This window comes from Bactrocera oleae, chromosome 2 (genome assembly GCF_042242935.1).
Source record: "Bactrocera oleae isolate idBacOlea1 chromosome 2, idBacOlea1, whole genome shotgun sequence".
In the NCBI taxonomy this organism is placed as follows: domain Eukaryota; kingdom Metazoa; phylum Arthropoda; class Insecta; order Diptera; family Tephritidae; genus Bactrocera; species Bactrocera oleae.
Genome location: NC_091536.1, coordinates 19,859,984 through 20,148,341, shown reverse-complemented (window position 1 = coordinate 20,148,341; position 288,358 = coordinate 19,859,984). Strand labels below are relative to the sequence as shown.

The window sequence follows — 288,358 nt, the reverse complement described above, 5'->3', positions numbered from 1 at the left end:
TAATATTAATAAGAAAATAAGTGGCCACACACATGCAAGATGCGCATTTTTTCTACTGAAACTCGGAGAGAACGGTGGCTAAACTGCGGCGAGGTGGAGCAGGCTGTGATTGTGGGCCATGTCATATCAGTGATGCAGCCATTTGACAAGCTATTGGTGAGACATCATAAGTTAGCAAGCGCTGCAACAACAACAACAATACACTGCCACTGCGGCTGTTGCTGCTTGTCCTTAACTTCGTCAAGTCAATATCTGCAGGCGTCATAAGCTCCACAAATGTTTTTTTTTGCGAGTGAGCGCTTCGCTGAGTGTTCAGAAGATTTTCAAAAAGATTATAAAAAAATGTGGCTGAAAAATATGGCAACACCGGCCGTGGTGTGTTCCATTGATGATGACCCTTGGTTAACTAATTGACAGTATCGTGACTAAAATCAATTTGTTTTGCTGTCGTTCGACCGGCCGCATGTACTCATACTTTCTGCGCTTGTTATTGTCGTTGCCATTTTTGTTGTTGTTATTTTTGTTGTTGCGCGCATACACGTACATATATTGCGTTGTCTATTTTTATTGTTGTTGTTGGCAGCTATTGGCTATATTTTGCCCGTCGTGTTTGTAGTTGTTGCTGTTATTATACGCAATTGTTCCTGCCACCGCAATGAGTGTGGCATGATTTTTATGAATGATTTACGATGCGTTCGCACAGATTGCGCCGAAGCGCGAAATCGCTGGCACTCTCCCGAGAAGGCGGCCTGTTGGCAACTCCCCCGCTTCGCCACTTCGTAAAATATTTCTTTGCCAGGCAACTGCACTACAAATGCAACAACAATATAGGCAACGGTGTCAACCATTTTCGGCAGCCACAACACTACACACTTATGCTAAAGTTGCTGCAATAACACCAAAAAGTTTAGGCATGCACTGGCATACACACACACATACCAACACATATAAATGCTCATAAAAGCTTAACCACCAATAATTTTTGACTGCACAATTTTCTAGCCCGTACTGCCAACTTTTTGGGCAAAATTTCGTGCTGCCAATTTTTGATGACTTTTTAACTGCTTTATTATTGCTTAGTCTGGACACAAATTGGTTGACAGTTTGACAAGTGAAATTTGCGCTCGAGCATGAAAATTGTTTCGGCCATTTCAAGACATTAAGCTGGACAATATGAGTCTTAAAAACGAAGTGAAGTACCTATCGTTTTGTAGACACTTACATTAAAAAATAGTCATGACAATTTTTAGGTTAGAGTGCAGTGAGTAGAATAATGAAAGCAGTTTACTTCAGATTTACTCGCATGAAATTTATGCAAGCTTACACTAAAGTTGTACTTATAATTGCAGCTCAAACTTAAACAACTTTTTGTAGTAAAAGACTGAAGTTGCTGTATTTTCGAACGGATATCGAGTCTTATCAGATGGGGTTTTGTGGAAGAAATATGCTTGGAGGATTTTATTTTCTCTCTGAACGCCATGGAACATTAGGAAACACAGCATACTGTAAATTGAAATATGGATTAAACGCGGATGGCATTATAGGTAAGCAGCTCTTGTCACTGTAAGAGATATAGCAGATGTTAATACACAGCAAGCTTGCAACAGGTATTACTCAATTCAAAAGCCACCTGAAGGTCAAGCCAGGTCAGGTTTGTTTAATTAAATTCAGTGATTTTAAGATCTTCTGGTATGTTACTTTTTAGGGATTAATAAAAAATTTAGAAAAAAATATTATATTATTTTCTTTTGACTCGAAACGATATGAATCATTATAAGCACTAAATTTATCAGTCAGTCTAAACAGATAGTTGAAATATTGCACAATACACTGCTCATAGCGATCTTTGAACATTACGATACTATTTTTGTAGTATGATGTGCCTTTTATATTTTATATAAAATACCGCTGGGAAACATATCCTAAGAACTTGGTGGATGCCTAAGCAATTCGAAATTATAGACTTCAGTTTACGCTTATAGTCTGTAATAAGCTCTTTTGAATGTTCACGGTATTCATAAAGCCCTTAAGGAATTTAGTAAACCACTTGCAAACTGTTGCTTTTCTTAGAGCTTGAAAAATACATCTGAAGCTATCTTTCGGACATTTGAAGAAATTGTATACAAAATATTTCTAATTTTTTTCCAGAAAACTAAGTAGTCTATCTGTCGTATTTCTGCATAGAAAGTGCGGTAAGCGAAACGTAGAATTGTTTTCCCTTCAAAAAAGAAATGGTTTTTATATCCTGAACAGGGTATATTAAGTTCGCCACGAAGTTTGTAACACATAGAAGAATACGTCGGGGACCCTGTAAAAGATATACATAAATAATCAACATGATGAGCTGAGTCGATTAAGCCATGCCCGTCTAAGAAGCTGCGCATTTTTCGAAACGGCCGATATCGGACCACTATAGCATATAGCTGCCATACAAACTGAACAATCGGAATTAAGTACTTGTAAGGAACATTTGTATTTTTGAAGGCTACGGTGCAACCGAAGTAAAAGTTGTTTCTTATATTAAAAAAAATTTTGAGACTAAACAAAAGCTGCGACAGATATAATACCAGAAATCGTAACTATTACATCAATTCATCACCTCATTTTGCCAGCAGATGCGCACAATGTTCACACAATTATCAAATGATTTACGCCAATGACAATAAGAACACGTTTTATACTAGATTTTCCACCAAAAATTAGAAGAAGAAGCATAGGAAAATGAAAAACCAACATTAAACAAATCATAGAGAAAATACACATAAAAAGCGCAAAAAATTGAAGCCAACCAAATTATATAGCTCTGCCATAAAAGATAATTAAATATTTCTACTGGTGTGTTCGCGCTGTGCTGGGAATCTTAAATTGCCACCAAAGCAGATAGTGCACCAAAATGCTGGCATCATTCAAAACATCACACAATCTACAGCAAGCGTACTTGTAAATCTTAAAGACACTTTTTATTAACGACTTTTTTCAATAAAAATTTCAGCTAATAAATTTCTTCGTATTCTCTTTTTCAATAAACAATGGCGGCGGTAATGTTGGACACCCACCGCTGTTGTATAAATAGGTGATGGGGCCTGTGAGCTTGCATTTTGGCGGCGCAAAGGTTATGCTGCTGAGTGATTGAAACGTTTATGGCACAAACACTATGATTAACTTGGCAGCTCGGCAGTTGCTTTGGCGCTTGAAAAGCTCCTCAATTTTGGTTATTACTATTGTGGAAATTTTTGTTGTGTTAAGCTTGAGCGCAAATTGTTTTGATATTGACTTGTGTGAATTTATAGTAGGTTTTTATTATAAAATACCGAAATTTTATAACTGTATGGAATCTTCTTGCTGACCTTATCTGCACTACAATTCGTTTTCTATATTTAACCCCTCAGTGGTGTTATGCGGTATTATATACCAACTCAATTGAAAGCTTGCTAACAAGCCGCTAGCTGTACTATTTTTTTTGTTTATAAAATACTGTATTATTGCTATCTTTGATTGCATGAAACTAGTTTTTGAATAATTACTTTACAATTAATTAGCCTGTTCCATTAGTTGCGCGCACCACTGTAATTCTATCGGCTTGCACTTATTGCATTTGCATGCCAAGTGCGGGTGTGAATATGATTAAAATTAACATGTAGGTAAATTTAATATGAAATTTTTATTTAAACGCCGCCATTAGTAAAGGTATTGGGTCCATTGCAATGACTGCACCACATTTGGCGCAGTGAATCATTTCCATCCAGACACGGCAGCTGCAAGTACTGGTGTGTTTCATCGAGCAGTCGGTATGCGAAATATTCAATACTAACTTATTTAAATACTAACTAGCGTTTGAATGAACATAAATTATATATGCAAGTGTCAATGCATATATAAATATGTGCAAATATATTTATTAGGTTAGGTTATGTTAACTGAATTGTAGCCAATTATTTTTTATTTATAATTCTGCTGATAGACTGGGTTGCGTGTTTCTTATTTAGATAAAGATCTTAATTTATTAATATGATTGTTTATTTATATGGCTAAGATTTACTTGTATAACCTAAACTAGACTTAAGCGATTACATATGCGCATACATATTGAATTACATGGCAATACAAGTGTCGCGTAAGTATATGCACATATGTTGTGTTATTGAAATAAATATTAGCTGAAAAGGTTTTTCGATTCCGAATGCATTTGTCAGGTTTGCATACCAACGTGGAAATAGTTTTTCAACGCAGTCCAACAGTAAAAAGATCTGAAAAATCTTTAGGGAAAAATAAAACGGTTTTTCTATGCCACATTAAATTCGACAAATAAATTAAGTCAGATATAGACTTGTAAGCCGTGCTGAAAGGCCGCTTTATTAAAAACTCTAAAAAAAAGGTAACTTAGGCTGCACTTAAACTATAATACCCTTCATAGGGGCATTTTTTATTTTACTATATGCAAAACTAAATCTGCAAATGTAACCGGCCAACAGTTTGTGTCCAACGGAAAACGTGTTGCTGCTTCTTTCCAGCCAAGTTGTTTGGTATAAACAGCCTTCAAGTAGAATTAAGATTACTTAATAAGGAAAAAAATACCAGTTGTACCGGTATGAAATACTAATTTAAAATGAGTATTTAAAAAAAAAATGTATTCAAAGTATTGACTATTGCTTTTTACACATTTTGATCACCTTTTTGGCAATTTGTGGATACCATGTCAACATAAATGTTCATATTTTGAAGCAAAATAATCAGACACCCAATTTTCGACTTCTGCGATGGAATTGAGGTGTTGCTCAGCCAATGCGTGTCCCACCGATGAAAACACATAGTAATCGGCCAAGTCTGGTGAAAACGACGAGTGGGGTAGCTGCCTCCAGCCAAGTACTTTGATTGTATCCTGAACCGATTTTTGCTTTGTGTGCAGGTAGTGCAACAAAATTACTTGCCTTGTCTTCTAGCCCATTCTGGTCCATTTTTGTTTAATGCATGGTTCAGTTTGATGATTTGTTGTCTGTAGCGATTAGCATTAACAGTTTCACCTAGTTTTAGAAGTTCATATATATATTACATTTATATATAACACACTTCTGATCGCACCTAACATAGAGCAATGACTTCTTACCGAATCGATATATTTTTGCAGTCGATGTTGATGATTTTCCCGGATTAATCCATGATTTTGTTTGTTTAAGAATCTTAAATTAAATAAACTTTTTATCGCCAGTGAAAATTCGACGCAAAACTGATTTTCTTTCATGTCTTTGAAGCCAAATTTCACAAGTGTATAGCATAGCTTTCAAACGCTCTGTAATTGTTTGCTGTACAACCATTGCTGTGCTGCCATTTTTTTTTGACTCAAAGTATCATCTTCCTCCAATAATGCTTGCAGTTCAGCGACTTGCACCTTTTTTGGTGGTTTTCCATTTTCTTCATTTCTCACATTAAAATCATTATCTGAACCGTTAAAACCGTTTTTTGCATGCTGCTTCTGATAGACAAGCATTCAATGCGACTCTGCAGCACTTTTCTTCAATTGGAAACAAAAAATTAATGCTTTCCGCAAATCATCATTTTCCGCTACAAAATTTGAGATTTTCAATAACAATGAAAAAATATAATATTGTTTGTTCAATGACTGTAAGGTTATTGAATATGTTTGGTCATGACAAAAAGCAAAAGGTTAAGGCTTCACAACAAATGTTCCCTACCAACACATTTGTATCTTAACGCTCACTTCAAACCGGTACCCATGGTCCCTGGTCTTTTATGAAGGTCTTTACATTAATTTTAAATGGTCTTTTTGTATGGCAACTATATACAAGTAGTATAGTTGTCCGGTCTAAACAGTTTATTCTGAGTTTGAATGATTGCTTTGAACAATAATCTATGACAAATTTCGAGCAAATATTTTGTCAAATGAAAAATGTTCCAAACAAGTCGAGTAGTTTGTGTGGCAGCTACGTCCTGTAGTGCTCGGCAGTTCCGACAAATGAGTAGTTTTTTGGAAAGTAAGGGACGTGTGCAAAATTTTAGATGGATATCTCGAAAATTGAGGGACTAGTTCGCGTATGTACGAATAAGCTAACGGACGGAAGTACAGATGGACATAGTTTAATCGACTTAGCTCGTCAGGCTGTTTATTTATAAATTGAAATACTTCCATTAATTGCCGTCCGTAGTGTATTTAATGGAAGGTTGCGGTGTTTTATTTTTCATTTACGATTACAAGAACCCTTGACATTTCAAAAGCTTCATGTATGGTATTCTACAGTTCTGCAAATAGTCTATACTACAGTTATTAGCTGATGATAGCAGAAGCAGAGAAAGAGCTGTAGGAGTAAGGATCTTACTTTGGAGCCTTGAATCACAGATTAAAAATAATAAAATTGAACGCCTTCGATATTCAGCTGTAAAAAGCAGCTTTGAATCGTTAAGTGTGGTCTTTTATTGCATTTTTTGAGAAAACTATAGTAAAATATATTTTTTACAATATTAGAAAGTAGAGCTTTCAACGAAGAAAAGTCCTACCAAATTAAAAGCAAAAACAAATAATTTTACGTAAAAACTTTTGATTGAAAATTAAGTTACTTTTCCGATATTAGGTCGAAATAAGAAGAAAAAATAAATATTTGAAATCAAAAAAAATTACACACTTCGACTTCAGATCAACCGTAAATTATTATTTTTTCTTTTCATTTCTGTTACATTCACTTTTTATCTTAAGGGTTTCAGCCTACTAGTATTATTTTTTTACTTTTTTGCCATTTGCAAACGTTTCAGCTCTGGTCTTCAACCCATTAAATGAATGCTGATGTATAGTTCAAACTTAATGTATAGACATTTTTTTCTTCATACAATTTAGAAATAACGCGAAAAATCAGCGTTTGACCACAACTTCAAGCTACCATTATCAGATCTCACCACACACCCGTTACGAGATTAAAAATAAAAAATAAAAAATAAAAATCTTGCTGAGCCACTAGAAGAACTGGCTTATATCTTACTTACATTTTTTTGTAAAACACAGATCTGCAACACCGATAAGCTAACAAATTAAGCGACTACAACAAAAAAGTTCTAAATTTAACGAATTTGTATGCAAATGAAGCGCATATAAAATTTGAAAACCAAAAAATAATAATAATAAAACCAAACAAATAATCACCTGTGCTTGTGTGCATGTCTGTGTGTTTGCCAACACTTTTCAATCAACCAGCCATTAACCGTCGTGGAGCTGTCCACTGTCCAGCGGCTGGGCAACTTCTAAAACAGCAATCTCAATGCTGTTCAGTATGCATTTGGTTTATTGGCGGCGAGATAAGCGCCAACTGTAATTCTGATTACGGGGGAATTTAGCCAATAGGCAGACAATTAACAAGTGCTCAACGGCGTAACAATCGCGAGTCTTGCAGAGCTAACTGTTTTGTGTTGCCATTAATATCTGTACGAAGAACACCTGTGATTTTCAGCGCATTTGAAGCATAATTGAATAAATATGTATATTTACATTTACTAGCGTACACCCGGCAGGTGCGGTATAATTTAAAAACAATGCTTTTTCGGTGGTAAAACAAACGTAGTATTCTGCAGTAATGATGTCTCTTTAAACCAGTATCTATTATTTGTAGCTCATCTTGCTTGTCTTCACAAGTCTTTCCTACAGATGCTATTGGCAGCGTCTTCTTATTTCTCACTGCAGGATAGTTGATTAGTTGAGAGAAGAGGGGCCACATTCAAGCCATAATTAGGCTCATTGTGCTAACTACAACTTAATACTTCTTCAGAAATTGTTCTTGTATATTTTTGCATATTTTATGACTAATACTTTCTGTACAATATATCCTTGCGTTTGAGCTTCCTAAACTACTACTTACATAAGTAATTTTTTCTTTTTTGTTTCTTTGCTGAAGGGTTGCTTTCTAACTTAGCAAAGCTGCTAATCAAAGATCTAACACAATTATTATAAATTAATAATCTTTCAATCTATATTAATTTGAAATGCTTAAGATCTAAGCACTAATTTTTCTTACTGGGTATTTTCTAGCATTTATTGCGTTGTATGTGTTTGCGAGTATGCTAGCATTTCGGTGGCTATTTGCTAAACTGATTACAACAACAAAATGCATTAACATTTCTGATAAGCTTCCACTCAAATGTACAAAGTATAATTACTAATCGCTTATTGTCAATTATTCGCTATAAAGAATTGCTTAATGCCTTCCAAAGTCAGCGTGGGTCGATAAGTAAATTGAGTGTTTTTTGGAATGATTTTCAATTATTTGCCATATAAAGTTATCATATAATAAAAACTTGATTACTGGCAGAAAAAGTGAATACTATTTTCTCTTTACAAAGTTATTAATATTTGGTTAGTATTAACTAGATTACTAAAAGAGAAAATTAAGTAGTAAAAAATTGTGGTTAAGAAAGTATTTTCAAATTAGAAGAACAATGTATTACATAATGCAGTTGTGAACGTTATCAGATATTTTTTAATTTTTACTTCGATGTTTTTGATTCGCATGTAGAACTCTAGTGTCTATTTTAAGCACTCTCCCAAACTAGCCAGCACTTGCAGGGAAAAACTAGTTAATAAAAAAATGTATATAAATAAATACGAAAATTGTGTTTTGGCTGGTGTATCTGTCTGTGTGGAATGAGTATTTTATCATTTATACAAGTACAAATAAAACATATGTTTAAGCTGCCATACCCCTGGCTAATCTGATTGCTAATGTTTGACTAACAAAAAAGTGTAAAAAAGGTTAAAATTAAATTCCAGGACGAGCCTTGTTACACTAAAATACCCAGAATAGTAATTTAGTTCTATATTAAGTAAATTGAAATTTAATAACGCTGCCTGATAGTAATGTAGATAGCACCGATAGACAAAATTGCTACTTAATTAGAATATAAAATGCCAATTTATTTGCAATTAAAATTTAATTTAAAAAAGGAAATAAAAAACTGTGATTGTAAATTATTAAAAACAAGTGAAAAAGTTAACTTCGGTGGTATCGAAGCTTTAACACTCTTCACAGATACAAAGTTCGCTTACAATGACTTTACTCCGATCGTACAATTTGTATGGCAGCTATAGGATATAGTGATCTGATCTGAACAATTTCTTTGGATATTGCATTATTACCTTTAATAATAATCCATGCCAAATTTTGTAAAGTTAAAAAAATGGGTATAAAAAAATAGTTCATAAAAATAAGCTGCTTTGATTTGCCAAATAAGTGAAATGTTGGCAGTTAGTCAATATTACGCCCATTAAACGAATATTATTTTAATAAAAATAAAAAATTGGAAACAATTAAAAAAAAAAATGCCAATCGCTACAAATTCTATATACATTTACAGATGCATGTGTGTTTTATATTTTATTTACAACTTTACATAAATAATGCTGCGGCTACAGCATGTCATAATTATGTTATCGTAGCTGTCTTACAACTCAAGACAACAAAAACCGTTGTCAAAACAACTATTGCGCCATTTGACGTACTGTCTGACGATAGATAAAATATTGATATGCAAACGACAGTTTTTGTTAGCTTTTTTCACTCTAAACTTTAGAAAATGATTGATTGAATGGCTCCTAGATAAATTTATTCAAAATCTTAATTATTTAATTAGGTAATGTTAGGCCGCAATCAGTCTCTTAGCTGTAGTGGTTAAAGCGTTTATGTAAATTTTAACTAGAAAAAGTTGCAATTCGTCAAGCCATATAGGAAGCTTGTATGTAATGTATATGTACATATATATGAATATTAAATACACAAATTAGTGCTTTCTTTATATTTGCGTTGAGCAGCATCCAATCTGCGCAAGGCAGCGTGTGAAGAGAGAAGCCATGAAAATGGTACAGCTCGTAATTCCGGTTTTTGTTGTATTTTCGATTGCCAATGTGTATAAATAGTAAGTTCTTAAAATACGTCAAACTCATGTTTTTCGGTTTTGTAGCCATCACAGTTTGGAAGTACGTTTCGTTTCACAAAAATGTCATTTTAAGCTCAAAGTTTATTAAACATCACGACGAGCACACGAAAAGTCTTGTACTAGTGTTTGTTTTACAATCGGAGCATAACGTAAATATATTAATAATATTAATATAATTCTTTCTCTGTATTCAGTTTTTTGTTTGTCAATTAATAAGCTTCTAATTTTCACCATTTGCACATATAATCAAATATATCTGCTTACCTATTATAACAGTTTCAACCGAATAATTTAGGTATAATAGATCATTCAAAAAATTTATTATATTTCTTGTGATTTTCTAATAATTACATTTTAAACAATCTATTTGATTAAGTACCTCTAATTGAGTATATTGTCAAGTTTTGTTAATTTGATCAGCCAACCGGACACTGTCAACACCGTAGTCCAAACACGATTAACGACTGCAATCAGTCGAACAAAGTGTCAACATGAAAGAGGTTAAAGGCGTCCAAGTCAGCAAACTTCGTAAACCAGGCACAGCGCTAACAAACGCTTACACGCTTTCGTGCAGATATATAATTTGTAATTCTATTATATTTATGTTTTATATTTATTTATAAACAGCAAAATTACGTGTGACCCGCTCCGTCGCACCATTTGACACCACAAGCCAACACAAGTCGTCGCTAACGACAATTTAATCCAAAGCCACAGAGAAATAAGCACTCTGCAAATTGTCACTAGCCGAGGGGTGGGTCACTTCACCAAGTGGCCGGCTAGTTGCTTAGTTATACATACATATGTACATACGAATGTCCTATCTTCGAGTGAATATTTTGCGTTTTATTGCCAATAAATGCATTTGTTTGCACCACGAGCGCCCCCAAGGCAAATAGCGACAATTTCGGGCGAGCGGTTGGCAGGCAGCAGTCACAATGTAGCTGTTTTCTTCGGCAACAAACAATATTTTTGTTGTTTTGGTTTCTATTCACAATGTGCATAAAGCAATGTATGAAGTTTCGCACAGACAAAAGCGGTAATGGAAGATGACAACGTGGCAGCGCTGTCGTCGACTGACAGCCGGTTGCAAGCAAATTAAAGAAATTTGTATGTATGCATTCATATCGGCGCATATATCTAGCTATTTGTCTATATTTGCGTATTCGGATATTGGTTGTTAACTGAGCTGTCAGCTGAGCAACACGAAAGCATCGCGAAGAATTAATGATCAAAACACGAGGCGAGAGCAGCGATACGAGCATTAGCCAACAGACAACTGTCTGAACGCGCTGTCAACAAAGACTGCGAAGCAGGCAGGTGGGAAGGCAATGTTGCAGTCTCTGAAAAATGCGGAAGGAAGTATAAGCGCCACAATGTGGAAAAAAACCAGAAACGGCGAATCAAATGAATACTTAAATTTAGTCAGCTTCACGCTAATCATTCTGCCACATTCAACACCTATAGTTTGCGTATACATCACTGTGTATATAAAGGTTCCATGCTTGCCATTGTGTCATAAAAATTTACTTAATCTTGGAAATCATTTTGTATACTACATATGCAACTATCTGCACTAGATTCTGCCACAAATATGTTCAATCAACAAATGTGAGGCAATATTTGAAGTCTAGGTATATATACAAACCTTTCATAACTCCTGGAAAACTGAAATTAGACTTTAATGACACCAACTTGGAAAGCAATTTTTGCGTTATAGAAATGAAGCTTTAGATCATCATTGAAATAGTTAATTTTATTTAGCAAACAGCTGCTTCAAGAGACCAAGACCTCATAAAGCACTTAATTTCGATAGTTGGGGTGTGCTTTATACATATTGTAGAAAAAGTTAGCGAAAGCTGTGCGGTTTATATACATATGTAGAATTTAGTTTTGATGTCATCGAATATTGCTATTGCTAAACTTATTGAACCTCCAACTGATTTCTATAGTGAATTGTAGCCTTAGTTGAAAAGTTCATTGGTTCACAATAAATCACAAGTCAAGCAATCAACAGAACTGTGGACACATCCCCTTGAGCTTGCAATAAAATCAGCTAAAGAAGTCTATGCGTCTACAATGATAGGGGATTGTTGGCTTGAATGAAGGAAATAAAGAAAATTATTCCTCTTTGAACTTGGAAATAGTACTTTTTTAAGGAAAAAAATTAGATAACATATGTAGACCACAAAAAATAGAAACGGAAGGTGAAATAAGAAGTACTTTTAACCTAGAACTCACAGAATTATCAAACTGTCCTTTTTTTCAAACATAAAGATACAATTGTAAGAGCACGTAATGGTAGCGGATATTGACGAACTATTCCATCAATAGGTCTAGTTATAGTATTTAGGGCGAATCGAATTGCCGCAAACTTCATAAACTATGTACTAAAATACCTATCTACACATACATATACATATATATGCCAGCATGCTTATAGTGAGTATTTACGAATTTCGAAAAATTGCGAAGTTAAACTCTGCTTAGTCAGCGCTGACTTAAGCAATATGCTTAAGCAACATTTTAGCGTTTAGTTATGGCCAAAAGCTGTCACGTTTGTATGAATTGCTGCTGCTGCCGAACATGATACAAATATGTAAACTAACTAAAAATAACTAACAAGAAAATATCTTTAATATTACAGCAACATATGCCAAAAAGGCATTGGCCCAAACAAAAACTATATGCAGCCTGTGTATGCAAATCTACGGTGAAGAAATAAGAATTTTTAACAGCCCCACAACTGCACACATTTGCCCGGTGTGTGAGTATTACCTGCTTTGTTGTTGTTGTTGTGCTTAATATGGTATAAATCATCAGAGTCCATTGCGAGTTGTCGTTAATGGCGATCACTATGATCGTAGTCTGCCCAGCGCCACAGTTCCCTGTAGAGCACCATGGCTACTACTATTATGCAGAAGAGGGATTGATAAATATAATATTATATAGTAATAATAAATATTTCAATTTATAAGCGATCTGCAACCGTCTGTCGCTCTGAAATTTATATCTGCCTCTCGCCCAACTCTTTCCATCTTTACCGCTCTGATTAAAAATTTTTTCTCTGCTTCTCTGCTGTTATTAACTTGTGCTGTTGCCCGCCAGGCAGCACAAGCGCAACTTATTTGTTTTTTTTTTTTGTTTTATTTCCTTTTTGTGATGTTTGTCTGTCTTTATGACAGCGCAACACAGATATTTGCCACCACTTACACGACTGCAGCTATTAATAGTCGCTTGCATGTCGTTACGAGTCTATTACAGATCATTTCGGCTTGACGGCGTATTGAAATATTTACTGCACGATTTTCAATATTTGCAAAAAGTTGGCGAATTTGGCAAATTCCAAAAATCGAAATTGCTGCAACTTATGCATGCTTATAAGAATATTTTGCCTGCTATAATTTAAGAAAATTGTGTCACACTGCGCCTTGTAAATTGGCATTTCCGATCCACAATTTAATATTTTGTCAAATTTCTTTGTAGATTTATGGATCTCCTTTTCTACAAATCATTTAAATTAGTTTTCGATTGTCAAATTGAAAAGGCTTTTCAAAAAATCGCTTATGAAATTTTCTAATGCATAATGATAGTTAATAATTTACCCTGAACAGGGTATATAAAGTTTACCATGATGTTTGTACCACCCAGAAGGAAATGTGGCAGACTCTACAAAGTATATACAGGTAAATAGTTGATTAGCATGACGAGCTGAACCGATTTAGCCATGTCCGTATGTCCATTCGTCTATCCGTCCGTCCGTCTGTTAATACGCGAACTAGTCTCTCAGTTTTTCAGATATCGATATGAAATTTATCACACGCGATGTTCTCCCCAAAAATATTATTATAGCTTCAGTTGCACCGCTTTTTTAGTTATTTGGTATGTTTACATAAAATATTCATATATAGAAATGACTCCTGAGCCAAGTTTAATTTATTATGTACTTTGAAAAGAAAAATTTTGTGTTTATTGAAACGGAAAGCCTGAAAATCGATATTATTATTATTAATTCCAATAACAATTTGAATGCTCAATTAGCTGTCTCTCTAACAGCAATTAACGAACGGGTACACGTGCACACAGCGCCATAAAGAAGATGAGAATTCCCGCGCAAAAAACAGCCTGCAACATTGCTGTAAACTGTTGCACATAACCAATTGAGCGTACTAACAGACGATTGCTTATGTGCGTGTACGTGTGCAATACGATCGCTTAATTAAATGCAAACAAATGCCCAAAGTGGGTAAAAACTACACGTATCCATTGCAGCCAAACTCATTGTAATTTTTGTTAGTTTACTCCTTTTCTATGTATGCTGTTGTTGTTTTTGTTATTACTGTTGTAGTTTTTGTTGCTGTTTTTAGGTAATATACTGCAATGTGTTGTTTTACTTAATTAAATTGCATGCATTCTTATGTGTACGTGTTGTAATGTTTTCATTTGCGTCGAAATGTGTGAGCTTCAGCAATTGCCGATTCGCGTTCGTTGCTTAAGTCTTTCGTTGGTGTTTGGCATTGTTTAGCTGTTGTGATTGATAAATGAAGTGAAAAGATGTGTAAACGAATTACAACCAATTTACAGCTAGCGATAGCGGCGAGATTATTAAAAACGCTTCAACCACAGCCTGCTTGAGGAAAAAAAATTTATCGAAAACAGCTGAAAAATCAAGATCCTCAAGTTGTGGCATATAAAATGATATGCAATTTTTATTGCCAAATTTTGCAAATAACTTTGCATACGCGCATACAAATCTCCTCATCTCCTTATGCGTGCACAAGTGTTTGCACGACACCGAGGCATGCGGCTGACATTGTTGTTGTTTTTGTTGTGGTTGTTGTATTAAAATGTAATTTCATTCATCATTGCAAAACAAACAGCATTTCTCAATAACAATTAAATGCAATCAAAGCATCAGCGACGCAAGCAGCCAAATATGGCCGCAATCACATACACACACACACACACGCGCATAATACGTACTACTTGCATAGCTATCGGTGTGGGCTGGGATGCATGCATGCGTCGAAAGCAATGTTTCAAGCTACTGCTAGCCACTTGCTGCACGCGAAGTTAGAATAGTCGGTAGCGCATTGGTGGAAAGCGAGTGTTAAAGAGACAAATCGGCGGGCGGACACTAGCGACCAGGTCCAGGCGACCAGGCAGGCTGAAAGCAATCAAACGGCGGCAGGCTAGCCAAGCTGTCCATAAAGACTCCGCGCACACGCTGCCCATGCAACTGCCATCACCGCGTAGCTTTCAGCTTGCAACAAGTCTACATACTTGAGATTATGTGCGCATAGTTTCTCATTGTATTGCTTGTAAGCGCACTTTTATTGAGGAGAATTGAATATTCATTACTTGCAATGAGTTGCGAGAATAATCAGTTGAATTGATAGCTCGACTAACGGGTGTGCTGCCGCTAGGGGAAGTTGTTTTCGCTTTAAGCACTTGCCTCGTGTAATGCATGGGAGTTGAAAAAGTTAAGTGTAGAAATAATACCAAATAAGGCATCATGTAATTAGTTTAAGAAATTATAGCGCGGAAAAAAGCTGAGGCGATTATAATTTAATTTTATTGATTTGAGTAACTCATGTCATTGAGGTGATCTTCTCTAGCTTCTATACCAAATTTTAAGCTGCACGAATTTGTATAGCCGACACAATTCTGCCGTTGTTGACAAAAAATTATAAGCCTGATTGAGTGCGCATATTAGCAATCTAGTTGAGTTTTGGTTTTCTCTGTCAAAATCTTGATATCTCAGCTTTTTAATACTTGTAAATTCATATGAAATTGGCGAAGTTTAAGAAGATTTTATTTCAAATATTTGAAGTACTGAGGTGGAAATGGAACAACAAAGAACCCTACAGCAACGCCGAAACAAAAACAACAACAATAACTGCAGAATACAAATCTCAAATGGTACAACTTGGCATAGTAAGTTGTTGAAGAGGAAGCAAGAAGCGATACTCCAACTGCCGCTAGACAAGCAACAAATAAAACAACAATTGTGAGAAAATTTATAAAGTACTTAATTGACAACTACATAGAACCTTTATATTATTTATATGGCGGTTGCTGTATTTACATTTCCAACAAGATTGTCCATAGCACTTGACAGCTATAAAAAATATGCAAAGATTTGTTGCCGACCAGTGTTGCCAACTTGCTAAACACAATTTATTTAGGTATGAAAGCGGTTAGGATAAGTTGATTGGAAATATTTTTTCATGCCAAAATATTTTTTTGACTACCACAATTTATTTGATTCACAAATCTATGAAATATTAAAACAAGTCTCAATTTTTTAAGAAGTTAAACAAATATAAGTTTTATAAAAATTTACTGAATTAAAAAATTTAGAAACTAACAAGCAGATTAATAAAATATGAAATTCCATTATGTTAGTTAGAATTATTTTTATTAAAAAATCGGTAAAAACGAATTTTTTAAAAATTGGTTGCAACAAAACATTTAATAGAAATTCTAAGTAAAAAACAAATAAGTTAAAAAATATTAGAGGAATTACTAAAAAAAATACAAAATTGGAATAATAATAATAATAATAACCCAACGATTACCCTCCTCCCGCCCTACCGACGCGAGGGGCGCAATCCGCATCCGTGCGGAATTAGCCGAGCCAGAAAAGGCAAAAGAGTTTTTTAAGTGCTGAGATCTAAAACTACTCAGTTACAGAAACATAAATTTCAACAGCTAAGATTTACAGTTACAATATATTGTTACATTTTCATTTATTAAGAGAAAACAATAAAGTCTTTTTAATTTTGAAAAGTGAGTCAGATAAGTCAAATGTGCTGGAATGAGAATTAAAATCATGACATATACGGCGGAATGGCTCGTTTAGTTCAAAATTTGATCTACAGGATTTTAGCATTAAGGTCTAAACTGCCTCGAAAAGCGACCCGGGATATTAAATTTAATTTCAGACAGGAGAAAAGAACTGCAAACTGTTCCATTCAAAATTTTCACTAAGATTATTATGCCAAGCATTTCCCTGCGACTAGAAAGTGTTGGTAGATTAATAAGTTTTAAACGACTAGTGTATGGAGGTAGACTTACCCTCGAATCCCATCGAAAATGCGCTAAGGCGAAAAGTTAAAATTGTTTTTAAACGGACTCTAATCTGTCAGAATGGATTTGGTAGTTAGGGTTCCATACAACAGAGCCATATTCCAATATAGGTCTAACCAAAGTTGTATAAAGTGTTTTAGTAATATAAGGATCTGAATTCTTTAGACCAACGTTTAACAAAACTGAGGACAGATTTTGCTTTCAAGACCATGGTATCAATATGAAGACTAAAATTAAGCTTAGGGTCCATATTAACTCCCAAACCAACATAATTAAAAACTTGCTCTAGAATATGGTGTTTTATTACATAAGAATAGTGGTGCACAGATTTACGGAAAAAGCACATAATATAAAGAATATACGAGTTTTTTTTTTAAATTATTATATACTTAAATTCTAAGTAAAAAATAAATATAAAAATATTTTTTATAAAAATTAAATAATATTAGCTAAGAAAAAAAGTATATAGAAATGAAATTCGCATGAAATTTCCTCTCATAAATTGAGAACAAAATTACTAAAAAAAACACAAATTAAGTTTTTACAAATATTGTGACAATATCTGTAATTTTCCAACACTTCACATTCTAAAACAGTGGCAACACCGCTACATAGTCACACTTCTGCTGCTACGCCTCAGATGCACTTAACAGTGTATTTACACTTGAGCATTTAACGCAAAGATGTTCTTGTTGTATTTCCACCAACAATGGCATTTGTTGTTGTCTATTGCATGTCTGCTAGTAATTCTGCCTCAAGTATAATTTGCTTTAACTTGTTCTCTTCTGCTCTTCCACTACATCGGATAGCTATTCTCGAGTGGTTTTAGCAACAAAAGTCATGTCTTAAAACAAATAAGTGTATTTAGTGCTTAACAAATAACGGTGTGATGAGTGGTCTCGGATTAATTATGATTATTAAGCAGTTTTTTTTCGCTAAAGGTGATGGAAAACAAAAACAATCGATTTTATGTAGTGACAATGACAAGGTGAGCACGTGCAACTAAAAGTACCGTTCTAGGGAAAAAAAACAACAACAAATAATGCGCATATGCGTACAAGCAAACTATCTACTTGTATAATGGTTTTTTAAACGTTTATAACGGTTTTTAAAGACAATATTGAATGGCAAATACATTATAGGATAACAGCTAATCAAAACATGTTTATGTTGCCTAGCTTGCATCAATTTATTTTCACGGTAGTAATATTTTTAAAGCTCAAACCAAACATACGACAAACTTACCAGCGTGATGTCTCGGCCTCTCAGACACCTCACATTTCTGCTGCACTACTCTCCTTAAAAGGCCTCATTGGCCGCTACTAATTTTTGGAACTTACCGTTAATTGCTACCGCTACTTTAATATATTAAACAGCACAGTTTTGTGTGCTATAATTTCTATAAAAGTCCAAAATACACGCCGCACATAACTCATTTTCAACCTTGGACTAATGCCAATAAAAGTATTTGTTGTTTTTGTATATATCGACTACAGCGTCAATGCTTCTGCAGTTGCAACAGCACCTCATCATTTCAACGTTTGGCATTAGTTCGTTGCAACTGTTTGTGCTGCTTTGCCACTGCTGTCACTAAACGCGCTGCGGGTATGTTTTAGTTTGGCTATGTTCGCTTTGCTTCGCTTGCCTTTGGCCAGTTCGTCTAATGATGGCTATCATTAAATTAACGATGTACATTTCAGGTTGCAACGCACACATACACATAAACTTGCGTTGGCCTCGCTGCTCGCTCGATTGGCTTCTCACCCGCTGCGACGGTCCTTCTGGTCTTTAATTTGCTCCTTATTTTCTTTGTCTTTGCTGTTATATACTTGTACATGTGTATAAAAATGTGTTTATATATTTTTTCTTATAAACCATGCGCTCTTACTCTCATCTTTTTCATCATGCCACATTTTATTTGGAAACATAATTAATGAGACTCTTCAGCGTATTGCTCTTCACACTGTTTTTGCAACACTTCCTCGACCTACTGTCGGTTGGTTCTGCAGCTTTTGCTTGTGGCAACTTAAGATAAGTTGGTTAAATGCTTTTGCTTTAATAAATATTATTTAATGAGTACTTTTGCGAAGTGATTTAAATCGCATTTAATTGCAATCGTTTTATCTTAATTGCATTTTTGTTGTACTTGGTGTAGGCGTGACTGAAATAAAACAGGCAAATAATATGGGGAGCTTTACCTTAGATATGATATGTACTTATATAGTAGTATATACAAGCAGTTTCACGAGGTTTTTGTGGAATTTTTCTGTAGGAAGCTTGTTGTGGTCAGAACTAGCCTATAACTAAGGAAGTCCTGAAACTAACAGCAGAAAACATAGTAGTGCTAGCTTGTTTAACAAAACACTTTCAAAAAACTTGATATATTAGCTATATGCTCTGCTCTTTACAGCACATGTACTTTTTAGTTAAGAAATTCCTATTATTCTTCTTTCGGCGGAAGTTAAGAGGGAGCAGCACAGCTTTAATCATTTAATTTCCCAACTTCAGAGATTCCCAAAAAAAGAAGATTGATCTTTGTTAATTTGCTCTCAGAAAGGACAGTTCGGAAGGTAGATTTGTTTCTTGCTAACGCATTTGCTAACTAGGTTTCGGAAAGCTACTTGCGAGTAAGTCTTTGGTCATATGTTATTTCCAGTTACAAAAATCGACCGCCTGTCTTTTCTCATTAGATATAAATGTGTGTAAAGTAATAATGATTACTATATTCAATTTTACCATTTCAAGCTAAAATTTTTTAATTTTTCTAATATTCATTTTATTACTTTTGAATTGAGGTAAATACGATTTTTATGGCAACAACCAGTTTCTTTGAGCATCTTAAACCCATCTGTCGAATCGCAAGTGCGAACAGGAAGCTTAAATTTTATAGTTAAGTATATTTATATATTATTAGTTTGATTCCAGCACGTTTAACGCAAGCCAAAACGGTGCCAACAACTAAACGACTACAAAGCCTCGGCTTCAATATTGCCACCGACAAACTCTGATGCGCCACAATAATTACTGCACGCGCAATGCGGCACGACAATTTGGCAGTCGCGCAGCATCTAACTCATGGTGGTTGTGTGGCATCGTGATGCATGCAAGTGTCAATAGAAATAATGCTTGGAGCTCTACTTCATTTGGCGCCGTCGTAGAGACTAACTGTAAGATTTAAATGTGTGTTTTCTACTACGTTTTGACTTCCTTATTATTCGGCTGCTTCTCTGCTTCTTTTTTCATAAATGTATAAGTAAAACTGTGTTTTTTTTGAGTTTAAAATGCTGCTTACGATCAAAGTCCCTTTGTGCCTAAACTTTGTAAGGTAAAAAATATTTTAAACAACAAGTAATATGATGTTTCTTTTCTTATAATGTTTCAACATCGCTGCTGTTCCTAACTATATTATGGAATTATTTCAACCACAAATTACATCTCATTTACATCCAATTGGCATTAGCTATTATACACATTTTCAAAAGTCTTATATCAATATACTTCTACTTTTACTTCTCTTCTACTTATACTTATTTCTTTTACTCATAATTGAACTCATTTCTATACTTGTTATGTTATATATACTTATTTCTATACTTCTACTTATTGTATATTTATACTAATACTCATACTTATACTTATATTTATTACTATTACTTATATTTATATTTATACTTATACTTATACTTATACTTATACACATACTTATACTTATTACTATTACTCACAATCGTACTCATTTCTATACCTTTTATGTTATATCCAATCGTACCCATAATCATTCAAATATCCACTTTCCTTTTCCGGTAAAAAGTCGTCTGCAGCTTTCAGGCCCCCTCAGCCACAAATAAGACACAATGCTTGTCACTCAATTGCCAATCTTCCGACATCGGTATGCGCAGGCAATAACATATTTATTAATATTTTTTTTGTATAAAATTATGCACACATGCCGAAATATTTATGGTGAATACTTTAGTTATATTTTGACACATTTATCACTTGTTGCTGCAGTAACATTTCGCGCAGTCTTCGCTCCTGTCGTATAATTAAAATGTGTCTGCGAGAGCGAAGACAAGTTATGAAGCTGCAGACAGCCGGCAATGGCAGCAAATTGTTGCAAGTAGCATACATATGCCGTCATCTGCCGCATGCATGTGAACTAGTTTCTTAGGAGCCTTGTAGATGCTGCAACGACAAGCGCTTGGCATGCTGCGACTGCTGCTTGGTCCAGCTAAATTTTCCGTTTAAACTACTGGAGACTCTTTTATTTTAAGAATTTGGTGAAATTAATGCCAATCGGGTCACATTTGTGCCACAAGTGGCTTAAACGAGCCCAACACACACGAGCACGAAAGCTTGGCAGCGCGTTGCGTGGGTGAACAGTACCCGCCAACAACAGCAATAACACTGCAACTGCCCACTGAAATAGTTTTCGCATTTTGACGCCATTGCTACCGTTTTCCGCGCACAAATCAGCGCACTTGTGTGTGCGCATGTTTGCAAGCGCTACGATTAATAACTGTGACTGCTCGCGAGTTTTATGCGTTAATTAAATGTTTTATTTTCGGAATTTTCACATTCAGCCAAAGTGCCGTCATTTATATGCAAATGCCTTCCCCCAGTGGCAGACAGTGAGCGGTCAGCAAGCAGCGCTAGACAAATGTTGCTCATAGCATTTATATGTTAACGTCAACAACAACTACGACCGCAACAAGTGCACAAGTAGATGTTATAGTTTGATGCTCTTATCGCCAATGGCACAATGGTTAGCCGGCTGGCTGACTCGCTGCCTGCTTGGTCGCGACTTGCAACGCATTGACTGGTGGCGGCTGGCGGTTGGCTGCTGCTTGCTCGTCTGCCTCTGTCTGCTTGGCTTGGCTTGGCGTTTCGTGCGAAACGCGTAGGTCGCGCCATCGCCACGATCTGCATGTGCAATGTGCAACAAGTGCCATCGTCGTGGTTATAGCTGGCACACAGATATTTATGATGCACCTAAATACTTGCAACAAACAAGCTGGTACACTTTGGTGCACATTGTATGGCAGTAACAACAAAAAAGAAATATTGACAAAACAAGTAAATTGTAAAAATAAGAACTTTCCGCTGTCGACTTGCTACTAAAACGCCCCCATACAGTTTGCCACGCAAGCGCTCAATTAACTGCCACAAGCAATTTCGCTCTTACAGTTTACAGTTTTATAGTGAGGTGCTTGAAAATTCACAAATTTCTGTTGGTGTTTTTATTTCTTTGTATATTTTTTTTGTTGTTAGTGGGTAGGAGCGATACTATACAAGTATGTGTTAGAGAAATGTAGTTTGAAGTGATAAAAACAAAGAATTAGTTTTACTAACGATGAGGATGAGTGTGAGGCTGTGCATAATTTGTTAGAAGAAAACATCAGCTTTTCAAAAAATATTTAAGATATACATTGACGAAATGATTAGAATTATTTTTCCGTGCTCAAATTTGTAGCATAGTTTGAAACCGCCGAGAATTTCGATTTTAGAAAATATATCTGTTATTCTCAACTTTATTTTTTTTACTCGAAATAAAGTATTTGACAATTCCATAACTACACAGCCGAGAGCGAACGAGGAACACTTCGTGGTGCTAAGTTCACTGATCCAGCTTTTACTGAGACCAAATCGTTTTTTCTGTACTCTCCTTCGAGTTTAAGATGCCACTTATTTTCTAAACCAAAACTGTTGTGGCCAAAGACGAACAGCTTTATTGGTATACATTCCCATAAATACCAGCAGTGTGATGAAAAGCCTAATTAAAGTTTCTTCATATCTTGCTTCAAATATATCAAAACTATTTCTCGAAATCAAGTGTTAAAATTGTTGTTTAAAACTTTTTTCAACTAAGCAATATTCAAGACACAGCCACCAATTATTGTCTGCAAAAAGTTCGTTCCTTTTTCGTTGTTATCTCTTCTCTGTTAGTGGTGGAGAGACGAAAAATGCGAACATCCGGCAAAGCATAAGTGAAATTCATTTTTAAATGAGAAAAACGTGTTGCAGCAATTTAAAATGACTAAGGCCATTACACATGCCACACTTTGTGGAAACTAAAGTAAACAGAGAAATTCTGGAGCATTGGTAGTTGCCGCGAGAATAGCAGCAAGTGCCAGACTAACTGCAGTCGTGGTAAATAAATGAAGCGAGAAGCACGGAAGGTTTCCCGAGGTGTTAAGATAACATAAAGCCGCACTTCATTTGATGGATATGTATTTGTAAATTTATAAATATACATATATTGTAAATGTGTATACACATATAGTGAGTTAAATGATGAATGCAGCCTGTGAAGTCAACAATATTTTATTGTTGGGCTGTGGCTATTTTTCACTTATTATACTGTAGGTAAAAGAACACAATTGGGTTGCGGTATGCAACTCTATATTTTGCCTTGATAATCGCGAACGAAATGTAATTTTTTGTTTTCAAAATGATTGAGTAAGTAAGCTGTAAAGGAAAACAAAGTAGAAATGAAATTAAATTAAATTAAAAATTAATAACTGGCACGAACTGGCAAAGTAGATATTTTGCGTTGCTTTATTCAGAATACGATTTTATTTTTGATGGAGCCGGGGAAGCGGTTACGGAGAGCTATAATTTTGCCTCTTGACATATCGCCATTACATTCGGAAAAATATAAATATTATGGGTAACGCTTGAAAATCCAACTCCTTCTCTCTATCTTTAGCATAACCGTGTTCACAGTGGTGTCCCAGTCGCCACTGTCGCTAACTGTGTACCAAGCGGTTCCATTGCGAACGCAAAGTAAAAACATCCTTCCCATTTCATACTTTCGCGAAGTTAAATCAACTAAAGTTTAGATAAAAGCAATTACATCAACTGTTCGTATAGTTTTATTTTCATATATTTGCGATTTTCGTTGCCACTGATGCCCTAAGGTTCACAAATTTCATGAATCGGCGTTTGTTCTTTCCGTTGTATGCACTTTAATAACAAATATTTCAATGAAAAAGTTTGCCTCGTTGTTTATTCTAGAAAAGGAGGTACGAACGTCGCAACAGTTGAGACTAATAAGATGACATGTTGAGCAAATACATGCAGAGTTAGTACCACCTAAAATAGACGAGTGAGAAGTTCGATGTTAATGGAGTTACTTAATATGAAGTTAGCAAATAGTTGAATTCATTAATGTTAGAGTTAAATTAAAAATGTCAAGTGCCTCAAGCATTGTTGTTATATTGAACATTTTATACTAGAGACTTCTTTAAACTTTTACCAGCCTTTGGGTATGGCTTTAAAACAAAAAACTCATTAAATAAATAATAAACATAAAAGAAGAGGAAGGTATAGCGCTCACTGATTTCAGCGAACTGAGGAATAAGAACAGAATGACCTTTATATTGTGCGGATCTTTAGAACACCTTTTATTGTTTATTTTTCTTATTGCATGTGATCGTCAGTTAGTTTCGTTAACTAATGTCGCCAGCAGTAGCTGATCTGCAACTTCCTATTGCAAAGAGGAAAAACAATTATGGAATTTCTGAATGACTTACTTATGTAAGATTTTCTTTAGCCTAGTAAAATGACGTTTCCGCAAGCAAAACCGTTTAGTGTAAAAACAACAACACAAAGACTCACACAACAACGCCGGTTTTCAACACGAAATCCGGTATTATTCTACACTTGTGGTATTTCAATTGTTTGATGAATCCATTTTTTATTGCATTCGTATAGATCTATATACATACATATGTGTATGAGTGTTTCTGCCGTTAGATATATGGCCTTACCGTTTGCCCGCGCACAATGACACATCAATCAGTAATGTCGCATTGTCATCAGCACCGGATCGATTTGTGATGAGGAGCATTTAAAATGCCAACCAGACGGCGAGAGTTATGCGCACAAGCAAAGCGAGGAAAAACAAAACCGAAAAAAATTAAAATAAAGAAAATTGCAAAAAAACTGAAAATAAAGCTCGCGGCGTGTGTAACTCATAAATTATTTATTTATTGGGAAGCGCATAGAAAATAGCAAAGATGTTATATTACAGCAGTGTTGAGGAGCGGAGTGGTGAGGCGGTTGTGCGGCTAATGGGGACGGAAAGATGTCAGGAAAACAAGTTGCACTAGAGACTTGCAGTAGCAGAGAAGCACGTGCAAGCAAAAGATGCATACAGACACACACAAATATACTGCGGATGCCGCTGGCTACACTAACACACATATACATATATATATATAAGCTGTACTTATTTATGCACATAATGAGATGCTTACGTATGTGCTTGTGCGCAGCGGAAGATGACATGTAAAGCTATGCGTTGCACGGATGTGTTCCAGGTGGCTGGCAGCGAGCGGCAAACGGCATTAGTTGTATGAAAATTAAATTGGCCACAAAGAAATGTGGCGGCAATGACAGTTGCAGCTAAAGCAGATAATCGCGTTCGAGTTGCAAGCTCACCAAGTGCTTACTCAACGCACAGTGCAAGAGTGCTCATTGCTGCTACAAGCCTTTTGAAGTGCACAAAGGTGGGGTAAAAGAAATGTTGTCAACTTACACTTGTTGGCCGTCGTGGTGGCGTGGTTGGCGGCACCAAAGTGGGCAACAGCCAACTGGCAGCAGGCAGCAGGCATTGCGCCAACATGCCACAGTAACAGCCCCGGCAGCATGATGTGTGCAACACTAAGCTTAGCACAGCAATCATGCGTTTGTGTGCAGCAATCTGCTCAATGTCCGTCCACTGTCAACTGCATATAATAATATCCATAAATGTGTGTTTCTTTCGCAACTGCTGTTGCTGTTGAACTTCACTGCAACAACATTCTTGCCACATAATTATCACTAGAAATGGCTGTTTAGCAATTGCTGCCCATCGCCTCGCAGTACTTAACATAAATAAATACATAAGATACAAGTACGCACTTCCTTGCCACATTCCAACGGGCCGTTAATGTATACAAGTATGGCTATATGTACGCATATGAGATATAATTACTTACTTGATGGCAGCAATTGCCAATTGTATGTCTAAATTGTTGTTGCATCGTGTATGTTGTTGTAAAAGCTGTTTAGTGTTGGCGATCAAGTGAGTTGTCAACATTGATTTTTTCTTGGTTGTGGTAAGCCTTCTTTATTGTATTTTGAAAATAATAATGGCGTCTAATAGATCTGGAACAGCAGCAGATAACTCGCCAACTTTATATGATTCATGATCGCCGCAGCACTATAAGCACCACCTTGGAAGCTTGGAAGCCTTTCAGTATATTATAACTGTATGTATATGGAAAAGGTGAGGAATAGGTGTTAATGTTATAAAAGAATTTAGAGATTTTCAGCTCAGTTTAGAGTAGATTGCTCAATTTAATAATAAAAATCAGAACTTTTGTGTCTCCGAAAAAATGGTATAGTGCTTTTTAAATAATCCCACAAAAACAAATCAAGACGTCCAGTGCATTCAGAAACTGATTTATTATATTCATAGTGTGATATGGAGGCTTACACTGTTGGAATTGCTAACCATTAAGTGCCTTTTCATCCATCGATTTTCATTCAAAAATATTTCTGGACCAGACTTATTATTTATGTAATGGTGTTGCATGTATACTGCAGTAATCTGAGCTCTTCAGTTGCAAAAAGTTTTCTTACAAACAGTATGAAATGGCACTCCACTTGCTCATCAACATTCACTTTTTTTTTAGTTTTACATTATTATGACATGTTGCGTTTCAGAATTGAAATATTTTTGCATATACTCGTACATAGCTTTCAATGTTTTAGCAAACAATTTTTATGAAGAAATGAGTTTTAAATTGGATTTACATGGAAAAATTACAAGATTTCATGGGAAGAATAATCGCTGCTTTTCTCCTCGTGATTAGTTGTAGTATGAGCCAAGGTCTTGAACCGATAACTGTATTTTTGAATAAAGCTAAACAATGTTGGCTTTTTAAATATTTTCTCAATAGTGAATAAATAGGAATTGATCTTTAATTTTCAGATCTCTACAAATTCAGAATTTTACATTTTTTCTTCGTTCACGGCTTGGAGATACTTTCAGTTTGCCAGAAAATACTTTTATTTTTTTCGGAGATTTAGCAATACATTTTATATTGGCTTGAGTTGTTTAAACACAAAAATGCTTTGACTTTCCAAATAGCACTTTTCAAACTTGAAATTGCTAAAACAGCTGAAACATTGCCAATACAGAATATGCACCATATATGATAAGATATAAGTGCATGAAATTATAGGTAACGAAGAAATAAAATTAAATATTGCATAAAGTTGGTACGTTCGGCACTTGGACGGTATAACTTGCTTAGAACAAATATATGACAATTTGCTGGTAGCCATTGGCAGTAGGGTATATTTCTTTATCCATAAATTGAGTTACAAATACAAATGAACAATTAAATTTAAAATTTACTTCAACCATTCACGTCTCTATCGCATATATATATACTAGTATGTGGTATATGCTTTCTCATAGCACCTGTATCGCTCCCTACAATGCCATTCTCCCATTGACTGTCAAACACAAGCAATGCAACATGATGTTACTTCTAATTCAAGTGATATGAGCGAATTAACAACTCACTTACAGAATTGGGCGCTGCTCGCCGATTGCTAAAGGACACACAATAACACAGCTATTGACAACTTTGACTGACCTGACACAGCGCGTAACGTCAACTCCACATACTTGTACATACATAACACTGCATTAAACTGAGACGCTACAATTGAGCATTAACATAAACAATGCATTTGTTTGTATGAGTGTGTGTGTGTGTGTAAGAGAGCTGGCTACCAATGGCCAACACACTCTGTGTGTCGCGCGCGCGCCAATGGAGTGACAAAGGCGATTACACTTGGAAATAGGTGGAGAAGACGATGAGCAACAAGCGGCAGCTGGCAGAAGACAGCGGCGAGGCCAAGCAGCAAAAGCGTCGCAGTTATCTCCGCATACATGCGCATGTATGTGTGCGACAAGCAAACAGTAACAACACCGACACTTGTCAGACGCGTTGTAATTTATGACAATTTCATTACGGCGACCGACACAACAATCGAAGCTGGAAAGAAGCGCCGCAGTTTAAGTGGAAGCTGCCGATGCAGCCAATAAGGTGTCACCGTGCCGCCGAGCACTATGAACTGCCGACACAAGTGCACCTAAAACATTGCTAGTATATTATTGGCTTAAGTTCATGTAAACATACAAACGCATAGATATAATATATGCTTATGTGTATGTGCGTATGCAGTGTTTATTTAATTTTCTAGCTGACAAGCTTCAGCTTTTTTACCTAAGTTTTTAAATGTTGCTTCTTTGAAATTGCTGTCACTCGCCAAGTTTCCTGCTTACTACCAGTAGCCCGACAATAGTGTTATTGTTGTTGGTTGGCTATTGACATAGCTGTCAAAGGTTGTCAATGCAGGTCACACTTCAATACTTTTATGATAATTTTCTAACACCCAGTGGCATGGCACTTTGCAGCCGCACTGTTTGTGCCACAACATGTGGCAAGTTTTTCTCACTTTGTCGCTCTCCTCAGTCTCTGGAGTATTACTGCGGCACTCTAGATGGCGTTTGTGCATTACTAAATAAATATAGTTGGTTATTATTGGTGGCAGTTGCTGGTGCTTACTGTGTCATGTGTTTGTTGTTTATGTGTTGCTGTCAGTGTGTGTTGTAAATCTGTTTGTTCGTGTGTCTATGGGTGGGTATTCAACTGTCCATCAGTGGCGTTAGGGTTTTTCTCTACTTTCTTGTTGTTTTATATATAAATTTGCGTTTTCATGTCGCAATTGGCTTTGTGGTTGTGTTTCACGTTTGTATTTTTCAATAATGTAAAGCTAATAGGTTTTTAAAATTAACGCTTTGAATGTGACATTTGGTTGGTTGAAGTAAATTACAAATTGATACGTAAACATATTGACAATTTCTTTATTTTTACAAATCTAAATAAAATGTTGCTGAATTTAAAGTTCGCAGAATCGGTTTTATAATTATAATATATATTTTATAATTTTTTTTGGCTTTCTATCAGTTATACGCGTTTTTTTATAACCAAAAAAATAGCTGCTATCCTTTGATTTAAGTATGTTGTGATGTCATGCCAGAAAAAAATTTCATATGGCTGTGAATCTTGTTTGTCTGCTGTTTTGAAGTTTTTGCGATAGGACTAGCGTTGGGACAAATTGCTAAAAAAGAGATGAGAACACAATTAGTAATTAAAAAATGAATCGAAAATAACACTTATTTAGAAATTTAAATTAATTAATTTTAAATGCCCTTTCAATGGATTCTATATTCTTCTATTTAGTACTAATAACTAAGCGCAAATATATATAATATTTGTTTCATTTCCATCACGTCTACAAACCAAGGTGTTATCACATTTTATTTTCCAGCAATAGGTTTTATTTTATTTTTAAATTTTGTTGCAGTGTAGTCTTCAGTTAAATAAATATTTTAACAAAAAATGTCAACAAGGTTTTGTAGGTACATCCGTACCGTCTTTTGCTATGTTTGTGGCGAATTTGAAATTTTCAGGAAGGAAGGAAAAAATTTTGTAAACTAGTGCAAATATCTTGGAATATAATGTTTTACATTTTTTTTATAAATATCTTAAAACTCAGTACGATAGATAAGAAAAAAATTTTAACATTTAAAGAACTAAAACTTTGTAAACTAGTGTAAAAATAATATTACGAATGAGCTCCTTAATGTTGGAGCTTTGTAGTTTACATGTGAATTATTTAAAGTCCACCTTCTATGTTTCTTTATTTCAAAATGAGGACTTAGATACTAGATATGGGTTGAAAATTGCATTTTCCTGCTTCAGAAAATTGTGTAAATCGGTTCATTAATATTTAGAATGTGTAATTTATTTGAGAAAAAAAATCTAAAAATCCAATAAGAGTGATATGGTTAAAAAAAAAACACAATAATTGCTAAGGAACTTCAAATGTGTTTTTTTTTTAATGTAAAGTACAATCGATACAATTAAATTCTGAATACAACATGACTCAAATGACCTCCACGACTTCTTTTGCAGGAAAGAAGTCGATGAATCTAATTTTCGAGCACTTTTTGCACTAAATCAAGTCGTACGTGCTATTCACGACGTTAAATATTGACTTCTAAAGCTTGAAGAGAGTCGGGTTTATTGCAAAAGACCAATGACTTCTACTAACCCCAAAAGAAGTAATCTAATGGTGTTAATCACAACTTCTTGGAGGCCATTCAATGTCACAATTTCTTGGAATTACCGAATCTTCAAACTTATCTCTCAATATTTCGGTTGTTGCACGTGCTGTGTGGCACGTAGCCCCGCCGTTCGAACCAGATGTTTTCAGGATGAACATCTTCCAATTGCGGCCATAAAAAGTTGGTTATCATCGATCTATACCGCTCTCCACTGACAGCAACGGTGTCGCCAGCTTCATTTCGAAAGAAGTATGGACCAATGATTCCACCAGACCAAAAACTACACCACACTGTCAACTTAGGTGAATGTTGTTGTTTCTAAATAATTTGTGTATTGCCTTGGCACAGAATCGTCTCTTTTTTTTTATTTACCGCAACATTTAGTTGAAAGTGAGCCTGATCGCAGAAGATGATTTTCTTAAAAAAATCGTTATCGTTTTCAAGTTGTTCCATGGCAAAATCAGCAAATCACGATATGTATGGCGGTCCTATAGTTTCAGTCACAAATCCATTCTTAAATAATCCCTATTGGAAAACCAGATATAAGTGACAAAATACTTTTATTTATGTAATACAAAATATAAACACTTTTTTATTTTGTTTCTCCCTTTTTATACCATAAAACCCCTAATTAAAATACTATATATGGTAGGTATGCCTCACACTACACTAGAAGCAGTAATTTACAATCATTTTGTGATTGTGATCTTAGAGGCTGTTTCTTGTTAATTTTGGCTTGCTAAAACCGAATAATGATAGTCAAAATTTCCTAACACATAGGATTTTTTGGGTTGTAGTCAAGGGATGTAGAGGTCAAACCGTTTGTACCAACATTTGTAATGACATACCTCAAGTACGCCTCCAGACCTCTTAGTATATCAGTCGCAAATTTTTCCTCTTAGAAAACGAGCCTATAATATTTAATTTCACGTCAAAATTGTATTTACATCTTTTGAATATCTGTGAATATACTTTAAATGACTTAAAAAATTTAGAGAATAAAAAATATGGATACCTTTTCCGAATGGCTTAGAATGCAAGATTGTCAACTTAAACAGAGCTTGCAAGAAAAACCACCAAACATATATCAATTAAATAAATATATTTAAGAAATAACAGTGGGTTTTCCTGCAGGAATTTAGTAAAATATTTTCATACAATTCCCCACCAGATCCCCACAAAGGTCATGTTTTAATCAAGCTCCAAGAATATCCTTTCTTATATCAATACACAAATGTTAACGTTTTGTGAGCATGTGCGCTCGTTGTTTAAGTCAATTTTTTTTTTATTTTTATTTTTTTTTTGTCTTAATTCTCATCTTTTTTTTCATTTTAAAATATTAACTGATATTAGAGTTAATCTTTAAGTACAACGAAATAATTTGTCATTATACTTGAAAATTAAAAACACAAAACTTGGAATTAAATGAAAACATTTAAACGTAACAAACTCCAACTCAATATACTCTCACAGCTTCAACTCTTTTCCAGCGCGCTATCGCTCGCGCTATCGCTATTTCGATTTCCTCATCAATGACGATTTTTATTGGTCAGCGTGAATGCAGCTCATCATAGACATCAGCGTAGTAGCTGGAAAAAAACCGTAAGTTGAGCGCGAAAAAAACATTTGGCGCTCAGAGCGCACTGGAAGTATAAACGCCTGGAAAATTCACCAATGCGCAACAGTTTCAACAATACGGCGCAGATTTTTCTCTTAAACACCGCTACGTCTGCTCTGATCCAGAATCCATTTACTCTTACGCGGTGTCGCTTGCGCTCCGCAGTTGCGCGCGCTCTATAATTTCGCTGCTGTTAACGGTTTAGCACTGCGCCGCCGTCTGTTGGCAGCGCCGCGCAGTCGCAGCATAGCGGCTTTTTGTGTATTTCATATCCGTAAGCGCACTCTCTCTACAACTTTAGCATGAGCGCGCGCTCGCGCTATCAGCTGCGCTAAACTTGCCGGCCAGCAACTTGTTTGCTTTTGATCTCAAAACCACTGGCTTTGCTTGACTTCGATGAGACTCGTTTTTCATTTCGCCTGCATTCGGCAACTGTTGCTGTTAGCCACATCGTCGCATCAGCACCAAAACCACGTTTGCCGCCCGAACACTGCAAGCGTCCGCTCGACGGTCGCCAAACAGCAAGCCAACCGCCGCTCTGTATTACTCGGTCAGTCGGTCTTTGCGAGGTTGTTGCTACGAGAATGGCACACGATTTTTTCTTGCTGCTCGATTCGTGTAGCCACTGCCGCCTTATTATTTGTTTTATTTCACTTTGTTTGCCAATGCAATGCAATTGCTGTTGCTGTTGCCATTGCGGTTGTGGTTGTGGCTGGCTTTGCGGTACTGGTTGTCGCCGTTTGTTGTGTGTATTTGTTGCTTGTTTGCTTCATTATTTCTACTCGCTTGCTGTTTTTGCAATTCTTTGCAATTTTTCTGCCGCTTTGCTGCTTCGCTGATTTGGCTTGCTACTACACCTTGGTTTGTGTTTGCTTGTGTGTGTGTGTGTGTGGGTCTGTGTGCCAGTGCCTTCCATTGGAATTTCATTGCATTTCGTTGCACCGGCATCGTTGCATGCGCGCCACCGTTGCCCCCACCAACGCCAGCTTGTTGCTACCAGCCTCGTTGCTTCGATTGCAATTTTTCGCATTTTCATGCTACTTTGCTTGCCTGCCTGCATTGCTGTTGCTTCTGCCTGTGTTGTTGGTGCTGTTATTGCATTTATTGTGTTTTGTTGTCGTCGCTGTTGTTATTGTTTTTGTGCATGTTGCAGTTACTCGCAACGCTCGCACGCTCGTCCGCCACTGCACTGGAATTGCTAGGCGCTGCTGGGCTGCCTGCCTGACTGCAGTTAGCCCGATCTGGTGGCTTGCAGTTTCTGTACGGCTTTCTTGCGGGATTGTTTGCACATTTTTGCACAACGGCAACTCGCGCGTGCAACGTGCAACAGCAAAACGGCAACGACAACAACGTCGGCTTAGTGTAATCGCAGCGTTTCGGCGGACGTAATTTTCTGAAATATTTCATTCGATACGTTTCGATTGACTCTGTTGGCTAAAGCGCGTGTTAGCATGCGATTTTTGCATTTATTTAATGTGTTTTTGCATTTTTGTTTTCTTTCATGCACTCAAAACAAAACATAAATAAAGTATGCAGTGTTCAAGTGTTGAGAAACAACAAAGAAGAAATTATTACGTAAAATAGAAATTATTACATTAGAAAAATATTTTCGTGAAGCGTGCGATTTTTTGCTTAGTGGCAAATCTGCTACAATAGTTCGAAGAAAAAAAATAAATATTGGCTGTATTTTATTTTAATTAATCGTATAGACAATCTGTTAAATATTCTGCTGAAAACTAAAAAAAAAAATAATCAAGCAGATAACAGTGTTTGTGTTAAAAAAGGTTTAGTCATTACTAAACTCAAAAATAAAAATATTGAATGTATAAAAAAGGAACAAAAAAAATATAATATAACATTTCACAAAAAACAAAAAAAAAGTACAAAAACTATGAAATTAATTTTGCAAAAACATTGAAATTAATGTTTGAGAATTTTTTCATATATAATATTATTAATAAATGAAAACATATGAAGTTAAATAAAAAAATGCAATTCTGAGATTTGTGTGTAAGTGTAAATATTAGATATTTTAAGAAATTAAATTTCGAAAAAAAGTTCTCTGACTTAATAGCTTAACGAATTACGTAAAATACTTTTGTGTGCACGATTTCGTACAACCTCGTAACAAAATATAATAAAATCTGACTGCATATCAGCTGGGTGTTTTGAATTTTTTTTTAAGTATATTTGAAGCTTAAGTTGGCTGTTTAGAATAAGTTTCAAACTTATTGGCGAAAATGTCAAAAACGCGACTATATCGTGTAAAATTATTTTCTAGAGTAGCATTGTCTTTGAGTTTCAATTCACCGAGCTGCCAGCTGTTAAACAGTCATAAATTTATTGAGAACAATCTTTTTTACACAATTTTTACGCAATATTTCTCTTTTCGACTTGTAAACACCTGGTTGAAGTCCTGGGTGTGGTACCACTTTGATAATCTGTTGAAATGTTCATAGCAACACTTCAAATATAAATAACTAATATTAAATTTTCTAATAAATTTTATACATTTTTAGTTTCAATGAAAATAATTTACAAAATATTCCTCTAAAGTTAAGAAAGTTGCATCCAGAAGTCTTTAAATATTTCGATGCAAATAGATAGACATCAGTTCTAAAAGAAAAATAAAAGGTTTGCGCTCTGCCAAATGGTATGAAAATATAAACTATAAAATGCCAACTTTCGGCATTTGCAATCCATAAATAAAGATTAAATCTAAAGTATCCATTTGATTACTTGAAAGTAAATACAATTCTGATTACTGAAACCTAAACTTGTAATTTTTAAATATTTTTCTTTTTCTTCGAAATATTTTCCACTTTCTTATTTTCTATGCACCATATATTAAAATCGTTGCATTTGAAATATTACGTTTTAGTATTTTCGTATCGGACTATTTTGCAGATACTAACAAAAGACTTAAGCAGCGAACTTTCTGCGGCAAGTTTTTCTTTTTATGGTACTAAAGTTGCTAGCAGCTTCGTGAAGTGTGTGACTTAGCTTCGCTATTCATAACTATTTCTATTAATTTTACCTTTTTATACTAAATATTTTGAGCGTCAAGTCAAGTAATCACCAAAAAGAGTCACATTCACATAAAATGAAAAATAACGCACTTACTCACAGTTTAAAACTATTTTGAATTTGCATTAGCACAACTAAGTGCTAGCGCCACAAAATCATACGTCAGTAGAAAACAAACTAATATAATAATAACTACAACTAATTCATACTTTTAGTTAGCTAAAAAATAGTGCTGTTGACCATTCTCTTGGAAATTTGTACTTTCTTCCAGTTGAGTCGGTCAAAAATCTTCACTCAATATACCATAAAATGCAAGCTTTGCGCTTTTGCAGCTTATGACTATTTATACACGCCGATTTTGCCCACTTTTCTACACACTTTTCCTTTCTTGATTCGTCTGCCAACTCGTCTGCATGTCTATTTGAAAAGACATTTGGCTGCGTGTGTGTCTGCCTGCCTGGCGAGCTGTCACACAAATTAACGTCAGCTCGTCATCGTCATGGAGCTTCGCTGTCGTATAGCCGTCAAACGCCTATAAAACTATGCATATGTGTTTTTAGTTGTAATTAAATATTTTCTTACACAAATAGTGTGATATGTGTGGAGGAAAGGCTTGGAATAAAATAATTTGTAAAACATATATATAAATATGCAATTAATTTGTGAAATAATTGCTAGAGAGAAGTGAATGAATGCTCTGTGTGTGCAAAACTAAATTACTGGAATGAGTATATAGACAAACTTTATTTCATCAATTCTAACAATAAATTCCTATTTCATAAAACCTCTGCAAAAATTATATAAAAAAATTTTTGGATATCTCATATGCCCGATATAGTTGATTTTAAAATGTGTAAATTTTGTTATGATTATTTTATGAGCGTTTATAATTTACGGCTTTCTTTAGGCAAAAACATTCTCCTTTCAAATATTCAACAAAATTTTGCATTTGGAAAACACAAAAGCTTTAAAAGATCAGCAAAAGAGGAAATTATAAGAAAATTGCTTTTAAGAACACAGTGAAAGCGTAACACTCACCTTCATATGTATGTAACTATAATCATGCAATAAATCATACCTGAAACCTAAAAATTTGCAGCAAATAATCATAATATCTAAGAACTATTTCTTATTTGAATATTATTTTTAAACTTAGCTAGAAGAAAGCTCAAGCAGCTTTTATCAAAGTGAGTAGAATTTCGAAAATGTGTGTTTCTCTTTTAAAGCAGTACTTATTACATAGAATTTTTTTCAGTAAAAAATTCTTCTTTAAACAAGAAAAAATACCAACGAGTATATTTGTTATTTCTTTAAAATGTAGACATTTAGAGTGTTCGAAATGCATGAAATGTCTTGAAAAATTAATATTTAACTGAAGTTCTATAAACTGGCTTAACATAATGCATTCAAAATTGCAAAAGAAGAAGTGAAGCAAATAAAATCAAAAATTTTAAAATAATGAAAATGAGAAATTCACATATTTAAAAATTCACATATTCAAAAGTGCTGGAAATTATTAAATAGAAACGAACAAACAAAAGTGCATAACAATAAGAATTTGTGTAGTGTTCGCAGAATTAGGTGAAACTTCCTTATGCAAAGGAGTAAATAATATTAAACAGAAACTAAATTATCAAATTAATTTCATTGAAAAAAATGGTAAGTACTCAATTTTGCTTTTTGCTCTTTAATAAATTTGAAAATTTTTTTATGTATTCAAAATAAATATTTTTGTATTTTTATAAATAATTGTATGAAATTCAAACCGTGCCAAATTCTGAGTCAGTAAAATAAAATCCATAAGCAAAATTTTAGTTTAACAACAATTTTTTTTTTATATAACAGAAATCCACAGTCTAAGTGATTTTTATAAACGCTGTATTTTATTATTTGGTTCGATTTTTTAACTGTTAAGACATATGATATATAAATATTATAATATAAAAAAATCCAAAGATTTAAGAAACAAACTTGCACATCGAGTTTTCGTATGAATGCAGCATAGCTTAGACCTTTGAAGCCACTAAAATCATTTTCTTATAATAGAAAGATAAATAAAATTCTAGAAAACTTTTTATAACAGAAAAATGCTTCAATATACTAATATGAACAACAACATGAATTGTATTTATTATTATTCTAATCATTCCTTTATACCACGAATGAAACCAAGGCATATTATATAGATCAAACTAGGGTTATAGTTAATTATACGATTTGATTTGCATTCAAAATGTATTGAAATAATTATATATATTACCATTTTCACATTAAAAAATATTAATAATTTATCTCTTTATATTGCTAAATTACTCATATATTTAGTAAACTGCAGCTAATTTAATATTAAGACTCGCTGATATATTTTGTTACGCTTAGAAAATAGTTTTTAAATTTCTCTTACTAAATATTTTATGCATTCAAAATCTAACAAAATAAATTGCCTAAAATGCTGAACTGTTAATAAATGTTTGGAAAATATCAGTTAAGGACTAGATTTAATAAAAAAAAAATTAATTTTAATTTGGCGTCTTTTTTAAAACATTAAGAAATATAAAATAGCCAACCTAATAGCAGATTAGCTCAAGCTCTGTGTCTTTTTCGGGTTCACAGGAGTTTGAGAACTTATCAGTAATCCCAACTGTCTTTAAACAATAAATAAATCTGCGATTATATCAAATAAATTTGCAAAACTTAGAAACTTTTGTTATTTTTAATATTAAAGAATTAAAATATTTGCTAAATAATAATAAGGCAGTCCAGCAAAATTCTTATATAATATATGAAATACATCAAAAGCTAAACATTATCAAGAATTTATGACACACATAAACAGTTATTAATCATCGCATTTTTTGTAATTGGATAACACCAATGAATTTCGATTGTTACTTCTATGACCTGACTGTGCTACCACATCATTGAAGAGCGAACCCGGAAGTTTTGAAATGTTGAATGGGCTTTCCAACAATAAAACCGCAATATCAATTTATGCAATTCCAGCTTAAAGTATAAGCTATGCTTTTGCCTTTTTGAAATTCTTGCTTGAACTCACAAAGTAAATGACAAATAAGATCATCAATTGTGATATTGATAGCTGAAGTAACGAGCTTAAGCTGCTGGTGAGTGATTTATGCTGTTTGTAGAACTCAAGCAGAAGACTTAAGGCACAAACCTGCCACAAAGCTATGCATTTAAGAAGATTACGAGAGTCATGCTAGACAATAGACTATATAAATACGGTGCGACGCGCGTGATTATGCATACAAATAAATATTGATTAGGGAATTAAAGTATTGGCAATTATTGAGTATTACTGCGCTTCATTATAATTAGTACATGCGTACCGCCTGTTATCTCTTAATCCATATCATTTCTAATTATATCTAAAGCAAATACATTTTTTATTAGTCAATTAAGCGCTTTACAGATTATTAATACTAATAAACGCATAAAATATTAGGCGGCACACCTGCGCGCATGAGTTATATTAGTGAGTTATATTAGCGCAAAACACGCACACACACACACATACACATTCAACGGTGTAAATCCATAAATTCATCAACTGCCAGTTGCACTGTGGCACAGTAAATCAAAATAACTCAACACGTTATCATAAATTCACATTTGATTTGATTTATTTTTAACAATAATTGCAAAAATCAATTTAACAATGAACTCTTTGACATGCAACATGCAGCATGCAACATACATTAATTACGCAGCAAACAATTTCAAAGTGCACAAATGCTGTACGAACATAAAAAATGCTAAAATAATAATACAATAATATTAATCAAATTCAAAGTGATGCCAGCGAATAGCAACTATGAACGGAGTAGAAAATGTGTTTGTCATTGAATTGATGAGCGCTTTGCACACACATACATACATACACACACACAGATACCAAATACCTACAAAAGCGGCATACAGACGGCTTTGTGAAGTGTGCGGCCGACAACGAGCGAGCAAATGAGCGATCGAGCATATGAACACGTGATGACATCAAACGGTCACATAAATTACAAATCAATCAAATTAATAATGAAAATTTAACGAGCTGGCCGATTAATGATGCCTGGAAGTCTATGGAGAATACTCAATAATGCTTACTTACTTAGATTATTATATATACTTGTAGAGGAATATGAAGCCTTTGTACAGGTTGTTGGAATTATTACTATTATTTACTTTGGTTATATTTTATGGAATTTCTGTCAGTTAACCGCTTCTAAGTAGACAAAGCGCTTAAAAGTATTATAGAAAATTAATTAAACATATATAATTTAAAAACGCATACAAACACTAGCACATGGTTAAGGTAATATTGCTGAACAAAGCGCAAAAGGTTTAATGATAAATAATTAATATTGTGACTCGCGTGTATGTGTGTAAAATAGTTTGCATTGCAATGAGCCTCCGCATATGAAGAGCATAATACTGCTTTACGATTTGTTGAATATCATTTTCCCGCGCAGTACTTATTTACCGTTAATCTTAATTAAAGAAGATATTGTTAAATATCAATACATAGTAAAAAGAATTATAATCGCTACTGTCATTTATACCGAAGATTTGTAGTAGCTGGTAAACTTAAACATTGAATTTCCTGGAAATATGTTTTGTATTTCTTCTACATGCTAACTAGCGATTAGAGAGTTCTAATGCTAATGAATGAATTTAAGCTTTTTATTTTAGAAAACTTAGGCATTGCAGCTAAAAGGTAAAAAAAAATTTAATAATCGGGAAAGGAAAAATTTATACATAAAAAAAGAGCATAATACAGTAACGCCAGAAGTTGGTTTTAAGCAGTGAGGTGGATTTCTGAGTAAAAATGGTGCTTTTACTATTTTTTTTTAGTTCATAAAAATATCAAATATGCATACTTAAACAGTATTTTAAGAAATTTTTATCTAAAACTTTTAAAAACTCAGTCGTCGGCACTTCATCTCCCTTCTTCTTGCTGACAATATTTTTTGGTAAAATAAAAGATTGAGTTTTGAGATAAGCGCCTCTAATTGCGAAGCACTGCACTAACGTGGCCTAATGAGCGGAACTTCGGAAAGGTCTATCTCTTAGAATTTCACTTGGTTCATTTTGAAATCTTAAGAGAATATTTTAAACATATTTAAATATGTAATAAGACAAAAAAAAGTTTCAAAATTTTCAAACCCACTTAACGCCTTAAAACGCACACATAGACAAACAGTTGCCTTTTGAATTCAAGCTTCTCAAAGGGATTTTCAAAAATATAGAAAGTTTGGTCACTAAACACCTATTTCAATGACTAAATAAATGAGTGTAAAGCGTCTACTATTTTTCAGAAGGTTGTTTTGATATAAAGTACTAAAGCTCTTCAGTGAAAAAATTTTATTGACTTTTGATTTAATTATTTACTTATTGATGTATAAGATGGCGCACACTGTACAAGAGTAACTATGGCATTAAAACTCATTTTTTTTTTAAATTTCCAAAAAATTAAATAAAAAAGAATTTACAGGAAATTCATATAGCGTTATCTTACAGCCAGTAAATTTCTGCTTTGGTAAAATTTTAGCATTATAAATGTTAGTGTAAAAGACTGAAAAAGTCATTATTTGTGGTATACACTTTAAACATTAGTAGCTGTCGGTTGTAGGTTTAGAAAAGAGTCGCAGAAGAGGTCTTAAAATTATTTATTTTATATCAAGTTACGTAACAAAAAAAATTATATAAACTCAAAATTCTGAACCAAAGTAAATTTTTAGCTATTGTGGCAGAATATGATTGGATAGAAACTAAAATTAAGTTTTCTACGCACAACACGTCTGAAAATAAAAATAAAGACCTTGCTCAGCACATGAATGTGCTAAGTAAACTTAAATTTCAACAAACTTTCCACTTTCTTGTTACTATTTACTCTTGTAACTGCAGTAATTGTGTCTTAAAAGAAAAATGCTGCACTTTGGGGTAAATAAAACGTTTTGGATTCAATTTCCACGCGCGGCGTCTTCTTTGCCTGCGCTCTAATTAGTTTTATTGCCAGCCTTGTCCTTCCATTAGAGCCATAATAAATGCTTGCTTACCGGCGCGACTAACACTGAGAAGTAACAACAACAAAAACCGTATAAAGCAAAAACAATTAGCAGTGGAAAATGCGCAAATGTACTGCAAAAAAGGCTTTAAACAAATATAAAACAAAAATACAATGTTATAGCGGTAGCAATCATGCGCTGCAACAATAACTACAATAGCTAAACAGCACTATAAACGAATTAAAAATAATTATAACAGCAACAACAACAGCAAAAACACGTCCTGCAGTCAAGTATTAAAACTCGAGCAATTGCCGCTAAAATTAATATTACAGCTTGATTGTTTTGTTGTTTTTGTTGTTATTGCTGCCGTAGCTACTGCTGTTGGCAATGGCTGGAGTAAAAAACGCATCAGTTGACTCATCAAATGCAACCGCAATGACAACAATAACAAAGCAACCACGATACAACCGAACGACTATTAGCAACAATGATAACAACGGTAAATACACGCACACATACACACATGCACACAGAAATATTTGCACAAAAACAGGCAGCATCGATGCTGGCAGCGACTGTGAATGTCAGCAACTAATGACCGCTGCTGCAGGTGCTGCTGAACTGTTTGCCTGTCGCTGCAATTTGGAATGGCCATTGTTAATTGAAAAAAATAAAAGGAAAAAACATCTATGCGATTCTGTGCTAAGTGCTGTGGCGCATTTAACTTAATTGTTGTTGTTGTGCAGTGCTCTTCACTACTTCGCGCACACTCGACGCCACACAATGTTGTATTGTGTATTTTTGTTGTTGTTATTATTTTTTTGCGCGCCATTTTATTAATGAGTTCACTACCGCTCCACTGAGTCGCCGCCGAACAGCTGAGCTAAGCCGAGCGGTTTGACTGCATTTGTCTCCAGCGCTCCGGCTAGTATTGTTGTATCTACTCGCGTTAGCTTCATTTGCTATGTTTTTGTAATGGCGAATCGAATTTTTGTTAGCTATTAAAGACTATTCTAACTACGCAGTAAGTATATGTTGCCTTTTCTTTCTTGCACGAGTATATAAGCGCATAAGTTAGCATTGGCGTTTAATGTAAATCAGTTGCCTATTGTACTCAGCGCTCTTCCCGATTACCTAACATAGTATTCGACTCTAGATCAGCTGTGTGGTACAAGATACACTCACAAATTTTTTTTGTGCTTATAATATGAGTAGAAGAACGTGCAGACATTTCTAAGTTAAAAGCCGGTTACAAAGGGGTAAGGATGTTGGTGGACGCAATGAATAATATATAATGTACAAATGAGAGTGAGCATGTCAGTCTAAGCGAATTAGTATTGTCTACTTATGTTATAAATAAGTACTTCACGCTAATTTAGCTTTCCATTCCTAAAACCATTTTTATTTTTTTGTTGGAACATGCTATATTTTTGTATAAAAAGTTAGGTATATAAAAATGACCTTACAAATTCTGTATATATATATATATATATATAATATTAAAAGTTCGATGTTCACATCTCATCGTCTATATGAGGTCCTCTTTTCCCAAGTGGGATTAAGTCCTATCTAATCTATTAACTACCTTACACGTTTTTTCTTAGCGTATTCTTTTCAAACCAATTTTGGATTGCAATAGTTCATCCAAATCAATTTAGTTTAAGTTGCAACAGGTAAAAATGAATAAGATTTTAATTGTGCAATCAAACCAAGTGAACTAGTGATTTTCGACTATACCGGCTCATTTATATAAATAAAAGTTGCAATTTTTAAAATGTTCTTATTTCTGCTCGTATTTGATTGCTATTTCAAATTACAATGTTATAATAATTATTTATCAATCCACTATCTAAAAAAGAAAATTAATTTGCACTTTCTTAATTCTTAAGGCATATTTCAAAGTTCACAATGCCTTACCGAAAGCGCAAAAAAATTTATATATTATATTATATATATATTAATTCATTAAGTATTCATAACTAATTAATTCATGAGCCAACTGGTAGAGATTAAACTAATTATGTAAAACCTAAAACATCAATTCCGGTTCTAGTTTTAACGCCAAGCAATAACATTTTACAAAAAAAATACACGATTATTGCTTTTACTAGAAGTTTACAGAAGTCTTGCTTTAATGTAAATTACATTTTTAATATCAACTAATTGTACGGACGTCACAAACGGGTTAAAGTGTTCAATATTGTTATCTGTGAATCCGCAAGTATTTTGATTTATGAAAACATGCTTTATACATTTTTCGCATTTATTTATTTATTTTTTTGTTTTGAGTTTTAGCGCTTTGCTGACGTTAAATTATTAATTTATTTAACTCTTACGAGCTATCTTACTTACTTATGCATATTTATATATGTATATTGGCTGTAACAGCAGCGTGCATTCGAATTGCACATTTATTCTATTTATGCTTTGACTAGTATCATTGCATGCGCATAAATTTTCAATACAACTTTGTATTTTTCAAATCAATTGCATTGCAAATTATTGTGACGATGCACCCCTAGTAGCTAGCGTTATGTAAGATGACAGCTAATTGTGGTGTTACTATCGCTAATACTAGTATTAAGGGCAAATATTTGCATATACTAGAAAATAGAAGATATTTTGCATATTTTATTTTGCATAAACAATATATACCCCTGACAAGCTTACGAAGCAAATATTAAAAAAAAAAAAATTATAAGACAAAGTAGCGTTAAAAATTAATTCGAAAATAATTGTTGGTTTAAATTTTTTCTATAATTTATAAATAAAGAGAAAAAGAGCGAGAAGCGATAATGAAAAAAGAAAGAGAGAGAAAAGTGAATATTACATATCATTAGAAGAGAGATTAGAATTTTCAAAATAAATTAATTCCTATCACATTGTTTCTACAAACTAAAAGAAGAAAAGAAGCACGAATTCTTCTAAACTGAGGAAATTAATATATTTCCATAAATTGTAGTCCAGTAGTGACAAAAACTGGTTAGCGACAAACGTTCACAAGGATTTGATGGTGTTCAATAAGCCATAAAAAAGTTCATTACAATAAATAAACCCCATTAATATAAACAAAATATTTGATTTTCATGCATTCATATTCAAAAATAACACATTTTATTGATCAACCTGCATAGAAGGACCCTCTCAATAAGGAATGTGCTTCCCTTTGAACGCATAGTTTAAGTAAATGCAACTAAAGTGTAGTCAATTATGTAAGCCGCACTTTACGTGCACTTTGTTTCCTTATCTTGCGTTATTATTCTCAAGTAAATGAGTGTCACCAAACCGGAATGAGTTGTTGTTTGGCAGGTGTGAGTAGTTGGTGACAAGCAAATTGATACCAGTCTATTGGCAAGTTAGTCTAGTACAGTCTGCTAGTTTCCTGTTTTACCAATTGTCGTTAGCGTAACATGCTAGTAATATACTAAATAGTAATGAAGCCTGTAAATATACGCAAATTATTTGAAATAAAATAATAAAAAATAAAATAAAATAAAATATACGATTTAAAACGCTACCTACACGCACAGCGTATAGTCGGCAAAAATACGCGCAAGCGCGCACGAACTAAGTGCAACTGCGAGATTGTCGCTGAGCGCGACAGGAAGCCGCTGAGCTAATAAATTTAAATGCCATATGTCACCTGATTGGAAATGCAAATGCCAGTGTGTATGTGTGTTCGTATGAATATATTTGATTTTATGCGTTTTTGCAATTTTTTACTCTTTAGCTTTCTTTATATGCTAATTATTAATTGAAATATTTACCACTGTTAACAATTATTAATGAGAAAAACGGTTGCAGTTTTATGACTTTAATACATGGTTGAAGATAGATTTATATTTAAATTAAATTTATTGTTAATTTTCTTTTAAATAATTTATTGTAAATCATGCAAACCTTATAAAATAACAGATTACAATTTTTGATCTTGCGCTAAATTATCGAAATATCAATTATTAGCTTTTGATAGACAATTTAAAAATGACGACATTATAAGAATTTATTAAAATACGCTTAAATTTTATTAAAAATATAATTTTGTTAGTTTTTACTTGATAGCTTTTAAAAGTCTAAACTATTCACTGATGTCTACTTGTTGTTAATTCAGCGCATACTTTGTCTTCGTCTTTTTGAATATTAGATATTGAATAGCACGTGGTATAAAAAACCCTGTTATGGTCACTACTGACATTTGCTCTAGTTGACACTCAGTAACATTTTTAATTCATTAAATCGTTTAAATGAATATTCAGTTAGAGTGATAATTAAGTTGTATGTAAAATTAAACAATAAAATCGGGAATCTATAGCTAAAACTGGAAATATATTAGAAGCGGCGAAAAACTGTACCTTCACTTATAAATACTGCATATGTCTAAATATGCTAATTTGGTTAATATTTAATATTTTTAACATTTAAAAATGCGAGTAAATAACGAGTACATAGACATTGAAGATCATCATTTATAATCACATCCTATATATTTATAAATAAAAAAGCTTAATAATTATTTTTTTTTTTTAATTTTAAAAAATATTTTCTAATTTCCCTAAATAGGTAACTGCTTAAATATTCAGAATATTTCTTACTATCGTTTGAAAACAAATACCTTACAATTAAATGCATTTTTCATTATTTGGTCGTTCAGAAAATATATTTAGAGAACTTAAAAAAGACCAGCTGATACCGAAAATATAGACATTGGAAACGTGTGAAGTTGATGAGCGCGGGCGTTTTGCAGCATGAGAGTTATCTACTAAAAACGCGCCCTCCTGCATCTTTGTCGATTACGGAGCTATCTACTTGTAGCTATAATTCTGAAAAACGATCTTATTATAATGCCGCATAACATTAAGCGGGTATATTAGTTTAGAGACATGGATTTTTTTACAGCCTCGTAAAAAAAAGGCAATCAAAATTTTGACTATCGATTTTTTTATCAGTTATTTATTAATGTTACAAGAGTACAGAAAATCATTTAAAAAAAGTTCAAAATTTAAAAAGCTGGCAGCTGATGCAGTTTGGGGTCTCAAAATATTGGCACATGATTTCTAACCTCCTAGTCATCTGAAATTGAAAAAAAAAGATTATCAACCTACAATGATGTCGTAATTGTATGAACTAGCGATAAGTAACAAAAATTTTTTTTCAAAATGGCGACTGTTTAAAAAAAATAATAATTTTTTTTTAACATTTTTGTATTTTGTCGTATTTTTTAAAAATATTAAAAATTTATTGATTTTGGAATGAAAAGATTCTCTGAAAATTTCAAGTAAATCGGATCAGTAAAATTTGAGGAATCGTGGGTATTATATAGAAAAAGTGTGGTTTGAGAGAAACCCATTTAAAGTTTCGCGTAAAGTCTTGCGTTCGATTAGACCCAGCAGAACCAGTTTGAAGGTCGGGTCAGTAAAATGTCTATATCTCCGAAAATAATTAAAAGTTTAAAAAACCCTCTCGTAGGCGTATTTTAAGTAGTTAAACTTTGAAAACAAAAAAGAAGAATCGATTTTTTTTTTAATTCTACACTAGAATACCCCCTTAAAACTAAGTAGTATGAAAACAAGACTAATTTAGAGAAGGGCGTATGTTAAAATTTTTTTCGAAGGTAAAAATTTGTTCTAACAACAGCCGTGCGTCGGCCAACAGACAGAATTAAATATTCCAATAGTAAAATGATATCAAAGTATATGCAAAAAGTAAGCGTAGATTTGTACTGGCCAATTAGCTAGTGCATATATGCATATATATAACCAAAACATCAACACCGGCTGTTTCATACAATACTTGAACTCTAGCTCACGATACATAAATCAGTTCATAAACCTGTCAAAGTTAAATATACAAATTTATTTAAATTAAACATTTAAAAACATATGTACATATATGTATATAACGTAGAAATTATTTTACATTCAAGTAAAGTGTGCTTGTGTGTGGCATTTCAACCAATCGTGGTGGACTCTCTCCCCAATATTAAATAAATACAATAGTAAAATATTTTATTATATAAACTGAGTCAACATTTAAAGAGAAATACTGAAAAAAAGAGACCGCCAGAATTTGTTTATACCATATGTATATTATATTATAAAACTGAGAAGCGCGCAACTTGAGCCTTAAAATATTTAAGTTGCTTGCAACATTATAGTATTTACCATATTATTATTATTGTTGTTATTAAATATATTGTCAGCAGTTATTTTTGAAAAAAAAAAACGAATATACATATTAACATAACCAGCATTCGGCAGATGTGCCAGCCATATTGATATGAGCATATATCTGTATACATATATTATACTTATGTTTGCGAATATCAATGCTCACAGCGGCATAAATAACTACATATACATGTTAAAGCATTACATTAGTATATAAATATCTACATATGTACGAAGAATTGAGCTTGCGCATATTTTTCAAAATTCATGTATTTCAAATTAAAAACTCGTGGTCGTGCTTAATTAGCTAATTAAAATGATTAATTGTGCATAAATAGATGTTAAGTAATGTATATAATCGAGTGAGAAAATATTTATTTGGATGTGAATCTTTATGATACTCACTAATATATACACATACTTGTTGTTGTGGTAGGCATGTGACTCCATAATCTAATCTAGCCATCGACTGCTAGATCGTGTCTTTGATATTACCAGCTGCTGTTTGTGAGTGGCTCTGCTGTATGGCAGCGTTGATAAAATCGCTTCGTTAATCATGAATTTCTTACATACAGGTGGCGTTATTGGCTAAGCTTGGCGCTACTAGGCGTGTCAGCTGCGCAGCACTTGCTCGAGCTAATTTAGTAAATTAATTAAAACTTACTTTGAAATTTTTCCAAATACGTTGCTCAGTGAGCAGTTGCGCAAAAGTAGCAAATGTGCAAATTCATTTTTCAATTATGATAGCTGACTTTTGCTGCAATTCATCTGCTAAAATATGCTAGCAGCTTAATAAATACGATGTAAGCTTAGCACAAAAATTGCTTGGATTTTAAAATTTCGGCGCAGTTTTTGCACAATCTCTGCTATATCCCACAAAAAACGTTATGATTATACTTAAAAACGCGCAATTAATGAGTTAAAGTTACACAACACTAAGCCCAGCGTTTTAAAGTGGTGTTTAAGAAACTCTGAAACTAATTTGAGAGTGTTGCACCATAAATAACAAAAGTTCTGGTTAAAAAGGCGAGTTAAAGAAAGTTTTTTGATATGGCAAACTCTATGTTTAACAGTGATGTTTAACGTTAAACATTATGATGGTCCAGAACTTGAATTTTAGTCGCAATATGAATATTAAATTGAAATATTTAAATGCTAGCAAATGCCATTAGCATCGCAGAGTTTAAAAAACTTGCAAGGTTGAAGAGATTTGTATGACGACAGCTTCATTTAAATTCTTGCTGAGTTTTCCGCTAAAGATTCTTTAAACAATTTTAAATTGATTTTCGTTATTAGATTATGATTTGTGTGACATTTATGCAAAATAGAGTTCACTAATTGGAAGTAGAAATCTTTATGTTATGTTATAATGTTATAATATAAAAACGTATTATGATTTTTAAAACACATATTCCTTCAACACTGCCGCTAATGACAAACACTTTGCGTTACGTTATCTTTCTGTGTAGATTTGAGGCATTAAGGCGACGTGTTGTGCTTCTGTTTGAAGCTCTGCTTCGCGCATTTTTCATAATTAGTCGTTATGGCAGCGGCAAACGGTGTTTATGATAGCGCTAGCATTAGTAACTGTTAAGAAAACAAAACAATTAAGAATTGCTCGAAACCACAACATAAACTAACAACCAGCGCGTTAATTGTGATTAAGGGTATTGTCAAGCGTGCTAAAATCTTCAGCGCTAACAACTTCATCAATTTTACGGCTATTGGCGCATATTTTTAACTGCTACTAAATTTTATAAGTAAACAAATACTTGTTGTTGTATATAGTTTTGAAAGTTGTGTGGGATTAAGTGCACAGCTCGCATTAATATTTCTTTCAAAAATTGCAATTTTGCTTCACTATCCTCTCCTTTAATTACCACTAAATGAAAATGTTATATCATAGCGTTATTTTGACTTTTTAAAGTGAGAAACGCAAGCTTTGCTTCTTACATGAAATTAACAGTAAAAGCGCCTTAAAGCAATCAATGTTTGCAAAATCTCTACAGTGCTCGCTCACTTACTATTAACTGTGCAATAGTCTGAATTCTACTATAAACGCTTTTAATGACAAGGTATTAGCGTAAATCCGCTGGCAGCGAAAAATCGCTTCTTTATTTTGTTTTACATCCTAAAACTTTATTAATAACGTTTTAATATGCAAGCACGTGTGCTTAACATTGTTGCTGTGCACATAAATAATTAATTGTTTGCATAAACGACTAATTAGATAAGGTACTAAAAAATTTATATATTTATTAATAAAGGGTTACCGATTCTGAGTTACGTATTCAGACATAAGCACAGTTTAGCGCTGGGGATATCTGATTTTATTGTATTAATTTTAGTTGCAACATATTATATACATATGTATAATACATATGTATAAACATATAATGGAGCAGTTTACTTTTCTAAACTTTAATTCAATAATAATAGAACAGTTAATTTCCTACAAGATTATGAGCTATGCATTTAACGGGTTATTCTAGTCTAGCAGCATGAATTATGGTGAATTTAGGAAATTTCGTCAAAAAAAGGCAATTAATCGTTTTACGATTTTTTTAAAGTTATTTACTAATATTTCAGAATTATAGGAAAAAATCATAAAATTAAAAAAGTCAAAAACTTACTTAATAACTGAACAGCTAATAAAATGGCGGTTCTCAAAAAATTGACATGTGAACACACCCACGATTTCAACCCTGCTAGCAACCTGAAACCAAAAACCAAAAAATATTGATCTGGAATTATATTGCAATGTCTGGAACTATGGAAAAGTTTGAAAAACATTTTTTAGGAACGACGAAGGACGACTGCCTGATAAAACAGCACTTTTTTGGTTGTTTCGGATTTTTCAAAAATATTCAAAATTGGAATTTGGCGATATGGCTAGTTCCAGACATAGACATGTCTATAAAAAAGACTCTCAATTTCAAGTTCAGCTTAATCCGTGCAGTAGAACCTGAGAAATCGTGGGTATCGTTTTGATAAAGACAGTTTCGAGAAAAATGTGTTTAAAGTTTCTTGAACTGGTCGTACTAGTTTGGATGCCAGGTCAGCAAAATACCTATATATTCGACAATAATTTGAATTTTAAAAAATGCTCTTGTAGACATATACTTGATTAGTTAAAATTTGAAATTATAGAAAGAAAATAATCGTTTATTTTTATTTCTAGACTAGAATAGCCACTGAAAATAATTTTTTTTATTAAGTTATAAAATTCAAAAGAATAAACCAAATTTACTTTAAAATAGTTAAACTTCAACAGTTAATATCCTTTTAATGGTCACGTTTACAAAAAAAGCATTTTGCACCTTTTTTGAAGAGCATACAATTTCCTACTAAATATATGAAACGAGATATTTTTCAAGTATGTTCAAGCCAGGTATGAATTTTTCTATCAGATAATATAAATAAAAATAAGAAAATCGCTAGGCGATATCGTTCGAAATCGTTAGGTGACTGGGGGTCACCGTCTTAGAGGTGTTTATCAATCAAGTTTTCAGAGTACCTAGCGAAAAAATGTGGAAAACGGTTGGCCTCAAGGGCCATCCCTGCAACTTCCCGCTAATTTCATACGCTAACGTTCAAATTTCGCTTTTTTCACTGCTTTTGAGCTCTTCGAAATTTTTCGTTTTCGATATCTCGCAAGTAAATCAACCGATTTTGACCCGGTTTGCGGCAAACGATGTTTCGAGATTTCTCAAAATTTACTGGTCCGATTGGGTCCAAACTCACACGAAATTCAAGTGCAATGAAACCCTTTGGAATCCCGTTTAGTTTCTTCAAATCGGTTGAGCCGTTTAAAAGTTATAAGAGGGTCACATACATCCACACACACACACATACATCCACACATACATACAGACATACGGACATCATCGTAGAAATGTTCGGGGAAGCTTCCTCGACCCTCAAAACTTCGAGATCTGTTGAGAACTCGATTTTTTCAAAATGGGGATCTTCCCGATTTTTAGAAAATTTTCCATTTTCTTAGCGGGAAGTTAAAAAAACATTCATGCTTTTTGACCCGGCTAAAAATATAGAACGCCATGCATACGTATACATAGTTAGGTATACATTCAGTCGATTGATGATATAATAGAAAATTTGTCAGTTAACTGTATTCAGAGAATTCTGCATTGCGTGGTCAGGGTTCGATAAAATGTCCGACTAATTAAGCATAGTCCTTGGCAAAAAATTTGTTTGAAATGCATTATTTCTCTTTAAGCAGCAGACTAAGCTTGTTACATATAGCCTTTGGTAGTTTTCTTTAAAGTTCTAATCATCATTTCCAATTTGCTGTTGTACTTTATTTAATGCTCACCTTGCCGCGGACAGCCCTTGAATAGTTGAACGAACATTTTTACTTCTACATTGTTTAGCATCTAAGCATTTATAAATGCTCTATAAAATAAGCCTAATAAAGCATGTATCTTATGCAGTGTTCTCTACGAACTTTTCCTTCTAGTTTGTTCAAACGTTTTTCAAGATTTCTACCATGAGTTTTAATGCTTATGCAATTTGCTATAAATTATTACATAGAAATAAAAATATTTGCGCAATATAATATCTCCGTTAACGTAAGAAACAAATAAAATACTTATGTGACTGCGTTTGCTACTGGCTCTTTATGATGGCTCAAATAAAAAATCTGCTCCATGCAGATGTCCTGCTACTTCTTCCCACCACTATTATTACCAGTTATAAATGCATTTTATTTGTTTTCTTTTAATATTTATTTTGATTGCATTTTATGAGTCTTGCTCCAGTCAGTTGTGGCCGTTGCAGAAGAGAATGAACTAAAAGGAATATATGGGAAGAATTAAATGCAATAAAAATAAAATAAAGGCAAAACAATGCGCGTTGACACAGTGAGAATTTATCGATGCTTGTATCTATCTGCATACATGACAGCGGTGTTGTGGCAATGGTAGCATGAAAAAGAAATTGCATGTAATAAAATAACACGCTGCGGCGGCGGCAACTTGGCTGTATAAATTTCAATGTACTCGCGCAAGCGCTGTCGCATATGCCACAAAATGAAGATGTACAGCTGTAGTTTCACGCGGACAGACTTTTATAAGCTTCAAAAAAAAATTAATACACTCGAAGTATTTTCGTACAATACACACTTTTTACGCGTTGCGTAGCCTGTCCGGTTAGTTCGTCTCCGGCACGCATACTACAACAACAATTAACACTTTCTTCCAATAGTCGACGGACAACTCATCTTCTGCTTTGGCGACAGGCGTTTCTACTTTTCCTGCGAGTCTTAATCCGATGGCGCATGACAAATGCCAAAATGACACCTTTGTTGTCAGCTAAGATTTTCTTTGATATTCAACAATTTCAAAAGGAGAGAAGTATGCGGTAGCGAAACGAGGAAGATAACACTAAAATATGTAGCCACACCTCGAATGCAACTTTTGCATAAAGTGTATTGCTTACTATGAGCTTTTGAGAAAACGGTTTTCGAAAATTCTTATATAAGTTGGACCTATGTAAGTATAGACTCATATTAGGCGAAAAATGTATGTACTCAACATTAATTAAAAATTTCTTTTAATGTAATTTAGGATATAAAATTAAAATTCAGTGGAATGAATTGTACAACATCTTTAAGCATTCAATTCAACAAAATAAGCACCCTTTGTTTAGATAAAAGAGCTGGATCCCGCCAAACGTATTTGTTGCAGCATTGCGACCGTCAGACACATTTTTGCACAAAATAGGTTATGAGGGAGTGATTTTTGGTGCGTAACTGTCAAACCCACTAAAAAAAGTCAAATAAAATAAATCAAAAAATTGAGCTTTATATGAGAATTAGTATTCGCAGTCAATAGCATTTTATATGCATTCCACCAAACTCCATTCCAGTTCGGCACTTTTAAATTTCCAAAGTACTAGGCGACGACGACCAAAAGCACACTTTCTGAGAGAAATTAAAGATAATTTTTTCTTTAAGATTTATTATTATAAATTTGGTATATATTTTAGTGGTGATAAGCAATCGATTGTGGCAAAATAGAAAAAACGATTACCTTACCCCTCACACTAGGGAGTGATTTAGCAGATATTTTTCTCAAGAGATTCGGGATAAGCAATAAGAGCCAATAATTGCATACTTGAGGCCTTAGCAGGCCCGACGAAACCGGGTGGGTATGTTCTCCCAGAGCCCGGAGTTCTCGAACGGACCCATATTTTCCAAGAAATTAAGTGAATTGTCAAAAATTAGAATACTTTAAAAAAGAAATTTTGTTCAAAAGAAACACTTTCTACAAGTACGTAATTTCTGTGGAATGAACATAAGATTCAAATATGATATGTAAGAAGATGAATTCAACGCAGCTGCAAATAAATTTCAAAAAAGTATTCTGTTGATATATCTGATAAGTTGTTCAATGAAGCTGTTCACCGCAAACACGTCTACAATGCTAGTCTTGAAACTCGTCTTACTCCATATAACATATATAGGTCAATGGTAATAATGTGTATAACAACCATTTATGTTCAGCCCTAATTTTGCCCTCTGAAGTCTATAAGTTCAACGAATACTACTTGGAAACCATTCTTAAAATTATATCAAATATTTTATAATTAGCTAGTTTTTAGCTTGTTAATTCGTTTTCTAACTAGAGCTGCCTCAAATAAACAAACTCATATTAAAATATGAGATCAACTGTAGTATCTCACATACAAACACACACAAATTTTCATTGCAATATAGCGAAACAAATCTATAATTGCAGGAAATTAGGTGCGCAATTCCGGATTTGACCTCGTTTTCAGACGAAAACGGTTAAGACAGATATCGCAGGCGATGCCACCATTTTAGAAACGAGTGCACTTCATTAAAATAAAACTTGAAAACTACCAAAAATATGCCGTTCCATTTTAAGCGTATACACATCGTTCAAAAATATCTAAATCATATTTATATATGTCTACATGTACAGTTATAAATTCTACTAATCTACATATGCTCGTAGTCTGCATCAAAACAAAATAAAACTATTTTTAATTATTCGCCAAAGTTCGATTTTTAATGAAATAGTTTCCCTTTGTCGGCCCAGCAAACAAGCGATCAATCAATCGTGCAATGCAGCACACAATTAATCAGTCATAGGCAATTTAAGATTTGGCCATGCAACAAGCATTTAGCAAATTTCGGACGCCTTAATAGCGCGCCTTCTACACGCATGTATAAGTGTGTGTGTGCGTGTGTGTGAAAATAAATCTACGCACCATAATTTGGGCGTGTTGAATCTAAAATTACTGCCATGATTAAAAATAGTTTTCGCCCGATTTGTGCGCATTTTATAATGAATTTTGTGCTAATTTTAGGATTTTCCAATTTTGTGCCGAAGGGCGTGCTGCAATCAATTTCATATAAATAAGCTAGTGTCTAATATAAAAAAGCGTGTATGTGTGCGTGTAACGGTGTTGTTGTTAATCGAAAAGATTTGCCGTTAAATGGATTTATTTTCCTTAATATAGTTGTTGTTGTTTCCGTTGCTCTGCGTCTATGATTTTCAATAGACTTTGTAGCTAAAGCTGAAGTTCTTCGCTTCCGATTCACTCCGTTTTCATGTTTCGAGTTTATTCGCATGCATCATTATTAGTTTTATAGGCCGCTAATGATCTGCTTGTGCGCCTATGGAAAAATGGTGTGAAAAAATTTCGATTATTTATGGTTTTCAAGCAAAAATAGATTTTATATAATTTTTCATTTTAAGTGTATAATTATAAAAAAACCGTTAACTAACCATTAGCATAATTAATATATTTTTGAAGTGTTGAAAGCTTTTGGCTGTTTGTTTTGATCTTGTGGCATTTTATGTTTTATTTTTATTTCGCCTTTTAAACGTTTCTGAATGGCATGATTTTGGAGTGAAGCGCGTAACTTTTTAAAATTATAGTTGATATTTTACGGGAGAAAATTTCATTCGATAAGCTCTACTTTTATACTTTTTCTGGTCTACATATGGTTCTGATTTTAAGTGAGCGAAATGATTAGATTTTAAAAATCAGAAGTTCTTCAACTAAAAGATTAGAACTTTACGAAGCAAAATTTAAATAGTAGAAAGCCATCGTTCTAACATACTTGTATATCATACATATCGGCCTTCAAATTGTTTTCTCAACTAGTAAAAATCGGATTACAAACTAATTTCAATTACATACAAGAAAAAGCGTTAACTTCGGCTGCACCGAAGCTATAACACCCATTACAGTTGCATTTAATTTAATAATTATATATCTAAGGGTTTGATTTTGATTGGTAAGTTTATATGACAGCTATAAACTATAGTTGTTCGATCCGAAAAATTTGTTAGAAGATTATACCGTTACCTTGCATTATAACCCATACAAAATTCCGTGAAGATATCGTAGATAATCAAAAAGTTTTTCAAACAAGAACTTGATTCTGATCGTTCAGTTTGTTTGTTTGTAAATATTATAATAAAATAAAGGTCTGGAACCCTTTTTATAATCTGCAATTAGAGTTAAAGTCTTTTTAATGTTGTTAGTGTATTAACATACAAGTAGAAAACTATCTATTAAAATCGCTTTCAATATTTACAAGCAATGCAAAGGTTTATTTTGTTGAAAAAATGGTGTTGCCACATTTATGAAAAAAAAACTAATTAAATAAAAAAATGAAGTTTTTTGCTCAAAATGTTCAGACTCAGCTAAATGTACTTAAAACAGTTATAATGGTAATTATAGTTATAAAAAATGTGGCAACCTTATTAAAAACTACCGCTTTAAATGTATAAAACACAAAAATTTGGGTATTATTTTATTTAGTTTGTTAATTCGAGGCGCTAAATTTGCTATTTTTGTTCATAAGTTAACACGAGAATAAAAAAAATATATAAAGCAGAAACTACTCATATTGAATTGAAATTTGGAATTTGATTATAACTTGGTTATATCAGATGGCAGATGATTAAAATTTTTACATACATATGTTCATATAATATGATTTAGTGAGTCATAATCAAATAAACACTCAATTTTGAATTTTTTGAAGTTATGGTGCTATTGATTTTAGCTGACAATGTGAAGTTGTACACTTAACATATCAAATTCAAGCTCCTTTAGGTAATTTTTGCTCAAAATCTGCTTGATAGGGAAAATTTCATTTCAAATTATATTTTATTACTATTCCACTCAAACGCACGCTTAACAACACTGATACTTGAACTCACTTGCATTAAAAGCATTTAAACCTCATTCACCGTTTTATTACTATTATTTCTCTTTTTCTTTGTCAGCTTACCCACACACAGGCACTTCAACATAAACATTAACTCCAACTGATTGCGCGTCATTTCTATGCGTAATCCAAATGCCATTTTACAAATTGGGCCAATAAAAAACGTAACAACAAAAGCAGCAAACCACCCAGTGATACTAACAATTAGCCGTCAGAGCTAAAAGCCATCACCTCGAACCACTAAGCAACTATGTATGTATGTATGCTATGTTGCTTTAATGGTGTTAAAACACATGAAGACCAAATTTTAAAGAACAACAACCAAAAATGCAGACACACAAAAGCATAATAATAAAAAGGGGAGCAAAAAAATAAGAACAACAAAAATAAAACTAATTGTCGCCAAAATAGCTTTAACAGCATTTTAAGTAGCCGTTGAGTTGGGCAACTATTTGCATGCAAATAACGTTGGCCAGAAGGGAAAAATTGAAATGTTAGCGAGAATATCTAAAAACATACTAGTTTATTTAAAACACATTTTGCGCCAAAAATTAAATTGACATAATTTCCTCTATATATGTGAGTATGTTTATTAATATACATATATGCATTTATTTTAAATATGATATTGAGTTGAGTTTATCAAACATTTATATTTATGATATATTATACAAATTTTCATTCAAATTGCCTTAAATTCCATAAAAATCAAATTTTTCCAACATAATTTGGTCTTATTGGTGAAAAACTCGACTCAATGTGGTCACGTCGTATTAAACTCAGAGAAACTCAGAGAGAGCTTGAACCCAAAGCGGAAACTTTGCCTTTGTTATTAAGAGAATATTTTAACCTCGAGTTTGTGCTTCAACAGGAGCGTATAAAGGTTGGTTGAAAAGTGAGTAGTCGACGTAAAGAAGCTATTACCGCCGTAGACGGGTATTTTGCAGAGCTTCCGCAAAGTCATTATAGGGATGGCATAAAATTACTGGAGGATCATTGGAATAAGTGTATCAAAGTTAAGAGAGATTATATTATATTAAAAAATATATTCCGTACCAAAAACAGTATTTTTTCATTTCGAGCGCAAAAACTTTACAACCAACCTTTACAAAATACATATATTATCACGTTACCTTAAATTTTTTTTTAATCCACATGCAGATATTATACTTCAAAAAATAAGTTCATTAGTCATATATTCAACAACTGTTCTGGTAAAGTAGGGTTTTAATCGTCTGCGAAGTGATACCCCAATTGACCTTATTAGTATTCTGTACAACCTTGTTAGATGCAGAATATTTTAATGCTCATTAAATTAAATAATGACTTTAATGATCAAGTCGTGTGTATTCATAATTTGCATACATTTTCACAATGAAAGTAAAATTTTTATGTATGTACATATATAGGTATTTCTCTACCACACTTCATTATTATTCACAGCTCCATAGGATTACGCGAAACTCTTCGCGTTGGAATTCATCTATGTCGAGATTTCAGTTATTGCCAGATTTTTTGGGATAGGTCTTACTGTAAATATTTATAGTTTTTTTCTGATTGCTCAGGTTGCCTTGGGGAGAATTGTGATGCACTGGGTACAAGGCTTAAACTTCTCGTTACTGAGATGGAAGAATCCAGCCTACTTTTCCGTGTTGATATCAGTAAATAAACACGCCGCAGATTTTTACATTCTTTAACTTTCCTGGTGTTTCTTAATTTCTTTTAATGAGAAACTGCTTCTCATGCGTTTACTCAATAATAATTTTTTTTTTTTTGTAACATAATATCACCACGTTTTACATTTTTACTAGGCGTAGTCAACATTTTGCATATATATAAACCCTTCCTGTTGAGGTGCGTTTGGTCAAGCTCCACTTTAGACACTTTTTTCAAATTAATCGGAAATCATATTGATTCTTTACCTAAAATCGGACCAAATCATAAACTATTTGCCTTAAACTCGCTCTCTTATAATGAAGTACTTAGTCAATAATTCGGGATACTTGCATTTTTGTGTATATTTAAATAATCGTGATAAGCACCAACTTGATAAATTTCACATTTCGAAATATGCTGCACAATATACACGGCCAACTTACACATACAATTGAATCTCGTACGCAATTATGAAGAACTAAAAATTCAAAATGAACTGTTTGAAGGCACGCAAAATACTTTCAAGTGGTTATGCGCTATAAAAACACATACACAGTCAAAAACAGCTAAGCATAAATATGTACACACACACACACAACAATAGAAAAGAGACTAAATCAAAAGTGTTCGAAGAAACGCTGCGAAGATATTTACAAGAGCGTCACAGGGTGCGTGGGTGTAATGGAACCGTACGCTGTATCGGCAAAACAAACCACACGCACACATACCAAATATGTACACACACGCAGCTAAACTGGGTACACAGCCACATACACGCAGTGTCGCGCTGTGCCACAAAAAATATGAATAGAAATGTGATAAACTGTCAATTGAGTGAAAAGTGGCATAACAAAGAGTTATAAGTGACAAAATCTCCAAAGAAAAATATTTTATTGCTGCTTAATGGTTAGTCTCTACAAGCATACGATTTTTTTTTAATTGCTTAGAAGCCAAAATTTCAACGCCAAAGAGTCTGCTGGCGTAAAGATTTAACATTTTACATATAAAATGTACAAATAACAACAAAATAATTACCAAAACTGTGTGTTGTTATTATTGTTCGTTTTTTTTTAATCTTTTTTGGTATGCTATTCATATTTTTTTTAAATTTTATTATCGCTTTTGTTGTTGTGTCGTATTTCATCTTAATGACATGTTTGCAGATCTAGAGCAATGATATAAGAAATATGCGTTTTTCGCTTTTTAACTTTGTTTTGCTTTTTTTGCTTTTAATAAAAAGTACTTTATTTGATGTGTTTCGTAGCTTTGCATTTTCATTCAAAGCGCTTTATGTGCGTATAAAATTATAAGTCATACAGTCGGTTTCGTGTGACTATTCATAGGTTTTTTGTGCCGTTCATGCTTTTTTCTTCGTCGTTTCAGTGCGCGATTTATGCGTGCGACCACTTAGCGGCTTAAATAGGCGCAACTGCGTCGCGCCGCTTTATACACCAGTTGGCCCTGCTGAGTGTTTAGTTGTAGCAGTTGTTATTGTAATATCTCTTGTCATGAAAAAATGCTTATTTTTTGCATTAATTTTTATTTAATTTTTTTTCGCTGATTGCTTTTGCCAATTTGCATGCACGTTTCTGTGCGTGCCTCATGCCGTAGGCTCAACTCACGACACATTTGCGGCATTTAGCTAATGTTGTGTGAAGAAATAAATAAAAATTAGTATTTGAAGAAAAAAAAAAAATAAAATAAAAAATATGCAACGCCCTCGTTGCTGATATCTCAAGGAAACTTTATATATAAACATAAAACTGGAGCTCGGATTAAATAAATCGAAATATAGTCATAAAGCTTCTGTTTTCATATTTATACCCTGAACAGGGTAAATTAAGTTTGCAACGCAGTTTATAACACCCAGAAGTAAACGTCGAAGACCCTATGGAATATATGTATATACATATGTATTAATAAATGGTTACGAGCTAAACCAATTAAACTATGCTCGTCTGGTTGACCGTCTGCCCATGCTTTACTCTCCAAGAAGCTGCTCATTTGTCGGAATTGCCGATATCGCCCTACTATAACATATAGCTACCATACAAACTGACCGATCAAAATCGAGCTCTTGCTTAGTAATTTTTTATATGTGAAATTTGCTAGAACACGTAGCTTCTGTGTAACCGAAGTCAACATTTTTTTCTATTTTTGAAAAAAAATTTTTAAATTTTTTTCTTACCTACTATACACACAACAAAAGTTGTTATAATATCAATGCACTTTTTGTCGTAAAATAATTTCTGTGGAATTATTCAAAGTTTTTTTGCTAAACGCTGTAATTAAACTTCAACAAAAAAGTTTTCAAAAACAATAAAAACAGTTTTGGGCTTTAAAGTGTTCATGTCACACCACTTTCTCTGCACCTTAACTTAGCCGATAACTTTTACGGTGAATTGTTTGATTGCCCAAAATCCATTTAAAAACTCTAAGTTATCACTTAGTTTAATACTTTCATCACGCCCATCATTTTCCGCAGCGTTATGACGCAAATTGGCAGATGGATCTATTCATTGCTCAACTAATATATTTTACAACAATTTAAAGTACTATTATTTTCTTGCCATTAAAATAAGTACATATTTAATACGCACATTTGCATACATATAGGTATATTTATGTATGCAGTTTAGCTTTTGGGATGTTAATACTGTGTTGGCTTAGTTAAGGGGAGAAGTTGGGCGTTTTAACTGCTTTTCAATTATATGTCTGGATGAGTAAATAAATTTAACTACCACATATCTATTTATTTACAGTTAGTATAGTTTTTCGTTTTCCTTGACGAGTGGGAAAATTTCTGTTCCCTTTTATTTACAAAATATTGTGAGAGAAATTAGCAAAAACTTTTGGCGCCAATAACATATAATTATTTGTTATAAGCAGTCTAGAGGGATGCATTGGACCAGTAAAAAAAATCAAAACAAAAAAAAAAGTTTTTGAATACTCTTGTTTGTGTAGTTAAAAGCAGAAAAGTCATTGCATGTTCCACTGGCCATAATTCTTAGAACAACAACGCCACCTTTATTAATTACAAAGCATTAACATGCGCACGCCGTCATAAATATGTGAGATAAAATATTAAAAAATTTCAAAATATTTGTTTTCGTAGTGAATTCAAGCGTTAAACGCTCATGTTACACTTTTATCTTACGCAATATTTTTGTAAATCTTTCATAACAGCAAAATAACATCTAACACCATTGGAACATAATCTTGATAGACCTCCACACAGCAGTGGCCCAAGCATGCGATTTGTAAAATGAAGTTAGAGTGTGCCATATACTCATACTTATTTTACATAGATACTATATATGTATGTATGTAGATGCGTGTCGCATATCAATTATGGATTGGTTGTTATAAATAATTCAGTAAGTTAGAAGTTGATTAATAAATGTATACCCAACACTCATCAGGTGGTCATAAATTGTAGTTGATATAATACTATATTTTTCCAATTGGATAGGAAATATCCTTTCTCCATATGTGGTTAAGATGACAAATACTTGAAAATGGCTGAAACGATAAAAAGATAGTTCGATAAATATCGATACATTTACGGACTATTATATTTTTTCTAATGTCAATTTTTCATCCATAACAATACTTTGGAAGTATTATTTGTATTAACATTGGTAAAATGTTCCCATTTTAACATAGAAAAGTTACTAAAAATTTATCGGCAGCGTTACTTATATATCAAAAGCAAAAAAAATCTGTCAGTGATACTAATGTTACGAAATATGAATTTTGTAAATTATTTGATCGATAATTTTAAAATTAGTAATCGATAAATGTAGATATAAACTTGCTGTTACTAACGAATTTTCGCTGCCGTATATGATTTTTGTAAAAAAATATGTTAAAAATTTTTTCTCGACATTAATCGATAATATTAATTCTCAAAAACGCATAATATATTTCAAATACCGAATATGTTGAATATACAAATGTATGTATTACACAAAAAAGAAAGAATTCTAAAAGATCGGAGTTTAGAAACAAAATACTTTATGTTTTTCAAAGAAATTAATATGGCTAGTTTCTATTAATCTTCTCAGCAAAAATTATTGATAAATTTTTAAAATATAGTAAGATTACTTAATCTGTAGAGATGAGACAAGTTTACTTACATTACTTTATGCTATTTGCTTTTAGATTTTAGTACTTGATTTTCGACAGTTAGAGATTATTTTTAGAATTTGTAACAATTATTAACACAAATTTTGTTAACAGACATTTGCATTCTAGCAAATATATACATATATAAATAAATTTGCAGGCAAAAATGTATGAGTAATCGTAACTTTAAGCTTTAATTATCGTCAACATTGGCTTCATTAAAACTCTTACAGAAATATCAGTAGTTTATATACATTGATTATTAAAGAAATGATCGATAAGTAATATTATGTGCAATACTTATCGATAACACTTTACCTAAATCATTTTATAGCATATATCAACTAAATATTTAAGGTTTAATTTACATTTTTTAATTTTATATATTTCTCACGAAATTTGTATGACTAAAATATTTACTACAATTTGTTATCGGAATAGAAATTTTTCGCATATAAAATATTTTGTTCTTAATCAGTAATATACTTGTATTTGCCTGCTCGAATATCGCAAATGCTCATATACAAAACGTTTTTATATCCCCTCCCCACAATAAAAACAAGTAGGACTGATTTTATCAAAAATATTTATTGCTGAAAATATTTCAAAATCAACGCTGATTTGAGAAATTGATTGTTGTAGTTTAGTCTGAGCATTTAACCGACCAGTTTTATGGCTTATTTCAAGTGAGTTGTGCTTATTGACTGGCAGCTATTTTTCATTAAAATTCATTATTAACAAAAACGCACGTAAACACACACACACACATAATGGGTTTTGAGTGAGCCTGTTGTGTGAAAGCAAAAACAAAATTATGAAAAATAAAGCTAAAATTTTATGCAATTGGTATTTATATACCTCTGTAAATGCTGGGGCTTGCTTTGCTGTCCGCATGCAACATATGTACATATACTTGTAGTAAGCAAAAGTTTGACTTGTGTGTCAGTTAGTCAGTTTTGAATTATGTCTAATGATGATGGCGATTAGGCAAATGGTGTGTGTTGAACGCGTATTTGATTTACGCAGATTAAGCGTAACTATTCGACAACTAAACAACAAATCATTGAGTTGTAAGCAAGTGCGACAGTCAGCTAGAAGTGGCTAGCACCAAAGCGCTTCTAAAATAATAATAATTTTTGTATGATTTTATTTGTTAATTTTATATACACACTTATTGCAATATTAATTATTATGTTTTGCTGCTTTGCAATGCATTTGACGCGCTTCTACCAGGCTATTTGACGAAAGACTTAAACAACGAACTTGAACTGCCGCTATCTGCTCTGTGTATCGGATATTGTGTCAGCGGCCTGTTCAACGCATATTTCTCTGCAGATATGCATAAATTATGTATACTTTTATTTGTTTTTGTGAAATATGAAATCATACAAATATGAGCTGTCAATTTTTAAATGATTTTATTTGCTTCTTTCAGTTTGGAACGCAGCTGTCGAGATGCAATTATGTAAAAGAGCGTTCATATACTTGAATAATTTTTTATATAAAATTAGTAGTCATTTTGTTAAGTTATTGAACAGTTTTACGGTAAGAAATTAATAAAAGATAAGGAGTTACCACCATTTTAAAAATTGTAAGTTAAAAAAAATTTGAGACAAAGAATCTTTACAAATAGAAACTGTTTAAGAAGCCTTATATTTAAAATATTTTTTGTTTATGATTGCCACCTGTTTAATAATTATGGCGCTGAAGCGAAAAACAGTGAAAAAAAAGGTTGCCACCTGCGTTAAAATTTTAGTTCAAAAACTTTTTGAGATAAAGAAACACTATAAGCTGCATTCGTTTATAACAGATTTCAACCGAAAATATTTTTTGAGTGGTGTTGCCAATTTTTATTTTAATAAAATTGAGAAAGTAACCCGTTCCTTTCATTATGGATTTTAGTCTAAATGAGTAATAAAGAGTAATAACGAACAGGGTACATTTTTAAGAAGGTTGCCTCGCTTTTAGAATTTTATATTTAAACCGGATTAAATATATATAATTTACTTAAATACCTGTGAAACTGCTTTTCAAATAGTATTGTGTTATCTTTACGTTCTACTTTCTACTTTCCTAACCTTTAGTAGTTTTACGTAACTTTTTTATTTCGATAATTTTTTTAAAATAGTCAATGCTTGTACATGCAATTAAGGATCGATAAAATCATTAATTTACTTTTTAAGCAAGATAAGATAGTGAGATAAGCCAAAGTGGCACTGACTTACTTTTTTTTTTTGCTTTTTCAAGTATTTTATTTTCATAAATAGAAACCATACTAATTCTGTATGATTTCATACCCCACTTGGAGGCTGAAAGATGATTTCTACTAATAGCATTAATTAATACTTTATAAGCCAAAACAGGCATAGTGCGCATGAAAACTAAATATATGCATACAAAGTTATGCACAAACTTACACATGTACATATGTATGTATAATGTAAATGAGTTTGAAAATTCATTGACTACATTTTTTCAACAATTTAACAAACCCCCTATTACAGTTAATTACTTCAACCAAATATAAATGTCTGTATGTATGTCTGTGCGTGTGGGCAAATTAAAATACTTTAAAATAACTTGCGAAATTATTTTGCGAGGTGTTATTTGTTGCATTCAAGTGCACATATTTGGCAGGCCACAAATAAAGCAGGGTAAACAAAAATATATCTAAGGCAGTTATTGACAGTTCCGATTTGTTTTTGTTGCTGTTGTCAATTATACTACTCATAAGCAACTACTAAGTTTTGTATGTACATATGTGTGAGCTCATTAAGAAGAAAAAATGTTATTAACCACATGCTACAGCATGTCACATATAGCACATACTATCTTATATATGGTATATACACATATACACTTGCAGATATGTTTTTCAATGTGTGAATTGCCAGCACGCGGACGGTGATGTAATTTTTATGTTTACGTCGTGCTGTCTGTTGCAACCAGACAAAAACAAAAATAATTGTAACAGCCGCTTAAGCGAAAACAAACAAAGCAATAAGCAGAAAATGCATAATTAAAGCAAATAATGCAGCAGACGCTAAATGTGAGAGCGTGTGTGTGTGTGCTTTTGAAAATCCGCCTCGCCGCAAGTTACGCATACGCACTGGTGTACGCACATATTAACACACACACACAACTGACGATTATTATTGCCTGCTTGCCAGCTGTTGTTCTCGTTGTTATTGTAGTGGTATTTTATTTCGATTTTAGTCTCACCTTGATCTAGAATTTTGTATTCCTATTAATTGATCTTTTAATGACAGCCAATGGAGATACCAAATATCAATAGGTATATACCATATGTAAGTATATAGGTATATGCGCAAGTGGGCGATGTACGACAACACAAGTTATGTTGGAGCGCAGCTTGCAGGCTGAGCGTGCAAGGCATAATATCGGTGGGGCAATAGAACTTCGATAAGCGACATCACGACATTTCGATAGCATTTTGAGACTTTTTTCGTCGTTTTAGTGCCTGAGTTGTTTGCAATCAACCTCGTTTTGTGTTCTTTTATTAAATTATTTTTTGCTCAATAATAGCTTTTTGTTGCGTAATTATTATTGCGTTTATTACGACCTGCCTGTAGATATCTGTATGAAGCCTACAAAAGTTACATCAATAATGCCGGCAACTTAATTAGCATATTAATTTATACTTTCAATGCATTTGTGTGGATTAGTGTGGCAGACATGTGATGACAAGAGTGCGATTTTGTGTGTTATTTGAATGTGAATTATTTGAAAGACTGGCATAAAATAATAAAAATTATTAAGGGAATATTTCATGCGTTTATAATTTTTTGCGCACGTTGTGCAATAAAAAAAATTATGAGCTCAAAATATTTTTGAAAGTTTGAAAGCCTCACTGACTCTTTTTCATTGTTACAAAATTATTTAAAAGCTAATTTAGTTTGCGAAAATTGTATAATATTATTAAAAATATTTAAAAATTGAATTTTTTATACCCTCAAACCTACCTCTGTAATAAAATAAATTTAAAAAATTGGCATTCTTTTTACCTTCAAATTGATCATATATATATTAAGCGCTCATATAAGCAACCAATTATTTACTAAATATATGCAATGCAAATACATCTTTTGAGAAGAATTGCTTCTTAACAGCTAATATTTATGGCATTTTTAAGATATAACAATACTTAAAAACAAAACACTAAAAATTTTGTAGACGAGTAAATTTCTTATAATTTCTTAAAACCATGAGTTTTGCAAATTAAAATTTTGTTTTCATTGAGTTATAAAGTTCATTATAATATGTACATATATATACATATATAATATATTTAGTCACAAAGAACTGGCAGCCTATAGAAGAACAATTAATATACATTTAATACAACAATAGATAGTATTTGTTTTAGTGTAGCTCAGTAAAAATTGTTCAATACTATCGTCAAGACCATATAAATATTAGCTTCTGAGAGCTTTTCATTTATATCTATGCTGCGATGCTAACATGCTCTGATTATGCTTGCAGGAATCTAGCATTTTTTCTTATATAAGGTACAGAATTGCCAACTACTTAGTACAGAAAGAGAAAAAGTCTCTTGAAGCAAAAAAAAATGTAATACTATTTTTCAGGCCTTTATATTGTAGATTCGATTGAAGATCAGTAAAATTTTTTGACTTATTTTGAAATATTTAAACTTCGTTTATGAAGTGTTCGCTTATAGGAAATTAAATTATTCTTAAAACAAAAACTATGATTGTAGTCAAATTTCCAAAGGCTTTTAATCCAACAATATGAAAATTATCACTATAAATATCATAGCGGGCTCCGATGACAAATATAATATTTATTTAAAATGTCAATAACACATTATATAAAATAAAAATAAAAATAAAATAAAAGTTATTTCCAAGAAAAGAAAATCTTCTAATTGCTTGTTCTCAAAGTGACTCACTTTGAAATAGCTTTCATAAAAATATTATTTTAACCTCTAGTAAAAATTGTTAAAAAACATCACGCACCTAATTATAGTAATTATGACATAAATTATGCGTAAAAATCGTTTGACATTTAAATAGAGTTTAGACATTAATTACTAATCAGCGCATTAACAAGGTGATCGACTAGGTACTAAGTATAATAGGTGATGTAATTACATTTATAGTAATGCAGTTGTTTCCAGTTACACGAACAATTTAATACGCATATATCAAACTAAAACCAATATTAAGGAAAGATTTATTGATAAACAATATTTCTCAATTTTAATTTGCTCGAACTTAAACGCCAATTGTGCGCCCACTATACCCATTTAGTGTGGGCATATTTATAGTTACTAGTTTTAGTAATTACTATGGGCTGCTATCTACATAACGGCAAGTGTAGGAGTGAACGGAGTTTAAATGTTTTTCAAGTTGATACAGTTTGCAGTTTTAGTGGCGTAAAAAATATTTTAGCGATTTCAATTTAAATATAAATAAATTTTAAGTAAAATTTCTTCAGCCTAGCTATTAGTTATAGTTTCGTAAGAATTAAAAGAAAAAAGTTTTCATTTTGAAGATTTGTTGGCTAAATCTACTCGAAGCAAGCAATAAAATACGTATACAGGGTGCGTCAGCTTTCATGCATCAATGTAAACCTTAAATAGTTTTCAAAATTAAATAAAAATAGTTTGTATTTGATAAAAATTTATTTTATGCCGACCTTGACAACATGTTTATGCTATTTCTTAAAAATAACAAAAATCAAGTGGTCACCCTGTTTTTCTTTTCTGCAATATTTTAAAGCATTTTCAACGGTAAAGAATATCTCAGTACGACTAAGCCATGAGCCCGCCTAGAGTCCGAAGTTTGCTGAATTATTGTTGTTGATGGTGATTTCCTTGCACTACTCGGTTTCATTTAAAAAAAAATATGAGGCATTAAGGATCTTACTGCAAATAGTTGATTTGACGTCGCGTTGCTTTGGTGCCTAGCGTTTTATGATTAGAACTATACTTAATTGAGGTTTTAAAAATATACATGTGTAAGAAATTCAATCAATATCCAAGTACTTCAAAACCATATCAATCGACATAAAATATGCCGCACCCTATATTTTCTTATAAATATTTTTACGACTATTTTGTACAAAAAAAGTCTGTTATTTTAAGCGCATGATATGTTTTATATGTTTATGGTAAGATATTTTTGGAGCCACTACCTATATATACATATGTATATGTATATATATGTACCTATTTGGAAGCTTAATGCAAAATCGAGCCATAACTTCAGCAATATTATTGCCCAACGCTTTTGAAAACAAAATATTTCGATATTCGAACACAGTTTTCAAAAACACATTTTTCAATGCAATGTGCAAAGTAATTACGAAATTTTTGCACAAGCACTTGCACAGGCGTAGTCCACCATTGCCACATACACATATACATACTCGTACATACATCAACGCTCATGCGCACAAATGGTTGCCTCGTTAGCAACGCATGGCAATTAAATGTGCGTAAAAATTAATTAAAAAACTAACAAAAAATGTGCAGTTCGCAAACAGCACAAGCAAGCGCCGCCACAACGGTTAATTAATTCCCGAATTTCCCAAACAAAATCGCGCGGCAACATTGTGGCGGTACAAAATGTTGCAATACGGATGGCGTCATTATGTGCGCGAGTAGAAATGTTTATCCACATGTGTACTTGTGTATGTGTGTGTGTAAGCGTTTGTTCGACACATGTGAATTTCAATTTTCATTTTCATTTTCACTCATTGCATTGCGGCACGCAGCATGCTCGTTTGTAAGATGACAACTAGCAGCAACAATACACACTACAACAACAGCAAGTGCCGTGGCAATTAAAGCATCTTCAAGCGTTAAGTTCGAGCATGTTGTTTTACTTGTTGTACTATTTACACGTATATGTGCATTTGTTGTTGTGATCGAGCGGCTCGTTTGTTGGTTGACTCACTAATCGTTGCCGGTGAAATCACATATCTTTTGTTGGAGTTTAATTATTTTGGTTTTTAGTTTTGTTTTTGCTTTTGTTTTAGTTTGCAGCTGCGTTCCATATTATTGTTGTTATTCGTATATGCGCTATATTGGAAGCACTGTTCATTATACGAATTGGCTATTGCAATTTTATCGTTGTTGTTGTTGTTGTTGTTATGGTAGGGGATAGCAGCATATGTGCGCAATTATTTACGATTTACTTTTAATCCGTATTATTACAAAACAGCTTATGCGCCTCTGATGGGCTTATAACAATACAACAACAACTAAAATAAGAAAAATAAAAAGAGAATAAAACAACAACGTAGATATAAACAAAAGCTTAAAAGTGCATTAATTGCAAAAGACGAAAGCGATTATGCGATCATAAAAGCTTTATTTTCTCATCAATATACACATATATATCAATATAATCATTTCGAGTCTCTGGTTCTATTGCTTCTGGTTTGGATATGCTCCATTTTGTACTAAATATGCATTTATAATTGCTGTTTACATTCAAAATAATATTTTCACGTGCAAACTCAGAAATAAATTTCCATTTAGTTTTTTGTTTTTTTAAGCTCAAAAAGCTCTTTCACGAACTTTTTGACGCGCTTAGAACCAAAAATAGGTATTTGCAACGAACTGACCTGCTTGTCTGGGTGACGAAATAAGTGGTCCGTTATCTGCATTGTTCCCAGCACTTGGAACAATGTGTAAATCCACAACCAACATGAGATAACGATGACAGTTCTTCGCTGTAAAGAGTATTATTTCTGGTATTCTCTTAATCCTAGTTCACACATTTATAGGAGCTCACAGACTACTGGCATGTAGTTGATCTAGTGTGAAATTTCAAAAAAATCTGTCAATCTAATGTTAGGTCATTCTATAGGCAATACAGATAAATCATATTTTTTATTTTTTTATTTATATCAACGGTAAAGTCCGCATTCTCTGCAGCAGTGGAAGTCTTTGATTTTTAGTAACTTACTTTTCAGATTTTTTTTTTGTGACATAATAATATTTCAACACTGTTATCGGTATTAACCCATATTTGTGGAAGCTTTTAAGGTCTATTAGCATTTTTGTCAACTTTTACTACTCTTTATTTAAAGTAAAATTATCAAATTATGTATCCTTTTTACTACATACGAGTATATGACATAACTACATACTTTTTTGTATTGAAAATATAAATAATAATAATATAAAATGCAATGATTTTCAATAAAAAAGTGCTTAAAATAAAATACTAACAAGTTTTTTATTATTAAATCGAAGTTAACATAATTTTATAAATATAAATAAATATTATTTACTTTAATTTTTTTAGACAAAAGTAATACTATGCTTAGTATTATTTTATAGCTACGTTTAACACAAAGTATATGGTAACTTTTCATTTTTTATTTTCTTGTTTCAGTAAATATCTACTGAGATTAAAAAAAACTTGAATGAAATACCTATAATTGCCGGTTAATAAAAACCAAAATTGGTGAGTGACAAATTCCCAAACAGAATGCTTATTTATATAGGAAACTATTTTTAATAACATACTAGTTCTAGAGTTCGTTTCTTTAAGGGGTTAGCTGGGTTTCAGAAGTTCAAAAAAAAATAGTATTTTCACGATTTTTTTTTTTATAGTATATAAAATCATATATTTTATTTATACAAATCAGCATTTCAAAGATGCATATTTAAAGAGTATTTTAAGAAATTTTTATTTAAAAATTTCGAAAACTCAGTCGTTGGTACCTCATCTCCCTTGACGTCTCAAAAAAATGCTCTTGCTAACTCATAATAGGTTCAACTGAAATCAAAAAGCCAAAAATATTTCGTTAATACAGGAAAAATATGGTTATTGAATGAAAGAAAAAAAATATTATTAAAATTTGAAATTTTGGCAAATTTTGAACAAAACACTACATTTTTTGGCTAAATATACGTCATCTACTGGCTCGAAAAAGTTTGTTGTAATAAAAAATATATAATCAATGACTGGATAATATTAAGTATTTCAAGGAAGTGACGAAAAAAGAGACTTTTTGAAATGTTCAAACCAACCCCTTAAAAGGTATGCAATAAAAATAAATGGCATTTATTCTAGTGAACAAAATTTTTACAAGAAAGAGACAAATATTGTATATATCAATGGTACGGAATAACAGCAGTGATACCAATTAAGATCTTATATTGCCACATTTCTTACAATGACATATTAGAATGAGGCGTAGAACACTCTCGAATCACTTCTAATAAGAAACATTAGTATAGAATTTTTTAGCTGTACAATATTTCGGTGGCATATCTTTAAATTTCCTAAACTTCAATCTCTTTAAAATTAAATATTGTTCAGCTTCTACTTAAGAAAAATTGTTTAATTATTAACATTTATGTGTTATTTTTTTCAAGATCTCATGATTTGGCTCGCCCTTAATTTCTATTTTGGAGGCAAATACGATCTCAACTGCATTCTTCTCTTTGGGTCGTCACAGTGCTTACTTTTAAAAATAAAAGGCTCTTCTTATACTCTTTTATTTAGAGCTAGCTCACAGTAGAAAAATAATTATTTTCAGTACTCATTGCATATAATTTAACTACGAAAAAGTACTGCTGTTAAACTGAAATTTCTTATAAAATCTGACATCGCTTATACAAGGTGTGCTTAGGTCAATTTATGGCAAGTGCTTCAGTTCAACTATTTTAATACCTCTCAAGTGTCATAGACTCCTATAATCTTATAAATTACTATGAATTTACAACTAAGCACCAGCACACATACATATGTAATACACATGCGTTTAGCATCGGCCAGATAATATCGAATGTTAAACATACTCATAATTACCACAACATGATGTTTGTTGCGACTATTTGAATATTTTTATTATTGTTAATTTATTTATTTTTTTCACTTATTTACAAACATTTTCGTCGCAACCGCATTTTCACGTGCGTTTGCGATTTTTTGTTGCGCTGATATGAGCAACTAGCCGAAGTTATGCGGCGACTGCCAACTGCCAGCAACTGTCAACTCACACAGCTGGCGGCAAAAGCGTCCGCATGTTAAAACGCTAATCGCGCGGTCGGTCGGCGGGAGCAAAATTTTGCGCCAACCACATTTCTTCATACGCACACACGCGTTTTGTGAAGATTTCCGCGCTATTCCACGCCAAAGATGCTTAACTGCCTGCTATACGCACCGCCCCTTTGGTAAAACGCCGCTGTGAGGCTGAAATTTTTATGCCAATGCGGTTGCATGCTTATGGCTTTGGTGGTCGCCGCAATGGCAGCGATGATGGCACAAAGTTATTGCGAGTATTGAAAGCTTCGCAATTTGCAGTCCATGTGTATGCATGTGTGATTAAATAAGTGTGTGTGTGCACAAGCAACGCGAATCGCTAATCTTTCGTGTACTGCCGTGCGCAAATGCCACCACAGCTGCGTTTGCTGCCGCTCATAGAAATCAGCTATTAAGAGTTTGCGTGCGTACGTATATATGCAATACTTTTGTGTATGTGCGTGTGCGTGTGTGAGTGAAAGCATATATCGCATGCATGCGTGTATTTACGTCAGCTCCGCAATTTATTTGAATTTATTGTCGCTTTTTGCATTCGCGCGCCAGGCGCCGTGTCGCCACAGTTCGCGCGAAAAGTTGCGCTGCTGGCAAGCTGCTGCTGCACTTTGGCACCGAAGTGAGTGAGAATTTTATTGATTTGATAATGTTGTTGATATCTGTTGGACATATGCGGTGCCGGCAGCGGCTGCCTGCTAGCGCGCTTCCTGGCGCGACGCTGTGTTGCGGTGTTCAAAGCAAACACTGGCTAAATATTAGCATTAAATAGATACATTTATTATATGTTATTGTTTATGTGCGCTTTGCGTTTCATTGTTTTTTTTTTTGATGCAAGTTTATTGCGGCTGCATTGCGTGTCTGTCATGCGTGCCATGCTATAAGTTTTGTGCTTAAGTCTTTTGTCCAACATGCCATACAGGCGTTGCTGCTAAATGCTTTAGCTGTACTGCTCCTCTTAATTTTCGCATAAATATTTATATTTTTGTTTATATTTGTATAAAATCATTATGATGATGCCACGCAATATTTTAATTATACGTACAACAGTTACAGTGTGTTGCCGTGATTTTGTCTTGCGTGGGTCGCGAGTTTTGCAATTTAATTAATTCCACATTTGAGAAAAAATAGGATAATAAAATGTTATTCTGTGTTAAAAAATATTATGGTTTATATTAAGTTACATAGGCATAGATAAATGGTGGGCCGAAAATTGCGAATATTTTTTTACTTTTTATTTTGCTTGGTACTCTAAAAAGTAGGTTCCTAGACACCTCTACGAAGATCACTCCAACTATGTTTCTCCGCCTTACAGTTTTATATTTTTTATTATGATCAGATAGAAAAGTTCATAGCTTGCTTCCAACTACTTGAAGAAATATTTCGTTTTGTGGATTTGGTAGTAAATTGTATGCTCTACAAAAATATTCTGCATAATTTTACGCTTAAGTTATGCGTTTATCGTTAAACATCAATGCCTATCAAAACAGAAAAATTATACCATTTTTGTAGATTTGGAGAGCAGTAAATTTTCTATAAGACTATGAGCTTTGCAATTAAAAATGATGAGTTATAAAATTCAACAGAAAAAAACAAATTTGCCTTAAAATATTCAAAATTGAATCCTTAATATCTTTCAAATGGTTAGCTTTACGAAAAAGTGGTATTAGATCTTTTTTGGAGAACATTCAATTTCCTACAAAATTCAAGTGTCTTACGATTTTTTTTCTCCCGCTAACAGCTAAGTAAAGTCTAATAAATTTTTGCTGCTACTAATTAGCTAAAATACTTTAGCTTTTGAACGCGGATTTAATACAAGTACATTTGTTTAAAATTTATTAAATACTTCTCACATAATTATCTTGCTACCAAGGTAAATCCGTTGTGTTATCGTAGCCTGCATTAAGATTTTCAAACATAATAAAAGCGTGAATTTTTTTTAAGTTTATGTTAAAAATTAATTGACCCTTTTTACATTAAAAATAAAAACAAAACATTGCAACGCTATCGAGCAACCAGTTGACAGCGACTTAGTTGAACGGCTGCTAAACGCCAGCACTGACCGCTGACGCCAGCCAAACGATCGTTCGGAGATGTCACCTGACATTTGCAACATTGACATTTGCCATAAAAGTGGATCATTAAAGTGCAGCATATAAAAATGCATATACTATACACATACGCTCAGCTATTTTTGTCTACGTGTTGCAAGTATGACAAACGATAACGGTCAGCAGGATGCCGCGCTGTCATTCTGCAGCGAAAACTCCTAAAATAAAACAATACAAATAATCAATAAAAATTCAAAAATAGTGCAATATAAAAGTATAAAGTAGTGGCAGACAATCAATTCCATTTTATTTACCGCTCTTCACGCCCTTCCCGCAGAGAGCTTTACGCTTCATTTCGCTGCAAACGACATTGCTTGGTTCACCTGGTGTAGCAATTCGCTTGACATTTGCCGAGATAGCCGGCTGAGTGAACGCCGCGCCGCCGCCTCTGCATTAGTGTACGAGCATGTTGCAAGAAACTGGATCAAACAACAACAACAGCAAACACAGCAAGAGCAGGCAGAAGCCATAGCAGAGCAAAGAGAGCACATAGCAGCATATAAAAACAATGCACAGTTGCACGGCAAAGGGGAATAAAATGCAAAAATAAACAACAATAAAGTATAAGTAAAGCATACGAAGCGTAGAAGTGGTCACAAATTGTGGCAAGGAGGAAGACCACAACGCACACACGACACTGAGCTGCCCACAACATGCGCGGCGGCATGCCACATATATGAATAGTGACAGCTGTTGCCAGTAACACATAAATGAAGTTAACAACAACAGCGACAGCGGCAACGGCAACAAAACCACCAACAAAACCAGCAACAACAACAGTTCGGAGCGACGTTTCATGGCATATTGATGAAAATCTACATTGACAGGCGGCTAAATGACAACGGCAAAGAGGATCGAACGCTGGCAAATGCAAATGCAAGTTATGGCGAACGTGCAAGCTAACCAAGAGCAATGTGCAACATGCGGCATGCGACATGCCCATGCAAATATGGCTCTGGCGGTTGCATGAAGATAAAGTGGAATCTGCGAAAAGACAGTAAAGTAGTAAGCAGAAATAAGGTAATAAGTTGAACAGAAATTATTGCAGTGCAACTACAACAACAAAGGTATTATACACATATATATGTTCACTAAGCTAAATTTCAGTGATTTTGAATAACACTGTTGTATATATCACTCTTCCACTTGCTTGCTTGATTCATTCGGCTTTTGTAGTTGTTTTTGCTCCTTAGTGTTGTTGTTATTGCTTTTTATTGACAAGCAGTGACCGTACTTGAACCAGAAAAAGCGCGCAAGGAAAGCGAACTTGCCATTTGAAATAGTTTCGTGCAGCGCAAAAACCGCAGCGGACAAAAGTGGGCGAATAAAGAAGTAGTGAAATTGACATGAAAGGAATGTAGAGAAATGTAGGTAGGTGGGTTGACGGGTCAGTTGCTATAAATTCTACTGTATTCGATTCGTTTTGGAGTGAATGTTGGAAGATTTAAGACCACCACTTTTGTCTTTTAGATAAATGTTGGTAGCAACGTTGCTTATTTAAGAGCAGTTCAGACCATAGGTAAGGGTAGCAGTAATTTCATTCGTAGGTTTGGTTTAGCATTGAAATTGACGCTGTAGTCTCTTTTGTGAGATCTCATGCTAATTACGCCTTTCCTTATACTGTGAGCGATTTCTAGCGCTGGCTAAAGATGTCTATCAAATTTGTCTAGTAGGCAGAATAATTTAAAATTCGCTTTTAGATTCTATTCAGGAAGCATTCGGCATTCTAACTAGAACATTCTAGCATTTTAACTAGAACTGAAAAGTCAGTAACAAAACCAAAATCGCAACTAACACTGCTTCAGCACGTTCATATTAATTTCTGCTGCCAATTACCTTAACTATATGCAATTGTTTAAAGAAAAACATTTACTTTCATATTCGCACAAACACATACACACAAACTCAAAGAGCTCGCTATTCTATCGTCACTTCTTTGCTGCACGTATTTCGCTTAATTTTCGCCAAATTATTAAGCAATTAAAATATTTGTGCATTCAAGTATTTAGTTTATCTGGTTTGCTGACTCTTTGGTCATTTGCTTAATTGCCAATGGCTAATTGTTAATTGCTAATGAATTGATTTAGCTCGATTGCCAATAACCGTAAATAAATGTATACGTATGTATGTAGCCCTGGCAACAACGGAAAATGCACAGGCATGGCAAAGCAAAAATTAAAAAAAAAATAATAATGGCTGTTAAACGAAAGTGAAACTGCGCCATAAACTCAAACACACATACATACATGCGCATGCGGTCAGACAATTTGTCGCGTTCGTTGCTTAAGTCTTTAGTTTAGCAGTGAAACCGAATTGTTGCAAAAAATTATGTTTGCTTTTGAACTCGCGTAGTGTTTCCTACTTCCTTGTAGAATAACAGCAGGTAAATGTTAAGTGGGTGGTCAAAATATGTCGGCTAATGGCATGTATAAATATGTAAATAAATTCGGTAAATTTATAAATCTGAAAATTCCAAGAATTATTGCGTAAGACATATAAATATTCAATCAACTTTAAACCACTACTAAATGCAAAAGATTATATAGGCGAAAATATCGATCAATGTGTGATTTAATATGTCACGATGAAATCCAGAGAAGATCCTTTCCTGATAATGGTACGTATATATATGTCAAAATTGGTTGAATCGGGTCAATACTTCCTTTAACTCACATATACCCAATATAAAGATTTTTGAACTTTCGGGTAACTTTATACCTCATATATCGGCCAATATGTGAGATATCTCAATGAAATCTCAAAACAATGTATACATCACTGTGTCTGTATTATTGTAATGTTAATAAATACTAACTTAATTCATGCCTTTAGACTAGAACACCCTATTAAGCAAACAGGTTACTTTAGAAGCTAAAAATTTTAAGATCAGCTCTTAAAAGCAGTTGCAGAAGATAAAATTTGTGAAAGTTCCTATTAAATTTATGCCTGTATGTTGTTTTATGTTTGAGCTTCTTCTTTGCGTAAACCCATCTTACTAACCGATTTAATAATAAATATAATCCTTAATTTATAAGAAAATCAATCAATAAATTTTAAACTGCGATACCTTGAACCCGCTTCATTACATATTTTTGTTAGCCTAAATGCAACTCTTCCAACAGCAAACATAATAATTGACACTACATCACCTTTTTGGTCAAATTGCTCACCCTTCTGTGACTAGTTAGAGCACACCCACGTAGTTGTTGGTGCGTTAGTGTTTTACCCAGCCACTTCATTACTATTCACCTTGACATTTCTGTTCGAATTTCATTAAAATTGGAGTCACGCTCAGCGCAATTAAGTCGACACACAGAACAGCACACCTCTGTAAACCGCTACTGTGTCTAGTTGGGCGTCAAAGTCTTGTGTTGTGTTGTTTGGTTTTTGTAGCTGTTGGTGTGTGTGTGTGACCTGGTGACGTGCAGAGACTGCTACTGTCAACTGTCGGCTACTGACGACGTTCCGTGCACCATCCGATGTCGCACGCCCGCCAGCTGTCGCTGCTCATTATAGTAGTTGATGCAGTCTCAGAGTCTCAGCGTCTTCTCAGCACACGTTCAACTTCTTTTATTGCAATGACAGCGCAAACACTTCCTACCTTTTCGCCGTTGACAGTAAATAGTCAAATAGCACAATTACTTTTTTTTTTAGTTCGGATTTTGTATTGTTGTTGTTTTTTTGTTGTAGGCATTATATTTACTTACACTTGCTAAAGCGTTTGCTTGCGAGCGTGCACGTGAGACCTTTCTTGCGCTGTGCAAGTCGTTGAAAAAATCTTTTCGTCATATGGAAAATTTTTTGTATATTTTATTTAGTTTTTCATTCAGTCATTCGTATTTGTGTGGAATGGAAGTACAACGCGTCGTCTCATTAAATTTTTAAACACGTACTGCACGTAATCGCGTCTGCGCACCCGTCATTTTAGCTCAGAGATGACAACGGCTGAGGAAAATGTTAGCTTAGTACACACCCAGTAGAAAAAGTCTGAGTAGAGACTTTTGATAAGAATACAAATAATTTTTTCGCACATTTTAAAGAAAAATTTAATATTCAAAGGGAAATAAATATTTTTTAAATTTTTAATTTTTTAACTTAAGCAAAGCGATCGCTTTACCTTATGGAATATGCTTTTTGGATTATGCTACTGGATGCGATATTTTTCCATAAACTGGCATCAGAGCTTATCTGTACCTCACTTAACATATTGATATATTTATTAACACAAGTAGCTATTCCTTGCATTCTTAAAAAATACTAGCATATGACCTCACTGGCCTTAAAATAACATTTTGAGAAAAAATTGCATTTATTGCACTTTCCGTGCGCCCTTTCAAGTCCTCACCATCAACTTAACGAGTTTCAAATTTTTACACTTCCGATACTTAGCAAGTCTTTTAGCTTTAGCATTTCAATTCCATTGTTTGACTTCAAATAATTGGCAAGCAAGTGTGACATCTTGCCAAGCAATTGAAACTCGCTTTTTTTTTTAATAAATAAATAACCGAAAATCATGCCGTAATTAAAAATAAAAGTCGACAAACTAAAATACCTAAAGCTGCTGTCTGTCATAAACGCACACATACGAGCGCAGTTAGCCATTTCGCTGCTGAGAAAAACGCAATTAGCTGGTTAACGCCAAGCGCGTCACACACTACAACAATAACAACCACACAGTGCAAGAAATGCCAAAGCTTGTAGATTTTTAATTAAAGATAGGCTAATTGAAAATTGTGAGCTAAAGAAAACAAAACATGCGCTCTCATCAAGCATGTACGCCTTAAAGGTGACAAAAACGGCGAAAGCAAAAAATACGGGATGAGAAAAATTTTGTTGAATGAAATGTCTGAATCTTGCCTTTGATGCAAATTACGTCTACAGCGAGTTGTGGAAGTAATTAAAAACTTATAATATTATTTTGTAGAATCTTTGCCCAATCTCAGTTCGTTGCCAGGACGTCAATCCTCTTAGGAAATGGTAAGTCTCCAAACGTATTTCTGCTCCGAAATGTTTGTCATCGGTCATTGCGCATTGCTTTAGGTTAAAAAGTTCCTTAGGACTTCTGCTCTGAACCAAATATAAAAAAGTAGCATAACAGATTTATCAGATTATAGGGAAAGAAAGTTGAAGACTCAAAGAAGTTCTATGACTTGAATAAAATTCATTGAAAAATCTTCAGCTTGCGAAAAAATAACAACAGCAAAAACGTTAAACTGATACTTATGTATGCTACATACTTGTATATATTGTATTTTTCGCTGTAGCGACATTTTCGGGCTGCCTTCATAACATTCGTCCGTTTCGTAAACCAAGAGCTTTAGTTAAAATAATTCAAGGCTCTGTGTAAAAACTACACTACTGGGTTTCATAAAATTCCATTTTTGTAAATTTAAGGTTTCCGGCTTGCAGTATAGTTGCAATATATTATATTTTACAGTTTTCTGCTGAGAAAAATTCCCTAAGTCGCACTTATCTTGCAACTTTATGTACGCCCTTGCAGCCAGCAAATTTTTGCCGATTTTTTTTAAAGCCCAGCCACTGTAGCCGCAAAGGAAGTAAGAATGATGGATAGAAGCAGCAGCAGCAACCTTCAAAACGTTGCACAAATTACTACTTGTACGTGATCATACGTACTTGCATACACACATACACACTTGCATATGTGTAGCCGTATTTTGTTTATCGCAAATTTACACAAGTGCATTGAAGCAGCGCTGAGGAGCATATAACGTAAATATGAGCTAGCTTTATTGCAGATTGCCATGACTGCCAAAATTACATATAATATTGAAGTTCAAATGTTTGTATGTATATACTTATATAGCGTGTGCGCATTAATATGGGTATGTGGCACCTTAAAAATGGTTACTGCTGTTGTTGTTGCCCTGCAGTAAGCACACATTACCTGTTCGTGTTTCTCTTAGCGGCTGCCTAATTTTAATGACGCGTGAAATGGTCGAAATGGAAAATGGCAGCAATTGAAAATCATTTTTCCGCCGACCCGAAAACAACCAACAAAAGCGCGAACAGCGCGCCGAAAAGGAGGCTTGGAAATCATAACAATAAAAAAGCATATAATTTGCGCCACCGCTTGACTGCAATCGCAATCGCCTCGACTGACTTTATATTACTGCAGTTTTATTGTTATTACCATTTTCATGATCATTGTTTTCGTGTGGGTGTGTATGTGTTGCAGGCCAAATAACTGTGTGCCAAAAGAAAATGTGGGCGTGCCTCGAAAGTTTGTATGCACAAGTTTGCAATTTTTGGGTGAGTCTTGGAGTAAAAACGAGAAAATGTAGCTCAAGAGATAAAATGAAATTGCTTTTTTTGTAATTTTTCATTAATTTTCACTTATTGAGTTGTGTAAAGTTATTGCTGAGTATTGCCATGTCCACGTAGTATTAACCTTTGTTTTTGGTTATTATTATTATTTTTTTAATATGGTTTTTATTAGCGATGGGGAGCTAAATTACAATTTTATTATTTTAAAAAATCATAAATTTGTAGAACAGTGTAAGACACCAGAAAATAATGTTTGAATGCATAATTGTTGCTTATACTCGTAAAGTTACTAGGAAAATATTTTCACGTATCTGCCCATATTTCACAAACTGTCCTTGAACTGGTACTGTTTTGGTTAATTTGTGACAAACGCGGAAACATTTTTACCTTAATATACAGAGCTCCCCAATTCGAAGCTCGATCGTGGTGTGACATAAAATGAGTGAAAGAAAAGATCAGTGGGGGGACAAATTGTGAAAAGATCACAACACTGATAAACAACAAATCTACGAAAACATCTTAGATTTTGTTATTTCTTTGATAGACTACTATATAAACAATAAATGTAGGCAGGGTAATTTTTTCAAAAACGCAATAATGGAAACGCATTTAAAATGTAGCCTACATTTTGGCGCAATTTCATATACATCACACTAAAATTATCATATATTCAAAAGACAAATGTAGAACTAAGTTCAAGTGCGAATATCAGATGATATTATTTTGGATAAGTTAGTTAAAATGTGAAAAATTCTGTGAGACGAATTCTAGTAAATTAGTACTGTAGTATTGAGTTGAGGTGTATTAAAATGGAAGTGAACAGAAATAAGCAACCGTCTAGGAATCCGTATAATATTGTATAATACATTATACATTTATACCATTAACATTGCAACAAGCTTTATTAAAAACCTGATATTTTGACGTGAAAATTTTTGATTGAAAATTTGAAATTTTTACGATTTTTAGTCTAAACAAGAAGAAAAATATATATTTTAAACAAAAAAAAAATAATACAATATGTTTGAGTAATAAGAAGATAAGTTTACACCTAGTTTGTGAAAGAAAAAACGTGAAAAATAAGAATAAAAAAGCCAAAAACTTGGATATTAAAACTTTTCACTTACATTATGAGCTTATGTGAAAATGGTGTATATACAAAAGTTATAGATCTTTTCATTTCCTACTCCGACTTCAGATTGCCGGTAAATTATTTCTGTCATCTTTCGTTCCAATAGGTTTCATCCCAATATGATTTTTGTTTTCTTCAAAATTTATCTACCCCGCTCTATTACATATTCTAACTGTTTGAAATCGTTTTATATGAAATAATTTTTCGATGCAACGGTTTAAAGAAAAATTACAAATTATTAATTACGTCTTGTGACGCTTCAATGCTTCTAAGAAAATGTAAATTTCTATTTATTATGCGTTTTGCAAGATACTTTTGTATTTGCTGCTGATAAATATGGTAAATAAATTTCTGTAAAAAGTACGAAAACATTTAATTATAAAACTCATTGTTCAGCATGCAAAGTTTATAGACGCAAAAACCGGATCTATAAATAAAAGTGGGCACCAAAAGTTTAAGCACTGGGAATGAGGATATACAATAGCACAAATTTATTATAAATATATATTTTTTTAATGCATGTGCATAGTAGAGCAAGTAATTTTACTAGCTTACAAAAGCTCATATTAAAAATTAAAAAAAAAACACACACAAAACATAAGTAAAATTAATGCACAGAAATTCATTAGACATATATATGCCTTATTGTTATACATAACATACATATACTACCGCACACGCATATACTCGTATGCACCACTTGCGTCACTCGCGCGAGCTTTTGCGCACTTGTTCGACTGCTCCAACAATGACCTCTGCGGCCTTAACAACTTATGAATAAGCGCATGTATATATACATATGTGTGTGTATAGGTGTGCGTTAATTTAAAGCAGTTAGTCTGAATGTGCGCATGTATGTGTAAGCGTGCGCGTGCGTCGTGAAACGGACATGCCAGCGACAACACTCATACGCCACGTCTGACCGCAAAAGCCGCGACTGACAACTGCAGACTGCGCGACGCAGTCGTTAGAAAAATAAACATAATTAAAGTAATAATTGCGCCATTTAAAAGCGTGTACAAGCGACCAGTGCTGTTTTTGTTTTTTTTTTTTTTAAGTTTAATTAATTTTTTATTTTTACTCATTTATATTTACTCTGAGTTAACTAGCAGCTGATTATATTCCCGTAATGCTAAGGTGCATATATAATATTCATTTAGGTGTGTGTATTTGCTGCGCATGTGCTCTAGTGTGTCGTAAAAGATACAGTTTTAACATTTACATTTTCTGCGACAGTTCCATTATTTAGTTTGAACTTTACTTTCGTCTTAGTCAGCTATTTTATTTAATATACTGCATATGTATCATAAATATCAATTTATAACAGCCAATAATTCAATGAATTTATCACCTGAAGGGTTAGCTAATGCTCGTTAATTGCTATTAAAGTAATTAGTCGTTTAAGTTTATTTTATATATAGACTGTTAATTGATAGTTGCCTTTAATTGTACACGTGTAAACGAATAAAATAAATACAAACTAGTTTATAATATACCTAATGTCCTATTGCTTTGAGTCAATGACCGATTCTAGAGTTTTACTTTCCTTGCAAACACTTTTGTAAATATTTTTTTTAGTATTTTTGTTTTTTATACAAAATGTATATAGGTATTGTTTACTGTCAAAAAAATAATATTTTTTCATGTTTCAATTTCTTAGAGCAAGAGGAGTGTGGCTCTGCTTCTAGGTAAAGTTTGTTTTCTACTCTTAGTATTACAGGCAGCCACAAGAATATGGAGGTAGATTGAGGAATGCCTGCATCTCTTCCCATAGCATAGCAATATTTTGAGAGAAAACAAAACCATAACATATTGTGATATTGATAAGAATTTTAATTTTTCTAAGCTAGACTGGAATATATTAAACCAATGTTTAATGGGAGACCACTTGTGGGGATGTTTCTTTAGTGTAGAGTGTGGACCTCAAAAGAGCTGATTAATAACAAAACTCAATCAAGAGTGGTCACCAATAAATCAAGTTCATCAGACCAGACTCTTCTGCAATAAAAATAAATTCATGAAAAGGACCAGAGGACCTGTGAAATGGGGAATATATATTGGCTGGCAAATACTGACAAAAAATCACTAACTTTGAAATTTTTTTTTTTATAAATAAACTTAACTTTTCTATTGTAATTTTTAAAACACTAAGTTAACCACGAAGTTTGTAATACCCAGAAGGAAACGTGTGAGAACATATAAAATTCACATTATACATAAATGATCTGTGTGACGTGCGGAGTTGATTTAGCCTTGTCCAAGCTGGTCCCTCAGTTTTTGAGCTATCGTTTTGAAATTATGCACATGTCCTTTTCTCACCAAGAAGCTGCTCATTTGTCGGAACCGCCGATATCGGACCACTACAGCATATAGATGCCATATAAACTGAAGGATCGACATCAATTTCTTGTACGAAAAGCCTCTTCATTTAAAGAGATATCTTCACTAAATTTGACATAGCTTATTGTTAATGGCAATGATTCAAACCCGAACAAATTGTTCGAATCGAACAATTATAGTTTATAACGGTCACACAAACTGACAGATCAAAATCAAGTTCTTGCAAGAAATCTTTTTTATTTGTGAAATAATTCGGTGTGACCGAAGTTAATGTTTTTTCTTTTTTTTTAAATTTTGCAGTAAGTGTTTATTTTCTTTATTAAAAATAATGACTTAAATGATTTTTTGTAAAATCGAAAGCGAGTGTTATTATACATTTACACAAGCAGTTGAGTGCACTAATTATCTCATTACATTAACTTCAGAAATTATTAAATTCATTCAATATTATTAATTTTTATTTTCCATTTAACTGTGCATTTTCCTCTATAAATAATGTGACTTTATTGTTGTTGTATGCTGCCTACAACTGCTATGAATAAACTTGCTACATAATGACACTGACAGTGGCAACCAAAAATCTGCAATTCCAGCTTTTGTACGCGCATAACAAAAGAAGTTGCACCTCAATAACTTTTTTCTTGTGCCAGAAGCTCAGTAAAAAATAACTAAAAGTTAAGTTTATATATACATACGCCGACCGTTTGCTCGCTTTGTTGCAGCTGGAATGGAAAATGAAAAACGACGCCATAAAAATTAATAGACAGCAGCCTAAACATTGCCAAGCGAACACCAAGAGTCCCATGAAAATACATTTTAAAAAAAATATGAAAAGGAAAAATGGCAATAAATATTTGTATATGCATAACAGTGCGAGTATGTATTTGCGTGTGCGTGCTCAAGAAAAGCAGCCAGAGCAGCAGCAGCAGCAAATAATAGTGTGTCCGCCACCTAAGGTGTATAAACTTAAATGAAATGCATGTGAATGAGTGACTTTAAGCATGTGCGCTGGGCAGCTATTGTGTGTACTTGCAGGTACATATATGCATGTGTGTGTTTGTATGTGTTAACGGAGTTTGGCATGGGCGCGCGTTTGTGTCCAAAAATGCGTTTATCGCGCACAAAAATGCTAAAATCGTGACTGAACTGATTGAGGCTGAACCGCTAAAGGTCCAAGCGATAGTGGCGCAACAGAAAAAATTATGTATTTGCACACATACACACATACGTACATCGGTTTATAGTTAGATGAGCGCAGAGCAGCAACACACACCCCTGCTTTTAAGTTGCGCGGCTCAGCCACACCACTAGCATACAAACACACACACACAAACGCGCCTTTTCGAAATGGCACAATATTTAATATTTTCATATCTTTCCGATGTTTCACGTGTTCGGCATTTTTAAGCTTTTTTTGATTTAAGCTTTGGTTTCTTTCAATCTTTTTGCTCAGTTTTTACAAATATTTAGGTGGCGCTGTTCAAATTGCTTGCACATACACATACAGGCGTACAATTTTCCATGTTCGAGTTTATTTCACTTTTTTCATCTTGCTCGATTATGTTATTTTGTCTTTTGCTGTACTTTACAACCATTTTTTTCTTATGTTTCTTTTTGGTTTTTTGATTTACTAATATTTTTTGTTTTTTTTTTTTTTTGTGTGTTTTTCTTTATGTTTCTTTAAGTTACCGCAGTTTTTGCTAATTTTTTTGTTGTTGTTGCAGTTTTCTGGAATTTTTGTGTTTCGCTGCAAAAATCACTAAAATGACAGCCGTAATGCGCTTCAGTTGTCTGCCGACATTTATAGCGGCTACCGCGCAAACAACAGTAACAGCAAAGTGCTTGGGAGTTGTCAAAAAGAACAAGGCCGGCAATAGTAGACACTACCTTAAAAAGCTTCTTTCGCTTTTTTCCGTAAATCATCTAATAAAATTATTGAAATGTTTCCTGCATTTCTGACGTACAACTTATTTAATCGATGTTTTAGCGTGCGCACACGTAGGGCAAAATTTTACAAATATAGTAAACACAAACGACAAGATTCGCCGATTTTGTGCAACCGCAAGTTTGTGATCAATTAAATATGTTCTGTAGCAAAACACATTCATTTCATATATAATTTCTTAATAGCTTTGTTCATACATAAATCATTTGGGGACAGGTTCGTTTCTTAAGTCTTTTCTTTGTTGGAAAAGATTTTATTTGATAGTGGGACATTTCGCTATGTTAAGGTAAGAAGTGGCTAAGTTCGGCTGCGACCGAACATTTTATACTATTGCAATTTTGAGTAGTCAAAGGGGGGGAAATACTTTCAGGTGTTGCAAAACTTTATATTAAACTAGGCGAAAGGTTGCCCTGATTTCATACATTTTAAGCAAGAGAATACACTGTTATTAGAAAGAGATTATTTCAGAATTTCATTAAAATTTCAAACAAATTGATCGTTAGATGCAGTATAAAGTGAACAGTAAGTTCAAAAATAAGTCTAAGGAAAGTATACCGATTTTACCCATTTTTGACGCAAACGCATGCTGTCATCACAAAAATATTCTACCCGAATTCAATACTAGACCTCATAGATTGACCAATATGTTCAGTAATAAACACAGCCATATCCTCTGGCGTCCAAATACGAGTATGTGGTGTCTGGGTGCTTGAAAGCTTATAGTCCGATTTCAACAATTTTTAGACATAAGACGAAAAAGCTTGAGAACACTATTTTCTTTCAGCAAGTTAAGTTAATTTAACTTTAACTTTTTGGAAGATATGTACATACAAATACTTAGGGGCGTTGCCACGCCTATTTAAAAAAAAAATTAAACAGCAGGTGTTCCTTATTACTGCGATCTTCTGTGCCAAATTAGATTTATGTATCTTAGTTAGCTTCGTTATGGCTTCTTTTGGTTTTCGTTTAATGGCATGTCAACCAACTACAAGTGTTGCGTTGAAAAAACAGGATGATGTACAATTATATGAGGAAATCGAGTCGCCGATTGGTGTGACAAAGATACGCGAAGCGTTGGACCTGGCGCTTGTCATGTCAAAGTCAATTCCGCCCGGGCGCGACAAACGCACCGACAGCTAGCGCGCTGGCTTTTTAGCAATGCGCGTGCGAAAAATTGCGACAACGGTATTTTTCTAAGCGCTGCAACTAAGTAAGACAGCAACAGCATTTATTTCATTTTTTGTCTACCAAACATCTTGTTGCTGCTGTAGTTCTCGCACAAATCAATTGATAATTCATAAGCACAGTCGGCGGTTCGATAGTGCTGCCATTTTTGGGCTACGAAAACCATGCTGCTTTACAAAATACCCAGCGCTAGCAAAAAAGAAGCAGAAAAGGCAAGCAAATTACAAACGAATATTTTCAACAAATGAAGAAATAATGTGAAAGCAAAAAACACTGTTGACGTTGCTTGCACGTCACTGCGGCCATTTGGCGTGCAACAAATAAACACTTTTTCGATTTCTTCGTTATATTTTGCAATAAACCGCACACAAGAAAAGCGCCAGCAGAATAATAGCATATAAGTAAAAAATTAACACAAACATTGTAAAAATCAGCGAAAAGTCCCAGCAGGTTCCAAAGCATCAGCAGTAACGCAAACTACTGGGCCGCTCCTATTGTTGGCCAAACGCTGAGATGTCATTCTCAATTTGTTCCAGCACAGCTAAAGTATTAATATGCTCATATCGAGCAACAATTTTCACATCAAACTTACACGCTGTTATTGTTGTTGTTTTGTTGCAGCATACCAGTCGGCGTTTTAGTTGCCAATGTATTTGTTTGGCTTTTGTCGGCGTAGCGTTGGCTTGTAAGCGCTTGTGTCTGGAGATTTGGCTGCAATTAAAGCGAGGTTATAGAAAAATTTACAGTAACAATGAAAAAGTAGTAGAATTATTGTATTTAAAAAGCGCACGCAATTACGTGTAAAGCGCATAAAATATATGTACTCGTATATTTGTAGGTAATTTACGGGGAAAAAATGTAATTATGTGCTTGTTTTGTTGAGTATTTACCACGTTATAATCTGGATTTTTATATTGTTTCCAAATAATAGATTTACCCAGCACTTTTCCTGTGACAGATACTCTAGGAAAAAACTTTTATGGCTGAGAAACTTTTTAGCAGAGTGTGAGGCTAGAGTCCTACTTTCTTGCATTTTATTAAAACAATATAGTCATTCAATGTTAGAATGGTAAATTTTGGCAGTTGTAGTGTTTTTTTTACTGTTTTAGTATAATTTATTTCATTTACGAATAATAATCTGTCTCAAGCTTCGTTGATTTCAAAATTAGCTTAGCTGTTAGCTCCTAAATGTATACTTTCAATAGTTATATTCAGCATTATCGATAACACAATTCAAGGCTCAGTCAACACAAATCGCTGGAGATTACTTTATTTTAATGTGATATATACTAATTTACACGAAACTGACTATAACTTTGTGCTTCGAAGATAATTCAAAAAGATTTTAGGTTTTCAACAGAGTCAAAGCTTTGAAATATAGCCTTAAAAAAAATAACAAGAATATTGAACTGGAAAAAGTACTACGAAACAGCACCAAATTAAGATATCGATCTCCAGCACTTCAAATCATAAATCTTTTCCCAAGAACAATTTTGAAAAAAAAGATTTGGTGAAGAGTTTTGAGATACAATTAGCGGTAAAGTCATACTAACTTTTAGTTGAAAAATTTACACCACTAATTGGAATATAGTTTAAGAGTTCAGATTTGCTGGCATTCCTGCTTAGCAGTTTTCAAATGTTTTGGTTGGGGGCTTTATTCATAACGGGAGTTCGTTTAGTTGTAGTGAGCGAACAGATAATCACCTCATTGTTGAACTGCCAGTCGCTCGTTTATTAAATTATGCCCCACATAACCTTTTTGCGTAACAATTTTTTCGAAAGCTGTCACGCCAATCGAATTTTCCATCACAAAAAATTGTTCAACTGCCAATTCAGTCATTATAATTAACAATTCATTTGCGATTTCCGATGCTTACTTAGTTCGCACATTAACTTTTACTTTGCATTTGCATGCGCTTTGTTCTCTTTGTTTACACTTTTGTTGTTGTTCCTTAAACAAATATATATGACTACACTTTTGTTGCGACTTAAGTGCCGCTCTGTTCCGTTGCTATAGAATTGCGCGCCTAGCTTTGTGTGTGGCTGCGCGGCTTAATTGTAATGCTAAACTAATAATTACATTTTTGCTTTTAGGCAAATAACACACGCAACACTAACTAAATTAGCATAATGAATTTCGAATGTTGTAACAACAACAGCAATGACATATATATGGTTGCGTTGAGCCAATGGTAAGCGCAGAAATGCGCCAGCAGGCAGAGACAAAAGAAAAAGAAGGTTTATTAATGAATGAAATAATTTAATGAGTGAACGGCGCGTTAAGCTTCACATTTTTTGCAAAATTTCAATAAAATCGAAAATGTTGCGCGACTTTTCATACACGCGCAGGCATTTAGCGCCTTCATAATGCGGTCTAAACATAGAGCTTTACCACCCTTCCTTATACCTATTTTATATTAAAATATTTGATTTATGTGTCTTTTGTGACACACAAAATTTGTGGTGCTTTTAGGCCTCAAATTGTCAAGCCTCGTTGCTAAGTGGGCAGCAGCAGCGACAGCAACAGAATTGGCGACAGTATTTTTCTGTTGCTCCCACTTTGTATTCAGTGTGGTGCATCGGCTTAGTGCATTTGTGGTTGCATGCCAGCGCATTACTAACATTTTGCTTCATTGTGCGGCTGCTTCATATTTTTTTTATGTTTTGACGCTTTTCTAAATTCTGTGCGTTGATTTAGTTACCTCGGTGCGTTGAATTGGAAGAAAAATCGCAAATGATTTATTATGCATGCTTGATTTAGTCTCGCGGTTTGCTGCTGCTTGCCGGCGCTTGACGTGGGAAAATGGCTATGGTATTACAATAGCGGCATTTGAAATAGATATTTAACTTTATGCGCATGTTTACTTTTTTTAAATCTGGTCTCTAATTGTGTAATGAAACAGGTAGATTTGATTCCGGTGTGAACTGAAGATCTGAGAAATTTGAAAAGAAGATGTAAGAAATATTGTGTTTTTAAAGCAACTACAGTAATAGTTATTGGAATGGCATCACATTCCCTATTTAATGGGTCGTGACAGATCTCAGAACATTTTACCCTTAAAATAGTGTTACCATATTTTCTAGGATGCTAGAAATCACTATATATTGCTTAAATTCCGAACATGCCTAGATTACCAAACATAATACTAAACAATTCCTTCAAACACCCAAAAATAGAGTCGAAAAGTAAAGACAGTCAAAAAGTAAGCACTGACGTGATTCAATTTATTAATTTTCCCCATTAAGGTCAAATTAAGATCAAACACAACGTTTATCCATTCGCGTGGGTATTATTGTAATTTTTCCACGTTATCATCCCGGAGTAGCATGAGGTCTCCCACAGCTAGAGTGTGGCTTGTTTGCATCAGCTTTTCAGCTCGGTGTTCTGCAACGCACAAATTAGATAAAATATAGATTTTTATATTCAATAAAGCCAACTCGGTATGACTAAGTCGGTCAAGGTATTATTCAATCATCGCTTATCACTTAATGAAGTGGCTACTAGGACCTCTTAAGGTCGATAATCTTCTAGTCTAGCATATTTAGTGTGGAGTTAGTGCGTAGAAGTATCAATTGGCTTACTGTTCTTTCGTTCTTCTTCCGGTAGATAATCTTACAGTTATACCAAAATTTTTTGGTGTCAAGTAATTGTATATAATAATTTTTAGATCGCCTCACAGCAAAATTCGGTAGGCGTCTGGCTGCTCCTGATCCTAAAATACAAATATTCGCCTGAATCATTGGTCCAAATTGACGTTTCTTTCCAGAATTCTTCTAATTCCATAGGACTGCTAACCTGTCAGTTTTGTTGCAGGTTTTCGTCTACTATCCTCATAACCACTGCACTTTTCACCTAGTTTACTTCGAAGTCAACCATAAGTGCTGTGGATTCCCAAATATTTCTCAGCAAAGTAGACACCCATCCAATTCCTCCGTTTCATTGGTGAAATTTCTTTCCAAACAATTTGAGTTCAAAATAGCAGCAAATTTGAATCAGTGTGGTAAAATCTTAACTACAAATAACACACGCAAGCCGCATTGTTGTAGGAAATTAACACTTGTCAACAGCAACAAAATTTCTTCATTTCATCTTGCCACGTTTTCATTATGCATTCAACTCTCATGCAAAGGTGTTGTAAATTATTTAATTAAGTGTAACAATTACAGATGTCTCAGGGCGATAGCCGACACACAATGCTACATTTATTTCGGTCTAGTGCTGTGCTATAATTAACAAATCTCCATCTTATTAGCAGCCAGCTCTGCTGCGCCAAGGCTGAAAGACTCGGAAGTGGCGTGGTAATTTTCAATGCAAAGGTTAAAATTGCGCTCATTGTTTTATTACGTTATCTTCACGCAGGAAGTCAAAGTATAAACAGAGAAAAATGTATGTAGAAGTGTGTAGGTGACACCGCAAGTGAAATGAATACATCTACGCATACTGTAGTGACTTGCTAATTTTGATTTCTAGCAAGAGGCTGCATTCAATTTTTTGCATAATTCTTCTTCAATGAAAATATTAAATATTTTTTATACTACAAATCCAACACCTCTTCTTTCTACTCAATAATAATAAATGGACTTATGAAAACCTATGCAAAGTTACAGAAGCGTTCAGCAGTCACCGCTACTAATTTTTATAACTCTTCTAATTTATTGCAGTCTTGCTACAACCTTTGTCTAATCACACTAATAATAGAATTAATGCATTCTTAAATCATCTTAATGTCATTGTAAATGTGCTGAAAGCTTAGTGGTAATTAAAATAATTATAGAATAATACTTTTTAATAAAGCATCAATAAAAAAATAATTACTACCTATCTTAGCAAGTATGATTCGTTATGCTAGTTGCTTTGCTATTAAAGCAGTTAGGGATTAATAGAGTTAGAAAAAACGCTAATTTTAATTAATGCAAAGTCTTACGTGTCAAGTGAAATCATACGATTGCGATTTGAAATATTTAGGAATTTCCAATTAACATTACAACTACACAAGTTTAATTAATAATTACTTTTAATACATAACCTATATAAATGTAAGTACATATATATTGACTTCTATCTTGAACATCAAATGATTAACGGTAAGCTTACTAAGCAAAAAACACTGCATATACTGGTGATTCGACGCACTGTAATTGAAAGATAGGTATTTGAGAGAACAGAAATATCTTAGAGGAATCTTGCTTAACGAAATGTAAATCACAATATATCGCATCTCAACGGCTCGACATAATCATTTCAGTATAATCTATGTACTTAAGAATAAAATTTCATTTGAAAACTTCTTGAAGGTTAAAAAAAAAATCTAACAAATAAAAAAAATATATATATATTGCATTAAGACTGTATAGATAATCGCCATCTCTTAAGCTTTTCTTTAATTAGTCCTGTTGAGCTAAAAAGATGCTGTGTCCTACGCACTTCCGCGTTTTCTTCTCTTTACATTTTTGCGTCGTGTTCCTTCGCGTTACATTTTGATACGTTTTTTTTTAATTTCTGTGTTTCTCTAATGATTTATGAGATTTTGTAGAATAAAAATTGCCATTGCCAGCAACCGGTTATCCAATTCACGCTATTTCCCTGCTATAAAATTATAAAATTAATATTTTTATTATATCTGGTATCTTATCGCTCCGCGTGAGAGCAAAGCGCTACCTTAGAATAAATTAATATTTACATTATAATAAATATTTAATATAATAATTAACATTCATATCACTGATCTGACAAAATAAATTAAAAAAAAAGTTTTTTTTCATATTTCGATAGACTATATCTCTCAAAAATAAATATGTTTACTACATACTAAAAAATACTTTAAATTGAAATCTCAAATAGTTTTTAAATTACAGCGTTCTAAAGTATAATAGCTCAATTCAATCAGCTTTATAAGTTTATCTTTAAACACGTTTTTCGCAAAATTGTATCTCTTAAATTTGTTTGAGTGATTTCTCAATGATAAATGATATGATCCCTGTTAAATTTTTTTCTTTCTACAAGTATATACGAGCAGTTATCCATGAAGTGAGATATGCGTTTTTTGATCTGGATACTATCTTCTAGTAGAGAAGTTTTTTTTAGGCGGGAATTACTGCAGCAGTAAAAAAGGTTTTTTTTTAGAGCGATTGGAGATCGCGTGTAACTAGAAAAATATTTGAAAAAAAAAAATGATCAAAAAAAAAGAATAATTATTTATGATTGTTTGTAATTGGAGTGGATTTTTAAAATAAAATTTATAATGATCAGGGTTTCTGAAATATTGTTTAGGGAATATTGTATGCAACTTCAACAGCAACATTAACAACAACAAGGTGAACCGAGAGCAAATCTCAGACCTTCCTCTTGTAATTGACTTTTATGCAAGCGAAACGTTAAGAAAATACCACTCTGATTAACCCCAGTCAAATTTTGAACCCTTCAAGTACCACTCAGGTGCCCTTTTATATAATAGAGTATTTAGCACACATATGTATATTCCCTTGACATGTGCAGAAAATATATATAGGTATCTCTATGCTGTAACAGTAACTGCAATGTGATTTCTTTGCTCGTCGCACCTTAAAATTATGGCATACATTTGCCGCAAATAACTATTGCTTATTTAATTTTCCGTTAGCTGGCCAGCAATTACCGCAAAATTAACAGGAACTTGACAACAAATGACAATAGCAATTAACTTAAAAGACACTACGTAATAAACACTAACCCACGCACACATAGACACACTTAATTGTTAGACAAAAGCAATTTGATTATGAACATTTATAATATAAATACTTAAAGTGGAATTTCATATTTAATTCATGCACACAGCCAACTGCAACAAGAACAACGCGTCAGCGGAATCAAAGTAGAATTTTCTGCTGACCAAATAAAGTAGTACAAACAAACACAAAGCAAAAAAAAAAAAAATATATAAATAGATAAAACAATATAACAAATGCTCGACTAAGTTGCCGCAACAACAACAACAATAACAATAGCTAATATTTAGCAACAAACACAAAACGTAGCGCTAAACTATTATTAAATACATTTATGGAGCAATGCACGCCTGCAGATAACCCAAGCGGTAATAACAACAACAGCAGCAACAATAATAACAGCAACACAAGCGTAGCTTAGCCGCTGCTCCACACCCAAAGTCATTGCGAATGTCCAAGTAGTAATATAATAACACAACGACAACAACAACAATAGCCATAAGACTTCTAAACAACCCCTCCTCAATGCTGTTCTTCGCTGATTTTTTTCCGCTATAACATTTATTGTTGTTGCCATGCTCTGATATTCTTACTTACTTGCAACAAGGCGCAGGCAGAGCAAAAAAGGTAAAAATGGAAAAGCAAAAGCACAACAAAAAACTACTCATTGGGGTGTGTACCCGGCATAAATGTATAAAATAAATGCTAATTACATGGCTTCTGTTAACCAGTGCAATTACGCGGCCTGCAACATGTTGCAGGTGAGGCGCAGGAGGTGGGAACACACAGTAGTAGTGCTTTAGGGGCCCGCTAAATCGTCCCACTAACCAAAACATACAAACATATGACTTTGGTAAAGCACTTCTATTAACTATCAGCCGAGTTATTGATTTTACGGCTTTTGGCTTGTTGTTGGTAATTGTTCACCGTTGCTTTTTTCTCGCTCTCCTCTGTACGGCGGGCGGCAGCATTTTGCGCTCGGTCATTTGCTTTAGTCTATATTTATGCGGAATGACGGGCGTATGCATTGAGTGTTTGTGCGTGTGTGTGTGTGTGTGTAATTGAGTTCAAAACCAAGGTTGTTATTTAACACCCAAGCAACTGCAAGCAACTACGGTTCCCTGCATTTACGAACGTCTCGCACATCATTTTCTAAACCCATATTTTCTCCTCGCGCTCCATAACTTTCTCACCGCAAATATTTCTACGAATTGCTTGCCACTCGGAGACACTTTGGCTGCCACTGCAGACTCTGCTACATAATTCATAACATCAATTAATTATTGGCGGCAGCGTGTGCTTCTTCTTCCACCAATCGTTAACTGAATATAAATAATGCATATTTATTAAGTTGGTGGTGAGAAATTGCTTTCCATTATAATTAATTCTATGAATTTATGATTAATCTAAAAGCAATAGAAATTTATTTGATTAATTATGAGGGGTTGGAAAGAAGAGGTAGGCCAGCGTTAGAGTATATAATTATAATGGCTTCGTCTCATTTAAATTAATTGTATTAATTGTTGGTAACTCAGTCACACAACAAGTGAATTTCTGGGAACATATGCACTGAGACAAGGTCGAATTCATCTAGTGAAAAAATAGTGTCTTGTCGAGGCAAATGAAGGTAATACAGTGTGTGATATATCAGCGATGAACGGAAGAGGTATAGATTGCAGTGGTAGAGGTATATTTTATGAGGAGTTAGGCATTAAAAAAATAATTAAATAAACATTTAAATAAAATTTTATTTTATTTTATTAAATCAAATGCAGAATTAAAAAATTAAATAAAAATTATAGAGCTTAAAAAATTAAAATTTGATTTTTAATCTCAACATTGCAATTCAAAAATTTAAATTTGTTCCTAATGCCAAATATTTAATTTGAACTATTGGACAACAGCGCAAGTCCGCGTTTATTGAGATATTATGAAAACTGCTCTTCCAAAAAGCAGCGTTTACTATAGCGAAACCAATTTATACTTTAATATTTTGTTTTTAGAGCAAAAGAGAGGCATGTAAGATATAATACCACTAGTTTAGTTAATGCATCTTTAAAGCCCGATTGTTCGAGAGTAAAGACGGACAATTTAAATATCAGAGACATGTAGATTTGTGAAGACCTGACTAAAATCTACATAAAAATCCAATTTTACGAACATCCAGCTTTGTATAAAAAAATGTATATACAATTTATAATATTTTAGACGAAATAACATGAGGTTGAGATCTATTTACGAAGTCGAGACATGGTGGGTAGTAACAAAATTCAGTTCCAAAACAAAACCCTATTACGTAAAAATATCTCGTTGCAAAGCGCTACGAACAGATAAACAAGAGTTTTGGCCATTTCCTCGCAGACTTATTCTATGAGAAATTTATCATTTTTATTTCATTGTCATTGAGAAATATTCATTCTTTTATATAAAAGGAAGAAAATACGATTGGCAATGGAAAGAAATTGCGCTTCCACTTGGTTAATCAAGAACAAAGAAAACAAATTTTATGAATGCAAAAACACAAAATTTAACTCAGAGGCTCACCTTCACAACAATTTAGTGAGCAACACTTCACAGTTACGAACCACAACAATAACATAACAGTAATTGAATCCAATTAGCAAACTGATGACTTATTTATTAAAATATTAATTTTTTGCAATGTTTTTTTTTCTACAAAATTTCCGTGTGTGTGTGTGTATGTGCTGAGTTTCGCGGAAATTCGCGTTTTTCTGCTGCATTTCAGTCACCCCAATTCGCTATAATCGCTTTGTTGTAAACATTTTATTTTCAATTTTTTTCGCAGTTCGCCTTTGTCTCTCAGTGCGCAACTAAAAATTTATTTTACACTTTTGTTGTAATGACATGACATGAAAAATTTGCATTGAATAGCGGCTGCCTCTGAGGCCGCTATGGCTGCCGTTGTGACTTTTGTGGCATTTGCACTGCAATTTGCTGCTGCTTAGTGTGGTCGCATGGCATCTGAAAGCGCGGTGGGGTGAGCGCAACGTAAGTTCATTCGTATTTCTGGGTGTTTCCTTGCCGGCAATTGTATGGCAAATCACTGGTATGAGATATGCTGGCATGTAGTGCACTTATAGTTGAATATTTGTGTGTACGTATGTATGTGTGTGTAAGTGTGTGTGTTTGCTGTTGTAAGCCACCCTCAATTCAGGTTTGCATTTTCGCTTCCCATGTCGCCAAACGAAAGGTGTGTCATACACACACACACACACATATGCATGTACCTAACCTATTTTAACGATGTCGATGTGCCTCTTGCCACACTGACGCCCCCTCGCGACTTGCATCTATGTATATGAGCTGTGTGAAGTATGTTGGTGCATTTAAAGTTTGCCTTACCGTTGTGGTGTTTTGTTGCTTTTTTTTTTGACTGTTGAAGTGATATTTGATATTGAAAGTGATAATTCAATATGACTGCTCTGTGGAGCCAAGTCGCGACTCAGTTGTTTAGACAACAGTTGTACCAAATGTTTACCCGCCAATCTGTAATGCTGAGTATTATCCTACTATTAACTAATACTTCATCTCTTTTGATTGTAAGCAGTTTTTGATTGTTTATTACGCTAGTTCCAACCTCATATGAAAGAATTAAGCGACAAACCCGATATGTTTTTTTACAATAATTAACTTCTTTCTGTGCATATTTCCCACATGAGTAAATATTCATACTAGAAACGCACCTAAAACCATTTTCAAACGCCATAAATTTTCCACAAACTTCTTTGCATTTAGCAACAGGAAATTCTCCATGACAGTCTAATTAGCCGCAGCCTACACAAGTTGCAGCGACAAGTTGTCACAAGTTCGCCAAAAATGTGGCAACGCGTCTATAATTTGTTTTTAAATACAGGCTTCTCTCATTTTATTTACAGTCAGCAATTTGCATTGACTCAAATTACCCCTGGAATTTTATGCATTGAAATCTGAACGCTAATTTGTTTAGTTGGAAATGTGTGTGTGTGTGTGTGTGTGTGTATGTATTGGTGGCTGTGTATGTGTAAATTTGTTTTTGGTTGGTGTCAATGCAGCTGAGCAGCGTTGTCAACGTCAATTAAAACGATGACTGACAGGTGCATGGCCGGCTGGTTGCAAACCTAACTCGCGAAATGTGAAAAACGAAAACAAAAAACCGAAAATCGAAAATATAAGCTGTCGCATGCTTCAAAATATTTGCGAATATTAAAAAATTGTTTTTATTATAATAATTACTTAGTTTTTTTGGATGTGGACTGGATGTGGATTGGAAAATGGATTTAAAATCAAATTTAGCATAATTTCGATAATTTGTTTTTTTTGTATTTCCTATTATCTGCCACATTTAACGATTTAAGTCAACATTTTTATATGAGTTCAATTTGTTGTCAGTTTGACGCTTTAAACGAGGAATAGTTCTGAGCAAAAAATTTATAATTATTGTCGTTTTCTTAATTTATTTCTATCTTTCTTAGATTGTAAACTAATATTTTAGTAATGGAGGACCGACATTTTCCTGTTTTTTTTTGTTTTTTTTTTTTTTGAATGAAAAAAAATTATTTAAAAATCTACCTAAAAAGTGAACAGCTTCCCAAATAAATTATTTTAGCTGAATTTTTTACTGAAATTAGACAAATTTCGGCTTTCAAGTTTCTTAGAGAAACCAATAACTAGAAATCGCATAGATCCAGCCATTGAACATTCATTTCTAAAGCTTTCTTGCATTAAAAATGAATGAAATTTAGAGTGCCAAAACATTATGTCGGACTGTCAGCGCTTCAAAACCTTTATTAAGATTCAATTTAAAATTTTTTTTCTATTTTAATATCTTTACAACAAAGATTTTTTTTAACAAAATAGGCCTCTCGATCGCACATTTTAAGAAATAGGCTACCTATTAACTACTTAGCTGGTATTATGCTAAATATTCATTCATTCAGCTTGGTGAGAGCAAGTTAAACATATTTTTTCGTTCATTAATATGCGGTCTATTCACTAACCATTCCTCAATCATTTATGTATATCATCATTTTGGCTCACCGCTAGAAGACTTAGTAGTAACTTCAGCCTATTATAATAAAAAAAACAACAATTAAAACTAACCGGCCGCACAGCTAATGAGCCATAATACTCAGCAATATAATAACAATTACAGTATAAGGTGAATAATGACAACAAAAACATAACAGTTCTTCAGCATATACATATACTATAAAAAGCCAATGAAATCGAAAGAAATCTCGAATAACACTAAATGTCATAACATGAATTTTATTTCCACCATCAGCTGCATATTTATGAGTGATTTTTCGAACGAATTATAAAGAAAAAGAGTCACAATAATACCAATTCTATGAGCTGAGCGTTGGAAGCCTTAATGGATTAAGTGTTGAATTTCAAAGCGATATTATGCTTATCGCGATATCTGCGCGATGCGCCTACAATAACATCACTTTGATTGACAAATTGTCAAACGTGAGAACTGCCAAAGCAGCAACGCCTTTGCCATAGTCACAAACACAGTCACAGCCACTGCCACAGCCACAAGCATAACATCAGCGCACCAATCGAAAGCCCTAAGCGACAAACATGCGCATATTTTCTTCGCTTTTGTTATTTTTGTTATTGTTCGCAGGCATGCATAGCGAAGCAAAGTGCACGAACGCGTAGGTTGTAGGTATGAAACGTGCACTGCGGCATCAAACATTTTTATGACAATTTGCCGTTATTTTTTTTTTTTTTTGTTTTGTTTGTAATATTGCCCGTTACAATAAAAACAAACCATGTTTGTGTGACCATAAAACGTTGATGTATATTTGTGTGTGTGAACATAAAACATTAAAACGTCGCAGACTGCATTGATGGCATTTTAAAAGTGTTGCGGGTGACAAGTGTATTTTTATTTTAATTTTGTTTTAATGTTGTTGTTGTGCAAGAAAGCTATAAAAGTCAGTTTCTCTGCAAGCGCTGCGTTGTTGCTAGACTAATAGTTATATATCTGTTAATAGATGTGTTTGTGTGTGCTTTTTTATGACGCCACTTTGCTCTCGTAAATGTCGTAGCCAATATTTTGTTTTTCTGCATATACATACGCGTATGTACTAGCATATATATCTATCTATGTATGTGTTTACATATTTCAACTTGTGTTTGGTGTGGAAATATATGCATGTAAATGCCAGGCACGTAAATAAAAACGGTTCTTTTTATTTAGCGATAGCTACTTTGCTGATCTAATTTAACTGGGTGCTATGTTGTTAGCCTCTTTTCAATAGAGATTTCAACTCCTTGGCTAAATATTTTCTTTCTTTTTTTTTTGATAAAATTTTGAGCTAATCGTAAGACAGACCTTAGATGAAGCAGAAATTCAAACAATTTTAGGACCTTAATACAAGAATACCTGTCTATTTAAACCATCTTCCGGACTCGAGCAGCATTCATGGAACCAAATGTCCATGTACCAAAATGTCCTGTAAGGTAGTGAGTTTGATTAAATAATATATTTCTCTGATTAAAAATCTCGTCTAACACAAATCTTATGGAAGTAGGAGCTTCCAGCTCGAAGCTGTAATAAAATTGACATTGAGAGAATCTTTTTAGCATAATGAGATGATGCCGCGATATGTATGAATATAGCGTATAACCTAAAATTTAAAATATGAACAAAATCTAATATAAACACATTGAGAATTTATGCGAGCACAAATCGAGCTGAAATCACCAGTACTTCGCAGAACAAGCAATAAAGAACAATTTATCAAGTACTAGCAACTAGGCCAAATGTGGTAAACAGATGATCTATCGTCAAACAACTTTTCAAATTTGCGTCATATGGTCTCTTTGAGACCTTAGATAACTGCTGCACGCTAATTAATTTGCAAAGAAGCGGTAAAAAAGTGTAATATTTTTCCATAAAATAAAATATATTTGTAGAACAAAATCAGTTGATGCAGAAAGTTGGCGCCTCCAAAATCGAGAATTATCTTAATTAACTTGTTATACATATAATTAATATTTACATATAACAAATTCCGCCGTTCACACATTCAAATTTTGCCTTAAATATGGCCATCAGCGGCACATGCATGCCTATATTGGATAAATATGTATATTTTTTAACACGCATGCAGCTGCGTACTAGTTACGAGCGCTGAATCTATGCGATTTTATGTAACAACTATATAAAATTTTAATAGAACAATTTTAGACATACAAACCCTGCAGGAATGCGACTAAATAGAAAATTAAAATTATTATTGTTTGAACTATTAACATGAAAATGTATTTTTTCAACTTATTTCTAAGCGGTCCGATTGAAATATTAAGACTCAAGTTCTTGTCAAAATCACAAAAAATCGGTATTGAGAAAAAGAAATTCGGGAAACTGACAAACAGTCCAAACCTAAATAAACTAGATAAATAAAACAAAAAATCCAGAAAATTAAAATAGTTATATAATTCCGGAATCCCAATTAAATTTGAATACAAAATAAACCAAAAAGAAATCCCGAAAATTATCTACGGAAGTAAAATAATTTCGGGATTCCGAAATAAAAATCAAACACAAAAAAACCACTATTATTTACAAATATATAAATAATACAATTTCGGAAATCCCGAAAATTATCTACTGAAGTATTTATAAAAAGTTTGGGATCCCGAAATAAAAGTCAATATCCAAAAAAAAATTAAAGAGAAATATATTAAAACAACTGTTATTTAGAAATATATAAATAAATCAATTCCAGGATCCCAATAAAATTTGAACACCAATTGAACTAAGAAAAAAAAAACGAATCCCGAAAATTATGTACTTCGAACTGATCAAAACTCAACGCAACCTTACTCATATGAGCACAAATTAACTTGGCCCATAGTTTTTTCAATGCATTTTCTTGCAGGGTACTCAACGCTAAATGAATGTGTTGCCATTTTTATAGCAAATCAAATTACTAATTGGAAAATGTTAACCAAAAAGAGGAAAACAAAATTTATCGACACGTAAATTTCACAGCATGTGTAGTACAACATGCACTGCATTAATAGCAAATGACGAGCAAATACTTTTTTAACAAATATGTATGTCAATAAAAAATACGTACATATACATATATATATGGAAGTTATACTTATGTTTTTTCAAAAGCAAAGAAAAGTTGTTTTAAACAAGTTTTATAATATAAAATTTGTAATAATAAACTCACGTGAAAAGAGGATATCGTATTTTTAGAAAGAAAAAATAGATCTTAATATAAAAGATCTCCTATCGGCTACTTAGAATGTAGATTAATGCTACTATACGCATAATATGCTAGCGTCTTCATTATCTGGATGAAAGTTCAATAAAAGTGCGATGAAAGCTCATTGATAATTCAATGAAATAAAATCTAGTAAAGCTAAGTCAGGTTGGCAAGCTTAATTATGTTAGTGTGTAAAAGCTCAATGAAAGTTTGATGAAAAGTGAGTGAAAGCCTTTCAAAAATGTGACTACTTTGCAATTTTTGTTTAACGGAAACCAATAATTTTAAACTCTTCAAATAAAATGCTTTATCAAATCCAAGTAGATTTCCGACTAGTTTTCCAACACAATATTAAATGCACGAGCAAAATAATCTTATTACTGTTTAGTAAAATAATACCACTTCAATATATTTCCCAGCTGATTGGACTTAATTTTATACACAATTTCTGCTTTCTAAAATATTCCTTATCTGCCAATAGAGCTGCACAAACACTTATTGTACCACCTTAATGAATGAGCTGACCAGCAAGCCATTACAGGTGATACTCCGCATGTCTTCATTTGAAGCCTTTGGCAGCTGAGCGTACAAAGATACATTTGTAACTGTGTGCATAACTAATGCACTTGCACCCAATTACACGCATGTTACATTTCAGATATAATTATCAGTGGCAAGCGTGGCAAGTGCGTAAATGTTCTTTCCATGTTTAGGTGTCAAAGCGAAATTTGCTGCTGCAACATGCTCGCTACACAAACGAACACGGTTTAAGATGGAGAAAACAAGCACTTAGTTGTCGAGATTTGAAGCTTACTAAACGTAAGCAAAATATCACAGAAGATTAACGGGCAACCGTGAATTGTAGCGGTGGCCAACATGCTAGCATACGTACAAACACTTGTAAATACTTTATACATATATATAAAGTAAATATAGATGTAGAGTGTCTAGCAAGATTAGTGTGTTGCACACAGTTACACGCAATACTTACAGCATGACACTAGTATGGCAGCCGCTACTTGCAACCAATTACCAGAAAATAGGCCAATAAAATCGAAAATTTACAGTAATTGTGTGGCAAATTAATGACCAGCGGTGCACACACCCAGTTGGCATAATGAGCAAAAGTGCTTTGAACATTTTTAATTTCGTAACGGTCTATTTGGTGGCACTATTGTTTGTGCTGCAATGTTACAAACAACCAAGAAGCTTGTTTCCAGTATCGCTACAGATTTCAAACGGCATTAAAAGTAATAACTACCAATTTCTTTCAAGCGGTGTGGTATTTATAGAACTATATTTGCATAATTACGCAATAAAGCATAATTAGTATAGCTTAGATTTACATGTAATTATAACGGTAAAGTAAAAAGAAGGTTTATTCTGGAGCTTGTTGTTTTTAGCCTGGCAATGCGACTTAGAAGGAACTTTACAAAAGCTCATCGGTGCTCTGAATTTATTTCAAGACATATGACTCTTTATATATATGTATGTCTTATCAATGTAGCCATATATTTAGATATATGGAAATGTGTCGATTTGTGTCACTCGAATATTTACACGCAATTTATTCTTAGCGCGTGGGAAACTACACCAACAACCTGTTTATGTGCAGAACTGCCGGGTAAATGAGTAACTTATTAATTATTATTATTTATCTACTCGGCTGAGTGTTGGACTAAGAAATAATTTCTCTGTTTTTCGGAGTTAGTCGCCAAAATGGAAATATTTCCCTTCAATTTGCGAAATTAAGCTTATTAAAAACAATATTTATTGATAAAAATATGTAAAACCCTATAAATAATAATAAAAAAAAATAAATAATAAAAATATGTCTACCGTAAAAGCTTGGTCTGGTTCTTCGATATTAAAATTACAGAAATAATTACTTGTTTTAAATGGAAATCGAAAAATCGAAGATTGCTGCGGAAGCATTAGAATGCATGCAAGAGCACTTTCGAAATTCAGCATAAAATTTGTATTCGCTATATATGTATTTATATTCTATTGATATATAAAAATCGAAAAACATTCAAAAAGAAACATTAAATAACAGAAAAGGCTTAGAACACATTCTTAGCTTACTCTGGCTAAGTTTATTCCGATCAAAGGGGCGTACGAAAAAAGATATTTACGAGGGTGTGTAAATTAAACGAATATTTTTTTCGCTTGGTACTCTGAAAAATAGGTTCTTAGATATCTCCAAGAAAGTCTCTCCATTTTTGTAGAGCAGTAAATTTTCTACAAAATCCATAAAACGAGATATTTTTTCAAGTACCTAGTTGGAAGTGAGTTTTGAATTTTACTATCTGATAGTTAAAAAAAAAAATAGGAAAATATAAGGTATAGGTCTAAAGCAAGCTTTGAAGGAATTGATCAGATCGAGTTATCATAGCATATAGCTGTCATACAAACTACACGATCAAAATCAAGTTCTTGTAAGGCACTTTTGGTATTTGTGAAGGGGTAAAAAGCTAATTTCACTTTTGCAGTCCAAGTCCATTGCCCAAGTTCCATTTATACGGCGCTTTTTGATCCCCAATAATCATTTCTAGTTTCCATTAGCCCGTTGAAATGCAAAACGGTTCCATTGAGTTTTCAAACCGCCCTCGTATTTAGTTGATCTATTTAGTTGTTGTTATTAAAGCAATATTAATTTATGCCAACTTGTAAACCGAATTCGTGTAATTGCAAAAAAATATTAAAATCGCAACAATTTCAAGTATGCATAAATTACACAGAAATCAGCATAAAATGCAAATTAACGCAATGCAGCCGCCGACATGTTGACCATCTTTGTCATGGCCATGAAAACACACACAAACATACGCATAAAAATGTAGCCTGCAAGCGCAAGTGGCGGCGCAACATGTCAACAAAATGCGTGTTTATAAATATGCAAACTTAAGGTTGCCCAGCAGGAAATGCGTTGCAAATTTGACACTGAACGAGAACATGACATGTCATTATAATATTTTCATTTTGTTTATCACTGTGACAGAGTTTGAATACAAAAATAAAAAATAAAAATAAAAAATTTGAATATAACTTAGTAAGTTTGTTATCTGTACTTTATTTACAATAAATGCATATGTATTGTAGTTATTTGAAGCTATGTAAAGGCTAATTTAATACCGATTCAAAGTGAAAGATAATTTTATATAATTAATTTGGTTTAATAACATTTTCTTTAAAAGATGGCAACCTTTCTCTAAAATCAAAGCGAAAATCACACTTAACCCTGTAATTTTTGTCTGCCGAATTGTAATATGCATATAATTTATATAATAAAATGTATTAAATTTAAACTTTAAGCTGGTGGCAACTCTGCACTAATATATATCTATAAGAAAAGCTACTTAAACTTGTTCCTTTTAAAAATATTTGTCAATTTAATTGAATAAAAATTTTATACAGGTGGCATCCCTTAAAAATAGCTAACGTGAGTCAAATAAAATGTTATTAAAACTAAAAATAAACATCTAAAAACTTTCAAACACATAGCATCATTCTACCCTTTATAGTGATAATTAAACGAGAGCATTATTTCGTTCTCTTAATGTCCTCCAGGGTCACTTGAGAATTATAGAGATATACATATGTATATGTATTTAGCAAATAAAATTCAAGAATAAATTTACATGTGCACGAATACTTGCGTGCACACCTGTTGTTCCCAACGCTGTCATCGTCACATGCGTTTAACCAACTACCCCCGCACTACTCGGTGTGTAGTGACGCTGGCGGTAAAGGCATAATTAGATCAAACGCAGCTAAATATCAAGTGTTGTGACAATTGTTTTTGCAATACGACGCAATTGTTGTAGGCATTGTTGTTGCTGACATTGAGAGAAGCGAGCGCAATAAATTGATAAGCAAACTAGGTTGCGCACAAAAGTTGTTGTTGCTATAAAAAATATTTATACGCATGCACTTCACGTATTCGAACACACTGACCGGCGGCAGCGACAACAGGTTGCGGTCGACTTGTTTAAGTTGTAGTGCTATTGGTCTTCATAACGTCAGCACAACAATAACAACAGTCAAGTATTGCGTAATTGCGTAAATTGACTAATAAATAGAAGTTAACAAGCAAGATAAGTGGCAAAAGGAGAGCGCAAAAAATTAACTGAAAATGGTAACTATTATCTGCATATGCGTATGCGTATGCAGCAGAAAATATTTGTTAGCCGCTAAAAAGTGGTCCGATCCATCCAACATGCGCACTTGTGAAAAATGCGTGTAAATGCGCAAAGCGATGACACAAATGCATTATTCCAGTTACTTGAGCGCTTGCCTTTCGGCGCTATGGCCATGCGGCGGCTACCAGGCATGCGACAGTGCACAAGTTGTTAGAGTTGCGCATGCGCACACGCTTGGCGCGTTTTAGACGCAATTTTGTTGTTGTATTTTCACTCTTTTTGCTTCCCATTTTTAGCCGACGCAATGAAGTCATTAAATTGGCGCGATGACAACGTAATGCAATTTAAGTGAAATTACATGTAGTCTTACTCCGGTTACGATGCTCCAGAATTGGCAAGGCAGACGTGCTGCCAGACGTGCGCAAAAAATATTAACCTAACAACTGCCACATACGCACACAGGCATGCGAATTAGTGTGAGTTGAACGCATTACAGGCTTGCCGAACATTGTTAGAAGCACACACACACACACGCATGCATGCGCAGTTATATATTTGGTGCGTCTGTCTGGCGTTGGTTGCGGTTGATCAGCCAGTTCGGCAGGTGGCGGCGCCTTTGCGGTGCTCATTGCAGCATCGTCTAGCTGCGTGGCCTGTTGGCGAATCTAGTTTAGGCTGTATGCCAATGCGTGCCGTTGCACTTTTTGTTGCTGTTGTAGTTGCTGTTGCACGCTGCACAAATTCAAGTTCACTTTTCACGCAAACACGCTCTTCAAATGCGTAATAATTTGATGACAGCGACTAGTTTGCCATTTACGCACCAAAATTTTAACGCATGTGCCTTGTGCTGCGCTGTGAGGTAAGTGAGTCGGGTTGTCCAAACGGGTTGCGTATACGCAGTGGTCGGTCGGAAAGTGAAGAGGTGGCTGGCCGTGCAGGCAAATTGATTATGGACACCGCGCTTGGTGTTAAGTGGCCGCTAATTAATGTTAAAACATTATGCTAAGTGTTATTGGGGTTTCTGTGATAAGTGTGATCATAAGTAGTTGTGGCGGTTTGAGTGTGAACTATTTGCTGCAATTTGCGGTGACTCAAATTTATTGTTGAACATGAATATATTGTAGCTCTGCAATTGGTTTAAAAATATAATTGGGTTGGGCAGATGATATTTCCATCTGGAACTGGCATAACTATTCTTTAAATTTACATATGTACATATATATTACCAGCGTATGTGTATACTCTCTTTAATATGCTATATATTTCTATTTTAATTCAATCATACCTAAAATATGCAACATGTATTATTTAGCACTTAATTCGAATTCAATTCAAGCTGCGTCATAAGCATATTTAGGTAATCACCATAAGTACAACAAATTTTATTTGGTATTTCCGCTATCATAAAGCCAAAAAAAAAACATTAAAAATCATTGGAAAATTTATTAATTTTCTTAATTCAATTAAGTGGTATAATTACTTACACGTGTCGCGCACATAAATTAGACTTACTTTCAAAATGATAAACATCTATTGCCCCTACTAATGTTGTACTTTTCTGACCGCTTACAACAAAAGCGCTGTTTTTGCGGTAATAAATGTTGAAGTGGGTTATAAAAAACAATACATTATTCCATGCTGTTCCATCGGCACACCCTTTTACTGCTTTTAACATCTTCCTTGAAACAGACATAAGCTCGTGCATAATAAAATTACACCAATTTCCATAATTATAATTTGTTTATTGCTTTAGTTAGCTTAATAGCGTTGCTAGCTGATCTTTTACAATTTACGATGTTCAACTTAGATGAAAGGTGGCTGCATTGAGGTGTTGATTTGTGTAGCGGTAAGGTGATTTTTTTATAAATCAGGTCGACGTTAGTTTTTTCTTTAAATTACCCTTTAGCATTTTAATAGACTTTAAGGCGTGCTTCTCTGCATATCTCCGGTGTGGTTCTTGATGACAAATAGAGCAATTTAGTAGTTCTAAGTCGTCTCTTTTGGCTTAATAAATGTTCAAGCTTTTAATTAGTAAAGCAAAGAATAAAATTTTGTATATTAAAAACATTGCACGATTTTGTATAGGACAGTATAGTTGTCATATAGGCACACTTTGAATTAGGCTGTAAAATATGTAGCTTACATTTATGCCATACTGAGTTGCATAGATATGACTGCCTACTGAGCTATGGACTTAAATTCAACGTTAACGAGTTATGAGTATGATTTCGAGAGATCGAAATATAGCAACAAAAAAAAGCTAAGAGATCCTAAGTAGAAGAATGACATAACTTATTGAAAGCAAGCGCCTGAAATTAACAGACGAAAGTGATCAATTTTTTTACTGACCCCAAATATGATATGTGTTCTTAAGTTAATTCACCGTCTTGTTATTGAATGGAACATAATGGATATTGGCTATTTTACAAATCTTCACTGTATACACACGATTCATAAATTCACGTTTCGCCTGTTCGAGTTACTAATGGAATATGGCAAATGCAAAATGCATTTATTTTAGCAGTCCCTGCGTTTTTTCATAAATTTGGTTTTTTAATCGTTTAAATATAATTTTCTTCTCTCACCTGCCGAATTTTATTTCCGAGGACATAACTAAATTTTTCCTGATTTTTGTGCATATTTAGCACTTTAAAGACCTAGGAATATTAAATTCTTATATTATTATTATTATGGTTCTCCGCCTTACAGTTATATATTTTTTTGATGTGACATTTATATCTCGCTTCCAACTACTTGAAAAGTTTTTTCGGTTCATAAATTTTATAGCAAATTTAAAGCTCTAGAAAATGTTTTCTTACGATTTTTTCTTAAACCTAACGGTTTAAAAATTAATATCTTTTGTTGCAGTTCAATTATTTTAAGCAATTTTTTTTCTAATAAATTTTGTAACTCAATGAAAAAAACTCATTTTAAATTGCAAAATTCACAGTTTTGTACGAAAATAACTACTCTACAAAAATCGCCTATATAATATCCATCGTCAAATATCAATGAAAACAACCAAAAATTAAAAGAGGAAAAAAATAAATACCAGACCATTTTTGTAGAGCAGTAAAGATACGAGACGAGATATATTTTCAAGTAGTTGGCAGATGGATTTTTACTAACTGATAATAAGCAAAAATAATAGAAAACTGTAAGTTGTGGGAACTTCCCGTTACAATTAAGAGCACATACATGGAGTCATTTTCTTAGAGGTGCTTTACAACCTATTTTTCAGAGTGCCAAGCGAAAAAAAATATTCATTTTTTTTTGACCTACCCCACATAATGTACATTATATTTTGTTTAAATATACCATACTTTAAAACAAATTTTGAATAAGTGCTTCCTATCAGCAACTTAAAAAAAACATTTATATATGCACAGAATATAGTCTATAAGACAAAAATTCAAATCAAGACTCTATCAGCAACGCATAATCTTGAATTCGTGCCAACACAATTGTAGCTGAGTGTGAAAAAATCAAACGAACAGCATATACCACTAAATTAATACAATGTAGAGCTCAGTTGGCAGAGAGAATTCAAAAATCAGCAACATGCCCAAATTAATGTAAAATGTCAAATGTTGCCATCAGATTAATCGCTAAATTAATGTTTTCTAAATGGCCTTTTAACATGTCAGCAAGAATGCGACATTAATCTTATTTATTACCTGATTGGCCGTCAGTACCCCCTGTACCGTAAGTTTACGTGCCACCACGCTTGCCTGCCTCCCAGCTGGAGAGAAGCACTATTCTAGCTGCTGGATCGCCATCTTTAGTAGCGAACAGCATTTTTGTCGCTTCGCTGTCAGCTACATTTGTATATATATATGTGTGTTTATGTGTGTATACATAATGCTGTTAAAATTATTTACAAATGCACCTTAGATTAAGTAGAATTATCGATTCAATGTTTCATAGGCTACAAACTCGCAAAGCTAAGCAAAGTGAAGCGTCAGTAGCGAAAACGAAGGCAGCATTTTTTAATATTACAATAAAAAAAATAACTCGCAATCAGCGTGATTTATTTGTAATAATTTTTACAGTAGCTGGCACTACTGAACGCAACCTCAAAACTATTTCATTGATTGCTTGGTTAGTTTGTTGAGAGATTTTTGTGACTATTGTAAATTTTTATTTATTTTTTTTTTCATATATGACATATTCTTTAATGAACTTTTAGCCAAATTTTGGCATAAACTCTACACAACGCGCCAAAAAAACAAGCTGTCTTTGCATATATATTCCCGATAGCCATCAAAATTTTTTAAATTGAGCAGTGAAAATTCATTTGTTGGACATGAATGTGTATATAGCCACACCATTATTCGTTTTACAGTGCGTGAGTCTGAGGACCTAATCCTAATATTTTTTCTTCAGAAAATGTTGCACAAACTAAACGGCGTTGAAACTGACATTTCTAGCGTATTTTAGGCATTCGTGTTGTAGGCTAAAAATGCGCGACTAAAGAAGTTATAATATTAGAGCGCTCCCTTCCTTGCTTATATGTATGTCTAAGCCTAGAAAGATTTATGTATTATTACTTATATACATATATGTATATATATAGACGTACAAATTTATATATCAGCATGCCACAGCACTCTTGTCAGCATATGTAGAGCAAATATTTGCCGCGGGTTGTGCGCCTGCTACTTGCCACACGCCCACTGTGGCGCACCCAAAGCGCTGCTGTCAGTTTATGAAGCACATAAAAGCATGTGCGCCTATATATTTTGTCTTGTCACAGTTCGTTTTTTTTTTTTTTTGTTCTATTTGTGTGTACAATTGTGTCATTTCACTTGTGTGTATTTCACAGCGATTGTGTTTGCGCTTTTTTTACGATTCTCTACGATCTTTTTTCGCAAATTATCTAACAAGCGATTGAGCGATTGCAATCAAATTTTCTTTGCCGCACAAGACTATCTCAACTATTTGAGACATTTCTGTTGGTTTATTGATTTCGATTTCTGGTGTTGAAATCGAAAGGCATGCGAGAAAAAAATTGCAGTTATTAAAGGCAGTAAATTAAGCAGAAATATCACTGTGTGCAGAAATCTTTGCCATACTTCCTAGTTAAGTCTCTTTTTGGGAGTGCTAGCTTTTTGTCCGTTAACTTTTTAAAAATAATTGTAGCTGGCAAGATTTATGATATTACGTATTAAGTTAGCAATAAATACGCTTGCATTTATACCATATATATAGTTTTTATTTTTTATAAAATACAATATTAGATTACAAAAAATAATAATTTACGTTTTGTAACTCATTCCAGCGCCCGAATCGTAACTGAAGTAACAGGTATTTATGTCTAAATATTATTTCCTCTTATTTCTTATAGATATCTAACACTGAATGCTCTAAAAGTTTTTTATATTGCATATATTAAGCGCCTTTCCAGTGTCCATTGCATATTTTCCGATCCCTACGCACAGTTCCAAAAACTCTTTCCCTCTTATTTTAATAAGTGTAAAAAAAGAATAACATATAGGTTACCATTTTTAAGTGAAAGAGTTTCAAACTGGATTAACTGTGAAATCAGCTGTCAAACTAAACAGATGTGTTTAACTTTCATATATAGCATACATTGGGAAAAATATTTTATAATATTTACATAAATGAGGTAAAAAATAATATTGGACGTAATCCAAATTGTTTTATGATATTGCTAACTCCAAACTCAGCATTTCAAATTTCAGCCCGCTATGAAAAATAAATCTATAATGTCATATGACAATCACATTATTTCAAACCTATTTACCTTATTTCGGAAGTCAAACCTCTGTACTAATTCGCCCAAAATGTTCCCCTATCAGCACGTGCTCTGTCCGAATACTTCAACCTACTTTGAAGAAGACGTTTTATTTAAAATAATCAGCATAGATTTCGTAAAGTGAAAAATACTCTAACAAATTTACTTAAATTTGTGATCCATGTATCACTGGATTTGAGGGGACATAAGTGACGGATGTTATATACACTGACTTTAGCAAAGCTTTCGATAAAGTACATGTGTCGTATATAAGCTTGATCTTATCCTTTCAGTCAAGATTTCTTCAATTGGTGTTTTCTTAGCTTTATAATAGAATACAACGAGTGATATTTAATGACACTCTTTCAAATTCAATTAATGTATCTTCAGGTGATTCTGTTCTCGTTATTTATCAACGATATCTCTTCTGTGATATAATACTCAAAAATTGTAATATGTGAAGCTTTTTAAATCATAAATGAAAGGTTTCTGTTTCAAACAGACTTGAAAAATGTGTTCTGCTGTAATACAAATGATTTTCCACTAAATCTAAAAAATGTTAGACGATGTGCTCCCGTAGATCTGTGCACCTTTCTTTTTAGATCTATAGATCAAAGCAAGTTTTTAACTCTGTTGTAAGCTTAATTTTTGTCTTCATATTGATACCATGATTTAGGATTCAAAAAATTTTCCTAGTTTTGTTAAACGCTGATCTAAAGAATTTATACATCCGTTTATTAATTAAACTCTTTTTACAACTTTAGTTAAGCCTATATTGGAACATGGCTCTGTAGTATGGAATCTTAGTTACCAAATACATTCTGAAAAGTAAGAGTATGTTAAAAAAAACTTGTTACATTTAGAACTAGAGCATTTGTGGGTTAAGACTACCTCCATACACAAGTCGTCTTTTCTCTTATCTGAAGTAAAGTTTAATATCCCGGTTCGCTTTTTTTTTTGTAGATCAAACTTTGAACTAAGCAAACCATTCCGCCGCATACGCCATAATTTTTATTCCCATTCCTGCACATTTGATTTTCTTGAATTATAGTTAAATTTATATAAAACATATAAGAAATAGTTATATAAAAGTTAATGTCTGATGTAATTGGTATACCTTTTTTATCTGAAGATATAGAAAAAACTACCATAAATGCTGAACGCCTTATGATAAATAAATAACTGAATACTTTTTAGTGCTACACGTCAATATTAAACCATCAATTTAGGAGTCGCACTTTTAGTATGCGTATCAGATCTAGACACAAAGAGACTGACTGTCAACTCACCGCTTGAGAAACCTTGTTTAACCACGTTAAACTATTGTAATTTTTCTCAAAATCCGTATTCAAATACTAAACACCAAAAAATTTGCGATATTTTTTATGTGTTTGATTTGCAAAAAAAAAAACTTTCCTCCTTCTTCAATTAAGACGACGTTGATTTTCAGGCGAAGCAGCACATTTTTGTATATAGAAATTGACACAAAATATAAAAAAAAAAAACCAAACATGAGAGTAACTGCAAAAATTAGCAGTAACTATAAAATAAAACCATACGTTTTTATTTCTACGACTTCTAAGATTTTTTACCACCATAAAACACAACACGTACCAGCCACCGCAACGGGCGCCGCGCACCGTGGTCGATAAGCCGTAATTATGCACACAATAAAATGTGGCAAATTATGCGCACCTGCTTTTGTGATTTTGTGCCGATTGCTTTACCACTGCCACGGTACTTTTGTGGCAAATGTTGAGCGTTTTAGTAGCTTTATCTTCTAATAGCCAAAGGCGTTAATATTGCAGCGCTGTCGCTGATCGTCCGGTTGCCGCCGTTTTTTTTGGTTTGTTCTTATTGTTGTTGTAGGCATTAATTAAGCAATTATAATAATTACCAATGTTTGACACACCGTTATAGCGGCAATAATAACAACAATAGTCGCGAAGCAAAATATTTATAAAAGGGGCAGCGAAAGTGCGCGCGTGCGCCACAAGCTCAGCGTTAGCAAGTGTAACGACGCTGTGTGGCATGTAGTAAAGCATGCTTACGTGGTCTGGTAGCAGATCGTTTTAGCTTACACTTTTCACTCACAGAAAATAGCTTTATGCTTTTTTTTATTTTATTTTAGTGGTTAAAAGCTTTAATTCATTTAGTATTAATAACTGCCATAAATAAAAGTTAATTGTGTGATTTGAATTTTACAACGCTTAGAGATGTATTTATTCATTTATTGTATGAAAAGGTGGCAACATTACGTTTTAAATAATTTACAATTCTCACTAATTTGAACTGCTCAAAAAAAAAAAACACAACAGCAAATGATATAGTGCATAAATTCAATATTCAGAGTTAGAAAGAGTTAACTTCAGTATTTGAGTTTATTTTTTTTTAGGTCGCTAACAAAAACTGATCTTATTCTATAGACACTCGTCGCTAAGAACTGTAAAAAATAAGTTCTTAGACAGCTCCAAGAAAATATCTCCAAGTATGAGCGCTTAATTGTAATGAGAAAGTCCTCCGTTTAAAAGAGATTAACGGTATATATATATATATATATGTATAAATATAATATTCATTATTGTTTGACAATGAATATCTCGTAAATGCTTAACTCTATTGAAAAATTAAATATTAATTGGAAACTCCGAGTAACAAGTAAAAACAAAATATTCAATTTTCTGACTATATACATATATATTTAATTTTTGTGTTTCTGCACTATATTTGATTCTATCTGTCGTGAGAAAACATGAAAAGTTACAAGTCATTCTTCAGGAAATTTATGAACATTAAGTTAAGGGAGATTATATTGAATAAAAAAATATATTTCGTACCATACACATGTATTTTTTCATTTCGAGCGCTGACACTTTTCAACCAACCTGTATAATATTCCTTGTAGCACTTTATCTAGAGTTCACTGGTTTCGATTTTTTAAGACTTATTGTTGAAAAGCTTTCGTAGTAGTTTAATGTAATGGAAATCTGCAAAAGGTTTATTTTATAGGAGCAAAACTATGGGCTCTATGTTTCTTGATAATTTGTTTTCGTTTCGTATTTATAATAATATAATTCTTTTTTGTGGCAATCGCTTCAAAGTATTGCCAAACAACGCACGAACGCAATCTTAATGCGCTGCCAATGACGACTTCTTCAGTAGCTTGCGCACAAGCATTTCGATTTCATTCAAATTACAATTAAAAGAGATTCGATATTACTAATTGATTACACTAACACCATTACTCAAACCTCACAACGCGGCGAAATGCTGAAAATTGTTATTTATTAGCTTTAATCGAAGCAGTGAGCGGTGCAACAACTGAACATACATATAATTATCAGAAAATAACAAAAACAAATTGACGATGCGCCAATTAATATGCCGCGCAAGTTATAATATGCGCATGTGTGTGTGTGTGTGTGTGCCAGTTCAATAAGAAATTAATTTCATAAAAAATTTTGCAACATAAAATATTTATATCCCGTATGCTTAACTATCTTAAGTATTCCGTGTAAGATGTTGCAAGAATGCAAAAAGCTTGAAAATAGGCTAACGAAATTGAAACTGAAAGACATAAAAATGCATAAAAAAACCTAAAAAAATAGTAATATTTGGCTTTAAGCTAACACAGCGTTGAGGTAAATGAGAGATAAGGCGCAGCAAAGAGAGTTCAGCCAACTTTAGTGCTTAAGTGCTGAGCTATATTAAATATATACGCATATAATTGTAAACTGATATGCAGCCAAGCGCTTATATGCTATGGATGGATATGCATATTTGTTTCTCGCTGGCATATGACTTACAACACATCAACAGAATGCAGTAAAAGCAACAACATGCAGTTGTGTGCATATGTGAATCTAAAGATATTAATAATATGCACATGTATATTGCATGACAAAAAACTAGCTAGCTATGGACAGTGGGTACATTTAGCTTAAAATCAAAAAAATGTATTAATATTTTATTGCTGCCAATTTTTAAGTTCTACAAATGAGCATGTATTGGGAGTAAACGATCAAGTTCAAAACATGCACTTTATATATCAAAAGCCCGTTTTGACGCAATTAAATGCATTTCTTGAATTTTGTCCATCAACAAAAGACTAGAAAACTACTTCGAAATTGAAATTATTCGAAGTATTAGCGAAATTCTGTCCGCATCTTAAGCGCTTACCACCAAATATGCGCCACTGTGAAACGCAGCGTTTACTGTTAGACTCTTGCCTCAGCGGCAGCGACGTGTAGTGCGCAAGAAATGTGGCTTCGGCGGGCTTTGCCGTTAAGCAGCCGACTGTAAGACATACCGCTTTATAATTAGAGCAGAAATTCTGACGTTTCCATTACAGCTTTTTTATTGCACTTCTTTTTTCACTTGTTTTATTGTAATTATTTTGTTTTTGTTTTTGTTTTTGTTGCTTTACGTGTCTGCTATATTTTGCATTGGCAGGTATTATTTTTACAACAACAATAGCTACAGCTGTTTTTGTATAAAATGTGTTGTTGCTATTGTTGGCGCTGCGGCACTGCCAGCTGGGCTAGGTGTCTAAGTGACGTTTTGATTGAGTGATTGGCAAGAAATAGTATTACAAATTCCTGTCATCGTTGCGCTATTTTTAACGTGAAACCACTTACAACAAAAATAAGTATTAACACGCATAGCAAAACAAAAACACAACAAAAACAAAAACAAAACCCAATGAATAACCATAACAACTACCCACAAAGGAAGACATGCAGGCACGCAGGAAGGCACTCAGGTGAACCATGAATGAATAAATGAATGAAGTGAATAATGAACATATAAATGAATGAATGCGGCATATAGCGTAAATTAATATTTCACACTTTTGTTGCTTTTGTATGCGCACATTTAACTTTTGTTGTATTTGTCTTTAATGAAATTGGAGTCAGCAGGCGCAAAATGATGCAAGTGAGTACAGTGTGAGTTGCAGTAATAGTTTTTTTCTTATTTGCATTTGTTTTTGTTGTTATTGCAGCATTTATATTTCATTCATTCATGAGGCGAGCAGCATTACAATAAAATAAATATGAAGCGCAAAGAAAACTTTTCGAAAGAGTTAACGGTGTTGCATTACCATCTCGCATATTATTGCAAACACCAACAAACATACGAGCATGCATACGCACACACACACATTTGCTGGCATGCTACACTTGTCGGCCGCACGCATGCATTGCCGCTTCAAGCCGCCGACAACGCCAACGCTGCGCAGCCGCCACTTTGAGTGGGAAAATGTGAAAATGCGCATGCAAGCGTTTTTTCCACTTTGTTGCACTTTGCATTTGGCAAAATATCAAACAACAAATGTGGCAGCTGGATTTCATGATAGCAATCGCAAAAACAACAAAACACTACAAACAAGCGCTCAACGCACAAAACCTGCGTGTGGCTGCCATGGCGTATACTTAACTTTTTTCCTTCTTTTTTTTTTTGTTTTTTTGAATTCTAGCAATTTTATGTGCGTTGCCTCGGCGGTGCGTGGGTGCCTTATTGCACGCTGCAGATTTCAGCTGGCATTTGTGTGGTCGTGTGTGTGCGCATTGCGCAGCATGGTAATTCAATAATGCGTCTAACTACCTGTTGCAATCAGCAGCGTCGGCATCAACGACTTCAACAAAAGTGTTGCAACAGGTGGCGTGTATAAGTAATACTCACTCCTTGTCGCTTTTTTTTCACGGCGGCTGCAAATGAAATTCAATACAAAAATATATGTGAATGAAGTAAATTGCTGAATGAAAATGTTGTTTTTGTTTTCTTGTGTACATAAACGCTTTTATACTGCTTGAGAATATTTTGATTTCGTTACGATATATACATATGTACGTTACTTGTGCTTGCCACTGTTTAATAGAGATTATAATTTTCTGTCATGCTCCACTGAGCACAGTTTTAATTAAAGTCTAAACTGTAGCATTCTTTTTTTATTGCGATATTATTTTTTTATTTTTTGTATGTTAATATTTCTCATTCTGCAACTGCATTGACATAAAATATTGAAAAATATAATCGATTATTTTTATAACAAATTTAATCATCAGTTATTTGTGCTATATGCATGCTTTAGAGAGTGGTTATTTTACCATATTAATTGATTTGCACGATCATTTGCAAACCTTGGCTGGGAAAGCAAAAAACAAGAAAAAACGTAATCTTAAACTACACCGAAGGTACCTTCACATGTGCATTTCTTACAGCAACTGTACGCATAACTAATCCGGAAAACGTAACCGGATAATGGCTTACATCTACTGAAAAACGTTTACCCAGCTCTTTCTAGCCATGTAGTGTGATATAAGTAATATTCAAGTCGACTTAGGGTTTTAATAAGGAAACACGATTTTTTAACTTGGTTTGATAATGTATATTATATTATGTTTTAGTGATGCGTTCTAAACAAAATTTTCTGAGATTTTAGTATTGCCTTAGATAATAATTCAATTTTGTGAGGATATGTTTTCAAATAAAAAATTTGTTCATTCAAATATATGATTTTTATACAGTTTAAGGTTAGTTTATATGGCATTCAATATCGGTATCGACAAATTAGAAACTTCTTGGAGGAGAAAAAGGTGTGTGCAAAATTTCAGAACGATATCTCAAATGCTGAGGTATTAGTTCGCTAGACGAAAACATCGACGGACGTGGTTAACTCTATCGCTATATAGGGTTACCTACGTTTCCTTCTGAGTGTTATAAACATCGTGGCAAACGTAATATACGTATACCTTGTTCAGAGTACAACCAATGAAGAATGACCGCCGTTCAAACAGATGACATTGTACTAAGTATATGAAACTCGGAGGAGAGTGTAGGCCCTTTCTGCCCTTCGGCCACACCTAGTTAGAAATTTAGAAATAAAAAAAAAAAATGATTTTTATATTATTTCCTATATTCATATTTCCTTAGGTTATATCTTTTAAAATAACATACTAAAATTTCAAATCAATATTTTAAATAGTTTCTGTGTTACAGTCATTTTAAGGGTAGCCGCGCAGCTCAATCTGGTTCACTAGTTTATTTTCAAACGCGTTTTTCCCCAAACCACATTTTTCGCAAATTGGGTTTTTTTTATTAAAAATTTGGGGTAAAATTCAAACTTTTTTTAAAACGCCGCCGTTTTATTAAATTTTGATTTTTTTTTTTATCGTAAGTCATAGTACGGACAATAGCTTCTAGGTTAACGAGAATTTTTTTTATTTTTAGCTTTCAACCACATAGAAGACCGAAGTCATAGCAGTGCAGAACCTTTGTTTTAGCGCCGTCAGATATCTTTTATAATTTCAAAAAATATTAAATTTTATTTCAAAAATGTCTCTAAACACTGAAAATTTCAAATCAAGCAATACAGTCGTTTTGTTTTTTAATTCTTAAAAATCAACTTTTTCTTAGGCTGTCTTACTAGGTGTGCCTCTTAGTATAATATGTTCACACAGTCGGTTTATAGGGGTTGGAAAAGTTATGGATCGCAACTATTTTTTGAAAGGTCACGTATAATTAGCAAAATTTTCGATTTTTGTTTTTTGGAACTTTAGTAAAAAAACACTTGCTTTCGAATATGGCAAAATATTTTATGACTTAGTTAACTTAAACCAGCACTTCACAACAGATTTCTTCGAACCGAAACCGATATTTACTTTCATTTATCTATTCCGTTAATTGCGCGTGGCATTTCAATAAAAAAATTTGTTTTTGCGTTTATTGATTAGTCTGTTAGTAAAATCTCGTATAATTTCCAAAATTATAAGGTTTCTTAATACAACTTAAAAATTATGGCATGAGGCGGTAAAGTGCATACTTAATGAAATGTTAATTGAAAACTCTTGCAATATTTGCAATATTTATCAAAACTTTTGGACAAACATACACTTCTGTAAGAATGCCTACTGACCACTGCTCATACCATACATTCGGCCATCTACAATTGCAAACTCAATCAGTACTTAATTAATATTTCCTGCCCGTAAGCACGCAAGTGCATTAAGTCGGCGCAATTTGCGCAACAATAAAGGAAACTGAGTTATTTTTTCCATTTTGCATTAATCAGAGCTTAAATTAAAATGCCCACTAGCGTTCGTATTTCATTTTTTAAACTGTTACATTGGATTCTATTTTTTTTTGTTTATTGAATATGGTTGATTGAGCGACTTTTCAAGATATTAGAAGTCACAAGATCATTATGGGTAAATGAGCGATGTTAAAATAGAATACGGCATTTTAAAATAATACTCCTAAAAATACTAAAATATAAACAGCTAAACTTTTCTAAATAAAACGGTTGTAGTCTTATTATTTATCTATAGGAGGCTGATTATCTATTTAAACCTATTTAGGGTGTACGGTTGACGAAATATTTCCCAACCAGAAAGTTACAAGCCACTGTCGGCATGCCTGTCTCTTCTCATTATTTTGTCTACCGCTGAATTTCTCGATGGTGTGGGTACTCACTGTAATATTTAATATTTAATATTTCTCTATATTTCTGTATTCAGAAATCCATAATAGATGAACGAAATCGTTTTTTTTATATTACTAAGCCACTCCAGGACTAATAATATATTATGTTATTGTTTGCAGTACTGCTTGACTACAACTAAATATTATATTATATTATACAATACGGTCTTTAGGATAGTATTGTATAACGTTAAAGATTTATTAGAAGCTTTTTTATATAAAAAAAACCGCAACTTTAAGTAGTTATGATTACCTTAAATTTTTTTAGAAACAGATGTATATACTCCGCCTATCTTTTCGTTTCCATACTCTTTTATAATTATTTGTACTTGCTATTTGATGCAACGCTCCTCAATTACCGTTAAAGATTTCCCTTTTGTTTTGATAATGCTGCAAGCGAAGAACTCAGCGAGGTTTCAAATGTCCAAGCCGGTGAAACTCGATATATAATCTTACAGATACAAACATACATCGCTACCTTTAAGCAGTATTATTGCATTTTTATTTTACTTCTATGAAATATAGTACATAGTTACATCTTAGCCATGATTACCATAAAATATCTCCTTTGATTTTTTGTCTATGCAGACAAAGAACTCATTCAGATCATATTTACCCTCTTGGCGCTATTATTGTGCCTTTGTTCGCATTTCTATCGGTCCATTGTCTTGGTTGCGTTTTGTTTTAAGCGGCTTTTGTTTTGATTATTCGATTATTTTTATTTTAAATGGCTTTAAATGTGTCATCATCAATTTTTCTACGCTTAAATGGCAACAGGCCAGCATAAAAATATTGAGTACGTTCCATGTGTGCGACGAGTCATTTTTTGCATTGAAAACCGAAATCAAAATTCAAGAGAGATAAATCAAAACTTTGCTTATAAAAGAGTTAAGTCTTCATGTAATTCATATTTCACATAAATATAGTTTTCTTTCATATTATACCTGACAGCTAAATAAGCGCGTTTCACACACTTTGTTCAGAGCATAAAAACAGTTAATAACCCAAAAAGTGTAATTTTAATGATGATACTATTAGAATGGTCTACAGTTTAGAATAAGTATATAATATATAATAAAAACTTCAGTAGATTATTATTCATTTTGTGAGTCGTCAAGAAAATAAAGCGAACTCAGAGTAATGTTTTTGTGTTGATTTCAGTAATTGCTTATTTCTCTTTGAAAATGCAGTTAAAAACTCTTTTTGAACAATGCTAAGAACGAGTTTGTGGGTAGTCGAAAATTAACGACAAGCATTGCCCAATAGTTTGTGAAAAGATACTAATCCCTTAAGAAATGTTTCTTTGCGAATAAAAAGTTGAAAAACACTTAATTTGTTGTCAATATTCTTCATTATTATACCCTGAACATGGTACTTGTATATTAAGTTTGCAAGGAAGTTTGTAAAACCCAGAAGAAAACGTCGGCGACCCTATAAAATATATATGTATAAATGATCAGTGCGACGAGCATAGTCGATTTAACCATGTCCTGTCTGTCTGTCAGTCTGTCTGCATAAACGCGAATTAGTGTGCTTATTTGTCCGAACTGTTTATATCGGAACACTATGGCATATAGCTGCCATATAAACTGAATGATCGGAATCATACACTTGTATGGAAAACTTTTTCATTTGACTCGATATCTTCATTAAATTTGGAACGAGTTGTTATCTAACGCAATTTTCGAAGGTATTGTTTAGATCGTATCACGATAGCATATAACCGTCGTACAAACTGACGATTGGAATTCAGTTCTTGAAATAAGCCTTTTATAATTGTGTAGGGTATTATAGCTTCGGTACAACCGAAGTTTACGTTTTGTTTCGTTTTTTTTTTTAAATTTGCTGAAATTTCATTTCTCAAAAGTATGGCAACTCTTCTCAAATATTTCTCCAACAGAAATATTTTTTTACACAGCTTTCAGTTTTAGTATTTTACTTATTTCAATAAAAGGCTTGCATACAAAATTTATTTAATAAAGGTGGCAACCTTCTTTAGCAATATTAAAAAAATCAGTATTTCTTCAATTTTTTTAGTTTTACCCTTTGTAGTATTTAATTTATTTTATTAAATAATTTGCGACGAAAATTTAAGCAGTTGGCAACCCTATTTAACAATTATTTTTCCACAGAAGCAATATTTTTAAATAATTTCTAGTTTGATACGCGTTTTTTAATATTTTATTAATTTTATTAAATAATTTGCAACGAAAGTGTTAGCAGATGATAACCTTATGCGAAAAAAATTTTTTCAAACTTTTTCACTTTGATATCTACATTAGACCTTTTAACAATTAAACTAAAAATTAAAAATTCCCTTAAAATTGCCACACAGTTTTTTTGCATTTCACTTATATGTATATATGTTAAACTAACAGGATATTACATCGAACAATCCATTAAAAAAATATTTAAATTTATTAAGACTTCATTGCGACGTTGCTCTGTCCTGTTTTTACAATCACACAGATGCTGTCCATCATACAACTCGAGCAAAGTATTATTTTTAACCCTAACTTTGACTTATTAACCCGAAAGTTAGGGTTATTTCATTCCACAGTTAGCTTTAACTTTTACAAAATCGACTTTAGAAATCTATATTAGATGTCTGCTTTACATATATTTTTGTCTAGTGTTTAAAATATCGAAAATTACTTAGAAAGATGATAATAATAATATATGTATATGTACAATAGCCAAGTGAGCGTTAACAACAGTGTGAAATGTTATTAAATGACAACATTTTAAAAACATATAATATCATAATGACACGTCCATCTGCTGGAAGCACACACACGCACACACCTACACAAATTGCAACACTTACAAGCACACATATCAAATCGTCAACTGTCTTATTAAAGTATTTAATTGCAGTATTGAAATGTAGCGCATCGAATGCTCATTAAATGTGTGTATATGTGTGTTTATTATTGATATATTTCGCTACGCCCGCCAGACGACGTCAAACATAAAATTATGCATTAATTGCTGTCATCTTGTTGATTTGTTATTTTTATTGTGACAGCGCTTTTTGCTCCAGTTCGATTTTGCCTGGGTGGAGGCAGCCCAAAAACACATTTACCGTACATTTTGTGGACGACCCACGCGTCGGCGCATACTTGTGAACGCATATGAGCGCCTGAACACATCAAGCGGAGTCACACACACACGCGAACGGTCAGTCGAAGAGTTATACATGTGTGCAGATATGTTGTATCAATTTGGATTTAAAGTTGTTGTCGTCTCAGTGTGGCATGCAATTAACGCGCGGCTGTCAAGTGATTCTAACTGTGTTTCTGTGTGTGTGCGCAAAGCTTTTTTTGACAGCTAACTAGCGCAAAAAATCGTTTAAATATATATATATGTGTGTTGGTTATTAGGTGCAGCAGCACAAAGCAGCAGATGGACAGGCAATTTAACTGATTTTAACAGAATTCGAAATCATTGAAGCGAAATGAGCTGAGCGTTAAGTTGTCCGTTGCATGCAGTGACTGATGGACATACTGTCAGTTGACACGCCCGCACACACATACACTCACACTCACTCACTTGAATTGACTTGAGTTGCTTGTATGTACTGTTTTCAATTAAATAACCCTGCTGATTGCTTGCATACCGCTACGGTTTTCTATTTATCTGCGCTTTGAAATGTTGCTCATGCGACTAGTTTTGGTTTGCTTCTGTGCGATTGTTTTAATTTGATGTTTTGACAGCGTTCATTTAATGACACAGTGCCTATTTGATGAGTTCATTAAATAAATAGGTGAAATTGATCAAAATCTATAGTTTAATTTATATAGGAAAGAAGTAAAGAAATTACCCAAAAACTTGTTCTCAATGATTTTGCCACTAATATACCAAACTGAATGCATACTGTTTTACTGCGTGCTCTTTTTGCTATAATATTGTCACTCTTCATATAAAAATTTTAAATTTATAAAAAATATTATTAATAATGTCAGGAATATGTAAGAAGAAAATGTTTAATAACGAGATATATATTTTTTGTTGACAGTAGATATTAAGCATTATATTGACATATTATATAAACACAGTCGAATTAGTAATATTTCAATATTCGCTTAGTTGGCAACTCAAGCGAGTTGAAATGGTAATTTATCAAAAATATAGAAAACAAAGTTGTATCGACATAAATTTACTAAAATAGCAAAAATCAAATCTGCGACAATTCTTTAATGACGGAAAAGCCAAAATACCTTTATAAAAATGAACTACCAATTATACCTAAATCATCTTTCAAACTTGACTTACTGACTTAACCTTACCACGTGCATGCCATAGTATCCATTTTGGCTTAAAGTTTAGTTGAAACCTAAAATACCCGCTTAGCTCCGAAACAATTTTACTAATTTAAAAATTTCGAAGAGTATTTTCCAATATATATACATTCAGTTTATATTCAAAAAATCGACTGTTTGAATTGCCGAAGTGTATATAAACTTTTAAACTAATTTCAAAGAGGTTATAGTTGGTCAGATCTTACCTATATGCAGACTAATGCTGGCTATTAATATTGTGAATACATTAAATTGTATAAAATCTTTCAAGTATCACTAAAGCCTTCATTAGCTGACATTTTTATCACAACTGCTCCACAAGCAATCTGTGTGTGTGCGCTATTTTGCCCAGCCCCATTTCTTGGCTGTTGCTTTTAATCGCTGCATTACACTCTATTATCTAATTCACATTATTTTTCCTGTTTATTTTTTCTTGTTTATTTTATCATTAAAATGCACTCATGCATTTATCAGCTAATTATGCACACGCCCACAGAGACGTGTCTATTATTGCCCCATACTTGTATATGGCAATGTTCAGTATGATTAGTGGCTCCATATTTATCGCTGTGCAGTTATACAAAACAATTTATGGTTGAATAAATATTGTCTATATTAAAAACACATAAATTTGTTAGAATATAAATTTTTAGCATTAAAATGCATTATTAAGCTTGACTATGACAACAAGTTCGTTGCTTAAGTCTTTAATATTGTTTGTGGTTACACACTGTATCATTGCTAATACTTTAAGAATGTGATGTAAATGAGAAAGTGTGTAAAAAAATGTACAGAAACTAAATTGGGGATTTGTTTAAACTAAATTATACCGTTAACTGCATATTAATTAGCCAAAGGCTGAAGTATATTTTAAAAAAATGAAGAGTGAGTAAAAATGTATTTCGTATTTTCTTTCTGCCAAATTCAAACCCAGCTATTAAGTAATCTAGTGGTTTGTTTAAGCGCTCACGCAAAACTCCATTAACGGCAATATTATTTAAGTGAACGTATTTTCATTACATAACTGTATTTTCATTGTGATTAAACTATCAACTGCATTCTAATGGAGCACAATTCTAAAAACAGTATTCAAAATAATTTTAAAAAGAAAAAAATATGGTACGCAACTACTTGCGTTATATTATTATAAGATCCGACGTCTCTGATAGCAGAGTTATTAAAAATATTAGAGTTATTGTGTGTAATTTCTGTCTTACACGAAATTTATACATAAACATGTGTTGAAATCAAACGGAAATTTACTTGGAAACTATCAGTCTAAAAAATATATTAAAACAATTCTTGTAATAAAAACTATTATTGTAAAAAAACGTACATTAATTTCCATAATAGTGCCTATAAAAGCACAGTGGGGTTTCCACATTCATATTTTACATATTTCTTCCTTTTCCAGTTTGATTTACAACTCATAGCATTCATTTCACGGTGCTCTTTATTATTTAAATGCTTAGCGGTTAGCGCGTTAGTTCATTATGTTGCGCTTTGTGTGTTTTTAATCCGCTTTTGCTTGGCTAAAATTGATCTGTTTGTTTGAGCTATTTTTAGACAAACACTTATAAAGAGTATATATTTTAGGCTGGCATTCAGTCAATTTGTGCTTTTGTGCTGCTGTTACTTGCGCCAAATGCCATTGAACTATTTTGAAATTCTACAGTTTTAAAACAAAACAAAAACCAATTAAAAATATTGAATAAGAAGAAGCAAAACAATTTTAAAAATATTTAGTTTTAGTTCCAAACACACTATACCCAAAATGTAGTACGAATATTATTCTTCTATAATTTACCTTCAAACACACCCAGAGCAGTCTAATATTTGCGCAGCCGCACATAAAGATCACTTCATATAATAACTCTTATGCTTTACACACACACACATACACAGCAAACAAAACAAATAATGCATATGCGAAAATTGACCATCAAATCAAATATATAAATTTATTTCTACTCACCAGCTGACCTTAAACTTCAACGGCATGCACCGACTGGCTAGCCGTATAGCCGCTATTTGCTTTTGAGTCGTGCGAAATTGTTAATTTATCATTATTTTTGCATAAAAGAAAGGTACACACACATTACTTATGCGGCCGTTTTTATACGACTTCGTTTTATTTGCTCATAATTTTTCCAATTACCCATGAAGTCATGCATATGCATATGTGTCAGTGTTAAAGAGTCTAACTGCTTTTTCAGCAGCAGCGGCAGGTGGTCGCATGAACAGTCACTCCGCCAGTCAAAAAGTCATGTGTGAATTTGCCAAATGCACAATTGCCTTGCACTTCCTATAGCGCGCAACACAAAACGCAGAAAAAACAGAAAAATAAAAAAAAATTTAAAAAAATTAAAAAAAAATCATAAAAAGCGCAAAAACAATAGCAAATCTCATTGCAGCGCAAAAATATTGTCTGTTTTGTGGTAAAAAAAAAAACAGTAACAGCAATAACAACAGTTAATAAATTTTCGTGCCCAGCATGCGGTATACGACGTGCGGCATGCCACGCTGCGTACAATAACTCAGCCTTTATTTCATGCATGGCACTCTGTCGTGGCGCCATACCGCAGTGTTGCAATTGTAAAAGTTTCAGCCTGCCTTCGGCAAAAGTATCATTAATATTTTAACGCTCAACCAACTAATTTTATATATTCTCTTATGGTTATGTGTGCTGCTCTTAAGTTCTTGTGTGTTTTGGTAGTGTTTTTATATGCGGAAGTATTTTAGTTCAATCCAGAATGCGCTGGTATCAAAATTTTCAAATATACATGTAATCATGCAGAAAAATTTAGTATTGAAACCAATAGATTTTGTAGTTTTCATTATTCATTTCATACGAAACTGAACTATAAATAAACTTCTTGCCGAGCTTATCTTTTGCAAAAAAAACAAAAAATTATACAACATTTCGGAAGCTTTCTATGACTTTAGATCCAGATTCAACCTCGATACAGCTAACCGTTTCTGGATCGGCATTTTTGGTTATTCTTCAGCCGGTGTAGTGAACCTTCTTAGTGCAGTCGATCTCACACAAGATTGGTTATAACCTGGAAAAAAAATTTAAAAACTATGCTTTCCTTAATCTCAAAAGAGATTTTAACTTATTACAATTCATCTAAAAATATATCTGGAATATATTTCGCTGAAGCTTCTTTTATGAAGCTTACTATACATCATATATATATTACATCAGTTAGATTTTAGTAGTGCTGTTGATCACTGTTCATTGAACATAATCTGGATCAATAGAAATCTAACCTGCTTCAATATCGAAAAACATTTTTTTTCGAAGAAGAAATAAGTAAATATAAGAGGAACAAGAAATGGGAAAAAATATATGTATACATAGTTAAACAAAATTTAAGTTAAACCATATATTATAGTTATATATCTAATACTTAAAAGTTAATGCTCAATATCGACCAAACCTCACACTGATTTCTACGTATAAAAGAGCACTAAATCAGGAAGTGAAACTCGAAACATTTCACCTTGGTTTTACGAAATCTATATTAGGATGTGCTTATATTTAAATATGTACTTATCATGCCATAGAAAAGTACAAGGATATCTTATATGGGACACAAGGTTGTTAACAACCCAAACAGGTGCATTACTGCCGAATAATGGAAAGAATTTAACTAAATGAAAATCATTATAAACAAATTGTATTGCAAACAGATGTTAATACACAGAAGTCAGTACTTGCAATAAATAGAAGCAAAACTGAGAGTAGCACAGCGACAATGTTGCCATGCTGAAAGCTGCCACATTGCATGTGGGCAGCGCCTTAAGCCAAGCAATATGACCAAAAAGCACACTGTATATCAACAGCAGTCTCAGCTTAAAGCAGATACTCTCAAAATTGAATTATGTGGGCGCAGTTAACAAATAGAAATAATAAAGTGTTGCAAAAGTTTTACTTTCCAACTACTTTTACATTACTTATGTCTACACTTTTGGCGGTCAAGGCGTTTGCTGTATAAAAGCAGAAAAGGAGTTTAGCCTTTTCTGAGCACACAATAGCTAATATCAGCAATACTTTCTACCTTCACACACTGACCAATATTATATAGTCCACATTTGCGCTTAAGTGGGTGTGTGTGTTACGAAAAGTGATAAATATAGGTTAGTTCAAAGTATAATAATGCACTTTTAGGGCAAGTAGAATGTGCCATTTGACTATTTTTGTACAGAAAATTGCGGAGAAAAATATGTTTTAGAGTACCGCGCTTTATGGATGCGACTTTCCGTTTGGTTATTATTGCGTGCGTGTAGTTATAAGGCGAACTTCGAATAACTAATATAATCTAATAGGGTATTTTAAGTAAAAGTAGTGGTTAGATAGCATTTTGAACAAAAATATTGATTATTTCATATATTAATTATCACTATTAAAAATATAGAATTTACCGTCGTTTCAAAAAAGTTTAACCTTTCTTAGTACTTAACGTTGACGTTTACAAGTGAAACTCGTATGTGTTTGAAATACTCAGACTATACATTTTGCCCTCAGTTTCAAGATATTTTCGCTCTTCATTCTCTTCACTCTTCTACTCAGTTTCATAATATTTTTATAGTTCTTCTCTCTCTTTTTAGTATATCACCGAGCACTGGCTTTTAGTCTGTGAGCGGATTTGTAATGTAAACTTTACTATCACCAATCAATTAATTCTATACTTTTTTAAATACAATTTTTCTTTTTTTTCAATTCTTATAAAGATATTCAAATTTATTCTATTTTTTCTTCACTTCTTTGCCATTTTAATAACTGCCTGTCAGCGTGCTTTTAAACATAACCAGTAAACATTTACCGTTTTTGACATTTTAATTGTAGGTAGCAGCAGCTGATTGCTGAGCATGTGCACAATGATTGAAAATGAGTTCCAAAAAATATATATATATATATATTATAATAAAAAGCTTAAAAGCGATCGCCATCAATTTATTTCTAATATTTTTTTTTGTGCACAAATATTCGCATATTTTAAATATTTCGTAAAAAGCCTTTAGCTCCGAGTGATATATTGTTTTTAGTAGCCTGAAAAAGTGAGTCGACAAGCAAATAAAGAAAGTAATGTTATTATCGCGTCTCTAACTCCAAACGCCAACACCGGCACGAGTGAATTATTGCATGAAAAAGAGATCAATCAAGAGATTTTGCGCACATCAATCATTCAAAGTGATATGTTAGCAAGCGGTAAAAATATTTGCAATTACCGCATTCAGGAGAGCTGACGCTTTGAAGGCACAACATAAGAATGCCAAACGGTGAGCACATAAGTGAATTATCGTTTGTAATTTCGAAATTTATGACAGATCCACGTATGCTTAGTACAATATGTGTTCATAAAGTAATGGTTTTGTTTATTTTGTATAGCTGTGCTATGTTAAAAAAATGGTTAATTAATTAGCTTTTAATATTATTTTAATACTATATAGATGTATGGGTCATTCCATCGAAAATTGGCATTAAAAAGTTTTTTTACATTTTTTACGAAACATTTTTTTTGTGTTCTTTGAACGATTTTATTTAATTTAACATTGTATACATTACATTTTTCATTAAAAAATAAGTGAATAAAAATAGTTTTATATTAAAAAAAAAAAATTATTTATTTATAAAAATGTAAATTTTGTTTATAAAAAAACCTGGAAAAATGCTAATATCTCATTGGAAAGCTGAGAAAAAATCGTAAACAATGTGCTGTATGTTTACTTTTATACTGAAATATTTTTCTTCTTCTAAGCAAATGTTTAAAGGTACTTTCTTCGAGCGTTAAAAGTTAAAAATTAACAATTTTTCAGCTTCAGTCGAAATAAAAAATACGTTTCTAGTATTTTGCCTCAGGGAACAAAAAAAAAACTTTTATGCGAAAAATATTTTTGAATTTAAATTTTCGATGGAATGACCCATCTATATATTTCATTAATCCCCTGTCATATGAAATAACAATGCATTTTTCTGCGTAAAGAGTAGTATTGCTTCGCTGTAATAGAGTAACATGTAATATGTTAGGTTATTTTAGTCATAATTATCAGTTTTAAACAACAAGAGTTTTAGTTTTGATGCCGCAAGCTATAAACACGAGAGGATTTTTCAGATATACCGAAGTTACAAATTTACGAAACTTCTCAAACATTCCCACAAAATGGCTATAAAGTGACAACTTTGACTAGGTATGCATTTACAGGCGTTTTTAAAAATGAGCTACCGAAAACAACTACAAAAAAATTTTATTGCACGAAATGTTGCCCTAGAGCCGCCATTGCCGCCTGGGCATTGCTCATTAAAAATATAAGGATACAATTATAGACCGCAGAGTTGGTGTGACCTTGCCAACAATATTGCATGATTTAACACTGCAAATTTTTTTAAGCAGGTACCTTGTAAATATAAAACAATTTCTGATGTCATTAGATATAAAAAAGAGCTTTTTAAAAAATAAATGCTTTATATGCCTGACAACTCTTTAGCGCGCATTTGTTACTCTTCAATCTAAACCTATTGAAAGTATGTTAACAAAAGTCGAACAAAATTTTGAGAAGACAAAAACTGCTCTAACAACCACTTTTAGTTATAACAACTTAAATGACAAACCTTTTTATCATTATTTCACCACAAACGCCCAATGAAAAATATTTAGACATAATTGGCTCATTCGCGTACGTTAACAAATGGACCCATTCAGATGGCATAAATACATATATGTATATAAATGTGTGGGTGCTTATAAGTTTTCTGTTGCATTTTCTTGCAATGTATCTGCCTTTCCTGCTTGTGGCATCACTTACAATTTACGCAGTTACCGTCGCTGCCACCGAAATGGTCATTACACTGGCGCATTTGGATACTTATCGCAAACGACTGAAGAATGAGCGCAACATATAAGTTGTATTACCAGCAGCAATAAGGCAGGTAGTGGTATGTGCAACAAAAATAGCAAATATCTAATGACACTGATCCGTAAAGGCAGAAGAAATGCTAAAAGGCGGTATTTTCGGTTTATTCTATTTCCTCTATTACCTTAAAGTAACTCACACGCTGACCACTACATACCCGAAATATATTTATTTACATGCACGTATAAAAACACGTATAAAAAAAAATTAAAAAATGTTTGCTTCATTTCTTACATTTTACTCGCCAATTTTTATTGCTACAATTTATAAGGTTAACCGAGTTGCCTGCTGATATGCGGGCCACAACGATAACAGCAACAACACTGTAGTAGCTTATGTAAATGCGGTCCAGCTCAGCATCAACGTCACAGCACACGGCAATTGTTCGATGTCGGCGGTTGTTGTGAGCACAGTCGGCCATTTATTGTGTTACCATTGTGTTTTATTCACTTCGCTTTGAGGCAAATAACCAATGAATTGGTTAACGCCCTTTAAAAATAAAAAATTAAAAAAAGCTAGCAAAAGTTATTGCCTTCGAGAAAAAAATAAAAACGCAAAAGAATACTGGAGTGTTGCCACCTTCAACACATCTTTATTGCCATAGGTATATGAATAACCCCTACACATAATTATATTATAGTTGCTAGAGTTTCCTCTTCCATAAACTTTAAGTTAAATAATTACAGTTATACTAAATTGATTTTGTTGGCAACTTCTTTCATAAAAAAACTTAAAATTGTGAAATGTATGCCTAATTATTAAATATCTTCATATTTATAAAAAACAAAAGTTTCTAAAATATACACAAAAATTACATCAGTTCCTGAACTCACCACCTGAACTCAAAAGCTCAAATTTAACCAAAGCAGTATATATGCTTCATATTTATTGGGTTGGCAACTAAGTAATTGCGGATTTGTTTTTTAATCAGACAATTTTTTCATGGAACTAAATAACTTTATTCTGTAATGTATATAGGCAGCATCATAATCCCACGTTCATAAAACTTCTGGTTTTTATTAGCAAAAACCTGAATTAGGTACGATTTGACATCATCATCATTATTGAAATTTTTACCATTCAAGGAGTTTTGTAAAGATCTTAGATCTAGCTCAAAATCGATAGGATACAGGCAATTACTAAATAATCTTAGGAAGATAGATTTGATTTTTTGTGAACTATATTTCTTAATTCAGATCAACAAAAAAGCACTAAAAAACATATATGAGTTGCAGTGTACACGACAGATAACTTAGCAGTGTTCTACATCAATTTAGGGTGCGTGTCTTTGATAGTAACAGACTATGATATGCGCACAAAGATATCATATAAAGGAATGCATTTTTTTGGATCCTCTACGAATTGCATATTACATAAAACTTTACTCTCTGAGACCTATAACAAACTCAGGACGCTATACACACAGAGTAACACACCAAAAAATCAGCCAATCTAAGTTTATTTGTAAGGCTTGCAAGTAGTACTTCAATAGCGGCGGAAGCTCCATAATAAGATCATTATAGCAACAAATAGCAAATTTTATCTGAAATTAATTTAATGAAAGCGGCTCATATACACTTTTGTGGCTGTCAATAATAATAATCTGAGGAATTTCCAGAATTCGTTAAAAAATTGTAATACATATAAATGATAGAACCATATTTCCACTGACGCTTTACCATTTCATCGATATTTATTTATATGCTTTGTGGTTTTATTTTGTTTGTATATGTAAAGCTTATGCTAGTTTTATAGTTTTCTTTTTCATTCAAGCATATATGTTATGAACCTGCCTGCATGTTTTTTTGTTGTTGGTTTTTATTATTAAAATTTTAGTGTAATAGTATTTTTTATTTGTTTTGTTTCTGGCAGTATTTCATAATTTGTGTTTTGTAAATTTTTGGCCATTATTCCATTTTCATTACTCCGATTGTTCAGTTTTGTTAACTCATTCGTTGTGGTAAATTTTTGTGTGGCAAAACTGGAGCAATGACACATGATTGATATGTTCCGGGAGGAGAGGTCAGCAAGGTCCGCGCACAGTGGGTGCTGAGCAACGGTAGAAATGTTAATGATATTTTTTTACCACTGGCTTTTAATTTTCTATAATTAAAATTGAATGGCATTTTTTAGTTGTGACTTTGCAAAACAATTGGCTTTCCATTGTGCAAATTAGCAAAGTGCTAAAATTAAAATCAGTGATACATATAACATATATATGTATGAATGTGTGAACAATTAGTTGCAATTACAAATTTAGCGTACAAAACAATGGTTCCCGCTAAAAATATTGCGTCATAAATCAAAAATGTGGTATGAAGGCCATTGGTACTTGAAGTTACCTAAATATTTTAACTTAAAAAGCAGAGTTTTGCTATAATTTTTTTCTGTTGGGTTTTTTAATAATGAATTATGAACTTAATTAATAAAATCTAATTTTTGTGGAGCAAAATTATTAAATAATTTATAATCTTGTGCATACCTATACTCTATATTTATATACTCTATACATACATTTATAAGTCTCCAACATTTCAGCTTATTTAATTTTGTTTATCTAATCATACCTCCGAAATGCGAAAGAGTTATCAATTATGCTAATATGACAGCTTTTTACCTGCAGCTGTTTAGTCAACTGTCATCTTGAAGCTGTCAGCCGCTTTTAGTTGCGTGCAAGTAGACACACATACCCAGCATATAACAACTCTTAACGCCACACATTTTTCTCTTGTACCACGCACCACTTTGCGTGTCTTGCTGATTTTAATAGGCCTCGCCAAAATCGATTAAAACTCATTAAATATATATGTGGCGATATTTTTTCGTCGCTTGAAAACTGTTACTTAAGATTTTTTCCTTCATCACTTTAAAATATATGCCGTCACATATGAACATATACGCTTGTTGCTAGAAATTAAATACCAAATTAATTGATGGAAAATTTGCAAAACACAGAAAATCAATTATTTTGACGTGGCGGCAATTAGGTAAGTTCATTTTAAATATTTGATTTTTATCAAAAATAAATAACTAAATAAGTGATACATGTATATATAATATATTAATAGTAGTGGTTCAGTTTGGTAGTGCAAATATCAAAGTATTATTAGTTGGTAGATATATGCAGAATTAATGTCAACGAACATCCAAAAAATAACATAATCTTTTAAAAACTGTGAGTTCTGTTACACATTTCTTCTACTAATATATGTCCTGATGCTTGAGATATTTCAAATTGTCCTGCTTTTATTCCCAAAATACAAACTGGCACTTTTGCTGTTATAAATTCCTCTACGCAGTTTCCAAAATCTAGATTGCAATTTATACTTCCTGTTACCGAATCCAAACTACATCTAATCAGTAAAAAATAATAAAAAATCGCTCGTCGAAAACGATAATCAGATTTTAACTCTATAGCCACCTTTGTCACTGCATTATGAGATTCTTACCAAATTAACCTCAAGTTTGGCGATTTCCGGTAGTCGGAGATATTGGCAGAAGTTGACATTTACTTGTATTAGATCCCCTAATACTTTAGTCGACCTACACCACTTAGGTCTTTAAGGTGGAAACACTTTTCTCAATTTTCCGATCTATCCACAGAACCACAAAAAAAACAACATTCATTGAGTATAATACATCGAAATACTTACCATAGCAAGCCTTTAAACCGCTTTGAGGTGTGTGTCTTTGATAATTAGTTATAAATGAAAAAAAATTTGATTCTAGCACCTTATAGATTTCTGTGTTGCTTTTGAAAAAATGTATAAATATTCTTCCGATAACTCTAATCGCTTCAAATTAACCAAATTTTTCAATATTTGAAAAACATTGTAGTACAAAGGGTGAATATGAATAGAAATATGTTGGCTAGACACACATTGCTTTCGCAGCCTTTATATATAATACTCTTACGACAGCTATGGATGTTGATGTAAGGTTAGACTTGAATTTTTTGGACAATACTTTTCCCGCAATATGTGTATGTATATTTTACAAAAAGAAATGAATCTGCCATCTGTTATATTCTTCCCGCAAAATACCTTAACTGGGAAAAGTGCGCTAAGAAAAATTAGCTTGCAGAACTTTTCTAACAACATTTCCTCCACAACACCCTCTGGTCATTAGTTGACATCGAAAAATAATAAATTTTCACTAAACTTCAAGGAACTACTGCCATTGCAGCAGTAGCCGCATACTTTGTGTGCACCGATTTCCTGACCACTACCGACAGTTTGCCGCATGCCGCGACCGAGCGGCGAATGCAACGACGACACCGGCGGCTAGAAACTGTCATTACAGCTAATCAGACATGAAATATGGCACTTCGGACTAGTAAAATTACAAGCATTTTGGCATGATTTGTTGCTGTTATGCCATGCTTACCAGGAGTAGCGTGCTACTGCTCTTGTTGTAGAGCGATTTCTTCATTCCTTTTGCCACTCAATTGAGCGAGTTGTTGCGCGCTGCAATTACAAATGCTGTAAAGCGCGTGTACAAGTTCGGAAGTAGCCAAAGGCGCAAATATGCAAGTCAATAAGTATGGAGAATTTCAAGAAATCTATGTATACATATATATATAGTATATGCAAGTACAACACATGTTCGACAAGCGCTTGCTGCAATAATTTTAACGGTAATAAAAAGACACGATGTATATATATATTGTATATATATAATTCAGAGTTGCTACACGCCGTCACTTTTGACCAGTGTGGTTGTTGACGTTGCGCTTGTTTCCCTATGACTTCACAAGATTAACAGCGATCTAGCGATCTATACAGCACATATACCGTTGTGAGTAAATGTTATATATGCCGCGATGTCAGGTAGCATGTCAATTTCTGCACGCTTTTATGTAAGTAAATAATACGCCTGTGTTAACAAGATTCTGACATTTACAAGCGTACTTTGTGTTTGAACCATTTCCTGGAGCACATTCAGTGGCAACGACAGTCCTCTTAAGCATCATTGAACAGCCATATGTATAGTACGAGCACAAGGTCATATCTATATGCATAGATGCAATATTCGCAATACTTTTAGTGCGCTATATGTTTTATGTTCTTCTAAAAATTAAATAGTCCTGTCTTCGCCTCCTTCTATAATGCGTCCTACCTTATCCTTTATCCCAACAATATTATTTGTAAATCTATGTGCATTTTAACTCTACATTGGAAGGTTTACGAATCCATTTGTAAGGTTTGAAACTAAAGCATAAATAGATTTAGGTTCTAGCCTCAATAACTCTCACATCAGTAACAAGGTCTTTAGCATTTAAGGGTCTGACATGATTGGAAAAGATATAAATAACTACATATAACCAGTATAGAAAACTTCTTTTAAATATTTGATGCTTACGACTTCCTTAACACTCAATATGTACCGCTCACATAAACATATTTTCTTTATCATAAATAATATCAAAATTTGCTATTCGATTTCTAAATAAGCAGCAGCTAATGTTCAACCAATTGCGACATGTAGTTAATATTTACAAATACTTTTAAACTAATTAACTTCTGTTTAGCGTTATTAGAGTTGGAGTTAAGTAAATTCATTTTCCACGTAAGCATTCAAGCCAAACGCCGAAAATAGCTAGAAGCTAAGACTAATTGACACACAAGTCAATCTAACAATAACAATGTCATGTCAACTGCCAATGCATGCGGCTTAGCTGCTGCCCGGCTAGTCGGCGTGCCGGGGCGTATACGTAACTTGAGTGCGTTGGTGACTGCAGGAGATTGAAACGAAATATCAAGGGACAGATAGGCACCCAACTATGTACATACATATGTATGCGCATACAAATGTCCCTTGTGGCGCGGCGAATGGCAATTAAAAATCTTCAAATAACAAATGGGAATGAGAACAGCAACAAAGTAGCATTAAAATCGTAGAAAATAAACGTTGACATCAACTTTAACGATGTCGTTTTAAATGGCGATATTTATAGATGTGGCTAAAATGCAAAAAATAAGAAAATCGTCAGCAATAAAAACACGTTGTTTAGTGTCAAAAAATGCTAGTGTAAAACTTCATTGGCACTTAGCTGTTACTTGCCAAGTGTTGAATTACGTTAGCGCTAGTTGTTGTTGCGCTTTTTGTTTCTCTTCCTTTTTATTGTGCCGTTTTTATTTTCTAGCAAACATTAATTTTGCTATTTTTTACGCCTGCTGCATTGCAATTCTACTGCTATTGACCAGCTTTGATGGCGCATTTTGGTCTGGGTGTGACGACATTTACCAAATGAGAACTCAAAAACTACCAGAAGTGCATGTATCGATAGCCGAATGTATGCTGCACGATTGGTAGGCACCGGCAAAAAAAAAGCAAAAGAGCACACAGCATGCGGCGACACTTAAGTCAATTTTAATTACGTGCCTGCCACAAATAATGACGTTGCGCTGCCCCAAAAAAGGGGCGCAAGCCAATGCAAGCAAAGAGTGCAAAAAAACACACAAATATATAAATAATTCATTAAAAGAAAAATTATTGTAGAGCAAAACGAATAACAACAACAAAAAATATGTACCCACAACGGCGGCGCATGCATGTGGCACACTCGTGTGGCACGCTCGCACAAATAGGCCATAATAGAGCAATTGTGGCTGTCAAGAAAATAGTAGGCATTTACAGCTGTAGTTGTTGTTGCTGTTGTTGTTGTTTGTTTGCCGTCAGTTGACAGTTTGTTATAAGATTTACGTAGCAAAAATCACCAATTTGGCCGACAACAGATCGCGTTCGATGTCGCACCAACGGTGGGCACCTCAATGAACCCGGCGTATGGCTGAAAAAAGTTCAAACGGTAAACCAGAATGCAAACCGAAATAAAAAGCTTGTCACATAAGTCTTTCTTCAAGTCAAAGCGAGCGCAGTTCGACAGTTTCTACCACAGTAAATTTTATTTTTTCATTTGCTTGTTACGTGCGCTTGCGCTATTGCCGGTTTGTCACAAAATTTTGCATGCAGCACACACATACCCATGCACTGTATGTTTGCAAACACATTGTGAATACTGATTACTGTGTGCTTATCGCCACATTGTGTTTGCCAGCTGTTGCACTTTTCTTCGTTTACACGAACACACACACACACACACCGAGCAGCACACTCATACATATACATTTTGATCTAGTTGTTGCTTTTGCTTGTTGCGCCCATTGAAACGTTTGAAACGTGTTTGGTCTGGTGCGCCGTGTCACTTATTTTATTGTGGGTGGCTTGGCATTTGATTTGCAACACTTTCGCTCATTTGGAAAATTGACAAAGCTGCCAATGCGGCCGCGTGATTTGTGTGGGAAATGTCGCATACGGCGCACTAATTGCTGACAATTTTCTATGCAAATATCATGCAAGCATATTCAGGCACATACTCGCATAGCGTGACCATAGCAGCAGTAGTGTGCATGTGAAGTTTATATAAGAAAATATGCAAATATTTTAGAATAAAATTAAAGAGTTGTGAACTAAAGCGAGATAATATACTTTATTTTACATGGTTTTTTTTTGTTTATTATGTTTATGTGGCTACAAAAATACTTAATGAAATGGTTCAAAGTTAGAAGTAGTGCGAAGTATAAGTGATTTGTGGTGATGCCCAACTATCCCTGAACACGGAATAAACCTTTACATAACGACAAAAACTGTTGAGACTATCATGAGTTTACTAAGATAATGGATTTTTGATGCGATTTAATTCAACTAGATTACTAAGCAGCAACAGGCCCTAATCTTTCTCAAAAGCCAGTTAGTCTTGAAGAAACGGTTGACAGTAATCAATATCTTTACCTTTCAAACACAGTCGAAAGTTGACTTTAGGCGGCAATTTTAGTCTTACGAAATGTGTGCCAATTTCACAGTAGCCACTCAGAAAATTTGCAATGCAAAAGTTACGAACGCTTCAAAGCCTAAATCGCAAGCATGTACTGTCGGTTTCTTAATGCCTCCTGTACTCATAAGAGTTTAAACTGTTCAACAGTAAATTGCAGGGTGACAATCTGACTTGAAAACCCATTATCTTGCTTTATTCCAACATATATTGTCATCGTCATAAATATACACGTAAAGTCCATATCAAGCCCCGATAAAGAGCTGACAATATTATACCGCTAAACAGTTCCCTCCTCATAGCTTTCAAAGTATCCGTAAAGGAGCCAAAGGCAACCAATTCCATCTCAATCTTTAATCATTTAATGTAAGTCATACAAAAGCAGAGGAGAATTTTTCACTTTTTCGTCCTACAAATATAAAATTTTAATCTAAGTGATCCGATAGTGTTGGGATTTAAATTGATTATCCGGTTGATGCTAATCAAAAATATACGAAATTATTGAAAATACATAAAACTTCATTAAAAATAATATTTTAATAATGGCGAGTCTCAAGAAGAATAATAATATTAAACTAGTTTATTTAAGAGAACAATTATTAATCACGCAATTATTGAAGTTGTTAAGTATTACGTCCTTAATTTTAGAAGACTAGAGGAGCTTCATTCCCCCTGACAGATCTTATATCGAAGGTGCACCTGAAAGTAATATACAAGTTGTATCGACTAAAAGCTTTGCCTTCATGAAACTCTTTCAGTGCATTTCCGTTCAGCTACTCTCTTAGAATTTACTAAAATGCCCCGACAGATAGTTTATCTTATTCAATAGCGTCTCAATTGTCTTCGTATCTTTCCAGAACTAAGCAAATACGTCAACATTTCACAAGCGCTTTGCCTCAACTGCAACGCAAGATCTCGCATTGACTCAAAAGCTTCGCCCATTGAAGTTCAGTAATAGAATACTCGAAGCACTGTCACTTTTAGCATAAACAAATCAAACTTATATCATACCATGCCAGTAAGCAGGCAAAGTCAAATACTCAAACACAAGTAACAACAAAATGATCAGCAAACAAACAAACAAACGAATCGTTAAACAGTGTTACAAACTGTCAACAGTAATCACTCATTAAGCAGCAACACAATAAGCAAATAAGCAAATGTGTGTGTATGAGTGTACCTATGTGTGTGGACAAGTGCATGCGCTTGCTGGCGCGTGAGTACTCAAGTGCATAAGTACAAATGTCGTTGCGCTTTGCTGCCCATTTGTAGCTAGTGATTCGTTGCTTCATTAACTCTTTACATCTTTGTTTCATTGTGGTTGTTGTTACTGTTGTTGTTTTCTCACACATTTTCACTGCTACTACACCACAATGTAATTGTCGGTGTTTGTATTTGTTTGTGTTGTAGTTGTTATTTCCTCACATTCTTTTTAGCCATTGAACAAGCAATGACAGCACTGCCTGCCACAGCTGCCACCACCGCCACCGTCGATCACCGTTACTGTTGGTCAATGTTCGCTCACTCAATTGGCAATGCGCAATTGCTCACTGAGTTAACTTTAAATGAGTTTCACTGCTGACAGCCGCCGTTTACTACTGATTTAGCTGGTCGCAACAATGTTGCAGTTTCCTTTGTTGTTGCTGGCTGCCGTTGCTGACGTTGCTGCATTGGCCATTCATAGCGTAGTGGCACGCGTATAACATCGTTAGCAAGAAGAAAAGCAACAATAACAACAAAAAAACTCAGCAAATAAAACGGTAGCCAACAATAACAATAACAACTACAACAATTGTCTAAAAAGTAGCAGCAGTTGCAAGTAGCAAATAGCGGCTTTACTTGTATTTAACATTCAAAATAAATAAATTAGCGTAGTGGTGTGGATGTAAACGGTAAATATTGCGGCAAATATCGCAGGAAGTATACAAAGAAATAAAGATAAAGCAAAGTAACAAAACGTACGTGATGATTTACGCAAATATTTATGCGGTTTACAGTATGTAAATATTTGTACAAAAACAATAATAACAACAAAAGATGTTTTAAAAACTTTATGACATCAATTAATAGTCAGCAGACATGTCACTTGCCACTAATCATCTGAATTTGCCCCAAACCTAAATATTTACAGCAGCTGAAGCAAAAACAAATGCTAAGCAACATTTTTGTGTTATCAATAACCACTCACACTAGTTACATAAAAGTTTTGGCTGACGTATTGCAAGCGGTCGATAAAATTCTGATATGCAACGATTTCGATAAAGTTTAGGAAATGTTAGAAATTAAAAACAAAAATTTGTTTAAGCAAAAGTTCTAGTTTTTACCCTTTTGATGGTGCAGCATTAAAAAATACATACAATTTTAAGTTTTTACCCTTAAACCATCAACAACTGATTTTTAATCGCAGCTTTTATACCAATCTGCTTTACCCACAAATCCATAAACTGGCAGTCGAATTTAAAAATTGTAGTATTCTATAACTTTTATGTGTAATTATATCACACAATCAGTTATGCCCGCCAGGTATTTCCTGTTGTCACTGCTCAACTAGCAAACATCACGGAGTAATGGTGAGAGCGAAGCCGGCTTTCTTTTTCACACTCTCCATACACATTACTTCGAAAAAAATGCTCCTAAAAAAAATATTAGCTAAAAGTAACGTATATGGCAAAACAACGTTTGCGAAGCCAGCTAGTTTTGTTAAAAAAATGAGTTTCGAATGTATTGCTGACGTGAAAGAACTTTGCATATATTGATGTTGATATGTTTGAACGCTGTAGTATTTGTCTTCATCCGACACGACCGTTTAGTGTAAATACTCGTAGCATCAATTAAGATTGAGAGGGATTAAATCACCGATAATATGGATTCTTGGCTTGGGCAATAATATAACCTCCCAAAAAAAAAAATCGTTTCGCAGATCTTCAGTTTCTATAAAAAAGTTATCAATTGAATAAATTTTTAGAGCATCGGCGCCGAATGAATAAAAACTCTGCGGCTTGTGTCAGTAATTAGTAATTTTTTGGTTCATAATAAAACGACACAAAGCCAAGTTTAAGGTTTTGTGTTTATATATCAAGCTTTTCAATGAGCAAAGCTTCAGATACGGTTTCCTATTCAACTACATTTTGGTTAATGTTCTAAAATTCGGTATTATCGATATCATTAAAAAAATTTCGTTTGAAGTATTCATCTCATTAAGTAAAATTCCTTATTTATAAGAAAACGACTTATGAGTCTGCAACACACATTGTCAACACAACTTTTGTTTACTTGGTGTTAAGAAGTTCCAATGAAACTGAGTAATCCCAAAGGCTTTTTCGTATGCGCAGCACATCAGTTTTGGCATCAACATTTCCGTCATTGCAATACAAAACAGAACTAGTGTCAATTTCAATATTTATTCATTCTTTCGAGAGCAATAACTGATTGGAATTATTTTAATTGTTTGTATAATAAAAAAAGTTTGTGTGTATAGCACAATTAGAACGAATATTAGAACTCTATAAGATTTACCTTCGTAGGAACTCACGGTCTGAGTATTGTGAACTATTATCCGCGTTTCATCGTTATCAACACAAATTATTCTGTACAAGCTCTCATCGACTTTTCTCATATTATCACGATTATTTGATTATGATCTCTATCAATAAAAACCGTAACTAACGAACGATTGCGCTTGTAAAGAGACGAGCACTACTTATTTTGCTTTCTAGCGAAGGCTCGTTCATCGCTAAAAATCAGCTGCACATCGCTGGTGTAAAAAAGATCGCATAATATTCATGGATTGGTTTTAGATATACATCATATATATAAACCTTAATACTACCTAGTTAACATACAAGGCATAATAGCTTCGATTTCCACTGTTATAGACCCTATATCTAACTGGTGGATCTAGCTGACTGAGCATGGAAAATTTCCTACCATCATATCCACAAAACTTACTTAATACACCTATTTGCACGTCAAAATCCAATATTTATCATCAACTCAATTAAACTTAAGCTAACTGCACCTGACCAAAAAGTCCACCGCTTCACACGCCGATGTCAAATATTGCACCTGCGACTTGTTGCCAGAAAAGCTTTAAAATTTTTTGAAAAGGTGGCGCATCTACACGCATATTGATGTACATAAATATGTATGTGTGCACAACACACACACACACACAAACAAGCTAACCAAATACAACTACTCGGTCAAATGAAAGACTAACTAACTGCCACTTGGTCCACCTGTTAACCAGCTACTGTCTGCCCGCCATCATTAAATGTGTTTTGCTTTTCAGTTTGTAACTCCTTTAAAGTCATCGAAATTGAAATTCAATTAGGCAGCATTTAGTATTGTGGCCGCACTTACCGCGCCACACTGACAATGCATGATTGGGGTGGCAGTTGCCAATTTGTGCCGCAACGCAAATATCATTTGTGCGAGTAGTTGCAGCTATTGTTTTCTTGTTGTTGTATTTGTACTTTTTTCTCTTCTGTACGAAAATCATGATTTTCACCCACCATATATGGGGTACGGTAGCCACAAGTCGCAAACAGCAGGCGTGCGCCGATAATGAAGCCCAGAGTATATTAGTGTGACAGGGAAACAAGCTGAGACGATTTTCCGAAAAAGAAGTACCCATAAGAATGTTGCAAGATTTTGTAGTTTTTTTGTTTGTAACTTTTGAACTGGTTAAAGTGAGAAATTTCGAGGGAAAGAAACTTAAAAGTTTTTTTATCAGGGACTGGGTGTGTGAATTATGAAGCCAATTGACTGAGGCAGACAAATATAAAATCTTAGCTGAGAAGAAGTGTGATAATCGCTTCACACAAGCCACGGTACAATATTCGGATTTTGAGCTGGTTTCAATTATAAGAATGTAGTTTTCATAATTTAAGCAGCATATATTTAGGTACTGATTTTGTACCTACTCACGAAAGCTTCACATTATCTTTTATATGTCAACGCTTTCCCGTTTGAATTTAGCCAAGTTTCACCCGTAAACATTATGCGTATTAGCAGTGTAACAAAAAAAACTCAACAAAAAAAATCGAAATTACTACCGCTCATAATTCAAAACACTTATATGAAGCGTTCTTCAACTTCCAGTGCCGCCAGCTTTGAGAAAAAGGAAATTTGGGTTAGCCTGCTTATAGCTGAGTTTCACACCACACCTTTAAGAAAATTGTGCTTTGTAAGACTTTTCACCTACTAATTAAATGAAAATCAGTTTGAGTAAGCGTAGTATATACTGTCTTTGTGAGAATATTTTCACTGTCTTCCAAGGATCCCTAGGAACTTTCTTAACTTCGTTGCAAGTAGCCGTGTTTCGCACCAAAGATCTTAGAAAATGCACACGCTGATTGTCAGTATTAATAGTTCTTTTATAGGCATATAAGCATATGAAAGAAAAAGAGCATTATTTTCTCACATAAATAGTCCAATATGACGATCCCATATATTAGAATATATTATAAGTGGCTTGCTATAATGCTGCCTTAATACATTTTTTCCATAGAGAAGGTCACCATGTCTTACTGGGTGTGTCATTGCACATCTTGTTGCCAGAATGCAACTCGTGAACGCTTCTTCCAGTTTAAGAAGTGCAAATTATGCAAATATTGCTGAATCTCTGCTGATACCACTGATCCTCGGCAGCGCGTTACTGTTAAATATTTCAGCTACTGTTTTAGCAACTTATGTAAATCGCTGCATGCCACTGCTATTTTGTATCACGAGTATTCATATGAGCTCGTTGGTGGGTTAAAACAAATTTGTTTATTACCAAGTTTGGCACTTCTTAACAAAAAACCACGCTACCAATAAGGCGAAATGAAAAGCATAGACACTTTGACTCTTTGTTATTGTTATGACACAGCAAGCAGGCACATTGTTATTGTATGTATACCGTTGTATATATTCGTATGTATCTATACTGTGCCACTGTTCTGTGTCGACATAAGGGACAGACATGACACTTTTGCCTATTTCTGCCACATTTGGTAAATTATGCTTGCCTCCACAAGCCGTTGTAGTGTCTGACACTATGCCACTTAGGCTATCGCTTTTTATCAGCATTCATGGTACTGGTGTGTTGCAGCAGTTACGGTTTACATATTTTACATATTGAACTTAGGCACTTTTATGTCGCCCTAGATGACCTTAAAACCCAGGTTTTGACGAAATTTGCATACAACTTCTCAACTGACACCAACACTGTTTGAACGCGACAACGAGATGTGTGCGAATATAGTACATATAATACACGAAGCCAGTTTGTGTGAAAAAGGTTTAAAAAGCAAAAGACTTGTTGTTGTTGTACTGCTTTTAAATTGGTTTTCGTTCGTAATTGATTTATTAGGCTGCCTAAATACACAGTCTTTAAGGGTTCTCATACTCTCTGCTACGGAACCCAACTCGCTAAATTTTTAACAAGCGTGCGACGCTCTTAAATAGTAGATAGCAACACGAACTCAACTTAAAGAGCATACTGAAAACGGAAAGTATAATAAAGATCACAGAAAACGATGTATTTTCTTGACGCATATTAGATTAAGGCAGGCTATTCAAGATATCATAATGCTCTGTTATTTTTATTCATGGAGGTTGAAGCCATTAGCGATATACCAAACCTTGCTCTCTCCAAAAATTGAAACTAAAACAAGAGATTATCGCAGCACTTCGCACAGCCCACAAAAAGTCAAATCAAACCAGTCGGATTGTGTTTACCACTTCTATGAGCAGACCAAAGTGGCAGCAGCAGCAACAGCCATAATGGCGACCACACTAAGTCAAAGCATTGCCAATTTATGCTGAATTGCTCTGCGAGCGCAAACGTGGTGTATATTTAAGCTCATCAAAGCAATTGTCGCCACAAGCGCGAAACACGCACCGCAACTACGGTGCAAAGCGATACTTGCAAAAACTATCATCACCAACCATAACGGCGCAGCAGTCAAAGCGGCTGAGCAGTGGTGCATAAAGCAAAGAAAAAATTGCTCAGAAAACACAACAAAAACCGCGACAACTAGCGAAATCTGCAACAAATCAGCAGCTAATCAGTGCGAAAATCTCAAATGGCAGCTTAGCCGAGCTAAGCAAGTCAGCCGGCGGATACAACGCTGACCAGCTAGTGAGGGGGCGGAAACGTGCTTGCGTCTTAAGAAAATATGGAGAACAAATCATTTAAAATGAAGTGATTAAAACGCTCAATATGGGCATTTCGAAATATTTCAAATTACCGCACGCCAGCGTTGTTGCTGCTTTGCTGAGTGCCGCTTATGTGGCGTATGTAATGTGGCAAGTTGGCTGAAGAAGCAAGAGCAAAAGTAACAAGCAGGAATTTTCCTATTAGTATTAGTTGTAGTGTTTGAAGTTGTTGTTGTTTTTGTAATTGTTTGTGCTGCTATGGCACAATGCCTGCTGTGCGCCGCTCTGCCTTTAATGCTACATTGTAGCTTGGCGCAACGTGAAGGCGGCATGCAACTGCGCCTTGCACGTATTTATTGCACATTTAATTGCTTGCCTTTTGGCATTACACGCGTTTCCATAATTTCTGCCACTCAAACCATCGACAATTGTAGCAACTACGAGTAGCAACCGCTGCTGCAGTCGCGCCACAATGCGTATAACTGTAATTGCGGCGAGCGCGCTTGCGCCTGCGATACATTTGGTGGCCGCATCGTAATTTTGTAATAAAAATTGCTATATCGCTTTCATACATGCGAAATAATTGGCTGCGCTGCGTTTTTTGGAATTTGTTTATTTTTAATTTCTAAACGATTTTTTATTTTTTTGTTTGTTAAATTTCTCGAAACTGGTGTTTGATTTGCGTGTGTGTAACATTGCAGCACCGAAGAATTTGGAGCACTAACCATTGATTAGCGCATCTGTTGAGCTTTTTTGCCAACAGCCAATCGTCACTCACCACCGCACTCGTGCATAAATAACTCAGCTCTCGCGAGCACGGCTGTAACGGCTGTTTGCTAACTAATAGCTTTGACCGCAGGCCAATAAATGATTAGCGCTCAAGTGCAGCCATCCGGTGCACAACGTCTAATTTGCAAATGCGTCAAAAAATATGTGCGCCAAAAATGCAGTTGCAATAATTTAGAATATTGTGCATATTTACGGGGTGTTGCCGTGTTATTTGTGTCAATAATTCAATTTTAGTTGTGTTTTGGCAAATGTCTAACTTAAACAGATTTGCTTTGAACTGGGAGTTGAAGTTTGTTTCAATACAAGTATTAAGGTACATTCTTATTTTCGCTCCTCTTCTGACTACGCTATTATCTCAATTCAAACACAAATATATAACTTTATATTTAACTCTAATGTGCTTGTAATAGTTCAAACAGTCTCCTACGCAAAATCGTGAACCGAATCAGCTGATACGACCTATCCTATGAGAGCGCAATGCAAATGAACACTCACCACCGCTTCTACCGCCCGCTTCTACAGACCGTACGGCAGGATACCAGCGAAAATTGGATTTTTACCGTAGAAATGTGTGAGCTGAGAGTGAGAGAGCAATTTCTTGCAACGCTGGGTTGGTAATTAAAAAATAAACTTGAATATATTATTCTTAAAATAACTTAAAATCACAGTCGAATACATTTGTTTATAAATAGGTAGACTATTTTTAATAGTTGGATTTTAGTTTTGCGCTTTTACATTATGAAAAAGTATGACTAAAAAACTAAATGTGTGAAAAATCGTGTATACAAATAGAACAATGGCAATATTGGTAAAATGAAAATAAAAGAGAACAACTGATTTTTGCGTTGCAATTACGGGCATAACTTTTGACAAATTTGGTTTGATACGGGTGGTAAGTACGGTAGGGAGGAATGTTGGTGACTGTTTGAAGCATAACTCCTTCTTACTTGAGACTTGCGCTCTGCTCTCTTTTTTAAGCACTTAGTTGAGAGAGAGTAACAACAACACTTTCCAGCTCTATGTAATTGAAGAGAGTATTAAAATTATTGGTCTATATTTATTATATGTTTATACCAGTTGTTTCATCGATTCGACACTTACAAAGCTTTGCCAAATCGATGACAGCTTCTGCTTACACCGAAATTCTCGCTTAATTTTTTTAATATGTAATGACGCTCTAACAATTTGAATAAATAGTACATTAATAGTTATGTTGTTGGTACAAGAAAATCTTTACGATTTATCAACTCCGCAAATGTCCACAAGAGTGAAGTTTACCTGAATCAAAAGAGCTAATAAAGGATATACAAAAGAAATTTTATGATTGGTATAAAATTTGCGCCAAGTGTAAGCTCAACTCTCAAGGGTATCTATTCGCTACAAATGCTTCGAGATGTGGCAGCCAAAGACTTGCCACATAAACTACAAGAAAAAGCACTGCTATACAGTTTTATATTACCACAATAACATCGCGCATACACCTTTTATGAATTATGTATTGACTTCACTTCAAGATGGCAATAGTTTTGAAAAATATCACGAGTATTTTAGAATTTCGACAAATTCCTTCCAGGCATTAATACCGCTGATTAAATACTCCAACTGATTTTAGCTCAGTACATAAATTTATCTTAAATACACAACGTATTTTCGCATTTTCGCATTTTCCCGCCAGCAAATGTGTCTTTGTGCTCAAAGCAATTTAGTCGTGTTTGCTGTTGTTGTTCTGTCAATTAGTGTGCCACACTCGAACCTATACAAGCAAACAAAACCAAAAACACTGACCGAAGTGGTCGCCGCGTTACAATGTGTCATAGATACCTGAAATCGATGATGCTTGTGTTATTGGTAATTGTGCTGCCGCCATACCACTGGCAGTACTATGCTGGTTTATTTATTTTTTTTTGTCCAGCTGGCAGCTCATTTGTTTTTGCTCCCATTTGCTGAGCGTCGACGCATTGCGTTGTCGTTACGCGCTTGTGGCAAGTTGCTGTTGCCGTTTATTGCATGCGGTTGCAATTGCGTGTTACCGTAAATATACATATTCGTAATATATACGCATGCATGGTGTACACTAGCTGTTTCTTGTTGTTTTTGCTTCATTAATAAAACCGTAGCGCAATATTTCGCCAAATAAGTGCAGTGCGGCATGGCGTGGCGTTGCGTGGTATAGCGTGGTTTGGCATGGCGGGCGTGAACGCGCATTGCAAACCACTAATTCGATCAAAATGCATTTGCGGTGCTGTGCAGTAGTTGTTTTTGTTATTGTTGCTGTTATAGTATATACCATGGCTGTTGTGCCGCAGCAATTTGCCTGCATTTTGTGTGATTGGCAATATTTTCGCTGCCCCGTTTGGCCATCGATCAGTGTACGCGCGCCGTCAACAGCCATAGTAGTCAGTGATCGGCGGCGCAGCGGCAGCAGCAATGCGCGCGGCAGTATGATTGGCAATATTGTCAGTTGTTATTGTGTCTGCGAAATGTAAATGGTAACAATGCTTAATTAAATTGTTAAAACTTTTAAAATATTTCATACATTTCGCACATTTTAGACGCGCTGCTGCGTCGCCGCGTCGTCCAATCATGCGCGGAGGCCGAGCGGCAGGCAGTCAGGCAAGCGGCCGGCGAGCATTCTGACCGGGGTTCGCTGGCACGCAATGCAATGATTGTGTAATCGCATAAAATAGTTACTGCAAACAACAACAACATCAACTAAAATAATAATAATAATAAGCAGCAAATGCACAACTCAACGCCAACATTCGACGTCTACGAGTAAGTCTAACCCCATTTGTGGAGTTGCACAATTCTACACATTTTTTTCATGCATTTTTTCCGTTGCACTCAGCGAGTTTTTAATTTATTTATTTCCCCAATCACGCCATCCGGTAAGGAAGTGTTATTTAACTGATTTATTTAGTAAGAAAATGCATAAATTCAACTTAAATATTTTCCAAGTTTTCGCAAGTTGTTTTGTGCGAATATTTTTTTTTGATTATTTAGTGCTCATTTTAAATTATGACATGCCTGACTTAATAAGCAGAATTTTGTTTTTTTTCTATTCATATTCAAATTATTCATCAAGGTAATTTGAAGCGCGCTAATTAGTTGATGTGAGCATTGCACTACCTTGACATTAGTGCTTAGTTAGATATGACTTAATCATAAGGTATTGCTGTAAGTTATGCCCTTTGCTAGTGTTGCCAAAGCATTCCGAAGAAATTTTATACAAAGTTAAGCCATCAAAATTTTCAAATGTTATTGTTTATTTTTCTTTAAGCTTTAAGTCACGTGGCAACACCAATTTTATTTTTTTTATTCCTCCGTACAGTTCTATTTTTGCACTTATGTTAATGTTTTAGGATAACATATATATATAAATAAATATAATAAAATATTTAGCATATGAAAAGTGTGGCAACCCTTTCACAATTTGTAACTATACCAAAAACTTTCTAAAATATAAGTAAATTGAAGCGTTTTACTTGTATTCTTTAACAGTTTTAAACTTTTGATATTATTATAAGACCTTCTTATTTATGGTCAGCTGGCAACTCTAGAATAATATACAAAGGGAAGCATACTTACTTCAAAACATAACTTTGGAAATCAGAAACTTAAAAGTCGCTTAAACTGTTGTGTTTTTTGGAAATTACTTATATGTGGCTACCCTAAAAAGATTATTTCTTCAAACAATTAAAAACTGTCAGTAAAATTCTAATTCTGAAGCCACTCTTAAAGATATCTAAAGTCAAATGGCAATCAAATTCAATACCAATAACTACACAAAAGAAAAATATATATTTACAAGGCTAAAGAAATACTCAACTAGATTAAGCAGTGCTAATTAGCTATTTTTATACCCTGAACAGTGTATATTAAGTTTGCCAGGATGTTTATAACACACAAAAGGAAACGGTAGAGACTCTTTAAAGTATATATATATATGTATAACTGATTAGAGTGACGAGCTGAATCGATTCAGCCATGTCCCTCAGTCCGTCCGTATGTCTGTATATATGCGAACTAATCCCTCAGTTTTTGAAATATCGATATGAAAACTTGCACCCGCACTTTTCTCATCAAAGAGCTGCTCGTTTGTCGGAACGGCTGAGATCGGACAACTATAGCATATAGCTGCCATACAAACTGAACGATTTGTGAAGGGTATTACAACTTCGGTGCAGTTGAAGTTAACAATATTCTGGTTTATACAGTTCCTAGCAGGTTTGTTTATAGTAATAAAATATGAACAGTTAACTTGTATTCCGCAGACCACCAGGTATTTATACCATAACTCGCTTGATCGATTTCTTTGTAATATATGCCGCACATAAAGCATCTAAGTCAACCGGAAATCAAATGGTAATAAAAATTCATAGACTATATATAAATTCTTAACAAAACAAAATATTTCAAAAAATATATTTGCATAAGTATTAGTGAATAGCATTCACGCGAACGGTGTGACACTTGATTAATTTGAGATCGGCGATATTGTTGATTTAGATTCACACATAACTGTATACACATACATCTGCAAGCATATAAGTTAAGATTAAATCTATTTTGTCCAATAAATGCTGAAATTTGGTATAAAATATGTCAACAGAGACGGAATAAAAAATTTATACAGGCGGTGAATCGAAGCAAATAAGGTAAGCTTATAATATATAAATAGTATATAAAATAGGAATTTGAGGAATAAGCGTCTCATATAACCAAAAATTAACTAGTTTGAGGGTAAGGCGAACCCCCCAGTCGCGTGCGAGTTATGTCCACAAAGGAAAAAAAACTGAATGGAATCAGTGCTTATTGGAAAAAACAAACCTGTAGAAAGTTAAGAAGCAGAAGCAGAAATTTAAGAATCTTCGAAGAAAACTATATAAGACTAGATCATTAAAAATTCTTAAAATATTTTTTAATTATACTAAAAATAAAACTCGTCAATTAATAGGGACAATTTATACACATCAAAAAAATGAAGCCTTTATTTAGGCAGGCAGCGGGATAGAATATCGATTTAGACATATACATTTTCTATTCTCTTTGCATTTTACCACAATTTTTCTTTTATTCCTTAGGAATACTTTTTCAAGTTTATTGCTGACCGAAACCCCTCTCAAACAACACTACGCCACTACTCCTACCACTTATTTGTACGACTTGTTTTAACAATTTTTACGCCATAAAAAAGTAGTATGAGTAGCGAAAAACAAAAATAAAACAGGATCAATAAATATATTTACATAGTATAATTAACTATAATTAATTAAATTAATGTTTTTCATTCGGCCAGCATAAATAATAAATTAAGCAAAACAACGCCAACTAACTGAGAGCTTTGCCGATGCGTAATTCCATTCAATTCAAACGGATTATTTTAGTTATTATACTTAATATCACCTGAGCGTCATGCTTTTTATGGTAAAGGCAAAGCATTTAAATTAATAGAATGAGTAATGAGAAAGCTTTTTTAACTAATTTACATATTTTATTTTTAGAATACTATGTATTAGTAGTTTTTGGATTTCTTGAACAAATTAGTTTCATTTATTATTAAAGAAAATATAATAAAAATAATATAATTAAAGAAAAAAACTATCTTTAATAAGTATCTTGATAAAAATTCTTCAATTAAAGTCAAATCCGTAGTCACATAACCTAGCCATTATATACGTATAATATATTATTTATATATAGGTTTATTTAAGGTTGTCAGTCTGAAGCATTTTGTTAACCCTCTAATGACCACATCGACTACTTCTACAGACTAATTTGAGCTGAAGCTGAAACTGACTGCATTTACTTATTCGTCCTTACTCCTTTAGAGCCAGTTAAAGTAAAACGTTTGTGCCAATAACTGGATAATTTGCCGTTCATTGAAGGGTTAATGTCTTGCAAATTGTTCAACTCGTAAATTGTTATCGAATTTAACAGAATATTGTTGGAAATAAAAGTTGATGACCCTCAACGTCGCTATCTCCGATTATAATCGAAGTAGTGAGTAAGATTTTGGTCTACAAGTATTTTTGGAGACTACAGGAACTATGTACTCTCCAAAAACTAAAAATTTACATTTTTAAAATTATGTCATTTTCAAAATTAATTTAGATTTTAAAAATATTTTTTCAACTTTGTATATTTTTTTGTAATCTTTAATCTTAAAGTCTCACTAAAAAGCAAAAAATAATATAAGGCAAATACAGCAAGTCATGAATTTGTCTATATAATTGCAGTCTGGCAACTCACAACATTATGGTAAATTTTGAAATTTTTGTTGTCATACATCATACTCAGAACGTTTTGACATTAGAGCGCTATTTGTGTTGTTTACAGTTATTAAAAATATTCATCACGGCCAAAAAATGGAGTTAAATCGCAAACATTTTAGCGCGATTATTTTATACAACTTTCGGCGTGGACTAACTTACCAACAGTGCATCCATGAACTAAATTAAATTTCCGACGATGAAGCCCTATTAAGGATCAATGTTTATCAATGGTATGGTGCATTCAATCGTGGTCGTAGATCACTCCAATACTAACTAGTTCTGACCTGACACCGAATGAGTTATTTATATTTCCGTACGTAAAAAATAAAATAAGAGCTCAAAGTTTTTCGGCAACTGAAGAGGCGGTTGATGTGTTCAGAATGCATTTTTGAAGATAACTCAATCATATTGGCAAAAGTGCTTGAACGATGGTTCAAACGCATGAAAAAGTGTATACATCTTAATAGAGAATATTTAGATAAATAATAAAGCGATTTTCGATGGTTAATATCTTTTTTCTCTAAACCCCAAATATAAAAGGCAACCCTCGTATTAATTTTATTGTATATTATTAATCCCGTCACTGTTAGGCTTTCCTTGAGACTAATGTAGTTTCTAAGCCACTATCATGGGTGATTCCAGTTGCAAATAAAATTTATTAAAATTATACATGCAACATCTAAATATATACGAGTATATATGGCATGTATTACGCTCCATAAATACTGATCACTACACTGCATTACGCTGCTGGCCATATACGTAAGTGTGTACGCCTGCGTCTGTTGCAAATGTCAATAGAGCAAAATAAACTAATAAATCGCTTAATAGTCTGCAATATTTTTTCACACACTCACACATGCATATCCTAATTTTTGGTGAGCTTTTTCCTATTTTCACTTTTTCTTAACATTTTTTAAAATTAATGCAGAGTTTTCACAATTTCTCTTGCGCCAAGTGGCCAAGCAGTAAACGATGATTTTTTTTGGTGGTGTATGTTTGTGCATATACATATGGTGGCGTATGTAATGCCTCGCTGAATTGGTGCATAAACTTGAACACATGGCAGGCAGGCACTGAAAACACTTTAGAAAGAAAGTCAGTAGAGAATAATTTTAATTTTACACCAAGCTCTTCAAGCCTTTTTTAAACGTTTCGGTACTTAATGTGTTCGCGCTCAATCACTGCAGTGAAAGATAGCTTAGAAATGTATCGAAATTTTACGGTTGCGGCTGCATTGATCTATCCGTCCTTTAAAAATAAAAAAGCACAGGCAAAGGTTGGACTACATGAACAAGAGAACGAGAAACGTTTCTGAAACTAATTACATAGAACTCGAAAATCATTGGTTTCAAGAAATATTGAGCTTACAACCTTAAGTTAAGTTTTTAACTATCTGCTAGCAACATACCAACCATATTAATTTTTACTTCGATAATTTTCTCGCGGTGTAAACAATCGTTGGCTACTACGACAGTCCACTGAACGCATTCAAATGACCTTTATTTCTACATGCTTCGGCTGGATGCTGCATGCGGCAGTTAGCAATGAAGCTGCAAGCCGACAGCCAACAAAAGCCGACATTTGTCGCACACATAACACCAACAGCGGCATGCATAAATAAAATATGTGTTACGCTACGTTTGTAGCAATGTGTGCCGTTCAAAAGAGTGCAACCTGGAAAATAGATGTGGCATTCACAGCGCGATAACTGCGGCATTAGCACAACGAGCGCAGAGTCGAACTACTTTACAGCATGTGGCATATTCAGCTACAAGTGGGCCATAGAAGCAAAAATAGCGACAATAACAACAATAGCGAAAACCGGGAACGCTGTGGTTGCAAGTGTATGCTAGCGCAGACTTATAAGCACTTAAGTAAATTTGGCTCTGAGTATTGCACCGTTAAAGTCATTTTGCATCATTAGTATTGTTTATGCGTCGCGCTGGCAGATAGCTGAACGGACAGACGCCGTGATTGGCAGCTGGCGGTACAAGGTGGCAGACAAAGTAGCACACAGGAATATTTCGTACATATTTGCAAGGTGTTCGGTATTATTCAGTTCGCAGCAGCTCTGTGTAGTTGTATTACATGATGGCCTTCTGGCATTGGAATTGGCGGCTGTTTACAAAGTCTACGTTGTCTAAAATACCGTTGATTCTTGAAGGAGGATTCTTGAAACTTTGAATATTCGAAACTACTGTCAAATTTTATAAATACCTATGTTCGTTAAAAGGAACCTTGTCAATGTAGTCGTAGTTATTGGTCTAGAAATTAGGTATACTACCAGATAAACAATACTAATTAGTTTTGTCATGGGATTCTGGGCGCTTTTATATACTAAGCTCATGTTGTTTTGAATGTGCCTTGGTATTTATAGCAAAAACCTAGCAAAAACGCGACTACAGCAGCATTACTATACCAAAATATATTTTTATTCGGTCTTGTCTTAAAAAGGAATATTGTAAATTTAATGTCTTCTTCCGAAATATAATATATGCTGAATTATAGCGAAAACATAATAAGTTTTCATACCTTGAAGTGCTTATATTAAACAAATTTCGCGTTTCGCGCACCAAAACCATGACTTGACTTTGAACCTGCGCTGATTTTTTTCGATATAACGCATAGCTGCTATACAGCTAGCCAGCTACATACAAACATACACCTGAACTTGCCAAATCATTGCCCACCAAGTCGTTTTCCTCCAATAAGCTTACCTTCTCACACGACACCGCTAGCCACACGCCGCGCAACATGCCATCACACACCCCGCAAACGCTTATTGCCACAATTCAGTCACTTGCATCAGCCATTGTGTGTGAACGTGTAAATTAGCTGCAAGTGCACGTCGTTCCGCCGCATGTGGCATGTGTCAGGCGAACAATTTTCGCTTGTAGACAAATAGAAAAACAACAACATTCAACTGACATACTACAAAAGCGTTGCTCGTGCTTGCATATGACCTTTTCGCTTTGTATCATTGGCATTGTTGCACGTCGCGTCGCCGTTGCCACGTTCGTTATGCGCCTCGCATTGATCTTGCTCGCGCTAATGGCGTTGCTAATATGATTGCAGTCACATGCACACACATACATTCGTTGACATAGTGGTACTTTGCTTGTTGCATTTGTTGCCAATTGCGAAGGCAGTCAAATGACCGGGCCAATTGTGTAAAAGCATGCGAGCAACAAATATATACACACACACACACACACATGCATAGATAAATAACTGCTTATATAGCAGGTCGCAGCCGGCATCATTTGTGGCATGCATCATCGATATTAACGGTGTCGCACAGTCAACATCGTGTACGGCAACATTATTATTGCCGATGATTTACGCGACCAATGACATGAGTGAGCATGCGCTCATTTATACTTGGCCATTTGCTGGAATTGCCATCACACAACAACAACAACATGCCACATGCAACAACGAATTGCTGAAGAAAAGAAAATCAAATGCTTGAGAAAAAGTCTGCGCGCCTGATTGATGACACGCTCAGACGTATTAATAAAATAGTTAATAAATGTTTTGCTCAGAGTAGTGTAAAAATTGATTTGTTCAATAGATAATTGACAAATTATTTTATTAATTATATGTATACTGGCGTATAGCAAATCCTTCCAAAGATATTCAATGATTTTTACTAATTTAATGGCCTCATCTATTGTAAATCTAGTTCGCTTCCAAATCTAGTTCGTTCACAACTCATAAAAGCTAAATTTAGTCTAATCATTGCAATGATTAAAGATTTGTTAATCAATTTTTATCTAAACATAGTGTGCAGCTCCGATGGGGACAATAATTCAGAGATCTACAAATACACACACTACAAAACATATTATATTTCATATACTAGTGGCCAAATGAGTTACAATTCCTGCCCCGAAGAACTCAGACACACCACACACAAGACAACACTGGCACACACACCACACCTGGAAACAGCAAAACACCCACACACCACACCAGACAACACTGGCACACACACCACACACAACACCCACACACCACACAAGGATCTCTACACAACACACCGAACAAAACATCTGTCCTCGAAGCGGACAGGCCTCTTCTCTCAGCGACTGTCGAGTCTGAAACACCATTTCTTTGGCGCGCGTATCAATTTATCCCGGCTATCAACCATTTTTGTTATACTCTCGCAATTTGTTATTGCACAACGTTTTTTATTACCTCTCCACTGGTATGCGACCAGGGAGTGCGTTAAGTTAACACTTTGTAGTTATCAAAAAAAAATAAAGTTTGTGAATAATTTTGACAACTAGAGCTGCTGATATAAAAAATATGTCTACCAAAAAATACGACAACCACTAAAGGACAATTATTTCTCTTTTCAATACTATACTGAATATAGTTCTTTAAAAAAACTCATAATCAAAGCAGACTGGTGCTAAATTATATAATACTTGATTCAAATGGCGACATCTACTGATGTCAATAATTTCAAAATTCATAAAAAATCTCAACGCATATCTTATCACTTTTTTTCCTATGATATCATATAAACTACTTTTGTCATATGACTTCCGTCGACTTTGTCTCGCAGACATAAATAAATGCATGCGATTCAAGAAAAAGCTAACAGAACCAAAAACTAGCGATTTACCACATTGTTTTGACGCACTCTCAAGATCACTGAAATTTTGAGCCCTCTATATTTTTAATAAGTACTGGACCAGAGCGTGTAAAGATTTTCCGTTGAAAATACACGAAAACTCTATTTTTTTATTTATAAATCTCTATAGCTTAGCGTGATTGCATAGTATCTCTTTAACTAAAATCGGAACACTCTATAAAAGTGCCCATTGCGGTCAAGTTGTAACTCTTACGGCCAAGGTTGTACGGACCACTAACCCCGATTTTTCCATAAAATGTGTGGCTTTTTGCGTTTATTGCGTAAATTGCAAAACTTAATTTTTTACAAAAAAAGTCTCTAGAGCCAAATCGCTAAGTAAGAAATCAAAGTCGATGTGTATTTTTTCAATCTCAAAAAAAAAGCTCTCTTATTCAATAACAAGCACCTATGGTAGGCAATTATAAAAAAAGCAGAGATTTGGAGAAATTGTAATTGTGGCAAAAACGTGTTGACCTTTTGGGCAACCCAATATGCTTACGTAATTTGCAGATACTGTAAGAAAATTATACAAACATTTTAACGTTGCAAGATTTTTATTATTTAATCAAATAAAATCTACCTTCTAAACTTGCTTTTTTCTTGGTTTACACTACAGTTTTTTAATTAATTATACTATTTTTTGATGCAAATTCTTGCGAAAAAGCGAAAGGTGTGGACGATTATCGAATATTTCTATTTTAACACTTGATATACACAAAAGCGGCTATATAGCGCTATATAATATTGCTAATTGATTAGTAAAAAAAATAAAGTGTGCGGCGTTTGCACATATGACAATATAACTAAAAATAAAAAAGCGTTGAAAGTCGCATTTTCAAGCACTTAACAAGAACATTTATCTTCACAGCTTTGCACCTTGCTAAAGCTAACAAAAACTGCCCACACAAAACTACCATCGACACGCACACACATGTATGTATGTGTATGCACACACTAAATGGTTGTTTCCTTTAATGAATGTACGTCCAATGGCACAACTGTGGCATTTAGTTATTGTCATGACTGTCTAATTGAAAATTCGACGCGCCGTAGGAGGCCGCACGCTTGGCTGTTTGTCTCGCCGCATTGTTATTGTTCATTATTATTTAAGTTAATTTCAGCTGTTGCCGCTTCTTTTGTAGCAGTACCAACTGTTGGTGACCAAATATTTCAAGCAGCTAGCTGAATTTAATGAGCAAAACGGCAGGAAAGAACAGTTAGCAGTGCGACATTGTATGTGTGTATGCATGTGTGGGTGTGTGTATGAGCGCATTTAGTGGTGTTGACATTCTGGTTTTGATTTTTTGTTTTTGGTAGTTATAGCTTTGCATTTGTTACTGCATTATTGTTGCTGTCAGTGAGTAAATTAATATCATTTAAGCATTTCATTATGCATAATTATATGATTAATCAAATTGTCTACAAATTAACAGCAACTTAGTGAAGCGACGACTACAAAGCCGTAAAGTAGCGAAAAAAAAAATTAAATTAGTAAAGAAACAGAGCAACAACAAGAACATAAACACTGCATGCAAAGCCTGTAGGAAAAAAAATAGAAAAGTAATAGCTGGAAAAGTAACTGGTTTAGAACTAGTACAAGTTTAACTATTTGCTAGCTTCTGGTAGCTTGAAAATATCTTGTATTGAGTATAATTGTCGATCTACACGCTGTGTGTTGGATTTTTGATGCACAAAATGTCGGATTAGCCGGAAGACTGTTCTGTTCGCAGCAAGTAACTGTAAAGGAGATATCCTGGAGTGCACCAAAAATGTGTATAGTGGCGTAGTAAATGAGATCACGTAGTTTAGATGGTGTTCAGGAAACATAGAGTGACCAGCGTTCTTCCTGGTCTATTGATTCTTCGTATGCATTCGACTAGTAAAGAACCGATTGACAAAATTTATTTCTATTCTTCTAAACCCGCTGGCAGTCAATATTAGCACATTTTTTCGATATTACAAGAGAGAACTATAAAAAATCTAAACTCTAGCTATTTCCTACAGGCCAGTCTATCGCAAGTGGTTTGGTATGCGCTTCAAGCAATACAACTAGATATAAATACATTTGTACGAGCATGTATATATGCACAGAAGGTTTTATATCTTTAAAAGCGATTAGTCAAGTATCAGATAACGCATCTACAAAGAAATAGCAAACTTTTCGTGCTCTTCGTGCCTGCGTGCGTGCATGTATCTAGACTTCAGCTCGACATAATACGCACCCGCAGTGACGCCAGCTCTTTGTTGAACTTGGCTTTAATACTTTTATTATTCATTGACATTTGATAAATATGATTCTCGTATACTTACACATACTTATTCTACCTAATTCATTATTCACTCTTAATGTTGTTGGTTTTTGGTTTTTTTTTTCACGTTTTGCTGATAAACAAAAGCGCTGCCCACGCACTGCGATTTGGCCTGTTGAGCAGTCATGCTCGCTCGCGCGCTCCCTTTTTCTCTCGTTCCCTCGCTACCCTGTTGCCTCGCTAGTTCGCTCTGTGAAATATTTATTTCAGTCAAATTTTTTTAATATTTTCCACTCACATAACTAACTATTGGAAGCATATATATTTATACATATATGTTCTTATTGTAGTTGTTTATGGTTTTCGGTGGTATTTTTATCCATTGTGTGGTTCCTTTTGTTTGCTTGAAATTAATCGCTTCTGATGCGATTAGCCGTTTTAAACGCATTTATATTTTATAGCCCAATTTAGGTAATCAATTAAGTGGCGTTCAAGCTTTATGTAGCATCAAGTTATTCTGGTTGAAAAAAATACACATTTTGGTGGTGCCGGCTGAAGATGCGCGTACTCTAAACGTTTATTAAGAATGTTGCCATCTATTTACAGTTATCTATCGCATCTGTCGTTGCTTTTTTGTGGGTATCAAAGAGTGTTGGAAACAGTTTCCTAAAGAATTTTAACAGCACTGATAACATCTCAGCTATCAAGCTTACCTTCAATTTTTTTGTTGGAAATTTTTTTTTTTACCAAATTATTTTTTGCAAGCGAATATTATTTTGCTTATCATTTACAAGAGAACGGAGCTTATGAGAGCCACAAACAAAGAGAGTTAGTGCACTGTCTCCATAAAGAAAGTGTTAAGAAAAGATGTCAATTGCCAGTTTTGTGTGAGAAAAAAAAAATTTGCTCGATTATGACGCAACGTCGCTGATAATTTAATATTATTATTAATAAATTCTTTGAGGGTTGAATTAGTATAATTTTCATGTAGGAAACTATTTGCAGATCAAATAAAAATTTCTCGTTTTAAACTGGTTCTAACTCAATATATACCTCTCTCCATTCTTAGCACTTTTAACCAAATTGAACTAACATAAATACATATACATACTACCATGTACTTACTACGTTTGATATGAGAACAATATTTTATATAACACACTGTAATATATATGAACATTTGTGTATAACAACATATTGCATCATCAAAACAGCAGCGAAAAAACACAACAATATCAATTATCTGTCGATAAGTATCAAACATCCGTCACAGCAATGCTACTTTAAAAGCTACTCGAAGTGAGAACAAAAGCGCCAACTTACACTTAGTGCTGACAAAAATAACAGCACACACACATGCATACGCGCATGCGCACAAGTGAAATAGATATTCCTTTTAAATGAATGCACATTTTCGTACACCAAACTGATATGAGGGTGTGGAGCACCATTTGTTGCAACTTGATTGCTGCCAAGCACTGAAATGAAGCTGACAACAGTTTTGTTGAAATGTCAAAGTGAAAAATGGTGGCGGCGGTGGCGGTGAAAAATAGCCACAACTCAGGCAAACACACACCAACTAAAATATGTCAATAAAATATGACTGAAAGCCTCAAAAGTATGCAAACCACTCATAAGTGACCATGTAAGAAAGACGCACTGACACACACATGCACATGCGAGCGCACTGAACACCAGTATTGCACAACATTTTTAATGAAATTTTAACGCCTCCTAAACGTTGACTTATCTGCGTCACCGATCAATTGGTAGCAAGGTAAGAGCATAAGAAAAAACGCAATACCAAATAACGGCAGCAACAAATGTTGCCGTTAAATGCCCACTTACAACAATAATATTGCTGTATGTATGAATGCACCTTTGTTTGTCTGTGATTGCGTGTGTATATGAGTGTGATTATTGGCTGACACACATATGCAGGACGCTGGAGTGTTTCCATTGAAACTGTAACGAAACCGAAAATTTGATTGAGCAGTTAACGTTTTCAAGTAGGCAGCTGCAAAATGAAGCGATCGAAATCGAAGATAATTCGTTGAATCGATCGATCCGTTGTAATGATTGCGCTATTCAGCTTTGGAGCGAGCCCAGTTGGAAAATTGACGCACACGTATTCGCGCAGCGTAGTACTCAGTGTGTAGTTGCTGTTGATTTCATTTGGCCAGTAAAGTGTCTGAGTCCCGCCTGTTTATGGCCCCTCGCCAACTTTGGTTTTTAAAACGTAATTTGGTGAAGAAAAAATGCCAGGAATAAGGAGATTTTAAAAAGCTTCAGGTTGAAGCTCTTTTGAGAGGCATTGATTCATATGTATATTGCCACCTGTTAAAATTTTTATTTCAAGTTATAAAGATAAACACGTTGTTAAAAAATGCTGTCAAAATTTGTTTTCTTATAAATCGTTATAAAATATGTATATCGAAACAAAGAGGCATACGAAATCTTGTAATTGAAAATATTTTGAAAAGCGTTGCCAACTGCTTGAATTTTTAATTAATTAAATTAGTACAACAATGCACATATAGCAATGCCTATACCCACACAGGTCTAAAAATATTTCTCTTGGCAGCATTTTAGCGAAGGGTTACCACCAAATTTTATTTAAATTATTTGAGAAAATACAAAACGCTCAGTTCTGTAGTCTTTTGTTTTGTTTTTTTTTTGTTTTCAAAAAAATTAATGACGTGAACGTATTATTACATATTTGGAATTAAGACAAAAATTATTAAAATCAAAGAAATAACTTGCATTTTATTTCAAATCTAAATACAACAAATGTTAAGTTCCCTTCGTTAAAAACTAATCAAATCTTTTGATTAATTAATAAATAATAATTTGTACTACAACAGCTTATGTATTGAAAATTTTTTTTTATGAAAAGCTTAACACAAGCTTATAAGCGGTACTTCCGACAGCCCTTCGTCGATTAAACAGCCGTTATGTAGGCCCAACTTGGGTTAAATTTGATTCCCATATCAGAAGCTCTTGTGATTCTGTAAACATGATTCTGTCGCTGTGTAAATAGTTCATTTCAGCAGCTAAATATAATTTTCTCGTACCTTCCTAGCAAATTGACTGGGCTGTTTGTAACTAGAAGCACTTCTTTGAAGCAGCCAATTTAATTTTTATCGATCACGATATTAACTTAAAACCACTTGAACTACCGTTATTAATATTTAAACGAAAATGTACAAAATAGCAGATATGAAAAAATATTATTATAATATCAATATTGAAAGCAGCCAATTAGTTCACAGAACACTGAAGGCGAAAAGTGTGTTACTGTCAACATGTCGTATGAGTAATCAATTTCAGAAATTATCAATTTATAATATTAACACAAATACATACATATATACACATGAGTATGTGAGAACAGCATGCCGCTGCGTCACTCGATTGATTTTTAGCGCATTAATTAAAAACGAAATCCGCAAAAATAAATGAAATTTTGCTCCACATACCGCCTGCCGTGCGCTGTCATATGCTCATAGTGTAGCAAAGCATTGCAAATAAACAACAATAATAACAATAGCAACAGTAGTCACCAAAAGCGCTTGCATGCGGAGAGAACCTCAACCTCAGCCTCGAAGTTGCGGCTATTTCCTTTTTGTTTTTGCTTCATTTCTATGCTATGCCTTGCGTTGTGTTTTTTTGCTTTTGCTTTAATTAAACCGCCAACAAATGTCAAGTTTACGTGTGCAATGCACCAACTGACAAAAAGCAACAACAACAAAATATAAACATAACTCAGAAGCAGTTGTAAAAACAATCACCTTGAAATGAATTTGCAACACGATAGGCCGACGCAAACGGATGAAAAGCATGAACGCATAGCGAGGCAGCTGAACTGCAGCGCTTTGAACTGTGGTAGTAAGAAAGAGTGTGCAGGCAAGTGGGAGGCGAGCAGCCGCTCCGACTGCAGGCGGCTGGCGATTGATTGAACAACAGTTGCAGCTGCGTAAAAGTTCAGCAGCACAATGGAACAGTGCCTCAACAGCCGAGCGCTGACAAGTTACACGTCGGGCTTGAACTGTTGTTGTTGTTGTTGTTAGTCAACTTTTCCAGTTAGTTGTGTTTGCTTTAGTTTTATTTTAATTTAGATAAATTAAAATGCGTATGCGCAGTAGCAACACCAAACCAATAGAGATCCATAACAACAATAACAATCTATGTTAACAACACAACATTATCATAATTCTACAAGTATTGTTTATTCGTTACTACACCAATAGAAACAATTTTAAAAATCTGCTCATCAATGCATACTCGTCATTGACCGAAACGTTAAAAAAAAATATTTTCTAAGATCAAAATTGACTACGACGGGCCCATCTAAACTGGGCGCTGAACTGGAAACGTTAAAAAAAATGTTTCCTTAGTACAACATTTTTTATGTTCGTGTTAAGTTTGATTTCCTTGCAAACAGTTTGTATAGCTGTTTTTATATTTTGTGCCAATGGACGCATGACGCCTTCGCCGAAACGGATTTTTCAGTTTCAAAAATAGCAAAAAGTCACAGTGAGAAAAATCCGTCAAATACAGTGACTAAACGTTTACGTTCGTTTCATGTTTGACCAAAAAATCATTCACAATCATGCTAAAAGGTATTCAGGTATTTTGGTGCTTTGGAATCTAGAATGGACACACTTCATACCCAAAACAATAACCAAAATGTGTTGAGTTGATCCATAGGAGATATTGAGAACTTCTGCTATCTCGCTGATGCCAACATGATGATTTTCAAGCACAATTTGTTTAACTTTTTCGTTGTTATCGTCATAAACAGAATTGGTGAGGTTAATAGACGAAACCCATATGACAAACTTTCGAGGACTTCACAACCTTCACTGAACGCGATTCAAAATAAAACAAACAAACAGGCTCGACATTGAGTCTTATTCGTCTTATTTCCAGTTTTTCTAACTAGAAAAAAGTTCTATTGGACCAAAAGGAATTGTAGCGGCTCAGATAGTAGCCTGCATCTGGAACTGAAACGAACAAAAGATTTCGTTATAGAAACGCCAAAACCTGCAACCCAACACTAAGATTTAACAAAACGATAGTCTGATATTTTATTTCTGCAACTAGCTGAGTTTTCACTTAGAAAGCAACAACGCTCACAGAGTTGTAATCATTAAAGCGCGCAAAGAAATTTTAATTCATATATTATATTTGTATGTATGCCTAGACGAATTAAAAATTTCATGTAAAGAAAACTTTCCCACCCATATAAAACCGAAAGATTAAACGTCTTAGGCCATACAAATTAATACGATATAATGATATAATATCAATAAGTACTTTGAGAGTTCAGCATTACTTCAATATTTTTGTAAACAGCAAATTCACCGAAAATATATTGAACATCCATTCGCAACTTTAACATTAGATTTACACAATCATGCCACAGTGCTGTCTATGTAAATTGCGAATCTAACTGACGACCCCATTTCATTTCGATTTCGTGCATTTACGTCGCCGATGCCCTGCGTGAGATCCAACTTTGATACAATAGCGGCAGTGGCAGCCGGCGGAATGTAAGGTGGCGCGCGGCGATTGATAAACTAAGAATGAAAAGATACATTACATCGAAATTACAGAAATATACCAGCAAACAAATTCAGAAGCACACACATACCTTATATATATATATATATATATATGGCATAGAGTTATGTATCTGTGCATGTACTCATACAAGCAACCCAAAATCTTGTAATAAATCAAACAAATTTGTACTAAATCGATGCGAAGCCCACAACCGCTGGCCATAGGTCTTCACAAACTTCGTTCGTAATGACTCTTTGGGTTTTCTAAGCTCTTTTTAGCTTTCTATAACTATTTTTTGGTAGTTTTGTGTGCTTCTATATTTATTTCCTTGATTTAGTTACGCAGTAGGTAGCAGTAGGCCACATGCACAACAATATATAATATTATATATATTTCGTCATTACAACAGATACAATAAAAGCATGAACAACAGCAACAACAATTTTGTGGTAGCTAAAATGAGTTATTTGGCAGCAAATGTGTGTGGATTTACTTTCAGAGTGTGTGTGTGGTAATTCCGTGAGGAAACCGCAACGAAACTGCCGCAGCAATATTGACTAATTATGTGAAGCATAGCAGCAATTTGCCAGCATGATTGTCTACATACAAACGCACAAACATACGGCAAGTGAAAATTTAGTAAAACTCAGAAAAATTAGTAATTTTCTCGCACATTTAAATTCGAACAGCAGAGCAATTAATTATAATTACAATACTAGGAAAATATTGAGCTGGCATGTGTGTAGTTGTGTGCGTGAGATACTCGTATTTACGACTTAATAAAAATCTTGAAAAAATGTATGCGTTTTTAAAAATAACATTTCTAAAATTATTGTTGCGTGAATATGAAATATATTTTTTTTAGGTAAGTAAGTAAAAAATTTCAATAATTAAAAAATTTTCTTTTTTTTATGTTGAATTATACACAAACACTCCAACTAAGTTTTATATGAAGCTTAGATTAAACTTTGTGCAAGTATAAAAATATTAGTAGTATAAGATCTAAAAGCTAATATGCTATGCAATAAAATATTTTTTATGATAAAAAACTTTTTAGCTTTTTAAATGTGACTTTTTAATTTCGAGTAAATAATTTGCCAACTAATCCCGAATTTCAAATAGTCACCTGATGCCAACGCTTAATCCGATTTACTATAAACTCAACCAGGATGCTTTTCAGTGCCTTCAGTGATCCTCTGCTATCTCGCTGATGCCGACATGACGAGTTTCAAGCACAGTTTATTTAACTTTTTCGTTGTTATCGTCATTAACAGAGGTGATGAGGTGATGATCCCATGAGGCAAGTTTTCGCTGACTACACAACCTTTACGGAATGCATTTTGATAGACTCCCGAAAATACTTCTGCAATATTTTCAACGATACTGTAGCCGCGATTTCATTGGAAGCATAAAATTTCACGCAAGCAGATTGTTGAACACTTTTAGGTGATAAAATTTGCCAAACCAACCTTTCGCGTCGTAAAAAACAGCTGCAAAATCTACATTTGGAGTTCTTCGGTTCTTCAACAATCTTACAAAGGATGGGTTTATCAAGACAGAGTTATTTTGAAGTTTAAAATCTATCATGCAACTAAATAATATATATTTGTACATAAAGAGCCTAATGTACATTTTATAATAAAAAAAAGTAAAAATAGTTCCAAATAGAAAATTTTTTTTCAATAAAAATGTAACTTTTGCTTAAAAAAAATTGAAAAAATTTAACTTATACCTCATTGGAAAGCTGAAAAAATATCGTTAGCAATAGGCCATCTAGTTATTTCTATAATGAACTAACTTTCTTCGTATATGCAAATATTTAAAGGTAATTTTTTCGAGCGTTGAAGTTTTGAAAATACATAACTCCAAAATTGTTCATGTAGCATCGAAATAAAAAAACACTTGTCCAATATTTTCAAAGAAAACAAAATATTATGTTTGACACAAAAAAATTTGTTTTATGCAATCGATGGAATGACCCATATATAAATGATCAGTGTGAAGAGCTGAGTCGATTTAGCCATACCTATCTGTCCGTCCGTCTAAATATTTCCGAACTAGTTCCTCAGTTTTTAAGACATAGATTTGAAATTTCGCACACGTCCCATTCTCAAAAAGAAACTGCAGTTCTTGTATGGAATCTTGGTATTTGTGAAGGGTATTATAGCTTCGATGCAAGCGAAGTAAGTTTTTTCTTGTTAAACAAACTTTCATCACAATTTTTACAGACCACATATATTTTTTCCATTTGTCGTAAATAATCTAAAAAAATTGTATTATTACAGTGAACCCACTTTTCGATTCTCATATAAAGCTTTAAGAGCTCATTTTGTTCTCAGAAAATATATGCCAAACCGAGTACCATTTCTTGTTGCAGCTTTTTTATAGCCGAAAATCTAAACTTCTCTTGCTATGCTATGCGCCGTAAAATTTCTTACATGCCACTAAACACACACATACACACAAAAGCTCTGCATAATGCATTGATTGATTACTAAAGTGGCCTTAAATACCACAAAATGATTATACGAGTATTAATAGAGCACAGTTTTCACACACTAAAATTCGGTGCGCATGCACACACACACCTGACTGTGGCGTAACTCACAAAGCTTTTGACACACACATATGTATATGGTAGACGCTTTGATTAGTAACTACAAATAACTGCCGATTGTGGGTCAAATGGTTGGGTTGGTGAAAAGCGGTCAAGCTTGTGGCACAGTTGCATGCCACAAAAAAAATCAAAAATTACTTTGTGTTAATTCATATACATCTATATGCACTGAATGAACTGTTAACTCGGTTTTTTATGTATGTGTGTGTTTTTTTTTTTTTTTTGTTTGAAGAATTAATGAACAGTTCAATAAATGAATGCGAGTGAAAAATGAGAAAATTTTGTATGGCTCTGGAGCAAATATGCTATTCATTCTCAGTTGATACATATGCATAGTATAATATATGCAAGCCCGCAGTGTCTGCACCAAAAGTATTGCTTAAATCTAATGAATTTATTGCGTTTTGAATACATTTGGCCTCCGTAACCTGGCAGCTGCCTTTTTTTGTTATATTTGTTTGTGTTTTATTTTCGTTGTTGTTGCGTATATGCGCATTTTTAAAGCTTTTTATGAAGTGGCAGAAATAGTGGCATGTGGGTGGTACCAGCTGGCAGCAGCGTTTAAACACACACTAGCAGCCTCAATCGCGTACTCCTGACCTCAGGGGCGGAAGATGTAATTTTTCTTGCATTCGAGACAGATTGTAATATAGTTGGAGGTTTCATGTGTTATGAATTTTGGCATTATGTAAACGTGCCACTTGTGGCAGCAACACAAAAACTATTTTATTGCTCAAAGCTATTAACTTTTGCCCATTTGATACTACTCAATTATAAAGTGTTTAGAAGGTGTGTTGCTGTTCAAAAGAAGTTCCACCCAAAATATTTCAAGTCTGATATTTTCCTTTAATATTTATACCCTGAACAGCGTTTATTAAGTTTAGCACGAAGTTTGTAACATCCAGGAGAAAACATCGAAGACCCTAGAACATATACGATATATATAAATGTTCAGCCTAAAGAGCTGCGTCGATTTAGCCATGCCCGTCTGTCTGTATTAACGCGAACTATTTATTTTTTTTAAGATATCGTTCTGAAATTTTGCACACATCCTTTTCGCTCTAAGAAGCTGCTCATTTGTCGTAACCGCCAGTATGCGATCACTATAGCATATAGCTACCATACAAACTGAACGATTGGAACAAGTGCTTATATGAAAAGCTTTGTCAATTCACGAGATATCTTCAAGAAATTTGACATAAGTATTCTCTGAGGTTATGGTGCACTCTCCGAAGAAATTGTTTTGATCTTATTGCTATAGCGTACAGCTGGCATACAAACTCAACGATCGGAATTAAGTGCTAGTATGAAAAACTTTTTCATTTGAGGAGATATCTTCGAAAAATTTGGCATGGGATCACTATTGCTGCCATGCAAACTGACCCTCCAAAATCAAGATAAATAGCTTCATAAAAAATATTTATTCATTATTGAGTAACCTTAATTCGACTTGCAGTTAGTTTTTGGTATATCAAATAACGTTGCTTGAAAGAACTATCAAAATTTTTCCCGTGTGATTTACCTATATGAATTTATCTAATTCATGTTTCCAAATTTTTTTTCTCCGCAATTATTTGCCTAAACCCCTCGAGCTGGCTGAAATTCGCATTTACTGCCAATGCCACGCAAAATCCACGCAACGCGTGAGCTTATCAATAATTCAACGTATTTTATTTATGCATTTAAGCAAGCATTTTTGCTGAATATAAAACAAGTTACAAAAAAAAAAACAATAATTTAGAAAAAAACCTGCATTGAAATGGCAAATGATAAAAAGGTGTAAAGCAAACGATTAAAAATATTTTCACAATTTCAATTGACAAGCACTTAAAGCAAATAGTAGCTGTCAAATTTCGCAATGCATGCAGCTCAGCGGACGAGCATACTAAATGAACAAAGCGTATACACACATACTTACGCGTATCTATAAACTCAAGCGATGGAAACAGAAGACTTAAGCCGCAAACCATTTAAGCTGATTTGGTTAGCAAAAGTTTGGCATTGTTCAGATTAAAACAGCGTGTGCTGGCGAGCTTTGCGTGTGTATTTGTGTTTGATCGTGATTCTGTTTGTATGTGTATGACTAGGAGCTACGCTGTTGAATATAGTGTAAGAGACTTGGAAGTACAGCCGGTTTTTGCGAAAAATAATTGTAGGAAATAAGAAATATTTTTTCTCATATTAGCGCCTAATAATGCTTAAAAAGTAAAGAAATCATCACCTTACAAGAGTACAGAAAAACTTAAAATTCATAACTCAAAAAGCAGTCAGCTGATGCATGGGGGGTATTAAAACATGAGCACACCCATTATTTCAACCCTCCTAGTTATCTGAGAAGATTATCAATCTGCAATGATATCGCAATTGCATGCACTAGCGATAAGTGAAATAAAAAAAATATTTGACAAAATGTCGACTATTTGAAAAAAAAATATATATTTTTTTTTATATTTTTGTATCGTATTTTTTAAACATATAAAAAATTTAAATTTGCGTATAAGCCTAATTCATACTCGAGAGAACTCTATAAAAAAGATTGTCTGAAAAGTACAAGTAAATCGGTCTAGTAGAACACGAGAAAGCGTGGGTATGGTATTGAAAAAGTCTGGTCTAAGAAAAACGCATTTAAAGTTTTTCGTAAAGTCTTTTGTTCGATTAGACCCTATATCTCCGAAAATAATTTAAACTTCCATAAATGCTGTCGTAGACATATTCTTAAATAGTTAAGCTTTGAAGATATGAAAAAATCTAATTTTTTGAAATTCTACACTAGAAGAAACCAAAATTTCAAGTTTCGTTCAAATTCGTGCTATTCTACACAGCGAAGTCAAAAAAGGTAGATGTAAAAGCACGAAATTCAGGTGCTTAACAGCCTAACTACAACTTCACTTTCTAGTCAGCCTGTGTGTGGCTTATGAGGGAATTGATTTTTAAAATGTGTATACTTATACATAAATAGGTTGCATGATTTGCCTAAAGTAATACGGATACATTAAACACACGTTTAATTTATGTTAATCAAAATATTTGCGCTTTCAGCCTATTATTACTGCTCGTATATATGTATAGGCGACTTCAAGCTGCCTCTTTCTAGTTATAGCTGTCAGCAGCTTCCGTTGTACGCCATTTGAGTTTTTAGTTTGGACATTTAAATATCAATACCCTAAACTCTGTCCGACACACGCGCGCGCACGTACAAAGAAATAAATCTACATGTTTAAACAATAAACGCAATAAAATTCATTGACGATGAGGAAATCAGCTCGAAACTTCAACACATCTACTTTAACCGCTTTCGATATACAGTCAATCAATGGCGCATCAATTTGATTGAAGCGACGCAAAGTGTGGAGTATTAAACAAAACATGAAGCCATTAGCGTTTCTTCAGTCGAATATGTATGCCTGTATGTTTGAGCGGACTTAGTGACAGCGAGATTTGTTATTTTATCACCAAATGCCGTTTAGAATTCTGTTATTTTCCTTTGTTTGTGTTAACTTTGTACGCTGCGTTATTCAGGCGACTGCTGAAAAATAAAAATTCATTCAAAATTCATTGAGCTGGAATTAGTGCGTGTGAGTGTGCGCAAATTTGAGGCATTAGTATGCAAGTCGGTAGCAAACTTTCTTCCGCTTTTTGGTTCGCTTGCAGTGTTTAGCGTTTGCGTTGTGCGTGTAAGTGTGCTAATATCTTAAAACTCTGCAACCGTTAGAGCTATTTAATTTTAGAATTTTTTTTATTAGCAAATAAATAAAAAATGATTAAACTAACTGAGTGTTTTCTTCTACAATCTGACGAAGACAGGGAGGCTCTAGGTAAGTCTTACTGTCGGCACAAATAACTTGCACGGATTTTTTGAGAAATATGTAGATATTAAAGTGCCTTCAATCAGGTGTAGAAAGTCTAAAAACGACTTAAGATCTCGCGTTAACATGAATACGAACTATACATAATATCCTTGTGAAAGTGAACGAATATTTTTCTATGTAAAATTGAGAAAAGTGCGTGTTTGTATATTCCCAGTTATCTTGACCTTATATCACAATTAGAAATAAAGTAAAAATGCTCAAATGTTGAGAGTTTTCTGAAGTTTTACAGCCCAGCGGATTTCTCGAGCTGCAAAGCTGAATAAAATATTTTCTTAACTCAACTACACAGGATATTGGCGCTGATAGCCCACATAGTTGACTATTTCGAAACTTTTTTCATTGTTAATTTAATTTTTGATTCTTCCAGTTTTAATAGATCTATAAATAAAAATAGAAAAAAGTATACGAGACTAGATTTTTCAAAACCATCGTAGCCGAATTTATAAAAGACGTTACAGTCACTCGACGAATCTGTAGTTTGTATCAACGCAAACTATTTATATATGCTAACTTCAGTTACGGATATGATGACATAAATTTTACCAAATTTAGTTGAGAAAATATCCGCGTATTTCCCGCATATAGTATGATAAGCCAACACACATATCGTATAATCACTTCTTATAAGCTATTAAGTCAGCTTAAGTTAATAATAACTATTTGAACTTAAGTAGTGTTTTGCTTTCACAGCGCATAACAAAGAGAATAACAACAGTTGTAATATTTTAAGATTTAAAAACCAGCAACGCTACTGCTCTTAGCGCTTGCTCAGAACACAAAAATTCCAAAGCGAAGAGCAAAAAATTTATTGAGCGCCAAGCGCTCCAGCGCGAGCGTTGCTTTTCTAGCGCCGGATAAGCATTTACGCGAACGCTTTTAAGCGCTGCTCACTAGTTAGCGGTCGCTTTGCGCCTATCACACAGCCAGCGTATATTTCCAGCCAAAGCTCTCTAGGCGCACGAAATATATTTGAGCAATCTCTTAATGCCGCCGCTAGAAGCTTAATGTGTCTTTATTATTTGCTTTTGTTTTCAAATTTATGCCTTTTCTTAGCACCGGCCGCGGGCACAGGTTGCTTTGTTTAGAAGTTGTTTGCTTTTTGTTATATTTTTTTGTTTTTTACCGCTTGGTTGTAAAGCAGACCGCTATGAGTTGAGCTGTGATTTTCTAAGCGATAATGAAGCAAATAAAATGTGCGCTAAGCTTAGCATATTCGATTTTTCGTTTGGTTCCCAAGTGCTGATGTATTGACCACTAAGCATGCGCGGCGCTGCTCAGCTCTCTACTGGCGCACCACAGCCAGCAAGAGCGCGCGGCGCGCAGCAAAGCCGCCTATTCAGCTGGAACATAAGCTCGTAACTATGCGATACTCTAATAGCCATGTCTCTAATAGCTGTGTACACCGTTTGAACTATAGCTGACCGCTGCAACGCTTCTGAACTGTCTGTAGCGTGTTGCGCCGCCGCCGTCGCCGCTTGTAGCTCTCAGCCAGCGCTACATTTATGGCCTGCTGTCACTATTATTGCCGCTGTTGGCAGTGCTATTGCTAATGTTGCTGCTGCAGCGACTGCTGCTGTCGGCCAACAACTTCTTGGACATGATTTGTGATTTAGTTCAGTTTCAAGTGTGGCGCGTTTCGTGCACGCCAACCGCTATATTTTTTGTGTCGACCGTATGCCGTTTTGTTTTTAGTTACTTCCATGATTTTTTCGTTATTCGCCGCTGTATCTTTGCATTGTGAACTTTTTCGTCGCATTTGCATTGTTTCGGAAGTACGCCGGTCGCACCTTTTGCAGCGCACAAACGATTTATTTACCGTCGGCGAAGTTGTGATTTCCGTTTAGGTGACAGTTGAAATCAGCAGAGCCGGTCAGAATCAAAAATCAATAAAAGATCAAAGTGAGATATTTCGAAATTTCTGCATTTCCGTTGAAAACTGGGTGTGGAAAGCGTTTTTGTTGGTGTTGTCGGTGCTAAAAGTGTATGCCGAAAATTAATTGAGGTGAAAAATTAAATAAACAAAAGTGTGCAAAACTTGTTTATAATCACAGTTCACGAAATTATTTTAAGAAAAAAAAGTTTTGTATACAATTTTAGAAACAAAGCGAAATATTTGTTTGTGTTTGTGTGAAGTTTTAGAAGAAAAATAAGAAAAGCTTGAAAAGACTGTGCTGGGATTGTATATAAGCAAAAAGCATGAGTAAACTGTGAAATAAGTATTCAAGCGGCCATATAGTTTTATTTTTATACACTAAATCTACATAAATTCAGCACAATTTGTGTTGTGCCGATCGCTAACTAATCAAAAAATACGATCGCCATATTCTACCTAAACAACAATTCGTCCAGTTATAAGAACTAACGCAGCCAAAAGCAGCCGAAATGGATATTAAGAAATCATGTGCGCTTGCTTATATCACCATATTTTTTTCCAACTTCGTTTTGCATACAATGGCCTTTTTATACCCTCAACAGGGTATATTAAGTTTGCGACGATGTTTGTAACTCCCAAAATTAAACCAGCGACCCTATAAGGTATATGCGAACTAGTCCCTCAGTTTTTGAGATATCGATCTAAAATTGTGCGGTCCTCCTTTTCTTACAAAGAAGCTGCTCATTTGTCGGAACCGCCAATATCGATCCACTACAGCAAATATCTGCCATACAAACTGAACGATTGGAGTAAATTGCTTGTATGAAAAGCTTTGTCAATTGACGAGATATCTTCAAGAAAATTGGCATGGCTTATTACTTTAGACAATGGTGCATTATCCGCAGAAACTGTTTAGATCGCATCGCGATAGCATATAGCTGCCATACAAACTTAACGAATAAACTGCTTGTATGGAAATTGGATTTTTACAAAATTTAACACGGGTTTTTGTCCTAACCAACGATGCAATTCTTACAGAAATTGTTCAGATGGAGTCACTATAGCATATAGCAGCCATACAAACTGACCGAAATAAGTTCTTTTAAGACATCTATTGTATTTGTCAAGTGTATTATAGCTTCGGTGCAACCAAATTTAACGTTCTTTCTTGTTAAAATTAAAAATTGCCAATAAGTGACATTCTCTGCTTGGGACTATATCTAAAATAAAATCTTCCGTACCTAAAATAGAACGACTTTTGAAACACCAAAATATAATTTTTGAACTTACTGACGAAATATGTCTAAAAACCACGTAGTTTGCCAAGCAAACTCTAGCTCCGTCCATTAAAATCCACGCCTCGTCTGAGTGACGTTTTATATGTAGGCCCGGTTAATCCATACAAAAAAGTTTTTCGTTTATAGACTTCAAGTTATGAGTTCAAATCACATCTCTGGATAAAAATAAAACCATTTAGTTATTTTTCGTTCATCGGCTAGAATATGAGATTTAAGAAAATTGCGCATAGAACCCACTATTCAACTAAAATGTCTAAAACAACATGAAACACAATTCGTTTAAAAAATCTGAATTCTGAAAAGGAATTGAAAGTACTGATTACAGCGTAATGTTGCTGATAATTGAGAAGCTACGTAAGCCAGCTAAATTAATAAAATCGCCTCTGGTATTCGATGGCAACATTTTCTCTATTTAACAAACGAAAACATACTTAAACTTAGAACCCTCAGTAATTATAATCAAGCTAATGAGTTCAGTGTGCTATTCAGTTTTGTTGCTTGCCTTATAAACAAAATGAGTTCTTCGTTCATAATATATATAGGAACTGCATTACTATATTCAACTCACTGCCGGAAGCAATTTGTATGGGCCAACATGGAAAAAAATCAAATATATATATTAAATTTCGTTTTCATATATGGTAGACTTTTTAAATGACATTTGAAATTATTTATTGTGAATTAAAATCTTAAAACTCATCTAAAATTTATTCATGCTTTAATACAAGTCAAGTACAATGAGCAAAAAATAGACCTGCCAAGTCCACATGTCAAAAATTGAATTCGATATAATTTACTACAGCAAACAAAATCGTTATAGAATATTTATAAAAATATTCACACAACAGCAAGTGATATATGTGTTAGCCTACTCAAACTGACAAAAACGGAAGCGGTTCATTTTCCAGCCAAAGGCGGAAACCACTAGTTCACTGCTTTCATTATTTATTTATTTATTTTGCAGCGTCTTCCTCAAACTATTTTTTTACTGCATATTTACATATAAACTTCATAATTATTTATGAAAAAAGCATAAATTTGTGAAAATTGAGTACGCGTAATTTATGCGAGTATGTGTGTGTTTGCTTTGCCTGTGAAAATGACCACAAACAAGTGTGCTGTGTATGAAGTAGATGAGGAAGCAGCCAAATTTTAATGAAATATGCTGTTTATCTCGTGGCACGTCATAGTTGACAGCTTCTTATTATTGCGACAGCACAATAGTAAAGTGGCAAACCAATAGCATTAAACAAGAGGGAAAATAGACCAAAGAGAAATAGAGTCATACATACGAAACTAAAACGATTGGTGGCAAGCCAAAGCAGTTAAACAGCGTGGAAAATCACAAAGAACTATTAATATGTGGCGCCAAAGCAGTGTCAAATAACAAAATGAAGAAGGTGCAAAACAAAATCAAAATATTAAATAGTGTGAAAAACGTGTGAATTTTGTTTGTGCTTATTTTTCCAGCGGCATTTAACAGCCAACAGCCGTCTTGTGAAAAAGCAGTGGCATTGAAAATTCGCTGGAAAATTTTGTGTACAACTTGTGTTAAACAAATTTCAAAAATTCAAATTCAAAATTTAATAAAAAAAACATACTTAAGCTGAGCGTTCTTAACATTTTGCTAAATAAATAAACATAATATTTATCAGCGCCTTGGAAGCAGTATTAAAGCTGTAAGTAATTTTTTTTAATTTGATGCTATCAACTTACTTCGTGTTCATTTTACTAAATTTAATAAAAGGCCTTTCAAAAGCGATTATTATCGCTTAGTTAAAGATCGAATTATTAACGTATTTGGACAAATATATATATATTTTTTTTGCAAATCTAGTAAAAAAGCAAAGAAAAATACTAATTTGAACAGAGCATACTCTCTTTCCCTCGAAAAAGGTTTAGCTTATAACTCTCCTCAAAGGATATCCTTACATATTATTTAAAGACACTTTTTAAAAAGTTTTTTCGTACAATTTCATTCCCAAAAATAATCACAATTTTCTCAAACTGCTTTAACAAATGTGGTAAAATTCATGCGTCGGACATTTTGACTAGTAGTTGAATTGATTTCCTTAAAAAATTCAACTAATCTTCAGAAAATTTGTTATAATACTTCCGACGGTCTTCCACTGCTATACACTAACACGACGACCGGGTCTATACAACAAGAAAATGTGTTCCGCCCCCTATTTTTACACAATTATTAGTGCGTAAAATGTAAGCAGATTGTATAGCTACAGTTAATGCGAACATTTATAACAATGCGCATAGCCTACTTTTGGGCGAAAAATACTTATATTTTTGATATTAATGAAATTACTTGAAAAAAAATATAATAATTTTAAAAAATATGTTTAAAGACACCTATTTTGATACAAAATCAAATGAATCAATTCTTCTCAAGAAGTGAACTTATAGTACAGCTTTATATTATGGGGAACGAGTCTTTTTAGCAATGCCTCCTAATCGTTAGTATAAGTTATTATGAAACGATTTTGAGAAAACACAAAACATTTAAGTTTTAAAACAAAAATCATGTTAACTAAGGCAACCCTTATACATACCAAACAATTATACCCTTCACAGCTGCCTTACATTTAGCATTAAAGCATTTTTTTAGCTTCATTTTGATCGCTCTGTTGTATCAAGCCTATATACTATAGTCGTACGATCTGACAAAAATGAATGCCAAATTAATACGACATGTATGATGTTAAATAAAAAACTTCTCATAGAAGGACTTGACTCTGATCGAACAGTTTGTTCGGCAGTTATATCTTACAGTGTGGTCCGATAGCGACGGTACCGGCAAATGGGTATTTCCAAAATTTTAGAACATATCTTAAAAATTGAGGGTCTAGTTTTTGTATATTCCAATGGACGGACTCGCAGACAGATAAGCGGGTATGGCTACATCGTCTCAGCTCATCATGCTGATTATTTATACGAGTATATATACTTTATAGGGTGTCTAACATTTCCTTCTGAATGTTAAAAACTTTTTGGCAAACTTAATACACCCTGTTCAGACTTAAAAGAAGTATTATATACAGTATGCTTTTTACGAAGAAGTCACACATGCCAAAAATTGCAATCCGTTTTGAGCCGACAACTGCGTTTGTCTGTAAATGAAGAATGCAAACTAAAAAACAAATATTATAATTTCTAAGTTTTTAAGTAAATATTCTTGGAGTCATAGAGCTAGCAACATCACTACTTATCAACCGTTACTAGGTATACAAAAAGCCCATAGTTACCAGTATCAACGGCTTATCGCAATAAAATTAACAAATGTATGTCTTTTATACTTTAAGTTACAGGTTTTGATAAAAAAAAAATTTACAAAAACAAAATTATCGATCGGATTTTTAGTTCAAAGCGTAAATTTTAGTTGCTAGCAGCCAACTAAGAAGCTGCAAAAAACAATTTAGAACCAAAATGGCAAAATAGCAGCAGATACATTTCATTCGCACGTATATAAATAATAAGATAACCGAGCTGCACAAAGCGTTTCAGAAGTTCATTATAATCAAAACCAAACAAAAGATTAAATGCCGCGAACGGACAGTTTCAAACTGTGCTGATTAAAATGTTAAGCTCGAGTGTTTTTTTTTTTTGTTTTTTTTTGTTCCTTTCATTGTTTTCGCTTGGCAACTCTTCGCACCAAACACGCTCGTCTCACACGTATGGCAAAATAGCAAAGGCATCTTCTTTCGTCACATAAATTATAATTTTATTAGTTATAATTATAATTTACTGCTCGCTTAGTATTACAGTGCTTTGCTCTTTTCTTTCGTATTCAATAAATTTCTGTGTTTATCAAATATTTATATATTCATATTTCCTGTTTACTGCTACGATTTTTTCCCAATCTCTCACAAAGTTTAGTGCTTCGTTTGTTTGCTGTGACTGTTGTGCGTTCTGCAGCACTATTTTATTACATTTATTTTACATGTGGCATTTTCTGCTTTTCTTCTTTTTTTTTTTTGCTTTTTTCACCATAATTAAACTATTCAATTTGGCGCTGCTGTATTTATTACTTTTGCCTAAACTTATTGGAGATTCCACTTTTATGGCCCCAGATTTCTAATTATGGCAGCACTTTGCCCTGTTTTAGCTCAGTTTGTGCATTTCTTAGATCTTTCATTCTGCGCGCAATTGACGTCACAAGAGGTTTGGCATAAAATGTCTTTTTATGAGACTTCCCAATTTAAGTTGTTACGGTTATAATTATATTACGTGCACACATATATTGCGACTTTTTTATATTTTTATTTACTTATTTTCACTTTTCCTTATTGCATCTTTTTCTTTATTTTTTTTAAATTTCATTTTTTTCTTTTTTAAATTTTATTTCTTTTGTTTAATTTTTACTTTTTTTCTTGTTTTTTTTTCTTTTATTTTAGTTCTTTATATTTTTTAATTTTTTTTTCTTTTTCTTTAATTGAAATAAAAAATGGTTTTTTCTTTGTTATATTTTTATTTTTTTTATTTTATTGTTTTTATATTTTCTTATATTTTCCATAACTTATAATTTCTCTTGTGGCGCAATTTATTGTTGTTTTATGATGCAGATCACTAATGCCAATAACTTGTGTGCTCCAAATAGTTGTTACAAGGTACTTTATTATCGCCTCGAGTGTTTTACAAAATTTGATTGACACATTCATTGCTGATGGTGTTGGTTAATGATTTTTATTCCAAGAAATTTCTGTACGCAAATTATTTACACTTATCACTTTCTACTTTAGTTTTCTTATGAGACATCAATTGATAGACTTAACAAAAAGAAGGTATTACTCAAAAATATTTAGTTTATTGAAGAAGTATAAAAAATAGAATATTAAACGTTAATAATAGATTTAGAAAAAATAACTAAATATTTAAAATTTGCTTAACATAAATCAAGCCAAACATTAAAAAAAAAAATTAAAATAAATTTTTTTTATAAATTTTGCCTAACAGCAGCTTTTTCGCAATTAGCCGTAAAGCACTTATTTCATTACTTCTGTGCAGCATATTCCAAAAAGAGAAAAAATTGCGAAAACCAACAACAAATATTTTTCATCTTCGCAAATAAGCACCTTGCACACAACGCTCAACCTTAACGGGGCGCTCCATGCCAGCAGCATCCAACCAAAACAACAAGTATAGTTATTAAATATCTAAACAAAACCATTTAGAAAAAAATTATAACCATATGTTGCCAAAAAATTGGCAAGAAGAATTAGCAAAAAATTAGCAGAAATAAAATGTTGTTTTTACAAATTAGTCAGAAGCAAAAATGATTAATCGCCTCACATGCACAGCCCAGCTACAGTCAAGCGACGCATGAGCTTAGGAAAATTGCTGGGCGAAAATAATTTGCAAAAAAAGCATGGCACACAAAAGAACGAGTGTACGCAAACGGAGTTAAAAAAAATTAAACAATTAACACAAGCTAATAAGCGCAAAAAATGTTTACAACAATCACAAAATGTGTAAAAAAAAAGTTAGAAAAGTGTTGCAAAAAATCACAAACCAAAAAAATTTTAAATGAGCTGTTTGCGAATCCAGGCGATAGTAGCGCTCTTTGCCGCAATTTTTTACATTTTTTTTTACTGCACACATTCATACACATTAATTCTTGCTTATTTTGCAATTGATTTCGGTTTGCCTTCTCTACTTTATGTTATTTTCAGAAGGTGTTGCCGGAAGATATTTTCTCACGTCGAACGCCCCTCGAAAAATCGGTCAATATTCGGCTTTGCCTTGCCGCCGCTAAAAGCCACAAAGCCCGCAAATGCAGTGCAACCCCGCCGGCACACCTTGCCGCAACACTACACCCATACCAATGTGCATATGTGCGTGTGTATGTGCGCTCGCGCGTTGTTTCGCCAAAACAGCACAATACTTGATTTAGTAATCGCCTGCCTAATTAGTTAATTACATGCTAAATTAACTTGTAATTACAATAAATGCGCCATTGATACAGTTTATTTCTGTGCATTTCAAATATTTTTGCAACAGAATTTTTTTTGGCGATTTTTGCTTTTTGCATATTTGCTATTTTGTTTATTTAGACAACTCGCATTAATTACTTAAACGAATACCAACGGAATGACAAATAAATCATTAACAGTAAATCATTTGACTTTTTATGTTCTAACTTAAAATGTTTCTGGTAATGAGTTTGGTTAATTTGGTTATAATTACAACAAAACTTCAGAGAAAACTTAGGAATTACTACTTAATTGACGTACCTCTTTTTGAGAGTTCGTAATTATTAATATACATACAACCTAACCTCAAACATAAAATTGTATTTGATTTCAAAAATACCGTTAAATGCAGGGAATACTGTTCAGGTGTTATTTTTTTATACCCTGAAGGGGAAATATTGTATTAATTTTACCACAATGTTTGTAACACTCAAAAGGAAACGTCCGAGACAAAATATATATATATATATATAAATGATTAGCGTGACGAGCTGAATCGATACAGCCATGTCCCTCAGTCCGTCCGTATGTCTGTATATATGCGAACTAGTCCCTCAGTTTTTGAGATACCGATATGAAAATTTGCATCTGTTCTTTTCGCACCAAGAAACTACTCAATTGTCGGAACGGCCGATATCGGACCACTATAGCATATCGCTGCCATACAAACTGAGCGATCACAAAAAATTGCTTACATGGAAAGCTTTTTCACTGGACGCTGAAAGCTTTTCCTCTAAGAAATTGTTCAGATCAAGTCACTATAGCATATATCTACCTTATAAACTGACCGATCAAAGTTCTAGTAAGAAATCTTTTGTGTTTGTGAAGGCTTATCGTTTTTTCGTATTTAAACTCAGTGAGAGTAACGAATTATCTGTTTTTTTCTATATATAATATATGCTTCAAATTATTGATAAGAATAGTTCTCGGGTTCAAAATCCTCAGATTTCCCAAACCTCAAAAATTTGTTTCCTCAACTTATTTTGGGGTTTTATCTTCGGGGTTTTTTCTAGTATATGAAATGATACCTACAGTTTTTCTAAGAAGGAATCAACACTTCCAATTATTATTACTTCTAAGTTTTTATTTCTGCTTCTATGTTTTTCGATATCACGTTGTATATAACAACATTTCCTTGATAAATCTACTCGTTCATACTTTGAAACCATTTTTTCAGCTAGAAAATTCCCATTTATCTATTTGAATGATGAATATCACTATAATTTTAAAAAGAATTTTACACCAAAGAAATATTCCAGCAATTACCTGTGTTTATGTTACGTATAAACCGGGTTGCTTGAGTAATCATCACAAAGGGCTCATCTATAACTCTTTAAACATGATCTACCGCTCAGAGATCAGCCTTAGTATATTACCATTTCGGTAAAGATCTTTGAATAATAAATTTCACATTACCACATATATCAGTGAAGTTGGAAAAATTCAATTTATATATATTCTTTAATTTCATTTTTATTCTTGGACTCGATTGTCCATATTTTATCTTAACGAAATATGTAAAAATTGATATCTTTTTAGCTAAAATAGTTCGAGTATCGGATTAGAGAAATATGATTAGATAAATTTTAACATGTGTAAATTTTGCAGACTGTTCTGGACAAACATCGGAAACTAATAAAAGTTCTCAACCTCACCTAAACAAGTTTTTAAGCAATTTTTCATAATTTTCTAATGTATACTTTAATTTTACCCGCACGAAAATGAAGTATTCTAGTTCCAAACCTCTTGTCAAGTTTCTATGCCTATGCATAACCAAAAACAAGTTTTCTTTTATTGAAAAAATTAATTTTTAACGCGCACGTACTTCTCGATTAGCTTGAAGGCAGCTAATCAAAGCATCTAACGCCTCTCATCTTAAAACCTAAGGGCCCTAAAAACGTAGTAATTAAAAAAAAATCAAAAGTGAATATATGCCTAAAACGCACAGTAGGCAAAATTTAATTATAGATAACGGAAATCAGTGTTGCGGCGGCGGCGGCTCAATCAATGCTATCAAAAGTGCCAATACTGCTACAAAAGCTGCTGTTAACAGTGCTGTTAGTGATACCGCTAGTTACTAACAAGTTTAAGGCTTTACAACAAAATGTGAAAAAAACAGATCGATTTTCAAATTGTTATACAAATCTTATAAGAAACACGCGCACTAACACAAGCACACATATTTCTCGGCTTCAAATTTACTTGTACAAGCAATTTGCAATTGAGCTATGAACAAAATTTTGGTATGGAAATTTTGGTGTCCGATTTTTGTCTAATTAACTTACACGGGTCTGTGATTGACGTTTACTTTGTTACGGTGTCTGTCCCCTTCACTCTCTACATTTCATTCGCATCCCTATCGGAAGTTGTAAATTCTCATGCATGTAATCTCCGCAAATGGCCTAAATGGTTGGATTGTCTCAGTATGTACATATGTACCTATAGTTGTAAGAGTGTGTATGAGTGGTGAAATCAAACCATTTTAATTTACTTCAATCTGCTTTAATTGCCAACAATTTATAGAGCTGTGTTGCTTTCTTTTCGCCACTTTGTTGCCAAGTCACTATTTTTAGGCTTTAACGAGTTTTGATGGTTAAATTTACCAATTTTAATATTTTTTTTTTAATAATAATATGTTTGTAATTTTAAATTTTAGTAAAAATGTGTAAAAATCTAAAATATTTTTTAGTACTAAAAATCTTGCATTGTACTAAAAAGAGCTAACTTTCAAATTTTCATATTTAATTATGCACTAAACATTTATTATAGTTGTGCTAAAAACTGTTGTATTAAGTTTTGTACTAAAAATTGTGTGCCAAATTTTTTGTACTAAAAGTTTTTGTCTGAAAAATTTAATATAAAATTAGACTACTATTAAGTATTATAAGTAGTAAGATTTCTGCATAATCATTTGATGTAATAAATGTACTAAAAATTGATTATTACTTTTTCTAACTTTAATTCAATTCATAACCACGGTATTAAAAACATAACCATGGCAAAAAAATATGAAATTCTATTATTTGAAAGCTGCATTAAAAAGTAGAATCTTAATATAAGCCAAAACCCGTAATGCCGTGATTTACTTTGAATAATTAGAAATAAAAAATTTCAACAAATTTGTGTACTAAAAATTTTTTAATAAAAAAATTGGTCTGTAAATAATTTTAAATATGTGTAGCAATATATTTTTATTAAATATTATGTATTCAAAAGTGGTACTAAATAAATTTACATTTTTTTTTTCTACTAAAAAGTTTATCAAAAAATTGAGTTAACTTTTATTACAAAAATAACTTGTTACACTATTAACTCATATGTATCTTCAACACTCATTATTTTTACTGATGCTTCAGCAAATAAATAAAACTTATGCACACACTAGAAAAAATAAGTAAAAAAAATATTAGCATTTTTCAGCCCACATCGCCACTGTACCTCGCACGGCTTAAGCGCTATTTCTTAACAGCATTTCTTGCCATCTTCTAGCAGCTATACCGACAAGTAAGCTTGTGTGTATATAATGTGCATGCTTGTGTGGGAGTTTATGCTTTAATTTTTATTTCGCACTACTCCACTTTTTCCAAGCCAACACACACTTGAACTCAACGTCGACATTTTAATGTGCCGTTCATACATACGCACACATACATATATTGTATATTTGGCGATGATGAACCCAAAGCAACTTGCCACAACTGTCCACGCAAACTGGTTGGTGGCAGCCAACCCGCAAAGGCAACACCCGCTCGAAGATTTCATTTGTTATACATTAAACTTTACTGCTTCTCAATTATTATTATTTTCATTTGGATTGTTTTTATTCACGTTTTTGTTAAATTAAATTTCTCGATTTTCGCTTTTGCTTTTGTTGGCTATTTCTCATTGCGTATTACAGAGTTGGCGGCTGTTGGGTGCCTCTGTGCTGTTGCTGGCTTGTTAGTGTCATGCATTTGACTACTGTTATTGCTGTTATAATTTTTGTGGTCTAGGATATGCGGTGCGTTAGTGGTTCACGTTGTTGTTGTTATTATTATTGTTGTTGCTGATGATGTTGCTGCTTGTTGGTACTTTACTTAAGTGCCTGTAAATTGGGTCAGTTGGTGGCTTCTCTCCACTTTAATTTCATGTGTCGTAAATCGTTTTTTACGGCTGAGAATGTTTTTTATACAAACACACACACATACTGTATACATGTGTATAATTTGAGTGTGGTGCCGCGACAATAACGAGCTTTCCGGTGTCTTTTCGTGCATTGCTTTGGAATGCTTCTTTTTGGTTGCTTCTCTGCTATTTGGTTTCGCTTTTCTCCGCTGTTGTTGTAATTGTTGCATGCTTTTTTTTTGTTTTTTTGCATGACTTGGCGCTGACAATTTTTCACATTCATTTTTTTTTCTGCCACCAAATACCTTAAAATAGTTAATTTCGGCTGTGTCTCATAGCCAAGAGTGTTAATAATCTTTGCTCGCTCAGCTATTTGGCTACCTGCTGAGTTGTTGTCACCCTAATGAGCATCTTATGAATGTGACATCACCATATTTGGATCGGCGTATCAGCAGTTAACGGTGTGTTGGTAGCTGATTAAAGTTTAAACGCAGGTTGAATTGTGTGCGGACACGCAAGCTATAGTCTTCTTGGTGATCTGCTTAGGAATTTCTCTGCGAATTTTCAGCCTTCACAATTTCCTGTTAATGACCTAATTTTTGCTTTGGTTTTTATACATATGCATACACTTTCTTTCAGTTATTTTCACTTAATTTGGTGCATTTTTATTTCACTTTCCACATTTCATTAAAAACACTCACTCAAAAGTACCCACATTTAATTATTTTACAAGTTTCTTTCTTAAGTCTTTCGTTTGCATAGTGAGGGAAAAACAAAAATACATTTTAATAGACTGTCGTGTCAACAGGTGCGTGCGTGTTTGGGGATTTCACGTGTGTATGCATATAAATCCCATTAGTTAAAGTGTTGAAGTAGCTAAGTGGACACTTGCGGCGTTTAACGGTAGCACTGCAATGACAAATGAAAGTAGAAGTGGTTTTGGGAGCTACTTGTGCTAAATACATGCTAAATGATAAATACATCTTCTGGAATTCGGAAATGTGCTGAGTCTCGCGTTGAGTGTTTCTACGAATTATGAACTGAGTGAAATACTGATTTTGTATGATGTATTATGTGAAAATCAATCAAAATTCGATGGAGCAAGGGGAAATGAAACCTTATATGAAAAACTTTTTTAGTTGACCAGATATTTTCACAAAATTTGACATAGATTATAGTCCACGACAACGCTCAGATCGGACCACTATAGCATATGGCTGCCATACATGCTGACCGTTCCAAATCAAGTCCTTATATGGAAAACTTTTTTATTTTAAAAGATATCATCACGAAATTTTGCACAATTTATTTTCCAAGGCAACTCTACAACGCCTCATTATATTGTTTAGATAGGACCGCTATATCATATAGCTGTCATACAAATTGACATATGTGGCAGTTGCCAAAAGAAACGCACTTGTAAGGGCGTAGTTAACGTTGTTTTTTTTTCAATAATTTAGAAACTGGTAATAAATCAAGACGGGGCATTTTGTTTTAAACAACCCCCAGCTCAGTTTGCTAAGTTAAGTTCTTTAAAGTTTTACAAATATTTACTTACTCTTTACAGAAGTTGGTAAGACCAAATGCAGTCAAGGTTGTTCATTGAACTCTTTAATTTTCTAGAAAATGTGCATATCAGAAATGCAATAATAACTGCTACATCAATAAAACCTTAAGCAGATCAACCACAAATCTGCGTTAATAGTCTCCATATATTGTAAATATGATAGCAGTAGCGGGATGAAGCTTCTGCCTAATCAAACAATCTAAGCAAAATTTACATTAACTCAAACTGAATAAATTTTAGATTTCATAAAATAAAAAAGCGAAAAAAACCACACATAATTCAGTTCCTGTTTCATATGTATATTACCTTCGGTTATTGCCTACATAGTGGATAATAATAACAATAACAATTACAGTTACACAGTTAACTGACACTTTTAAACGCCAAACACCGCCGACGTCATAACCGAAGAGAGCAGCGCTGTTAAAGCACAAAGCCATGCGTATTTTACGCTTCATTTTGACGAACATGACACGCCGAACCATCGGCGATGAGACGACATTTACATGTTGAGTTGGGTTACCGACGCTGAGGGTATACATTTACGTTCAACGAAGACGCGGTGTTGTTTTTGTGCGCTTGCGGGCGTCGCTGCCAACTTGTTTCAGCTTTTGAATATGTAAATTAATTCGAGTTCATACAACCATACAATTTAAAAATCCATATATGCATAAATAGATTATAACAAAAACTGGATGATGGGAATGGTGAAGATGACCAACAAGAAACCCCAAAAACAGCCAAACGAAAATAAATAAATTAAAAATTTAAAAAAGTATTTAAAAAAACATTCAGATCTTAAGCAAAACAAACAAATTAGAGAAATGTAGGTATATGTTACAGTTTTTAAAATATTGCGGCCTACAACAAATAGTCGAAAGCTACACCACTTATACATAACTAACATACATAAATAAAAATAGTATGCATGAGAAGAATAGCTGACGCATAGCTTTAGTAGAGCCGCCTTCAAGTGTATAAGCTGAATTTACCGTTCAACGTCATTGTAAGCAGTAAGAAAATTGATCTTCAAGTCGCTTCAAACTTTGATCATTTCAAGTTAAACTGTTCCATTAGCTGGCCAACTGAGCTGAGAATCTGCCTTTGGACTACCTGCTGCTACCGCTGGTGATGCATTAGCGTTTCATACAAACATATATGCACACATACTCTTAATTTGATGGACGAGCTTTCCTGCTGTTTGAATTCATTTCGTCTCGGCATTTTGCTGGCAGATTCTTCTTATGTCCAGCATGACGTTTTGCTGCCTCATCACATACATAAATACACGATTTTTACCGTAGAAAATTATATATTTTCGTACGTGTCGTACGTGTATGGTATAAACATATACGTACATATGTATGTCATTGAAGTCCTCATATCTTGTATACAACAAATATTATGTGGGTTATTAGCATATACAATAAAAGTTAAACTTTAACTTTTTCTTTAACTTAACATTAACTTTAACTTGAACTTAAAAGTTAAACTTAAGCTAAAACTATTAAAATTGCATGCAAACGTAAACTTAAATAAATTAAATTAAATAAATCTAAAAGTACTCAAATTAATCTAAGCATGTACACACAAGTATATATTAAATTTTTACATCGTATCCGATTATACTCAGTGGCGTACTCTCTCCATCCTTTAAAAGTTTTCACTTTTATGTAAACAAATTAGCCTTTTATTCAACTTGAATAAGCAGCTAATTGCTGAGATAATAAATCTTGTTTCGACGCTGGCAAAACGGCCGACTCCATCAAACGCACACATATACTGTTAATCAAGTAAGTACTCATACTTATTAACCCAAACAAATTTCAATTCTACTGCACAAAGGTGCTGAAATCTCACTAAAAATGCAGAAAACTGAGAAATTAACGGTGTTCAAATCCAAAATACAAACACATATACAAACGAAGCATGAAGAGAAGAAATTTTCGTTAAAATTTCACTGACGGCGATCATCTTTCTTGATCACGACACAATGTGAGCTCGGCACAGGTGCGAGTTCGTAGAATGAAAAGCACATATAAATGTATATATACAATTGAGTTAAGCGAATTTCTATAAATTACGGTTCATTAATGCTCACTTAGAGTGTTATGAATAAACGCTATGTATATAAATAAATAGCTGTATTTTGTATTCATGCGCGTTTGTGTTCATTTAGCAGCGCATTGTTATTTATATGCAGGAGAAGAGGAAAATTAATTAAACATTAATCATGTTAGCTCTGTATGTGTATATATTGGATTTCTTTTTGTATATGTGTGCGTTTGTATTTAGTATATACTCGTATTGCATAAAAAAAGAACAGCTAGGAAGTTATACATGAAGCGCGCTCTTTAAATGAGTTGAATAAAAGCAGACACGGTGACTTGGAAACAAACTACGCATATGTGCGTTTATGTATGTGTCCATATATGGTATAACAGTTCGCGAGTCAAATCTGGTCAATTTGCTTATAGTTTTTGTGCATTTTTTATAAAAATTCTTTCTAATTTGCAGAATCAAGACTTTTATATTTTCGATTTAACATATATCTTAGATAATTTCGATTTAACATATATATATACGAATGCGTCTACAGCTTGTTTAATTAAAAAAGTAGAATAAACGAAGCTTCAAATAATTTTTACATAACACACATTAAAATGCATAAAAAATAAAGTTAACGGTTATTTTTAGCAGTCCCATGCTATCCTGACGCACCAATTTGGGGTTCATAACTTCAACAACTTTATTATAATTTTTTGCTTCTATTAGACATCTAGTAACCACAAGCCATGCTTAGCGCAATGCCCGCAGAGTTTGTTAGCTTACTTTTTCTAAATCTGATAAGTATTATATTTTTTTAAGTCGAATAAAAGAGTCTCTTCTCATTTCATGCTAGTTGCGCCGCATGTGTCCTTGCAGACGAAGTTGTATAGCCCGAGGCGCTTGTCAGAATTCTTTATAAAAAACATACTTCTGTCTATATGTTTTTATTTCATGCACAATAAAAGCTTACAGCAAATAACCACATAGTAAATCACAAGCGCTATACTGGCAAAGCAAGTCAGGTTCGTCGTTTAAGTCTTCGGTTTTGCACAAAACAAAACCTTTTCTTGTATTCGCGGGCATTCTTCGCCGATTTGTTGTTGTCTTAATGCTAACTACTCGCTTGTAGTAAAATCTTTTTGTTTTCACTTACATTTCATTTTATTTGCTGAATTTTGTTGCTTTTGTTCTTACTTCGACTTTTTGCCGCCCATTCATTGGCTTACATTGCATTACAATGCCAAAAATTATCTCGCACTTATATTCAGTCTTAATTGGCATTGTTGCGCACATGCACATACACACATATATACACATAAATATATTCACGATATCTTTTATCTTGACTCAATTTTTCATACCCTTTTTTTATTATTTTTTATCTTTTTCATTTTTTATCCCCAATTTTTTCTGCTTTTTGCGCTCGCCTTTATTCTTATACAAAAATTTGGCAATGACACTTGCGGTCAAAATATGCTCAACCGAAAATCAAGTTAATTAGCTCCAAAAATGGGTGAGCATACGGAAAATAACTGACCATGCAGACCCGTCATGTCGAGCGGCATTCAGGCATACAAAAGCCGTCGACCAGACAGGCACGATTGTGTGTATGGATGCGTATTGTGCATGTTTGCTGTAGGTTTTGGTATGTGGGGCGTTGCCCGAAGGTTATATTTGTGTCAAGGGGTGTCTCATTTTTTGGTAATTTTACCTTGACAGGACTACATTTGTTTTTTTTTGTTTGTTATCGGGCGCTTTTGTGTGAGCTCGTGAGGGAAATTAATACAAAGAAATATGTATAAGCATTTCGATATTATAAAGCCTTACTTGAGCAGTTTATAGATTATATATGATTAGTCCAGAAATTCGGTTACATTGCTACTGCTGACGTGTTATAGAAGACAAAAGTTAGAATGTCTAAATGAGAAATGTTACTTTAATACATTGATTATAAGGTTTTATTTGGCTCTTTACCAATCATTTTGTTTTTTTATTGTTAACCCAATACACTTGACTACAGAACGCAGTCCTCATAAGTTGTATCCCCGCAATTATAAATTTATTTTTTAAACAAAATAAATAAATTAATATATTTTGATATTAATAGAATTAAAAACAAGAAAACACGTTTAATTCGGTTGCACTGAATCTATAATACCCTTCACAAATAGAAAATATTCCTTACAAGAACTTGATTTTGAACAGTCAGTTTGCATGGCAGCTATAAGCTACAGTAACGCGGTCTGAGGAATTCGTCCGGAGATTGCACCGTTCCTTTGGGCAATAACCCATACCGAATTTCATGTCAATGCCTCGTTAGATACAAAAGTTTTCCATATTTAGATCGTTCATTTTGTATGGCAGTTACATGCTATAGTGGTCCGATTTCGGCTTTTCGGACTAATGAATAGCTTCTTAAAGAAAAAATAACTTGTGTAAAATTTCGGATCGATATCTCAAAAACTCTAGTTCCTTAGTTCGCGTATATGCAGACAGGCAGACGAACAGACAAACCGAGATATCGACTCAGCTCGTCACGCTGATCATTTATATGTATATTTTATAGGATCTTAAAAGTTTTTTTTCGGGGTGTTACAAAATTCGTTAATTGTGCAGGGTATAACTATGAAATTATTAATTAAAAATGTATAAGCTAGTTTCAAATGCGGTGTATAAATTCATATATAATATCTCCGCTTGCATACAAGAAATGAATGAGAAAGCATACAAATTAAGTTATTAATAAACAAGCGAGCACAAAATAAGAAAAATAGCAACAACTTCTCCTATTCGAAGCAAATCAATATAATTTATAAAGTAATACGACTATATAAATTTCAAATTTTAATTATTAATAAAATCTTCATACAAAATTTAGCGAGCGCAGATAGAGCATGTTTCGTCAGCATTGCTACTAACGAGTTCAAATATCATTTGTGCAAAAAAATTATTTCTTAATATAATAATCCAAATTTTTCATAAAAAGATAATAATAATCACAAGCAGAAAATTTTATTTTGAACGCGCATAAAAAACAAAATAAATAAATTGTTTTTAAAAATACAATTATTTAAGCAATTAACATTAAAATAGAAGAATCCTACAGGTGATAAACAAATTATGTTAATTACGCCGGCCAATCGAGTTATGTGCCACACACAACTGCTAAACAAAAATCAACAACAAAATACTCTTAGAACCAAAATCAATTTATTTTAATTCTTCTTCTCTTTGTCTCATTTCAGTTGTGTGGTAGCAAATATAAACAAAAGCAAAGTATCTCAAATTCATCTCTAACTTTAATTCACTCTGGCTGCTACGCTGCATGCCGATAAAGCGCCAAGAACAAATTGACGTGCGCCAGCAGAATTTCATGATGCCCAGGCATGCACCTTAATTACCATTAAAACCGAATTATCGCAGCAGACGCGTTAAACACCAATAAAAATAAATAAAAAAACAAATTAAAAGCTTTCGAGTTATTTTCCATTCAAGTGCAATATGCTCAACGCTGCAACAGGCAACAACAACATTACCTGAGCTATCAAAAGTAGAGCAACTATGCGGGAAACCTGATGCGGGAGACCGATGCAGACGATTGATTTGTGGCGTGAAGCGGTTAGTAGCTCGCTGATAACGACAAACACAAAGTGGTAAGTGTGGACACATGCTGACAAATAATAGCAATTAATTTTTTTAATAGTTTGCTTCAACATTTTTACTGCTCTCTGTTATTTGGTGAATACTAAAATTTGTCTTAGTCCGTTATGCTTTAATATTTGCTGTTGTTAAAAAGACAATAAAAAGAGAAAAAATAAAACAAAGAATAAAAGCTTATGTGTATATAAAATGTTCACATATAAAGAAAGATAAGAGTTTTTCTCCAAAAACTTTGTTGCAGCAAGACAGCTAACTATTTTCACAAACATTCCTTAATAAGTAACTAAATGTCATTATGATTTGTACGAAAATATTTTTCAAAAAAAAAAATATTTTTTTCTAAATAAAATATTAGAAAGTTTAGCTTCTAATATAGCCTGGGAATAGAGAATCTAAGAATACTATTTAGGCAAAATTTCTGGCCAGTCTGCTACTCTGTTCAGAAATCTAACCTTCCGGTTTAAAAATTAAATTGCAAGAGATATTTTTACTATACCATATAACACAGAAGGTAAATCTAAATGGTCAGTATGACAATTGATGAATATATGAAAATTCAATAATAATGTTTTTATAACACATATACATCAATAAAATCATGACCAAAATTTCAACGAATAAAATACAAAATTAGCACAAAAGTTGTGACTATAAAAAAGGTGTTTTAAATATATGTGCATTCTAGGGTGAATCAAAAAAAACTCAATATTTTTTTTGCTGGTTTTTTTTCGCAAATTAGTTAATTATAGTAAGTCCTCTACGAAAATCCCTTAAAGTATCTCTTAACATAATTCTAACGATAAGGTCCCCCGCCTTGCAGTTGTATATTTTTTCGTTTTACCAGATAGAAAACTTCACATCTCACTTCAAACTGCCTGAAGAAATATCTCGTTTCATAAATTTTGTCGGAAATTGAATGTTCTACAAAATGGTCTTTCACTGTTTTTTCGTAAACTCAAGGGAGTATTCTAGTCTAGAGACATGAATTTTAGGTAATTTTTAAAGTGTCGTAAAGTAAAGGCAATCACTATTTTTACCATAGATTTTTTGATCAGTTATTTATTAATGTTACAAGAGTACAGAAAAAAATAAAAAATAAAAAAGTTTAAATTTAAAAATTGATGACATGATTTCAACCCTCCTAGTCATCTGAAATTAAAAAAAAATAGTATCGATCGGCAATGATGTCGTAATTCTATGAACTAGCGATAAGTATAAAGAAAATAATTGACAAAATGGCGACTGTTTGAAGAAAATATATATTTTTTTTACCATTTTTTATTTTTCCGTATTTTTTTTTTTAATAGAAAATCTGAAATTTGGGAATGAGGCTAGTTCATATTGAAGAGAGGTCTATATAGAAAATTCTCTGAAAAATTAAATTAAATCGGTCCAGTAAAACTTGAGAAATCGTGGGTATTGCGTTGAAAAAGTCTGGTTTGAAAAAAACACATTTGAGGTTTAGAGGCCGGGTCAGTAAAATTCCTATATCTCCGAAAGTAATTTCAAATTTCAAAAACCCTCTGGTAGACATATTCTTAAATAGTTAAACTTTGAAAATATGAAAATAATCGATTTTTTTGAAATTTTTGAAAAGTTATTAAGGGTTAAATTTTTTTATCAAATTAATTTTATAACCCAATGAACAAAGTCATTTAAAGTTGCAAATAAAGTTGTTAATAAATAAGAAAAACTATTTTTCATAAGTCTGCTTTATTCGTTCACACAAAATTCATATGGAAACTAGAGTACTAGATTATGCTGGAAACTAGTTTACGGAGTTTCACTTCTTAGTTTATTTACCATGCATATGCGTATATATATATATGTATGTATGTATATTCATATACAATATATGCATTTTAAATTTTTCTAGCTTTTTGCGCTGCTTCACTTCTAATTCAAATATAACACGTTTAGCCGATCTTTAACGAACTGCTAGCAAGCAATGTTTGCAGCAAACAAATAATACATACCTACACACACATACGCACAACCGAATTTGCAAGCATAGACTATTTGAAATCGCTCGTTGACTTCATACAGCTTGTTATTGTTTTTGTGTGAAATTAATGAATGATTTTGCTTTTGTATAAATAATCATATGACAAATTTTTCAAAATTAATCAACGCTATCAGCATGAAATATTAGATGACAACGCACACGCACACATATATGCTATAGGTATGTATGTATGTGTTTATTTGTGCCAACTGCTGCAGCGCGAAATTAAATTCGCTAGGTAAGCAAGCACGTTATTAAAATGACACAAAAAGCATTTAAAACTGATTTTATAATAATTAGTTTGAATTGGATATATTTTGAATTTCGTTACCGCCTAATTTCAGCTGTTCAATCTGGTTTGCGAACACCCAACGCAAATTGTTTGAGACGCTTGTTCGCTGAGTTGTTTGCTTTGTCGCTTACAGGTTCTCGCAAACGAGCTAAGGTTTTTCAAGAATCCAATAAAAAAAATTTAATTAAAATAATATTAGGAAAAAGTTTAAAAAAATGTTTGGAAAAAATCTTCCAGCGACGTGCTAGACTCACTGGCTCAGTGGCAGATTTCTTTGATTTTTTTAAATTTTTTAATTTTTTGTTAAATGTGATTGGCCACAACTTTTATATGAATACATGAATATGTTTGCCGAACTTACTGTATATTTAATTAATTAAGCCACATAGCATGTGTGAAATGTAGACATGTAACATATGTATGTGTTTTTGTAAAAAGAAAACACGTTCTCTTAATTTTATTATTTAAACTTTGTTTTAGCTTTCAGTCACGCTCTGTGAACAGCTCTATTTGTGTATCTGCAATAAAAATTAAACTTCTACCAAAAATTTCAACATTAAGTCAAATTAAATATTGTACCAAATCGACTGTTTTTGCTTAAATAAATTTTCGCTAAACTACACTATAATGGCTTATGCACCCATCAAAGTCAACATACTGGAATTATGAGTAATTAATGTCATCTCGTGCGCTAGTGCATCCATCAGTTCGGCTTCTAATTTATGACATTTAACTTAGTATGTGATAATTTTATTCATTTCGGTTATTATATATGAAAAAATGAGGAATAAATAATGCAGATGCGGAAAACAGGTCTGTGATTATAATGCGAATATAGCTACGGTTAATAATAAATCTGCAGAACACTTTAGTTCAAGTGAATATAATAAATTCGATAAATTTTTGATTCAAAAACCGTACAAAATTACTTCAAATACACATGCGTATTAGCATAAGCAACTTTTGAGAAATAGCTTGACTTGAAGCTAGCTAGCAGCCGAAATTTGCTGTACTTACTACATAGCTAAAGTGTACTACTTAAAAGAAACAGTCGTGCCATATTTCTGCCAGTACTGCTGTCAAAAGTCATACTTAACTGAATCTTTCTCCATTTTAGCTTCAAAGCTGGAATCTTAAATATAGATCGTATAGAGATACGAAAGCTTTTTTCGATTGGTACTTGGTGGTCGATTGGGATTGGTGAATTGTTTATTACGCGCGGTTTGCAACATGTCAAATTTAATGACAGTCATAAACTGTTACACAAATTGCTGTGGTAACACTTTATGAGTAGAATTGTCAGCTCAGTATGTCACTTGTCAATTATGTTACTGCGTAATTTTGTCACAATCGGCAACTTATTGCCATTTCTACAATTATTCGCAATTTGACAATTTAGTGTCATTGAATTTGCCAATATCAAAAGTGCGTTAAGCTGTCACACTTAAATAAAACATGTTCTTAATACAAATGAAGGTTTCGAATACAGCGCCATCTTTCGAACATATAGTGGTTCTATTACTCTATTTTTTATATCGATTGTAAAACGATTACTAAATATGACTCGAAATGCTTTCGATATTTTTTCTGCAAATTGCACACGTATATTTAGCTTTTCATTTCTGCAATAATAAGTCCACAACATTTTTTTCATAACCTAGTCCTCATCAAATTACCTTCACTAACAATAAAATGCAAATTAACTAAAAACCCATAAAATAATTACTTACATAAGCAATTAAAAAATCTAAGTCAAATGTACACCAACAACATGATAAAAGTAATCGTTGAAAGCATTTTCTGGAACAACTTCCATAAAACTGTTGCATAGAAGTTTAATTTCTCTCAAACCACTGCGCTTCCTGGCAACAATTGACCTCGCAAAGGAATGCTGTAGCACGTGCTCAATTGCCACAATAAAAGCAAAGTGACCACTTAAGACATAAGTGCAACGAATAACAACAAAGAGTCGTGAAGCCGCCTGCTGTGGCAATAATTTTGCTGCGAGCCTTAATTGTCTTTGATATTTTATGACAAATCCTGTTGGAAAATTCGAATTGACATTGTTGTGGTTTGCGTTATTGCGATTAATATAGCTTTACGTCTCGTATAACATTTCACTTTTGTAGGTTTCCGTCCGTTAACTGCTGAAATTAGAGCATTTATACTAATTAGATCGGCCACAAAAATAGTCAGTGATATGGAAATGCTGAACATGAGAGTAAGAAACCAAAAGGATAGAGAAAATCGTTAATCTTAATAAGCCATCGAAGTTATATTTGTACAGTTTTATTAAAGGAAATAAAGACATCTATCGTATTTGACTCTAGTAACAATTTGAGAAATATGTATAATTTTTGAAAATTATTAGTTTTATTTTCAACATAATTATCATTACCATTTTTTTATAATTACAAATCTTGACGCTACCTATATATTATATATTATCGTAAGTATTTTCATAGCCCATATCAATAGCATTACCTTTATTACTCAATCCATATCAATATGATAACATCACATCTACTCGTATTTGCTATTACCATTTACTTTAATAATATTTTTTAATATTATTACTAATACCAACAGAACTATCGTTTTCATTAACAATTACGTGGTGAAGAGCACTACCGTTACATCTATTATTTAATCTAAAGAAGTAATCATTACCATTACAACTGCCGTCGCTAATATCATTACCAACTCCACCAACAATGTCAACATTGCTTCCGTTATTAGCATAATTACCATTATTTTATTACCACTATCATTAGCAATACATTTAACATTATTATAGCAATTGCATTAATTACAATTATCTACATAACCTCCATATTAATTTAAAAAATATTGCTTTTGTAGGTTTCCGTTCTAATCTATAGAAGTATAATCTAAAGTAGTAATCATTACCATAACAGCTGCCGTCACTAATATATTTAACAACTCTTCCAACAATGTCACCATTGTTTCCTATCATCACTACTATCATTACTAATACCGTTACCATTATTATAGCAATTGCATTGATTAAAATTAACCCATAACCTTCATTATACCTACAAACAATGTCGGCAACGTTTCCATTATCAATATAATTACCATTACAATTACAATTACTATTATCATTACCAGTACCGTTACCATTACCATTACTATTACATTAATTACAATTATCTGCATAACCTCCATTACAACGAAGTTTACCATTGCCAGTACATAGTATTAAACTAATTATAAACGCCGAATCTATATCCATTAGGCTACAGAACTTGTTCACCTAGTTACATTCTTTTGAAGAAACTCTGGTCTCCTCAGTGTATATCAATCATTCTAAATATGTACAAGTGATATACAAAAAACTGGCCTATATTTCTTTAGCACACTACTAAAAACAAACCAAATAATACCTAGATACTAACCATAAATTAAATGCAGCCATTTATAGTGAGCCATAAAACATCGTCAATCAGTAAAGTGCATTTGTACACACCAGTAATATTGTAATGGTTGCCATATTCCAGCACCAAAATTTGGCATTTCACTTTAATTTGCTACAACTACAACAACAATGCCGCATGCAAAATAAATTTCATTTGTTCTATCTGAGGAAAGACTTTTTTTGACAATGCCATGACATTCCAGGCAATTAGTTGGGCACAAATGTGAAATTGCTCGTTGGTTGCAGCTACCCAAAGAGACGGCGGCGCTTTTGCCAGCTGGCGTTTGACTGCTTGAACTTTCAATAGTTTTGCCATTCCCTGGCACGGTTGCCGGCACTAACGCCTCTATTCTATGCACCGCTGACCAATGCTCGATTGCGCACAGTGGCGTAAAACAATGCTTGATGTGCCTAAATTGTCATCATATGTTGCATAAAGGGAATAAGAAAAGTTGATAAAAACATTCAATTCATTTGTCGCTCAGATTTATATCGTAACAAAGATCTATTTTAGCATATTTACATCTTGTTATATAGCAAGATATCCAGCTGTGTCTATGGTGTTAATATAAACTTTAATTTAATCTAATAAAATATTTGCGGTAAATTTATTTGTGGTTTCTTCAACACTACAGGACGCGCATGGATACATAAATTAAAAATACTCGGTATAATAAATTCTAATATATTTTACACAAATTTTTAGTAGTAATGGAACACTGTACTTTTGAACACACTAGCAAAAACGTACACCCGGTGCGCATACCTTGACATTCACTTTGATATCTCACTACCTTGCAACTAATTGATACTAAGTACATATATATTACATATATTTTTTCATATACCCCGTAAACAGTTATGAACCTCTACATCTGAATCAGTTTCATAGTAGTCTCAGGTGGGCGCAATTATAATATTTGATCTCAAAATTATTGTATAGTGAGACAGTTTTTATGGAATAATTATTTGTTGCTGGATATAAATCCTTTGCTGTTACTTGGACTCATCCGGCGCGAAACCTTGCATGATCTATTGATACTGGTTGCGAACTAATGCTTTGTAGGGTATAAATAGTGTTTATTGAAAGTTTTCTTTGCTTACTTGCACGTTTTTTTTTTGTTTTCTTGTCTTCTGTATTCGTGTTTTTCTGAAATTTTTTTTTGTGCAATAGTTATGGCAATTGTCAAATGCATTTGGCAGCAATTAAAGGCGCCAGACGAACGAAACGGAAGACAGAAAGTAAACCATTTGTGGACGGTCACATATACGTATGTATATCGCAATGTGCACATATACACACATACATACAAATGTTTATAGTATGTAAATTTATATGTGTGCTTGTATTGGCATTGAAAATAAAGGAATTTATAACTTAATTTTTAGCATAAAGTGGCAAGGTTGCTTTCGCACAGCAAATTGTGGCACGTAAATGCAAACTCAAGTGTACAAATTACAAAATTACATGTAAATGTTTGTAATTGTATGTATTTTTGCGAATTTTTATTATTATCGTTGTTTTTTTTTTTTTTTGTTTTTGACATTGCTACTTAATTTTGCCTTTGAGGAGTGCTATTGCTCAACGCTTTTTGCTCATTTGATTGCTATTTTTACTTCCATTTACCACCGGAAACGATTGTCTTCATTGTAACGGTAAGCCGTAAATAAGTATTAACACGAAGTGACGCCGCAATCGCAGCGCATTGCTTGAGCGTAATCCATCAAATAATTAATATCTTATTTCCACAGCTGATTTATTGAGTTTTCAATCAACGCTTACAAGATTTTTATGCGCCTTTGTATTTGTTATGGTACGCTTTGCATAGGTAGGTCTCGCAACTTTGTTATATCTTAACACACAGATGAGAAAAACCTTAGCAAGCATTTTAATTATTATCGGCACTTTGGCGCAATTTGAAGCAATTTGAGTCAGCAGCATAGATACAAAGCGTAGAGCGGACACTAAACAGCGGCGGTGTTATAAAATTTTCTATAAAATATAACTGCAGAATGCATGCATCACACACCGTTATATACAAAAGCATACAGAATATAGTTTGTCCTTGTGTGTCGCTGCTTTTCGCTATATATGTGTGCATTACTTTGTAAGCGCTGGAAATTAAAATACTTTAAAGCACATTTTCAAGCAGTTTGTGGCTTCTGTGCATCATAAAATAGCCTTAAGCAACACTCAAATAAAATAATTATGCCATGTTACAGTGGTAATGCAAGTTGCGGCAGCTAAAAGACTATTTAAGCTAATAATTTTGTGTTAATTGTGTTATTATCTTGTGACTGCTGCTGTGTATATGTACAGTGCAAAATTCATTAAAATTAAAATGTGGGTTTACTGCGCGAATTCCTCGCGGTATATATTGCGCTTTTTTTACATTTGCAAATTTTTAGCACTAGACTGATGTGTAAATGTAAATGCAATACACATGTGCTACGAATTTGTATCATAAATTGTATGCAATGAAATATATTATGACTTTGTTGAAAAATTAAACTATAACAAGTTAACATAAACAAGGCAATATTTTTATCAAATGCATAATTTCTAACGGTAAAAAGTGCAATGCCACGCCAGTCCCACGCCACACATGCAGTGCCAAGAAAAAAGTTCGTGGCTAAGTCTTTCGTTGAGTAGCGAATATAGGATGGTGATGCGCACGGGATTGTCCATGCATATCAAAGAAATATTGTATTCAGTTCACTATATGCGGTGTTTGTCACTAATTTATATATAATATTTCGAATTTATTCCGAAAAAACTTCAAATATCGTTGTGCTAGTAAATGACAATCACCAAACATTTCTGAGAAAAATGTGTTAAAAATTTTAATTACTTAAAAAATATCTATTAGTAATTGCAAAGCGCGGAAAAAACAACACTCTACCACATTCGTGCCCAAAATTGAATCCTGTTATTTTCCATCATAAAAGAGCTCTCCTTCTCTTGCTATAATAAAGGCATTTAGAATGTCAACAGTTGATCACACTATTAAATTGGTTATACAAGCATCTAAAGTTCGAATAAAAAAATAAATAAAAACGTGAAAAAACATTAAATTCGGTTGCACCGCGGCTATTATACCATTCACAAATACATTCACCATAAAACAGTATGCCTTACAATAATTTAAGTTTTTCAAGTTACATGGCAGCTATATGTTATAGACAGCCGATCTGAACAATTTCTCTGGAGATTACACCAATGTCTAAAACAATTATCCACGTCAAGCCTTTTAAAGATATGACTTAATGATAAAGCGGTCCGTTATCGGCGGTTCCGACAAATGAGCAGCCTATTGGTGAGAAAAGGACATGTGCAAAATTTCAGATCGATATCTCAAAAATTGACTCAGCTCGTCGCGCTGATCATTTATATATATATTTTATAAGGTCTCGTACGTTTTCTTCTGGGTGTTACAAAGTTCGCGGAAAACTCAATATACCGTATTCAGGGTACAATTATATGCTTTAGAAAAAAGACAACTCTGGTCCAAAAATTATCGAAATCGGTCTACACCGCCTACTTAAATAAAGATTTGCCGAATATATACGCAGATTTTTGTAACACATGATCGTTTTGTAGCCTTTTGGCGTCTGTTAGTCTGTATTGCATCCGGTATTAAAAAAATTTTATTTCGAAAAATTTTTACAACATAAAAAATGTAAACTGTTTGATTTCGAAAATTGTTTGGAATACTCATGTCTACCAATCAACTTGTAGCTTATTATTTAATTATACACAATTAAGAAATAGCAGTAACACAAAAAATTAAAAAATCGTTATTTAATTATGCAGTTAAAATATTCCTCCCTTCTATAACTTATAAGTGCTCATATTCAATAGTTTATTAGCATGCGCAAATCAATACATTTGCCACAGTGAATTGCTTGCACATAGTATATGTCATAAATCATAATTATCGTTGCGCATGCGCAGAGCAGCTACCTCCACTGCCATTAAAGCGCATACTTACAGTTTAGGTAAAATGCCTTTTTACACAACATTTATATGCGAAAGGTGCAATGCACTAAACATTTTAACGATTTTCTACATGTGTTTTACTGTTTGCTGCTTTTCCTGGCCAAAGCGATGAAAACGATGTTGGCAATGCGCTCTCCTCACATAAATTATTCGCAGCAAACAAAATATATGCGAGTGTACAAAACAAGGTACGTACTGTCTATAAAAGCACGCAAATATATCATACACACACACACACATGCATATAAGCGCGCTCGTTATTATGCAATGCATTTGCACGCTGCGCATGAACGGCCTTTGCAGGAATTCATTGTTTGCCTGTTTAACCTGACGTTAATCTTGATCAATATGCAACCGCACACAAACACACATACACATGTGCACCGGAGCACATACATTTGTTTGCGCGCAAGCAAACGCCCTCAAAGAACCAAGCGCAGCGCTGTCAACACTGTACCGTTGCGCGGCTAGCGCCTTGCTTGCCGCTGCCGCTGCGTGGGATATTGCCATATTTTTCATTTGCGCCGCGCATTTGCATGCATAGTCTCTGTCACCAAACACACCTTCAATGACTTAACTTGGCTGGCAGCGTGTGACTTAGACTAAGTCAGAGCCCGACAAAGGCTGGTCTACTTGCAATTTGTGCTTGCGCCGGTGGAGTGGACTGCATTCGAGTTAATTGTGTTTGATTTTGCTTGAGGTTTGCTGCGATTTACTGTGGCTGAACGCAGTTTCAGCGCGCTCGTTTGCTAAGTTAGTTTTGTTGATTTTTTTTTTTTGTTAATATTGCGTTATTATTACATTTGATACCCATACGAGTGCGTTTTTTTTATTGCCATTACAGCTTTTATGTTTCATTAGAGTTATTTGGAGTGTTATGTTGTTGTATAGTGTGGCCATTTGTCAACGCTCCACTTTGTCTTCTGTCTATGTTTGCTCGTTATTTGGTTTTGCCTTTGTATTCGTGTAAATTCTGATTAAAGTTGTGTGATAATTGTCTTGAAATCCGTTAGCTGTGCAAATTTTAATAGAAATCGGCAGCTTTGGCGCTCAAAAGTGTCAACAATGTGTAGCCAGGGAATTATGCTTAATGCTTTAGTACACATATTTTTATTTTTTTCCACACTCTGCTGTATATTTGAAACCTCTCAGTGAAAAGCTTTAACAAGTTTAACTTAATTTTAAATACTTGTTAAGGTAAATCCTCAGCGTCATTAAAGAAAGAATAAGAAGCATTCTTTAAGACATTTTCAAAGGTTGGCAGATCATTGCTTTATCAATGGGTTCAATATGATGAATTCAAGCAGCAATTACAAGCACTGGACGGAGCAATATTCCAAATATGCTCTAGCGTGGGTGAAATTCCAATGAAGCTTCAATGGTAGTTCTTTTCTCCACTTAGGACCAATCGTTTCGAATGCCAGATAGGAGCGTACGCTGAGCAACAAGCCACTACCAGAAGGTCAGTATGCATAATATACTGGTCTACAAATTAGCATGCAATTAATCTACGCTGTATTAGCGGCGCAAAATATATGACGTATTTCCAAGTTTAGGAATTTATGTAACCGATCGTATGAGCAGGACCCATGACGATTGCAAATTCCTTAAATTTGAAAGATGAGAACTACAACATGAGACTTTGCTGATTGGAAACTCACTTCATGGCATGACAAATGTACAACCAAAACTCGATATATATTGACAACAGCGCCATCTGTATAACAGCAATATTTTCAAAAGCACGCGCAAAGACATGAAATCAAGACAGTGATCTATCAGTAACTAAATAGAAGTGCATACTCTCTTAAAATAGCTGACAACATTTGAAAAAAAAATTGAATAATTCAAATTTGCATAGTTTAAAAAAATAAAATAGCTATAAACAAAACTTCCATATGCAAAATAACGTTCCGAGCTTTATAACTCCCAAACACTTAATCACTTTTCTCATAGTCTCATATGTGTTAAACATGAAAAAGGTGTTAAAAATCATATGTTTGCATGTCAATTTTAATTATTAATATTTAAACAGCATCTTTAGCGTATACACACGCCCTGCCTTGCCGGCAGCTGCACAACGAATGGTAAAATAAATTTTAATATTTCTTAATTTTTCATGGTGCATAAAACAAGACAATACAAATTTAGCAGCCAATAATTTTCAAATTAAACAAATAAGCATTTTTAAGCACCAAAAAACTGCTACCAACACTTATTAGCATAGGGCTGTCTCTGGTTCTGTGTATGTGTATGTATAATTCAAAAAAGTTAGCGTTGCTTAACATATTCAACTCAAATGTTCGGACTCATCACACAGCCCATATATCGCAGTGCTATAGTCAACATATCAATGTCTAGACAATCTATAGACAACACGAAACATAAACTCGTAATTAATAAGCGAATAGTAGGCGCATACAAGCACACATATGTACATAAATAGCAAAAGCCAAGGGTTATACAAACAATACAACATAGAAACAACTCAATTAGACTAGCGAAGAAAATCAGCGTTTCAAAGAAGATTCACTAAGCTGATATGTGTGGTGTACATGTAGCCGTGCGTTTATTGTTGTTGTTGTTGTTAGCGGTGTGTTTTATATTGGTAGCTGCTATTCTGGCATTCATGCTCAAAGCATGCTTGCAGCATATCAGCTAGTTTTAATTTGACATCAGAGAGTGGCGTGTTTATGCCAAAATGACAAGACAAATAATGTTGTTATTGTTGTTTTTCTTTTATTTTGTAAACGTAAGCGAAATTTTGTGAAGTTTTACACACAGTTGGCAGATTTCTATTGTATAATACAAGTATTCTAATTTAATAATATAATAACTTGTATATATGCGACATTTAATATAACTGTAACTAACTAATTAAAGGAAGAATAGCCGATGCTCTTAGAAAGCTTTTAGTGTAGCCAGAAAATCGTATTTTATTTGATTTTCAAATATTGAAGAAATTACATTTAACTCTAACTAAATATTAACGAGCTCGACCGCTCACTCAATATTATAACGGCGCTTTTTATACCCAATCGCTCGGCTGTAACTTATATAACAGGTAATTATCATAATAGGCGTGTCTGCGCCGAAAACGAAAATGAGTAGGAAAAGTAAAAATTTAATTTTAACGGCAAATAAAAAATCGAATACAAATGAAAATTTACTACCCACAAAACTAAAAAAAAGATATATGTATTTATGTTAATTAGCAAGACTTCAAAATCCCACCAATGACCAACAATAGCAATAGCTGCCGTTTGTACATGTTACGCTATCTCTGTCATTGGCCGACTGGCTGCGATGATTGTCTATGTACATATGTATGTATTTGCATATATATATGCACAAACCTGTGACTGAAACTGGCGGTGGGCTGGGAATGGGCTGGGCTTCTTCTCTGCTTTACAATTTAACTGGCTGGCCATTTGAAGTAGCGTAAATACGCGACAATGGTAGAAAATTAAATGAAGCTTAACAAAAATATAAAATGAATCAAAATGAAAAACTTTATGAAAAAGATGCATAAATTAATCATTATGTTGATATAAAATAAAATAAATATAAAATGTAATATATAAAATATAAAATTTTAAATTTAAAATTTAAAATTTAAAATTTGAAATTTAAAATATAAAATATAAAATATAAAATATAAAAAATAAAATATAAATGTAAAATATAAAATATAAAATATAAATATAAAATATAAAATATAATATATAAAATATAAAATATAAAATATAAAATATAAAATATAAATATAAAATATGAAATATAAAATATAAATATAAATATAAAATATAAAATATAAAATATAAAATATAAAATATAAATATAAAATATAAAATATAAAATATAAAATATAAAATATAAATATAAAATATAAAATATAAATATAAAATATAAAATATAAAATATAAAATATAAAATATAAAATATAAAATATAAAATATAAATATAAAATATAAATATAAAATATAAAATATAAAATATAAAATATAAAATATATAATATAAATATAAAATATAAAATATAAAATATAAAATATAAAATATAAAATATATATATAAAATATTAAATATTAAATATAAAATATATATATAAAATATAAAATATAAAATATAAATTTAAAATTTAAAATATAAAATATAAAATATTGTATTATAAAAAATATAAATAATTCCTTAAAAAATTTACATATTTTAAACTCTGCAATGTTGTTGAGACCGCGCTCATATATGTTCAGCCAATCAACCAATCCGCCAACGAGCTGAATTACACACAACAAATTATGAAGCCATCACTAATAGCCAAACAGCGACGCTGCGAATCGAAAACCGTTAGTTATAGCTACTAATTAGTCAATTAGGTTGTGAGGCAGTTAAAACCAAATGCGAAAGGCTTACCAATACTTGTGTATAAATATATGCGTCGACAAAAAATTAAAATAAATTAATATGAGAGTTAAAGTTTAATAAAAAATTATAAAAAAATAGTATTCAAATTAGCTACATACCTTTAAGCCTATTTTTCACGTTTCAAGGTCATAGATTCAACTTCGTCAAGCACACTTCGTAATTTAAATAAAAATACCACATTATTCATTACAAAATTCAAAACAAAACAAAGCCAAAAAATAAGTTCCGCTTTCCTATCCGTAAGCCTTGCTAACAAGCAGGCCTCGTAGTGACCTGCAATTTCCTGAACTGAAAAAAATGTTCATAAATTCGCATAACCTGATATCCGCGTGTAAACCCAATTAGATAATTTATCAAAACATTCATAACACTTACGAGTGCAGCTGTCCGGCTGTCCAGCTGTCAGCAGCGAATCCACGTCAACACTTCAAAATGTCGCTAACTTTAATAGCAAATTTTCCATCGTAGTATATTTACCAGATGCTTGCACTACATATACTTAAGCTATTAGACAAAAAAAATAATAACGTAATAAATGCAAATATTTCCATGTGGTTTCTATTTGTTATGACAAATGTGAGTAATTGTTAATTTGCAATGGAATAACTTAATTAGCTGTTAACAAGTTAAGGCGAAGCTAGATATAAGCCTCTCTATATGTATATATATATATATATATATATATATATGTGTATAGATGGTGTACTATATTTGCAATTAGTTCAAATATTTACCTAGCAACATGTGCGAAAAAATGCATTTTAAATTAAATAGTATAACTTGTTGCCTACAATTAGGCGCATTGAGATTTACATGACATTATCAGTACTTTCCAAGCATTCGGTTCGACGTAACTTAATTGAACAGCTATTTCGATACAGACGTAAACTTTTATTAAATATAAATATTACCACAACAACTATTAATTGTGTCCACACACTATCACCTGGTGATATTTGTTTTTATGTTGAACAACAAAAATTTTCCATTAGTGCGCCTGAAAATAGACACTACCGAGATAGAAATTTAATTTTATGCTTTAACGGATAGTGCAAATTATGCATTTCATGCATGGACAGTTGCGTGAGTCAACATCTACATTTCCTACTTATGATAAAATATTTATAAAACTCAAAAAAAATGTTGCCTACAATTAGGAGCATTTACTATCAGCGTGTTTTCATGATACTCGGTTGTATGAAAGCTCCAGAAATGGAACTTTCTTAACTTTTTACAACATACAAACTCAAAAGAAGCTTGTTCTAATATCTCTGACTTGCAGGTTCCTAAATACCAATAATCTGAATTTTTTGGATTTTTGTTCATTTATTTAAACTTGCTAACTGAGCAGATGAGATACACCTATATCTTCGCAGCGTCAACACCCGCTGTAACCACTAGAAACGCTAATATATACGAGTATATAGACAATATATAAATTATTTAATATAATTTATTAATTATTATAAGTAAATTACGTATCGTTACACTTGTCAGCTGTGCTGTTAGCCATTTAATCAATTATATACGGTTATCCGCCAACAACAATGCATATTAAATACGACAATAACAACAGTTGAAGTAGAGCAATGATTGTTAGCGGAACTAGTTGTCGCTTGTCGTTGTGCGAGGCGTTGTTGGTGTTGGCTAGTGGGTCGCAGCTGCATGAAAAATGCTTTAGATTAATATGTAGATATGCAAATGTGGCAACACAGACAGCAATAACAACAAATTTCGTATAATATAAGTAATTGCGAAATCAACACCCGCCGTGCCGGTATTAACAATCAACAAGGATGTTTTGGGCAGTGCAAAAAACAACAAAAAAAAAAAACACAGAAACTATGAGTATGTTTATCTAAGCTGACACGCCCTACTTTATACAATATATGTGCTGCACTTGTTGTTATTGTTTTTGTGGCGGATATAAATTCAGAAATTGGCATTACGCTGTATGCGGAGCCAACAATTAAAGCGCACACCTACATATTGAAATAAATGAATATATATATACATATATATGCACGTAAATATATTTCGATATATGTATGTATATATATATTTGGGCTTGTATTTAAACAATAGGCGGCAATTAGAATGCACCGTTGCCGCGCGTCGAGGTTGAATGACAAGCAACGACCTACAACAGTAGTTGAACCGAAATCGACGCAAATTGCATTATTTGCTACATAAAAAACAACAAAAATTCAATTTCAAAATAATCGCTTTAAACAATAACATTTGCAGTAATAGCCTACATTTTGATAATTCCAACATTATATATTGCATTTTACACACGCGCTCACTCTTACTCTAACCGGCGTGTTCGTTGCTTAAGTCGTTTGTTGGCGCGTGTTGGGGCGTCGCAAGCCGGCTTTTGATTGTGCGTTTGCATTATTGATTCGCCTATTATTTTCTATTTATTTTTGTATACACGTGTGTGTGTGTCTCTTGCCTCAAGCGAGGGTGTTCTGGCAATTGTTTATGCTATTGTCTTTCTTATTGTTATTATTTTTAGAGTCTCTTATGATCGCTGGCGGCATGTCAGTAACGCCTTTTCGGCGAGTGTAATAAATATATATGTATATATGACTTGGGTGGTCAATTTCTTGTGTGCGCTGGTCAATATTGACTATTGTGAATTTAACCCTTATATGATACGCAAATAATATTAAATATATTTAAAATACATTTTTTCTTTTCAACTTTATATAAATTTTGTAAATATTTAACTCTAAATTATTTGCATATACATTAGAGAGCAAGAATTTGTTGAAAAAATAACTAAATACTATATGCACCATTGGTGCACTTAATGGTTAACTGTGCTTTGAAAAAGTTCAAAACTTATCACTCACATCTAGCCAAGTATGTGCAAATTTGCTATATAAAAAAAATAAATACAACATATACAATCAGTATAGCTAAGCATGAGCAATAGGACAAAGCATATTAGCCATGCTCACACTCAGTTAGTTGGTACAATCAAGATTATGTGTAAATTAAATGACCACCCACAGTGTGAGTGCTTACATACATATGCGTGCAGCACACATTCGCATTTTTCAACACAAATTAAAAATTTTTTTATTATATTTATGAGCATGTGAAATTTTTGCTTTAGCTTTTGGCAAGTTGCACTTGGCTGAGCATAAAAATTGCATTGTCAGCACCCGAAAAATTTTTGTTGCAAATAATAATAAAATTGTATTATATTTTTGAGGGCGTAGCTTAGGCACAAATAGCTACATAAAGTTCGGGTGTTGCGCATGCGCATGTTTTCGAAATATGCTCACAAAAACCAATAAGGGGGAAAGCGGTCTGAATGATGAATTTTGTCAGAGGCAGCGATAGAGTTTTATTCTTCAATGGATTAAGATACAAAAAGTTTTTATTTTTATTTATTTACATATGTAACTAATGGTCAGCATATTTTTCAAAATTTTGTATATTTTCAATTATTTTGTTATATGTTATTTTGCGTGTTAAATTTTCCTATTTTCTTTCAAATTCGTACATATCTTTGCGTACTTCTTAAGCTACAAATATTCATTATCATATTAATCTAGTAACATTTATAGTAATTCAGTATTCAAGTTTATGTTTAAAAACTATTTGAAATAGTAAGTAAAGCCCTAAAAGTCGCTTTAGTGTTTGCTCGTTGCGGCACATTCATTTTGAGTTCCACTTAAATACTGTTTATTTTTGCTTCAATATACTTAGCTGGAAAGTGTATTTTATTAAAATATACTTAATCCAATTTTCAAATATATAGCATAATTAGGCTCAGAGATGTCACATTGCTAAAGATTAAAGTTTATACAAGAAAAATACAAGACATATACCCAAAACTCTAAGATTAAATAGTTGTAGGTGATAAATACGCTTATTCCATCACCGTTATCATGCTAAGAAATTGCCAACATGGAAAAACATTTCAAAACACAATTAATTTTGAGTTGTTTACCTTCGAAAACTATAAGTAAAGATCCCATTTCTCATAGAATTGCTTTATGTTTTCATAAACTTTTATAAAAATATTTTACATGAAAAAAATGACAAAGAAAAATATTTTATTATTTTGGATACCCTACCCTATCTATAGGTATAACCTATAAAGTATGTATGTGAATGATCGGGGTCGACTTTGCTATGTTCGTCTCTATATATACGCGAACTAGCTCCTCAGTTTTTGGGATATCGGTCTGAAATTCGGCACGTCCTTCTCTCCTCAAGAAACTATTATTTGTCGAAATCGCTGATAACGGACTACTATAAGATATAACTGCCATATAAACTAATTGGCCAAAATCACCTTATATAGATTTTTTTTTGACTTGACAAGATATCTTTCTGTAATTTGACATACATTATTTTCTAAGGCAATCGCCGAAAAAATTGTTCAGACCAGACCGTTATAGCATTTAGCTGCTATTTAAACTGTCCAATCAACATTTAGATACAGACCTCTTATATTCTTAACAGGGTCTATGAAGTTTGCCACAAAGTTTGTAATACCCAGAATGAAACGTCGGATACCCTATTAAAAAAAAAATATATATATATATATATTAGGGTGGAGCGAAATTTTTTTTTTATGTATATATGATTAGCATGATGAGCTGTGTCGATTTAGTCATGTCCGTTTACCTGTCCATATGTCTGTATATACTAGTTCCTCAGTTTCTGGTATATCGATTTGTGAAGGATATTATAGCTTATTAATAGCGCTTTGGGAAATTATATCAAATAAGGTAATAAATTCAACTAAATCAGCATTCAGTTAAAATCAACAGTTATCTAAGTCCATCACTTGAATTTTCGACCAACAAAAATTATTAATTTGATGTTGCATAGGCCAACATACATACAAGTATCTAGTAGCTGCAGCAACCATTACTGCAAGTATACAAGTACAACAGAATGATGTACATTGTTGTCAAAATTTCTCTCCATATACCCTAATGGAGTATAAATATGGTATTTGCATAAAAGTTATTGTTATATGATATGTTTAGGCAACTTACTTTAGCAACTACAATGATGTATATTGATTGTTGTTGTTGTATTGCTCGCAGCAATCACGTCATAGACAGTTATGTCAAAACAAAATTCACTGTTAGCTGAATAATCGCCAAAAATGTACGTGAGCTCAAGCATGTGTGTATGTATGTGAGGATATACATTAGGGTGGAGCGAAAAAACATTTTTTTGGCGTAGCCTGAGGGTCAAATTTGTAGATTATAAAAAAAGAAAATGTTTGGAATAAACAAATGTTTAGCATTTTTAACATCTAGCGGCGGCCCACTCACTTTTAAAGTAAAGTTTCGAGTTCAAATTTTTATTTCATAGAAAATTGTTGATAAGTGTACTAGAAGCTGTGGAGAGTCCTCTTTCTAGCCAATCAAGAGTTATCAACTTAAAAAAATTAATTTTGAGTCAAAAACCGTCAAAATCGGTAACTTTTATATAATTGTGAAGAGTTTAAACAAAAAAAAATTTTATTTTCGCCCCACCCTATAAACAAGTATACATACATATATATACGCATATATTTGTGAGCGCTTATATGTGTGTGCAGTTATAGCATAAATATGTATGTACACTTTTATGTTAGTCTATGTCTTTACAGTTTCTATGCTTTTCCAGACTTCTAACAACCTAAAATGCTTATCGGCAGTACCGTTCTAACGACACACACTCACACACATATTCAAATACAAATTTCTTACTTATCGATTTTTTTCGTTAGCAGCAATCATTCGCATCATTATTTTTTTCTTCTCATTCTTTATCTGCCTAACAACAATAATTTTCATTGTTAGCGCAAGTTAAAAATCACGATTTTCAATTTCACAAAACAAACGTTGAACAACCGCCAAGCAAAAGCAACAACAACAATTTACAACAATAACATAAACAACCGTAATTTTCTAACTGTCATATGCTGGAGTTTGGGTGGCACTAAAGGCCGCAACGCTGCAGTAGTTGTTGTGCGTTATTGTGTTTTTTTTGTAATGACAACGCAACAACAACAACAAAAGAAAAAATTGACGAAAAATCTTGCACTACGCAAACAAACAAAGTTGTTGTCAGCTATTGTTGTTGCATATTCTGTTAGTTGCTTTTTTCATTTTGCTTTCGTGATTTTTTGCTTGTGTTGTTCTTGTTGCTCACTGGCCACCCAAACTGTGTGCGGCCGTTTCGTGCAACATAGTGTACTGTGGCGAAAATGGGTCGGCGGCGCACGCGCGTAACACCAGTCGCCCGAAAAATGCCACAAACAAACGCCCCTAACAATTGTGGCGACAGCAACAATAATAACACTAACAACATTAGTTGTAGTTGTTGTCACAATGCCAAATAGTTGTCAAATGCAATTTTATGTTTTTTCGTAGTTTTTTTTTTTTTTGCTTTTTTGTTGCATGTCGCCAGCTATGTTGCAATGTCGCTTAGCCACAGCCGGAAAATCAAATGAAAACGTTAAAGCGTATAATTGTGCCAGCAGCATGGCACAGCAATAAATGCTGCATTACAACAATAATTGTTGAGTGTAATGAATGCAAATTTGAGTTTGCTTTTGTTTTATTGTACATTATTATTATTCAATATTTTTGCAAATTTTTTGTTATCTTGTGTTTTTGTTTTTGTGCTGCCGCAAAGAAAATGTCATTATTAATGCTGCTATTGAGCGATAACTATTTTTTATTTCGATTTTTTTAGTGTTGATAATTTACTCTGTCCAAATTGCCAGAACATTTTGCTTGTTGCAACAACATGCAGCCGAAATGTAGCAGTTCAACTTAAAAATCAATTCGTTGCTACTGTTTCGGTGTCGCCACCAAATTTTAGCGTGTATATTTTATGTTTTTTTTTTTTGAATTCGTACTATGCCTTTTTTGTCTTCACTGTCTGTTGCAACACAGTGTGGCAATTTGTTGCCCGCATTTTCCTCATCAGCGCCTTGGGCTGCAATGAAATTAACTTGTTAAAAATTGCGATTTGCATTTACTTCATCGCTCGGCTGTCGATATGCCTGCTCTGCAATACGATTATTCATAAATAGTTATGTTTGATTTGTTGGCGTTTCGCATTGTTTCTATGTCGTGTCCTATTGGCAGCATGTGTGCTAATAATTGGCCGCAGGCAAAAATTGCAAATGTTGCCAATTGAAATTGTAACAAATGTGCTGTAGTCGAATCAAATAAGACCCAGCAGGAAATTTTTAGTGCAGGGATAATGGTGTATCTGCCTCGAACAGGGTTAAGTTTGACACGAAGTTTGTAACAGCTAGAAAGAAGCGTCGGAGACCCTTTAAACTATGTATATAAAGGAAAATTAAAAAATGGCAAATTAATCTCTTAGTATTTGAGATATCGATCTGAAATTTTTCACACATCCTTTTCTGCCCAAGAAGCTGCTCATTTGCCAGAATCGCTGTTACCAGACCACTATAGAACTTAGCTGTCATACAAAGTGACAAAATCAAGTTCTTGTAAGGAAAACTTTTTTTATTTGACAAGATATTGACATGAAATTTCCAAAAAATTATTTTTCAAAGCAGCATTACAATTTCGAAATATATTGATTATATCGGACCACTATAGCATGTGGCTACCATACAAACTGACCGATCATAATCAAGTTCTTGTAAGGAAAGCTTTTTTTTTGACAAGAGATCTTTAGGAAATTTTCATGGATTATTATTGAAGGCAGCGCTACAATCTCCAAAGAAATTGTGAAGATCAAACCACTACAGCATTTAGTTGCCATACAAATTGACCGTCTGACAAGTCAAGACAAAGATCTATGTAAATATTATATTTGATTTCCTTAGTAAGTAATCTTAATTCGCTATGAATTCGCTTTCAAAGAATTTGGCTAGCAAAACGTTTGCCATTTCCAACGTTAAACCTTACCTAGAGAAAGCTTTTGGTCAGACGTTCTCTTTTTGAATACAAATTGTTTTTTATATACATAGATTTTCTTAGAACGAGAAAAATTAGATATAAACTAATTTTCTTAAACATAACAACAACTTTCCTTAGAGATAGATTTTAATATAATTTTAAATAAAAAAATCATAAATGAAAAAAAAGAAAATCACACAGCATACAAATGCATTATATAACGGTAAAATGCGGCATTGCAGAAAAACGAATACCATAAAGACTATTAGATTTATTAGAAAATATCCCAGCTGTTCACACACCCACCAACAATTCGTTAGACATTACTTTTATCAACTCCGAAAAATACCTTTTAGTATTTTCCCCAATAAATCTCGAGGCTTATCTGCAGCACAATAAGCCATTTGACTGCATCATTTGCAAATTCCTGCCGCATGCCACACAAAATTTGAAGAAACCTCAACATTACTTGCAAATAAATATACACTTATGTGTATATAACTGCCGAAGCGCACTAGGATATTTCAGCAAAACACTCACACACATATATACAATATATGTATAAGTACATATATAAAGCTCTGCACACATATGCCACTTGAAGCGGTGGTCTCACTCGCCAAACACCGACGTCCTATGGCAACCGTGCTCAAGCGACTGCACTGTAATGCTCGTATTTTGCATAAACATGCCAACAATTTGTTGTTGTTGTCACTTTAAAGCGCCATAAACATTTTGTCTGCAGTCGACAGTCAGTCAAATAGTCGCATAAACAACCGAACCGAAGGGAACATACACACGAACAGTCAAACGAGCCACATATATAAAACCAACGACAGGCAGGCAGGCACAAAGCAACAGTAAAATGTGGCAAGCAGCAGAGGAGCGGAGTGTGTGCAGAAGGTACCGAAAAACACCAAATGTACCGTGTATGCCTGACAACGCTGTCATCCATCAAGTCGCGCGCAAGCACCGGCGCAAGGCACTAGTCAAGTGCTGCTGCAAAAGTCAAGCAAATAGACAAACCGCCAGCCGAGCAGACCCACAACCACAGTTATGTGTATGCACCGGCTAAACCTCGAATGTTACATTGTTGTTGGCATCTTCATAAATCCAAACAAACGACTTTGGGTGCAGTAGAGCTGCAGCTTCAGCGCAAACGAAGCCTTAGCATGCAAGATTTTGCTTGACAGGTCGGGCAACCGAGCTGCCGGGTTGATGAGCTGCCAGTCAGTCAGTCGGCGTGCCTCCCACAACCACATCAGCACCAACGTACAACAAGCGCATTTCTAACTTCAATCAATGCCAAACGCTGAGTGAAAAATCGACAAGATGCACTTATGGCAGCTTGTGAACCAGACGCTTTGCGTCAGCAGGTGAAACAACAACAATATGTTGAATGCAACAAAAGCGCCATGAATCAAGTGCAGCATCAGCATCAAGCTGAACTAAAAAATAAATAGAAAAAAAGCAAGGAAACAATGCTAGAAATTGGCAATGAGCAGCAGCAGTCAGCAGGCGACGCTAGGCTAAATTTATGCAAAAGCAAATAACAATGAAAAAATTAAAAAAAAAATGGAGCAGTCTCATTGTTCCAATAGGAAACAATAGTAGATGGTTAAGGCTAATGTGGGTTGAGCACAGTTTTCACGTCAATAAATCGTAATGAAACTATATTTACAATAGAGCACATCGTTTCAATTACAATTGAATTGGCAAGCTATTGGTAATGCATTACATTTTAAATTACTATTACACTAGCAAATATACTGGTAAATACACTTGTAAATATCATAAAATTACAACTAGAAACATATAAGCAATACAATCTAGTATTGAAAATATATTTACCTAATGCATAATAATACCAATTACACAACATTTTATAAATAAACTTACACTTTTAATTCAGATATCTTTTGTAATGCATTGCAATTACAATTACTATTGCAAGTTATTGTTTAAATATACTTGTAAATACTATACAATTACAATTTTAAATACAATTTCAATACCATCAACAATTTTACTTGAAAGATTTTGACTAGTTTTGAAAATAGAATTACATAATGCATAATAAGCACAGCACTTTATAAATATAATTACAATTATAAATCATGTGTAATGCATAACAATTACAATTACATTGCGAGTAATTACAATAATTACTATTGTTATATTTTCACACAACAAAATAGTACTTGTAATTTAAATAACATTGATAATAGCAAGTACGGTTTATCACAATAATATATACAAGACCATAACAATGGCAATTACAACTGCAATTACTTTTATCAGTACAATTATAATAAAGAGTGTTAAAATTGTAATATAACTTATCATTCCTTACATAAATACACTTACTTTCTAAATTACAAAATCGATTACAAGATTGATTAAAACTATATTTATCACTCCACATAAAACTTTAAATATGAAAAAAGTAATTGCAGTTGAAATAAATTTTTCAATAATGCTTATAATTCGGGTTTCTACAATAACTAAATTCACAATTTCAATTAAAATTAAAGATATAAAAACATAAAAAACTATAACCAGTATCAATTACATTACCATTACCATTACATTTCAATTTTAGCAGCATTTACAAATGTAAGCATTATTACATTACTATAAATAAATATAACAAATTAAATTACTATAATTATTACATTCCTAATTATAATTACTTAAGTAATCTAAAGTCAAGAGTACTTCTTTGGTAAACGTAAAAGCATCTTATGTATCAATTCACAGTTATATTGATGCACACATATCAACTCTATACATTTTGCCAAACAGACAGCGCTCGTACCACCTTGCTGCGCGAACGACTGCAACTACTGTAATTGTTGTATTTGTTAGATGCATGAGTTTTGCGGAATTACATTCCATATTTGCTATTGTTGTTGTATTATTATCTTGCTGTATAAATTTATTACTTTGAAATTTTACATCCTCTCGATAACCCTGTATGCACGAACTGTACTCTCCCCAGCTAAGGCATTTGATGTTGAGACATGAACAGGTGCACTCCTGAAGCGTTTTTATTTTAACTAAAATATTTCTTTACTTTTATTTTACTTATTTTTAATATTTTTTTTTTTCGTTTGCGTCTTTTTATTATTACTTTTTGCTTCTGCTACCCACCACTGAGAACGTGTCGAAAATTTGTATTGCATACATATTGTGTCGGTAGCTATAATAACAACAGCAACCATATTACGACAACAATAGTGGGGACTTTGAGGCTTCCGTGTTGGAATTTTAATTTGATGTACTGTAACGAATTTATTTTGCTATTTACTTGAAAGAATATCTGAAAAAAATTTAGACATGAAAATGCACGAATAAATTTCATTGATTTATGTACGTATGTACGTTAGTGTTTGTAACCGAATTCAGTCAGACAAATAGGCAATAATGCAGATAACTTGAAGGTATAAGCAGGTCAAGTAATTTCAGTATTTTAAGATGGTTTAAAGTGATTGGAAAAAGTAATTATTTATAGAAAATTGTTTGGTTAGTAAAGCAGTTGATAAGGATGTGAAGTAAATAGTTCAACACAGAATGATGGATTTTCAGTGATTCTCAATAAGGAAGCCTATCAATAATGCATTGGAAAGAATGGCCGCAGAAAGTTAGCAAAGCACGATTTAAATTATTTCTTTACTAATAAGTAACTGAAACTCCTAATTAAAGTCATTGTGATATAAAAATTAGTCAACTAAATGAGTATTTACTGGACCCTACTTTATGTAAACTAACATATTATCATTTAACCCCACATAAAAGATATATAATTATTACAATTGTAATAACTAATAAAATACTATTCGAATTAAAGTTACAATCTGCAATCCCAACTCAAATATGAATTTTATTGAAATTTCCAATATACTTAGCATTATAAGTACTATTAAGATTACAATTTTCATTCAATTACACTTATAATTACAAATATAATTACATTTATAAAATCTATTACGATTAAAATTACTCTTTCAATTACATTTATAATTACAAATAGAATTACCATTATAAGTACTATTACGATTACAATTACTCTTTTAGTTGCAATTATAATTACAAATATAATTATCATTATAAGTACTATTACGCTTACAATTACTCGTTCAATTACAATTAAAATAACAATTCAGTTTTTTTTTTAATTATTTTAAAAAAAAAATTTCGACTTACACTACTAATACTTATTATTTATAATTATTGTAATATTTCTCTTAGCCTAAATGCCTGTAAAGTGTGCCAATGCACCAGCTACATGCCAGCTTTTGAAAATAGTATTACTACTTTTTTTTACACCCGTCCCACTACCCACCGCAGCAGCCACCCCACCGGTACAATCAGCGCGCATTTTGTTGTGTAAATAAAATAAATTGCTTATCACATATGAGCGCGCTATTCGTGCAGCAGCGACTTCCTGACTGTCGTTAGCTGTGTGTACTTGTGTTCATTCGTCCCCTCATGTATTGTACAATGGCTTTAGCTAGTCAAGGAGTATTTGTCAGCGCATGCTTTTTTCTTCAATTCTTTCATTTTTACGGCAATTTTGGGCTACACTACTTGCTGTTTTTCTTGTTACTATTGTTGTTGCTATTAATGTTGTTATTGTTATTATTATTGTTGTTGTTATAACTGCTGTTGCCGCTGTACTATACATCCGCATGTATGTACACATATTGGCATAGCGTGTGATTATGCTGTCACATTACCACCAGCAACTCGTTGCGGTAAAAGCCAACACATGCCGGCACATCACGTGGACGCATGGATGTCGCCTTCCAATTATTAGAATTTCGTGCTTAAATTAACCACTATTTGTACATAAATTAGCCTTCACCAGCTGGCTGCCGGTATATGAATTTGCTTGTCTGCCCAATCATTGACTCCTGCGCTCATGCAGCTAAATGTCCACGCCACACAATTTTCTCTATACTCTACGTCTTCTTCACTATTGTCTGCCAACTTGTCGACTCTTCAGCTTTTTCTTCCTATTTTTCACAAGCGTTGTTGCTCGATGGTTTGTGGAGAAAAACAACAAAGCAGCACTCACACCAGGTATTTGTATAGATTTTTATGCATTTGATTAGCATGCTTATTTCTATGATTAGCAACAATAATTTTGAACAAAAAATAATAACAATAATACTAAATGACAACAAAATGGCTATAATGGTTCAAAAAATTGCCTACCATTTATGCCACAAGTATGCTACATCAGCATTTATTTAGTAATGTGGCACGCACGCGCTCCTTCATATATTCATATTCATATTTGTCTAGGTGAAATTTAATTGTGAATAGAAATGATAGTGAGCAGATATAAAGAATTTTTATTCATGACTTTAGGTTGTTTTATGGAAAAGTAAAAACTCACGATTATTTTGCTCCATTATTTACAATAAAATATAAACCTATTACATGGTCATGTTTTATAATCGCAAAATTGCCGTTTTAATTGGCATTACTCGTTATGATTACCATTGTTTGTTATAATTACCATAAACAATACAACTTAAATTACCATTGTTTGTTATAATTACCTTAAACAATACGACTTAAATTACCATTGTTGGTATAATTACAATAAACAATACGACTTAAATTACCATTACTTGTTATGATTACCATTACCATTGCAATTTAAATTACCATTACTTGTTATGATAACCATTATCAATACGACTTAAATGACTATTACTTGTTATGATTACAGTTACTACTACAGTTTAAATTACCATTACTTTCCATATTCAATATTCCATTAAAAACAAGATTACATCGTTTCCATTAATTTAAATTACCATTACCAATATCCCATTAACAACAAGTTTACATCATATCCATTAATGTTTCCTAGATAATTACAATTACCAGGTAGTGTTTTATATATTATTGAATATTTTTTCTAAGCATTGTCTTCGCTATTATCGCCAAGATTTTCACTAAAATTTCGATTATTAATTTTGATTTTCTTTTCGATTAATATAAAAATTGTCACTACTTTCTGCACAACACTTTAAAAAACGGTTTATTCAAGCATTGATATTCACTAATTACAACAACTTCAGCATCCGTTTCATTTAACATCTGTAAAAATTCATAATTATGAGCTTAATATGCAAATTTTAGAGCAATGGAATCAAAGTCAATTAAAATTAATATGCAACAGTCACAAGTTTCTGCTGCCCACAAAAACTGAAAAACAAATTTATGCGTTAAATCAAAACGAACTTGTTTTTTATTTTGCCTTCGTGAAAATGCAAAAACTCATCAAAAGCGATTAAAATTTATTGAAATTATTTATGCACCTGATTGCCGCAACAACCGCCACAGCTGGTACATACACGGCGTATCACGCACGCACGCGCACTTGCAACATCGTAATGTATGCGAAAGCGACGCTAAGAACCCAATAAATATTTCAAATAGTTAATGGCGCCATGCGACCAAGGAAATCACTCGAAAAACGCCAATACGTAACAGAAAAGTCAATCGGCAAACTCAACACACGAGCACATCTGCGCATACGGAGTTAGAAAAAACGAAGAGTTCAACAAATTAGTAAACAAATCGTGAGAAAATGCTTCGAAAAATGCAAAAACTCCAAAAAATACCGAATTAAACGGCAATGTGGACGTCATACCAACATACTTGTTGGAATCGACAAACGAAAGACTTAAGCGCCAAACTTGCTGTGCGCAATCGAGCGCATCAATGCCAGCCAGTTAAGTGGCAGTGAGACGGCGCAAGTGCGGCACATTATGGCCTACAGCTGGCATTTGGAGCAACAACTAAAACAGGTGGAATGCATGGAAAATATGAATAAAATCGACGACAAATAAGCAAAGCTGCCACAAATATTTAAAGATTGCGGTTGTGAAGCTGCAGCTGCTTTCGGCAACTTTAGCGGCTCAAATCAGCGCTTATGCTTTTATGACACATACCAACGCGTATTTTAGCGCAAAATAGTTGAGCAAGCGAAAATTACTAACTTAATAGAATGCACGTTTGTATGTGTACGCGCAAGTGTGGGTTAGAATATGCGCACGACATCGACGGGGTCGCAGGTTTTGAGTGTGCTCAATGAGCATTTCCTTCTGTTTGACAGTAAGTGGGTTACGGTAAGCCAAAATTAACACACAGATATATATATATTAGTAAATTTTATGCGGTGGCAATGTCTTTTTCTCATCCGCCGAGACACAGCATGGCAGTAAGCAGGAAGAGCGCGATCATACACCAAAAAATAGAAAAGTCCATATTTCTTCTTACTAACAGCGGTCTTGCTCAGCACAGGCTAAACATATATGTGTACAAAATTTCAAGTGCTTACACGCTACAGCATAGCGTAGATAGGTATTTGCTTAAGTGAACTAGCATCAACACCTGCTTCACCACGCATGATTTGCATGAGTGCATTAGAACTGGCAACAAGGTGGTTTAATCTGAATTATATGTGTTGTTGTTGTTGTGTCCATATTGAAAACTTATGAATAATCTGCCACTTATGTATACAGGCTTTATTGTACTTACACAATTTCCAGCTCTTCGGCACGAATTTTCATTTCTACTAAAACTGTTTACCAAAGTCACTAAGGGTTGTACTAAAAATTAGCCATAAACTCTAAGGCAAATCTTGCTTTATTTTTATTAACTTTTTTTTTCTTTCGTGGTGTCAGCTTATATCTTTATGTAATAAAAGTTGCTGCTAAAAATTGTTCTAAAATTTAGTACTAAAAATTTGTACTAAATAACAGTACTAAATTTGGCACTGCAACAGTATTGATTATAATCATGAGAATTACAAGAGTTCGGTTTTGATCTGGAAAATGTTATTTATATGCGCAATTGCAGAGATTTTGAACTGAGATTTGTACTAAAATAACTCTTAAAATTTTTACACCCTTATTGCAATGAATTTAAGACTTTTGTTTACGCAATTTGCATTTATAAATTTAGGTATGAAATTTCTACGCGAAAGTCTTCAAATTCATTTTGTACTAAAACTGTACTAAAATATAGAAACATAAACAGCTCCAAAATTATAAATATATGTACATATGTATGTAATACGAAAATTCGTGTACTATGCAAACCAATTTTTTAAGCTCAAACATTTTTGTTAATATTTTTTTTCTACAAATTTCATAAAGCACGTTATAAAAATTGTATTTGAAATAGGAACAGATAAGAGATATACATAAATAGACAAAATATAAATATTATATATAAATTTTTATCACCAAATAAAAATATTATATATTATATAAATTAAATATTATATTTTATGATAAAAATTAAGTTATAGCTTTTCTCAAAAAAATTCATATTTCGCTTCCAAATACTTGAAAAATATTCAATATTTCATACATTTTGTAAGAAATTGTACAAAATGTTGTTGAACAGGTTTTTTGTAAACATAACCGTTCAAAAGATATTATTAACGGATGAAGTTTGACTATTTTAAGGTAATTTTTTTTTTGTTCAATATTATAACTCGATGAAAAAACACAATTTTTAATTGCAAAGCTCACGATCTTGTAGGAAATATATTGCTTACAAAATTATTTACAATAAATTCTGTGAAAAAATTGAAGCCACCAGTCGCATCAAAGTATTGTCAATATTTTAATTTGTTCTTAATATATTGTATTCCAAATATATACTAAAACATTTTTCTAAAACCCACACTGTAAATTTAGCAAAAGTATTGAGAATATTGCGATTTACAAGTATGTACTAAATATCGATATAGTCCTATAAGGCTTAAGTAGAACATTTAATAAAGTTTAAACTGCCATATTAGACGTCTTTTATTAACTTGAAAGATTTTGTCACCTGACTTACACATTAAATACAGTTGTTACCGTAATCAGCTCGTGATCTCTTTCCAAACCTTTTAATTTTTTTTTTTACCAGCTTCAACAAGTGCAAACGCTTAATATCAGCATCAACAAGTAAAACAACAACAACAGCAGTTGCTACAACAATCATTCCCACTGTCGGTGGCAGCAAGCAAAACTCCTTAACATAGAATCGCAACACACAACAAGTGTCCACCAACACAACTCGCGATGGCGATGGCGATAGAGTTGTTGTTATTTGTTGTACTTGGCTTGTTGAACTCAGCGACAAACATCAATAAGTTTTGCGAATATCTAAACGTCACTCAGCGCACAGCAGTAGGCAACGGCACTCGATTTTGCTGCAGCCGATGATGCTGATGCTGATGGCGGTGGTGGCGGTGATAGCACGGCACTCAAAGATCACTGGCTGGCGCTGTCTGCGGCACAACAGTTAGAAAACGACGTTTGATGTTGCTTTTCTACCGCTTGTTGTAGTTACTGTTGCTCGTTTGCATAGTTGCACAGATCGCTTGAAATCGCAAATCGCTTTGTCGTCGATCAGCCAACAGCTGCTGCAGCTGTGGCAGCACACGCAGCCGATCGCGACGAGCGCGCATTAGTGATGCGTACGTGCCGCTGTCAGCCTGCCAATACAACATACAAGTGGCATGTGGCAAGCGGCATTTACATACACACGTATACAGTTTGTACAACAGCAACAGCGTAGACTGTTAACCAGCGTGTGGCAACAACATTTGCCACTTGCTGTTTAACTAAGCTCCAACAAGTGTACTTTAAGTGTAGGTAGGCATGTAGGTGTGTGTGAGTGTGTGTGTTTGTAGGCGCATATGTAGGTGGCGCCGCTACTGCTGACCATCAACAGCGCATACTAAACGCATTTTTTCAGGTTAAGTGCACCAGAATACGTAGTAGCGCTTTGTTGTTATTGTCATTGATGTGTGCGCAACAGGTGTTTGTTGCTAATATTGTTGCAGTAAAGACTCGTATGTTATGTGCCATCGTTAGCGCTGATGCTGAATTGCCAAATGACAGGAAATTTTTGGATTTTTGTTTTTATTGTTGCTGCTCAACTTTGTTGTTGATTTTAGCATCATTTTGCACGCTGCGTTGCGCGGGCGTCGCACCACACTAGCACAACCGCCGTACATCATGTTTTCCGTTTGTTGTTGTTGTTGTTTTATTATACATTTTAGCGCTTGTATTTTTTCAATTTTTGTTTACTTGCTGGCTCATAATAATTGCCGGCGATTTAGCGTCGTAATTTGCCGTCCATTTGCGCCGCAACTGCACGAGTTTGTGTCTTAAGTCTTTCATACATGGTTGGTTAGAATTTGTTGTTGCTTCATTTTGAAGTTTCGCCAATTGCAGTGGCGTGTGTGCAGTGTGTGTGGAATATTTTCTAACAGTATGCAGTAGTCAGTGTGGCATTAGTGGCACTAATAGTTGTTGTTGCATTTATATACGTTGCTTGTTGTTGTTGTTGCTTTATAGTTAGCAGCACTAAATAATTGCTCCGCATTCCGACACGCATGACTCAACTCAGCTCAACTGAACTCAACTCACGTCAAGTCAGTGATTCTTAAGCGCTTGCAGGCTATTTAAAAGCGCTTACTAGTGCGCACTAAATGTGCGTTTGATTGAAAAACACACACATGCAGTTATGTGTAACTAAATGTGTTTATCTTATATATATGTATGTATATTGTTGTGATAAATGCTTACAATGTTGCCATATTCGGGGCGTTCGCTGTGCTTTAATCAAATAAGCTTGCGCTTTTTATTGCCTCTTATGACTTTAGTGTATCAAAAGTTGTAATTTTTGTAGTTTTGATTGAATTTTTAATTTGTTAATTACTCACTGTTATTTGATTTACGGAAAGCTTTTAAATTTCAATTTCAAATTCGACTAACTTCATTACTTTAAAAATGCCAAGTTGTTAGAAATGCCCACACAATGTTGCACTGATTATTGAACTTAAAATGAATTTTTCAATTTAAAAGTTTTTTCTCGAATATAATTTGTTAAGCTTTGCATATTTTTCCAAAAAAAAACTTGAAATTGCAAATTTAATAAAGTGCTTTTTTTCCACATGTGACCACATGTCACCATTTATTTTGCTCTCCGTTGCACAAAATCAATCAAATGCTCATCTTTATTGACCATAGCAAATTTAGCTCTTTTTCTGCTTTTATTGTGTGGATTTCGGCATGACCGTTTTACGCGCTTGTCAATCGTTCCAAGCGGTCCGTAACCCATCACAAAGAATTTAACCCCGAAAATAATATTCACCCGTCAATATCACTCATTTTTGCTATAACCTTTCCTTTTTTAGCTAAAAAATTTAATAATTTTATTGAAGAACAAAAAATTCATTATACTAACAAAATTTTAACTAAAACTTATGGAATAATATAAATTTTTATTATATTATTTAGTTTTTAAAAATTATTTAAACAACAAAGAAAAATATTAATTCGGCTTCACCGCAGCTATATTACGCTTCACACGTGCTTTTCTTATGGCATAAAAGGATATAAATAGATCGTTATCTTAATTTTTATCGGTAAATTTTTAAGGTAGCTATATGCTATAGTGGTCCGATCTGAACACTTGTTTATTTGAGTTTATAGCATTGCTTTGAATAATAATCAATACTACATTATATTTATCAAATAAAGTATCAAATAAAAATTCGTATCAAATAAAATATAATAATAAAAATAAATATAATAATAAAATAAAATAATAAAATAAAAAAGTTTACCATACAAGAACTTGGTTTTGTTCGTTCAATTCGGAAGATGATACTTAGAGTCAAAAGCAAAAGGCATGTTAAATGTTGTACAAGAAACAATTTTAGACCGTCTGAAAACTAAGGGTGGGATCCAAAAGTGTGAAAATGAGTGCCACATAAATTGAATGAAAGACAAATGGAAAACCGAAAAAACACTTGTGAAATTTTGCTACACAAAAACGAAAGAAAATTAGTTTTGCATTGAATTATCTCTGGATATATAATATATATATCGTGGTATACACAATACGTCTTTCTTGACTTTCTTGGCAGGTTATATCCCTGTAAGTATTAAAATATAGCTATGAAAAAAAATTGTGATTTTTTTTATAAATAAATTTCTACAAAAATTCAAACTGAAATCTTCTAATAATTTTCTTGTAATTTTTCTACTAAAAAGATGTACTAAAATATATACCGAAACGTGGCGCTAGCCAGCACTTCTAATTACTGTTTTATTTTATTTGGCTAAACAGGAAGACTGCAGAAAAGGAAGATTATGCGAATTTGATCACCAACGATACAAATGCAGATAAACGTTTTAAGAAGCATGTAACTGTTTTAAAATTTTGCCTCAAACATTTTTTCTCGAAACTCAAAACACACAATACTAACTGTATCAAACATTTTTGTCAGTTAAGGCTGGAGTGTATGACTCTTCTATACCTAAGGAAGTATCCTGAAGCATTTTAAAGTAATAAAAAGTACTATTAATAATAAAACCCCTTTCAAATATTAACCAGTCTAAGCTTTAAGCCTCTAATATGACAGTTGTTTATGTATAGACTTGTACAAAATTAGCCGTATCATCAGATTAGCAATTATGACTCGAATATTACCTACAAGTAAACAAAATTTACCTAACCACCGATTACAACACATCCCATGATTAAATCTGCGCATATTTTTCATTATGCCCAGAGAAGATCACCAGCTTCGCATATTAAAGCTATCAACTTTTTTTTCCTGAAATCCATAATTTATTAATTTCAATTAAATTTGCGTATTTTTTTTTTTTTTGCGAACGTTTCCTTATGGCAATCGCATGTTGCACAATAATATGCCAATCGAATTGTTCGACAAATCAGCAAAAGTGATCAAATTCGAAATCACCACAACTGCCGCACTTGCCTTTCCAATAACGAGATCTCAATCAATGACTGCCACCGCTCACAAAATAAACACCCAATCCGCGAGCGAGAAACAACCAACAAAAAATGACAGCAAATGAGATAAAACGAAATCGACTCATCAATTAAATTAGCAGACGGCATTTCAGGTTTATTGTGCAGATGAATAAATTCCGCTTGCCACATAACTGCATAACAATTGCCACAATAAAATATTGCAATCACAAAAGCTCTGTGCAGCAGCAAGCGTTTTGTGCCACCTCCGTCGCATTTATAGCGGCAACATGCACACTGCCACACGCAGCTACACAGACACTCTGTGTACACTTCACACAAGCGCACATTTTTACGGTGCACATTTCCTGTGGGCAACACTTTTACGCAGCCACATTAAAGCGCCACTAAAAAATGCAAATGCAAATCAAAGCACGCATTCATGCCACAAGAGATATCAAATTAGATGCTTTGCAACCGTGCGGCATTATCATTATGTGGTGGCATCAACGGTGGCGGCAACTGGGATGCTTACACGCAGTGGCATACTAGCAAACGCCTTGCCAGCGGCAACAAGTGCCGCCACACCAATCCACACATACACAGCCATACGCACGTGTTGGCAGCGGTGCGGCAGCTGGCCTATCACTCAAGTCAATCGACTATTAAAGTATGACCAGCCAGCCAGCCAACTGGCCAGCCAACCTGCCAACCAGTATTGATGTTTTCGCGCGCCAACTGTCAGTGTGCGTCGCCACTGCCAACAACAAAACTCCCGACACCGCTGACTGCTGCGGCTGCCGCTGCCGTTGCTGCAACACTGTTAATCATTATAATAAAGTTATTTATACGCAACAGTTGCCACTGTCGTTGACCAGCTTTCTGTCCGCGCTAAATGCTGTGAAAACCCGACAGCAACAACAAGCAAACAAAAAGCTATTCGATCGCCGTTTGAAGAGCGTGCGAGCAGCGGTGAAATGCAGTTGAAATTTCCATTTTTTTCTCTTTTCGATCACAACAAAACCGAAGCCAAGACAAACTACAACAATAAAAGCAAGCCGGTCTCACTAATAGCAATTGTATTGGCATTGTTGTTGTCTTAGTGTTGCAGCAGCATGCAATTTATAAAATACTGCAAATATGATTATCTAGCGGCTATGTGACAGCCGCCAATAACTACCTGTGCGCATCAACAGTTACACGCCAGTTGAGCAGAAAAAAGTGGCGTCCAACGAGAAATACTCGTGAAAGAGAAAATAAATAAATAAATAAATAAAAGTTATTACTTGCAGTTTGCGCAAATTCACTTTCTGATAGCGATCAGCATCAATGATTTCTATGCATTTTGCATATATCTTTCTTTGTTGTTGTGCGAATGATATATGTGTCAGCAAGAGCAAGAGTGTCTCGCTCATTAGTCGTTGATGCAAATTTAAAACAAATGTGAGCTTGTGCAGATATTTTATATATTTTTCAAAATTCTTCAAGCCATATTGAGATAATGCTTTTTTAGAAATTTGAATCACACTAAATGTAGGCAAAGCTTTAGTTTACTTCTATAAATGTCATTATTTCATATAAAATTTCACTATAATATAATAAAGGTCTGAAATTTTAACTATATAAACATAATGCTTTCGCAAAATTAGTTTCATCCTAAAGGTAGGCAACGTTTTTTTCGACGAAAGTCATAATTTTATGTAGAATTACATTCTAATATCATCAAATCTGAAATTCCACATAAAGGCAATGTTTCGTAGCGCATATGTGATTAATATACCAAAATTTATAATATAATTTATTATGCTCCCAGGATTGATATTAAGCACAATTTTATTTTGAAATTTAAACTTCATCCCAAAGGCGTAAACCATTTCATTATATTAGGTGTAGTAAGGAGAAATCCACTATTTTTGCATGAAATTGAATGCTTTGATTATTACTTTTCCTATCCAGCCTTATTCAAATGGTTCTAGACAATCGAAATCGATGTTTGGACTTGGGGATTTGTATTATTTGATCGATTTTTTTTATAATTGACCATCCAGAGCGTGGTGCATCTTTAACATAGAAATTATTGGAACGATTGGCTGTTACAGTATCAGGACCATAAACGCTATTCACATTTGCATGATGTCATGTTTTCCAAAGCTTAACATTTGCTATCCCAATCTTCCCTACAGTGCAATTACTGGCATCAATTACCTACTTATATCTCATCTGAGTTTATATCATTGCTAAATACGTTTCGATCAAAATCGAAGATTTCTCGCATCTTGTACAACTTGTCTGCTATGAGCGTATCAAATTTGAATAGAATACGCGGAATTATGCTAAAATCACAACAACAATGCAACGCTGCTCCGATAAACATCTTCAATTTGTGGCCATACAGCTTTGCACTGCAACGGTTGCAATGCAGATTTTGTCTCCACAGAGACAAGAGTGTTGCAAACGAATCTGAAGTATTTTGCAAATGAAGCAAAACTATCATGCAATCATTATGCAGATGACGCTCTTCTGAGACTATTGCAGTCTCTTCATTCACTTCATCAGCTAAGCAAGTTGCAAGCAAATACTTTCATAATTTTGCATAGTATTAAGTACTTTTAATTTATTCCCAACTTTGTTGAATTATTTTTGTTTTTCATTTTCAGTTTGAATCCAAGTGGTGCATATTTGATAACCAAACGTGTTATAATTTATTTTGGAAAGCATTTATAAGTAAAAGTTTTATAGAAATCCTAGACTTCTTTTTGCAAGCAATATTGTCAATTCTTCTTACTCCTTTTTAAGTATTTTCTCTAACGCTTCTCAATAGACCACATTAAACAGATGAGCAAAGATTTTCATATGGCCTACGTATTTTTTTGATATAATTATGAATTTCCTGACTTCTACCTGCCTTTTTGGTGGGAATTATTTATAATTCGAAAACGATTATCTATGCCATTATATAAGTATTTCATCGATAAATCTTTCTTCAACAGAACCGATTTGAACGAGACTAGAGCTCGGGCAATCTGGATTATTTATGAATTATCGAACATATCGAAACTATAAAAATGTTTATTGTTATATAAACTAATTTATTATTTTTATATTTATTATTGTTATATATACTAAAATATCCATATCTTGTAATCGATAGGCAAGTGGGTAAATAAACTATTATTAGTTTCGATATGTTCGATAATTTATAAAGAATCCAGATTGCCCGAGCTCTGGTACTTATTATGAGTTAGATCAAAAGGTATTCTACAGTTTTGATCTATACTTAAAACACCACTGCAACTCATTTTAGTAGACAATTGCACCTCCGTTCCAGTCGTTCATCATTATTTATGCAGCATGCGTGTGTTATCCATTTTTTAATATGTACATTGATATCGATATTTTTTTCTGATGTTTATTTATTTATCAGCGAGAAAATATCAATCAGCTAAAAATGTCAATCTATCTAGAGATCAGAAGAGATTAAATATACTGTTTATACACATAATATTACATAATTATGCAATATACATAGTTATATTATTTATTTATTTATTTTACAATATATATTTATTTATTATATACAATACAATTTTTATGTATGGAGTAGCTGTTATCAATCTTGCATCTTTATTCTTTCATGTGATATGCACAGCAGCTTGATTAAAAACAAATAGAGATTAATCTTCCCCAACAACGGGAGTATTATCCATCAGTTTGTTATTATTGTTTTGTTTTGCTCAGTCTGTCAATTTTTCAACATAATTATAACTTCGTATGTGAATGGTTATTCGTGTACACATATCTACAGGGCATTCAATAATTTATATTCATTTTTCCATTACACACACACACACACACGTACAAATATTCTCCCACACAATCAATATGCAATTTTGCATACAACAATGTTGCTGGGAAAATTATTAGCAACAAAGTTGCGATTGCAAAGCTACATCAAGTTGGATTAATGAGAAAACAACGATGGCAGCAATAAACAAGTGCACGTACAAGCACGCTTATATGCATACAGACGAGCGTTGAAAATTTTACAAAGCACGATCGCCAGCAATAACATCAATAAATAAAGTAATTTGATGCAAAAACAAAAAGATACATGGAAATTAAGAGTTTTTGGAAGAAAAAATAATCATGCGTAAGTAGTAAACAGCATAATGGTTATGTGGGCACGTGGTAATATAAATCCATTAAGAAAATTACTAAGCAATATGTTGATAATTTGCAAAATTTAAAAAACAAATTTTTTATAAACACTTTCTACCAATACTGCGTGCTTTAATTTTAAATTAAACAAAACAACTATTATTTATAAATTTTAAAATAATTAAAACACTTGTAACAAAACGTTTTAAGAAATGTATTTATTTATAAAAGTTGAGTTTTATGATTTTTGTAAGCACATTTTAGAATTTTCTTGTAACTGTCAACTGCAAGCTTTCAAAATACTATATAATAAATAAATAAAATATGTAAAAAAATACTAAATTTTGCGTGAGAACCTTGCCAGATGTGCACACTCGCAAAAATTGTCATGTTTGTATATTATTTTATTTTTATATTGACATGGAATATTTGTTGTTCTTTTCCGGCTATTAACCAATTCAAATGGCATCAACCTGCCATAAAGTTGAGCGCTTCTTTAACCAAATATGCACTTTGTATTTCGATTTTTTTTTTTTTTGTACATTTGCTCTGCGAGTATTTTTGTTTTAACGATGGGCAATTGCAAAGCGCCTACAGGCACGATTTTGCCATCTCACTCGCCATTACAATTATGCATGCTCGTCTATGCACACCATTACTCGCAGCCATACACATACATATATGTATGTATGTATATGTTATTTATTATGATCGTTGTTACTTCTGGAGCAACTCATTGGGCTTTAAATCACATTTTTGTATATGTAGGCTTGTGTCTGTGTAGATTGTTAATCGTGCTCGCGAGATATCGCACAAAAATGTCATTAATCACTGTGAGTAAATTGCAAATGCAACCATGTGCTATAATCGTCGGTAATATACATTTTCATATATTTTTATGTTTTTTCTGATATGAGATTTACAGCCAAAATATTATTTCGTTAACACACACTATTCCCACATTTCGGATTTTTTCACATGCACTCATGTTGGACTCATATATAATACTTATACCCACACTCGCCCATTTATGCGAATATAAGTTTAAAATGTTTCGTAACGCATACAAAAAAATTGTTAATTTTTTTCGAAATGTTGTACTAGTACACAGATATTTAAAGTACTGACAACTGATATTTAGTTGAGACATGCTCCAACGTGGTGAGAAACCAGGATGAATGTAAACAAAAACTAGCAACTCAAAATTTATTTCACATTAGATATTTAACGATTAGCCCCATACAATTAATTAATAGTATATTAAAAAATATACCAATATCGAACAATACCTTGGCTATTGTGGACATATTTTTTTAAATAAAAGTTGCCGGAACTTAGCGCTAGGGCAACCCAATCTGCAGCATGTTCTTTATTCTACAAAACGTTTTTTATCATTATTTAATAGCATGCTTCATCAGAACTTGATAAAGGCATGGGCCAATTATTATTCCTGATTATAATTAATGCGGCTTAATGATTTTTATTTAAGCTGTTTTTACGTTTCCCACTTCTAACAATTAAGCTCTTCATAAGAGCTACAAAAATTTGGTGTGAGACATTAATTAAATACAATACATGTTTTTTAAATATTTTTTCAAAGCAGAAACTCATTCGTAAAAATTATGAACCCAATCTTTATATATTTTAATAAATCATAAAGAGGAAACGTGATAATTATATATACTTGTATATGTTATGTAGACTTTTCATACAAAAATCGACTGCTTTCAAACATTTTGCCCTACCACAATTTCAAATTGTAACTAATTACCGCAAATGTCCCTCATAAAACAATAGTAATTACTAAAAATAAAGTCTAAAATTTTAGTGAGTACTAAAGTTGCGCACTTAAAACATTAAGTTAATTTAATTAAGTGAAATTTATTGGAAATCTCTACGGCTGCAGAATTTTATTATGTAATGTAAATACTAAAAATCAATTTTAACGCATCATTAACCACTTAACCGTAGCGCAACGTGGCAAAGCCTTGCATAAGACATACTTCAGTATCTGTGGATGTAATAAAAATTTACTAATTATTTCAGTATTTTATGAAACGATAAAATGCATTACAGACTAATTTTCGCAACACTTAATAAAAATTTTAATTATGAAGTTTTAAGCATACTGGAGTTGCGCTTTCAAACAGTTTTGGCAGCATTAGTAATAAATATATGAGTATATTTATATTTGTGTATGCATGTATCTAAGTATAAGGTGAAATTATGTTTGTGAAGTGGGAGTCAGCAAACAAGCCTATATCCCCTGAGCAATCAGAAGACTTTAGCGCGAAACTCGTTGACTTGCATCAGTCTCTTACTGCTTTTAAAGAATTCTTTATTGGGTTTTGGGTATTTTATTTATTAGATATTTAGGTAGTTTTTTGACTTAACTATCTCGATTGGCAAAATGTGCTTTCCTATTATCATTAAATTGTATACATATGTTTGCTTCCTAGTTGAAAAATCAATTCGAAAATTCTCCTTAAAAGCACTGTGATTCAGAGCTATCACAAAATGAATGATGTTAACTGATACGACTTGTTGTTTGTGCAAAATTTTAATTTGGAAGGCTCGAATCAACGGAAAACCATCAGGAAAAATTAAAAACATACGAGTACTGCTTCTGACATTCCAATCGCTATGAACTCGGTCAAAAATTAATCATAAATTAAATTGTAATCAGATGAATACATTAATGACCAAATTGCATTACTTTTAAGTGGTTCGATGGCATCACTTGATATTACTTCTAATGAAAGGCCATAAAAAAATGATTTTTTAACATGCTATATTTATATCACATGATTATGCAATGTCTGCTGTACATAAGTACGCATAGCAAACAATCATATCGTTATATGTGTTTGAATGTATACTACATATTAGTGGTACGTCATTTGCCGAAATGTGACTTTATGCTATGATTTCTCATGATGTGATATGTATGTCATATGACGATTTATCATATGATGTGCATATGTGTTACAAATTTTGTGATAAACGAATAATATGAGTTTTAAGTAACATATAATTTGATTTTTATGCATAACATAAACCATGTGATGTCACATCTTATAAATGGTAATCATGAATTCGCAACATACATTGCTTGGCAAATATTATTTGTAGCAAAGATGTTATGTCACAAGGCGAATAAACAGTATTAGGACACAATCTTTTAAAAAACATTAATATAATTCAACATTACTAGCAAGCGACAATTATATCATATCCAAATATCATTTGACCTGATCTCAGCTGATCACACTTGTCGGAAGTTTTGATATTTATTTAGTTTGAAAACAACTTAAATTTTTATCTTACAACAATTATTATTATTTTTATTATTACTACCCCCAAGATTTACTATATCTGAGAAAATAAATACAAATTTCGCCACACAATTGCTTGCAACAAAATTATATTTATTTTTAATGATTTGTTTTTCTGCCTTTTTGAACTGCACAAGTTTTCGTGTTGCACGTTTCCGTCGAACTGCATATTTTCGTTTTATTTTGACGCGCACGCGCACACGGCATGGCACATGTCAACACCAAAGCCACCAGCACAAGCACCAACATACAATGACAGCAACCAAAACCACGGCAACCGCTACCACAAACTGGGCAAACACATGACTAAGCATGCACTTGCACACATACTTATTCTAGCGAAACTCGAGCATTTTCATGCTTGATTTGCTGCACTTGCGATTGAGTAATGTGACAAGTGCGATCGTGAATTTCATAGCGACCGTAACAAAATGCATACACACATACATATATATATTGTAATATATGTATATATATCTGCATGTAAGCCGAAATACACTAAACCAACTGTCAAGCTGCACTGCTGACGGCCTAACTGATCGTCTAGCGTATTGAGCGTTTATAGAATTGATTTGCTTGCCTCTTTGCTATTAACTTTGTTTTTTTTTTTTGTGAATATACTTACAACTATGAATGGTTATTTGTTATTATTATTTGGTTTATTTATTTATTATTACTTAATTTTTTTTTTCTTAAATTTGAAAATATTAGTACAGTTCTACTTTGCTATAAATCCCGACAATCAAAGCTGTTTTATTCTAGTTTTATCATTCTGATTACGTGGACCCGACTGCCATGCGAACAATTATATAAGCCACCCGCTTCAGCAGTATATATTAAAATGGCAAAGTGTGGGCTCTTTCAAGTAAGAAAGCCATATTCGCTCACTTATTCCAAATATACAAGAATGTTTTGACAAAATTTCTACACTGCCTTACTTCCTTCTACAGTCTGGAAAAGACTTTCTCACTATTTAAACTAATGATATGACATAACTAATTTAATAAAATCTACAAATATGGTGTTAATTACTTTAGTTTGATTCATAAAATACCATAATAAATATATGTGTAGTGAAAGCGTTATGAGTCTCAGAGCATACTGGTACAAATCAATTTGCAAATGTTAAGCTCGTTTAAGCATATTTTAAGACCATTCGGCGCTTTATTCCACTTTCAACCGCATAAATAATTTAACGTGAGTATATAGCTTATAATTTTTATACATTTTTTTCCATTACTTTTTTAAAAATTCTTCATATTTGCCTAAAGCAATTTTCTCACATTTTGCATTATTTATTGCCATTATTATTGTTTTTTTTTATTTTATTTGCTTTATTACTCTTTTTTGGCTCACTCCAAATTTACGCGAAACTGAAGCGTACGAAATTCGTGTCACAGCAAATTTTCAATTTTTCACATTAAACCGAAGTTTATGCATTTTCCGATATTTCTTAAGGTCTTTTTATGTCGCATAAGCATATTTGCTTTGCTTTGCTTTTAATGCCAGCACTAAAATGCTGTGCAACAGTTTGCGGTCAATTCGCTAACCTCCCCTTCCCCTACTCGCCGTCTAACGTGGTGATCTTGCTGGCGTTGACAGTCTCACTAACGAATCTAATGCAAATTTTGCATTCATTATTAAATATTTTTGTGGTTTCGATCTTTTCGCTCTATTCTGTGCTATTTTCAATTCGTTTTTTTTTTTTGTTTTTTGCGATTTCGTCAGTTTTTGTGTTTGTTTGGGTTTTGGTGATTTTTCACGCTCGTGATTTGTATAAGATTTACAGCTGCTGTTGACAATCGTGTTTACACTTTGTCACCCAACTGATTGTACCTGATTTATTTATGCCTAACTATTTAGTTTTGGTTTTGTCATGTCCAATCGAGCGCCCGAAAATTATGAAAAACGATATAAAAATGTGGTGAAATAAAAACTTAATACTTGTTTGATTACTAAATTTTATGTTTGCAGGTAATTGCCTTCAAGCTAAATTTACAACGATTGCCAGATTGTCATGCAAACTAATAAAAAGGTTGAAACTTTGCAAAACTAAATTCATATTATTAAATTTTGTGTTCTCCAAATTTTTGTTTTAATAAATAGATATTTTTTAGTATAACATAAATTTTAACTAAATTTTTTCTGGCAATGAAGCTAATAATTATTTTGAAATTTGTGTTTATATATGTAGTGCTGAGCAATATAAATAACAAAAACAAAATTGAATGAGTAAAATTTTTTAAACAGACGGCAACCCTTCTTCATATTAGTATAGGTCTCAACTGCAAAGCTCCTTAAGCCTCTTTAGTTTGAGGCCCATATTTATTGTCATAATGCGTTTTCCCTATCAATTATTTTCATTTAAAGTACATCTGGCAATCTCTTTATCATTTTTTTTTAAATACGTACCTGCAACTTTTTTTCGTCCTCTCTTCCTCTTCATTTTGATAACACCATCGCCATATTTCACCTATTTATCCATCTAACAGTTGTCAGTCCTTCTCCACATCTTTTTTTCAACTGTGCGGACTTAGATCTTTAGCTTTTTGAAACAGTTATATAATCGTATATAAAAAATTGTGTATTTATTTTTTTAATTTAAATATAAAAAACTTTAAGACAACACAGTTAATAGCAAAACCTCTTAACTTTCTCCTTTTCATTGCTTTACAGAACATAAATAATTTTCAGCAACAATTCCGAATTTCACCACACTTTCGACAACAACAAACCAAACGCATCACTAACACTTGTACGCAACACCCGAACACTTCGCTCAGTTGGCACTGCAGCGTCTACGCGCCTGCGCAGCGCCACGTCAAGCGCTAAATGATTGGCACGGATGAGATGTCATCCACTGGCATGGATATAAGTGAAACATTTCGTGCGGAGGAGCTAACTAAAACGGATTTTTTCGATTTCGTCTCGGCGCCCGATATGGGCATTGGTATCGGTGTCGGCGCAGATGTGGTCGACATCGGTATGGGTGTGGGCAGTCTGCATGCGGGCAGCGTAAGCACCGGCACACATCAACATCATCAACCGCACCAGCAGCAGCAGCAACAACAGCATACGCATCATCAGCAACACAGTCACCAGCAGCAACAGCAACAACAGCATGCGCACCATCAGCAACACAGTCATGAGCAAAGCAATAACTTAGCCGTCAGCATGCCACATGATGGTGGCGGTGGCACCAGCAGTGGGAGTGGTTGTGTTGGCGGACGTGTTGGCACTCCGGGTAATGGCAGCAGTTGCCTAGATGGCTCAGATGGTAACAGTAATGGCAACAATAGTGATCCAACATTGCAGGGCTATGAGGTGAGCGAAATATTTATTGATAATAAGTTGATATAGTGCAGCAAATTCAATTTATTTTTTATATAAATTATATATATATATATATACAACTATTTTGTAATTTCGTTAGGAATTCAGACTACTAGTTTGGGTAAATACTACATCTATTTAGTCACCAACATACATTTTTTTTTAGATTTCAAAAGCAGTCTACTTAAATATTTTGGTTTTCAAAATCTTATAATATGTTTACTACAACAAACAATAATCATGATAAGCTTTGATTTTTTGATCAAATGATGAATTAAATGAGCAACAGAATATTAAAAAGGGAAATATCAGCTAATTGATCAGTGTGTGATCAGTGATTTTAAAAGTGATGATCACAGGAGTAATAGGATGTTATAGAATTGAGTATAAGCTGATCGATCAGTTAGTGATCAGGAAAGTGATATTCAAATTATTGATGAGTATCAACCGAACATCCAGTTCGTGATCATCAAATGAAGAACAGAGACCCAAACATACCTATAGAAGAATGATACAAGTATATACAATAACTAGCCAACTAACAACGACGACGTGAAAGATTTAGTTAATATATATGCCTTTTTTTGACCTAACGAAATCTTAACCTCTAAAAAGCGGTCAAACTTGTTTGCAAAAAGTTCAACTGAGATTATGATGTTTTCACAGTCAACCCAAAAGCAACAACAAAAACAAGTATCAAAATATGAATAAAAATGTATCGGAGCAACAATAAACCAGTGTTGCTGTCATGTCAGTTGTCGACTTAAAATACCAATATAATACAAATTCAACACCAAACAACAAAAATAAAGCAAAAATTTGCGCGTAAAACGACAGCCGAGAAAATTGAGGGAACAAAATCAAAATGCAACAACAAAAGCAACTTGGAAATAATACTAACCACAACAGCGACAGCCAAAGCAGCACTTAGAGTGAAGTAGCAGCGACGAGACGGTAGCCGAAATAAAGTGAAAAAAATCCGAACAAATGCTCGTAACGTGAAAGAAAGGCAGTGGACTAGAAAAATCGATTGGCACTCAATGCGAGTGGACTCGTAGAGTTCGGTGCTTGGTAGGTAAGGCTAACAATGTACTGGCAGCTACCAAAATGTGACTACTGTTGTTGCTGCTGCTACCGCTAATGCTGCAGCCATTTGGCAGTTGTTGTTATGCATGTTGCACCTACAGACATCCTGTTGCAAACACATTCGATACTCGTAAAATTTAGTGAATTTCCAGTGTAGACAATGCTTGTTATTGCTCTGTTAGACAAGTGAGTGTGAGTGCGGGAGGGTGCAACGCAAATGCACAACAAACACACAACAAATGCAAAGTAAAATGCATGAAATGCCAAAATCAAAAAAAAACTAGAACAAGTAACTGAAAAGTGAGCGCACAGACGAATTAGGTGAGGTGCCATAAATGCCGCAAACAACAACAAGCATGCGCAGATGCAGCACCTATAAGCGACAGTTTGCTCGTGTGTATGTGTATGTGTGTGTATGTGTATAAGTGTATCAAGTTGCAACACATGCAACAATAGCCTTGGAGGGCATAGCCAAAAATTGACATGGCACGTGCTGCATGCAACAGCACTGTATGCACTCGATGAACTTGCAACCACACTTGCAACAGCAACGATGTGGGGCACGAGCCAAACAACAGCTGGCTGACTAGCTGGCTACTACAAGTTGCATTTGCCACAAACTATTGGGGTGCTGGCTCCTTTCACATGGACAGCGAAATGAGCGCGCGCACAAGCGAACAGTCAAATGGACAGTTAGCCAGTCTGATAGTCAGCCTGCCGGCTCAAGTAGTCAGCCAGTTGGTTAGATAGCACAGTAGCTGGGCGGCAGCTTCATTGTTGTGCATTTGTTGGCATTTGAATGTGCCGTTGGTGCGGTCATAGAAAGTGGAAACACATGCACCAAGTGCGCTTCAGATGATGCATGTGTGTGTATATGACTGGTATGTCTGTGTGTGTGTGTGCAGTACTTATGCGACTGAAATATTAAATTGCTTTTAGCAAAGAAAAAGTTCGAAAGTCTTTTCGTTTCACAGCTACGAATTTGTATTTTGTTTTCTTTATATTTCTTCTTCTTGCTATTTTTTCCATTTTGCATTCGGCCGAACAAAGGACTTGAGCAGCAAACTTGTTGTCGTCTTTTTATTCAATTTATGATTTTTTTTGCGTTTTTTCTTCTCATTGTTTATTTGCATTATTTGTTTAAGCCACACAATAGCACATGTAAGTTACTTAGGTTATGTAAACGCATGCAGAGAAATTACTAATGTGCGCGATTTTAGCAAAAAACTCCACTTTTGGAACTGGTTTGCTTATGCTAATCGACGATTTCGTTATAATTAAAAGAAAATTTTTCAAAAATTATTAGAGTTTCAGTTTAATTTTAGAAATAAATTAATTTCGATTTATTAAGAACACGCAGTTTCGATAAAAAAATGTATATTGGAACGTACAAAAAGTGTTGCTAATATTTTCCTAGAAACACAAAACTAAACTAGAAGAAAGCCTTTGCTCTTCATGATAAATCAATAGAGCAAAATTTTTTCGCCCCCCAAAAGCATGTAAAATGTAACGGTAAATTATTAATTAGCTATTATTAGTCACAAGTTAATGGGTCTTCTAAGTTTTCTATTTCGCTTTTACAGTAAAAGACATATTTGCTTTGGAATAAGCGCTCAGTCTCGGCGATTACCTCGTCTGTGTCGGGATCGTTGTGGGTTAGTTAATATACGAATGAAGCAGAAACTATTCAAAGCACAATTAATGCAATTTCGCCTACATTTCTATTGATAAGAAATAGGATATACAGTTTCAGTTAAGACCTCGCGCAACAACCACTTTACACCCCAAATATCTTCCACATACCCAAATATTTTTCTAAAAAACTATAATTTGATATTTCTAGAGTGTAGGCTATTACAATCTATTTGATTATGGTTGTCTGAAAACATATTGTGGGTTTTTTTTATGTTTTGGATATGGGGGATATTCACGGTGTCATTCGTTTCTGCTCTAGAACCAATCGAACTATAAATATAAACTTCACGCGTGTCTTTTGAAGGTTAGGTTAAATGTATAGATTCATTTTGGAGGTATACTTTCATAGAAACCATACGATATCAGCCAGACTAGTATAAATACAATTACAACTTTGATGAAATACACAAAAATGACAAAAGGATAACAGTTATGTTTTAAACTGTACTCACGACCGGTATAGACTTGGATTTTTAACCAACCAAAAAGTGTAAACCTTTAATAGTTTAAATTGTTGATTCAAGCATATTTCAACTTCAATTCTCACCACTTTCACTCCCATTCAGTTCTGGCACACCGACAAGGATTCAACTAGTCGTCTGGATGCCACCATTTTTGAGGATCTCGATCGCTATTATTGGCAGCAACAGGGTGTTGGTGTGAATGCTGCGGCACCATCTGTGCCTACAGCGGCGGAAACACACCAGCAACGCTCCACACCCGCTAATAGCTTACAGCATTCCTCGCATCTGCATAGCCCAGCATCGCCAAATCAAACGCATCCGCACAAACAACAGCAACAACAACAACATCTACATCATCATTCACCGCATCAGCATATGCATACACAGCAGCAGCAGCAGCAACAACAGCACCAACAGTCAGCCGCCATCCATCACACGCAACGACAAATGTCCCTCAACAATAGCAGTTCCTGTGCACAAAGTGCCACTCAAGTAGCCAACAACAATGCAACCAATAATAATACTTCACTCAGCCACAGCCAGCATAATAATAATAATAATGCTAGCAACAGTAACGGCAATACCAGTATGGCGGTGAATAACAGTGACGGTCAGATCTACACAATTACAGTATTAAATGGCAATGAGTCATGGCTGAAGCGTGAACCCGAGGACACCGCTGCCCAACTGTCCAACACATTGGATCTGGACAGCTTGCTTGGTAGCTTTCCGGGTTATATCAAAACAGAGTATCCCTATGATGAGAGTTCGGCTGGTTATGGTACGGCTGAAGCCAGCGTCAGGGATGGCAATGTTACTGGTGATATGGTGAATGGGCTGGTAATGGGCGCGAATGCGACAACAGGTCTGCATGGTGCCAATAGCGGGAGTGGTGTGAATAGTCAGCGGCTACCTTCACTGGTGACGGCCATTTCGTTGGCAGGCGGTGTTGGTGGCATGAGCGGTGTTGGAAGCCCGTCGCACACGCAGTTGGCACAGTTTCAAAACAACAACAACGACTGGCATATGGCGGATCACAATGCAGAGCAGGTGAGGAGAAAAACAAATATTGATTAGTATTTATGTAGAAAGAAGGTATCGTAGCAGTTGAAGGACAGCAATATTTTGGCTAAGTTTATAATGATAACTTTGAAATCTAATGTCTTACAGCATGCTCTTATCCGTTAAAAACGCCAGACCTTGGCCGTACGCACTTCTAGATAATCTGACGTAAGAGTATAATTGACACCTCACATACTACCATTTTTCACGTATCAATATGTTCTGTGGAATTCGTCGAAGTTTTTAGATTGACCTAACCTATTTTTAAAGATTATAGACTCGACGTCCAAAATTAATTCAAAAACTCACTCAAAATTCCATAGGGTAGTAAACTTTGTCGTAGTGCAAGTCTTATCCCTAACAATTAGCTTATATATACTAGTTGACATTTGCAGAGTTGCATTAATAACTGAAGACATACTGATAAATACTGCTCGCTTGATTATCTATTATGTAATGATTCTTTCATTCAATCTGCGTTCCACTTTGTGGAAGTCAATAAAAAAATATATTTTACAACATTCTCTCTTACCACTTTAGAACTCCGCTGAGTCCTTGCTGCGAAGCGCTTTGCAGGGTAAAGGTTATTCCAAAGGCATACACATGCAAAATGGCATTTCATTACTACCCTCCTCACCATCCGTGAAAGAAGATGAAATGCGACGGCTGCTTTTTCCACCAGATTCGGTAAGTAAGCCAACAGAAAAACCTCCCTGAACCTTCCTGTATATTTAATACATGTTTACAAAATTTCATCGTGTTTAAAACTGATCAAAACTTGTTTTTTTCTCTCTCTACTCTCTTTTCACACTTCCTCAAAGGACACACTCTCTTTCGGCGACTCAACGCTCAGCGCCGCCCAGATGTTCGAGGACACACATTCATCGCAGCTAGTTGGCAGCCAACATCCTAATGGCGGCGTCAACAGCGCAGGCGTGTCCAGTCTCATGGTCGACGATATGTTCCTATCGCTAGAAAGTGCCTTCAGCGACGACTTCGAGAAGATCAAACGCATTGCCAATGAAGTGCAGCAATTCTGTTCGCCAACATCGAGTGCCGATTATGGTGCCAGCGACGTGTTGATGCAAATATCGCCAGCAGGTGGCGCAAACGCAGCCACTACGAATGTGCAACAGTTGCAACAGCAGCTGCTCTCACCGGCAACAACGCCCACGAGTATGCCGCAACAACAGCAGCCATCGCCATTGCCACAGGTGGCTATGCCAGCGCTCCATATGACCGGACAGCAGACTGTTGTGCAACAACAACCGCGCGTTTTGCATGCACAGCAACAACACGTATCTAGTGGTAAGTCTAGCGCGGTAACCAGCAGTAGCGGCACCAGCAGCGGCAGCACTACCAAAGTGACAAAGAAATACAAGCGCTCCACATCGAGTACGCAACACCACAATAATAACAACAACAATCCAAATATAACAAATCACAACAGCGGTACGGGCACCGGCAGCAGCGTGGCTTCAGCTGGTAGCAGCAGCACAGCAAATAGCACGAATGGCCCAGCCAGCGGCGGCAGCAATTCGAGCAACAGCAGCAACAGCCCCACACACTGTAATGGTCAGCGCAAGGAGCGCTCGCTGCACTATTGCTCCATCTGCTCGAAGGGCTTCAAGGACAAGTACTCGGTAAACGTGCACATACGTACACACACCGGTGAGAAGCCCTTCACCTGCTCGCTGTGTGGCAAAAGTTTCCGCCAGAAGGCGCACCTGGCCAAACACTACCAAACGCATATGGCGCAGAAGCACAACGGTGGTTTGGTGAAGAGCAGTGGTGGCAGCGGCGGCGGTGGTGGCGGTGTCAACTCCAGCAAGCATCAGCGTGCGGCAGCAGCAGCAGCGGCGGCAACAGCAGCCGCAGCGGCAGCAGCTGCAGCTTCAACCCAAGCAGCGAATAGTGGCATGTCGATTGTGCCCAACAGTTGCGCGGGCAGTGTGGTAGCGGCGGCTGTACATCAACGGCAACTGAATGTGGCAGCATCGTTGGGTATGGCAGAGGGTGTGCGCGCTGTAGCCGGCGGTGTGGTATCCACGGTCGCAGTAGGTGGACCAATGAACGGACCCACGCTAGGCGCGGTGAATGCAAATGTGCTGCCACCAGCGAATGGCCTGTTGGCGAATCGGTAAAAGTATGTACTTATACATATGTATATTTTTAGCGCTTTGGAAAATTATTGTATTTGTGTTTTCTGTTATTTAAGTAAAAAAATCTTGTTCCTAATGCTCAATACGAATACTCCTATGCACAAAACCAGCTATTGCCACATACTTGTACAAATATTACGGTACATATGTATGTGTCTACTCACATATCGTTGCTACTAGTTTCCTTTACTTTTTATTACTTTAACTTACTCTTAAATATATATATATATATATATAATATATTGTATTATTATATATATTTATATGTTATATAAAGAGATTACTTCTACTCGTCAAAGTGCCTAAATACTTTAATTAGAATCCTATATACTCAAATATGTGCGTTCTACTACATATGACTTCTCATCAGAACTCATCGAATTTATTCACGCATTCCTATAAATATACTTAAATACATATCTACGCATATTTAATTCTTTAAAAATACAATTTACTGTTATTTGGTAGTGATTCAAAACTGTTTGGTCTTTGTTGTAATCCAAAAGCAACAATTCGTATAAATAAGTTCAAAAATATTAAACATTAAAAATATACAACAAAAACATTTTTAGCTGGCAATTCTGAAAATAAAAAGAGCTGATATAAATTTTCCAATTAGCCTACAATACCGTCCGAAAAAAATTTCAATTTTTTGTTTTGAAAACTAACTTCTTTTAATTGAAAAATAGTTCACAGTGGTCTACATATTAAGTAAGTTTAAGCTTCCATATTTTGTTGTCATGCCGTTTAAACATAAAAAAATTAAACAGTTTACGTTTCTGATTTTGTATCCAGATTTCCTCTGAAAGCATTTACACTAAAAATATATAACTAACATTTGAAATTTTTTTTTTTTTTTCAATAAACTCTCTCGAAAATATTTATATAAAAACAAACTTAGTTCAAACCACAAAACTTGGCGATAATATTGCAAAAATTAAAATAATTATAAATTGACTGATTATTATAAAATTATGGCCATATACTCGTACATTGAGCTATTTTACACACTTATATGTAGGCCAGTTTTAATTTCAAATGCCTTATTTAAAATCGCTGCCTACATTTAGGATGCAAGATAACAAAAAATTCAGTAAGAAAGGGAAAATACAAAAGATATCGAAAATCAATTTAATAAAAGCAAAATAAATTCAAATTAACAAATATTTACTATTGGTAAAGTTTAGAGGAAAATATTAACAAAAGTATTACTCTTCAAAATTTAATAAACTTTTCGTCTTCTTAATCAACCTATGTCATTAATAGGTATATGTTTAATTAGATAGGTACATACTTGAGCATAGTGCTTCGCATCAATAAAAGAACAAAAGAAGACATTGTAAGACTCTGCATCAATCATTTTGAAATGGCGATTAATCACCATTTCTGAAAATTAGTTAATCAATTGAATGTCAATTGTCCATTAACACTGCTCTTTTGTCCAATTCGATTTGCCTAAATCAATGTTAGTCAGTCAAATGAATATTGAGCAATCAAACTAAGCAACACAAATACAAAAATCTGTAATGAAGCAGTTTTTCGTTATTGACCAACACACACTTGGCTTTGTCTCACTCCCAATGAAAATCAATTGTAATAAATACCAAATTCATAATTCACACTGATTTCAATAGACTCGTATATGCAAGTTGGCAACACTTCAAATGGACAATCAATTAGACGGTGATTAATTAATCAATTGAAAACGTGCCACTTTTAGTGGCTTTTATGAATTTAAAAAACTTAAGCAACGGTATTAAAATAAAAGTCACGAAATAATTTTTGAGTTTTCATACAACATTAATTTTTTCAAATATAGTAATATAATATAAAAAATCGGCTAAATTAAGTAGTTTTGAGTCAATGTTAATCAATAAATTTTACAAACATAATACGAATTAATTTTTATAATAACTTATGTATTGAACGCTTAAAATTCTTGCAATCAAAGACCGCTATTTTGAATCGACACTTTCTCCAAATAAAACTTTGTGAATTTTAAACACGCTGTAACATAAGCTTTTGCACAAGTAAAAGCCGTTAAAAAAGAAAAATATATAAAAGTAAGTGTAGCAAAAGTAAAATTATTACAGAAAACACTATTTTAACGCTCTTAAGCTAATTTAGCAACATAAGCAAATGTGCCAAAATATATAAATTAATTGAGCTACTAAATGAAAATCTCAAGTAAAGCGAAATTCATGAAAAATTAATTTATAACAAGAGGCAGCAACAAACAAACAGTGAAATTTAGAAGCTAAATCAAAAACGAAAATGGCAAAGGAGGCTTTATCTGAAATTAAAATAGCTAAAAAAAAAAGAAAAACGAAAGCAAAGAAGAAACCACAAAATATAATAAACGTTTTCTTTACGTCAATCAAATATCATTGCTGTCTAGTGAAAAATTATAATTTAGAAATAATAAATAAAAAAATAATATAAAAGTTATTCACAAAGCAAATGTGATTTAATGAATATTGTACTGCTTAGGCTCTTGAAAAGAAACCAGCAATACAAATATCTGCAGATTGTTTAGAGTTTTATACCATCAAAAAATACTACCGCACAATTATGCAGAAGATTTAATTATTAAGCTATTCATATAATAAAAGAAGTCCACACATTAAGAAAATGTGATCAGATGACCAGTAAGTATCAATAAAGAGAGCGAAAAACAGAGTGCAGACAATTTCAAAACTACTGCACAGCTAAACGATTTGACTGCTCATTTTTTGACAGCACAATACTTGAGGCGCCTTTGTTTGACAGTTTCATGAGCATTGCGATTTGACAGCTCAATATTTGATATTTCATTATTTGACATTGTATTTTTTTAACAACTTATCTTTTGAAATATTCACATATTTGAGCACATACTGTTCAACAGCTGCAGTTATATTACTCGACTAAATTACTAAATTTCACTACAGCAAAAATAAATCTCTTTTCTACATTTCAAGTTTAACGCGCGATTATCAGTTTTAAGGCCTAAAGCACATGCCAAAATCAAATGTTGAAATGAATTTTAAGTATTAAACTAAAATATACATATTTTTATCAACTTTTAATGAATTAATCGAAAAATTACACAAACTTTTTACTCAAAAAGCGCAATTTTAACCTAAGTAGTTCACTCTTTGAATGAAACTACACAACTTTTGAAACAGTAACTAAAATTGTTCATGTTATATGGCCTTTGAGCATAAACATTTAGTATGTAACTATCAGCTTTATAAAGTGTACTTAGTCGTCTCCGAGAATCACTTTCTGACTACTTTTAATAATTTTTTTTTTCATTGCGAAAATATCAAATGACAGTGAAAAATATAAAACTAAACATTTTCAATATTTTGCGGGCCTTTACACAAAATTATTGGCATTTTTGCCAATATTTATGTAAAACTTTTCAAAATAAAAATTAAAAATTTTAGTTTGCCAAATTATTTTTTACATTCCTTTCAGCAAAATCAGTCTAACTTTATAAAAAACTAAGTCCCACAACATATTTCAAGCTTTCTTAATTCTTTACTTCTAATATATATACATATATATAAATATAATTATTCGTTACATAACTAGTTAATTGTTAAATGAATACTTGCCATTAATGTGTATAATTGTATAATTGCCAAGTATTTGCTAAGCACAATACATACCCACATGCATAGCAACAAATCTACATAAATCTGTAGTTGTAGAGTATATATGTACATATATAGTCGCCTTAGTCATAAGCAAGCAAAAAATTTAATTTTGTATGAAATTTACAAAGCAAAGAACCTGTGCAACGAAAAGTTAGAAAATTATTTTAGCGAATATACAATAGTCTAATAGTATGTGTAATCATAAATACTCGTTTAATTACACTCGTACTTATAGAGTATTTAACTGCCAATAATGCATGTGATTTAATTATTTTCAACGGTGGCGGTATGTATTGTATTATGTTTGTATGTAAGAAGCAAGCGTAATGTATACGTATGTATGTTGCTATATGCTTACATAAAAAGTGCATAAAAAGCGTTTTTTTATTAAATTTTGTTCACGCAAAATGTACGTAGTATTCATTTTTGTATAATAATTATTTTTGTACAAAATTTTCCACTCACTAATTAATTTGTATGTAGTTATGTGTTTTGGTTTTTACTCATACCTATGTATATATGTGTAGCCTGTAGTTTGTGTTAATACTTTTTTATATTTATATTTTAACGTTCTTAATAATTAAAATTTACTTTTTATGTTTAATTTCATGCTGTGTTTTACTTAACTTTATTAGCTGGGTGTATTTTGTTTTTAATTACCGTAAGTTTTAGTTGTAAACTCGCGTAATTAATTTTGCGCCTTTCCTTTTGTCAGTAATATATATTTTTTTATGTAAAATAATAACAAAAAAATTAAAGATTAAGTAAAAACAAAAAAAATTTGTTTCCAAAATAAATATTTTTTTTGTGTAATTGTAAAAAACAGCATAATTTAGAGCTAGAATAAGAGTTATTGAAAACGAAAACTGTGTTGATCTGTTGCCAAGCAGCGTTGATGCGTCATTTAGTTTAAGTTTTAAACAGAAAAAATTTGCATAAATAAATAGTTTTAACTAAATTAACTGTAAAATGTATAAAACATCTTATATATATACATATATTATATACAGTTAAATTAAAGAATTTTTAGTCTTAAAAGTGTGTTTTTAAATAAAACTTAATGTATATTAACATTTTTCAAGAAATAATAAACTTGTGTTTTACTTTTGGAGAAAATTAGAACTTTTACTCTGTGCTGAAACTACTTAAAAGGCTGCCCACACTCAAGGTCTTCAGATTAAAAACACATAAACAAAATAAATATGAGATAAAAGCAAAAATATTAATTATTCATTAAAAAACATGACAGACTTCTCAAAATTCCCTAAAGATTTACTCTTTTTTTTGGGCGAGGTTGAGACAAATGCCTTCCGCATCGTCATTGTGTCGTCAGAGCAATAGTATGTGCCACTTGCAGGTCACTAAAAAACTCTCCTCTTATTTCGAAGGTTAACTACTGGTGGTCACTGCCAGTGTAATCCTCCATAACCTCTCAGCGCTTTACTATGCTTGCTCTACGCTCTGACGCTAGTGTGATGAAGATTTACTCAAGCGCCCGTTGTTTTGCACTTATTTACGATTCATCAATTAGTTCATCAAGGAACGTAGCAAATTTGTTGCTACAGCTGCTGTTGCCTCTGTTTCAGCTGCTGGTGGAAAGAAGGAAGAAGCCAACAGCAAATCAAAGTCAGAAGAAAACGACTATATGTTTTTCGGGATCTACGCCTAAATAGTTTAACGCTAAAGTTACATCTTATTTTTCCTTCTTATTGAAGCCTATTTAAAGGCCTTTTTAGGCATATGAAAAGGTTGCAACTCCATATCAAATATCTAACCATTAAATATTTATTCGGAAAACGTTTATAACGCTTTATGTTTGAAATATATTGTGTTCTTTTTTTAACGTATTCCTTAGGTGGCAACTCTATACTATACATATGTATGTATGTCTAAATAAAAACGTTCCAGAAAAGTTTCCTACTGTAAAAAAATTGAACGTTTACCATTCATTTCATAACATTTTATTTGCAAGCGGTGACAATTGATTTTTTTTTTTATAAAAATAATCTTTTTATCTTACCCACAAAGAAGACTCAGAATATCTAAGCTCTTAACTTCTTCACCAAGCAACTCAAGATTGCAGAATTATTAAAATGGATTTATTGCAGTCAATCGTTGCTCTCGGATATATTTTAATGACGCAAAACTAACGTCTCTCTCAGGGGGTATTTTAATTTCGAAAATGTTAAATTTTTAGATTACCCTTGTAATGAATAGTTGCCACAATGCGCTTTACCGCTTTAATAAAACGACAATAAGAAAAGTAAAGCCGTACACTTCAACAACACTGGCTACAAAGTTTCGCACTGAAACTTGGGAAAAACACCAACAACAATTAATGCACAAGAAGAGCACTCATCACAATCTCATCACATACCATGTCCAGAGCGTAGCATACCACACTAACCCCAAGTGACCGCTAGTTGCTGTGTCGCCTCTATTTCTTTATTTGGTAATGGTTTATCGGCGATGTTTCTTTGCGCAACTACTTAATGGCGTGTGGCGATTAAAAGTGACAAGTGGCACACATGTATTATGCATGTACTTATGTACTCATTCTGCCACGAAAATGCGTATATATGTGTGTGTGCTCAATTGATATATACTTAAGTAAGCCACGACGAGCTATGTACAAAGCAATTCAACAATAATCGTTTGGGGAATTATGTAGTCAGCTGGTGGTCGCTAGCGCCACTTCTTCAGTGAGGCACTGTGATAGTGTTACTAAATAAGAAAAAGTTGCTCACAGAACTAAAGTTACAGTGTAGCGTAGACATTGTGATAGTAATAATAATATTTAATAATGTTTGCTCGGTCATTTGCTTAAGTAACCCCTAAAGCTAACTTAAGACAGTTACGAAGCTGCCGTGTCATTTATTAGGGTTCCTGCATCTCCATTAAAAATTTAGCTGAGCTTCTACTACAACTTCTTGTGTATATAATATACGAGAAATAGAAGCATAGAAGTTCCAAGGAACCGCTGAATAGCTAATTAATATTAACGAACATATTTTCTATTCCAGAATTACACTAGTAGCTACTCTGCCGAGAACGACCATTTATACAAAATGTTGCTTCAATGGGTTAGATGGTAGTATAATCTTACTTTCGTTCCTTTATTAGGAAACTTTTCAAAGGCAACTCTAAAAAGTTTGACGCCTAGTCGGAAACAACCTTTCTTGAGGAATAAGCGCACTTATTAAAATCAAATCAGATATTCATTGAATATATAATTATAATAATATATATAGCATAAAATATAACATAAATAATTTTTGGAAATACTGTCAAAGTGACAGTTCCGATTCGAATCCAAACCTGACTTCTTTTCATTCACATGAATATTAGTGTTCAGTTCCCTCTTTATTTAAGAATTTGTAGAAGAAACCGAAATATTAAACAACAACAATTACTGTTGTAAATATTGTGTCGCTAGTGAAATTTCTTCTGCATCTGGCTTCTAATGTTTTTGCCCGCTGTCAAAGTGTTTGTTGTAATGGCGCTTACTTATGAACGTGTCTGTTCATTAGTTTTGTCCTAACTTCGATCTTTTTTTTTCAAAGTAATGAGTTCTTAATACTGCATCATTGTTATTGCTGTTGTTGTGCTTCGCTTTTTGCTGTCATCATGAAAAGTTTTTGCTGCTGCTGTGCTTTATTGTTGTCTCTTTTTTCTGGCCACCGTTTCGTATGTGCTGCAGCGAAGAGTTTTTCTAGCCTTTAACCGCGCACACGTCCACCAGAGAATTGAATGGGGAAAATTATAAGCAACAATAACAATAACGCCAGGCGCCATCAGCAGCACTAAGTCAGGGGTTAGTTAAACATGCGGCGCACATGCCGGTCGCGTTTGTGCAGCGCGTTGCCACATTTAACCTCAAAGTTCAGGCATTAAAGGCAATTAAGACGCGTATGCCAAGCGATTGGCATGCGGCATGTGGCAAGTGGCACGTTGTCAGTGGTGGACACAAAGCGCATCACAAAGCGGGTGGGTCCAAGGTAACTAATAATATATTGCAACGAAACATTTAATTGAGTCTGGGCTAAGACTTTCTTTGCAAAAGTGATCAATTTTACAAAATTGTATAATTCAAGTGAGTAATTAGCTGCTCATCGGCATTTATTCCATAGAGATTGGCCTTATTTTAATGTAATAATGTTAAGCTTACCTTATGCCATAAACTCGACTTTAAGATGTTTAAGGACGATGAAAAATCAATTGTGAGACAAATTGTTTAGAAAATGTAAAAAAAACAAGAAAAAACGTTAACTTCGGTTGCACCGAAGCTATAATACCCTTCACACATACAAAAGATTCCTTGCAGGATTGCAAGAACTTTGATCGGTCAGTTGGTATGGCAGCAATATGCTATACTAACTTGATCACAACACTTTCTTCGGAGATTGCACCGCTGTCTTGGACAATAATCCTTGCAAAATTTCGTTAAAATATCTCCTCAAATCAAAAAGTTTTCGATACAAGCACTTCATTCCGATTCGATCGTTCAGTTTGTATGGCAGCTAATATGGCAGCTATATTGATCCGATCTGAACAATTTCTTCGGAGATCGCATCATTTCCTTAGGCAATGACCCATGTCAAATTTCTTGAAGCTATCTCGTCAAATAAAAAAGCTTTCCATAGTGGTCCGCTATTATTCCAACAAATGAGCAACTTCTGGAAAAGAGAAAGAAGATTTTCTTAATTTATTTCTCGCTTTTTAATTTGCCACTATTTCAAAAGGTCTAAAACTGTACATGCTAAAGTCTTGATATATTCATTGTTTCAAAACACTTTCAAAGTCCCTGAAGATTTTGGAACGCTACGATAATTATCATGGAGAACCAATAGACCTTTGAGGAATATTTACAGACTATATGTTAGTACTTTCGTCCTTCTACTAAGACACTTTTCACATTTCTCGATTCTTGGGAGTAGCAAGAAGAACTCGATAAGGTCTATGGGTAACCAGACCCATGCCAACCACAATAATTGCCTTAAAGATTTGTAAGCGAACGAAATTTGTGTAGAATGAAGTTTTTCTGCGACCGGTGAGAGTTCTATTATTAATAATTGAAAAATTTATGAAATAAAACACCTCTGATTTTTCATAAAAAAACCAATCCCTCTTGGTTAATTTGAGTTAATTGAATGAATCAACACAGAACTCACACACACATATATACTAGTGTATATGCAATGGAATACACACTCACTCCGTAACGCAGATAAGATATCCTAACGACTGTGTAGAACACTACTTTTAACAGCTTTTTCCTCATTCAGTTTGCATAATTAAGGAAAACGCTTCACACACGTACACACACATGCACAATTAGGTCACACCTGGGAATCAATTAGCAGCTACATGCGACATACAAGTCCGCAGCAACTACAAGTATGTGTGACTTGAGGGTAAGCGTAACGGCATTTAAAATATGTATGCTAAACTATAAAAGCGCTAAGTAAACAGAAATTAGCGTCACACTGCAGGCGGAAAAAATGAAGCATGAATGGACTTTTGGCTGTGCTTTCGCATTACAACTACTCACGCAGGCAGTAAGGTGTCAACAAAGCACAGACGGAGCGGAATTGACAGACTATAGTGTGTTGAATTTCCTGCAAGATGTACGACAACTGCAACACTATGACCAGCTGGTGTTTGCTCACAACCGCAATGCAACTTTACCACCAGCATTTGTGGCACAAGCGCAGACGGAACTGGAGGAGCTAGAGAAAGTAGCAGACTTTAAGGATTTTCGCCTGACTGCTAGCCAGAATTATGAGGACCAGTTCGTACGCAATATATTGACATAGCTTTCAGTGCCGATTATACATTTCAATGAGTTGAGCCCCGTTCAGCTGAAGCATCATTTTAGTATGGCGCACTTATTGCTGGTGTATTTGGAAGAGTCACTAGAGGCGCAGTCTGCGTTATTCAAGACGTTAGCGACAAGTTTAAAGCATAGAACACACACGAATACTTTATTTTTAATAAACAACAACAACACCACGGCGACCTGTGATGAGCGCTATCTCAGACAACTCTTTCAATATTGTTGGCAAAGCAAAATGATAAATGTGGCAGCGTTATGTGCTGACTATAAGGTATATTATAGGAATCTATATATTTTTTAGACATAATTTCATCATTCGTTATGCAAACTTCCAGCGCACAAAGCTATTCTACAGTTACACCCAATTTCCTGTGTTTACTTTGGAGTATAAGCCCTTGAACGCCTTACAACTACACGACGTGTCCTTCTTTCCGTACCGCCTGCGCAACTTACACGGCTACAAGGTACCCTATATAATAGGTGGCGCCGATCCACGCATTATTATCTTCGAATATAGCGGTAAACGCATTGTGGGCGGTTTCGTTGGCCACTTCCTCAACAACTTTTCAGCTAAACACAATTTTACATTCTACGAACCGCTTCCTTCACCATCCAATAGTAAACTCGCGCCCTCGCAAGATTTAATTGCGGCAGTACGCAATAATACCGCTGAGATATCGGTCGGCCTTACGTATCCAAATATACCCTTTGATGGTTTCTCTTACCCATACGAGCAGGTGAATTGTTGCGTTTGGTCGCCAATGGAAGCAGATATACCGAATTATGACTTCTTTTGGATCGTCTTCGAGGGTATGACCTTCGCGCTGGCGCTCGGTGTCATTCTGCTCATATCCATTGTATTGAGTTGCGCGCTCTGGCAGCATGGCAAGAAGCCGGACTTGCTGCGCTTTTTTATACACGATGCTTGCTTGCGCGGCGTTTTGGGTCAGTCATTTCGGGAGCTCAGTCGCGCCCCTTTCGTTATACGTTTCATTTACCTTCAAATATGTGTACTTGGTATATTGCTGACTACTTCCTATAATGCCTACTTTGCCACCTATTGGACGAGTGCACCGAAGGTGGCACCATTGCGTAATTTCGACGACATAATGTATTCGGATAAGAAGATATACGTTTTTGCGCCCGAATATGTTGAGCTGATTTCACGTACGGTAGATTTGCGAAAGTATATTCCGATGTTTTATGTCGAAAGAGATTATCATAATTACTTAGCGACACGTGACACTTACAATACAAAGTACTTGTATATGATACCAACGACCAAGTGGCAAATTTACAGTGAACAGCAGAAAGTTTTTACGACACCCTTATTTCGTTGGCGCAACGATATGTGCTTCTATCATAATATACCGTTGTGTTTCCCCATTCATAGTGATTCGATATATTCGCAAATATTACGAGACATGATTTACCAAACGGCTCAGGCGGGTCTAACAGAGTATTGGATGCGTGGCGGCTTTCTGGAGCTGATCAGAGCCGGACGTTTAAATTTGGAAGACTTGAGTCGTCGAAATGAGTTCCGTGCCATGGCAGTGGTGGACATGAAGTATGTCTGGATAGGATATGGCATTGCTTGCGCTACAATGCTAACTGTATTTCTGGTTGAGCTCTGCTATTTTCGACGCAAGCGTGCAATGGCTTTTGTTGTGAACAAAATTTGGCGTCGAATTTGTGGCAAGAAAAAGTTGTAGACAAACCAAACATGATGAAGTATGTTAAATAAATTCTTTCATTCCATGCGTTCGTTTCAGTTTTTTGCTTTAAGAAGTTAAAATGAGAAAGGAGGAGAAATTTTGACTCAGAGTGCTCGCGCGAATATTTTTCAAACAACCAAATAGCAGAATAATAGTTAGCGAATATTGAATTGAGAAGCTATTAGCTATATAAGCAGGTAATCAACGAGTTTGCTTGGCCTGTTCGAGGTAGTGCTACATTATCCCCGAATTCTTTAGGCGAAAAGGTTTTCACGCCCTGCGCTTGAAAAACTAGAAAATCTCTACAGATATTCGTAAAACCCGCAAAGCTTCAAAGATAAAGTTCAATGATCACCAAAAACAGGAAGTTGGGCAAAAAAGATGAAATTTTATAGAGATATATTCAGGATCTTTTGGAGCCAGAGACGACTATTTCTAACTAGAAAGAAAATTATTTACTTTTTACCTAAGAGCTTAAATTTAAGTATAACAAACAAAATATTATCTTCGGTTGCAGCGAAGCTATAATACTCTTCACAAATACAAATGATAAGAACTTGATTCCGATCTTTCAGATTGTATGACAGCAATAGAGAGATTCCATTATTGCCTTAGATATTGATCCTTTCCAAATTTCGTGAAGATATCTTGTCAAATGAAAAGGTTTTTTATACAGGAACTTGATTCCGATTATTCAGTTTGTATGGCAACTATATGCGATAGTGGTCCGATATCGGACATTCCGACAAATGAAGAGCTTTTTGATGAGAAACGGTCATACCCTATATTTAAGATCGATATCTCTAGTCCCTCAAACTAGTTCGCGTATAGACAGACAGACGGACATGGCAATATCAATCATGCTGATCATTTAGGTATATAAATATTTTATTAGGTCGCTGACGTTTTCTTCTGGGTGTTACAAACTTCGTGGCAAATTTAATATACTCTGTTCAGGATATAAAAATAGGGAAAGTTTCGCTTTATCGAAAAATGTATTTATCAGATTTCTCACTTAAAGTTAAGTAAACATTTTGCCAAGTGAAAATGGCACAGGCGTAAGGTAAAAGTTTTTTTCGAATATAAATAATACTAGAAAAAAGTTGCCGACTCAAGTTAGTCGGTTATTATTGCTCCAGATTTAAAATATCGGGATCAGCAGCATTGCAATGATCAATAACGCCGCTGAAAGAACGTCGCCCAAATTCGGGCGTTCAAGTTCACTGATGAACTAATATCGGGTATACTCTGCAGCTGTTATAAAAAACTGCAACCAAGTAGAAATGAATTCCACATTCCTGAATATTTGAAGAATAAGTATATATTTTCTGTCAATTACATGAACATAGGGCACACACATACTCACATACACATCCATCCATTGCATGAAATGCAAAACTCGCCGCTTATGCAAAAATTTCGTGCTTTTAAAATTTTTCAACACCGATTCTTTGTACGTTCCGCCAAATCAGCGCTGTTTTTGGAAATTTTTCAAGCAAATTTGCAACAAGTTTTTTTTCGTGAGCTCAACACATTGTCTGCGAAGAAGATTAGCGGCCAATACGAATTGGTCGATTTGCACGGCCCAAACACCGCAAAGCCAACAACTTGGCGGCATTATACGTTCACAAGGTAATCTCTCGAAGCCAATAAGATACATAAAAAATGGTTATATGCAGGGAATTGTTACAAACAAGACCGACAGTGTTCTGCCCACTTTATGTGAGATACGTGAGATGGTGTAACGCTTTTATAGCTTAGACATTTTTTACGACTCTGTAACGGTGCAACACAAAGAGCGGACAATGGCATATTGCAGGTTGCGCAACTATCTTAGAGCAGTGAACTAATTGTTAAGGGCACTTAGGGCTTCTATTTTAAAGACTTTCTTGGTTCTGTTGAGCAGTATTTGCTGAAAGCCATAATCAACTACTGAGAAAGAATTCTCGACAAATTTTTTGATGCAGCAACACGCATTCATATACCTTTTTTTTTATTTGACAAAATAGAATAATACATTTGAAAAGATAGACAGTTACCCGAAATAGCGCTATTATCTCCAAGCAAATGCTCAGATCGGAACAATACTCTGACTCTTACTTAAGCTAACCTCGTATCCTACTGCGAACTACTCTCGATTTTCGCTGAATCTTCTATAGTGGGTGTAAGCTCATATAATTTAAAACTTTTAGTCAGCGAGTGCTCGGACAAATGAAATCTTATGTTTAAATATAGCAATTGTCACTAGAGATAACCACTTGTTTTAGCTTTTACGCAGCTCAAACTCTTATAATTTTATTATCATCGATATTAAACACTTTATTATGCTCTTAATTTATTCACCTTTCTTTTTAATTAGCAATTTCTCATCTGCCTCACCGACAGAAATCATTTCTCAGCAGCTGCATTCAAAATCATAATATTGGAAATTTACGAAGCAATTGAAATTACTATATAAGTGATAGTAAAAATTTGCCGTCCCAGCAATTTATGCGCATCAATATGACCCAGTAGGAAATACACATATGAGTTAATGACGCAGACCTCGGCTCGCATTTGCTAGATTTTGAGCTGAACCTTAAGTTTGCATTTGTACTGCAAATCGATTGTAGAACAGCATGAGTGGCCTAGCTCTTTTATTCGCAATAAGAGCGAGATTTCATTCGTTATTATACCATACTTTGAGTTGAGCTTTTCGAAAGGTATTATTCAACTGTGTTATTTGTCGATTGTTCTCCTTATGACACGTTTGGTTTTTATTTCCTATTACACATTTTCATATCTTTTCATATCCTGAACTGGGTACATAAAGTATATATGTATATTAGGGTGGGTCAAAAAATTATTTATTTTTTCGCTTGATACTCTGTAAAATCTCTATGAAAGTCTCTCCAAGTAAGAGCTCTTAATTGTATCGGGAAGGTCCTCAGCCTAACAGTTTTATATTTTTTTCTTATTATCAAATAGAAAAATTTATAACTCGCTTCCAACCACTTGAAACCAATTTTTTCTTTCATAGATTTTACAGGAAATTGAATGTTCTACAAAATGGTCCATTACAACTTTTTCGTACACCTAACCGCATAAAATATATTAACAATTGAAGTTTGGCTATTTTAAGGCAAAGAGAGACTTTCTTACAGGTCAACCAATTTTTCAGAGTACCAAGCGAAAAATAAACATTCTATGGTTTTTTACCCACCCTAACGTATATCCCTTAGTTTTTCATATATCTATAAAAGAGGACATTTATGACTTTATTACTGAGTTAGTTTAAAATAAAAATATCAGTAGCATTTCCTACAGGGTTGCGGGAGCTCTTTTGCTGATAGTAAGTACTTGTGGCAAATGTGCGTGCGAATTATTACCACCTGTCAACATCATACATTATACGTACGGACACAACATATTTGTAGCTTTTGTTGCTTTTCTTACTGATCTTGTTGTTGCTGGCCAGCTGGCTGCCAGTGCGTGTATAACAAATAAACAACTCATCGTTAAATGCGTGAAATGTTGCTGCCACGCATCTTCGTCTTTGCAACTCACTCAGTAGATTCAACGAAGCATGCACGGAGACGCTTGTAAACACCTCTTGAATCTGCCACCTAAGCATATTTACATTGTGCGCTTAAATACTTGTGTTGTTGTCGTTGTCATTCTGTGTAGGTTGCACGAAACGCATATGTCTACACTTAAGCGCATAAGTACATAAGCACACAAGCCTTCAGATAAGTCTTAAAGTACTCATCATATTCATGTTGTTGCTGCTGTTTTTTGATGTTGCCAGCGTTTGTTAGTTTTTCACTATGATAATCATGGGTTTTACGATTTTCCTGCCTCATTTTTCATCGGCCAACTTAAATGAATATTGCTATTTTTGTTGTTATTTCTTGCCCGAAGGACCTGCCTTCTCAGGCATGCATGTGGCGTCTATAAAAAATTAGTAGTGTTGCTCACATGCTGTGCTGCTGTCATACAAATATGAATTGAAATGAAACGAAATGTAAGGAGTTGAAAAAGAAATATTCATTTGTTTGCACAATTTAATTGAATAATGAAACACTACGCAGGTGATCGCATATAAATTTGGTGGCGATGTAATGGACAGCAGAAAATTTTTCTGAGCTTTGGGACAAGCTTTTCAGTGTTCAGTTTTGGTTAGGAAACTTTATATAAATAATTTTTTAGTATATATTAAACTTTCCATATACATATAGTTTATGCTCCAAAGTCCCTCATGTTTATGGCTGAAACCTTGAGAGTTTGAAAGTTGAAGTAATAGTTAAAAACCAACAGATGGCTCTCTCGCAAGATAAATACATAATCTGATGTCATCACAACAAACACAACACACATAAAGATTCACATAGAGGTGAAAAGACTTTCTTGAAAGTGACATTGGTGTAACGACTAGCTTTTGTTATAAACGGTATAGGTTTTGGTTATTTTCAATGAAAATTTAATTAAATTTACTGAGACTATAAATGGTTCTAACAGTACAGCGATTCTCTACGAATGCCTCGAAGAACATATTTCATAAATGGCTTAAAGGAGTAATCAATGATCAATGACCAATTTTTTACATATTTTGGATTGATTTATCCTTTTGTTTATATTTTGGGAGATTAATGAATACTTTGTTTACATTTAATGAGGTCATTAATCCCTTTTGTTTACTTCTTATGATCATTGACCAGAGCTTTTTGTTTACCTTTAGCCAAATCAACAACTTTTGTTTACATGTAGCCAAGTCAACAACCATTGACCTTTGTTTACATATTATGGGGTTAGTGAACCTTTTGTTTACCTTTTATGGGGTAAAAATACGCTTCTATTTACCTTTAGCCAAGTCAGCAACCATTGACCTTCATTTACATTTTATGGGATCAACGATCCTTTGCTAACATTTTATGGGGTCAACAACGGTTTTCTTTATATTTTATGAGGGTCAATTGTTTACCTTTTATGGGGTCTATGACTTTTTGTTTACCTTTTGACAAGTTAGCAACCTTTGTTTACGTTTAGCTATGTACGAGAAATTGTTGAAACATCATATAGTAATGTGGAAGAAAATTTGCCAAATCTTTTTTATTCTTTATCTCAGTCTTTTATTACTGTCATAGGCTTTCTATAAAAGTGGTGCTCCGACTAATTATGATTAAGAAAATAGTAAGACTCTTAAGGAAAATAGCTAATAAAAGAATACTTCAAACACCATTTAATAAGAAAAACATTAAAAAATTAAGGTTTAACTGAGTCTAGGAGTAGTTCTAATAGAACGCTGGTTTCTTTTGCGAAATGGAGACCACGGAGCACCTATTAGTTTCTAGTATAGATGGCATTGATTAAATAAACTCAAGCAATTGAACGATTTTTCATGGCATGGTGAGCACTATATCTTTAAATTTTATGTAAATAATCTAAAAATCGTTCCCAGCCAACTCGCAAATTTCAAATGCTCATTACAAAAATGGTTTAAGTACTTAAAAGTTTCTTTTTTTTCTTTGTTTAAATGGGAGCTAAGGATTGGTATATTTGGTATTTTTCTTTTAAATTGCCCTTGTTGACAAGGCAATGACCCTATAAATTGTTTTTCCTATACAAAAGAACACAAAATGCTACTTAGTCAGCATTTCACTTGTATGATCGAACCAAAAACGATTACAAAAAGCCAGAAACATCACAGGAAAAACGGTGAGAAACGAACGTTTCAAAGTCATAAAATATGCAATAAACATTACGAAAACAAGCAAAGTCTTTACTAACTAAAGCGGCCATAAACTGTCTAACTAAGAGCAGAAAGAGCGACAATAATAGCAAAATAATAGCGAACCAACAACAACTACACTAACAAAAAGCGCAACACGAATATGAAAATTTACAAGACTAAATGGCGCAAGAACAGCGGCAACAGCAACAACAATAATAATAACATTAAGAGACGACAAGACGAACATTAACGAGCAGTGGATGTGCATTGATGTTAAGTACCTAAGCGCACTCGTCACGCTTGAGACAGGTGATCGGGCTAAAGCAAGCAAAGTTCGTTGCTTAAGTCTTTTGTTTAATATCGATTTTGTAGATTTGTTTTCGGCTTGTTTTTTTTTCGCTTTTCTGCCACATTTTTGATGCGATTTATTTAGCAAATAGCGTTCAAGTTTGTTGTCGCCGCCGGCGCGCTATTGCATCTGCTTGCCGAAAAGCCACATACCACACGACGACGCGCTCGCACGCTAGGGACAATGTGGCAACACGGCAACATAACAAAGTGCGCACTACCAAAATCAGTGCCATTGTACTTGCGCATTTCGTGTATGATTTTACCATGTCTGCTCGACTTTGATTGCACCAAGCATCAAGAGCCAACGCAAATAGCTGCCAGCGCTGTCACAGTTGTGTGCAACAAATGCACAACACTTCTTGTTGCATGCCTAGGCCCAAAAGTATAAATGAAATCACTTAGCTTGGCGGCTTGTTAAACAACGAGGTTACAGTTTAGAGCGCTTCAAAACCACAGCATTGGTGCATCATAGGCGCTGTTGCTGCCGTCTTTATTGTTGTTGTTGTGCGTATGATGCACGCTTGGTAGCCAATTAAAAGTTGGAAAATCACAAAGAAAAAATAGCAAAATATTGCAAATATGCAATTTCGCATTTTTATTATTTTTTTTTTTTTGATTGTCTTCCATCACTGATGTTGCAACATATAACAAAAAGATGGTGCGTCCATAAAATCGCTCGCATTGACCTCTTCCCAAAAACTTGCCACAACAATGTTGTGCGAATCAACGCAAGACGAACAAATTAAAATTCTTTTGACGCAAAACACGACCGCGACACGTCGCAAGTGCCAATTATTTATCTATATTATATATATATTCATTATAGATAAATATGTTTATATGAAGAAGTATACATCCACGAAAAATCATTGCTTGGCTTGCACCAAAATCGTTTCTCGTTATAATGACTTGTATAATATATCACTCGAGCGGTGGCCGCAAATATGGCAGCTTGAAATTGTTTGGGTATTTTTCTTCGCCGCCGCCACTGCCGCTGCTGTTGCTGTCGTTGCGGCTACAAGTAGCACGCTTGACATATTAGCCAACAAGCGCAACAGCAGCTGATGATGAACTCGAAATGTCCACTAATGATGCCGATGTTGGCGAAAATGACAAAGATGACAGCATTGACCACAAAAGTGCAGCACTTGCAACGAATCGGAAAAGCCAAGTACACACTTTTTGTCGACTTCAATGTGGAGAGGCAATTAAAAATTTTGTGCTTACGCAAAAATTATTTAGCATTGCACATTATATGCACATGCACTTTTATATACTTAAGGAGAACATTAATGTGACAGCTAAGAATTTTTCTACAAATTTATTTACATTATTTTTGTGCACTAAATAGGTATGGAATAAAACGCATATTTCGGCACTACTTATAAAACCGTTTTTTAATATTTTAGAATGCCAAGTTTACGTCTTAGTTTAAGAAAAAAAGTATATATTTCTAGCCTGGGGCTAGTTGCTTAAAATATTCTATAACCTTACTTTAAAATTCAGAAAATTAAAAGATCACTGAAATTAGTTTCATTCTTGAGCAGACTTGATTATAATCGGTCAGTATGTATGCCAGCTATATCGTATAGTAATCCGATATTGACTGTTCCAACAAGTGAGCTTGGTGAAAAAAGAACGCTTTCAAAATTTCAGATCGATATCTTAAAAACTGAGGAACTAGTTCCGGTATATACAGATGGACGCAGGGATGAACATCGTTAAATTGACTTGGGACAAGAAGCTTATCTTTCATTTATATATTTTATAGCGCTTCGACATTTCCTTCTAGGTCTTACAAACTTTGTGACGAACTTAATATACCCTATTTACCACATTAACATTATATTTAGTAGAGAGGTATGAATTTTGACGAAGAAAGAAGACTAGCGCATAAGCTCATATGTTAGAGAACATGTTAGAACAAGTTTACCAATATGTGCTGTCAATTTGTTTGGATAGCTTGTTCGATTCGCTACTCTCCAAGGATTGATTTGCAGCCAGTACATTTATATGAGAGATAATTTGCTAAAATCTGCATAGAAATAATTCATTGATAGAACTCCTTCAAGTCATACAATATATGTTATCTGTCATATCTTTTAAATATTTGCTTCAAAAACTTTTTGTATCTATATACAATAATTTTCGCAAATAGAAATCCACTGAAATTTTGAATATAGGCCACTCTTGAGCAATCTGTAGTTCACTTTTTTTTTAACTGCCGATGTAACCGATGCCAAATTCACCGCGCGCCAACACGCCACCCACTCGTTCGCTAAACTTACACAAAGCTACAAGAATTTTAATAGCTTAAAAATATTGTATGAAGAGATATTTTATGGATTTATTGCAAAATTAAAGCACAACTGCTAGTCTCTTGTTGGAGATCTATAGAGTCACTCCATATTTCCATAAACTCGCTGTAAAACCACTAAAAGCTAGAATATCGAGTATAATAACTTAAAACTCAATATTGAACACAAATATTTTTTGTAAATGTTTGTTGCACTAAATTTAACACCGAAGGCTACAGCAGAGACGCGAGTCCCAAGAACGATGATGATCGTCAAACTGAGCGCTAAATGAATAAATGAGTGAGTAATATGAAAATTTACGACTCGTCACTGCCACAAGCATTACGAGCAACCAGTGAAAAGGGAATAAAAGCCAAACCTAGAAAACATGCTATTTAGTCAAGTAGAAAAGGCAACAAAGCGAACCAAATTATGCAGCAACAATGGACAGCGGCCGCGGGACAAACCAAAGGTGCAAGTCAAGCAGCAGCCAAACAACAAGTGGTAGCAATGAGTAGTTGTTGCCGCAGCAGCTGAATGCATAAACGGTTAAACTCATTTTGATGCAAAATGTGAAATGCCGAAAGCAAGCAGCCAGGAAGTTTAGCAAATGACACTAAATTTGAGAGAAGAAAAGCAAGTTGAAAAATGAAGAAATTCCGCAGCGGCCCGAAAAAATTCCCGATAAACACTTGTCAGTTGGTGTGCAGTTTACACCGCATTCATTTGTCTATCTAACTTTTGCTAACTTTTATGTGGCCAAGTGTGGCAAACTCTAAGAGAGACAGTTGCAGCAAAATATCAATGCGACTGAGTTCAGCGATATGACCGAGACTTTTTATGCAGAGGAAAGATTAGAGGTCAATTGTAAATTCGTTTACATAACGTTCGATTAATCTAGAGCTCTAAAATCGATCGAACCAGCTTTATTGCCTAAGTTATTGATAGATTATGTGTCCAAAGCCATACGTCTATGGTGACATTATGATGACTTGAGTAGCAGTAAGTTCAGCGAGCTAATAGACAATTACTTTTTTATGGTTTGTATTTCATCGTTTTAAAATTTTCTATACAAATGATAGGTTATGTTGTTCATAGTGGTACGAAAGATCAAACTGTAAAGAGAACACGCCGAAAATAAGTCAACTTATGTTGAAAACTACTAAAATTTTGCAGCTGAGATGATAAAAAAAAAGCTTTATACGAATCAATATCAAAATTGGACAATGAGCTTGGCATAGCCCATAGTTAGGTGAAAACGCATATCTCAGGACCTGCTCGACCAATTTCAATCAGATTTGGTATAGAACATTATACTAACTTCCTATGTTGAAGTGCGAAAATTTAGAAAATCGGACTACAACCACGCCTAGTTTCCATACAACACGATTTTAAATTTCATCTGATTTATATACTCTCCAGTAAACAAATCATACACCAATAAATTTATCGGGATAAAACTTTGTCCGGGTAGTTTTTTCCAACTGGTGACCAAAACTTGTCAAAATCGAGCTACAACTGTTCACGGCCGCAGATACCGAATATGTGAACCCCAGTTTCTATTGTGAAGTTTTTATCGAAGATATCGGTCAATCTGTGAGATATATTAATGAAATTTGGAAAACATATTTTCCTGATCATACTATGCCTGTATGTCAATTATGGGTAGAAGCAGATCAATACTTCGCTTAGCCGCCTTATACCTAGTATAAAGATTTCCGAACTTGCAGTTGACGGCATGTATCGGTATGTGATTAATCTTAGTGAAATTGAAATAGCGTGCTACTCTGTATCTTTACCTGAAAGTATTTCCCCGGCTTTTATCCTTGCAGGCTTTTTGAGTAAGAGTATTAAATATTCGGTTACATCCGAAGTTAGGTCTTCCTTACTTTTTTATTTTTTTTATTTTTCTATTAACTGAACCGTTAAGGAATTATGATATTTACAGGTTAGCCATTCACTTAACTCATTCTATAAAAAAGCTTAAAATTCTATTCGAAGAGACACTTCAATGCGCATACGCTATACCTGCATGCAGAGGGCGGCAATCTGATCAAAATAATTAGCAGCAAAATTAAATTTTTTTGTTAACTGAAAAAAAAGTCACATGTTACTTTTGGGTCTCTTCTACTAGTTGCAAATGCCGAATAATATATATACAAAAAATCTAAACATAAACATGACGTCACAAATGCTGCTTGGTATATTGCACAGTCTTTCCTTGTATGTTATTTTTTTATTTTTTGTGCGCTACACATTATCTTCCAAATAGTTTTTTGTAATTTTTTTACGTTTCAAATGTTTTTTCATTCTATTGCCATTGCTCCCAAATCTTCTTTGCTGTGAAAAAATTTTCCCACACCATGCTTAGTCGATACATTTCGTTAAAGCAACTATAACCGCAACCACGAAAGCCACGAAAGCGGCAGAGGTGATGCCAATGTTGCGTTAAAACTACGCATGCGCGCACACGCTCCACACACACACACACACACGTGCATGCGAACATGCATGCAGCAGATATTTAATCGAGCTTTGAATGCGGCGGCATTGTTTTATGTAAGCAAGCGTTGCGGCAACCACAGCAGCTGTAACAACAACGGCAACAAGATGTAGAAGAAGCGCAACATTAACAGCAACAACAACAATACTAGTTCATTATGAACGGTAACGGCAAAATTAAATGCAACAATAACACAAACAGCGAATACAAATCGTAAATATAGGCAAACACTTTTTTTTCGCACACAATCAGCAGCAGCTACAACAATAACAATGCCAACAACAGCGCTGTTTTACTAAAGAGCGACCAACTCCACTCTGTCAGGTCAATGGTTTTGCCATTTTATCGCTAAATCATCTGGTAATCATTACTTAGAAGTGTTGCAGCGTGGCTGCTGCTGCTGCGCCACAAACGTGTTGCGGTAAATTACCGAACAATAAAAACAATAAACTTAACCATGACAACAACAAGTAAACAAAAACAACAACGCTAAAATTACAAAGGAGCTGAATTATTGGCTTTAAAGTGGCAACACGCAAAAAGAGCATTAGAATTAGTGGTTGCTATAGTTGTTGTTGTTGCTGCTGTTGCTGTTGTTATTACGGCTAATGTTTATATTCTTGATACACAGGCTTCCAGTGAATTTTATAAATTGCCTTTGTTGTTGTATTGTTGTTTTTGTATGCGCTCTGCTTCTTATCACTCACTAGCAAACGGTGGCATTTCACCAACAAACAATTTCTTTCAAACACCAGCTTCTCAAATTGTTTTACTCACACAATAATTTGAGGTGAATGCTCATTTTTTTAGAAATGTTTATGCTGTTCGGAAATGATTGCGAAATGTTGTAAAATGTTTGAGAAAATGCGAAATTTCTGTTAAACATTTTAACATTTTGTGGGAGTTGTTGTTTTAGAAAGCACATAGATAGTGGGTGAAATTAGAGTGTGCAACGGATTATCTTAAGTGTTTTAGAAAAAGAGAGAGGGTACAGTTACAGAGAGTGCGCAACAGTATCCTGAGATGATTATATACAAGTATAGTAATTCAAGCCACTTGTTATAATATTAAAACCACGATAAGTGACTAACGAAAAGATAAGAGACATAGTGATAATAGAATGAAGCGAAAAAGCGATTAAACGCATTTTTTATAAAACAATAATTTAGTTTTTAACTTTCAAAATTAAATCAAAGCTGTATGTTTCGACAAACTAAGTAGCATAAATAAAACAGTGAGAAACTTATATGTAACTCACAATTTTTTTTCGATAGTTAACTAATTTCATGCGATTAATTTCAAACGATTGATTACTATTAATAATCGATACATTTCAGTAATCACTAACTGAGTAATGAATGCTTCAACTATTTTGTCACCACTAATCGGAAAAAGTAGTCAGTGCTCGTTCTTCAAGCTACCACTTGCTTATTTTGTTGTCTAGCAGATCCAAAAAATTGATATTGCGCGATTACCTAATTGCTTTTGATGCTTTGTACATTTGACATGACATTTGACTAAAATAGCGTCTTGATAGACTTTTGTTTGAACAAACTCGCTGCTTCATAGATTTTTATTTAAGACAGGCATTACGGTATCACGGTAACACTATTTTTAAGCCTCTCTCAAAGAATCCCTGGTATCAATGTTTGTTTTGCATTTAGAAATATCTTTTTATAAGAGTTAGACTTCGGTTATTAGGAAAAATTTAAATTATTTTCGGAGATATAGACATTTTGCGAAATCCAAACTGGTTGGGCTGGGTCTAATCGAACAAAAGACTTTACGCGAAACTTTAAATGTGTTTCTCTCGGAGCAGACTTTTTCAATACGATACACATGATTTCTCAAATTCTACTAGACCGATTTACTTTACTTTTTAGAGAATCTTCTATATAGATCTCTCTCGAGTATGAACTAGCCTCATCCCCAAATTTTAATTTTTACTATTTTTAAAAAATACGAGAAAATAAAAAAATGGTGAAAAAAATCGTTTTTTTTTCAAACAGTCGACATTTTGTCAAAAATTTTTTTTTTTACTGTTTTTTCATTTCAGATGATTTTCTCATGTGGCAATAATTTTTTGAGACCCCCACCTCATCATCTGCAAGTTTTTTAAATTTTTAACTTTTTTTTAAATTTTTTCTGTACTTTTGTAAAATGAATAAATATATGTTAAAAAAATCGATAGTAAAAATAGTGTTTGCCTTGTTTTTACGACACTTTAAAAATTTCCTAAAATTCATGTCTCTAGACTGGAATATACCCTTAAGAACTTAGACGGACCAGTTCGAGAAAACACTAATTCAGAGAAAATATACTATAAATCATAGAGTGTCATAGAATATCACCAACTACAATATACATACGCGCTCATTTAGCAGATCATCCGATTGCCTTAAACCGATAATCAGCAACAGTTTAACTGTGCCTCAACAACAACTGTGTGCCACAGGCATTGCAACAATTTTGCCACAGCAATAATTTTAACGCCAAAACAGACGTCCCAATGACAGATTGCCTGACTAACTGCATTTTGATATGACCTAAGGCAACTACAATAATTAAAACAACAAGGAAGTAGCAGGGCAAATGCAGATAGAGGATTTGTGGTGTGAAAGTAGCCGCCACAGGTGCATGAACATGCCGTCGCGCCAGAGAAGTGCCACAAAAAAAACAAGACAAAAAAATACAATAAGTACAACAACACATGAGCACAAAAAAATCACAAATCACAACAACACGATCGGCAACAATTTAAGATTACTTCACCAGCCAAACGACGGACTGCGCTCCACTTGCAGCAGCAACGCCACCATTGCCACCACAAACACCGCCAGCTGTCTGTTGCCACAACGTGTGTCGCAGATTCGGATTGAATTGGATTGGAGGCAGCTATGGTCGCCGCGCATTTTTGGTCGCCCAAAGCAAATATTCGCACGCTCCCGCATGCCGAGGGTAAATAAAATGAAAATAAAGTGCAGCACCGACGTAGCCAAGAACAAAAAGACAACAAATCAGTAATTCGAAATCAAATGAAATTGTAGAAATGCACGAAATGCAATGCGATGCAGCGAAATAAATGCGCCGCAAGCGAGCAGCGTTTGAGCGCACGACGCGCCGGGCGAAACGCGAGCAGTGCGGTGATTTTGTTTAGATTGCGGCGCATGCGCGACCGCCACGCTGATAGCAGTACAAGTGCACCAGCCAAAGGCGAATAGCAAAAACAATTGGTAACTTGAAGAAAATGAGTAAAAAAAAATATAAATATAATTTTGATAGAACAGCGAAATAAATTTTATTTGCTTGCAGCAATTTTTTTGCTTTATATATTAAATGTTATGTTGTTGCTATTGTGCGCACATAAATAAATGCGCAACAACACGTGATTACAGTGTTTTACTCATATTATTCATTGAACTTTGGTTGCTGGGCTGGCATAAAGTTTTTTATTTCTTCTTGTTTTTGTTTTTTTTTTTTGCATATTTATTGTTGTTGTTTCTGCTTTTGTCTGAAAACTCGACGTGCTAAACGTGCCTATATGCCTATATGTATGTACGTACATATGTGTGCAGTGACATGCGAACACCCCATGCCACTATACCACCAACGCGCCCGACATGCCGACAACACGCCATCACACAAGCCACACGTTCGTGCCACATGCGGCATGCAACAAGTTGCCGAAAATGTTGGGATGTGAGCATTTAACGTTTTATTGGCTTTCGCGTTCAAGTGCAATTGCAGATACCATACATATATAGATCTACTCTCATATATGTATGTAAGCAGGTATGTCGCCTATGTAGTGGTGTTGCATTACATTTGAAGCGAACAGAAATTATGGGATGTTGGTATTACTTTTGCGAACGCTGCAGCATTAGGAAAACTATGATTGAAGGATGGTATACCTATGTGATATACATAATACCAGGAACCTAACGAATTTTTAATTTAAGTTGCGTATACGCCCCGCACGCATGACAGCACATTTAAACACTCGTTTCATATCATTAAGCAGAGGTGCTACCGCACTGTTTTTGATAATTTCAATAATTAATTTATTTTTTATGGAAAATATTTTTCGAAATATTTTCTTCGTACTGAAGAAATTTTTATAATATTTTCCATGACAAAAATAATCTCAGAGTGTTAACAGTACCGATCTAACTTTATAAACAACAGCATCTATAGTTTAAAAATTTTGATATTTTTATTTTTTCTGAGAGATCGCTTCAATTTCAAATAATTTTTATCTAATTTCAAAGTTTTTATTATGTTATTAACTACAAAATTAATACGCTTTTCTTATTAAAAATGTGATAAGCCTTTTGTGACAACTTTTTTAAATTTTGAAATTTGAACAATATTTTAACTTAATTTTTAATTAACAATACTAAGTAAATCAAAAAACAAATTCTAGATTTTTTTTTTTGGAATATTAGTAACCGAAGCTTTCACGCATATGCATGACGTATTCTCATTTACTTGCCCGCAGCTGTACACAAGTGTAGTGTAAGTCGCCAACAAAAACCACGAGAGAATAAGCTCAGCATGCGCGTGGCATGCCATATGACAAACGCGGCAAAACATTTCGCAATCAATGGCAATAAGAGTTCGCTAAGAAAGCTAAAACACGAAATTAAGAAAGAAAAAAGTCACATTTCCAAAGCATTATCCTTTCATAAGCATGTAAACAAAAATATAAGTTTGTTTGTGATTGCAATGACTGTTTTTCACAAGCATTTTCCTCTATTACACTTTAATGCTTTCATGCGTTTTTTTGTTTTCATTTTCTTTTTTCTACCATTTTATATTTTGTTTTTATAATTGGACAATGTTGTTTTGTGTTTTTTTCTTTTGTTGATTTTCGTTTGCAAATTTTATGATTTGTTTGGAGGTTTTTTTTTGTTGTTGCTTTTTCGCCTGCTTATTGCCGTTGCACATGTGTCGTTCGTGCAACACGCTGATTCGTATTATTGCAAATTTTCAGCTACAAATAGACACACATAAATATACTAATGTGGGTAAGTACATATGAGTACACATATGTGTATGATTATTATATTAGTATGTATATATGAATATGATAACATGTGGCACGTAATCATGTTATTGCAACGGCACTTTGACTTCATTTTATTTCGAGTGTTGCCATAGCCCAGCTGGAGCATTAATGCAATCACTGTCGGCATCGCCAATAACATACATACTTACTGTTATATATGTATATGTATGTATAAATATACATAGGCATCATCGCAGCTGTCATCAATATAAACACACTAGTATATCCACATATGTATTTGTATATTCAAATACGAAATTTAGTAATATTTGCATCAACTGCACATGAAAGCATATATAAAAGCTAAAACATATGCATACTGACATAAAATGGTCTTAAATTGGTGAAAAGTGGTTAGTTGGGGAAAATGTGAAGAACTTTTTGTTCTTTCAGCTCAGCGTCAGTAAATACCTGCATATATGATGGGTGTATATTTTGCTGACGAAATTACTATTTGGACCAATGCATCGTTTTCAGGTTAGGCTTTCGGACAATACTTCTTTCACGAATATCCTAGACTTAAGCCAGTTGATGATTAAGTCTCTTGGACCTGAGTGCTTTTACTAACTTTTAAGTATTTTATTAAGAATTTTTTCTTATTAAATACTTTTATGCCTAAGCCCTTTAGCTTTACATTCGATCATTGCCATGTGAAGTAAGTTTGTTTACTATTTCGAATTTCAGTTTAAATATTTTGTGAATGCTTTTTCATGTCATTATTAAGCCGTAGTCGAATTTCTTTTACATTGTTTGGCGCTCAAAGGTGAATTTGAAAAAATTGTGTTTTGTAAAAAAAAACAGTTTCAGCTTGCATGATCTCGTGGCTAAAAAAATAATATAGAAAATGTTTTAGTATGGTGTCTTACTGCCAGGCTTTCTTAGAACAAGTAAATATTAATTTTGCCGTCGTAAACTTCAGCTGCACCGAAGCTCAAAAGTTTACAGAGAGGACTTTTTTATAGCATGAAGGGATATAAAAAGATTTTTATCTTTTTTTTTGATCGGTAGGTTTGTATGGTAGCTATATGCTATAGTGGAACGCTCTGAAAAGTATGTAAATATATTCGTATTAGTAGCCTTGAACAATCAATATCCATGCCAAATTTCGTGAAGATGCGGAGTAATGAACAGTTCCTTGGAAAAAATAACATGGGTAACTTTGTTTACACTTTAAAGGATCAATAACCTTTCTGTTTACATTTTATGAGGCCAATGACCAATTTGTTTACATTTTATGAGGTTAATGAACCTTCAATGTCCACAACCTTTGTTTACATTTGGATTCAATGACCCCTTTTTTACATTATAAGGTCAATGACCCTTCCAAGTCCACAATCTTTGCTTACATACAGCAAAATCAACAACCTTGGTTTATATTTGGATTTAATGTACCTTTTCTTTACATTTTATGGGATAATGATCTCTTTGTTTACATTATGAGGTCAATGACCCCTTTGGTTATATTTTTTGGGATCAGCACCTCTTTTGTTTACCTTTTGCCAAGTCAACAACCTTGATTTACTGAGGGATTAGTTTGCGTATATACAGACACGCAGTCAAAGAGACAGACGGACATGGCTAAATCGACTCAGCCCATCCAGCTTATCATTTACGGTATACAAGCACGTGGGTGTTTAAAGTACGTGGCAAACTTAATACACCCATATAAAAATCGCAATGTCTCTCTATATTTCCTCTTCCCTTTCTTTCTCTCCTTCTATCTATCAATTTCACTCTCTCTTTTTATCTATATACCAAATATCTCTTATTCCAACTATGTACATCTAAGAACTGACTTTTCCTCTTCCGAATAGCACAGATATATGAATTTTGCCTTCCTCTATCTGCCCTTTTCACTCTCTATCTGTCTATCTGCATTTTAAACCCACAGTAATATTAATATGGCTACACATTTTTCTTCTACACTACTCCAATTGAAATTGTCAACAATACATACAATGGGAATCACTTCGCTACTTAACCGCAAATGTGACACTAATGAACTCTGCCAAACATTAAAATCACAAAAAACAAATTGACCTCACGAATATATCGCTATAGCATAAAAACGCATATAAGTAGCTAATTTCTTAAGTAAACAAATAAATAAAATAAATCGCCGAAAACCAAAGTTAGTAAATCTGTTGGTAAATATGTGCGCATGCACCAATCATGAACTTGCTGCACAACGCGCATGTGTACCTTTACTTTACGGTGCATTTGTTGATAGACGATTGGCGTGTGAAGCGTGTAGAATCACCATCACTGTTGCTATCATAATGTTTGCTAATTTTACAATACATATACATTGTTTTTGTTAGCTTTACCGTTAGGTTTCCTTTATTTTCACGCTCCCGTTGATGCACGCAACCAAACAGCATGTGGCGTCTTTGACCCCAAGAAGCTTTGCAGATACATATGTACATACATAAATGATTTGAGCGCTGACCTCGGGCGCGCATGCGCGTGTGAGATTTAATGCTTATTAGCGATTTCAGGTGAGTAAAAGCGCGAAAATTTTCAGAATAGAAAAATATAAAAGGAGAACTTGATAAGCTATGCCTTACTTCTGTGTTGATTTACGTATTTTTGGTAACAAAAACTCCTTATGAGCATTAGCTAAAGTGACGTCATCAGGGAAAATGTTAGTGTAGAGTTTAACAAGAACCAGATTAATGGCAATTTTGTGATCTGGAGTGAAAATTAAAAGCTAATTTCGAAGTCGTATATACTTCAAGCGAATGACATTAAAGAGTAACCTTTTCAGAACTCTCTAGCTAATCATTTTTACGTTGTTAAAGCTTATGCAAGGTTTTATAAATATAGTGATTAATTCTTCAGGTTTTGGCCAATGAAAGAATTGATTTGATAAAAATAAAGATATTTTGAATATTTTCACAAAGTAATCGGTTCTCAGAAAAGCAAAATGTTCAGATACACGTCGCTTAGTGCCGCATAAACGGTAAATCTATGGTATCGGAGTGTTATTTTTTTACGACAGCCCCTACAGGCTAGTACGTACATCGGAACAACTTGACCTTTAAAGGATTATTCAGCATAATAAAGTAAGTTGATTTTTACAGTTTTTTTCAACTAAATTTTAGACTAACTGATTAATTTAATAAAGATGAAGAAGCTATCATTCAAGAAATAAGTTAGGAATTGCTGACGGAAGTTATTATATATAATCGACACACATATCTTTGGAATGGCTGACAATAAGTCGAAGTTCGTTCGGAGAGTTATTGACACCTTTCTCTCAGGCTTCACTGTAATAGTACACAAGGCGGTTATTCGTGCAAATGCATATAACGCACCTTCTTATAAATGTAAATTTGAACAGACTCTCTTTGTATCAGCTTACTCTCGTATCATTTTTTCTAGTATTACCCAACTTTTGCGAAGTCAAAGTAGAAGTATTTTTGGCGCTCTCAAATTTCAAATATTTTCTTACAGCGGCATCTACTACCTATTCTAACAGAAATACATAAGCTATATTACCTACATAGCATAGTACATATATACAGATATATTACATTATGTACTAAAATAGGTACCTAAACATTCTAAACCTCTATTCTCGAAGGAAAGCAAAGATGGATTGTTCATTTGATATTTCACAGTTGTTTTGAGCCGCATTAAATATTTATGCTTATACTTTTTGATATATGGACGTGTATATAAGTATACATATGTATGTATAGTGCATGTATGTACTCGTATGTGCAATACATATGTAAGTAGTACGTACCTATATATAGTGAATTACTTCTAACTGTTGTCTATAAAAACTTTAATCACTTGTTTTTATTTCCCGATAATAAAAGCACGAATGACATAAACAATTGTTGCAGACACAACAGTGATTAGGCAAATCACTAAACAACGAAATGACCGTGCCGTCAATATGGTAAATTGACAATTTAGTTTGTCGTTAAATTTATAGCGCAAAATATGAAGAAGAACAATAACAACAGGGAAAAAGTAATAAACGAAAAAGACATTACAGTTATGTGTTATGTGAGGTGCTTAGAAGTAAAGGTAACAAAATTACAAAACTTGCAGAAGACACACACACACACTCGCTTATGATGTAAGACAGCCGTATAGTGTAGTAGGGGAGGAAGCACTAAACAGTGAGCTTGCAGACTATTTGATGGTTGCGACGTAAATCATGCATAGCATATGCAAAGGTTGTAGCTAACATATTCTACAAAAGCAACAACAATAATTAGTTGCTGTGGTCAGCAAGGAAGTCGGGAAGTAGTTAACTGTTCGATGGTGTCATCAGCATGCAGCTATTTTGTGTTTTTCTTTGAGGCAGCTTGCTGTTTCTTACATTAAAGTGTGCAGATATGTGTATATGTATGTGCATATGTACCTATATACCATATATATACATAAAAGAGTTTGGCGGCAAAACAAATTACTAAACCGAATATACATGCACATTAGAGCGGGTCGATTATTTTTATACTCTCGCAACCTGTTGCTACAGAGTATAATAGTTTTGTTCACCTAACGGTTGTTTGTATCACCTAAAACTAATCGAGTTAGATATAGGGTTATATATATATAAATGATCAGGATTAAGAGACGAGTTGAAATCCGGGTGACTGTCCGTCCGTCCGTCCGTCCGTCCGTGCAAGCTCTAACTTGAGTAAAAATTGAGATATCTTTATGAAACTTGGTAGACATGTTTCTTGGTACCGTGTGACGGTTGGTATTGCAGATGGGCGTAATCGGACCACTGCCACGCCCACAAAACGCCATTAATCAAAAACAAATAACTTGCCATAACTAAGCTCCGCAATAAGATACAAGACTGTTATTTGGTACACAGGATCACATTAGGGAGGGGCATCTGCAGTTAGAACTTTTTTTAAAAAGTGGGCGTGGTCCCGCCTCTAATAGGTTTAATGTGCATATCTCCTAAACCGCTAATGCTATAACAACAAAATTCACTAGAAGAAAATGTTTTTAGCACTTCTATTGACGGTGTGCAAATAGTTGAAATCGGGTGGCAACTCCGCCCACTCCCCATATAACGGTACTGTTAAAAACTACTAAAAGCGCGATAAATCAAGCACTAAACACGCCAGAGACATTAAATTTTATCTCTGAGATGGTATAAATTGGCTTTATAGGAACCGCGTTCCAAATTAGACAGTGGGCGTGGCACAGCCCACTTTTAGGTGAAAACCCATATCTTGAGATCTGCTCAACCGATTTCAACCAAATTCGGTGCATAACGTTCTTTTCATGTTTCTATGTCATAGTGCGAAAATGGGCGAAATCGGACTACAATCACGCCTACTTTCCATGTAACACCATTTTCAATTCCATCTGATTCTTTCACTTTCCACTATGCAAATCAGGTAACAATGATTATATCGGGGTAAAACTTTGCGTAAATAATGCAATTAAAGTATGCCACCTTGCGGCCAAAAATTGTCTAAATCGAACCAAAACTGTTCAAACCCCTAAGTACTTAATATGTGGACCCCAGTGCCTATAGTTGACCTTCTACCGAAAATATCAGTCAATCCACAAAGAAATCTCAAACGAGTATACCATTTGACTTTGCGAGAGTATAAAATGTTCGGTTACATCCGAACTTAGCCCTTCCTTACTTGTTCTCTTTATAATCGCGTATGTGTGAAATGTACTACGGATCACTCTGAACAACTTTGCCTTAGAGAATATGGGTCTAAAACCGGTTTCGAGGCTGCAATTTTTAATAAGAAGTTCAATTTTTCGAGATAAAAAAAATTTTTCGTCAGTTTTAGAAATATCCAAAATAATATTAATACTTTTATTAGTTTTAGGCCCATTATCTTTTAGACAAAGTTGTTCAGAATGATTCGTAGAACATTTCCTACATGCGCGAGTTTTCCTTTTTTTTTGGCTCCTTGTAAATCAACCCGCTCTAATGTACATACTTGTATATGCCATGTATTTCGTATATTTCTGCATAGTGCTTTTATTGCTCTCATTAAATTTGATTTTCTGTTATTGTTACCACCTCCAAGTACGCGAAGAAATATATTCGTAAATATAGACAATATTTATAGTCTATAGTAATGAAAGTGAGTACAAATTCTTAAAAGGATGTAGGACATGCTAATCAGCATTATTTAACTCTAACGTAAAAATGAACGGAAAAGAGAATGTGGTAGAGTTTCTGTGTACCAAAAAATTGGCCTATGTGTCAAACGAAGAAAAGAGATAGAAATAGAAGCAGTTAGGGAATTCGACCGATTGACATTCGATTTTGAGATCACTTTTTGATGACTGGACGTAACGGTGAAATATATGCTGATACGCAAAGTAAATGAATTGAATCTCGAAATGAACATGATAGCTCCTTATGATAAAATAAGGTTGGTAAAGGACTAGCATACCAGCTGGAATACGAGTGTACGTATACTTTTTTCAATCCGCGCGAAAAGTATTCCACAAACTACATAAACTATTGTGTAATCAACCAACTAAATGTCACATGTTAAAAAAAATTGCTCATTAGAACATACTAACATGGACTAGAATTTGTGACGTTTACAACTGTGAGTTATTGAACATGTGTAAACCCTTGAAAATGTTTGTTAGAAAGGAATCGATAACTACTATCTATATGTCGTCTTTAGAAGCGAGTTAAATTTGTCCTGTGATTCTTTGTTTAAAAATCAAGTTCGTTATTCCCCATTATTTTATAATAACGTGAGCTAAAGAAAACACTTTAGAAGTAATAACCGTCATATCAGCCTTAAGTTATTAAGATTTTTTGCATCTTTCACTGCCAGTTATATAATATAAACATAAAACAACACGTTCGCCCTTAGTCATTATCAACCTACGAAGTGCCATGGCTGGGCCAACGGAAGGAAGCAAACTGCTGCTGCGGCATTACTATTAAAAGACGATGTCAGCAGTAAGGAAGTGGCTGCCTGTCGGCAAAATGCATAAATCAAAGTGACTTGCAAGCGGCAGCAGTTGGTGGCAAGCAGCGGACAGTTGCAGGTTGCAGAAGCCAACGACATAAGCAGTTGAGGAAGTTAACTGAAAAGCAGTAAATACATTTAAGCTACTAAAATGCTAGAATCATAAACGGAAACTATGGAAATATAGACAGAAAAAATAAATATAAAACTAAAAGAAACCCAAAACAATTTGGGCAACCAAATTTGCTAGAAGTGAAATTAGTAGAGAATATAAGACAGATACGCCAATTTGTTGCACTAACGGTACAAATATGTACTATATGTATATGTAGAAATATAGTAACATTTCAAATTTCTCGAAGATAATGTTTGTGTGTCTATCGAATGTACATATATATACTTGTATGTATATATTGTATATATCACCAAAGCATTAGCGACCCGACAAAATATCAGTGAAAATTTAAGTAACTAAAGATACATCTTCAAGAGTCAATAGCGCACATCCTTTCTTCACCTGCCTAGAGTTTTTCCTTTTCTTTTGGTTGTATTTGCCACACAAGTGCAGAGATGGAACAACTATGCCAATGTTGCCAAATCACATAGCAATTGTAGAAGCCACGCTTCATTAAATGCAGCTTGTAGCCGCTCTCGATGTTGTTACACGCTTGCATTCTTGAAATATTTTGCAGCAATTTCAACCATTACAAATTTTGCAATGAGGCTGCCTATGTGTTGTTGTGAAAACGCAGTGGGTTTCTGTCGCTAGATTATTACAGTGTTTGAAAGGTCACTGTATCGTCACTAGCAGTGAAAAGATACGGGAGTTGCCTTTTATATTTCGGAATTAGAAAACAAAAACAAGTATAATTCATCGAAAATCGCTTTTATGATTTTCAAAATATTCTTCATTAAGATCTATACAGTTTTGTATGCATTTGAACCAATTGTCGAAGCACTTTTGCCACTCTGATTGAGGTGTCTCCAATGCGTTCTGAAGACATGGACCGCCTCTTCAGGTGTCGAAAAACGTTGACCTCTTAGTTAATTTTTTACGCACGGGAAATAAAAAATAAGTTATTCGATGCCAAGTCAAAAATGCAGTTATTTTAGTCAATGTGTAGGAGCTTGCATTAGCATGGTGAAGAGTGATCCAACTGTTCATTTTCCTGATATCTTCAGAGACAACTTTACTGTTGTACGCAGTCTAGTGATATAGTTGTGACATGTCCAGTTTTTCCTAAAAAGCTAGCAACCATTTGCTTTACGATAAAGTTGTGAATTTCCAGATTACAATACTAGGGTTACCAACTCCCGAAATAACAAAGGCAACCTACGTGACAAAAGCAACCCATTTGACAAAACCTCTCATACTATTCATCAATGTGCAAATGTTTTAATATCTACATATAAAGGTTTTCCTAGTATTTCCTCAGCATTAGCAAAGTATGTAGAAGCTATCAATAGTTGTATGAAAAAAAACCGATGGAACCAACTTGTTAACTCAGAAATTGGGAATACTCTATTTGAATAAAAAAGACATAGTCTGACATCATACGAGCGATAATAAGAAGACACCCCTCTCTTTCTCTATCCCCACGTGAGAGACAGCGATGATCAGCCTCAATCCACTCAAATACTATTTCTAATCTTTCTTAATATTTGCAATGGTGTGTATGGTGAGCACAATACTGTTACTGTTCAACACATTATAAGAAATAACGGTGTCTTATAATTCATTTACAACAATGTATCAATTTATATGCGCATACACAAACACACACATGGTATAAAATAGTAGCTTGCGCAAACGCTTGACACTTGACCAAAATGCATACAAACATTGTTGTACTCATAAGTTACAACAACCATATTTAACTGTCAATGGCTCCAAAGAAATCGGGAGCAACAGCAAACAAACTAAAAAGGAACAACAACAAATAAATAAACGATAGATTGCTGTGCATTGATGGCAATCGATTAACTGATTTTTGTAATTGTTGTAGCTTGTTTGCCGTTCTCGTTGCAAGTTGGTCGTTGCCATAAGGCTAAATGCATAGTGAAGCGCAGAGCGAAGCTGTGTTCAACTGTTAAAGCGAGTAGATGAAGTGAGCAAAGGGAAATTAAAGTATAAAACAACGTAACTGAAATAATAATAAAATTTACAAAATATTAAATAAATAAAAAATAAAATGAGGAAAAAAGAGAGAAAACCTATTTTGGTAATCTCGTAACCCTTAAGTTACATTATTCATAAAACTCACATTCTTTATTGTTATATTATAAGATAACTTTAGTTCGCTATTACTCGCGAATTAAATTTATAGTCACTTATGAAAATAAATTTTCAAAATAGCAGTAATAACAAGATTTAAAAAAATTGCAATAATTTGTATTCTTTGAAAAAACTAAATGCTGCTGCCAGCTCAAACTTGTTATAGTTCCATAGCAATCTGGTTGTAATATTTTAATTATTCGCCTTTATATTTAATTCTGCTCTGCTCTACACCTCAGTACTATGTGTTCAGCCTTAGACTGATGCGCTCCGCAACGCCACAATTGCTATTTGTTGTTGAACAAGTAAATGTTGGCAATCAACAAAACATTTGGGTTGCAGCAATTGGCATTCTATATTTAATTCACAGCAATTTTCAATTAAACTTTTTATATTGTATTTTTCTCTTTTTTATATATGATTACTATTTATAAATGTGACTATAACATAAGAAACATGTTTCAAACATGTGTGCGTATTTATGGTGGATACTGTTAATGCAGTAGAATTTATTGCAAGATTTTTTTTTAATCCAAATTTTAAATTTTTTTGAGGCTATAAAATTAATTTTTTTTAGAATTTTACAAACCTTAATATAATAACCTGGCAATTAAGTAGCTTTGCTTGGGTATAAAAACATGTTCAATTCCTGTAACCAAACGAGGCTTAGCTGGCTAATTCTTCTATTTATAATTCAATACGTACATATGTACGTGCATAGTTCATATATTATCACCATAGTAGCACGAAAAATACTGTCCAACAGAGTTGCAGAGTTGCGTTGCTGCAGTGCAAAACAATATAACAGCCTATAATTAATTGCCACCACTTTTTCATTGCGATTCGCTTATGCTGTTACTGCTGTTATTAATGCTTATTTTATGGTTTTGTCATAAGTACTCGTGTAGAAAGATGAAGGCAATATATCGATAATTTGTAAATCGATCAGTTTTTCTGCTTCGTTTGCTCATAATCCAGTGAGGAATTGTTAATTATTATTTACAAATATAGCAATGAAATATTCACTTCAAATAAATCAAAATCAGCTCTGGTCTTCGCTTACTCGTTAGACATTTCGTACTCCCGCAACATGTTGCTACAGAGTATAATATTTTTGTACACTTAAGGTTTGTTTGTAGCATATCTAATCGAGATAGATATAGAGTTATATATGCATATATAATACAAATGATCAGGATGACAATACGATTTGAGTTCCGAGCAAAAATGAGTACAAATTTATATATATTGATAAAACTTACCAATTGCAACCACTCCTACTTCCCATGCATCAATTTAACTTTACAGTATATGTATCAAGCGGCAATCAATGTATCTAAATAAAACTTTGCAAACATAGTGCGTTTAAGTTATGTCATGTTCCAATCAAAAATGTTCGAAATCTGTCATAAATTTTCAGTATCGAAAATATCGATTATTGTTATCGGTTTTTATAAGTAACGGTACATCACTAAACAGTTGATGAGTAACAATGTTTTGTCGTCCCCTTTTCATATATTGCAATTTTCTTTCCTTCCATCACTACACAGTGGATCGATTACTATTTTGCCGCCAGTTCGTTTTTTATTGCTGTTATTTTTTATTGTTTTTGCTTAACGCAGACGAACAATAATGCTATCATCAATAGGCTGCTTTAATAATTTCCGCACTTCAATGAGATCAGCACAATGTCAGTGTAGTTAATGTTTTTCTCTGCATACTTTGCAATAGTGTCATAAATATGTTGCACCTATGTGTGTTATTGTTGTTATTTTCTTTGCTTTGCGCTATGATTTTTCCTTTGATAATTTATTGACGCTCATAACAAAGTAATTAATTTTGTTGAATTAACTCAAGTAGCTTGTAAGAAAATTTACAGTAACATAGCGATAAAGGCGTATAAGAAATGTATTCGACAACCGCAGAAAATGTTGTTAGTGTTTTAGTATGTGATATGACAGTGCTTAAAAATGTTCAAAATTTTTTCGAAATGGATACACTCGCGGCAAATACTTGAAGCTTTAGCATTTGAAAACTGAAGAACTGAGTAAATCGTTTCAGATTCTGGTAACTTGATATTGAAGTTAGCTCTAGTCTTCACGTAAAATTTCATCGTTTTATTTGACTGACGTTTGTCATACCTTGTCCTACCTAAACAGTCTCTCTACAAATCATCCTATATTTGTCAATGTAACACTTTTTCACTTAGGGATCTAAACACTCAGAACTACTTTGTTCCTTCAACGTCCTATTCGACGACGCCAAACTGACATACACTCCATTTATTTAAGAGATGGTGTCGTAAGTGCTTCCGTCATACCGATTTTACTGCACTTAACTCTCAGTGTAGCTTTTTAATAACAATTTCTATGAGAACAGAAACCCTGTATGGTTGATAGAGAAATCATAATATATCTTTAGACCTTCTATATGAATGAGAACCCTAACTGGTACCAGAGACTACTTAAAGCGCATAGCTTTAAGTAATTTTGCTATTTTATTATATAGTTTTTTAACCTAACCTAAGTACATATATGTATGTAAGCATCTGAACTTCTTAACCCCATAAATTGTAGACGCTTACGTAACCATGTAAATCGCCACTTTAACACTACATATCCATAACGATCCGCTTTTCAAATTTGCGCATAATTACTTGCAAATAACTAAGCGACGCTGAGTTCTACTAACAACAACTTAGTTACATGACTAAATTTGCACGCCATCGTTCGATCGGCATGGCCACAGTGGGCGTAGGTGCGGCCACATGACAGTTAAATATAGCAATTGTGTTGCACTAAATTGACAAGTGTCGTTGCGGCCAAATGATTTTAAATGAACCAGTTCAACACCAATAATAATTGCTAGTTACGTGGCAAGGCAAAGCGACAAGACATCCGCATTTTTTGCATACCCTCGTTCATTATAATATATATACCTATATATATATATATATGTGGCACATATGAACCTTACTACATATACATAAAAGTATAGTTGTAATATGTAAATATTTATATACTTGAATAAATTCCATTAAAAAAAATTTGTGAATTTGGCGAAATTATAATGTTTTAGAACACTGTAACACGAGATGATCATCATATTAGGCTGTTAAGTAGATTATCTCACCAATCTACTAGATTAGCAAGATTTCGCCACTAAAAACTGGCACTTGTTAAATTCGTCACGGAGAAAATTTGAAGCTAATCTACTCGAAATCTTCCTATGCGATTCCAATTTCAATTCCAATTTAGCGCCATCTGTTTGTCAGTAGAGAAATTTATCACATTATCACAGCTGATTTAGACATACAAAGAGAAAAAAAAATGTAAACAAGCATATACTTATATCAAATCGACTTCCCAACTCAAAAAATGCGTTCATTATTTCCATTAAATCTAAAATATTTAAAACAAGACGTCTTTATTATACAATATTTTCTTTTAAAAAATATTGAACAATGTGAATTTTTTAATGGCAAAAGCAGCTGTTTTATGAATCTTAAACGGCAGTGAGAGCTTTCTAGATTAGTGAATAGATTAAATGTTATATAATCATTTCAAATTTTTGGTCGGAACATGGTATTAGATATTGTCGTGCTACTGAAAAGTTATGTTTATTCGACAAGCAAATAAACCAAAAATAGCATTGAGAAACTGTAGGATCCTCTGAGTATTAACAAAACGTAGCTTTGTTCCGACATAACGCTGAACGGTTCGAACTTCTCCCGGTCCAACTATATTGAGTATAGTATGTGGAGTTCCTTTCTCTTTCCGGTATAACTAATCTTAACTCGCCATACTAAAGGAGATGCCCAAAAGTGTTCAGCAGTGTTGAAGTCATGATTGGAGTTCTAGTTTTGAACTTAAATGGTAAATATCCTTAGATTTATATAAGCATCGTCCACCCATGTGCAGTCATAGATAATTTTAAGGCTTACTCTTTAATTGCATTCTAAAATCAGGTTTCTTAGCTCCTTGGGTGCGCACTTTCATGAAACTCTTTTCTGTGCTTAATCGATAATTACAGAGTTTCTGACTTATCAAATCGATCTTCAATGTTGTACGACCACTTTTGAGGAAGTTCTTAGATAATCAGACTTGTGCTCAGTACAATTCACTTGGTAAAGTTGCACACTTTAAGCTTTGTAGTTGCTAAGAAAGAAACTATGTGCTTGCCGAAGAATATCAACGTCATTCGTACTATTTTGGTTTATATAATTATTTAAACTCCACCCATCATATTTGCACCTTATTTTAACCGCAGCCACAGTCATCTGCCGATTTATCTGGATATCTTTGCATTTTGCTGCATTGCACAAGCATCCATCACATGTGCTACCCAAAGTAGCGAAGTTGAGTGACAATTTTTATGCATCGCGTGGTCGCTAATACAAACATACTCGGATTCCATCGGTATAAAACATGTCATCGTTTACTAATTAAATATGTTCCGCATGGCGTGCATGCGACATACGTGGCTGCGGGGCATATTTTTAGCTCACACCAGCTAATATGAAAACCTCAACGCCTCAACCAACAACAACACGAACTCATATGCACGGATCCGATACGCCAATTAATATGTGGTGTCAGTGTAATTTTCAATTTAGTAACAACTATTAGATTTCTGCTTAAATAAATTATAATTAGATATATCCACATATCACGAGATTAAATTTATTGAATAATACTGCAATCCAGTATCATTAGCATAAAAAACACTTTTTAAAAATGTATGTTAACTTCATTTCCAGTCCATAGCTAACACTGGGTTTTCATTGGCCACAAAATATATTTGAAATAGTAATAGAATCCTTTGAAACATTGCCTAATGGGTTCTATTTATATCTTCAAAAATCGAGTTAACTTGATTAAGGATCTCCTAGAACTCAAAACAGGTAATGGTATCTGACATATTTATTGTGTTCGAGATACTATTTAGATCTCTAGTCTAGTGATCGTTCTACTTTGTCTTCTTGAGACCTACACCTCAAGTCAATATTTTTCTATATTGGCTCTATCTGTTCCTTTACAGAGTTTATCCTTATACAAGTATATCCTATTAATTTTGATCCATTTAGGTTTAGAACGTAATCGTCTACATTAGATTTCAAAGTTGGCATAATTTTCGGTAACATGCTAATACCAAGGGCACAAACTCTACAAGTAGCAGACGTAATGTTCAATATGTAGATGGTTCTGAAATAATTTTTTCACATGTATTATATATAAAGTAATCTAAATTTTGGTGATGGTGGGAAGACCTTCCCGACTTCGCATCATAGATACTCCTACAGGAAGCTTCAGGTATACTTAGAGGTGGGTAGTTAGGTGCTTCAATGTTCTGCGATGCCCTGAAATACTTGTAGTCGCGGAATTGTTTTCTAATTAAGCCAGCTGTTTAGTTTGGGGCAGTTGATTGCTGGCTCCATGCTAAACGAGTTCTGAGCCAGTAGTGAGTTGTGTATCGAACAGCACTTTACGTTTACAATTTGGACCAACTAGCACTAATATTATAGTTTTTATAAATACATCAACTACAGCACCAACTGGTCGATAAGGTTGAGTTGAACTCATGCATGCCTTTTGGAGTTTACCAGTTAGGGGTTTTAAAAATTCCGACAGTGCGGGAAATACCCACAACATGTTTGAACTCTGACCTCCAAAAATATGTATGTGTTTAGCTTTATTTTAAACAACACAAAGTATTACATTGACAATAGCGAAAATTTCCCTGTCAAACAACCCGCCCAGGCATAACTCCCATAGCCGCTCATCACTTGTCATGCCAGTAGGAAAATTGAGCCTACGGCTTGCGAGTAAAACCGTTTGCGTATATATATGCATAATCATTTATATGAGGGCATAAATCAATGCAACGACCAAATTACCAGCCACTTGAGGAATTTATTTTCATTTACGCAAGTGTTGACAGTTAACACCGCGGCATGTAAATGGCAATGCAAACATGCCGCCTGAAAATTTACGCACACATAAGAGAACTTACGCGCCTTCAATGTACGCAAAGTGCCACCGATGACGGCAGAGGCAACGCAACAACGCGCTTGGCGCATGCGTGTCGTAGAAATGTAGGCGCATCACATCTTCCGGCCGTTGTATAACCGAGAACTGGTAGGAGTGCATTTATTCTACGCATAAATATGCATATTTATACATGCGTCTGCGTGTTTCAATATACGCAGTGTTGGAAAATTGATTTTTAGGCGCCGTAAGCCGAGAATATACGAGGTATATGTATCCATGTAACGCCACAACAGCGCCGCGGTGCAAGCATAACGATGAGTTATGAAATGACATGCCTATGACGTTTCGTTTACGCCAAAGCCGAAGAAGAAAGCTGAAGCCACAATTGCCAATGCAGACATGCAAAGAAACGCGCGCACAAACATATATTATTTATGTCTGTATGTATTTGTGCGCATACGCACGACACAGCGGTTGCAGCTGAACGCATGCTAGATGTGGCGCACGGATGCATCGCACAGCATAGAGTTGGAAATTTAATCATGCCGCCGCTCGTTGAAGCATAAGCATAAAAGCTGCAACTATCTTTCCTCGCTGACGGGTTGATCGTTTTGACTTCTATGCCGCATAATAAATTCCCCATTTTGACGTCGCAATCTGGGTAGTTTACTCGGCCAT

General features: G+C 33.8%; 2 protein-coding genes across 2 annotated transcripts; both read left to right on the top strand.

Annotated features, from left to right (window-relative positions):
* The first annotated feature begins 111,473 nt into the window (after nucleotides 1-111,473).
* LOC106622497 (box A-binding factor) lies at nucleotides 111,474-250,009 on the top strand. Its single transcript, XM_070110886.1, has 6 exons — nucleotides 111,474-111,500; nucleotides 192,755-193,162; nucleotides 238,225-238,872; nucleotides 242,229-243,176; nucleotides 243,729-243,875; nucleotides 244,010-250,009. The coding sequence occupies exons 3-6, from the start codon at nucleotides 238,381-238,383 to the stop codon at nucleotides 245,330-245,332; spliced, it is 2,910 nt and encodes a 969-aa protein (XP_069966987.1). The 5' UTR covers nucleotides 111,474-111,500; nucleotides 192,755-193,162; nucleotides 238,225-238,380; the 3' UTR covers nucleotides 245,333-250,009.
* A 5,056-nt stretch (nucleotides 250,010-255,065) lies between these two features.
* Nucleotides 255,066-256,542, top strand: LOC106622495 (uncharacterized). The gene is made up of 2 exons (XM_036378167.2): nucleotides 255,066-255,101; nucleotides 255,166-256,542. Exons 1-2 carry the CDS (start codon nucleotides 255,066-255,068, stop codon nucleotides 256,540-256,542), a joined length of 1,413 nt encoding a protein of 470 aa, XP_036234060.2.
* The last annotated feature ends 31,816 nt before the right edge of the window (nucleotides 256,543-288,358 follow it).

Coding starts and splice junctions, on each gene's coding strand:
- LOC106622495 (XM_036378167.2), top strand. CDS start 255,066: ATGATAAATGTGGCAGCGTTATGTGCTGACTATAAG. Junction 255,102..255,165: donor CGTTATGTGCTGACTATAAG/GTATATTATAGG, acceptor GCAAACTTCCAG/CGCACAAAGCTATTCTACAG.
- LOC106622497 (XM_070110886.1), top strand. CDS start 238,381: ATGATTGGCACGGATGAGATGTCATCCACTGGCATGGATATAAGTGAA. Junction 238,873..242,228: donor CAACATTGCAGGGCTATGAG/GTGAGCGAAATA, acceptor ACTCCCATTCAG/TTCTGGCACACCGACAAGGA. Junction 243,876..244,009: donor TGCTTTTTCCACCAGATTCG/GTAAGTAAGCCA, acceptor ACTTCCTCAAAG/GACACACTCTCTTTCGGCGA.